General features: G+C 35.7%; 1 protein-coding gene across 9 annotated transcripts; it reads right to left on the bottom strand.

The window, feature by feature from the left end:
• Positions 1 to 2,410: 2,410 nt before the first annotated feature.
• LOC118519942 (serine/threonine-protein kinase Nek1) lies at positions 2,411 to 232,929 on the bottom strand. 9 transcript variants are annotated; one of them, XM_078069428.1, is made up of 36 exons: positions 232,773 to 232,929; positions 232,331 to 232,458; positions 225,234 to 225,292; positions 223,578 to 223,726; positions 223,051 to 223,147; positions 213,730 to 213,827; positions 202,318 to 202,401; positions 198,537 to 198,604; positions 198,337 to 198,423; positions 195,131 to 195,185; positions 191,795 to 191,995; positions 187,517 to 187,577; positions 185,125 to 185,276; positions 161,627 to 161,686; positions 161,333 to 161,392; positions 161,194 to 161,241; positions 160,952 to 161,026; positions 148,798 to 148,958; positions 135,176 to 135,278; positions 109,015 to 109,098; positions 108,501 to 108,584; positions 107,772 to 107,849; positions 107,087 to 107,182; positions 92,541 to 92,672; positions 90,356 to 90,421; positions 90,048 to 90,276; positions 79,051 to 79,203; positions 47,606 to 47,782; positions 44,213 to 44,333; positions 36,452 to 36,540; positions 35,224 to 35,471; positions 29,531 to 29,682; positions 25,739 to 25,947; positions 24,379 to 24,509; positions 23,767 to 23,899; positions 2,411 to 3,629 (listed from the first exon to the last, which is right to left on the bottom strand). In XM_078069428.1, exons 3-36 carry the CDS (start codon positions 225,256 to 225,258, stop codon positions 3,616 to 3,618), a joined length of 3,780 nt encoding a protein of 1,259 aa, XP_077925554.1. In that variant the 5' UTR covers positions 225,259 to 225,292; positions 232,331 to 232,458; positions 232,773 to 232,929; the 3' UTR covers positions 2,411 to 3,615. The 9 variants fall into 9 exon arrangements, with proteins under 9 accessions (XP_077925554.1, XP_077925553.1, XP_077925555.1 ...); XM_078069427.1 differs by having other exon boundaries at positions 232,769 to 232,929; XM_078069429.1 differs by having other exon boundaries at positions 107,772 to 107,845; positions 108,497 to 108,584; positions 232,769 to 232,929.
• Positions 232,930 to 241,333: the final 8,404 nt, after the last annotated feature.

The following is a 241,333-nucleotide window of genomic DNA, read 5'->3' on the forward strand; positions in this document are numbered from 1 at the left end:
CAAAACCTCAATGAGATACCACCTCACACCAGTCAGAATGGCGAAAATTAACAAGTCAGGAAACGACAGATGTTGGCGGGGATGCAGAGAAAGGGGAACCCTCTTACACTGTTGGTGGGAATGCAAGCTGGTGCAGCCACTCTGGAAAACAGTATGGAGGTTCCTCAAAAAGTTGAAAATAGAGCTACCATATGACCCAGCAATTGCACTACTAGGTATTTACCCCAAAGATACAAATGTAGTAATTCGAAGGGGTACGTGCACCCCGATGTTTATAGCAGCAATGTCTATAATAGCCAAATGTGGAAAGAGCCAAGATGTCCATCGACAGATGAATGGATAACGAAGATGTGGTGTATATATATATACAATGGAGTATTGTGCAGCCATCAAAAGGAATGAAATCTTGCCGTTTGCGACGACGTGGATGGAACTGGAGGATATTATGCTGAGCGAAATAAGTCAATCAGAGAAAGACATATATCATATGATTTCACTGATATGAGGAATTCTTAATCTCAGGAAACAAACAGGGTTGCTGGAGGGATGGGGGGTGGGAGGGATGGGGTGGGTATGTGGTATGGTGAGCGCTGTGAATTGTGTAAGACTGTTGAATCACAAACCTGTACCTCTGAAACAAATAATACATTATATGTTAAAAAAAAAAAAAGCAGGAAGGGAAGAATGAAGGGGGGGATATCAGAGGGGGAGACAAACCTTAGAGACTATGGACTCTGAGAAACAAACTGAGAGTTCTAGAGGGGAGGGGGGTGGGGGGAATGGGTTAGCCTGGTGATGGGTATTAAAGAAGGCACATACTGAATGGAGCACTGGGTGTTATACACAAACAATGAATCATGGAACACTACATCAAAAACTAATGATGTAATGTATGGTGATTAACATAACATAATAAAAAAAAAAAGAAAAAATCTAAAGTCTGTGCAGATCCTGTCCCTATCTCCCACTTATATATCCTTGATTGATTGTGTACTTTTTTCTCTGTGTTCATCATTGTCTTCAAAACTTACTTTTGGTGCTTTTCAAGATATAAAATAAATGTCTTCCTTCAGAGAGGCACTGGAATGGCTTCTGCCTGGTTCATGGGAGTACTACCAGTTGGGAATCATTTCAAAGTATGTTTGAGTTTAAAGTTACCTGGACCACTCAGATTTTGGTGCTCAAGATACAAAACCACTTAAAGACTGGTTTGTGGTCATGACTTCTTAAAACATTTTTTTGTCCTTTTATTTTTCTATAGTCCCTGAATTTGGGGTTGGGTTTAGTTCTAGTTCTCCCTTATTGTGAAGATGTAAGCTTCTGAAGTCCTACCTTAATGTAGGGTTTCCTACAGGATTCTCCAACTTGGATGGGCACTTGGCCTCATCTTTTACCTCCTTTGCTCCATGAGCTACTATATCGAAGTGTAAGGTGTTAGATACTTTCAGGTGAAAACTACCTTTTTCTCTCCAATATTCACTAATCCCTGGGTTGAGACTTTCTCCTAAGCTTTGGCCTTGCAATTCATCTTCTGACAAATTCTGTATTTTTAGATGTATATTAAACACACACACACACACACATGTGATCTTTAAAGATCCATCATCAATGAAGTGATAAAAGGTATTTTTTTAATTTATGAGGAAAAAACCCTTTATTTAGCATTAAAAATTTTTCAACAGGAAGGTTAATTACAATAGTGTTATTCCTAGGAACAGGAAATCTCTGTTGAATTCTTAATGTATTAATGCTAAATATACTTTTTCCTATTGAATTTATTCTTTTTCACTCTCCAGGTGAAATAAATTAAAAAACCAGTGTGCTAATAGCACAATGTTAGACCTGGAACTAGTCTGACTCTGGCCTTTTATGCAAGCGACTTCATTCATTTTACAATTCAAATGTCTTTGCCTGTTAAATGGAGGTAATTCTAAATTATCCTCATAGCCCTTTCTAGCTCTAATTTATAAATCTATAGATGCTTCCACACTTCACTTTGACCACTTATAATAGACCTTATTAAACAATAATAGCCCTCTTTCCAGTGACACAATCTTTCCATAATAAAAATCCAGAGCCACTCACTACCAATTGACTGGAGATGGCATAAATCGTATTTGTCATCCCTATTCTTATATATATATAAATGACATTTGAAATATGGTTAAACAACTTTTCTACTGCGTTATATCCTTAGTTGCTTTTCTAATAGTTGTGATAGGCTAAGAATTAGAAAATAACTCCCTAAAAGATCATTCTCATTTTTCAGGATTGTAGAGAATTAAAGTGCAAAATTCAAATTCTTCCTTGAAAAAAATAATGGAAATCATCAGATAAAACAAAGTATTCTCAGCTCATTGTAAAAGCATTCTATTAATAATAGTGCAAATAAGTAAAAGACAACTGATAGTGTACTTCAGGTAGAGAATAAAAATTTAATAGTAATATCATAAAATAAACATATAAAAATCAAGTAGTTTTGGATGTTAGAAATAATATACATAATAAAGTTAGCCTAGTACTGATAGTGCTGCAAGATAAGATTTTACTGTTCAAATTATAGATTATGCCAACCAGACCGCTATGTACTCCAGTTTCAAAAATTATGCTTTTATTACTAAAAGCATCTGGACTTTAGATATCTCTAATGAAACCATGTAATACCTGGCACATTGCAATTGAAGCTGTGTGACCATCATTTTAATGACCATAATGGAAATAAAAGAGGCAAACATTTCCCCCCCTTTGGAATGCTAGTTACCCAAACTGTCACAGTGTCAAAATAAAAACAATTCCTTTTTCTGTATTGCCCTGGAAGCATATACATGAAAGTTAAAAACAAAAAGGGCAACTTTATGATATATGCTACGTCAATGTTAAAATTCATAAACTGATTTTTCAACATAATATTCCTGATTCTGGTCCTTCAAAAGAAACAATTAACGAACTTTTTAAATACCAGGAAATACAATTTTGTTATTTTTCCATAATCAAAGTTTTCAATGATTTCTAAGACTGACCTCTACAGCCTGTTCCACTGAGCTAGTTGAAGAGACACACTGGTTGAAAAAAGATGGAAAATATAAACTTTAAGGCTAAAAATTCCATCTTCAAAATGTAAAGATTTAAATAGAGCCCTTCACAAGGTTATTTAATACTAAATTGCTGGATACGAAAACATGTAGACAGAAAAAAAGGTCATGCTTAAATACTTAAATGAAAAACCATAGGCAAATCTTTCATAACTTAAGTAATTCTCTCATCTTAAAGACATTTGCTCAAAGTAAAAGTTACCTTACTGCATTAGTAAATCTTTTTCAGAACCATTAAGTCCAGTTCTGGATCAATGTCTCTTATGCTTTGGTTGGATAATTTAATAAAGCATATATTCTGTAGGAGGTTACTATAGAACTCAATGAACAAAATAAAATAGGTAAAATACTAGAATCTTAATTGAAAAATGGCATGTTTCTCCATCTTTTTCATGCAATCAGCATGCCCATCTTAAATCTGATATTTGTAGAAAATTGCTACATTTCCCCCTGCAGCTTGTTTTTCTGATGAGCCAAATATAAATGTTTTCATACAGTTGAGAATTAAAGAATGTTCTGATGATTATTCATCATTATCTGTGAAAAAGAAAAAAAAATTAGTTCACTTCATTGCAAATCAAACTGTATCTAAAAAACTAATTCTTTTTTACGGTAAAGGAAAAGAGCTTTAATGTAGTTTTAAGTGTAGTTTTTATTTAAGATCACTTAATATTATTCAATATCACATACTCGGTGTAAAATATTCAAACAGTACAATGAAGAATAAAGTGGGAAACAAAAATCATCTATAAGCCAAAGACGGCCAATGTCAATAATTCTATGCAAGTAACAAATTTTGAAAAAACTTTCAAAATCTTTTTAATTGCATATTTCCTCTTTAATGCATATAATGGATGGAAGAATAGATAAGTGATAAAGCAAGATTCTAAAATATTAGTGGCAGAATCTAGGTGCTGGGTATATGGGTGATAAATGTAAAGTTCTTTCAACTTTTACATATGATGAAAATTTTACAATATGTTGAGAAAGAATGAATCATGGATATGCTCCATGTCAGTGGCTGCATAGTATTTTATTTTACAGATAAGGCATAATTAAATTAACCATTTCTACTTATGTTGGTTGCTTCCAATTTTTCTTTATTCTAAAAAAACATAGTTGAATGAATTAAACAGACTGCTTGATTTAATCCTACACAGCAATCACAATCTTCCACACTCGAGCAAAAATGATCTTTCATTAAAATCCAGTTGGCTGTACCAGCTTGCATTCTCACCAACAGTGTAAGAGGGTTTCCCTTTCTCTACAACCTCTCCAACATTTGTTGTTTCTTGCCTTGTCAATTTTTGCCATTCTAACTGGTGTAAGGTGGTATCTCAATGGGGTTTTGATTTGAATTTCCTTGATGGCTAATGACGATGAACATTTTTTCATGTGTCTGTTAGCCATTTGTAGGGCCTCCATGGAGAAGTGTCTGTTCATGTCTTCTGCCCATTTTTTGACTGGATTATTTGTTTTTTGGGTGTTGAGTTTGAGAAGTTCTTTATAGATCTTGGAAATCAGTGCTTTGTAGTGTCATTTGCAAATATCTTCTCCCATTCTGTGGGTTGCCTCTTTGTTTTGTTGACGGTTTCCTTTGTTCTGCAGAAGCTTTTTATCTTGATGAAGTCCCAAAAGTTCATTTTTGCTTTTGTTTCACTAGCCTTTGGAGATGTATCTTGAAAGAAGTTCCTGCAGCCAATGTCAAAGAGGTTACTGCCTATGTTCTCCTCTAGGATTTGGATGGATTCTTGTCTCACATTGAGGCCTTTCATCCATTTTGAGTTTATCTTTGTGTATGGTGTTAGAGAATGGTCGAGTTTCATTCTTCTGTATATAGCTGTCCAATTTTCCCAGCACCATTTATTGAAGAGACTGTCTTTTTCCCATTGCATATTTTTTCCTGCTTTGTCGAAGATTATTTGACCATAGAGTTGAGGGTCCATATCTGGGCTCTCTTCTGTTCCATTGGTCTCACAATGTTTCAAATAGAAAAGTACAGAGAGCAAACTAATGAACACACATGTACCCAGTACTGAGAATTAATAAAAGTTAATTTTGGGTCATATTGATTTGGGTTATTTTTTAAGAAAAACATATTATAGATAGAAAGTACCCTTTTCCAATCTTGTTGTCTTTTCTTCTTGCCCAAGGGCATTATCAATATCCTAAACTGATGTGCATCTTTTTCATGTTTTTTTTACTTTTATTGCATATATGCACACCTAAATAATATTGCTTTTAAACATTACATAAACGGTTCTCTGTCCTACTTATTCCATTCATCATATTTGTGGGGCTTATTCATACTGATAGATGAAAGTTTAGTTCATTTGTTTTAGCTGCTATAGAGAACTTCATTACATAAACACAGTACAATACTCTAAAATAAATGTGGAAGGAAGGTCTACAGGTGTGGACTGCCAAGATTGCTTTTCTACACGAGGACTTGGTGGCCTTCGCCATTCTACCATTGACCACAGTTATAATCCTTTCCCTTGTGGAGGAATTTTTGAGGAATAATGTAAAAAAATTTACACATTTTACTAGTTGTATTTGACTTCTGACTCTGGACAGTACTTAGCTATGGACTAAATGGCATTAATTTTCCTAATAGCTGCAGTTGTAGATGCTTACCTATATTCTAACAGTATCAGGCAGCCGAAGAAAGGGGGCCATCTTTTGAGGACTCAGATCATTTTTAGTAAAATAAAACAGAAATGTGTTTCAGATAATTTTCTTTTTAACTTATTTCTTAATGACACTGATAGCGCTTTTGGGTGAGCTAGATATAATTTACCTATCCTCTCCCTTCATTAATCTCCCCCTCCCCTAAAAAAGAATATCAAAGTGTTTAAGTACCATATGTAGATCACCTGGTTTAATTATTATCTCCTAATGTGGCCTAAAAGAACAATCTATAAGACAACTAGATCTAGGGTCTAAGTATTTCCAGTAAGAATGACTTTGAAATAGTTATTCTAAATCCAATCACTGTCCAACATTTAACAATACAGGTTTTAGGATTAACAATACAAAACAGCAATTTATTCATATAGTTCCAAATACATTTTACAACCAGTTTAGTGATTTATATATTAGTATATATAATTTTTGCATATTAGTAAGTTGCAATGTTTTAGGGGCTTCAGTGAGATATTTTTAAAAAGGTTTACAAGGGAAGCATTTGACTAACTGCTTTATACTTTTTCTAGGCTAAAGGAAATACTGATAGGCTTTATGATACAGAACTTCAGGGTCCTCATTCCCTTTTGCGTGATATGAAATTTGTATGAAGTTCTGATATTGTTTCTTTTTTTAGATTGAAGACTAACAGATACACAATATTGTATTAGTATCAAGTGTACAATATATTGATTTGATATGTATATACACTACAAAATGGTCACAAGGTCTAGTTATCATCTGTCACTGTACAAAGCTGTTACAATATTATTAACTATATTCCCTATGCTGTACATTATATCCCTTGTCTTCTTTTATAACTGAAGACTGTACCTCTAAATCCCTTCACTTATTCCATCCATTCCCCCCATCTTCCCTCCACTTCGGCAACCACCAGTTTGTTCTCTGTATCTATGAGTCTGTTTTTGTTACTGTCCTGTTTCTTTTGTTTTTTGGGTTCCACATGTAAGTAAAGTCATATATTTCTGATTTATTTCCTGTAGCACAGTACTCTATAGGTCTATCCATGTTGTTGCAAATGGCAAGAATTCACTCTTTCTGTTGGCTGAGTAGTATTCCATTGTGTATATTTGCCACATCTTTATCCATTTACCTATCCATGGACATTTGGGTTGCTTCCATATTTTGGCTACTGTTACTGCAATGAACATATGAGTGCATATGTCTTTTTGAATTAGTATTTTTTTTTTTTAAGTAATCTCTACACCCAACATGGAGCTTGAACCCATAACCCAGAGATCAAGAGTCGTATGCTCTACCAATTGAGCCAGCCAGGTGCCCCACTGATTTAGTATTTTCATTTTCTTTGGATAATTACCTAGAAATGGAATTGATGGATTGTATGGCAGTTAATTTTTTAATATTTTGAGGAACCTCCATACCGTTTTCCATAATGGCTGCACCAATTTACATTCCCACCAAGAGTTCCCTTTTCTCTACCTCCTTGTCAACACTTGCTATTTCCTGTCTCTTTCATAATAGCCATTCTGACAGGTTTAAGGTGGTATCTCTTTGTGGTTTTGACTTGTATTTCCCTGATGGTGAGTGATGTGGAACATCTTTACATGTGCCTGTTGGCTATCTTTATGTCTTCTTTGGAAAAATTGCTGTTCAGGTCCTCAGCCTTTTTTTAATTGATTTTTTTTTTTCAATATTGAGTTTTATGAGTTCTTTATATATTTCAAATGTTAATCCCTTATTGAACATGTCTTTTTTTAATATCGTCTCCCATTCAGGAGGTTGCCTTTTCATTTTGTTGATGGGTTCCTTTGCTGTGCAAAAGCTTTTTAGTTTGATGTGGTACCCCTTGTATATTTTTGCTTTTGTTGTCCTTGTCAGAGGAGACAGATCCAAAAAAGTACTGCTAAGACCAGTGTCAAAGAACTTACTGCCTATGTTTTATTCTCAGAGTTTTATGGCTTCAAGTATTATTTTAAGTCTTTAATCCATTTTAAGTATATTTTATTTTATTTTTTTATTTTTTTATTTTTTTTAAGATTTTATTTATTTGACAGAGAGAGACACAGCGAGAGAGGGAACACAAGCAGGGGGAGTGGGAGAGGGAGAAGCAGGCTTCCTGCGGAGCAGGGAGCCCGATGCGGGGCTCGATCCCAGGACCCTGGGATCATGACCTGAGCCGAAGGCAGACGCTTAACGACTGAGCCACCCAGGCGCCCCATTTTAAGTATATTTTAATATATGGTGAAAGAAAGTGGTCCAGTCTCATTCTTTTACATGTAGCTCTGCAGTTTTCCCAACATCACTTAGTGAAGAGACTGTCTTTTCCCCGTAATTTCTTGCCTCCTTTGTTGTAGGTTAATTGAACATATAAGCATGGGTTTATTTCTGCACTCTCTATTCTGTTCCATTGATAATATGTGTCTGTTTTTGTGCTAGTTTTGATTACTACAGCTCTGCAGGATAGTTTAAAATCAGGGAGTGTGATACCTCTTCGTTCTTCTTTCCCAAGACTGCTTTGGCTATTCAAGGTCTTTTGTGATTGCATATAAATTTTAGGATTATTTTGATAGGGATTGCACTGAATCTGTAGACTGCTTTGGGTAATATGGATATTTTAACATTTTTTTTTTAAGATTTTATTTATTTATTTGACAGAGAGAGACACAGCGAGAGGGAACACAAGCAGGGAGAGTGAGAGAGGGAGAAGCAGGCTTCCTGCGGAGCAGGGAGCCCGATGTGGGGCTCGATCTCAGGACCCTGGGACCCTGACCTGAGCCGAAGGCAGATGCTTAACCGACTGAGCCACCCAGGTGCCCCTGGATATTTTAACATATTATTTCTTCCAACTGATTTTGAACAGTATATCTTTCCATTTATTTGTGTCATCTTCAATTTTTTTTCATCAATGTCTTATTTATTTCAGAGTATAGGTCTTTCACCTCCTTGGTTAAATTTATTCCTAGGTATTTTACTCTTTTTGATACAATTATAAGTAGGATTGTTTTCTTAATTTCTCTTTCTGCTAGTTTGTTATTAGTGCATAGAAACACAACATCTTCAATTTCTTTCATAAGTGTTTTATAGTTTTTCAGAGTACAGATCTTTCACCTCTTTGGTTAAGTTTATTCCTAGGTATCATACGTTTTTTGGTGCAATTTTAAATGGGACTGATTCCTTGATTTCTCTTTCTGCTGCTTTATTATTGGTGTATAGAAATGCAACAAATTTCTGTATGTTGATTTTGTATCCTGAAATTTTACTGAATTCGTGTATCGGTTCTAGCAATTTTTTGGTGGAATCTTTTGGGTTTTGTACATAGAGTATCATGTCATCTGCAAATAGTGAAAGTTTGACTTCCTTGCCAGTTTGGATGCCTTTTATTTCTTTTTGTTGTCTGAATGCTGAGGCTAGGACTTCCAGTAATATTACTCAGCCATAAAAAAAAAAAAGAAAAAAAAAAGAAAGAAAGAAATCTTGGCATTTGCAACAACGTGGATGGAGCTAGAGTGTATTATGCTAAGTGAAATAAGTCAGTCAGAGAAAGACAAATACCATATGATTTTACTCACTGGAGGAATTTAAGAAATGAAACAGATGAACATAGGGGGAGAAAAAGGCAAACCATAAAACATACTCTTAACTACAAAGAACAAACTGAGGGTTGCTGGTGGGGAGGTGGGTGGCTGGATAGATTAAATGGATGATGAGTATTAAGGAACGCACTTGTGATGAGCACTCAGCGTTATATGTAAGTGATGAATCACTAAATTCTACTCCCGAAACCATTATCACACTATATGTTCTAACTAGAATTTAAATAAAAACTTGAAACTAAAAGAGACAGAGAAACATAACAGATTTCTGTACATTGATTTTGTATTTTGCAACTTTCCTGAATTCATTTATTATTTCTAATAGTTTTTGGGTGGAGGCTTTAAAGTTCTCCCCACATAGTATCCTTTCATCTGGGAAAAGTAACAGTTTTACTTCTTTCTTTCCAATTTGGATGCCTTTTATTTCCTTTTCTTGTCCAACTGCTGTTCCTAGGATTTCCAATACTATATTGAATAAAAACACTGAAAGTGGGTGTTTTGTTCCTCATCTTAGAGGAAAAGCTTTTAACTTTTTCACCACTAAGTATGATGCTTACTGTGGGTTTATCATATATGGCCTTTATTATATTGGGGTACCTTCCCTCTATAACCATTTTGTTGAGAGTTTATATTATAAATGGATACTGAATTTTATCAAGTGCTTTTACTGCATCTACTGAGATGATCATGCCTTTTACACTGTGTTTTGTTAATGTGGTGTATCACATTGATTGATTGGTGAATATTGTATCATCCTTCCATCCCCAGAATAAATCCCACTTGATCATGGCATATGATCCTTTTAATGTATTGTTGAATTAATTTGCTAATATTTTGTTAAGGATTTGCATCTACGTTCACCAGGGATATTTGCCTATAATTTTTTCTTTCTTTCTTTTTTTTTTGTAGTGTCTTTTTCTGATTAAAGTCTCAGGGTAATGCTGCCCTCATAGAAAGAGCTTGGAAGCATTCTTTCCTCTTCAATAATCTGGAATAGCTTAAGAATAATAGATACTAACTTTTAAAAAATGTTTGGTAGAATTACCTGTGAATCTGTCTGGTCCTGGACTTTATTTGTTGGGAGGTTTTGTTTGTTTTGTTTTTACTGCTTCAATTTTATTACTGGTAATCAGTCTGTTCAAATTTTCGATTTCTTCCCAATTCAGTTTTAGAAGACTATTTGTTCTAGGAACCTATCCATTTCTTCTAGGTTTTCTATTTGTTGGTGTATAGCTGTTTGTAGTAGTCTTTTATGATCCTTTGTATGTCTGTGGTATTGGTTATAATATTTCTCTTTCATTTCTGATTTTATTTGGGCCCTCTTTTTTTCTTAGAGTTTTGCTAAAGATTTATCAATTTTATCTTTCAAGTAGCCAACTTTTAGTTTCATTAATCTTTTCCACTCTTTGTTTAGTCTCTATTTTATTTCCTCTGTGATCTTTATTATTTCTTTCCTCTACTAACTATGGGCTTTGTTTGTTCTTTTTCTAATTCCTTGAGGTGTAACGTTAGATTGTTTATTTAAGCTTTTTCTTGTTTCTTGAAATGGACATGTATTGCTATAACCTTCCTTCTTATAATTGCTTTTGCTGTGTCCCATAGATTTTGGAGCATTGTGTTTTCATTTTCATTTGTCTCAAGGTTTTTTCTGATTTCCTCTATCATTTGATCCATTGGTTGTTTAGTAGCATGTTGGAGTCTCACATGTTTGTTTTTTTCCAGTTTCCTTCTTGTAGTTGGTTTCTAGTTTCATACCACTGTGGTCAGAAAAGATGTTTGATATGATTTCAATCTTTTTAACTTTACTGAGACTTTTTTGTGGTCTAACATATGATCTATTCTGGAGAATGTTCACATGCACTTGAGAAGAATATTCTGTTTTTGGATGGAATGTTCTGTACATATCTATGAAGTCCATCTGGTCTAGTATGTTGTTCAACAGTCAATATTTCCTTATTAATTTTCTGTCTGGATGATCTACCCATTGATGTAAGTGGGGTGTTAAAGTCGCTACTATTATTGTATTGCTGCCAATTTCTCCCTTTGCATGTTAATATTTGCATTCTGTATTTAGGTGCTCTTATGCTAGGTGCATAAATATTTATAAGTGTTATACCTTCTCGTTGGATGGATCCCTTTATCCCTTCTTTGTCTCTTCTTATAGTCTTTGTTTTAAGGTCTATTTAATTTGATAAGTACTGCTTTTCTTGTCATTTCTATTTGCATGTAGTATCTTTTTCTATCCCTTCACTTTCAGTCTGTGTGTGTCTTAAGATCTGATGTGAGTCTCTGGTAGATAGCATACAGATAGGACTTTTTTTTTTAAATATACATTTAGCCACCCTATGTCTTTTGAGTGAAGGATTTAGTCTACTTACTTACAGGTATATATTGTCATTTTGTTGCTTTCTTGTTGTTTCTGTAGTTCTTCTCTATTCATTTCTTCTTTTTTTGCTCCCTTATGATTTACTAATTTTCTTTAGAGTTAAATTTGATCTCCTTTCTCTTTATTTTTTGTGTATGTATTACAGGTTTTTGGTTTGTGGTTACTGTGAGGTTCATATATAACAACTTATGTATATGCCAGTCTATTTTAAATTGGTGGGTATTTAATTTTGAATACATTATAAAAGCACTACATTTCCCCCCCCACCCCACATCATGTTTAAGTTTTTGATGTCATACTTTATTTTACATTTTTTTGTTTAGTGTATCCCATCAGTAGTTATTGTACATTTAGTTGATTTTATTACTTCTATCTTTAACCCTCATACTAGCTCTGTAAGTCACTGACTCACTATCTGTCCTATATGTTTGCCTCTACCGGTGTGATTTTTTTTAATATCATTTCTTATTCCTAGTTATGGCCTGCCTTTTCTTTTCTTTGTAAAGCTGACTTAGTAGTGATGAATTCTTGTAACTTTTGCTTGTCTGGGAAACTGTATCTCCCCTTCAATTCTGAATATTAACCTTGTCTGGTAGAATATTCTTGGTTGTTAGTTTTTTTCCTTTCAGCACTTTGAATATATCATGCAACTCTCTTCTGGCCTGAATAATTTCTGATAGTCCATGAGGGTTCAGCTGATAGTCTATAAAGGTTCCCTTATTTTCTTATTTTCTCTTGCCGCTTTAAAGATTTTCTCTTTATCTTTCATTTTTGACATTTTAATTATTATGTGTCTTAGTGTGGCTCTCTTTGGGATCATCTTGTTTGCGACCCTCTGTGCTTCCCGGACCTAGATGTGTTTCCTTTCCCCAGGCTAAGGACGTTTTCAGCTAGTCTTTCGTTCTTTCTTTTTTTAAAAATATTTTATTTATTTGTCAGAGAGAGAGAGTGTGAGTGCACAAGCAGGGGGGAGTGGCAGGCAGAGGGAGAAGCAGGCTCCCTGCTGAGCAAGAAGCCCAATGCAGAACTTGAACCCAGGACCCTGAGATCATGACCTGAGCTGAAGGCAAATGTTAACCAACTGAGCCACCCAGGCATCCCAGCTATTATTTCTTCAAATAAATTTTCTGACCCTTTCTCTCTTCTCCTTCTGAGTCCCCTATAATGTAAATGTTAGTATGCTTGATGTTGTTCCATAGGTCCCTTAAACTATCCTAATTTTTTTTCTTTCTGCTGTTCAGTTTGAGTGATTTCTAATATCCTGTCTTACAGTTCACTGATCTGTGCTGAGTATCATCTAATCTGCTATCTATTCTCTCTAGTGTGTTTTTCATTTTGTTAATGTATTCTTCCTCTCTGATTGCTACTTTTTTATTTTCTATCTCTTTTTTGAAATTCTCATGGTGTTCATCCACTCTTCCCCTGAGTTCAGTCAGCATTTTTATGACTATTACACTGTACTCTTTATCAGGTAAACTGCTTATCTTCATTTTCTTCAGTTCTTTTTCTGAGGTTTTGTCTTTCTCTTTTGTTGGGACATATTCCTCCATCTCCTATTTTGCCTAACTCTTGCATCTTTTCTGTGTATTAGGTGGTTCAGGTACATTTCTTGGTCTGAAGGAAGGCTTCATGTAGGACATGTCCTATATAGCCCAGAAGCACAACACAATCCCCCCTACCCCTTGCCACCAGAGCCAGGTGCTCCAAAGAGCACCTGTGTGGGCTGCATGTATCCTCCTGTTGTGGTGGAACCTTGACTGCTGTGGATACACTGGTGGGAGGGGGTTGTCTCTAGCCCAGATAGCAATGAGGCCCAGCCAAGGTGAAGGGTTGTATAGAGCTCTGACTGGTGCATGTCCCCTGGCATTAGCTGTCTACAGGTAGAATTCCATAATGGCTCCTGTCAGTGCCAGGATCAGCGTGACAGAACAAGGTAGTAAACATGACTGCTGCCAGTGTCTCTGTCCCTGGGAAGAATCCAGCAGTTGCAGCAGTTGCTCTAAGATGAGTAAGTGTTCTCCTTCACGTATGGTTTATGTGCTTTTTAATCTGGTGTTCTGTGCTGGTTTCTGGGTTGAATGAGTTTGGATTCAAGACCTTTAAGTGTGGGTATTCCTTTCTCTATAGATCTATGTCAATTTCCAAAGCCAGGTGTTTTGGGGACTTGTCTCTCCTCTGTAGGATCTCAGGGCTGGGGTGCCTGATATGGAGCTCAAATCAATCATTCCTCACAAAAAAGTTCTATACCTTTGATATTCCTCCTGACCATGGAGTGCTGCACCAGGGGTGTGGGTTTTTTCTGTAGTGAGATCATATCTCTGCCTCTTCTACCCATCTCAGTGCTGTCCCTTGTTGTGGAGGCTTCATTCATCCACTTTCTAGGACCCCTTCAGGAGGAATTATTCTATATGTAGTTGTGGATTTGTTGTGCCTGTGGAAGGAGGTAAGCTTAGGATCTTCCTAAGCTGCCATGTTGAACCCTCTCCCAGTATCATTTCTTGAGGAGTGTATAAGCCTAGCCTGATTTTTGGTACTTTGTAGGAGAGATAGACTTCTATGTAGGCATGGAGCCTTTTGAAGCCACTCAACTACCCAAAAAACATGTCAATTCTACCTTGTGGCTCAGTAAACTGCTACAGTTCTCAGCTTAAGGAGCAATACCAAATAAAGGTTTTCCAAATATTTGTCAAGCAAAGTTGAACCCTAAGCACACTGTTGATTACTTACAAAAAGCAGTATTGAAACAATACTTATGGAGAATTGCCAGAAGGTTAAACAGTATGAATACAAATAAAACTAGTTTGGTATTCTTCACAGATTAACTTAAGTGGAGTCATTCTCTGGTTTTCATGTCATTAAACTACACAATATCATATTATGAGAAAGAGGCCCCTGAAATCCAAATATTGTAAAAATTACTGAAGATAATTTTTAGTCCATTATATAGCGCTGTTTTATAAAACAGGGTCCAAGATCTCAATATAATCAGAAATATTCAAGTTCCAGATAATGTTTAAATTTTTTATTTATTTTATTTTATTTTTTTATTTTTTGACAGAGAGAGAGGGAACACAAGCAGGGGGGGTGGGAGAGGGAGAAGCAGGCTCCCCCCCGAGCAGGGAGCCCGATGCGGGGCTTGATCCCAGGACCCCAGGATCATGACCCAAGCCGAAGGCAGATGCTTAATGACTGAGCCACCCAGGCGCCCCAGTAATGTTTAAATTTTATATATTAATTTTGAAAACAAAAATAGTATTTCAATATTCAGAGGAAAAACATCTCTTTTACAGTAGTGATTCTCAACTGACAGATATTTTTTTTTTTTTTTTAAAGATTTTATTTATTTATTTGAGAGAGAGAATGAGAGACAGAGAGCATGAGAGGGGGGAGGGTCAGAGGGAGAAGCAGACTCCCTGCTGAGCAGGGAGCCCGATGCGGGACTCGATCCCGGGACTCCAGGATCATGACCTGAGCCGAAGGCAGTCGCTTAACCAACTGAGCCACCCAGGCGCCCCCTGACAGATATTTTGAAAGACTAAGACTTGAGTTTTTCACTAAGGCCTATGGACTTAGATTCTTGAAGTCTAAAAAAAATTTCCCCTTTAAAGAAATCCACATGTAATTAAAATTTGAGGAACACTGTATGATTGTGCCCTCTTTTTAAGAATCATGGGCAAATTGTTCCTTTGTTTTAATACCAAAAACAGCTGTCTTCTGAGTGAGATGTTTTGTCTTGAGAACAGTGACCCATGTAATTAATTAGGTTTCCTGCTCTGCTAGAAAGATAAGCACCAAATTCATGACCTATTCTCACAAAATGTAGAGACCCTTTGAACATTAACTTTGTATTCTCACCTCATTCTTGGCTTAATAATCATTGCTTAGGCTCATTTGCCTGATATGTGACTTTCCCAAGCATTTTTTAAACTTATTTTTACCTTGTACTGTATATATTTTTAAGTGCAATGTTAAATTTTTTGACAAGATAGAATATAAATAAAACTTCTGATAATTCATATTGCTAAAGTTAAGCAACATTTTAAACATTTCAAATCCTCAAATCCCTTTAGAATACAAATCATATCTTTAATTTTGACAGATATTCTAGAAAAGAATTCTTGTTCAAATTATTCAGAATCAGTTTACAAATTTACTTTAAAAATTAAGCTCATTACTTCATGGTGAGATACCTAAAAACTAAAAGACCACAAATTTATCTTGATTCCCACTTCATTCACTAAGCTTGGCTTCAAGAAACTAAAACTTTGTCCAAAAATACCTAAATGTGCCCAGAATAAAGACTCATACAAAGAAAGACCATTAAAATAACCTGGTATATAAGCTGTCAGTGAACTTCCAAAAGTTCCAAGATATTTTGTGTAATGGAGAATCTAAATTAGATAAATTTATATCTCTACTTTAAAGAAACTATTATTTATTTGGATATGTAAGTTCTGACATTTTCCCCCCAGAGTGATGTTATGGTTCCTTAATATTTCTTTAAAGGAAAACATCTCCCTTCAGGATCAACAGTAGATTTAGTGGATGTAGAAGAACATATCAATAATCTGAAAGATAGGGAAATGGAAAGCACCCAAATGAACATCAAAAAGAGAAAAAAAAAATTTTAAAATGAGGATAGGTTTAGGCACCTCTTAGACAACATCAAACAAAGAAACATTCATATTATAGGGGTCCCAGAAGAAGAAGAAGAAGAGAGAGAAACGGGGTAGAAAACTTGAGGAAATGATAGCTAAAAACTTCCCTAACCTGGGAAAGGAAATAGACATTCAGGTCCAAGAAGCACAGGGAGTTCCAAGGAGTCCACACGAGGACACATAATAATTAAAATGTCAGAGGTTAAGGATGAAAAAAGACAGACTTTTAATGGCAGCAAGGGAGAAACAATAAACCTACAAGGGAAAACCAATAAAGCTCTCAGCTGATTTCAGCAGAAATTTTGTAAGCCAGAAGAGAGTAGCATAATATATTCAAAGTGTTGAAAGGAAAAAACCTACAACAAAGAATACTCTACCTGGCAAATTATCCTTCATATTTGAGGGAAAGTTAGAGTTTCCTAGACAAAAAAAGATAAAGGAATTTATTACTACTAAACCAGCCTTATAAGAAATGTTAAAGGGAATTCTTTAAGTTGAAAAGAAATAGCTATAATTAGACATAAGAAAATGATGAAAAGGACATACAATATGACAGCATGTACATTAAAGGTGGAGGAGGGAGAAAAAAAGTTTTTTAAGAATGTGTTTGAACTTAAATTACCATCAAATTAATATAGACTGCTGTATACTTAGGATGTTATATATGATCCTCATGGTAACCACAAACCCAAAACCTGTAATAGATATACAAAAAATAAAGAGAAAAAAAAAAGCCAAACATAATACTACAGAAATTCATCAATCACAAAGAAAGAGAGCAAGAGAAGAAGGGAACAGACAACTACAAAAATAACCAGAAAACAACAGAATGGCAATAAGTACATATATACCAATTACTTACTTTAAATGTAAATGGCTTAAATGGTCCAATCAAAAGACATAGGGTGGTGGGATGCATAAAAAAACAAAAACAAAAACAAAAAACGCAACCCATCTATATGCTGCCTACATAAGATTCACCTCAGATCTAAAGACACATATAGCCTGAAAGTGAAGGGATGGAAAAACATTTACCAAGCAAGTGGAAGAAAAAAAAAGGCATGGTAGCAATACTTTATATTAGACAAAACAGATTTTAAAACAAAGACTGCAGGGGGTCCTGGGTGGCTTAGTTGGTTAAGCGTCTGCCTTAGGCTCAGGTCATGATCTCAGGGTCCTGGGATTGAGCACTGTGTCAGGCTCTCTGCTCAGCGGGGAGCCTGCTTCTCCCTCTCCTCCCCACTTGTGTACTCTCTTGCTATCTCTGTCTCTCTCTCTCTCAAATAAATAAATAAAACCTTTAAAAATAATAAAAAATAAAACAAAGACTGCAACAAGAGACAAGAAGAGCATTACATAATGATAAAGGGATCAATCTAACAAGAGGATATAACAATAGTAAACATCTATGCACCCAACACTGGAGCACCTTAAATACATAAAGCAAATATTAATGGACACAGAGAAATTGATGGTAATATAATAATAGTAGGGGATGTAAACATTCCACTTACATCAATGGCTAGATCATCCAGGCAGGAAAGAAAAAGGAAAGAGTATCTCTGAATGACACATTAAACCAGATGGACATAATAGATAAACAGAACACTCCAACCCAAAACAACAGAATACACATTCTTTTCAAGTGCACATGGAACATTCTCCAGAACAGATCATGTTTGGCCACAAAACAACCTTTAGTAAACTTAAGAAAACTGAAATCATACCAATGTGTTTTTTCTGACCACAACAGTGTGAAACTAGAAATAAATCACAAGATAAAAACTGGAAAAAAACAAACACACGGAGACTAAACAACATGATACTAAACAACCAATGGGTTAAGAAAGAAAGAAGAAACCAAAAAATACATGGAAACAAATGAAAATGAAAACACAATGGTCCAAAATCTCTGGGATGCAGCAAAAGCAGTTCTAAGAGGGAAATAAAGTGACAAGAGCCTATGTCAAGAAACAAGAAAAAGCTTAAATAAACAATCTAACCATACACCTAAAGGAACCAGAAAAAGGACAGAGCCCAAGCTGAGTAAAAGGAAGGAACATAATAAATTTAGAGCAGAAATAAATGAGACAGAGACTAAAAAGATAATAGGAAAAAAAATCAATGAAAGCAAGAGCTGGTTCTTTAAAAAGATAAACAAAATTGGAAGCCTGGGTGTCTCAGTCGTTAAGCGTCTGTCTTCGGCTCAGGTCATGATCCCAGGGTCCTGGGATCAAGCCCCGCATCGGGCTCCCTGCTCTGCGGGAAGCCTGCTTCTCCCTCTCCCACTCCCCTTGCTTGTGCTCCCTCTCTCGCTGTGTCTCTCTCTGTCAAATAAATAAATAAAATAAAATAAAATAATTTAAAACAGAAGATAAACAAAATTGATAAACCCTTAGCCAGACTCAAGGAAAGAGAGAAAAATGAGAGAAGTAACAACTGACAACACAGAAATACAAAGGATTATAAGAGAATGTTATGAAAAATTATATGCTAACAAATTGGACAACTAGAAGAAATGGATATATTCCTAGAAACATACAATCTTCCAAAACTGAGTAAGGAAGAAATAGATAATCTGAACAGATTACTGGTAAATAAACTGAATTGATAATCAAAAAATAAAAGTCCAGAACCAGATGGAGTCACAGGTGAATTCTACCAAATATTTAAAGAATTAATACCTATTCTCCTCAAACTATTCCAAAATCAGAAGAAGGAAAGGTTCCAAATACATCCTGCGAGGCTAGCCTTACCCTCACTCCAAAACTAGACAAAGATACCACAAAAAGAAAAAACTACAGGCCAATATCCCTGATGAACATGCAAAAATTCTCAGCCAGCTGCATTCAACAATACATTCAAAGGATCATTCACCATGATCAAGTGGGATTTATTCCAAGGACGCAAAGACAGTTCAATATTCACAAATCAATCAATGTGACATACTACATTAACAAAACAAAGGATAAAAATCACATGATCATCAATAGATGCAGAAAAACCATTTTATAAAATTCAACATCCCTTCATAAAAACTCTCCACCAAATAGGTTTAGAGGGAACATACCTCAACATAATAAAGACCATATATGAAACCCCCAGAACTAACATCATATTCAATGGTGAAAAACTGAGAGCTTTTCCTTTAATATTAGGAACAAGACAATTTATGTCCACTCTTGCCACTATTATTCAACATAACACGAAGTTCTAGCCACAACACTCAGATGATAAAAGAATATAAGAGGCATCCAAATTGGTCAATGAAGTTAAACACGTCACTATTTGCAGATGACATGATAGTATACAAAGAAAATCCTGAAGGCTCCACCAAAAAATTACTAGACAAAATAAATAATTCAGTAAAGTCTCAGGATACAAAATTAATACCCAGAAATCGGTAGCATTTCTATACACTAATAATGATGTAGAAGAAAGAGAATTTAAGAAAACAACCCCATTTACAATTGCACCAAAAAGAATAAAATACCTAGGAATAAACCAAAGAGGTGAAAGACCTGTACTCTGAAAACTATAAAACACTGATGAAAGAAACTGAAGATGACAAACAAATGGAAAGATACTCCATGTTCATGGATTAGAATTAATATTGCTAAAATGTATTACCCAAAGCAATCTACAGATTCAGTGCAATCCTTATCAAAATACCAACAGTATTTTTCATAAAACTAGAATACTCAAATTTGTATGCAACCACAAAAGAACCCAAATAGCCAAAGCAATCTGAAGAAAGAAAAACAAAGCTGAAGGTATCATAATTCCAGATTTCAAGATATACTACAAAGCTGTAGTAATCAAAACCGTATGGTACTAGTACAAAAATAGACATATAAATCAATGGAAGAAAACAGAGAGCCCAGAAATAAACCTTTAATTATATGGTCAATTCATCTATGACAATGGAGACAAGAATATACAATGGGGAAAAGACAGTCTCTTCAATAAATGCTAGTGGGAAAATTGGACAGCTACATGTAAAAGAATGAAACCGGACCATGTCCTAACACTATACACAAAAATAAATTAAAGACCCTAATGCGAGACTGGAAACCATAAAAATCCTCAAAGAAAACACAGTAATTTCTCTGACATCAGCCATAGTAACATTTTTCTAGATATGTCCTTTCAGACAAGGGAAACAAAAGCAAAAACAAACCACTGGGACTCCATCAAAATAAAGAGCTTTTGCACAGTAAAGGACACCATCAACAAAACAAAAAGGCAACCTACTGAATGGGAGAGGATATTTGCAAATGATATATCTGGTAAGGGGTTAATACCCAAAATATATAAACAAGTTATACAACCCCACACCAAAAAAACCAAACAATCTGATTAAAAAATGGGCAGAGAACATAAATAGACATTTTTCCAAAGAAGACATATAGATAGCTAACAGGCACATGAAAAGATGCTCAATATCATTAATATCAGAGAAATGCAAATCCACAATGGGATATTACCCCACATATGTCAGAATGGCTAATATCAAAAAGATAAGAAATAACAAGTGTTGGTGAGGATATGGAGAAAAAGGAAGCCTCGCACACTGTTGGTAGAAAGTAAACTGGTATAGCCATTGTGGAAAACAGTAATGGAAGCTCCTCAAAAGGTTACAAATAGAAATACCATTTATTCCAACAATTCCACTACTGGGTATTTACCCAAAGAAAATGAAAACACGAATTCGAAAAGATATATGCACTCCTATGTTTATTGCAGCATTATTAACAATAGCCAAGATATGGAAGCAACCTAAGTGTTCATCAACATATGAATGGATATGATGTTGTATATGTGTGCATGCACACACACATACACACATGCACTGGAATATCATACAGACATAAAAAAGGATGAGAGTGTGTCCTTTGTGACAACATAAATGGATCCAGAGGTATTTTGCTAAGTAAAATAAGTCAGACTGAGAAAGAGGAATACCATATGATTTCACTCATATGTAGAATCTAAGATAAAATAAAATAAAAAGAATAAGGAAACAAAAAGCAGAATCAGACTTACAAATACATAGGAAAAACTGATGGTTGCCAGAGAGGGGGTTGAGAGGACTGGCAAAATGGGTGCAGAAGAGTGGGGGATACAGGCTTCCAGTTATGGAATGAACAAATCATGGGAAGAAAAGGCATAGTATAAGGAATATAATTAATGATACTGTAATAGCATTGTTTGGTGACAGGCGGTAGCTATACTTGTGGTGAGCACAGCATAAAGTAAAACTTGTCAAGTCACTATGTTGTACAACTGAAACTAATATAACATTGTGCGTCAACTTTAGTCAAATAAAAAAGTTAAAAAGAAAAGAAAGGAGCTCCTTTAAGTTTCTTTTTTAAAGATTTTATTTATTTATTTGTCAGAGAGAGAGAGAGCACAAGCTGGGGGAGTGGCAGGCAGAGGCAGAGGGAGAAGCAGGCTCCCCAGTGAGCAGGGAGCTCAATGTGGGACTCGATCCCAGGAGCCTGGGATCATGACCTGAGCTGAAGGCAGATGCTTAACCGACTGAGCCACCCAGGCGCCCCTAAGTTTCTTTTGATAGGTTTCATAGCACTACCATACATAATGAAACATTATTCTGTTTTTGCCTATTTGTGATCATCTTAATTATTAAGCAGGCTAAAGAAAACCATAATTAAGAACATATGCAGCATTAATTACTGGCATATATTCAATCCATTACTTGTTGCTAATGACCGTAACATTTTCTTGACAGTTATTTTGTTAAGGTAAGAATAGTAATGAAGATGCAGTGGAGTACTCACTGTACCTGAAGATTTTCTAGTTTTAACTTAACAATAACTATTAGAGTTTTTAGAAGATTTTTACTTACATTTAACCAATTCAAAAACATTTTTTTTTTTTTGGCTGAGCTTTATGGTCAATATAAATAAGTCTATAACTTAACTAAATGAAGTTGCTCCCAAAATAAAAGACATTCTTGAATTTGTTTTTCGGAAACTTGATTTTTCATGAGTCAAAATATCAAATATTTTTATTAAAAGCCTGGCTCTGAAATACCTGAACTGAATATTAACGCTCCACTCGTATGAACACTAAATCCAGGTATTCACCATCTTGTGCCCAAAGGCATCTACAGCTTCAAAACAGATCTTATTTGCGATCTTAGGACTCTCCAAGTTATCCAGAATACTACTACGAGACTGAACTTTATAAAACATCTCCTTCACTCCGTCAGTTCTTTCAGTTCACAAACCTTCAATGATTTCCTCTATGTATTTTAAACACTTCACAGTATCTAATCACAAAGACTAATTTTCTTTTTTAAATTTAAATTCCAGTTAGTTAACAGTGTAATATTAATTTCAAGTGCACAATACAGTGATTCAACACTTCCATACAATGAAGACTATTTTCTGTAAGAAGCTTCCAATATTAACTCTAATATACATTAATTTTCACTGTTTTCTGACACGTTATTATGGCTCTACATTTCTTTCCATTTTTTATAATCCAAGCTTCCCTTCTCCAATTCCTACTGCACTGAAAAGTATTTTAGAATATGCATTTTATATACAGTTTTACATTTTCATATACTTATGTCTCATCTTCCAAATTCAACATGTAAGCAAAGACTGTTTTTTAATGTCCATAGTAATAAAGTATGAGGCTATAAGAAGCACTTGATAAGTACTTTGAAAACAATTCATAGTGCATTAAAATGGTGACCAAACTTTTATAGCAGTGGAAACTGAAACTTAAAATAAATCACTTAATGTCACATTACCAGCTTGTCAGAGTCAGGACTATACCACTGGTCTGGTACCACGTTTAGTGCTCTTGACTAAATTTAAGGGGAAACACCATTTTTAACTTTAATAATTTTCAGTAAAGTTCTAATATATTTTAAGTGATTCTATAGGTAAATATTTTCCAAATATAAAAATGGTTTACATTCAAATCACTATAAATGAATTCCATCTACTGTGAATGGAAGAGACTATATTTGGTATTACTTAGGAGAAATTGTACATATTGCTGAAGCATGTATGTCTAAAAGTTTACTTCTACATCCTTGATAAGAAAGTATTCTAATTTCTAGAGCTGTCCAATAAGGAGTCTTTCAAAAAAATCTCATTCAAATGTTACTTATAAATTAAGTAAAAATATGAACTTAAAGGACTTAAGTCAATAAAAATGATAGAATCACTAACAGTATATGACATGGTTAATTTTATAATTGCTATTAGTACTGGGGTATGATTCCAATATAGATCTCACCAAAACGCATGTGATAAAAAGCTCAGCAATTTACATTTGTCATCCTGTTTTTTGCACATTTACTTAAAATATAAAGACTGAGGAAATCTTACCTTCTTGATAGGCTCCATCTGCCATGACTAAATGAAGAATCTTGGCATAAAGATGTTCATGTTCATTTCCTAAAATATCCTGAACTATTGTTGAACAAATCTCGATATTTTCATCTTCATCTTCATGAACAGCCTATACCAAATTTCCAAATATAAATTAATATATGAATATTAACTTTCTCTAGAGACTTTATTATTTATAATAAATCTACTGACCTATAAAAGTCACTGACATTTCACTAGTAATTCAAAAAGAGCATATTTTGGGCACCTGGGTGGCTCAGTTGGTTAAGCATCTGCCTTTGGCTCAGTTTGGGATCCCACTGGGATCGAGTCCCGCATCAGGCTCCCTGCTCAGTGGGCAGCCTGCTTCTCCCTCTCCCTCTGCTGCTCCCCCTGCTCATGCTCTCTCTCTCAAATAAATATTAAAAAAAAAAAAGAAAAACAAAACCAAAAAGAGCATATTTCAAAATTAATTTTTTTTTTTTTAAGTAGGCTCCACATCCAAGGTGGGGCTTGAACTCATGACCCTGAGATCAAGAACTGGATGCTCCACCTACTTAGCCAGGCAGGTACCCCAAACTTAAATGTTTTAATTGACATTTTACTTACTTTTATTTTCTCATAAACCTCAAAGAATTTTTCAAAGCCTATTTCCTGCTCCAGGTGAAGTCTCAGTTCCTCTAAATGGTTAAAGACACTATCATATTCACATTCACTGGTAATCTCACCATCACTGTTATCTAAAAAACAGAAATAAAAAGATATTTTATGACAAAAAAAATAAAATCTTTAAAAAATAAAGAATGAATAAAATAATTCTTACCCTAACACACTAAAATTCTTTTTGATGAGTGATGTCACTGAAAGACCACTTGTACTTTCAATATAAGGTTTTTGTCATTACAATTTTTGCAGGAAATCAATGTATATAAATGTCTTAACAAGACTGTTACTTTGGGAATCTTTTCTTTTATAGACATAAACAGTAAACCAGATTAGAATAAAAACATTCTAATGGAGTAAAAAATGAAAAAAGCATACTCATATGTTCTGCACTCAGGCAAACCAACCCTAACTGTTTTTAAAAAGTTGACATTAAACATAGGCCAAAACATGAAAAATCATGCAGGAGGCAGATGACTTATGCTACATATCATAAAACTTTAGTAAAGCATTTAGAAAGTATTATAAATGCTATATATGTTTTATGTCATGAATATGTCCAAGACACTTGGATACATTCTAGTAAAAGACAAAGTTACTGAAGAATTGTTCCTTTTCACATTAACTCTTCTTCCCAAATAAACATTATATAGTTCTCAAAATACACATATTTCCTATGCATCTTAGGGGTAATGCTATGAACAAAGAACAGTTTAAAAAAAAAAGTCAAGGTTTTAAAAACTGCTTTCAGCATTAACCCTGCTGGTTAACCACTGTATGTGGAAGCTCTCTGTATAATATAAAGTGCTAAGAAAACTAGGTTGGGGCGCCTGGGTGGCTCAGTCGTTGGACGTCTGCCTTTGGCTTAGGTCATGGTCCCAGGGTCCTGGGATTGAGCCCTGCACCAGGCTCCCTGCTCGGCGGGAAGCCTGCTTCTCCCTCTCCCACTCCCCCTGCTTGTGTTCCCTCTCTCGCTGTGTCCGTCAATAAATAAAATCTTTATTAAAAAAAAAAAAGAAAACTAGGCTGTTATCTTTAGTACTAGAAAAATAAGTCAAGAAAGATAAGAAAGCAATAAAAATGCTTCAAAAGCATTTCCAAAATTTAATGGGAAAGAAATGGAACAAATGTATATGGGCATTTGTGTGAAAAGAAAAAGAATAAATAAAAGTCAGAGACACAGAAGCATACTTCAGTTTTATTTAAATTTGGAAACTGTTCATATCAGGTATCAGAAAAATATACTCTACTTGAAATATTTGTATACATTGAAAAAAAAAAAAGTCCCATGATCATGACAACGTACCTGAATGCCATTCTTCATTTAGGGCACTTTCACTGCTGGGATTGTCATCCTCATCTGCCAGATCTGTCCCATTTGCAGTCTGTTCTATGTCACTGTTCTTTAAGACTGATTCTTCCTCCTCACTGTATTCTTCTCCAGGTTGTTCCCTAAGTAACTGTTCCATAGAGGCCTGAAGCTCTTGTAAATCTGTGTCAGTTTCTTCAAAAACACTGAAATATTAAAAATTAAACTAAACATTACCAAAATGTCACCTTATTTTGAAATTTTACTTCAATTCAATATACATGCACTCCTTTCTGCTTAAAAGTACTAATAGTGGATAAAAAGAAATCTGAAAAAACCTACATAGTAGTTTTTAACAAAGTAAATGAAGATTAATACAATTATAAATATAGCACATGGCACATATTCTGGAATACATAAGCCAGAAGATGACTTGTTTAAAATGATCCTGACTTGGGGCGCCTGGGTGGCTCAGTTGTTAAGCGTCTGCCTTCAGCTCAGGTCATGATCCCAGAGTCCTGGGATCGAGCCACGCATTGGGCTCCCTGCTCTGCGGGAAGCCTGCTTCTCCCTCTCCCACTCCCCCTGCTTGTGTTCTCTCTCTCGCTGTGTCTCTCTCTGTCAAATAAATAAATAAAATATTAAAAAAAATAAAATGATCCTGACTTGCTAAAACAGAATCACATAACTATCAATATTATTCACTTCTTAAACTTTGAAAAAATGTTTCAGTATTTTAAGAGGCCAGACTAAAAAAGACTTTTCACTTGCTTTCTAAAAAAAAATACTTAATATTCAAATATTTTTCTTCTAGGTAATTTTGAACATTTAGCAAAATCTTTGTGTGGACGTATAATAATATACTATATGACAGGCTTCCCATATAAACACTCATTGGACATTTAAACTTTTAGAAACGGAAACACTTAGGGAATTATACATTCAGGTTAATAGGATGATCTAATGAATAAAATAGTCACCAGAAATCTTATCTTTAGATGCTTATTCTTGAAAACATTTCTAAAATACATAACAAATGGACTTTACTGAATAATTAGAATATACTAACCGTAATAATCTTCACTGGATTATCTTGTTTCCAAGGCATTGCTCAGGATATTAATTTTATTTTCAAGGGATTATAGATGCTGGAATTAATTTATGCAAATAATACCCTCGATTTATATAGTACTTTAGTTTATTAAGCAGTTTTATCCTATTACTAAAATTTTATCTACACATAACTCATAACTCATTTCAGAGACGTGGGTATTGAATCGAAGTGTTTAAATGATTTGCTCAAGGCTACACAATCAATAAATAGCTAATAAAGATTGAAATCTAGGTCTTCTCACCACTTCTGCAATACCCCAAAAACATATTCATCAACTTTCTCTTATGATTTGCCTCTTTCTCCTAAAGTGGTGTGCATAGGGAAAAGTCTGTAGATTAAGAGTTAATTGATATTTTAGATAAGTGAAGTCTTCTGAAAGAGATTATGTACCCATGTTGAGGATTTCATCCACCAGAAAAGTGATGCTGAACAGGACACAAAAGCTGATTAAAGCCTTCAAGTTTAGATTCCAATCAAATAAGTATTTACTAAAAAGCTAAAATAGAAATGGTATTATGCAACATCTTAAATACAATTTCCATTAATGGAAAAGAAAATACTCTTTTAAAGTAGAAATATCTTTATTTTCTATTTATGTGTACAAACTTTTACACTCTGACTTTGTAGCAGGTATAGAAAAGCAAGGCATCTAATTAGAATGAGAAAGAGAGTATGTCTAATTTTTTGGATCATCCTATTAGTAGCATTTAACTTTATATTTAATTACAAGACTAACATAATATGCACATCCACTATGTACCATTACAACAATGATTAAATAATGACCTGTTGATAAAATCTTCCTATGGCCAACCCAGAGGAATTAGTGCCCACTACAGATGGTATTGAAGTAAATGGGGCTGCCAAGTCTGCCATTATAAGAAAAGTATAAGATTAACATCTTTTTGAAAGATGTATTTTAAAATCTGGCCCTGAATTCACATTTTAGTAGATTTTCTTATTATATGACCTTGAGTGAAGTTTGGACCAAAAAAAGAGAAAAAAATCCCAAGGAAAACACCAAGTTAAATTTCCTGGTATGGACTAACTTACTTTAAAAAATAACTTGGTTTTCAAAATTTTAAGTTAATATTAAAAACTTCTAATTTAAATTTTAAAATAAAATTCTGTCATCAACTAGTAATTAAAAGAACACAAGCCACAAACAAGTTACTGTGCAGTCAGATAAAAACTGATGACTTTATATAAACTTTGAGGAAAACCTGTTACCTAGTACTCTGTCAACCATAAAGGTGCTGATATGTTGTCATGTTCTCCAAGAAGCTCAATAAAAACACATAGTTAAAGTGCTTATGACTATAGCCAAGCAGAAGAAAACAAGGATAAAAGGGTAACTTCCTGCAAAATCTGAGGACACTAGCAAAAATATAAAGAACTCTATGAAAGATGAAAAGGCGGGGGGCAAAACTTTTAATAGACACAGTTTGGTTAAAAATTTAAGAAACAAGAGTCAAGGCTTAAGAAAAACAAACAAACAAAAAACCAGAAAATAATATGTGCCAGATTCGGTGGCTCTGGCTCAACTAGTATAGGGGGGTAAAAATCATGAGACTGACGTCTAATTGGATATCGATCATATCCAAACACAGTTTTTTTCTATTAAAAGATGTAAAATGTAGAAACTTAAGTTCAAAAATACCAGATAATAAATCATAAAAATCCCAATATTTTATACCATATTTTCCTGATGATTTGAATACACTATACCTTCTCAAACACTTTATTTCCCCCCCCATATTGGGTAACATTTGTCTGGTGGGGGAGGGCTTACTTGTACTGTCTAAGGGGCTATCACTTCCTACAGTTCTCAGAAGTGTTGGTTAAATTTGCCTCTTGGATTCTAGATTCCCTATGAATCATGAAGAAAGGAATTCTGTGAAAGCAATTAAGTTACATGCAGAACACACATGTGCACACACATATGCAAACAAAACAACTAGTCTACCTGCTAACTTCCCACGGTCATGGTTTTGAAATCATACATGGCAGGAGAGAGATGTAGAGGCTTTCTGCTCTTTTCCCTGGGGAACTGTAGAATAGTTCATATTTCACATTTTCCATTGCAATCCCTGTATCATGTGGTGTTAAACTTTTAAACAGTCATTATCCTGCTAATACTCCTTCATTTAAGCAATATTTATTAAGCATGTACCATGGACAAGTCAATGTGCTAGATGCTCAGTGGTGAATATGACAGAAAGCACACACAGAAAGCATTTTCTCATATTCCTCAAGTGAGAGTCAGTCATTATATTACCTAGAGGCAAATATACATATCAAAACTTACATGACTATACTTTAAATATGTTGTAAAAAGGCAAAGGAGTGGTGAAAAATCAGTTACAGATAATTTTTTAAAACTGCCTAGGTGGCGGCGCCTGAGTGGCTCAGTCGTTTAGCGTCTGCCTTCGGCTCAGGTCACGATCCCAGGGTCCTGGGATGGAGCCCCGCATCAGGCTCCCTGCTCCATGGGAGGCCTGCTTCTCCCTCTCCCACTCCCCCTGCTTGTGTTCCCTCTCTCGCTGTGTCTCTGTCAAATAAATAAATAAAATCTTTAAAAAAAAAAAAACTGTCTAGGTGAGTTAAATCTCTAGAGTTCACATAAACTCAGAAATTCTGTTAGTGCTAGTATTTATTAATGACATCAAACTCACATGTCTTCAGAATCAGAAGGTCCTTCTTTAATATGCTCATCTTCAATTTCATCTATTTCAAGATTGTCTTGACATACATCTCCTACAGTGGGAACATCCATCAGTGTTCTGAACAATTTTGAGAGATCTGGAAGTGAACATGTCCTCAACATCTAAAAAAGTCAACGGATTTCTTAGTAGGAGTAAGATCATTAGAAAATAAAAATGAACTAAAAAAATTAGACAGTTAGAGCTAATACTAATTTTTTATTTTATATCATATATTTAGAGTTAGAAGCTCCAGAGGTGACTCGTCTAAGATTAGAACCTAATTTTCTTGAATTTCAGCTCTGTATTTTTTCAGTGAGTAAACTAAACCGGTAGGGATTCACTTAAGTCACCATTAAAAGGCAGGGAGAGGTGTTTAGTTGGGGTATGCCCAGGGAATGGAATTAGAAATCTGTCAGAAATCAGGCGGTGCCAGAAACTGCCAATTTGCTCCTTCTCACTCAAGACCCACACTGTCCCTCTTTTATTGTCTCTCTTTCTCTCACACTTTCCTATGGCCAATCTTCCCCATATATTTTCCCCAAATCCTGAACTGAGTTAGTCTGAAGCTTGGCAAAGCACTATCACACATAATTAGTGGCCCTTTGTATCATAGGGCCTGCTGGGTAGCCAACAATGGTTAAATAAGGAACTTCATATTAGTGCAAAAATAAAAAAGTCCAATATCACTTCCGTGAACAAGGGACTGTAATTGGAGCCTTTCCCACAAGAAGGCAAGGCTAGAAAGACAGGTACTTGATGTTCATACCGAGAATCATTTATGGCAGCAGGTGAGAAGAAACTGACTTGAGAAAAAAACAATGTACAGTTGAGGTGTTTAAAATTTGAATTTGTTTGGATAAGACCAGGAATAACAGAAATAGCCCCTGTCCACCAACCTATCAGCAATTAGAATGTGATGGATAGACAGGACAATGAAACAAATGTCTATATACATAAGCCTCAGAATTCGGTTAATAACCATAAAGGAACCTGTGAGATTTGGGAAACCTAACTCCTAAGGCCCTGGTAAGAATCCTACAACAGATTGGGGACTGTGAAGAAAACACAATGTTTAGCATATTAATGAAAATTTATATACTTTGCCAATTTAATTGGTACAATCTGTTTTTGAGAATAAAAAAGAATAGATTTCCATTATTTGAACATAATTTACATATTACAGCACAAGAAAAAAATAGTTATGAACTACAAGATGGTGAAGATACATTGCTTGTTAAAACACTTAATGATGGTACTGAAGATATTTATTTTGCTGAATCTCCCACTGTTGGCAGAATTTATGCTTGACTTGTTTATTATTTGAACCATGTATATTATAAACCAGCAGTGTGCAAAATATGCATATAGTGACATTTTCTCCAGGTAGATGCTAAAATCAAAAATATATGCATTATATACCTAAATTCAAGGGGACTCTATAAAGATGCAATATTTTTTAGGCTGAGATAAATTCTAACCCTGGTAAAAAAAATCTCAATTTTAGTTTATTCCTTTCACTAATTAAAATAGCTTTCCTAACCTAACATAAAATAGTACAGTAGAAAGAAATTTCGAGAGGTATGTAATTTGGCAATTTTCCTCTTGGAATGGGTCTCTACACCCATCAGTCCAACAGCTATCTGTCCTATATTAAAAATGCTTCATGTTCACAGTCTTCTTTGATAGATTTTTTAGATGTTTTTGTTGTTGGTTAAGTTCTACTTTTTCTCAAAAAATGAAGAGAACCACATAGGTTGGTGGACAGGGGCTATGTCTGTTATTCCTGAATGTTTAAAGCAAAAACAATAAAAATTTACATGTGGATGTAAAATACAAGACAACAATGCCAAAAGAATAGACAAGAGGGTGGAAATGGAAGTACACTGTGAAAAGGTTCTTATGTCATATGTGAAGTGGTGTAATATTATTTGAAGGAAGACTGTAAAAAGCTAAAACTGCATCTTGAAAGCTGAGAATTACAACTAAGTTTTTGAAAAGGTCTATACTGGCAAATAGTAGAGATAAAATAAAATGCTAAAAATACTCAATCCGAAAGAAGGGAGAATAAAAGTAAAATAAGAACAGAAAAAGTGATGAGACAAATAGAAAACAAATAGCAAAATGGTAGGTTTAAACTCAGTCATACCAATAATACATCGAAAATTACATGAAAAGTAAATGGTCTAATCACTTTAAATAAAAGAGGTTGTCAGACTGGTTAAAAAGCAAGACTTGACAACGTGACAGCTACAAAAAATTCTACATAAAAATCAGTGTGATTACAAGAAGGTAAAATATATATATACACCTTACAAATACTAATCATCAGACAGCTGGAATGGCTATACTAAAACCAGACAAAATAGATTTCAGAACAAGGTGATATGACCAAGAATAAGGAGAGCCATTTCATAATGATAAAGAAGGCAATTTATCAAGAAGATATAAAGATTATTCATTTACATTCAATTGACTGGAAATTTCAATACTCCTTTTTCAGTAGCTGATAAACAAGTAGAAAGAAAATCAGTAAGAACACAGAAGATGAACAACACTATCAAACAAAAAGGGACCCTTCATAACAATAAACCTATCAATTCATCCAGAAGGAATAGTAATACTAAAGTTTTACTCACTCAATAAAAAAATTTCAAAATACATGGAACAAAAATTGACGCAAATGAAAAGATAGATAATTATATAGTTTTTTCCATTCTTTTCTCAACAAATGATATAACTAGATACAACAGACAAAAAAATTAGTAAAGATAAAGAAGATTTGAACAGCACTATCAACCAATTTGACTTAATTCTTGACATTTATAGAACATTTTACATGATGATAGAATACACATTTTTTTTAAAAGATTTTATTTATTTGAGAGAGAGAGAATGAAAGAGAGAGCACATGAGAGGGGGGAGGGTCAGAGGGAGAAGCAGACTCCCTGCCGAGTAGGGAGCCTGATGCGGGACTCGATCCAGGGACTCCAGGATCATGACCTGAGCCGAAGGCAGTCGCTTAACCAACTGAGCCACCCAGGCGCCCAAGAATACACATTCTTTTAAAGAGATCTGTTAGAGTAGTAGCCACCAGTAAAGGAGACTGAAGGGTGACACATGAGTGCAGAGGAAAATATGATATAAAGAAAGCCAAGAGATAAAACTATTTTAAAAATAAAGTGTATATCAACTGTGTTGGAAGAAGAAAAGTCAAGAAAGGTGAGAGAGAAAAAGGTACTGGGAATTTGGCAATATACTAGTAATTGATTTGACAAAAGCAATTTTAATGGAGGAGTGGGCTAAAAGTCATGTTGGAATGTATTTGGAAGTGAATGGAAGTGGAGACTGTAAAGATATAACATACTCAAGATGTTTGGTTGTAAAAGGGAGCAGAGAAAGGGGTGGTAGCTAGAGAAGGGCATGTTCTCATGAGAAGTTTGCTAATTATGATGGGACTTATTAGAATATGCATGTTGAGGAAATGATCCATTATAGAGGAAAAAGTTGATGATACAAGCTAGTGTGACCAAAGTAAATGAGTGAATTCTTGAGAAGGTGAGAGAGGTTAGGATTCAAAGTACAAGGAGGATTTCCTTTAATAAAAAAAAGAAGACAAGTGGCATAACAACATTTTTAAAAAGAATTTTAACAAAAATCTTTGTAAGAGCTCAAATTATTCCATTTAGTAAACATTATTTAAATGGTTATAAATAATTTTTACCTTTTCTTCATATTTCAAGGTCACCATTTTGGCCCAGTGATGAACGCGCATGACCTCAAAGATTTTTTTTTAAAGATTTTTATTTATTTATTTGACAGACAGAGAGAGAGCACAAGCAGGGGGAGCAGCAGAGGGAGAAGGAGAAGCAGACTCCCCGCTGAGCAGAGAGCCTGATGCGGGGCTCAATCCCAGGACCCTGGGATCATGACCTGAGCCGAAGACAGATGCTTAACGACTGAGCCACCCAGGTGCCCCTCATGACCTCAAAGATTTAAGGGATAGACAGGTATGGCCTTCTGTCCTTGTCTTAAATGGCTACAAATTGCTTTGATTTTCTAGGGTTTTTTCTTGCCCCTCCCCCTCACAGTCAGTCCCCTACACGAAATCTGCTTTGTTGTGCTTACTTCCCAAGTAAGTACTTCCGTAGAACTACTAAGGCTGAACTAAGGCCATGAAAGAAAATCAAATAATATATTGTATTATGCAAGGAATGTTAACTTTATACACAGAAATAAGTTATTCAAAAGCTCTGGGCTAAAGACAGTTAGCTATACACCTTTACTACAAAAGAAAGTACATGAATTATAGGATAATCCTTGTCTGTACCATAAATAGGTCTTATTCTCAAACTCTGAAGATCATAAATTTGTTTTCACAGTTTATTATCTTTGAAAGTTTGACTGCTATTAGACAAGTGAGAGAATTTCGCAATCTCTACATTTAAAATAAGCTTAAGAAAACACTCCAAAAAATAAAAACATATCCAATTTGAAAATTAAATTGAAAATCAAAATGACATATTTAAAAAGGACAAAAGAATTCAGGTAATTCATTCTCATGTAGACTTAAATACATGAAAAATGTCCAACCCCACTGGTAAACACAGAAACACAAATTTTTAAAAATATCATTACTCACTAAATACACAATTTTTAAGTGAATGATAACAGTTGGTGCTTTTTAGAGTCCAGACTCTTACATACTATTGAGGCATTATAAGCTATTTCTTAAAGGGAAATCAGTCAATATACAATATAACTTTTGAACTCCATTTACATAAATTTATTTTATGAAAATAATTGTGGCTACTGTCAAAGATACAGATGTAGGTGGTTACTGTAACAAAAATTGAAACCTAAAGGCCCAACAAAAATAGATTAGTTAAAAAATTATATCTAGCATAGTAGCACAATGGAATTTGTGGTCATTATAGATGATATGAGAGATTATTTGATGATATGACAAAATGCTATTTTTATAATAATTTGTAATATTAACATTTGTAATAATTTTATAGTACATATTAAACAGAAAAGCAGGTTACAAAAAATATGCATACTATTCTATTTTGGCAGAAAATTTTATATATGTAATAATTACATATATAAAAGTAATATAACAAAATATGTGATTTCTTTATACCTTTAAATTTTCTATAAATATTGTAATTTCTTAATAAGAAAAAATTGGTTACATATTTTCAAAAACAGCAAGTGAGAAAAGATAAGAAGTTTGAAAATTTTTTGCCATAAAGTGCATATGAATATCTATTACCTTTTCTACATACAAATTAGGCAAACAGCACTTCTGTCCACTTAAAATATATTGCTTAAGTTTAGTCTTATATGAAAAATGGAAGTTGGGTTGAGTAGTGAGAAAGGGAAACGGTGTAAGAGGGATCTTTTACTTAAATAAAAGTAGGCCCAATAATAAGAATCCTGAACAAGGAGCCAATGAAACAGTCTTTGTCCTAGTTGTACTCTCAATGGCAATTTCTTTTCAGAATCCCAGAGAGAAGATGGAGGTTTTCTTACTGTTTTTATTTATTTGTGTGTGTGTGTGTGTATAAGAGATTAAAACTCAATATTATGGTTTATTAAAGAAAAACAGTAAATAAGAAATGTTATTAAACAGATATTTTCCATTGGAGGTGCATACTTGCCTTTGGGTTGTTTGCATCGAATAGACCAGTTGAAAGTCCAATCAGCAAGGAATTTTGGCTTTTATTTTTTGATGGTGAATCAGAGCGAGATCGAAGTGGAAAGGATTCTTCTGGTGAACATAGAATTGACTGAATTTGAGAGACTACGTTCAAGTGTTTTGAAAGAACCACTCTATGGAAAAATGGCTCTGGTTGCACAGATTTATCAACATCACATTTAGGGTGCTGAGAATCACCTATTTCAGGTCCTGTGGTATAAAGGAAAGATTTTGTGATGTCCATACAGTACTTAACCTCTATGTGATATTGAAAAAGCACAGTACTTAACACAAATCTAGCCAAAAACTCTCTATCAGAAAAACAAAATCAAAGTATAGATATGATTATATTACCTTATAAGTAATCTTTGATAGGATATAAGATTTTATTTTCAGAAAGCAGATTAATTTGCTATATACCTCCATTAAATTCAAGTTCTAAAATACTTAACATAATAAAAAAAAGTGTCGGGGCGCCTGGGTGGCTCAGTCGTTAAGCGGCTGCCTTCGGCTCAGGTCATGATCCCAGGGTCCTGGGATCGAGCCCCGCATCAGGCTCCCTGCTCCGCGGGAAGCCTGCTTCTCCCTCTCCCACTCCCCCTGCTTGTGTTCCCTCTCTCACTGTGTTTCTCTCTGTCAAATAAATAAATAAAATCTTTAAAAAAAAAAAAATAAATAAAAAATAAATAAATAAATAAATAAATAAATAAAAGTGTCATTAGCACTAGAACGAATTTCTACTTTCACAGTATCAGAATAATGTAATTTCCAATTAAAATAGGAAAAAGAAAAAAAATAGGAAATGTGAAAATATATTGTTTAGACACTCATATTTAGCTCCAGTTTATCTTTGTTCCTACAGGTTAGATAGGAAAAATTATATTTCTCATATTTTATAATTAATATTATTAAAAACAAGAAGACAACTTACTTAATGTCCTTAGTATACTGGCTTAGTTTTGGCAAGCAATTCTTTCTGTTTTGAACATTTCATAAAATAATTGACCAAAAAGTTTTATTGGCCATGTTGCCAAACAATCCAGGCTTATTAATGAAAATCTAGTGCTCTATGCCTATTACATTTTTTAAACAACTGAGATGACTGATAAAAAAATGCTATTAATATGTTGTCCAAATAAAAGATTCAGGTTAAGAACCTTCCAAAAGTAGTCTAATACAATGAGACTTACTTATATCAACTTCACTAAGGTGGTCCACATTGTTTGGGATTTCATCTTCAGAAACTTCATTTTGCTGAACAGTGATCCTATCTTCCAACCTGCCCAGATGGATACATTGGTAGAAATACAATTTACTAGAAATAAAAGCACTCTTAAAAAAAAAAAAAAAAAGGAGCACAAGTTCACTAGCATCCTGTGGTCCCTCTTCCAAATATCTTCCTCACTTATGTGTGTGGATATATATATATATTTCCTCTCATAAGTACATTGTATTTTTTACCCTGTTAAAACCTTCACCAATTATAGTCACAAAAACCAGCCTCACCACTTCTTATAATTGTGGTTCCCAAAATGTGGCCCCTAGACATTAGGAACACACAGAAACTTGTTCAAAATACAAATGCTCAGGGGGCGCCTGAGCGGCTCAGTCGTTAAGTGTCTGCCTATGGCTCAGATCATAATCCCAGGGTCCTGGGATCGAGCCCCACATCGCCCCGCATTGGGCTGCCTGCTCAGGGGGAAGCCTGCTTCTCCCTCTCACATTCCCCCTGTTTGTGTTGTCTCTCTCTCTGTCAAATAAATAAATAAAATCTTAAAAAAGAAATAAAAATGCTCAGGGCCTCCCTGGACCTATCAATCAGAAACTTTGGGGGATAAGGCCCAGCAATTTATTTTAATAAATACCAAAGTAATTCTAATATTTGCTAATGTTTGAGAACCACTACTTCAAGCAATCAAAATGCCCCTTAATAGCAGAGAATATAAAACAATTATAATATACTAATACTATAAAATATCATGCAGCTGTTAAAAAAATGAAATAGAAATCTATGTGAAATACTGTGGAATGATAGTCTATAAATAAATATAAACATATATTTAATATATATTATATAAATAAAATAATATATTTAAGTAAGCAAAGTAGAAACAAATATATATATTTATTTAATATATATTAAGTAAATTTATAAATATAAATAAAATGAATTAATAATATATTTCATAAATAAAATAAACTTATTATTATAAATATAAATAAAATATATTAATATATTTTATTAAGTAAGCAAAGTAATCTACAGATCAATTTGTATTAAATGGTGTTAGGTTTCAAAAAATGGTGTGTAGCGCAGTATATAGAATGATATGCACAAAAAGGTTTTAACACTCAAGAATTAATTGAAGAAAAAAGGTAAAGAAGAACTGACAGTTTTTATTTCAATACAGCTGGGAATTATATTCATGTATTATATTTTTTTTAACAAAAACTTAAAGACTGGAAGAATACAGTCCAAAGTTTTCAAACAAACACAGAAAACGATGTTCAACATCACTAATCATCAGGGAAATGCAAATCAAAAGCAAGATATCTCAAATCTGTTAGAATGGCTATTAACAAAAAGACAAGAGGTAAGTGTTGGTGAGGATGTGGACAAAAAAGGAACCCTTGGGAGGCCTGGTTGGTTCAGTCAGTTGAATGTCTGCCTTTGGCTCAGGTCATGATCCCAGGGTCCTGGGATGGAGTTCCACATCCCAGACAGCTCAACAGGGAGCCTGCTTCTCCCTCTGCCTGCCACTCACCCTGCTTGTGCTCTCTCTCTCTCTCTCTGACAAATAAATAAATGAATCTTAAAAAAAAAAAAAAAAGGAATCCTTGTGCACTGCTGGTGAGGATGTAAATAGTGCAGCCACTATAAAAAACAGTACAGTTTCCTCTAGAAATTAAAAATAGAAATATCATACAATCCAGTAATTCCACTACTGGGTATTTATCCAAAGAAAACAGAAACACTAATTTGAAAAGATCTATGCACCCCTATGTTTATTACAGCATTAACAATAGCCTAGATTTGAAAGCAACCCAAGTGTCCACTGACAGACGAATACACACACACACACACACAGGAATATTACTCACCCATAACAAGGAATGAGATCTGGCCATCTGCAATAACACAGATGGATATAGAGGGTATCATGCTCAGTGAAATAAGTCAGACAGAGAAAGACAAGAACCGTACGATTTCACTTATATGTGGAATCTAAAAACCAAATGAACGAACAAATGAAGCAAACAAAAAGCAGAAACAGAGCCATAAATACAGAGAATAAACTGGTAGTTACCAGAAGAAAGAGGGGTGAGAAGATGGGCAATAGGGGTAAGGGGTAGTGAGAGGTCCATGGTTCCAGTTATGGAATGAGTAAGTCATAGGGATAAAGGGAACACAGACATGGGGAATACAGTCAATGGTATTATAACAGTGTTGTATGGTGATAGATGATAGCTACACTTGTGATAACAATAGTTTAAGTACAGAGTTGTCAGAAACTAATGTAACATCATGTGTCTACTATACTTCAATAAAAACAACAACAACAAAAACCAAAGGCACCAGTAACTTATCTCTGCAAGTTTGGCTTATAAGCAGTTTTTGTTTTCTTAATTCTTTGTAATTCATCTCAAATAATTTTTTACTTTTTCAGTTTTAAATTTTGAAAATTTTTCTATTTTTGGTTTTCAAAGTTTTTATTTCTAATCATACAAGTAACACTTTTCTTCATTCAAAATGTAATGTTCCTTGGTTCCTCAGAAAGTTAAACATAGAATTACCATACACTGCAGCAATTCTATTCCTAGCTATACACTCAAAATAATATGGGTGTGCAAACAAAAGCTTGTACACAAATATTCATACAAGCACTATTCACAACAGCCAAAAGGTAGAAACAATCCTGGAAATGACCCACTGTCATCTGCTGATACCCATCAATTGCTTAATGGATAAAAATATATGGTATATTCCACATAATGGATTTTTCAGCCATAAAAATGAAGAAATGATATATTCTACAACATAAACTTTAAAAACATTATGGTACGTGAAAGAAACCAGATACAAAAAGCCACATATGGTATGATTCCATATGAAATATCCAGAATAGGCAAACCTATAGACAGAAAGGAGATTAGTGATTGACAAAGGCTGGGGGAAGGGGAAATGGAGAGTGGCTGTTTAACTGGTATCAGGGTTTCCTTTTGGGGTGATGAAAATGTTCTAGAACCACACAGTGGTAATGGCTACACAACACTGTCAATGTAATAAATACTACTGAATTGTACACTTTAAAATGGTTAAAATGGTAATTTTATATCAATTTTACCCTGACTAAAAAAAAATGCAATGTTCCTTTGAGAATTCCCCATAGTAAACTCAAAGCTCAGTTGCCTTTACTGTCATCAGTTTGGTATACATCTTACCATATTTTCCCTTGAATTTTACAGAGAAATAAATAGCATTATTTTAATATATGGAAATGCCTTTTTATTCAATATTATTTTATTAATCATTTGATAATTGGGGCATATTTCCATATTGATACATGAAGCTACATTTTATTCTTTAGAGTGCTATATATTATCCATAATGCAGTATACAGAAAGTTCTTTATTTTCAGCAACTTCCTTATTAATGATTAGACTCTTTCAAATTATTTGCTATGATTCTCCTACAATAAACATTCTTGCATATGCCTCTTTGTGCCCATGTATGAGTAATCTTAGAGTAGATACCAAAAAGTAAAAATGCATTATTACAGGATATGCACATTATTATTTTTTTAAAAAGATTTTATTTATTTATTTGACAGAGAGAGAGAGAGAGAGAGCACAAGCAGGGGTAGTAAGAGAGGGAGAAGCAGGGGAAGCGGAAGAGGAGAAGCTCCTCAGCAGGGAGCCCTATGCAGGGCTCAATCCCTGGACTCTGGGATCATTACCTGAGTCGAAGGCAGACACTTAACCGCTTAAATGAGCCACCCAAATGCCCTCGATATGCACATTTTAAACTAACAAAATTGGCAAATGGATTTCCAAATTGGCTCTCCCAATTCTTATGTGTGCTTGCAATGTATCAATGCCCCTAGTTCCCAATCTCTCACCAATATTTGATGCTATTACTTGCATTCCTCCTGGCTTCATGTTATTTTGTGAAGAAACTTTCACTGGCAAAACATCTGGACTCTTGCCCCGCCTTTTATTTATTCCTCTTCTTTGAGGAAGAACAAGTATCTGACATTCATACATTCATAGTTCTCCACTGAGTAAAGTTAGTCAACGAACTTAGGAATTTGATGTCTTTTTTCTCATTGTCTTGCCTCTATAATCCATAAAGTATATATGTGGTTTCCTCCCTTGTAAACAGCTATATTCATATTCTTTCCCCATTTTTCTCTTGGACTTTGGTCTTTTTCTTCTTAATTTGCCAAGTTCTTTATGAATTCTGGATATTAATTATTAGGCTGTCTCCTTTCCATTTGTTGACATTTAGCTCTTTAATAAATCTGATAGTTTTGTTGAATGGCTTTAGAAATGGAACTTTTATTTTCAAGTTGTGTTTAAGTGCTAGATACACTGGGTAGTATAGAGAAACAGTATTTTTAGCCATTTCCTTATTAGACTATTTCAAATTATTTGCTATGATAAGCATTCGTTTTTTTTAATAATAAGCATTTCTGCGTATGTTTTTTTGTGCCCATGTCGAAGTACAGCCCTCTTCCCGTTTTTATAAAGTTGTATTGAAACAGTAACACTTATTTGTTTATGTATCATCCATGGCTGCTTTTGCACTACTTCGGCAGAGTTGAGTAGCTGCATCACAGACCAAATAGTCTATCCGAGGCTGAAATATTTATTATTTAGCTCTTACAGAAAAAGATTGACTGTCCCTGTTACAGATGATGGCAATGGAAGAAACTGCCAATTACTTTTTATAAATGAACCATAACAAGAATAACAAAATCTAACAATAATTTCCCGTAACCAAAAGGAGCTACAGATGACTCTCGCAAATATTAATACAAAAATCCTAAAATACATAAGTACCTTAAAATAATATGTCATGACCAAGAAGAATGTACTTAAGGTATGCAGGATGGTTTATGTTAAGTAATCCATTAATATAATTAATTATACAGCTGACCCTTGAACAATGTGGAGGGATGGGGTGCTGGCTGAATCCCCTATGCAGTCAAAAATGTGCATGTAAATTTTGACTTCTCCAAAACTTAACTACTAATAGACTACTGTGGACCACAGCCTTAATGATAACATACACAGTTGATAAACACATATTCTGCATGTTATATGTATTATATGCTGTATTCTTAAAATACCTTTTTATTTTTTTCAGTATTCCAAGCTACACAGTTCACCTGCAAGTTTTTTCAAATTGCCACAAATCTCCAAAAAATTTTCCAATATATTGGGAAAAAAAAAATCTGTGTATAGGATGAGCCATGCAGCTCAAAACTGTATTGTTCAAAAGTTAACTGTACTAATAATTAAAGGAAAACATTTATATAAACAGTCATGCCTAATGATGGTTAATAACAGAAGCATCTTCACTAAAGTCAAGAACAACACAGAGGTACCCCCTATTTCCAATATTTGACATTGTATAAAAGATACTAACCAAGGCGATTATAGAAAAAAAAACTAGTGTTAAAAAAATTGGAAAGACATAAAATCATCACTGTTTTCATATGATATGATTGTATATCTGAAAAAAGCAAAAGATCCAACTGAAAATCTATCATGAACAACAGTAGATATCAATAAGATAGTGGGGTACAAAATCAATATAAAGAAATCTAAGCTTTCATACACACAACCTTCTAGTTACAAGATCTCATAGAAGAATAGGGACCAAACAAAGAATAACAAAAACAAAAGAAAAGAATGTATCTAGGAATAAGCTTACCAATAAAAGTGTAAAGCCTAGATGAAGGAAACTATAAAAACACTCAAAACTTACTCAAAAGAAAGGCCTATCATGTTCTTCTTGGACAGGACGAACACAACAAGTTGATTTTCCCTATGTTAATCTATGAATTTAATATCCCAATAAAATACCAATTGATTTTTTTCCTGGGGAAGGTAGGCAAAATTTAGTAAATTCTAAATTCAAAAGAAATTTTACACAAGCAAGAATAGCCAAGAAAACCAAAAAAGGACAATGAAATTAAGAAAATTTAGTATATATTAAAAGTGGCATTTTTAATCTAGGCAGGAAAGATGAACTTTTTAATAAATACAACTGGACAACTGGGTAGCTATCTGAAGAAAAACTAAACCCATACCCCAGGATAAATTCCAAATAGATTAAAGATTTAAATGTAAAAAGTGCCCATGTTGAAAGTACTAGAAAAAAAAATTGAAAAATTCTTTGAGAATCTTAGAAAGAACAAAGTATCTCTGAATGATTATTAAAATCCAGGTAAACATGACAATTAAAAAAACTTCTGGGGGCGCCTGGGTGGCTCAGTCGTTAAGCGTCTGCCTTCGGCTCAGGTCATTATCCCAGGGTCCTGGGATCGAGCCCTGCATCGGGCTCCCTGCTCCGCGGGAAGCCTGCTTCTCCCTCTCCCACTCCCCCTGCTTGTGTTCCCTCTCTCGCTGTGTCTCTCTCTGTCAAATAAATAAATTAAAAAAATCTTTAGGGGTGCCTGGGTGGCTCAGATGGTTAAGCGTCTGCCTTCGGCTCAGGTCATGATCCCAGGGTCCTGAGATCAAGCCCCACATCGGGCTCCTGGCTCAGCGAGGAGCCTGCTTCTCCCTCTCCCTCTGCCTCTCTCCCTGCTCATGCTTTCTCTCTCTCTCTCTCTGTATCTCTGTGTCTCAAATGAATAAATAAAATCTTAAAAAAAAAAAATTAAAAAAAAAAATCTTAAAAAAAAAAAACAAAACCTTCTGCATGGCAAAAAAATAAAACATAAATGGCCAACAAGGAAAAAATGGTTGCAACTCACATAATCATAACCATGGCAATATCTCTAATATTTAAAGAGTTCTTACTAATTTATAAAATACCAACAACCACATTTTTAAAATGGGTCAAAGATATAATACAGAGAACTCACAGAAAAAGAAATACACATGAAACTTAAACATTTGAAAAAATGTGCTTACTTTACCAATAAGAGATGGATAAACTAAGAACCCAAACCAAGATACTATTTTTTAACCTATCAGATTGGCAAAAATAAAAAAGTTTGATAATAAGTTTGGCAAGGCTGGGGGAAATGAGAAGTTTCATACATTCTTTCTGAGAATGTAAATTAGTACAAACCCTGGGAAGAACAGTAACTGAATTACAAATGCAATTTGTAAGAATGCAATTGACACAGGAAGTGTACTTCTATGTATCTATCATATAGATATACGTATATACATGCAAAATGACCTTATATAAAAGGTTGTTATTCATTGCAACATCATTTGAAATATCAATTAATGTAGAATATCAATTAATGTAGAAGACCTGCTAAGTTGTGGTATATCCATTTAGTGGAATACTAAGTAGCCATAAAATAAGAAAAAAAAATGAAGCTCTCTATGGATTAATATGAAAAAATTCCTAGGTTACTGACTAAAAATAAAAAGGTGAAAATACCATATACATTATACTAATAACTTTATTTAAAAGGGAGGGAGACATTTTTGCTTTGGATAGATTAAAAATATCTGGAAGGAGGAGAAAATGGGAATCTGCTGGATGGGGACAGAGTTGGGAAAGAGACATTTTACTCTCTATCTTTATATACTTGATTTCTGAACCACATGAATGTAATATCTTTCCAAAAATTAAATTATTTTATAAGGTATTATAATAATAGGCTATAGGGCAGTATTAGGTTATTATAGTATTTTTTAAAAAAGTATTACAAAAAGGGACCCAGGTTTTGAAATGTAAGGAAAAAGAGGTAACATACTCAGTTCCCTTTGTTTCTTTTATCTCACTAATCCACACATCAATAATCGTGCATGGCAAGCTACCATCTTTGTTTGCTCCATCTGGCTCTTGCAGAACTTCTGTTTCTAAGCCATCAGCTTCTGAAAATCAAAAACAATAAACATGTCTTAAAGCAAAATCCAGCTATAGATATTTGAACAAATATTCTATAAATTATCATTACCTAGTTTCAGGCTAACATACTAATTATAACAAAAAATTAAATATTTTATCTGTAGATCTTTAATCTGTTAACTCTCTGGTTATTTTCTGAAAGTAAATACTAATGAGAAAAGTTTCTGTCTTCATTTGCTGACTTCTCTTTTTCCTCTTCAATTCAGATTATCAATGCTTTTTTTTAAATATCTATTTATTTGAGAGAGAGAATGCACGTGCGTGTGTAAGCATGGGGGGAGGGGCAGAGGGAGAAAGAGTCTTAAGCAGACTCCCCACTGAGCAGGGCCTGATCTCAAGTCCCCCAAATCATGACCTGAGCCATAACCAAGAGTCAGACACTTAACCAACTGCAACACCCAGGCGCCCCACAATGCTCTTGTTTAAGCCACCATCACTCCCTCTTTTTTCCTGGAATCTAGGTAATCTTTCATTCTCTATTTTTAAAGTTTCCAATTAGCTTGTCCTGTTTAGAAAGAGAACTGATATTGTACCAGTCCTTAAAGTTTTTATCCGTTATTCAAATGATTTTTTGTTGTTGTTGTTTACCTGTACAAGGCAAATACTTGGGGAAAAAAATCTTTTAGTTATTTTTTAGTGAATAATTGTCCATTAGCACCTTAAGCCATACCAACATGACTTATTCTACAAACTAGATTTTTTACTGTATTGCCCTCAAAGTCTAAAATATTTACTATCTGGCTCTTTGTAGGAAATGTTTGCTGACTTGTACTAGGCTGTATAGTCTCTACTATATGCCTAACAGGCTTCTGTTTTTTTAAAAGAAAAGGCATACCTACTAAATATCATTCTAATAAGTAAGACTATTTAAGTTATCATGGTGAATTGAAGATGGTCACACATACAGCAAGGTCTCTGACATTTCTCTCATGTAGAGGGGGCCTCTACTTCCCCTCCCCTTGAATTTGGGCTGGCATTGTGATTGTCTGAACGGAGTATAGTTCAAGTTTATGCCAGTTCCAGCTCTAGTCTTCAAGAGAATTGGCAGCTTCTACACTGGAATCTGGAAGCCTAAACCACCATGAAAGTTTATTCTGGAAAGACCACATGGCAAGTTCCTGAGACTAAAAAAGGAGAGGGAACCAGCTAAAGAGGCTCTGCTGAGATACCATGCATGGAATGACATCATCTTGCCCCTTCCAGATAAGCCCAGCTGACAGGTGAATACCACTGAGTGGTATTGATGCCACATGGAGGAGAACTTTCCCAATTCCTAACCCACTAAAACGTGAGATAAAACAAGTTATTTTAAGCCACTAAGATTTGGGAATAATTTGTTTTGCAGCAACAATAGCAGAAATAGAATTTCCTATCTGAAAATAGGGTGCTGACATAACAAAAGCTTAAAACGTGCACTGGTTTTGGGACTTGGCAGTGGGCAGAAGTTACAAGTGCTTCAAGGAGACTGTTGATGAGAGACTGGCCAGTGAAAAAAGTTTCTGGAGGAGATTCTTGTTCTATGGTGGCAGAAAATATGGTGCCTGGAAGAACAGTGATGATAGAAAACATACCTAAGAGATTCAATGATCTAGCTAAGATGCTATCTAAGCAGAATGTTAAAAATTCCAGCTAGCTTCTTTAGTTGCCTCTGATAAAGTTGGAGAGATTAATTGAAGAAAGAGCTGTTTAGTTTATGAGGACAATTTAGAAGAGAAACCCCAAGTTAATTCCTTCCAGGCAATAAGAGCTTTTTAAGGGAAAACATGGCCTCAGAACAAACACTAAATTCAGGGCAGATTTTACTAGTCAAAGATGAAGTCAAGGGAGGGAAGGAAAAAAGGAAGGAAGGAATAAAGAAAAAAGAAGAGTGGTTAGCGTAGTGAATGTGAATAACATTCATACAAAGCCCACAAAATTAAGAAAATTCAACCTGAAGAAACACCATCAGCTTGGATTGCATAGGAAAGAAAGATGTAGTTTAGAAAAGCCCTTGAGGGCACTAACTTTGGTGCAAAGGAAGCAAGCTGACAATGCAACACCTGACTGGCGCTGCAGAATTTCTATGGACCAGTGATTGATATATGTCCCCCATTTTCTTTGTTTTTGAAAAGGAGTCTCTATTCCTGTTTCACTACTGTATGTTAGATATTTAGAGGGCAAGGAACTTATCTTTTTCACTTATAGGTCTTGAGATTGAGAGTAACTGTACTCAAAGAACTGTACCCAAGAAAATTCACCTCTACAGAGGCCTGACTTGGATAACAGCTTTAGGCTTTCAGCCCTTTTAATAAGAAGATGAGGCTTTGGGGCACCTGTGTGGCTCAGTCAGTTAAGCATCGGACTCTTGATTTCGACTCAGGTCATGACCTCAGGGTCGTGAGATCTAGTCCCGTGTCCAGCTCCGTGCTAAGTGTGAAGCCGGCTTGGGATTCTCTTTCTCTCTTCCTCTGCCCTGTCCCCTGCTCATGCGTGGCTCTCTCTCAAACAAGATGAGGCTTTAAGAAGGGGTAAGTGCATTTTACACGTGGGAGAAAATGTAAATAATTTTTTATTCAGTGGCAGACCATGGCAGACTACCAATGGCTGCAAATTCTTTAACACTCTTAACTTGGAGAGGTGGGCTCTGTTTTATCTCCTTTGAATCTACGCTGGTTTGTGACTGTTTTGACCAAGGAAATATGGCAGAAGTGATACTGTGCCAGTTGAGACTGGCTTTTAAAAGTATAAGTAGCTTTTGCCTAGGATCTGTGAGCCCTGGCCACCATACAAGAAGTCAGACTACCTTGCTGGAAAGAGTTATGGAAAGGTGTGGAGACTACATGAAGAGGGAGAGGGGACCAGCATCACACAGCCTTCAAGCTGCATCTGAAAAGACACCAGTGAAGCCATCTTGAACCCCTCAGACCAGGTTGCCAGCTGAATACCATCAAGTGATCCCAGAGACAAAAAGCACATGAATTATAAAAATTACATTAGTCAAGCCTTGACTTAATTCCTGACATGCAAAATCATGAGATATAATAAAAGTGTTGTTATTTTAACACTAAGTTTTGGGGTGATTTATTATGCATTAAAAAATCCAGATCAGTTATTAAAGATAGAAAACAAAGAACCTAATTTGAGATGAATCACCCAAACATATACACGTTTTGATGATCTGTTTATAAAGTCCTGTTTATATAGAAGAAATTAAAGTATTATCAAGTTAAATAAAGCTCATTTTGAGCTATTAAAATACCATCCACATTTTCTTCTGGCTTCAATGATGTCTGTGGAGGTGCCTCACTAAACTCTGGACTGTTCATTTCAACAGAAGAATCAACAGTAGCTGATGGATTCATTTCAAGTGAAATATATTCTACTTTTTCTTCTGCAGGAATTAAAGGTTTGTAATTCTCCCTTTCAGGAGAAGTCTCTGAAACAACAACAAAAAAAGAAAGATCATGCTACATTCTCAAAAATAACTCGAATTTTACCTATAACAGCATTATAGCAAAATTCAAAAACTGCATTCTTACAACAGGTAATTACTGAGTAAGCTCTGTTATGTATTAAAAGTTGATAAATGATTAAGGTATATGACAGCTAAATATCATTTTAATTATACATAATGATATTTAGGATGATTAACATATGGTTTACTTTCTTTTCCCTTTTGTTGAAACTAACACACATAACAATGTTGTATTTTAAATCATTAACTGTTTTTGTTTCTGGTCAGTGCTAGTCACTTCTAATTGCTCAGAAACTCCCCACACCTTTTTTAAAAAAGATTTATTTATTTTAGAAGGGAAGAGAGGCAGAGGGAAAGGGAGAGAGAGAATCTCCAGCAGATTCCCTGCTGAGCACAGAGCCCAATCCCATGACCCTGAGATTATGACCTGAGTTGAAATCAAGAGCTGGATGCTCAACCAACTGAGCCACCCAGGTGCCCCTAAACTCCCCATACTTTTAACTGATGCCAGGAGAGAATGGATTTACCTCAGAACAACTTATTGCAGTTATCTGTAAGACGCCCAGGTCACTCCCATTCATTTCTTGAAGACGTTTCTTTCCAACTCCCAGTCAGGAGATTTCCCCAATAGTAATTCTGTCTTAACTAATTTAATTGATTGCCAGATCTCCATTAATAATCCTTCCATCTCTGAGCCTCTCAATTCCTCTCCAGTGATTTTTATCTTCACCTTACCTCAGTCACTCCAATGGTAGTATCTTAGAGAGCTTGTCATTTACTAGAGCTCCTCAAATTTTCAGTGCTAAATATTCTACCTTCTAATTTCTAACATCCTATTTTTCCACTTATCTCCCTCTACTATCCCAACTTTAAAAAATGTTACCCCACCAGTACCTATAATGCCCTGATCCTACCATGTTTTCTCTCCACCGTCATCCTCATTAAAATCCATCTAAAGTCCATCAATAAAAACCACTTTTTCGGGATGCCTGGGTGGCTCAGTTGGTTAACCATCTGCCTTCAGCTCAGGTCACGATCTCAGGGTCCTGGGATTGAGCCCGGCATCGGGCTCCTTGCTCAGCGGGGAGTCTGCTTCTCCCTCTCCCTCTGCCTGCCACTCCCCCTGCTTGTGCTCTCTCTGACAAATAAGTAAAATCTTAAAAAAAAAAAATAATCACTTTCTCACATACATCTTTAACTCACTCTACCCACATGGAGAAACCCCAACTCCTTTTAATTTAATTTTCTGTGTATTATGTCTGCACACATGTGGCTGAAATGGTTGGGTAAAAAAAGAGTCTTCTTTATTGATCTCAATTTCAAATCATTATCACTAAAGCGAAGTGGGCGCTTTGTGGTGCTTGCAATCCTATCATAACAATAGGATACCAGGAACTGTACCTAGTTCAGTTAACTTCCTTAGGAAAACAAGTTGTGTACAGGTATTTTTGAGTTATATTACCTCTTACTTCTTCCTAGTCAATCAAGAACAGAACAAAACTATAGTGTTGCTCATGTTTTGAGTATCTTCCCTACACCAAGCCTCATCAACAAATTGTGATAGAGGTCACATCTGTGTTTTTGCTCATTCAGCCTACTGTTCTGCTATAAAATCATGTCTATTAAAATCAGGAACAAGGATGCCAGTTAGCACCATTATTAAAGATTGCTTTAGAGTGCCTAATGAATGCAGTAAGAAGAAAAAGAAATAATCAGAATAAATACTGGGCAAAAAAACACTAGTTCTTATCACTGATGATATAACCCTCATATCTGGAAGATCTAAGATCTCAAGGGAAAAAACTTAATATATTTAAAAAAATAGTTCAGGGAGGTGTCTGCATATAAAATTTTACACAGACACATAGAAAGAATATTTTATTTATTTTAACTAGAAATAACAATTTAGAAAGGGAAATAGGAAAAATATGTCATCCATTATAAAGACAAAAATACAGCATTATGTAAGAATCAATTTACCAGTTTTCCAAGATGGCAGAGAAGTAGGAGACCTTAGTTTTGTCTGGTCCCAGGAATTCAGCTAGATAGCTATCAAAGCACTCTGAACACCTGTGAACTCAACCAGAGATCTAAGAAAAGAATAGCTGCAACTCTACAAATAGAAAAGCAACCACTTTCTGCAAGGCAGGAGGTGTGGAGAAGTGAATATGAGGCGATATATGGGAAGATAAATCACGGGGGTAGGAAGCCTCCGTAAGCTGGCTACCACCAGAAAGTGATTTAGTAGCAGAGCTCAAAATTGGAACTTTCAGAAGTCTACTCTGGTGAAGGACATCCTGACTGAAAGGTGCTCAGGTGGCGAAGTGGCCAGAATCCTAGGTGGGACAGTGTGACCTCAGGACCCCTAGGGTCACAGAAAGACCAGGGGTGCCTGAGTGTGGCAGAGTTCCCAGGTATCAGAGCAAGAAAGCCGGCTGCAATCAGTGAGCCCCAGAGTGAGTTTTCAGCTTGGGGTTGCCATAAACCATGAAATGCAGGGGCCCAGAAAGCCGCAGAATTGTGGTGAGACCCCACTCCTTTCACTGGGAGGAGCAGCATGGCTGCACGCTGCAGGAGTCTGCCGGGCTTGGAGACTCAAAGTAGGGTCCTATGCCTGAGATAGAAATGTGCAGTCATGGGGTGCCTGGGTGGCTCAGTCTGTTAAGCATCTGCCTCATGATCCCAGGGTCCTGGGATCAAGTCCCACATTGGGCTCCTTGCTCAGTGGGGAGCCTGCTTTTCCCTCTGCCTGCCACACCCTGCTTGTGCTCTTTCTCTCTCTGAAAAATAAATAAAATCTTTTAAAAAAAATTTTTAAAAAGAGAAAGAAATGCACGGTCACAAGCTGGGTGAGCATGGAATGTGGATGGAAACCAGGGAGACAGGAGTGATGGACTGCTTTTCCCTGAGGGCACACTGAGGAGTCAAGGGCATAGCTTTTAGCCCCAGGGCTGGAGATTGGGAGGCCGCCATTTTCATTCTCATCCTCTAAACGGGGGGTGAAGAGCCTTCACTGAACAAAAGCCACATAGAGCAATCCAGTGCAGCTTACTTAGCCTGGCCCCCTAGCAAGAGTGGTGCAATTCTGTCCAGGGCAAAGACACCAGAAAATCAGCACAACAGGCCCCACCCCCAGAAGATCAGCAAGAAAATCCCGCCAAGACCAAGTTTACTGATCACTCAGAACTGCAATACTCCAGTGCTAAGGGAAAAAAGTATATGGAAATCTCGGTGTTTTTCTCATGATTCCTTCTCATAAGTCTTTCAATTTTAATTTTTTTTTTTCCTTTTCAACCAATTTCTTATTTTATCAACTCACTTTTTAAGTCTTTTTTAAAAAATTTTCATTTTTACAGTTACATTCTGTCCTTTCATTACACTTAATTTTATTTTTGTATATATACATATATAAGTTTTTCTTTCTTTACAATTTTGGGAAGCAGTCTCTTCTAAAAACAGACCAAAACATACCCAAGATACAGTGAATTGCTCTGTTCTGGCCAGCTGTTTATATTCTTTCCTCCTTTTTGTCTTTTAATTTTCATTTTACAGTTACATTCTATCCTTTTACTATATTTAATTTTATTTTTGTGCATATATAAGTTTCTCTTTCTTTACAATTTTGGGATTTAGTTTTCTAACAAACACACCAAAATACACACAGGATCCACTGTATTACTCTGTTCTGTTCACCTGTCTGATTACATTTTCTCTCTCTCTTTTTGGTTACAGGTCTCTTCTGATTTGTTTGGTGTATATTTCTCTGGGGTCGTTGTTGCCATTTTAATATTTGGTTTTCTCAATCATCTATTCTTCTCTGGACAGAATGACAAGATGGAAAAACTCACCTCAAAAAAGAGAACAAGAGGCAGTACTGATTGCCAGGGACCTAATCAGTATGGATATAAGTAAGATGTCAGAACTAGAGTTCAGAATAATGATTATAAAGATATTGGCTGGGCTTGAAAAAAGCACAGATGATACTATAGAATCCCTTTCTAATCAGATCGAAATCAAAAAGGCTATTAATGAGATGCAATCAAGAATGGAGGCTCTAACTGCTAGGATAAATAAGGCAGAAGAGAAAATGAGTGATATAGAAGACCAAATGACAAAGAATAAAGAAGCTGAGAAAAAGAGAAATAAACAACTATTGGATCACTAGGGGTAAAATTCAAGAGATAGGTGATACCATAAAGCAAAACAATATTGGAATAGTTGGAATCCCAGAAGAAGAGGAAAGAAAGAGAGAGGGGCAGAAGGTATAATGGAGCAAATTATAGCAGAGAACTTCCCTAATCTGGGGAAGGAAACAAGCATTCAAGTCCAGAAGGCACAGAGAACCCCCCTCAAAAATCAATAAAAATAGGTCAACACCTTGACTTATAATAGTGAAGCTTGCAAAGCTCAGAAACAGAGAAAATCCTGAACGCAGCTTGGACAAGGGGTCTGTAACCTACAAGGGTAGAAACATTACTGGCAGCAGACCTATCCACAGGGATCTGGCAGGTCAGAAAAGACTGGCATGATATATTCAGGGTGCTGCATAAGAAAAATATGCAGTCAAGAATACTTTATTCAGCAAGGCTGTCATTCAAAATACAGAGATAAAAAGCTTCCAGGACAAACAGAAACAAAAAAATTTGTGATCACTAAACCAGCCCTGCAAGAGTATTAAAGGGGATCCTTTAAGTGAAGAGAGAGCCCAAAAGTAACATAGACCAGAAAGGAACAGAGATGATATACAGAAACAGCGACTTTATAGGTATTACAATGGCACTAAATTCATATCTTTCAATAGTTACTCTGAATGTAAATGGGCTAAACACTCCAATCAAAAGACATAGGGTATCAGATTGGATAAAAACACAAGACCGTCAATATGCTGTCTGCAAGAGACTCATTTTAGACCCAAAGACACCTCCAGACTGAAACTGAGGGGGTGGAAAACCATTTATAATGCTAATGGGCAGCAAAAGAAATCCTTATATCAGACAAATTAGATTTTAAAGCAAAGACTGTAATAAGAGATGAGGAAGGACACTATATCATAAACAAAGGGTCTGTCCAATAAGAAGCTCTAACAGTTGTAAATATTTATGCCCCTAACACTGAAGCAGCCAATTATATAAGTGAATTAATAACTAAATTAAAGAAACACATTAAAAATAATACAATAATACTAGGGGACTTTAACACCCCACTTACTGCAATAGTGAGATCTTCTAAGCAGAAGATCAACAAGGAAACAAGGGCTTTGAATGACACACTGGACCAGATGACTTCACAGATATAGTCAAAGCATTCCACTCTAAAGCAACAGAATACACATTCTTCTCGAGTGCACATGGAACATTCTCCAGAATAGATCATATACTGGGTCGCAAAACAGGTCTCAACTGTTACCAAAAGACTGGGATCATTCCCTGCATATTTTTGGACCACAATGCTTTGAAACTTGAACTCAATCACAAGAGGAAATTTCGAAAGAACTCCAATACATGGAGGTTAAAGACAGTCCTAGTAAAGAATTAATGGGTCGGGGCGCCTGGGTGGCTCAGTCGTTAAGCGTCTGCCTTCGGCTCAGGTCGTGATCCCAGCGTCCTGGGATCGAGCCCCGCATCGGGCTCCCTGCTCCGCGGGAAGCCTGCTTCTCCCTCTCCCACTCCCCTTGCTTGTGTTCCTTCTCTCGCTGTGTCTCTGTCAAATAAATAAATAAAATCTTTAAAAAAAAAAAAAAAAAAAAAGAATGAATGGGTCAACCAGGAAATTAAAGAAACTTGAAAAATTCTTGGAAATAAATGAAAATGAAAACACAACTGTTCAAAACCTTTGGGATGCAGCAAAGGTGGTCCGAAAAGGGAAGTATATAGCAATACAAGCCTTTCTCAAGAAACAAGAAAGGTCTCAAATATACAACCTAACCTTACACTGAAAGGAACTGGAGAAAGAACAGCAAATAAAGCCTAAACCCAGCAGGAGAAGAGAATAATTAGAGCAGAAACCAATGAAATAGAAACCAAAAGAACAGTAGACAGATCAATGAAAGTAGGAGCTGGTTCTCTGAAAGAATAAGACTGATAAACCCCTGGCAAGACTAGTCAAAAAGAAAAGAGAAAGGACCCAAATAAAATCATGAATGAAAAAGGAGAGATCACCATCAACACTGAAGAAATACCAACAATTATAAGAACATATTATGAGCAACTATATGCCAACAAATTAGGCAATCTGGAAGAAAAGGATGCATTCCTAGAAATGTATAAACTACCAAAACTGAAACAGAAAAAAATAGAAAACCTAAACAGACCAATCGATAACCAGCAAGGAAATCAAACCAGTAATAAAAAATCTCCCAACAAACAAGAGTCCAGGGCCGGATGGGTTCCCAGGGGAATTCTACCAAATATTTAAAGAATTAATGCCCTATGCATTTGAAAAAAGGAAAAAAAAAGAATTAATACCTATTCTTCTGAAGCTGTTACAAAAAATAAAAATGGAAGGAAACCTTCCAAACTCTCTATGAGGCCAGCATCACCTTGATCCCAAAACCAAAGACCCCACCAAAAGGGAGAATTACAGAACAATATCCCTGATGAATATGGATGAAAAAATTCTCACCAAAATACTAGAGAATAGGATCCAACGGTACATTAAGAGGATTATTCACCACAACCAACTGAGATTTATTTCTGGGATGCAATATTCACAAATCAATCAATGTGACAAATCACATTAATAAAAGACAAGAACCATATGATCCTCTCAATTGATGTAGAAAAAGCATTTGACAAAATACAGCATCCTTTCTTGATTAGAACTCTCCAAAGTGTAGGGATAGAGGGAACATACCTCAGTATCATAAAAGCCATATATGAAAAGCCCACAGTAAATATCATTCTCAGTGGGGAAAAACTGAGAGCTTTTCCCTTAAGGTAAGGACATGACAGGGATGCCCACTCTCACCACTATTGTTCAAGATAGTACTAGAAGTCCTAGCCTCAGCAATCAGACAACACAAATAAATAAAAGGCATTTGCGGAGAAAGGGGAACCCTCCTACACTGTTGGTGGGAATGCAAGCTGGTGCAACCACTCTGGAAAACAGTATGGAGGTTCCTCAAAAAGTTGAAAATAGAGCTACCATATGACCCAGCAATTGCACTACTGGGTATTTACTCCAGAGATACAAATGTAGTGATCCGAAGGGGTACGTGCACCCCGATGTTTAGAGCAGCAATGTCCACAACAGCCAAACTATGGAAAGAGCCAAGATGTCCATCAACAGATGAATGGATAAAGAAAAGATGTAGTATATATATACAATGGACTATTATGCAGCCATCAAAAAAACCCGAAATCTTGCCATTTGCAACGACGTGAATGGAACTGGAGGGTATTACGCTGAGCAAAATAAGTCAATCAGAGAAAGACATGTATCATATGATCTCACTGATATGTGGAATTCTTAATCTCAGGAAACAAACTGAGGGTTGCTGGAGTAGTGGTGGGTGGGAGGGGTGGGGTGGCTGGGTGATAGGCATTGAGGAGGGTATGTGCTATGGTGAGCACTGTGAATTGTGTAAGACTGATGAATCACAGACCTGTACCTCTGAAACAAATAATACATCATATGTTAAAAAAAAGAAGAAGAAGAAGAAAATAGCAGGAAGGGAAGAATGAAGGGGGGGAATCGGAGGGGGAGATGAACCATGAAAGACTATGGACTCTGAGAAACAAACTGAGGGTTCTAGAGGGGAGGGGGGTAGGAGGATGGGTTAGCCTGGTGATGGGTATTAAAGAGGGTACATGTTGAACGGAGCACTGGGTGTTATACGCAAACAATGAATCATGGAACACTACATTAAAAAAAATTAATTAATTTTAAAAAAAGGCTAGGTAAAAGGTATAGGGAGGTTCATTATACTGGTTTTTTTTCCTGTTTTTGTTTATATTTGAAAATTCCCCAAATAAAAAGCTTAACTTTAAAAAAAAAAGAAATAAAGAAATAAAAGGCATCTGAATCAGCAAGGAAGAAGTCAAACTCTCACTGTTCGCAGGCAATATGATACTCTATGTGGAAAACCCAAAAAACTCTACCCCAAAATTCCTAGAACTCATATAGGAATTCAGCAAAGTGGCAGGATATAAAAATCAATGCACAGAAATCAGTTGCATTTCTATACAATAACAATGAGCCGAAAAAAGAGAAATTAAGGAATTGATCCCATTTACAACTGCACCAAAAACCCTAAGATACCTAGGAATAAAACTAGCCAAAGAGGTAAAAGACCTGTACTCTGCAAACTACAGAACACTCATTAAAGAAATTGAGGAAGACACAAAGAAATGGAAAAATGTTCCATGCTCATTTATTGGAAGAACAAATATTGGTAAAATGTCTAAGCTATCCAGAGCAATCTATACATTTAATGCAATCCCTATCAAAATACCATCAACTTTTTTCATAGAGCTGAAACAAATAATCCTAAAATTTGTATGGAACCAAAGACTCCAAATAGCCAAAGGAATGTTGAAAAAGAAAAACAAAACTAGGGGCATCACAATGGCGGACTTCAAGCAATACTATAAAGACAACATGGTACTAGCACAAAACACACACATAGGTCAATGGAACAGAATAGAGAACCCAGAAATGGACCCTCAACTCTATGGTCAACTAATCTTCGACAAAGCAGGAAAGTATATTCAATGGAAAAAAGACAGTCTCTTCAACAAATGGTGCTGGGAAAATTGGACTGCCACATGCAGAAGAATGAAACTGGACCACTTTCTTACACCACACACAAAAATAGACTCAAAGTGGATGTAAGACCTCAATGTGAGACAGGAATCCATCAAAATCCTAGAGGAGAACACAGACAGCAATCTCTGTGACCTTGCCTGAAGCAACTTTTTGCTAGACACAACTCCAAAAGCAAGGGAAACAAAGGCAAAAATGAACTATTGGGATTTCATCAAGATAAAAATCTTCTGCACAGCAAACAATGGACAAAACCAAAAGACAAGCGACAGAATGGGAGAAGATATTTGCAAATGTCTTATCAGATAAAGGGTCAGTACCTAAAATCTATAAAGAACTTATCAAACTCAACACCCAAAGAACAAATAATCCAATCAAGAAATGGACAGAAGAGATGAACAGACATTTCTCCAAAGACGACATACAAATGGCCAACAGACACATAAAAAAGTGCTCAATATCACTCGGCATCAGGGAAATCCAAATCAAAACCTCAATGAGATACCACCTCACACCAGTCAGAATGGCTAAAATTAATCACTCAGGAAACAACAGATGTTGGCAAGGCTGTGGAGAAAGAGGAACCCTCTTATGCTGTTGGTGGGAATGCAAGCTAGTGCAGCCACTCTGGAAAACAGTATGGAGATTCCTCAAAAAGTTGAAAATAGAGCTATGCTACGACCCAGCAATTGCACTACTAGGTATTTACCCCAAAGATACAAATGTAGTGATCCGAAGGGGCACCTGCACACTAATGTTTATGGCAGCAATTGGAAAGAGCTCAGATGTCTGTTGACAGATGAATGTTTAAAGAAAGAAGATGTGGTATATATACACAATGGAATATTATTCAGCCATCAAAAAATGAAATCTTGCCATTTGCAACGATAGGATGGAACTAGAGGGTATTATGCTATAAGTCAATCGGAGAAAGACAATTATTATATGATCTCACTCATATATGGAATTTAAGAAAGAAAACAGAGGATCATAGGGGAAGAAGGGAAAAATAAAACAAGATGAAATCAGAGAGGGAGATAAACCCTAAGAGGAGTACTCTTAAGCACAGGAAACAAACTGAGGGTTGCTGGAGGGGTGGGGTAACTGGGTGATGGACATTAAGGAGGGCACCTGATATAACGAGCACTGGGTAGTATATAAGACTGATGAATCACTGAGCTCTACCTCTGAAACTAATAATACACAATATATTAATTTATTGAATTTGAATTAAAATAAATAAGTAAATAAAAGGATGGTTAAAAAAAAGCATCATTTTACCAAAAAAAGCCTTTAAGAACTTAAATGAATAAAACAAAATGTTACTGATAAACACAAGATTGGTGCAAAGATAAAGACATACTTAAACTCCTGAATTTAGTAGCATAAAAAATATTTCAAAAATCAGGGCGCCTGGGTGGCTCAGATGGTTAAGCATCTGCCTTCGGCTCAGGTCATGATCCCAGCGTCCTGGGATCGAGTCCCGCATCGGGCTCCCTGCTCCTTGGGAGCCTGCTTCTCCCTCTGCCCCTCTCTCTCTCTCTCTGTCTCTCATGAATAAATAAATAAAATCTTAAAAAAAAAAAAAATTTCAAAAATCAATATATAAATTTGATACAATTCTAATCAAAATACCCAGTTATATAAAATGAGCTTAAAATTCGTTTGAAATAATAATTGTCAAAAAATAATCCAGAAAATTGTTAGATTTCCAATTAGATTAAATGTCTTGCAAGTGTGTGCATGTCCATTCACACTCACATACATGCATATGTTGTCTATCAAACTGATTTAAAAATTTGGGAAAACTTTTACCCACTAAAGGAAATTGAAAAGATATAAATAAAAAGACATACTTGCACAGAAATTTTTTTAAAATCTGCATGGCCAAAAAAAGCATCATAAGTGAATTAGGAGTATGTGGGAAAAACCTGTGATGATATACTAGATAAAAGTAATCTATACCAGATAAAAATTCACACGAAAAACATAGGCAATGCAACATAAAAAGGGCAAAGAATATAAATACAATTTATAAAGAAGGACATCTAAATGGCCAAAGGAATATGACAATGGAATTCACTTACTATCAGAAAATCACAAATGAAATCCATGAAATCCATAACTTATAATACTGGTAACAGTAAAAAAAAAGTGATAATACTGATAAAACCTGTTTAATATTTGAAAATCAATCACTAGTATTTGCAACATTAATATAATAAAGAAGAAAAATCATACAATCATCTTAATTGATTCAGAAAAAGAGTTTGATACATTTCATGACTCTTCATAAAACAAGACTAGAAAAGAATTCCTTAATCTGATAATGGATATTTTCAAAAAGACTTAAAAACATGGCACTTCTCTAACCAGCATTCTATTAGAAGAATTAGCATAAGAATTAGAAAACATAAAATAAAACTGTCTTAACACAGTATCATGGGTTCACAAAAATACCAAGAGAAACTATAGATACATTACCAGAATTAATGAAAGAACTCAGCTAAGTTGCTGAATATAAAGTCAATATACAAAAGTGAATTATATTTCTACTTTTATACATGAGCCACAATTATAAAATAAAATTTCAAAAGAGAGGAATAAAACAATGGCATCAAAAAGTATAAAATTTTTGGAATTACCTAACAAGTTTATAAAATACCACTATGAAGAAAACTATAACCTACTGTTGAGAGGAAATAAAAGATCTAGACAAATGTGAGGATATAAGTATTCATGGACTAGAAAAGTGAATATTGTAAAGATATCAATTTCTTCCAATCTAAATATTCAATATAATCCTAAAGAAACCAACAACATATTTTTGAGAAGCCTACTCTCAAATTTATATGGAAATGAAAAGGGTAAAACTAGCCAGATTTCTCTTGAACTTGCAAGATGGGAAAACTTGATTTACTGGATATCAAGATTTAAAAATTTATAATCAAGAAGTATCATAATAGTAAAAACATAGACGGAAATCAATGGAATAATTTAAGTGTTCAGAAACACATATATAGATACTCGACTTGTAACAAAAGTATCACTACAGAGCAGTGGGAAAGGAGGGTTTTTTTTAATAAATGATGCAGGGTCAACTAGATACTAAATCAGAAAAAATAAAATGACTCCTCTTCGTACCATACAGAAACATCTTTATGAGATAAGCTGCAGGTCTAAATTTGAAAGTTAAACAATAAAGCTTTTAGAAGTTAACAGAGGGAAAAAAATCATCATGACCTTAGGATTTTTTTTAAACAGGATACAAAAAACACTAAGGAAAAGGACTAAATAAATTGGACCTAATAAAACTAACAACTTCTGTTCTTCAAAAAATGCCATTCAGTAAAAGGACAAGCCAGTGAAAGACGAGATAAATTTACAACACACATAACTAACAAAGGGCTTGTATCTAGAATATACAAAAAATTTCTAGAAACCAAAAGAAAACAATAACAATGGAAGGATGGGCAAGACACTTGAATGGGCACCCCGAAAAAGAATATACACATCATGGCAAGGAATTTTTTAATATAACACCAAAAGCACAAGAAACAAAATCAAAACTAAAAAAGTGGAACTATATCAAACCAAACTGCTTCTGCACAGCAAAGGAAACAATCAACAACATGAAACGGCAGTTTATGGAATGAGATAAAATATTTGTAAACCATGTATCTGGTAAGGGGTTAATATTCAAAATATATAAAGAATTCCTAAAACTTGATTGCAAAAAAGGGCAAATTAATTTTCTTTTTTTTTTTTTTAAAGATTTTATTTATTTATTCATGAGAGACAGGGAGAGAGAGAGAGGGGGGCAGAGGCAGAGAGAAGTAGGCTCCCTGCCGAGCAGGGAGCCCGATGCGGGACTCGATCCCAAGACCCTGGGATCATGACCTGAGCCGAAAGCAGACGCTTAACCATCTGAGCCACCCAGGCGCCCTGATTTTCTATTATTAATTAATTAATACCAATTAAAAATGGGCAAAGGGACTGAAAAGACATTTCTCAAAATAAGACATACAAATGGTCAACAGGTATATGAAAAGGTGCTCAACATCACTAATCATCAGGGAAATGCAAATCAAAACCACAATGAGACATCATCTACTCCTGTTAATACACTATTATAAAAAAGTTAAGAGATAACAAATTCTGGTAAAAGCATGTGGAAAAAAAGGGAACCCTTGTATAATATAAATGGGACTGGAAATTTGTCCTGCCATTATGGAAAACAGTACGGAGGTTCCTAAAAAGTTAAAAATAAAACTACCATATGATCCAGCAACTCCTCTTCTAGGTTTACATCCAAATGAAATTAAATCAGTATCTTGAAGAGATACCTGTACTCCCATGTTCACTGCAGCATTATTCATAGTAGCCAAGACATGAAAACAACCTAAGTGTCTATCAGCAGATGAATAAATAAAGAATATGTGGCATATATACTGGAATACTATCTGGCCTTAAGAAATAGGGAAATCCTACCATTTGCGACAGTGTGGATGAACCTGGAGGACTATCCTCTGGCTCAGTAAAATAAGCCAGACACAGAAAGACAAACATTGTATGTATCATGTGCATGTGGAATCTAAAAAAGTTGAACACAAACAGAGAGTAGAATGGTGGTTGCCAGGGGCTGGTGTGTGGGGGAAATGGGAAGATATTGGTAAAGAGTACAAGCCTTCAGTTATAACATGAATATGTTCTACAGATCTACAGAATGGTTAATTATAGTTAATAATGTATAGTATACTTGAAATTTGCTAGGAGAGTATATCTTAAGTGTTACCACCACACACACACACACACACACACACACACACACACACTGTTAAGTATGTGAGCTGATGGATATGTTAATTGGCTTGATTGTGGTAATCATCACACAAGGTATACTTATATCAAACCACCATGTTGTATACCTTAAATATATACAATTTTTTATTTGTCAATCAGACTTCAGTTAAGCTAGAAAAAAGTAAAAGCCACATGAATGGTTATTTTACTTTGGATACAACCTGTTCAATTCACATGGCCACATCCAGCTGCAAAAAAGAAGCTGGGAAATGTAGTTTCTGCATAGACAGCCATGTGCCAACCCAAACCCATGGTGGGCATGGGGAGAGTCTATTACTAAAAAGGAGGAAGGGAAAATTGGATACTGCAGACAGTAGCAATTTTTACCACATATGGTCTCACTCTCTCTCACACACACACACCCCCCCTCACAGATACCTGTAAAATGTGAGAATATATCAAGAAAAACAAAGCAGTAAGAGACCTAACATTGGGAGAAGTTAAGGGAGAGGCCAGGATGACATCTTTACAGCAGTCCAAAGGAAAAACTTGTCTAATTTGGAAGGAGAAGGATTCCAAAGAAATGCTTCCAAGATGATACCAATAGAATACCTAATGTATCTGTATGCTCTGAGAAGAGACAAACATCTAGGGGAGAGTATGGCAACAAACTAGAAATAAATACGTGAAAACAAAGCAAAAAATACTCACTAAAGGGAAAATGAAATACTATGCAAAAAAGAAAAGCAATCATGGTACAATATATCTTAGCTTTGATAAGAACATTCATGGTCATAACAATACCAATGCTGTATGTTGATTTAACCAAAATTCTAATTATATTTAGAGCATGTAAGAATGGTATGTGTAGATTTATATGGCGAGATCAAGGGGAAAAAATGGATGAGAGGCAGCTAAATCCTTATTTGCCAAAATAAGAAGTCCATACATAATGCCTAGAACTGGGGGGGAAATTTTTTTTTTAAATCAAGAAGTAATAGTAGAGGTATTTGCTTTAAAATTATGTACAGAAATAAAAAAAACAAATAGTTAAAAGAGCTGAAAGTGGGTGACTCTGGGAAGCAGAATATAAGGCAAGGAGTGAGGTCTAGGGACTGCTGTTTTTGGTAAAAAGAACTTCCAGAGCTACTTGGTATTTTAAATTATGTGCACAGATAACTTTTATAACAACTAAAATTTAAAATTAAAAAACAAATTTATGTGATTAATGAAAACATAATCTCTGGGTAGTAGTGTTATGGGTAATTTCAATTTCTTAAAGTATGGTTCTTGGTATTTTCAACATGTTTTACAACACTGAAAATATAACATTATAGTCAAGAAATAAAACAGTTAAAGAAAATGTAACAGATATATGTTTGTTCCTGGCCATGATAACATAACTCATATTGGATTAATCTCCCACTAAAAATAAGTAGAAATGATAGACAAAAAGTACATTTAAAAAACTGTATGGAATCATTGGAGAATAAATGATGCAGGCAAGGACTAATGGACTTCAACTGAGAGAAGGTAAACACATGAGATGAGCTCAACTTCATCCCAGCTTTTCTCTGGGGCATTTTCTAAATATCAGCACAGGCAAATAGATTACAAGCAGAAAGCAACAGTCTTACAGGTTAGAAGTGACTCAGACTTGAATGACAAAATCATGGAAAAGAGTAAGCCATCAATAAGCAACCCTTAAATCTATGCAAAAGTCCTCTAACAAGGATAAAACAACAACAAAAAATCCCCTCTATTTTTGGCTTACTACTAAACTATGCATGCATAAAGCAATACTCCAAGAAAATCAGCAGGTAATAGCAGCTAGGAGAATAAAATGCTGAGGAAAGATTTGAGTACTTGGGTGATATTTGGGAGACAGATTGGAGATCAAGCCCCACAGATGTACAGGGAGACTTGGTAAACATCATAAACTTTTAGCTGAGATCTCAGAAAGATCAAGGCATCGGAATAAGGGCTACATGTTGAAATAAGTTAAAAACTACAAAAACAAGCAAACACACCATAACAAAAGTCTAATACAAACATCAACAGTATCAAGGTAATCTGCTGGTATTATTTAAAGAAGAAAATCTAATCTTTGAAGAAAGATAACATTATCCAGAGGCTATTAAATTTTTCATCCACAATGTCTGTCATTTCCAAACAAATATTGTAAAACACAAGTATGAAAATTATAACCTGTGTCCTGGTTTTATATAGTCTATGAGCTAAAAATGGTTTTTACATTTTTAAAGTGCTGTAGAAGAAAATTTTTTTAAAGATTTATTTTAGAGAGAGAGAGAGGGCACGCGCATGCACTCGCGTGAGCACAGGGAGGAGCAGAGGGGAGGGAATGAGAATCTGAAATTGTGCACTGAGCACGGAGTGCAAAGCGGGGCTTGATCTCCCGACCACAAGATCATGACCTGAGCTGAAACCAAGAGTCAGACGCTTAAATGACTGAGCCACCCAGGCACCCCTGTAGAAAAATTTTAAAAGAAGAATATGGATCATATAGGTTCACAAAGCCTAAAATAGCTATAATCTCACAATTTATAGAAGTTTATTGACTTCTCTCATAAAGCATGGTTTATAAAAAAAAAAACCAAAATGACTGAAAACCAGAAAAACAAAGACAACAGAAACAATCAGATAATAATAGAAACATATATAGACACCTCAGATATTAAATTTATCAGATAGGTACTTTAAACTAACTTTGATCAATATGTTCAAGAAAAAAGAGGAAGAGATGGGCCAAAGGGATAAATCTACGGGCATTTTCAAGAGAGAACTGAAATCTATAAAAGAATATTAAATGGGCATTCTAGCATTGAAAAATGCAATATTTGATATTATGAACTCACTGGATTCATTTGGAGACAGCAGAAGGTTAGAGATGGCAGAAGACAGAGTTAATGAAATGACAGATCAATAGAAATGCCGGCATACCTTGTTTTACTGCATTTTACAGATAATTGTTTCTTTTACAAATGGCAGTTGATGGCAACCCTGCATTAAGCAAGTCTTTTGGTGCCACCTTTCCAATAGCATTTGCTCACTTTGTGTCTCTGTTGCATTTTGGTAGTAGCAATATTTCACTTTTTCATTATTATTATATTTGTTATGGTGATCTGCGATCAGTGATGATGACTTGCTGAAAGCTCAGATGATGGTTAGTATTTTTTAGCAATAAAGTACTTTTAAATTAAGGTATGTACATTGCTTTTTTAGACAGAATGCTATTATACACTTAACAGATTATAGTATAGTGTAAACATAACTTCTATATGCACCAGGAAACCAAAAAATTCATTTGACTTGCTTTATTGTGATATTTGCTTTACTGTAGTGGTCTGGAACTGAACCCACAATATCTCAGAGGTATGCCTGTATTCATACTGAAGCAAAAAGGAAGAAAATATTTAAAAAGCAGAAAAGACCATAATAAACATGATAAATTCAAAAGGTCTAGTATATGTGTAACTAGAGTCCAAAAAGAAAAAGAGAAATAATTGGGCAGAATATAGAAAGATCTAATGAATGTAATCTTCCCCAAATTGAAAAAAAAACACATCAACCTTTAGGTTTAAGAAGCTGAAAAAACCTAAAGCAGGTTAAAGACAAAGGAAACTACATCTACGCATATCATGGTAAAATTGTTGAAAATCAAAGAAATACTACTAAAAAAGCTTGAAGAAAAACATATTGCTTTCAAAGGAACAAAAATAAGACACATAATTATGGATGCCAGAAGAAAATATAATGACACCTTTAAAGTACAAAGAACAAAATGAAATAAAGCAAAAACAATCCCCCCCTTAAAAAACCCTACCTATTTAGCGTTTAGTATACTGAAAATATTCCTTAAAGCTAGAGGTGAAATAAAGATCTTTTCAGACAAACCAAAGCTGAGAGAATTTATACAGGGCAGATCTGCACTACAGGAAATGCTAAAGGCAGTTTAAAGGAAAAAGATATCAAATGTAAGTATATAATCTCAGGAAGGAATAATGAACATTGTAAAGAAGAAAATGTGGGTAAATGTAAATGAATATTGATTGCTTAGCATAATAATGCCTTGTGAGCTCACCATTGCATATATCCTCCCCAATGCAATGGTGAGTGCTGTGAACTGTGTAAGACTGTTGAATCACAGACCTGTACCTCTGAAACACATAATACATTATATGTTAAAAAAAAGAAGATAGTAGGAAGGGTAAAATAAAAGGGGGGGAATCGGAGGGGGAGACAAACCATGAGAGACTATGGACTCTGAGAAACAAACTGAGGGTTCTAGAGGGGAGGGGGGTGAGGGGATGGGTTAGCCTGGTGATGGGTATTAAAGAGGGCATGTACTGAATGGAGCACTGGGTGTTATACGCAAACAATGAATCATGGAACACTACATCAAAAACGAATGATGTAAAGTATGGTGATTAACATAACATAATAAAATTTAAAAAAAAATAATGCCTTGTGAGCTATATAAGATATATGATAGTAAAGTATGTAATAAGCAAAAGGGTTAGAGGGGATAGTGTAATATTGTTAAAAGGCTCATACATGGTTTGAGAAGCAATATAAATACTAAATTAAGGTAGATCTGAATGAGCATTATGGTAGAATTAAGGATACAATTTGTAATCTCTAGGATCACAACAAAAGAGTAAATGAATAATGTATAGAGAAAAATAAAATGCTTGATTAGTAAAAAGAGGGAAAAAATGAAATACAAGAATAAAGAAACAGTACAGATGGGACAGATAAAAACACAAAGCAAGACTGTACACAGTCTAAAGAGCAAACCATATCAGTAATTATATTAATGCATGAATAAATTAAATACTCAGATGAAAAGACAAAGATGGTCAGGTTGGATTTGAGATAAGAGAAACATAAACATAAGGAATCAGAGAAATTAAAAGAAGATACAGAAAAAGTATAACAAGCAAACATTAACCAAAAAAATGCTATAGCTATATAATATGAAATAAAGTAACTTTAAAGAAGTAATGTTACTAGAGATACATTTATTATGTCATAATAATAAAAATGGTCACTACAACAGGAAGATGTATAAAAAGGTCAACGCAACCACCTAAACAATATAATGCAACAATCTAAACAAACCCTACACAATTTAAATTGTTATACATTAAATAACTTAGCTCAAGTAGCAAAAATCTGTAAGGAGAAAATAACACAAATCCACCTGGAGATTTTAACACTCTTCTTTCAGTAATTGATACAACAACCAGATGAAAATAGTAAAAATATAGATTTGAATATAATGATTAAACAACTTGACAAAGAACATACATACACACCCAATAACTTTTCAAGTACATATGAAACATTTACCAAAACAGACTGTAAGTTGGGCAATAAAGCAAGTTTCCAAAATTTCAAGATGAAAATCACGCACAGTATGATGTTCTGTGATCACAATACAATGAAACTAGACAGCAATAACAAAAAGACAACTAGAAAGACTCCAAAATGTTAGCAAATTAAATGCAAAGTATTTATAAATAATCTAAATAGCCACAAGAAATTACAACATAAATTGAATCCATAATTGAAATCTTCTTACAGAGATAACTCCAAGTCCCTGTGGCTTCATAGTTGAATTCTTCCAAATACTCAAGGAAAAAATAATACTAATTTTTTAAAAAGTTTTCCAGAAGATAGGAAAAAAGGGAATATTCCCCAGCTTGTATTATAATGTCAGCAAAACTTTGATACCCAAACACCCAAGCACCTTACAAAAAAGGGAAAATCATAAGTGAGCATCTCTCATGAGTTATTTTCCCCAGCAGTGGTTGTAGGTATTACATATTTAGAAGGAAAGAACAGTCAAATGTGAGAAAAAGTTTTACAGCAACATACATGGATCAAATATTTAAAGACAAATGAAGAAATTCTAAAGAAGATAGCAAAGAACGCTATTTTTTTAATTTCCCTCAATCCCTGCACAAAACAAAACAAAACAAAAAACAGGATAGCAGAACCATATACCCACAACATCTAAATCAAATCTAGGTGACAAGGTATCCTCACAAAACTCTCAATTACATGTGAATGGGGACAAATCATTGACAGCCTTCAAACTCAGGCAGTAAAAGCATCTGTACAAAAGAGGGAAACAGAAGGGCACCTGACAGACCCTAAATCAGAAGAACTCCCCAAAAGAGCCAGCAGGTAATCACAAGAAAGCATGATGGGTCAGTTTAAGAAAAGCAGATGAAATGGGAATAGTTTTTATACATTTTAATTTACAAGTAAATGAAAGGGGTCAATGGAGAAGTCAGAAAGGTTGGGGAAGTCTGGGTCTGAGATTCTCAAAACTAACCAGTTGAAGTTCCCTTCTAGCACCAAGCCTCACACTCAGGAGAAATTGCTGGTAGGAGAATCCAAATTGATCTGTGCAGGGATAATAGAAACAAAGGAAAGAAAAAAGTAGGGGAAAGGAGCAGAGACAGAAGAGCTCAGAAACTACAAGGCTATAATTTTAAAACACTTAATGAAAATAACAAAGGAAACTCTAAGCTATGAAGTTAGAAAAGCTATTTTGACACCCCCTACTCTCCTAGAAGTTTATTAAGACTAATTTCATATGAAAATAAGTAACAGGATCATTGTTGAATTCCGTCCAAGTTATAAGAACAAAACAGAGTAAGAAGTAGAGTAATGTCCCCAAAGACTGGTGTTTCCTAACTTTGGTTTGGACAGCACTTGTTATAATATGCATTGTAGAAGATTTACCAGCTTCTTTGGCCTCTACCTACTAGATACCTATAGTATCCTTCCCAGTTGATAACCAAAAATGTTTCCCAACAATGCCAAGTGTCCTCTGTGAGCAGAATCACCCTCAGTTGAGAACCACTGCCATATATAATTAAAACCCACAAAAAACCCCTAAAATTATAACCTATTTAGGGTTGTGAGAACAAGTTTTACAGCAACGTGCATGGATCAAATATTTAAAGAAAAATGAAGAAATTCTAAAGAAGATAGCAAAGAACGCTATTTTTTTAATTTCCCTCAATCCCTGCACAAAACAAAACAAAAAAACAGGATAGCAGAAACATATACCCATAACATCTAAACCAAATCTAGGTGACATGAGAGAATATAGAGGACATTCGACTTTAGAGAATATAAATTACAATGAGAAAATAATCAGAAATGAGGCAGTTGATAGAATTAAAGACTAGAATAAAAGAAAAAATCTTATAAATAAATATCCTAGAATAAACATAAGATCATCTAAACAAAACATAAAATGTCTTAAGAGCTATAAAAGGTGAACAGGAGGGAAAAAAATTAATTAGAAAGTGAGAGGGACGCCTGGGTGGCTCAGTCAGTTAAGCCTCTGCCTTTGGCTCAGGTCATGATTCCAGGGTCCTGGGATTGAGTCCCGCATCAGGCTCCTTGTTCAGCAGGGAGCCTGCTTCTCCCTCTGCCTGCAGGCCTCTCTCTTTCTCTGATAAACTCTTTTAAATAAAGTGAGAAAAAAATTTTAAGAGAAAGTGAGAAATATTAGAGAAAGATGAAAAATATAAATAGTAGAAGTTCCTGAAATAGACTTAAGGAACAGAAAACTAGAAAAACTATAATTCAATAACACTTTCCTAAAATTGGGGTGGAGGGAAGACTGGAGACCACATATTAAAAAGGCACACTATGATAAGAAAAACTACAAAACTCTAATGAAAAAAATCAAAGAAGAATTAAGTAAAGAGATATTCCAAGCTCATGGATAGGAAGGAAGACTCAATACTGTCAAGATGTCAGTCCTTCTCAATTTGATCTATGGATTCAATGCAATCCCAGTCAAAATCCCAAGCAAGTTATTTTGCAGATATCAACAAACTGATTCTAAAAGTTTATGTGAAGAGACAGAAGACCCAGAGAAGCCAACACAATATTGAAGGAGAACACAGTTCAAGGAATGATACTACCCAACTCCAAGACTTAGTATAAAGCTATAGTAATCAAGACAGTATGCTAATGGTTAAAGAACAAATAGATCAATGAAACAGAACATAGCTCAGAAATAGACCCATATAAATACAGTCAACTGATCTTTAACAAAAAAGCAAAGGCAATTCAATGGAGAAAAGACACTCTCTACAATAAATGGTACTGGAACATCTAGACATCCCAGCCCTCCCTTCCCCCAAAACTTATCTAGACACAGACCTAACACCATTCACAAAAATGAACTCAAAATCGAACACAGACTTAGATGTAAAATGCAAAATTATTAAAACCCCTAGAAGATAACACAGAAGAAAATCCAGATGACCTTGAGTTTGGCAATGACTTTTTAGATATACTACCAAAGGCACAATCCATCAAAGTGAGAATAAGCTGGACTTCACTAAAATTTGAAAGTTCTGTTCTATGAAAGATACTGTCAAGAAAATGAGAAGACAAGCCACAGACTGGAAGAAAATATCTGCAAAAGACAGAAAGACTTAAAGCACTGTTAACCAAAACATACAAAGAACTCTTAAAACTCAACAACTAAAAAACCTGAAAAACCCCATTTAAAAATGGACTAAAGATCTGAACAGATGCCACACCAAAGACGAATACAGATGGCAAATAGGCATATGAAAAAATGCTCTACATCATATGCCATTTGGGAATTGCAAATTAAAACAACAATGTGATACCACTGCACATCTAATACAATGGCTAAAATCCAAACGAATGACAACACCAAATGGTGCTGAGGATATGGAGTAACAGGAACTCTCATTCATTTCTGATGGGAATGCAAAAAGGCAATCCACTTTGGAAGACAGCTTGGAAGTTTATTACAAAACTAAATATACTGTTACCACATGATCCAGCATTCATGTTGCTTGGTATTTACTCAAACGAGGTGAAATCTTATGTCTAAACAAAAACCTGCACACAGATGTTTATAGCAGTTTTATTCATAATTGCCGAAACTCAGACTCAATCAAGATGTCTTTCAAAAAAAATGCTATCAATGAGATCCAATCCAATCTAGATTATCTAACAGCTAGGGTAACTGAGGCAGAAGAGAGAATAAGCAACCTGGAAGACAATATAATAGATAAAAAGGGAAAAGAGGAGGCCAGGGAAAAACAACTCAGAATCCATGAAAATAGAATCAGAGAAGTAAGTGACACCATGAAGCGTTCCAATGTCAGAGAGAGAGAGAGAGGACTAAAAGATGTATTTGAGCAAATAGTAGCTGAGAACTTCCCTAATCTGGGGAATGAAATAAACATTCGAGTCCTAGAGGCAGAGAGGACCCCTCCTAAGATCAAGGAAAACAGGCCAACACCCCGGCATGTAATAGTAAAACTTGCAAATCTTAGAACCAAGGAAACCATCTTAAGGGCAGTTAGGGGGAAGAGATTCCTTACGTACAGAGGGAGGAACATCAGAATAACGTCAGACCTATCCACAGAGACCTGGCAAGCCAGAAAGGCCTGGCAAGACATATTCAGGGTACTAAATGAGAAGAACATGCAGCCAAGAATACTTTATCCGGCAAGGCTTTCATTTAGAACGGATGGAGAGATGCAGAGCTTCCACAACCGGCAGAAACTGAAAGAATATGTGACCACTAAGCCGGCCCTGCAAGAAATATTAAGGGGGGTTCTATAAAAGGAGAAAGACCCCAAGAGTGACCTACAACAGAAATTTACAGGGACAATCTATAAAAACAACGTCTTCACAGGCAACATGGTGACAATTAATTCATATCTTTCAATAATCACTCTCAATGTGAATGGCCTAAACGCTCCCATAAAATGGCACAGGGTTGCAGATTGGACAAAAAGACAGGACCCATCCATATGCTGTCTACAAGAGACTCATTTTGAACCTAAAGATACATCCAGACTGAAAGTGAAGGGATGGAGATCCATCTTCCATGCCAAAGGACCTCAAAAGAAAGCTGGGGTAGCAATTCTTATATCAGACAAATTAGATTTTAAACTAAAGTCTGTAATAAGAGACACAGAAGGACACTATATCATTCTTAAAGGGTCTATCCAACAAGAAGATCTAACAATTGTAAATATCTATGCCCCCAACATGGGAGCAGCCATCTATATAAGCCAACTGTTAACCAAAATAAAGAGTCATATTGATAACAATGCGTTAATTGTAGGAGACCTCAATACTCCACTCTCAGCAATGGACAGATCATCTAAGCAGAAAATCAACAAAGGAACAAGAGCTTTGAATGATACATTGGACCAGATGGACCTCATAGATATTTACAGAACATTCCATCCTAAAACAACAGAATACTCATTCTTCTCGAGCGCACATGGAACTTTCTCCAGAATAGACCATATAGTGGGTCACAAATCAGGTCTCAACCGATACCAAAAGATTGAGATTATTCCCTGAATATTCTCACAATGCTCTAAAACTGGAATTCAATCACAAGAAAAAATTTGGCAGAAATTCAAACACTTGGAAGCTAAAGACCACTCTGCTCAAGAATGTTTGGGTCAACCAAGAAATCAAAGAAGAACTTAAACAATTCATGGAAATCAATGAGAATGAAAACACATCGGTCCAAAACCTATGGGATACTGCAAAGGCGGTCCTAAGGGGGAAATACATAGCCATCCAAGCCTCACTCAAAAAATAGAAAAATCCCGAATTCACCAACTAACTCTACACCTTAAAGAACTAGAGAAAAAGCAACAAACGACGCCTAAGCCACACATTAGAAGAGAAATAATTAAAATTAGAGCAGAAATCAATGAATTAGAAACCAGAAACACAGTAGATCAGATCAACGAAACTAGAAGTTGGTTCTTTGAAAGAATTAATAAGATCGATAAACCACTGGCCAGACTTATCCAAAAGAAAAGAGAAAGGACCCAAATTAATAAAATTATGAATGAAAGGGGAGAGATCACGACTAACACCGAGGAAACAGAAACAATTATTAGAAATTATTATCAACAACTATATGCCAATAAACTGAGCAATCTGGATGAAGTGGAGGCCTTCCTGGAAACCTATAAGCTGCCAAGACTGAAGCAGGAAGAAATCGACAACCTGAATAGGCCAATAACCAGTAATGAGATTGAAGCAGTGACCAAAAACCTCCCAAAAAACAAGAGTCCAGGGCCTGATGGATTCCCTGGGCAATTCTACCAAACATTCAAAGAAGAAATAATACCTATTCTCCTGAAGCTGTTTCAAAAAATGGAAACAGAAGGAAAACTTCCAAACTCATTCTATGAGGCCAGCATTACCTTAATCCCCAAACCAGGCAAAGACCCCATCAAAAAGGAGAATTTCAGACCGATATCCCTGATGCATATGGATTCCAAAATCCTCAACAAAATCCTAGCTAATAGGATCCAACAATACAGTAAAAGGATCATCCACCACGACCAAGTGGGATTTATCCCCGGGATGCAAGGGTGGTTCAACATTCGCAAATCAATCAATGTGACAGAACACATTAATAAGAGGAGGGAGAAGAACCATATGGTCCTCTCAATTGATGCAGAAAAAGCATTTGACCAAATATAACATCCTTTCCTGATGAAAACTCTCCAGAGTATAGGGATAGAGGGAACATTCCTCAAGTTCATAAAATCCATCTATGAAAAACCCACAGCAAATACCATCCTCAATGGGGAAAAGCTGAGAGCCTTTCCCTTAAGATCAGGAACACGTCAAGGATGCCCACTATCGCCACTACTGTTCAACATAGTACTAGAAGTCCTGGCAACAGCAATCAGACAACAAAAAGAAATAAAAGGTATTCAAATTGGCAAAGAAGAAGTCAAACTCTTTCTTTTCGCAGACGACATGATACTTTATGTGGAAAACCCAAAAGACTCCACCCCCAAATTACTGGAACTCATCCAGCAATTCAGTAATGTGGCAGGATACAAAATCAATGCACAGAAATCAGTTGCTTTCTTATACACTAACAACGCAACTGTAGAAAGAGAAATTAGAGAAACGATTCCGTTTACAATAGCACCAAAAACCATAAGATACCTTGGAATAAACCTAACCAAAGAAGTAAAGGATCTATACTCTAGGAACTACAGAACACTCATGAAAGAAATTGAAGAAGACACAAAAAGATGGAAAAATATTCCATGCTCATGGATCGGAAGAATAAACATTGTGAAAATGTCTATGCTACCCAGAGCAATCTGTACCTTCAATGCCATCCCAATCAAAATTCCAATGACATTTTTCAAAGTGCTGGAACAAACAATCCTAAAATTTGTATGGAATCAGAAAAGACCCCGAATCGCCAAGGAAACGGTGAAAAAGAAAAACAAAGCTGGGGGCATCACGTTGTCAGATTTCAAGCTATATTACAAAGCTGTGATCAACAAGACAGCATGGTACTGGCACAGAAACAGACATATTGACCAATGGAACAGAATAGAGAGCCCAGATATGGACCCTCAACTCTATGGTCAAATAATCTTTGACAAAGCAGGAAAAAACATGCAATGGAAAAAGACAGTCTTTTCAATAAATGGTGCTGGGAAAATTGGACAGCCACACACAGAAGAATGAAACCGACCATTCTCTAACACCATTCACAAAGATAAACTCAAAGTGGATGAAAGACCTCAATGTGAGACAGGAACCCATCCAAATCCTAGAAGAGAACATAGGCAGTAACCTCTTTGACATCGCCCACAGCAACTTCTTTCAAGATATATCTCCAAAAGCTAGTGAAACAAAAGCAAAAATGAACTTTTGGGACTTCATCAAGATAAAAACCTTCTGCACAGCAAAGGAACAGGTCAACAAAACAAAGAGGCAACCCACAGAATGGGAGAAGATATTTGCAAATGACACTACAGATAAAGGGCTGGTATCCAAGATCTATAAAGAACTTCTCAAACTCAACACCCAAAAAACAAATAATCAAGTCACAAAGTGGGCAGAAGATATGAAAAGACACTTCTCTGAAGAAGACATACAAATGGCTAATAGACACATGAAAAAATGTTCATCATCATTAGCCATCAGGGAAATCCAAATCAAAACCACACTGAGATACCACCTTACACCAGTTAGAATGGCAAAAATGGACAGGGAAAGAAACAACAAATGTTGGAGAGGTTGCAGAGAAAGGGGAACCCTCTTACACTGTTGGTGGGAATGCAAGTTGGTACAGCCACTTGGAAAACAGTGTGGAGGTTCCTCAAAAATTTAAAAATAGAGCTACCGTATGACCCAGCAATTGCACTACTGGGTATTTACCCCAAAGACACAGATGTAGTGAAAAGAAAGGCCATATGCACCCCAATGTTCATAGCAGCAATGTCCACAATAGCCAAACTGTGGAAAGAGCCGAGATGGCCTTCAACAGATGAATGGATAAAGAAGATGTGGTCCATATATACGATGGAATATTACTCAGCCATCAGAAAAGATGAATACCCAACTTTTACATCAGCATGGATGGGCCTGGAGGAGATTATGCTAAGTGAAATAAGTCAAGCAGAGAAAGGCAATTATCATATGGTTTCACTTATTTATGGAACATAAGGAAGTACATGGAGGACATTAGGAGAAGGAAGGGAAAAATGGGGGGGGGGGAATCGGAGGGAGAGATGAACCATGAGAGGCTATGGACTCTGAGAAACAAACAGGGTTTTAGAGGGGAGGGGGAAGGGGGGATTGGTTAGCCTGGTGATGGGTATTAAGGAGGGCACATACTGCATGGAGCACTGGGTGTTATACGAAAACAATGGATCATGGATCACCACATCAAAAACCAATCATGTATTGTATGGTGACTAACATAACATAATAAAATTTAAAAAAAATAAGAAATAAAAAATAAAAGAACGGGTTAAAAAAAAAAGAGATGTCTTTCAATCGGTGAATGACACCTACTGAATAACTATCTACATAAACAAACTGTGGTATATCCCTACAATGTAATATTATTCGGCACTAAAAAAAAATGAGGTATCATATGATGAAAAGACATGGAGGAAATGTAAATGCATTTTACTAACTGAAGAAGCAGTCTGAAGAGATTACATATTGTATGATTCCAACCATGACATTCTAGAGAAGGCAAAACTAATAAGATAGTATAAAGATCAGTGGTTGCTAGGAGTTCAAGAGGAGGGAGGAACACAGATTATTTTAGGGCAGTAAACTGTTTTGTATGATATTATAATGGTGGATACGTATCATTATATATTTGTCAAAACCCATGAAAAGTATAACACCAAGAGTGCACTTTAATGTCTACCATGGATTTGGGATGATCATAATGTGTCAATGTTGGTTCATCAATTTTAACAAATGCACCACTCAGGAAAAGGGATATTGATGGCTGGGAGGCTGTGCATATGTCAGAGGAGGGGATATAATGAAACTGTCCTTTCTATTCAATATTGCTATGAACCACAGATTACTCTAAAACAAATTAACTATTAGAAAAAAAAAAAAAAAACAGGGGCGCCTGAGTGGCTCAGTCGTTAAGCGTCTGCCTTCAGCTCAGGTCGTGATCCCGGGGTCCTGGCATCGAGCACTGCATCTGGCTCCCTGCTCTGCGGGAAGCCTGCTTCTCACTCTCCTGCTCCCTCCTGCTTGTGTTCCCTCTCATTATCTCTCTGTGTCAAATAAGTAAAATCTTAAAAAAAAACAAAACACAGCACCTACTAGAAAAATATATTTTTAAAAACTTTAAGGAAAAAGAAAGATATCCTTTGAGTATCCAAGCAAAAAGAAAATAAGATTGTCATCAGATTTCTGATAGCTATGCTTTATGCCAGAATACTATGGAGTTTTACATAATAAAACATTCAAGGAATGGAAACGTAAGCCACGGATTTATATTCAGCCAAACTGACCTTCAAGAATAAAGTCTTAAGGGGCAGCTGGGTGGCTCAGTTGGTTAGGCATCCAACTCTTGATTTTGGCTCTGGTCATGATCTCAGGGTCATGAGATTGAGCCCTGCATGAGGGTCAGTGCTCAGTGGGGAGGCTGCTTGAGATTCTCTCTCTCCCTCCCCACCCCGCACTCTCTTTCAAATAATAAATAAATAAAGCTTAAAAAAAAAAGAAGAAAATCTTAAGACAAACTCCTACAAACATTCAAAATTTCTGGTTGTATTGTTCACATGAGCCCTTCTACTACAAAAAGAACTTAAGACAATCAAATTGATGAGAAACTGGCATAAAGATTGGAAGACAGAGAACATTGCAGGTCCTTTAAGTTCCTCATTAAATCCACAAAAACAATCCTTCATAACAGTGTTTCCATTCTACACATGGAGAAACTGAATGTCAAAGTCAGAGGAACTTGCCCATGGTTGCTGGGCAAGTGATCAAACCAGAACTGGACCAAAGCCCATTCTCCTTCTACAGCATAAAGCTGCTCCCACATACATATTAAATAAACCCTTTTTGTCTTTGCATATACTGGGATTGTGTATTGCCTGGAACTTCATTCTCTCCCTTATTTACCCATTGAGCTCTTTATCTTTGGCCTAGCTCAAGATCACTTGCTCTCTCTGTGGCTTTCTCTGACCCAAAGGACCTTATCATCCTTAATGAAACTATACAGTACTGACAACATAAAGCCTCCTAATCTGTGGCTCCATACCATTACACACACAACACTTCCAACATAGATTTTGCCACATTTGATTTCCTAGTGATAAGAAACTGTGACTTCTTTGTGTTAAAATCCTAGCACAGAGCATATTCTAAGTAAATATAGTTAGGGAAAAATTAAAGAGGGCAGATGATGACAACTCTAAGAAGTCTTTCTCCAAGATAAAGTTAGTTACTTAAACATCTCTATACTACCTCTTAACTTTGTGCATACTTTTATTCTTGCCCTTTTCATGCAATATTATCATTTATTTGTTTTCATTTGTGTCTGTCCTCTGAGAGCAAGGATGATCTTTTTACTCTTTGTAGCTTCACTGCTTAACACTAAGTAGTAGGAACAGCTAATTAGTGTTCCATAAATAGTTGGCAAATTGAAGTTAAAAAAGTAAGACAAGTCATAAATTACTTCTCAGGTCCAATTCTCTGAAGATGAATTATTTGACTACGGAGAAGATCTGCTTTCACATTGCCTAAGTATTATTATATACCAAATTATATATATTTAAGCAATAATGATTTTACATAAAAGGAATCAGAATCTGATGTTTTTAAAGTAATAGTTCTAATGAGGATAAACACATAAAGGACCTTTAGATTACAAAATAATCTCCATTTTTATCATTATTTTTGAAAATGTTTTAGCCCAGAGGCATTTTTTTTCCCTGAATAAAGCCTGAGGCATTTTGACAATAGGATCAGACTAAGATGTAAGAATATTAAGTTACTAGTATTTTTGTTTTTGATCAGTGTCTGCCATACAACTGCACAATTTCCAAACACAAGAGTGTGGGGGGAAAAAAAAGTTAGTTACAAATACACACATTTTGTGTACTTACCCTTTTTTCAAACAAGTAATTATACACACATCTCTTCAAATTTCTTTTTTTTTTTTTTTAAAGAAAATGCTAGAATGATTAATAGCTAGTAGATTCACCTTTAGTAAAAAAAAAAAAAAAAAGAATCTACTTTTTACACTTTAATAATATGTGTACAGGTTTATCTCACTGGCATATTAGCATCTGGCTAATTTCTTTATACACACTGTGAATAACCTTACCTCCTGTGTTATTTTTTGTCAGTTTCAAATGTGAGCATCACTCTAATTCCAATAATTCTCTATATTCAATATTCTCCATATTTAAATAATCCATCTTCAGAGAACTGGAACTGAGAAGTAATTTATGACTTGTCTTACTTTTTTTAACTTCAATTTACCAACTATTTATGGAACACTAATTAGCTCTTCCTACTACTATGTGTTAAGCAGTAAAGCTACAAAGAGTAAAAAGATCATCCTTGCTCTCAGGACAGACACAAATGAAAACTTATAAATAAGTGATAATATTGCATGAAAAAGGCAAGGATAAAAGTATGCACAAAGTTGACAGAGACAGAGTTAAAGAGAGGGAAAAAAGAGATTGAGAGAGAACATAGGAGTGACATACATTCATGTCTAGACACAAATTCTGAAAAAAGAAAAACCATATTCAGCCTCTCATTTGAATAAGGCTTGAAAATCTGAAAACACCTATTTTATACATGGACACTCTTCATATGCATAGCTGTAATACCAAGACCCACAATACTTTGGGAATATAAATGTTTTCCTCCTGCCTCACAATTCATCCTCCCCAGTCCTTGGATAATGTCTGTCATAACTACTACAGATATATTTATTCAACCTAATTCCAGAATCCACATGCATTGCTCCTATTATCTTTCTTCATGTAAAATGATGTTTTTTTGACTGTTCTACTTTTCTGGCTCACCCTAAACACATTTCCTTTTCCTTTTCTTTTAAGATCCCATCCAGGTTATGTCAGGTCAAAATTCAAGACTACAATTTTGAGACAACTCCCCAGAAATATAACTATTTTCCACCTAACTAGAAAATTATTATGACAAAAAGATAATCTATCATAAATAATTCACTTAAATACATCTTAAAAAATACAATTTGAATTTTAATAACATTACTTCTAGTACAGAAAAACACCTTTGTTTCTGCTTACCACTTCTAACAGTTGTGTTTTCCAATAGTTCTGTCTGAAGTTGTAGTTCAGCTTCTCCAAGTATCTTTAGAACTGAATCTGTAGGGCTTCTCCCCCAGACTTTTCTTGGAGATCCACCAGGATCTAATTTAATAACCTCTCCCACTGTATGTTCTATAAAAAAAGACACAAAAAACAAATTTCACTGATAGAACATACTATTACTGTATTATAAAACAGATTTAAGATCTATCCAGTTGAACACACCACAAGAAAGAAAGGTCCTATCACAAAGAACATATGCTGATGATGCTTTAAAAGACTTTCAGGTGCACCTGGTGGCTCAGTTGGTTAAGCATCTGACTCGATTTTGGCTCAGGTCATGATCTCAGAGTCATAAGAATGAGATTGGGTCAGGCTCTGCGCTCGGTGGGGAGTTTGCTTCTCTCCCTCTGCCCCTCCCCCTGCTTACTCTCTCTTTCTCTTTCAAATAAATAAATCTTTTAAAAAATATTTAAAAAAATAAAAGACTTTCAGAAAATGATAATAGAAAGAATGAATGATGAATGATATTACTAATATTAGTAGTAAAAATATAGATAAATGCCTTTTAAAATACTTATGGGGGGGCTCAGTTGGTTAAGCATCTGACTCTGGATTTCGGCTCAGGGTCGTGAGATCAAGCGCTGTGTTGACTTTGGGCTCAGTGCCAAGTCTGCTTGGGTTTCTCTCCTTCTCCCTCTACACCCTCTCTAAAATAAATGAAAAAAATCTTAAAAAAATATTGTGGGGGGCAGGATCAAGATGGCAGAGTAGGAAGATAAAGAACCCAACTCCTCTTTTTTCTTTTTAAAGATTTTATTTATTTGAGAGACAGAGACAGAGATAGCACAAGCAGAGAGGAGAGAGAAGCAGGCTCCCCTCTGAGCAGGACAATCATTAGTCAAGAGATTAGCAAAATAGTAAGATGTAAAACATGACATCAGAAACAAAATGTTGGGGAGAGGGATAAAAAATGCAGTGCTTTGAGAATGTGCTTGAACCTTCAATTTAAAACAGACTGCTAGATATAGAGGATGTTATATATGAACCTCATGGTACCTATAAACCAAATACCTATATAGGTACAGAAAAAATAAAGAGAAAGGAATATAAGCATGACACTAAGGGAAGTCACCAAATCACAAGGGAAGAGAGCAAAAGGAGAAAACAGTAACACAGAAGAACTACAAACTACAGAAAACAATCAAGTAAATGGCAATAAGTACATATCTATCAATAACTATTTTTAATGTAAATAAACTAAATGTTTCAAACAAAAGACATAGGGTGGTTGAATGGATTAAAAAACAAGGCCCATTTATATGCTGCCTACAAGAAACTCACTTTAGACCTAAAGACACACAGAGACAAGTGAAGTGAAGGGTTGGAAAAAGATATTCCATGCAAACGGAAAACATAAAGAAAGCTGAGGTGGCAATATTTATAGCAAAAAAAAAAAGATTTTAAAAGACTGTAACAAGTGACAGTGAAGGGCATTACATAATGATTACATACATAAAACAAGAGGATAGAACATCTATAAGTATCAATGAATCCAACATAGGGGGACCTAAATACATAAAGCAAATATTAACAAACATAAAGAGATGGTAATACAATAATAGTAGGGGACTTTAATATTCTACTTTCATCAATGAAGAGATCATCTAGATAGAAAATCAATAAGGAAACATTGGCCTTAAAAACACATTAGACCAGATGGACTTAACAGATATATACAAAACATTCCATTCAAAAACAGCTGAATACATATTCTTTTCAAGTGCACATGGAACATTCTCCAGGATGGATTATACAAAAGCCACACAACAAATCTCAATTAATTTAAGAAAACTGAAATCGTATCAAGCACTTTTCCAAACACAACAGTATGAAACTAAAAATCAAGCAGAAGAAAATTGTTTTGTTTCATTTTGTTGAAGCAGAAGAAAACTATAAAACACAAACATGTGAAGGCTAAACAAAATCAATGAGTCAATGAAGAAATCAGAGAGGAAATCAAAAAATACCTTGAGACAAATGAAAATGAAAATACAATGCTCCAAAATCTATGGGACACAGCAAAAGCAATTCTGAGAGATAAGTTTATAGTGATGCAAAGCCATCTCAAGGAACAAGAAAAATCTCAACTAAACAATCTAATTCTATACCTAAAGGAAGTACAAAGAACAAAGTCCAGATTCAGTAATATGCATCCTTATGTTCACTGCAGCATTATTTATAATAGCCAAGATACTGAGGCAACCTAAGTGTCCATTGATAGATGAATGGGTAAAGAGGATGTGGTATACAATTGAACCTTGAACAACACAGGTTTGAACAGCCTTGGATCCACTTATATGTGGACTTTCTTCAATAAATGCAGTACAGTACTGTAAGTATATTTTCTGTTCCTTATGATTTTCTTAACATTTGCTTTTCTCTTAGATTACTTTATTGTAAGAATACATCATGTAATACATATAAATACAAAATATGTGTTAATCAACTATTTATGCTATTAGTAAGGCTTCCAGTCAACAGTAGGCTAATAATAGTAGTTAAATGTTTGGGGAGTTAAAAGTAATATGGAGATTTCGGACCACAGAGGAGTGGTCAATGCCCCTAATGCCTGCATTGTTCAGGGTTATATATATATATACACACACACACACACACACACACACACACACACACACGCATACATACACACACAAAGGAAATTACTCAGCCATAAAAAAGAAGGAAATCTTGCCATTTGCAAAAACATGGATGGACACTGAGGGTCCATATGCTAAATGAAATAAGTCAGAGAGAAAAGAACAAATATGTATGATTTCACTTATATGTGGAATCCAAAAAACTAAACAAATGAATAAAACAAAACAGAAACAGACTCATAGATACAGAGAATAATCTGGTGGTTGCCAGAGGGGTGGGGGTAGGGAGGATAAAGGAAATAGGGGTAGAGGTTAAAAGGTACAAACATTTACTTAAAAAATAAATAGAACAAGGGGATACAATGTACAGCATAGAAAATATAGTCAATTATGTGTAACAACTTTGTATGGTGACAAATGATAGCTAGATAGATATCTTGGTTACGTTGTTATTTATATAAATGTTGAATCACTATGTTGTATACCTGAAAGTAATATAATATTGCATGTTAACTATTCTTCAATAAAAAATAATAAAATTTATGAATTATAGTTTCAAGGAATAGAAAAATAGAAAAAATTATACTTCTGTAAAATTTTTTTAAGCAAATTTTTGAAAACTAAGACTCTTAAGCAATAATTTGGGGTGTACAAAAGAGAAGAAATATAAATAATATTTTGTTTCTATAAATTTAATTAAAGAAAATAGAAAAAAGTCATAAAATAAACGTCCATATGGTTTAAAAATAGAGGATATTTCTAAAAAAATTTGTTTTAGTTTAGCTTACATATCATAAGCAGGCAACTGACACTGCATTTTTGGCAATAATAATTCTGGGGGAACTTTTAAAATAAAATTTAGCAGAGCAAAAAATGGGAAATTATCTACTGTAATTTGAGTCTTTAGAGCCTTTTGGAATAATACACAAAGCATCTAAGTACCTAGCAGTAATAGACAAGGTGCAATCTCACATATTACAGCATATGTAAGTCATATAAAAATTTAATGGTAACCAAATACAAAATGTTGATACAAATCTGTATGTACTAGTTCCTTGAAAATATCTACAAATTAGCAGGTGATACTCACTTTTATAAAGCAAAAATGATTCCCAGTAGGGAATCAATTTTTAAAAGGATAGTTAAAAAGTAGAAAACCCAGAAATAGACCCATAACTTACAGGCATGTGGTATTTGACAGAGGTGTCAAAGCAATATAGTGGGAAATGGGAAGTCTCTTTAACAAATAAAACTGGAGAAACTAAATGTCCATATGAAATGATATTAACTTTGATGCAGGGAGGGAAAACCAGGTGGAGCTGATGGTCTCTCTGAGCTGAGGTGACAGAAATTGGAAATCTAGGAAGCAAAGGTGGCTAATGTTGGCAGGACAGAACATGGAAGAATAGAAAGCTACACAAAGAGAACTCAGAGTCTTCTTGGAGTCTTAAGCTAAATACTGATCATCACACACATGAGAAATTACTGTAGTCTAGGGAAAAGACCCAAATGGAGTAGAAGGAACAACAATACTTGGAGTTCAAGCAAGGTAGGTCAAAAATAGTCCCTCTTCCCACCAGCCAGAAAAAAATGTCTTATGATTCACCAGTCATTAGGTAGATTACTCAGAGAGGTTTTAGATTCAGTAAAAGGGGACAGATTAGCCACAGACATTGCTCTGGTTCCACCTAACAAAGCTTTTTTTTTTTTTTTAAGATTTTATTTACTTATTTTAAGAAAGAGAGACAGCATAAGCAGAAGGGGAAGAAAGAGAGTGAGAGAGAATCTCAAGCAGACTCCACACTAAGCATGGAGCCCAATGTGGGGCTCGATCCCAGGACCCTGAGATCATGACCTGAGCTGAAACCAAGAGTTGGATGCTTAACCGACTGCACCACCCAGGTGTCCCTCACCTAACAAAGCTTAAAAGCAAGACCTAAAAGGGTCAAGCTATTTACAAGTAACTGAACTGTGTCGCAGAACAAAAATCAAGAATATTTATAGGAATACAAAAATATACAGCCACCCATTTAGGTAAAATTCATGGTTTGGCTTCCAAACAAAGAATGACCACGCATGCACAGAAGCAAAAGAATTCAACCTTTAATAAAGAGGGGAAAAAATCAATATCAACCTAAAAATGACAGATGATTTAATTAGTAGACAGGGCATTTATAATATAACTGAATTCTATATGTTCAATAAGCTAGAGAAAGAATTGATGATAATTAGAGAAAAGGAAAACATTAACAAGATGCATATAAACTTCTAGAAACGAAGACCAAAAAGGCTGAAAAAAAATAGCAAAAAGTTATCCAAATTTGATGAAAACCACCCACAATTCCAAGAAGCTCAACAAAACCCAAGCAAAAGAAACATGAAGAAAATGACACCAAAGCACATCGTAATGAAATTTACTAGCTTAGGGGGAAAATCTAAAAACATCCAGAAGAAATAAGACATTTTACATACAAAGGAATAACAATAAGGATGATAGAAGATTCTCCTCACAATAAATGCAAACCAGAAGACATTGGTACAATATCATTAAAGTACTAAAAGAAAAAAATAGCAAGTTAGAATTCCATACCCAGAAAAAAATATCTTTGCAAAAGGAAGGCAAAATAAACATTTTTACAGACATACAAAGCTGAAAGAACTCCTCACCAGCAGGACTACATTACAAGAAATGTTCAAGAAAGTCCTTCAGGCAGAAGAAAAATGATACCACACGGAAATCTGATTTACACAAATATTATGAAGACCACTGGAAACAGTAACTACACGGGTAGATACAAAAGGCTTTTTCTCTTATTATTTAAAACTCCTTAAAGGAGAAATGACCATAATGTATTGGGGGGTTTATAGCATAAGTGAAACAAACAAAAACAATGGCACAATGACTGGGAGGAAACGAATCTAAGTATACTGCTATAAGGTTCTTATACTACATGTGAAATGTAATCAATTGCTGGAATATAGACTGTGTGAATATAGACTGTAAAATTTTTTTGAATTTTGTGTGATAAGTTAAAGATGTGTGCTATGAACTCTAAGGCAAACACTAAAATAATAGAATAATAAACTGCAGTTAATAAGCCAATAACTGAGACAAAATGGAATCATAAAAATACTCAATCCAAAAGAAAGAAAAAAAGGGCAAAAGAAACAAAGAATGGATAAGACAAAAAACAAATAGCAAAATGGCATTTTTAGATCCAACCATATTAACAATCACATTAAATATAAATGGTCTCAACAACCAAATTAAAGATGATTAAGAGCAGATTAAAAAAGCAAACCCAACAATATGCTGCCTATAAGAAACCTACTTTAAATACATAGATACAAAATTAAAAAATAGATACAAACAGACTAAAAGGAAGGGGAGAATGGATAAAGATATACCAACTAACAGTGAGCAAAAAAAAAACAGAAGTGACTTTATCAATAACAAAGTAAATTTTAAATAATTTTTTAAAGGAACAAACTATTGATAATCACAATGCAGATAAATCTCAAAAAGCATTATGCTGAGTTAAACAAGCTAAACACACACACAAAAAAATACAATCTGTTAGTCTGTTAAAATGAAATTCTAGAACATAGAAAGTTAATCTAAGATAGAAAAAATTCGGAAAAAAGTCCCCTCCGGGAGGCTAGAAGCAGAAACTGGGAAGAGGCATGAAACGTTTTGTTTGGGAAGATGGTGATGTTCTATATCTTGATAGGAGTTTGGGTTACATTGGTGTAGGCATGTGTTAAAACTCAGCAAATGGGGGTGCCTATGTGGTTCAGCTGGCTAAGCATCTGACTCTTGATTTCGGCTCAGGTCATGTCAGGGTCATGAGCTCAAGCCCCGCATTGGGCTCTGTGCTGGGCAAGGAGCCTGCTTAAGATTCTCTCTCTCTCTCCCTACTCTCTCTCTGCCCTTCCTCACTGCTCGCATGTGCACGCACTCTCTCTTAAAAAAAAAAAACTCAGCAAATGTACTTTTAAAATATCCGCATTTCATTATATGTGAATTTAATATTAAAAAAACAAACTCCTAAACAAATATTGAACTCTATTAAATGATATGTATGCTATGAAATACTTAGGAAAAAGTGTATCAATATCTGCAATGAACTTTAAACTGCACGAAAAAATAAGATACACTAATTGTTGGATAGAAGGGTGGACAGGTATGTGATCAAGCAAGCATAGTAAAATATTAATGGTATACTTTCAATGGAGGGTATATGGTGTGTGCTGTGAAATTATTTCAATTTTGCCATATTTGAAATTTTTCATAATAAAATGTTGAGAAACAGCCATCAGAAAGGATGAATACCCACCATTTACATCAACATGGATGGAACCAGAGGGCATTATGCTAAGTGAACTAAGTCAAGCAGAGAAAGACAATTATCATATGGTTTCACTCATATGTGGAGCATAAGGAATAGAGCGGAGGACCACAGGGGAAGGGAGGGAAAACTGAATGGGAAGAAATCAGACAGGGAGACAAACCATGAGAGGCTCTGGACTCCAGGAAACAAACTGAAGGTTGTGGAGGGGAGGGGGGATGGGGTAACCGGGTGATGGGTATTAAGGAGGGCACATGTTGGGATGAGCACTGGGTGTTATATGCAACTAATGAATCATTGAACACTACATCAAAAACTAATTATGTACTATATGCTGGCTAACTGAACATAATAAAAATAAATAAATAAAATGTTGAGAAAAGTACATCATGTATGATCATACAATGGACTATTACATAGCTATAAAAAAGATGAAGGGAATTTTTTAATCAGTGATATGAAAAGATGTATAAAATACACTTATGTGTATGAAAAAGTGTTCAATATCGCTCGGCATCAGGGAAATCCAAATCAAAACCTCAATGAGATACCACCTCACACCAGTCAGAATGGCTAAAATTAACAAGTCAGGAAATGACAGATGTTGGCGGGGATGCGGAGAAAGGGGAACCCTCCTACACTGTTGGTGGGAATGCAAGCTGGTGCAGCCACTCTGGAAAACAGTATGGAGGTTCCTCAAAAAGTTGAAAATAGAGCTACCCTATGACCCAGGAATTGCACTTCTAGGTATTTACCCTAAAGATACAAATGTAGTGATCCGAAGGGGTACCTGCACCTCGATGTTTATAGCAGCAATGTCCACAATAGGCAAACTATGGAAAGAGCCAAGATGTCCATCGATAGATGAATGGATAAAGAACATGTGGTATATATATACAATGGAATATTATGCAGCCATCAAAAGGAATAAGATCTTGCCATTTGCAACGACGTGGATGGAACTGGAGGGTATTATGCTGAGCGAAATAAGTCAAACAGAGAAAGACATGTATCATATGACCTCACTGATATGAGGAATTCTTAATCTCAGGAAACATACTGAGGGTTGCTGGAGTGGGGGGTGGGGTGGGAGGGATGGGGTGACTGGGTGATGGACACTGGGGAGGGTATGTGTTCTGGTAAGCGCTGTGAATTGTGCAAGACTGTTGAATCTCAGATCTGTACCTCTGAAACAAATAATGCAATATATGTTAAGAAAGAAAAAAAGAAGAAGAAGAATGTACCAGGAGGGGAAGAATGAAGGGGGGGAAATCGGAGGGGGAGAAGAACCATGAGAGACGATGGACTCTGAAAAACAAACTGAGGGTTCTAGAGGGGAGGGGGTTGGGAGGATGGGTTAGCCTGGTGATGGGTATTGAGGAGGGCACGTTCTGCATGGAGCACTGGGTGTTATGCACAAACAATGAATCATGGAACACTAAATCTAAAACTAATGATGTAATGTATGGGGATTAACATAACAATAAAAAAATTAAAAAAAAAATACACTTATGTGTAAAATAAATACAATAAATGATATATAACATATATTGTAACATAAAGATATAAAATATGTGTCTTTATTCAGATACACACACACAAACACATACACACACAGGAAGGAGCTCAGAGGGATAAACAATAAAGTATATCAGTGGTTACCTCATAACAAGGATGGAAATGGAGAGATGTTAAGGTGGAGAGAAATTTTATACATTGTTTATACTATGTAAAAACTTATCACATAAATATATTGGATACTTACATTAAACATGATTTTTGAATTCATGAGATGAAGTATTGTTCATATAACAGTATTAATCTCATGTTAATTTTCCATGTAAAGTGTTTTTAATAAGGTAAAAAGGTGTCTCAAATGTTCTTATATATTTGTCTGAGATAGGCTTATCTGATCATTCAAAATTATCCAATTCTTGTGTTTCTGGTCTCCATATGACCTTTCTTCCTACTTTTTAAGAAAATATGGCAGGAATTTTTTCATCTTATATAAAACTTACTTGCGTCTCTCTACCTTTGTCTCCATCCTATCCTGTCACACTGGTAATAGTTTATTGCCTCAGAGGTGCTCTAAGTCACTTATAGCCCCATCACCTGAGAGATCTCACAACATCATCTGTGTTTATCATCATCTTTATGTAATTAATGACCACTTTTCATGCATAAAATCTGTGCTACATGATAGGGAACACAAAACATGCAGTACAACTCCCACGAGAGAAGACAGAGGATTATCTCATGCGAGATGGATACTGATTAATAACCAACACAAATATAACACAGATACTGGAATTATCTAACAAAGATTTTAAAAGTTATTATAAAAATTTTCCAGGAAACAATCATGAATGTTCTTTATAGCAATGAAAAATAGGAAGTCTGAGAAAAGAAATAGAAGACATTAAAGAAAATTTTAAGAAATTCAAATTTCAATACCCCTAAAAAATGTTTTACTGGAAACACAGCCATGCTAATACATTTGCATATTGTCTATTGCTACTTTTACACTATAGTGACAGAGTAGAAAAGTTCCAACAGAGTCCTTACAGCCTGCAAAGCCTGAAATAATTACTATCTGGCACTCACAGAAAACATGTGCTAACCCTTGTTTCAAAGACTGCTCTCTGAACTCAGAGTAAGTTCATACAGTTTGAGAGAGCCAATGTATAGTACCCTTCATGATCTGACCCTGCTTACCCCTTTGAAGGCTTCTTACTTGCCATTCTTTGTCTTAACTTCTGAATTTTAGCCATCCATGCTGAATTATACCAAGTTCCCTGAATTTTACATGCTCTCTCACCTGGGTCCTGGTTATTCTATCCTTAAAACACTTGGCTTGGCTTTTGGTTTGGTTAACTTCTTATCCCTTGGCTCATCCATTTTTCCACAAATTATTTCCTTGGCTTCCCCAAGACTGATTTATGTCCTAATACATATTCTTACAGTAGCCTATGATAATTTCTAGTATATTCCTTATCAATTACAATTGCCTCTATACTTGTCTCCCTTTCCACCAGGCCCTAAGCTCCTTAAGGGAAGGGACTATGTCTTAATCATTATTGTAACTTCATTGCTAAGGAATGTGTGGCATTTAATGGGACCCAGAACTGCTGAATAAGTAAACAAAATAAAAGACACCATAGGTTAGAGTCTTTGAGCTTTTCTCCAATGCAAGAAAGAATTCTATGAAAATAGTTCATTAAAAAAATTACTTAAAACTGGGGTGCCTGGGTGGTTCAGTCGTTAAGTGTCTGCCTTTGCCTCAGGTCATGATCCCAGGGTCCTGGGATCAAGCCCCACATCAGGCTCCCTGCTCAGTGGGGAGCCTGCTTCTCCCTCTCCCACTCCCCCTGCTTGTGTTCCCTCTCTCACTGTCTCTGTCTCTCTGTCAAATAAATAAATAAAATCTTAAAAAAAAAATTACTTGAAACTATATTTAGTTGGTTGACAATCAAACTTGCCCTTTCAGAATGTAAGCTCCACAAGAGCACATGTTTTTATTTATTATCGTATCTCTCTCTTGTGCCTTGGACAATGCAAGAAAACAGTTGCTCAATAATTACTGCTGAATAAATAAATCATTAAGTGAGATCTTTTCCATACCCTTGGCTACATACCTAAGAGAACTTACTGAGATTCTGTCAAAGTTCGCTATTTTGGTTCTCATCAGGAATTATTCCCGGTAACAGATTAAAGTAATACAATTGGTAGAAAGAGTTAAAGTAATACAATTTAAATATATAATATTAGTTCCCTCTCCAATACCATACACTATCGTAATAAAAATCCTTGCTATTCTTAAGGTTGAATAGTTTTCTCCGTTTTTCACATACAAAGAAATTTTTCCAGCCTTTCTCAACCCCTCTAAGTGTTCTTTCTTTCCAAGTATCCAGTCTACAAGTTTATATGTGTGCTAGACCATCACAGAATATTAACATTTGATACATACTTCCAGTTGCAGAGAAGGATGTGTCCAATGTTAACTCATCCAAAGGAATCACAAGTTGACCTCCAGCCTCCCATTTCTTGCGATCAGATGAAACCGATTTTTCTTTTTCATGCTCTTTGGCATCTTCATTAACAACTATCTCACACGTATCAGAGTGACATTGCTTTCCTTTTTCATCTTCTTGAGCTTTAAGATTTTGATTTAATCTACGTAGTATTTCTCGCTTACTCTGAAACAGTTAAAGTGTTATATTTTAATATCTATACAATTAAGTAAAATGATTGACAGAGTTTGAAAATTGTACTTACTGAAATAGCAGTGTTAGTCTTCTGCATGTCTTCTGAGGTTTCCTGGGTCTCAGTTAAACTTCTGTCCTATAAATACAGATAGTTACAAAGTAAGAAATGTTACTTTAAATGTCTACCTTAAAAACTTACGTATTTTTGTTACTTTTCGTTTTTCGTTAAATTGCTCCTTGTGAATTTTTTTATCCCTGTAAAATGTTAACATAGCTTCCTTCATTATTGGAAATGAGAAAGTTACATATAATCAAGTAATAGACTTAATAGAAGGGCCAATTCTCAACTATTTATCTTATTGTTAGATTACTGATCACATATTTATATCCTCTTCCTTTTTGGCATCTGATTTTTGGTAATTTTAGGTCAATGGTAGAAATAAAAAGAAAATTAACTCATATACTCCACTCCCCACCCCCCCCATTTTTTTTAGAGGGAGTGTGCATGCACGTGAGGGAGGGGAAGGAGGAGAGGGAGAGACAGAGAATCTTAAACAGGCTCCACACACAGCGCAGAGCCCAACATGGGACTCAATCTCACCACCCTGAGATCATGACCTGAGCTGAAATCAAGAGTCAGATGCCTAACCAACTGATTACTCATATAATCTCTTAATTAAAGCTAGGGAGTTTTGGTGGATAAAGTAATTTAGGCTAGGCTGTGTTATTTTGAAGCTGTCTTTATGTTTCATGTATATATATTCCTATTAAGCCATACTACCAAACATAATTGAGAATTGGCTTCTCTCCATAAGCAAAGAGAATAATAAAAATAAGTTCTGAGTCCTTTATACCAACAATAATATAAAGTCTGTCTTGATTAGTACAATCATAGTGCTCTAGACCAACGAGAATTTTTAAACACATGAAAAGAAGAAATTAGTTTTGAAAGCTATAAAAGCAAAAGTATCTGAAAGATACAAAGTAAGAAAAGAGCATTTTTCAAAGTTTTAAGTAAGGAGTATTTACAAAGACAACACATAAAGAAAAACCATTTCATTATACAGATTACCTCAAATTCTGTAATATTTGAGGAAAATACAAAAGAGTATAGTGGTCAGTTTTAAAGTAATACATGTAAATGAGACAAAGAGCATTTTACCCAATAAAGTAGTCAGGAATTAGCAGTCGCTACAACCAGAGAGATGAACAGCTAGTTGAGATGTGAGACTGGGTACCAGGAAGGAAACCACACAGTGGTATCTAAAGTTGAAGTGAACAATGCAGCACACGCAAAATCGTTATCAGAAAGAAAAAAGAGACTAAAACTACTTGAAGAACAATAGTTTTGTATATGAAGTTCTTGAGAGTGACCAAGAAATTTGTATTTTCCTACTCAGTCTTATTTTCAAGATAAACACAAAGGCTATAAAAAAAAATTGGTGTATCAGTAACATCAGTGTTGTCTGCAAAAACTTAATGAAACTCAGCAATTAAAAGGCAGAGACATTAATTAAAAAGACAAGAGAATATCAAGGTAATGTGTTATATAATTCAATAGACTTTTTCCTTCCTGTGTGTTAAATTCTAGGCTAAAATTCCTTATCAAGAGCCCATTTCCTTTAATCCCAGAACAGAGTTTTCACATTTTAGATGAACACCTGACACATAATTCTAAGTTTAAACTTTTTACTTGCCCACAATTCTTTGTTTCAGTATTCATATAGCATGACAGAGATTCATACGTAGAAGGTAAAAGAAATAATTGATGGATTAAGTGTAGTTATATTAAGTCCTCCAACATCTATTATGCCAAAAATTTAAAAATAAATGTAAACATGTCTTGGACACTATTCCTGAAGTTAATTAAGTACCAAAGAGACATTATTTAAATAAAAAATGAACCTTCGTTAAAAAAAAAAGGAACCTTTGTTAATTGTGAGAACTGAGGTATAAAAATGTTTTTTGCATTATTTTTTGTACATTTCTGCATATATTTTATTTGTTCAATATTCTTTTAAAGTAAAAATAAGAGACAATCAGTTAAATCTATTTTTATGTATTAGATGGTCCTAGATATAAACCTATGAGCAATGAGGCTCCAATATGTACAATAAGCCATACACAAAAATCTTAAGAAGTTATTTTATTTTCCCTAAAAAAATTTAATACATTAGGAATTAATGTAAGTTCATTAAATTTAATCCTTCTAATAAACTTTCACTTTGAGGAGTTCTAAATTTTAGGAAACTTACCATTCCCACTTCTTTCAAAGCTGAAGTCACAGAAATAACAGATCTCATCTGTTGCTTTGATGGAGAGCCACCTGCTTCATGTTGTCCCAAAGGTGGAGACATATCAGAATTCTTTACTCCTTTAGCCACCAACTATAATAAAGAATTTAAATTCATTTGCAAATTTATAGTTGTATGAAGAGATAAAAATATATGATGACTGTTTATCCACTCTATCTGAAAGTACAGTTTTTTTCATTTCTCACTTTTTATTGTTCAAGACAATGTGCTAGGTCTGAGGAAAGATCAGAAGAGAGAGCAATATCTCTGGCCTCAGATGTAAACATAATAATGTCTCATGTAGTACTAAATAACTCCTTTCCATTGCATTAACAAATAATCTTTAAAAAAATCCTGACTTGTCCGGGCGCCTGGGTGGCTCAGTTGGTTAAGCGACTGCCTTCAGCTCAGGTCATGGTCCCGGAGTCCCGGGATCGAGTCCCACATCGGGCTCCCGGCTCAGCGGGGAGCCTGCTTCTCCCTCTGACCCTCTCCCCTCTCATGCTGTTTCTCTCTCTCTCTCTCAAATAAAAAAAAAAAAAAAAAAAAAATCAAAAAAAATCCTGACTTGTGAAAGATTAAGACATTAGTCCCTTCACTTTAATTTTAATTCATTACAACATTTGATGGGAAAAAATATTTTACTTATTAATCTTATACTTCAAAAAGAAATGCTTGTGCAAATTCTAAAAGTTTGGTATAATCTTCTTAATGTTTAAATATCAATCATCCAACATAAGAACCCCCATTATAAGAGTGTCAACATAATGGAAGAATGGAAGAAATGGACAAATGGAAGAAATGAAAGGTACAGGTAAAAAGATTTTAACTTCACCAAAAGTATCAATTATTATAATCATATATTTGTTCATTTTTTTAAATTTTATTTTATTATGTTATGTTAGTCACCATACAGTACATCATTACTTTTTGATGTAGTGTTCCATGATTCATTGTTTGCGTATAACACCCAGTGCTCCATGCAATACGTACCCTACTTAATACCCATCACCGGGCTAACCCATCCCTCCATCTCCCTCCCCTCTAAAACCCTCAGTTTGATTCTCGGAGTCCATAGTCTCTCATGGTTCATCTACCCTTCCAATTTCCCCCCCTTCATTTTTCCCTTCCTTCTCCTAATGTCCTCCATGCTATTCCTTATGTTCCACTAATAAGTGAAACCATATGATAATTGACTTAAGATCAGGAACACGACAAGGATGCCCACTATCGCCACTATTGTTCAACATAGTACTAGAAATCCTAGCAACAGCAATCCGACAACAAAAAGAAATAAAACGTATTCAAATTGGCAAAGAAGTTAAACTCTCTCTCTCTGCAGATGACATGATACTATATGTGGAAAATCCAAAAGACTCCACCCCCAAATTCCTAGAACTCATATAGCAATTCAGTAATGTGGCAGGATACAAAATCAATGCACAGAAATCAGTTGCTTTCTTATACACTAACAACGCAACTGTAGAAAGAGAAATTAGAGAAACGATTCCATTTACAATAGCACCAAAAACCATAAGATAGCTCGAAATAAACCTAACCAAAGAGGTAAAGGATCTATACCCTAGGAACTACAGAACACTCATGAAAGAAATTGAAGAAGACACAAAAAGATGGAAAAACATTCCCTGCTCATGGATCGGAAGAATAAATATTGTAAAAATGTTTATGCTGCCAAGAGCAATCCTGATCAAAATTCCAATGACATTTTTCAAAGTGCTGGAATAAAAAAGCCTAAAATTTGTATGGAATCAGAAAAGACCCCAAATCGCCAAGGAAATGTTGAAAAAGAAAAACAGAGCTGGGGGCATCATGCTGCCTGATATTTGCTCATTTTTATCTTACCATTTAGACTCTAAACAATATGAAATAAGATACTAAACCATTAATAAATATAAAGAAATGGCATTTACAGGTATGCTCATAGTAACATGGCAGCAGTCTGCTCACTACTTTTCTCTCTCCTTCAAACCAGTAAACAAAAATTTCTGGTGAGTATACATTTCAAATACAACATTTACTGAAAATCTTGTAAATATAAGTTAGCAATACAACTATAATATCTAATACCTAGTCTTCTGGACTCTCATGGAAGAGAGTTGGGACTCTCTCCATGGGTCTCTCATGGATATTTTAATATCCATGTTGTTCAAAAGAAGATGGCAGTAACGAACACAAAACTGAAGAACAAAGTTCAAGGAATGATTCTACCCAACTTCTTCAAGTCTTACTATAAAGCTACAGTAATCAAGACAGTGTGGCACTGGTGAAAGAATAGACAAATAGATCAAAGGAACAGAATATAGCTCAGAAATAGACCCACACAAATATAGTCAAATGATCTTTATCAAAGGAGCAAAGGCAACTCAATGGAGAAAGAATAGTCTTTACAACAAATGGTGCTGGAACATCGGGACATCCCAGGCCAAAAAAAACAAAAAACAAAAAACGGGGGAGGGGGGGGATCTAAACAGAGACTTTATAGCCTTCACAAAAATTAACTCAAAATTCATTATAGACCTAAATGTAAAATGCAAAACTATAAAAGTCCCAGAAGGTAACATAGGAGAAAACTCAAATGATTTTGGGTTTAGCAAGACTTTTTGGATACAACACTAAAGGTACAATCATGAAAGACAGAATTAATAAGTTGGAATTCACTAAAATTCAAAACTTTTGTTATGTGAAAGACACTATCAAGAGAATAAGACAAGCCACAGACTTGGAGAAAATATTTGCAAAAGACATAAAGATTTAAAGTACCGTTAACCAAAATACACAAAGAGCTCTTAAAACTTAACAATAAAAAAACAAACCACCCAATTAAAAGAATGTACTAAAGATCTGAACAGACACCTCACCAAAGACATATATGAACAGCAAATAGGCATATGAAAAGATGCTCCACATCATATGTCATTTGGGAACTGCAAATTAAAATAATGTGATACTACTACATATCTACTACAATGACTAAAATCCAAACCACTGAAGCACCAAATGCTGCTGAGGATGTGGAGCAACAAGAATTCTCATTCATTTCTAATGGTAATTCAAATGGTACCATGGTTTGGAAGACAATTTGACAGTTTCTTACAAAACTAAACATACTTTTACCATGTGACCCAACAATCACACTCCTTGGTATTTACCCAAAGGAGTTGAAAACCTATGTTCACATAAAAACCTGTACACAGATGTTTACAGCAGTTTTATTCATAATTACCAAAACTTGGAAGCAACCAAGATGTCCTTCAATAACTAAATAGATGAAGAAAAAAACTGGTACATATATGGAATATTATTCAATGCTAAAAAGAAATGAGCTATCAAGCCATGCAATGTCATAGAGGAACCTTAAATGCATATTACTAAACAAAAGAAGTCAATCTGAAAAGGCTACATACTGTATGATTTCAACCACATGACATTCTGGAATAGGTAAAACTATGGAGACAATAAAAAGATCAGTGGGGGCAGCTGGGTAGCTCAGTTGGTTAAGCATCTAACTTCAGCTTAGGTCATGATCTCAGAGTCCTGGGATTGAGCCCCCATGTCAGGCTCCACGCTCAGCGAGGAGTCTGTTTCTCCCTCTCCTTCTGCCCCTACCCCTGCTTGTGCATGCATTCTCGCTCCTTCTCTTTCAAATAAATAAATAAAATCTTAAAGAAAAGAACAATAAAAAGATCAGTGGTTGTCAGAGGTTGGCAGAGGAGTGGTAGGAAGAATGAATAGGCAGAGCACAGAGAATTTTTAGGACAGTGAAAATACTCTGTATGATATTATAATGATGATACATGTCATTATACATTTGTCCAAACCTACAGAATGTACAGCACCAAGACTGAACTATAATATAAATTATAGACTTTGAACGATGATATGTAAATATAGGTTCATTAATTGTAACAATGTACTTCTCTGGTGAAGGATGCTGATTAATGGGAGAGGCTATTATATGTGTGGGGGCAGGGGATGTATAAGAAATCTCTGTATCTTCCTCTCTCAATTTTGCTGTGAAGCTAAAACTACTCTAAAAAAAATTAAGTCTTTATATAAAAAAAAGAAACATTGTTCTAATCCATAGTTCAGCACCACTGAAAAAATATACTGATATTTAAGATGTTATTATAAATAACTTAAAAAATCTAAAGCTAATACAACTGAGTATTACCTCCTTGAAAGATTACATAGAAATATTTTGAAACTTTAAGATGGTCTTATTTCTTACAGAATATTCAAAAAAGGTACCATAAATTCTGAGAAAATAAAAACAAGTTTCAACTGGTTCTGAAAAAATAGCAGCATTCTTAGAAAAGTATGTTATTTCTCTAGATGATTATTTTGAAGGAAACAAATTAATTTGGATGTACAAATTCTATCATTTTATTTAAATCAATAAATACTTCTCTAACCACATATATTTATCCACTGTATAATCAAGTGAATGTTTAAATTCACTTAAAGAAATGATTTCTGGGGGCTCCTGGGTGGCTCAGTGGTTAAGCATCTGCCTTCGGCTCAGGTCATGATCCCAGGGTCCTGGGATGGAGCCCTGCGTCGGGCTCCCTGCTCAGTGGTAAGCTGCTTCTCCCTCTCCCACTTCCCTTGCTTGTGTTCCCTCTCTTGCTGTGTCTCTGTCAAATAAATAAATAAAAATCTTAAAAAAAAAAAAAAATCATTTTTCTATTGATTTGAATATGATTTCTATTTTTTTTTTTTTTTTTAGAGAGAGAGAGACAGCTTGCATGTGTATGAGCAGAAAGGGAGGGGCAGAGGGAGAGGGAGAGAGAGAGAATCTTAAGTAAGCTCCATGCCCAGTGTGGAACCTGACACAGGGCTCCATCTTACAACTCTGAGATCATGACCTGAGCCGAAATTAATCAGTTGCTTAACCAACTGAGCCACCCAGGCACCCTGATTTCTGCTATTTTAATAAATTAATCTGATGTGATTTTTGTGAGAAAACAAATATACAATATTTGATAAGAATTAATCAACATATTCAAAGATGTTTTAAGTGCTGAGCACAGTGCTAAATAACGGATATCCAAATTGAATGATACATGGTAATTATGTGAGGTGGTAGATGTATTAACTAGACTTATTGTGGTAATCATTTCACAATACATACATATATCAATCATCATATTGTATATGTTATACTTACACAATGTTATTTGACAATTATATCTCAGTGAAGTTGGGTGAAAAAAACCCAATATATTGTAGACCAGAACTAACTGCAATAATTTTCAAACAAACAAAAGACAAAAACAAAACAAAATGGATCATACAATGCTTTCTCTCAAAGGATTACAAACTATAAGAGAAAGGGAAACATAAATCAATCAGTATGTTACAGAGAAGTAAAAGTAGATAGATGTGTGCTAAATGGTCTGGGGAAAAACAAACAAAATAAAATGAGAGAAAGAACTGTGTAAAGCCAGGAGGGGAGATGATGAGAGTGGCCTTTGTAAGGCAGCCAGTTTGAACAGCCATTCATTGTTTAAGGAGGTCATAAAATACAGTTCAAATAGGACAGTTCTACACTTAAATCACCAAACTCTCATCTACTAGTCCTGTGATTTTTCATTGTTTCTTATTCTCTCTGAACTTCAAACTTTTTCTCTTTAAATTGGGAATACTGTACTCATTGTCTCCTTACTGTAGGGATTCATTGTGATAACTTATGTAAAGTGACAGCTGTGTTCCTAATAAATGGTAGTAATTACAGTTCAGCAAACATTTATTTAGTTTCTATTAAATAAAGTTATTTGGCTTAAATACTAAAAGTCTGATATTAGACCCTGACAAAATGAAGAAACTGGCTTTGCTCAAAGCCAGTTTCTAATCTCTAGAATGCAGAATAAAAACAAAAACCTCCCATCTGTGCATAATCAGAATTTAAAGCTTTTGCATCGCATAAGGTTTTATGACACAAAAGTCAATAGAAAGCAGACAAAGACTTGGCATTATAAATTAAAAAAAACCTAAGACTTTTAAAGAATGATCAAAAGAGAATTTAATTGTATAAATAAACAGGAGAGATAATGTGAATTTAACCAATTTTGCTAAAGAATAACACCACTGCCTTTCTCGGCCTGTGACATAAATAATTTTTATTTATGCTTATGAAGATGATCTCAAAGTCATTTCCAAAATTACTGGGCAGTTGCTTCTAATAGGAACCGTAAGGAAACTCTTAACCAAAGAAAAAAGTCACCTATATCTGAATGCTTCAATTTATTACATTTCTTTTATACTTCTTTTTAATGCTTATACACAAGAACACATAATTCATACACAATTTAAACAAACCGCTGGCATAACTCTCTGAAAGTGCAGATATATGGCCTAAGAAAAATTTAACAACCTCTAGGGAATACTTAGCAGATTTATCTTTATTAAAGAATGGCAAAAGTCACATAAGGGAATTGAAAATCCTTTATCTTGACCTTATATTATTAAATTGTAAAGTATATGAAATAGAGATATTTCTATATTAATCTCAACCTTAAGAGAAACCTAAAGTAACAGAGACAAAAATCTGTTTACTGATAAAGTGCTATGAGTTAGACCAAAGATAATCAAATTCAGTACAGTAGGGATTATGCTAAAACATGGAAAATCTCTACTAAATTCTCTTCATACTATTCATCTTTGAATCTATAGAAACACTTCTTTTAATCAAGAGAAGACATTTTTAATGAAGAAAATGTCACTTATTACTATTAAGAATTTGCTTTGTACTGTATCAAAATCTGGCTGCCATATATATGGCTAATGACTGGTATATAGTTTATTATCTAAGATAATCTGATTCAATGTGTAAGACAAAGTTAATGGCACCTTGATGATAACGACCTTCAGCAGACTTCAGTAAATGCTTATATTCCATAATCAAACATATACTAGTCTCTCCCATGGGTCAACTAAACAGATCATAAGAATCTGAAATAATAAACACACAGAGAAAGTCAGACATAATGAAATCTAAACCAAAGAACAAACAGACTGCCCTACTAAGTCTTCCAATTACTTAATAACAAAACTATGTCAGTTAACAAAAATATAAAGGTAATTCAGAGTAACTACTGAGGTGTTGGAACATCATAAGCCCAGGTAACACACGCCATGAACTGATTAGTACAATAGGAGCTGGGCCTTCTACATAAACATCATGAATATATTATTCATAACCTGAATGTCAAGGTTATTCAGTGTTAACCAGATCTTGAGATAGAAAATAACTTATTTTTAAATTGCCAAAAGAGAAAACACTAGACTGAGGTAATTCAGAAAGTTCATCCAGTATGACAAAAGACATAAAAATGAAACTAAGAAAACAAAGTTTCACAGAAGATAAAAACACTAAAGCCTCAAAAAAAAGAAACAGTTTTGTTAAAATTGATCACCTAGTTACATCATTCTAAGCACAGTTTTTCAAAATCCAAAGTTGAAAAAAAATTGTAACAGAAGTAAAACACTGACCTGAAAGTTTCATTAGTCAAGTTAAAAAAATAAACTGCTTTAGGAGCTATTTTTCCCAGCCATTTTCTCACTAAGTTCATAAATTCAAGACTTTTCTACATTGCTTATAACACCACAGGTTTTTAATTATCACTGTAAAGTTGCCTTTTTTAAAATCTGTCAATTGTATCTGTTTAAATTTGCTGAAAAAATTAATCAGCAGTGCCACCAAATGACAAAAGGCAAAATTTCACCAAATAGTGAGGCCAGGTTTATAAACACATGAAACTATTGGTTTACCTATTTTTGAAGCATAAATACAAACACTATTTCACCTCTATATGCTGAATGATTTAAAGATTTTATATATGTTAGGAAAATATTAAATGGCCTGATTCCATATTTTGAATATGGAGTAATTTCACACATAATTTTATATAGCTTAAAGATACAACATGGTTAAATTTTATCAAATTCACATTTAACCTCTCAAAACCTTATCTCTGAAGAACGAAAAATATAAAAGTATTTTTTCTGAATAATTTTTATGAACTAGTACTGCTATAATGTATTTATAAGAATGTCTACAAATAATAACACTCCAGGATGGCGAGAAGGGGGAAGTAGTTCTCCACCCTGAAGGAAGCCCTATAGAACTTTATGGCAGAGCCAAAGAACAGGACAAAGAAACAAAAATGAAATAGACAAGAAAAGAGATAAACACAATGAAAAAGGAATTCCTCATACTCAAAAATAGCCTCTCAGCAAATCAATACATAATTTCCCTAATTCTGTTTTTCATTTAATTTTAATTATTAAATGCATTGCTACTCTTAAAAAGCTATCTTCCTTACGTTTCACTCAGAATATGAGTATATATGCCAACTGAGAAAGGCAATACTATATTATTTGGGGGAAAAAACTCTAACACCACACATGAAAATTTTTCTTCATATTAAAATCCTATGTTGTACTATAATTTTTACACTGAAGTATGTCAAAGAGAAAATTTTATAAAATGGGTCCTACATGCCAAAGAATCAGAATAATTAAGGCAGTGATTTTTACCATTTGTTAGTTAAAGATACTCTTGATAATCCAATGAAAGATATGTGGTCCTTAAAGGGCTGGTATCCAAGATCTATAAAGAACTTATCAAACTCAACATCCAAAAAAACCCAAATAATCCAGTCAAGAAATGGGCAGAAGACATAAACAGACACTTCTCCAAAGGAGACATACAAATGGCTAACAGACACATGAAAAAATGTTCAACATCACTTGGCATCAGGGAAATAAAAATCAAAACCACAGTAAGATACCACCTCACACCAGTGAGAATGGCTAAAATTAACCACTCAGGAAACAACAGATGTTGGCAAGGATGAGGAGAAAGGGGAACTCTCCTACACTGTTGGTGGGAATGCAAGCTCATGCAGCCACTCTGGAAAACAGTATGGAGGTTCCTCAAGACATTAAAAATAGAGCTATCCTATGATCCAGCAATTGCACTACTAGGTATTTAGCCAAAGGATACAAAATATCTGATTCAAAGGGGCACATGCCCCCTTTTTTAAGGTAAGCCTAAAGGGACTTGAGTAACAGAAGAAATCATTGGTTCTGACTATGAAGATGAATTATTTCTACTTCTGACAAATTTGGTTGCTAAAACTTTCTCGAGGAAGAGCCGAGTAGTTAGCACTGTAATTGTCTCATACTCTTGCCCTATTCATGCTACTACATCTGAAATAAGGGGGAAAAAAAGAGGGAATTAAGGAACACTGGGTTTAAAACATTTAAAAAATATAGCAATCTAAAGCCAGGTAAATTTTGGTCAATGGGCCAGGAGATAATTTCTAGACACTCTTGGGGAAGATGAAATACATTACCACAGTTACTGTTTCACACTTTTTTTTTTTTTTTTTTTGATTTTAACTTTATTTCATAACACAGTGTCTGTGTTATTTCTTTTTTTTTTTTTTTCTTTTTTTTTTTTTTTTTGCCACTCAAATGTTGAATTTTTTTTTTTTTTAAATTTTTTTATTGTTATGTTAATCCCCATACATTACATCATTAGTTTTAGATATAGTGTTCCATGATTCATTGTTTGTGCATAACACCCAGTGCTCCATGCAGAACGTGCCCTCCTCAATACCCATCACCAGGCTAACCCATCCTCCCAACCCCCTCCCCTCTAGAACCCTCAGTTTGTTTTTCAGAGTCCATCGTCTCTCATGGTTCTTCTCCCCCTCCGATTTCCCCCCCTTCATTCTTCCCCTCCTGCTACATTCTTCTTCTTCTTTTTTTCTTTCTTAACATATATTGCATTATTTGTTTCAGAGGTACAGATCTGAGATTCAACAGTCCTGCACAATTCACAGCGCTTACCAGAACACATACCCTCCCCAGTGTCCATCACCCAGTCACCCCATCCCTCCCACCCCACCCCCCACTCCAGCAACCCTCAGTTTGTTTCCTGAGATTAAGAATTCCTCATATCAGTGAGGTCATATGATACATGTCTTTCTCTGTTTGACTTATTTCGCTCAGCATAATACCCTCCAGTTCCATCCACGTCGTTGCAAATGGCAAGATCTTATTCCTTTTGATGGCTGCATAATATTCCATTGTATATATATACCACATCTTCTTTATCCATTCATCTGTTGATGGACATCTTGGCTCTTTCCACAGTTTGGCTATTGTGGACATTGCTGCTATAAACATCGGGGTGCACGTAGCCTTTCGGGTCCCTACTTTTGTATCTTTGGGGTAAATACCCAGTAGTGCAATTGCTGGATCATATGGTAGCTCTATTTTCAACTTTTTGAGGAACCTCCATACTGTTTTCCAGAGTGGCTGCACCAGCTTGCATTCCCACCAACAGTGTAGGAGGGTTCCCCTTTCTCCGCATCCCCGCCAACATCTGTCATTTCCTGACTTGTTAATTTTAGCCATTCTGACTGGTGTGAGGTGGTATCTCATTGAGGTTTTGATTTGGATTTCCCTGATGCCGAGCGATATTGAACACTTTTTCATGTGTCTGTTGGCCATTTGGATGTCTTCTTTGGAGAAATGTCTGTTCATGTCTTCTGCCCATTTCTTGATTGGATTATTTGTTCTTTTGGTGTTGAGTTTGATGAGTTCTTTATAGATTTTGGATACTAGCCCTTTATCTGATATGTCATTTGCAAATATCTTCTCCCATTCTGTCAGTTGTCTTTTGGTTTTGTTGACTGTTTCCTTTGCTTTGCAAAAGCTTTTTATCTTGATGAAGTCCCAATAGTTCATTTTTGCCCTTGCTTCCCTTGCCTTTGGCGATGTTTCTAGGAAGAAGTTGCTGCGGCTGAGGTCGAAGAGGTTGCTGCCTGTGTTCTCCTTTAGGATTTTGATGGACTCCTGTTTCACATTGAGGTCTTTCAACCATTTGGAGTCTATTTTTGTGTGTGGTGTAAGGAAATGGTCCAGTTTCATTCTTCTGCATGTGGCTGTCCAATTTTCCCAACACCATTTGTTGAAGAGACTGTCTTTTTTCCATTGGACATTCTTTCCTGCTTTGTCGAAGATTAGTTGACCATAGAGTTGAGGGTCCATTTCTGGGCTCTCTATTCTGTTCCATTGATCTATGTGCCTGTTTTTGTGCCAGTACCATACTGTCTTGATGATGACAGCTTTGTAGTAGAGCTGGAAGTCTGGAATTGTGATGCCGCCAGCTTTGCTTTTCTTTTTCAACATTCCTCTGGCTATGCGGGGTCTTTTCTGGTTCCATACAAATTTTAGGATTATTTGTTCCATTTCTTTGAAGAAAGTGGATGGTATTTTGATGGGGATTGCATTGAATGTGTAGATTGCTCTAGGTAGGATTGACATCTTCACAATATTTGTTCTTCCAATCCATGAGCATGGAACGTTTTTCCATTTCTTTGTGTCTTCCTCAATTTCTTTCATGAGTATTTTATAGTTTTCTGAGTACAGATCCTTTGCCTCTTTGGTTAGATTTATTCCTAGGTATCTTATGGTTTTGGGTGCAATTGTAAATGGGATCGACTCCTTAATTTCTCTTTCTTCTGACTTGTTGTTGGTGTATAGGAATGCCACTGACTTCTGTGCATTGATTTTATATCCTGCCACTTGACTGAATTCCTGTATGAGTTCTAGCAGTTTTGGGGTGGAGTCTTTGGGATTTTCCACATAAAGTATCATATCATCTGCAAAGAGTGAGAGTTTGACTTCTTCTTTGCCAATTTGGATGCCTTTGATTTCTTTTTGTTGTCTGATTGCTGTGGCTAGGACTTCCAATACTATGTTGAATAGCAGTGGTGATAGTGGACATCCCTGCCGCGTTCCTGACCTTAGGGGGAAAGCTCTCAGTTTTTCCCCATTGAGAATGATATTCGCTGTAGGTTTTTCATAGATGGCTTTTATGATATTGAGGTATGTACCCTCTATCCCTATACTCTGAAGAGTTTTGATCAAGAAAGGATGCTGTACTTTGTCAAATGCTTTTTCTGCATCTATTGAGAGGATCATGTGATTCTTGTTTTTTCTTTTGTTAATGTATTGTATCACGTTGATTGATTTGCGGATGTTGAACCAACCTTGTAGCCCAGGGATAAATCCGACTTGGTCGTGGTGAATAATCCTTTTAATGTACTGTTGGATCCTATTGGCTAGTATTTTGGTGAGAATTTTTGCATCCATGTTCATCAGGGATATTGGTCTGTAATTCTCCTTTTTGATGGGGTCTTTGTCTGGTTTTGGGATCAAGGTAATGCTGGCCTCATAAAATGAGTTTGGAAGTTTTCCTTCCATTTCTATTTTTTGGAACAGTTTCAGAAGGATAGGTATTAATTCTTCTTGAAATGTTTGGTAGAATTCCCCTGGGAAGCCATCTGGCCCTGGGCTTTGTTACTGTTTCACACTTAAACCTTGTCCATGTTATGTCAGGAAAGAAAAAGGGGGAATAAGATGAGATTTCTCCACTGCTAGACTTTTAAAACTTATGAGGAAAATGTAACTAACAGAGGATGAACAAAGCAGAAAACAGTTATTACCTAAAATACTTTCAATAGAAAACAAAAAGGAATTATTAAACAATCCTTAGGCCTATCCTAACTTTTGGAGTTGTCTCTTTCACTCATTCTCTTAGAGCTAAGTGGTTCTTTTTCATTAGGAATCTCGTAAGAAGAGAATTTCCCTATATGTTACTTCAATTGGTGAATTAAGAAGAAACACACAAGACATTTGACCAAACTCCAAAACATACCTTTGGTAAAAACTATAAATCCTAGAGATATAATTATATTCCTTATTATTTTAACATACATAACAGAAATATGACTAAAGTATTTCCATTAAAAACAGGAACAAAATATCCGTATTATTGTTTCATGTTATCCTAGAAGTTCTCCCAATGTAATAAAAGTAAAACAATATAAGGTACAGCTCGAAGAAAGCAAGGGAAATTAAGGTGAGTGCATAAGAATAAAGACTTCAATACTGGGCAGCCCCAGGTTCAAATCCCTGTTCCATACTTACTGGAATTATAACATCACCTAATTGTTTTATCCTTTCTATCTGCTTTATAAAGTTGTAAAGATTAAGCAAAGCAAAATACGTGCAGTGGTTATAACGTGCCTAGCATACAATAAACAATAAACTGTAGGAATTACTATTATGAGATATATCATGACTACTTGCCACTGATACAGCTGTGCACTAAAAATCCAAAAAATTAACTAAGAATTGGTAGAATAAGCACTGTATAAGCAAAAACCACCGATTTCTCCAAATATCAGCAATATTCTGTTAGGAAAAGAAAAAAACCCTTTTAAAACAGAAACAGAATTAGGTACTATTAACAAATAATCTTTACAAGAAATATATGTATGTATAATACATATAATACAAGAAATAAATGTATGTATGTATATATATGTATACAAATAATAGTATGACCTTAAAATGATCAAAATTGTGTAAGAGATATAAAAGAAATAATGAATAAATGTAGATACTTAACATGCTCCTGAATAAATTAATTTGTAGGTTTAAGGTAATATTGATAAAAATTCCAACAGAATTTTTTTAAAGATTTATTTCTTGATTTGAGAGAAAGGGAGAGAGAGTGCAGGGTGGGGGGGGGAAGGAGAGAGAGAGAGAGAGAGAGAGAGAAGCAGACTCCCCACTGAGTGAGGAGCCTAATGCAAAGCTTGATCTCACAACCCTGAGTCCACGATCTGAGCTGAAATCCAGAGTCAGATGCCTAACTGACTGAACCACCCAGGCGCCCCCCAATAGAATTTAAAAAGAAAATAAAAGAGAGAGAGAGAGACAAAAGTTACCCAGGAATGTATCTGGTAAAGAAAAAGAGAGCAAGCAACTAAGGAAAACAATGTAAAAAGAAGAGTAAAAAGGAAATGAGGGAAAAACTCTATCAAAAATTTAAATATATTCTAAATCCACAATTACTAATACAATGAGGTAGTGGCAGAACAGATGGAGTAATGGAACAGAAGAGAGCTTGATGCACGTATATTATAGAGTCATTCTCTAGTTTGTATAAGAATTTAATATATAGGTATTTATATTAATATTTATATTAATATTGATTCATATTAATTATATAGGTATTTATATTAATATATAAAGGTAGCTTTATAAATCAGTGGCAGAAGGAAAGCATAGACATTAAGTGATGCTGGGACTTTGATTAGTTACTTGGCAATAATAAAAACTTATTATTTTAAAACTTACTCATTTTAGAATAAGTAAATTAGGTTCTCACCCCAAATCAAACCCCAAAATAACTTCCATATTGATCATCCTTAAATACGAAAGACAGAGAGGGTGATAGAGAGGGAGAGCCAGGGGAGGGGATGGGAGAGGGAGAATGAATGAGAATAAAAAATGGGAAAGAAAAGAATTACAAAATTAGAATGGTGACATACTAGCCAGTAAGAGATATCGGAACATTAATAACATGACCAGGATCAAGAATATGAGCTAAATCTTACATGCTCTTCCCATACTTTCTTTTCTCTCTCATATGCTTCCTTTCTCTTTCGTTCTAATTGTTCTTTTAGTACAGCAGCACGTGCACTTGCTTGGGCCTGAAAATAAAAACAATCAACAAAATTAGTTACCATAAAGAAGGGTATAGGTTGTTTTTTTGTTTGTTTTGTTTTAGGTATCTAAAACGATTTACTTATTAGCCAAAAAGGAGGAGTTGTGGGGGTCGGGGAGAATTTCTCGAGTGAAAATAGAAGCTCACTCTATATCCCTAGCACCAAAACCAGGCTCAACACACAGCCGCTGCTCAATAAGCATTTGCTGAATAAAAATACAGGCACATTCTAATGGAAATACAAATGTAAAAATTTTAAACTATGGTTATTATATACAGACTCCATTTGTCTTCACAGAAATGGACAATTACATTTTTCATTTTTAAGATTACCATTTTTTCTTTTTAAGATTACTTGTGTAATAGTTTCATGTACTTCTGTCATGATTTCATCGAATTACTCTCCATAAATACAGAATACGAAGAGAGGAAGACACTATTTTTCAGAAACCAAACATTGAGGGATAAAGGGGAATGAAAAATTAAGGCAAAAGAATAACTATGCAAAACTTAACACAATTTTCTACCTTAGGTTCCAATCTTCTCAAAGAAAACTGTATATTTCTAGTCTATACCTTAAATGCTTCAACTTTTTTACGCCGCATGTCAGCCTCTTCGCTTCCTTCTTGTCCTTCGGAATAATCAGCTTCTTTCTACAAGGTAAATAGATAAGCAAACCACTTAGGACAGACCCTTGAATTCAGTGCAGAGCTCTGTGGAAGATAATATGAATAAACTAACCTAAAAATATAAAATGCTCAACATGGCTAATTTTCTCTCAAGTGCTACAAGTGAACTATCCACAACTACTAACTCTTACGGACAATGAATGGAAAAAAGACAAAAATAGAATTATATAAAATGGCCATGGGTACTACTTATATTTTCCTCTCAGAATTCCTCTGGAAAAATGGTCTTATCAATTTTAAATCCCACATCTAAAATGTATTTTATTTCTATGCATAGTTTTCTGATCTTTGACTTTAACTCCATCAGATTTTATGTCAGTGGCATAGCATTTTTAATTTTTTAATTTTTAAAAAATATTTTATTTATTTGAGAGGGAGAGAGAGAGAGATAGAGAGAGAGAGAGCGCACACAAGTGGAGGGGGGAGGAGCAAAGGGAGAGGGAGCAGGGAACATGACTTGGGGCTCTATCCCAGGACTGCAGGATCATGACCTGAGCCAAAGGCAGATGCTTAACTGACTGAGCCACCCAGGTGCCCCAGTGACATAGCATTTTTAATCTTAATCTATTATAATGTCATTCAATTACTTTTTTAAACAATTATTTTTCAACCTGCCTTTTCACCACGAAGTTTGGCTCTAATCTGTTGGCGCTCATTGAAATTCTGCAGTCTTATTTGCCTCAGTCTTGCCAGATAAACCTACAAGGAGAGAAAAAAAACATACAGCAGTTTAATTTAAGGAAAGAACTATCAACATTTTTACTGCTAAAATTTTTTTTAATTTAAAGAAAAGTGTTAATCTGAATACAAGAAATAAAAGTTTCAAAATCTGGTTAATGGAAATGTAATATTAGCTTTCAAGTGTTTAATTTAGATCAACTTATTTCTGAAAAGAAACACATTATAAATTTTTAATTTTATCAAAAGAAAAGAAATTGAACTCAGAATACTGAATATCAGTTATGGGGCAAAATTATGACACAGCATGTCAGTCAAATTATATTAACAGGTCCCTCTAGACCTACAAAATCCTTAAATAATTGTTAAGAATTTAAACCATGCAAGAAAGGAAGGCAATAAACTCAAAAATGGCTATGTGACGGAGGTAGCGAACATGCGGGAAGCATACCTCTTCCTCTTTGTTTCTTGGCTTCCCTCCTCTTGAAGAGCTGGACCTGCCTCCATACATAGCTGCCAGGTTTTGCAGGATTCCCTGTTCATCATTTAATGTACTAAGTTTAAAGAATGACTAAGGCTACATTAGCATCTTACCTAGGAATATCCAGGTGCCACTTTATTTCGTTTGGCAAATACTGATCATTTCTAGCTGATAAACCCTGGCATTTTCCTATATCAATATAACCAAGACATTCATTGAGAACAGAAGGAAGCAATTAAACCCCATACATAATTATTCAAAAGAGAGACCAGCTATGTTTTTATTAGTCATTTAAGTAATCAAGTTCTTAAAACTGCTTTGGAGGTTAGCTAAACCCAAATCAAAGTTTTTTTCTCTAAAGGGCCGATCATTTCTACACATTTGTTTACATACTAAATCGACACAATATTAAATATTTGAACTCAAATTCTACACTTGGGCATGTCCTGTTACTATACTGCAAATGATCACATTCAATCACAAACTGGTATCATTTTTTAAACAGTTTAGCATAAACATGGAATTATGTCATTAGAAATTATTAATATCCTTCCAAAAAATATCAGATTGTCAAACTATCCATTTTCTCTTCCTTCAGCACACAACTATGCTATAAGATTTTTTCCTTAAAAAAATCATCAGTGTCTAACTTCCTTATGTAATGTCTTTTTATCAGCTTGTTGAAAGCATACTTTTTTATATTCATGACCTCCATTTTCCTGCTTCCTATTTACATTTTTTTCCTATTTACTTTCTAACCTACTACAATCTGGTTTCTGATCCCACTAAGACTCTGAAAATTTTCAAGGTTACCACTGACTTCCTAGTTCACAATTCAAATGGACCCTTCTGAGTAAACTTTGCAATTAACATTTCCACTGGAAATTAGTTTGTATCCATATAAGTATTTTTTTCCTCTCATAAAAACATATGTTCACTGTAGAAAACTTATAAATCATTCACAATTCGACAACCCGAAGCACCTAACGTCTAAGGTTATTCACTTCCAAATTTCCTTCTCCTCATATGTATAAATACATACACATTTTATCATTACAAAACTGGATTTTACTATAGTTATTCTGATTTTACCTTAATATTAATCAGCATATTAAGTTTAAGATTCTGAGTCTCTCCTCACATTCAGTATCCTTAAAAACATTATTTTTTTCCTTAAAAACATTATTCTTAACTGACTATATAATATCCATAATATTCCACCAAAGAGTGTTCTATAATTCACACATTAAAAAAAAAATCTCTCCTCTCTTTCATATTTATAACAGCACTCTCTCCTGGGTTCTTCCAATCAATCTTCACTATTTTTCCCAGGCTTTTCTCTTCCTTGGCTCAACACTAATGTCAATATTTTGTCAAGGTTCATTCCTCTGGTCCTTCTTCTCTTCTCATTCCGAGGCTTTAACAACTATGTTGCCAATTCCCAAATCTCAACCAACCTTGCAGTCCTTTTTTCTTGAACGTCTATGTATATTCAACTGACCTCTGGACAACTCCACTCTTTATGTAGCAAAGCTACTTCAAACAATTTATAAACCTGACTTCATCATTCTTTTTACTACGTGATTTTATTCCTACTTTAGTTATTGATCACAATCTGCCACCCAAGTCAGCAAGCTGGGAGTTATCTTTGCCTCTTTCTCTACTCCACCAAAAACCTGTCAAATTACTAATCCACCTCCTCCTAACTCTCTAACTATCCCTTTAGTTTCTGCTCTTTAGTTCATGCTCTCTTCTCTTGACTTCTGACTTTCCAAGAGTTTCCTAATTTATCATTATACCTCTTAGTCTATTACTTACCCCATTCTATTCTCTACAATGCAGAGTAACCTTTTTAACAGTTTCTTTCACATCAAAGCCCACATAAATCTTTCAGTCGTTTCCATTATCTTCATAATATATGAATATAGAATACATCCTATTCTGTTGCACGGCAGATAAGGCCATTTGTGACCTAGCCGTATCTATTCTCATCTCTACCAATGCCTATATTCTAGCCATGACAACTCCTTGTGGTTTATACACTATGCCATGATTTCACTCATCTTCTTAAAATGGCTAACTCTACTCATCTTTCAAAATGCAAATCAAACATTTCACCCATGGAGAAAGCCTTGCTCATACCTCCTCCAGTAGTTAAGTGTGACATGCCATACCATTTTTATATATACAGTCTGCAGTAGTGCACATCAGTGTATTATGATGGTGGACAGGCAGTATACTATGATGGTTAAGAACATGGACTATGAAAGACTTCAAATTCTGTCAGTTCACACATTTGTCAATGTCACCTAACCATTGCTGACCTTCAGCAAAATTACTTAAACTTGCTGTAAGTTTGGGCATAAAAATACTGCCTACTTTGTGGGTATGTCAGAATAAAAAGTATTATTATATGAATGTGTTCTGCCTGTCTCTTCTTGGAGCCTGACCAAAGGCTACTGCCCACTCAGTTTCTTCCCCTCTTCAAAGGGATCTTGGCATTAGCTTATTAGTTCCGTGAGCTTTTGAGATATGAGTCAGAGAATGGGAAGGTGAAGGAAAACAAGAAATAGGCAAGGCTGAGCAAAGATGTGAGGTGAACTATGAAAAGATGAATGGAAATATCTACAGTTACAGAAGAGTGGGTGGAGGAGATCTGAGTATCACTATAGACTGTATCTTCCTTTCATGGTATTTGACAACTTTAAGTAGAAAAATCTGAGTTACTTTGAAGCAATTTTTTTTTTAACATTTCAGTTTGAAATATTACAGATTCACAGAAAGGGAAAATGTACAGGGAGTTTTCATGGACCCTTCATCCAGCCTCTCCCAATTTTATCATCTTGCATAACTACAGTACACTATCAAAGCCAGGAAACTGATTCCAGCAGTTATACATGCACATATTGTGTATCTGTATTAATGCAATTTTGTCACACATATAACTTTATGTAACCACATATAACTTTATGTAACCACCACCAAGATACTCAGTTGTATTATTACTATACACTTCACAGCCATATTCACTACTCCCATACCTAACACCTATTAACTACTAATATGTTCTCCATCTTTATACTTCACAAAATTTACATATTGGAATCATACAGTACATATCCATTTGAGATGGACTGTGTTTACTTCGTATTATTCCTTGCAGTCCATTCAAGGTATTGGATGCATAAATCAATGGTTTTTCTATTTTACTTCTAAGTAATATTCCATGGTATGGATGCACCATAATTTGTTCATTCATTCACTCACTGAAGGATATTGGGTAGTTTCAACTTTTTGGGTATTAAGAGTTAAAGTTGCTAAGAAAATTCATGTACAAGTGTCTGAGTGAAATTACATTTTCTTTACTCTGGGACATAGGTGCCAAGAGTAGAATTACCTATGGTAAGTCCATTTTTAGTTTTAAAGGGGACCGTCAAACTATTTTGCAGAATGGCTGTATCACTTTACATTCTTACCAACAATGGATGATCCAGTTTCTCCACATCATCACCAGCACTTGGTTTTTATCATTTTAATTTTAGTCACTCTGATAGGTATGTAATGATACATTAATGTGGTTTTAATTTGCAATTCCCACATAGCTAATGATGTTATCTATGTATATATCCTCTTTGATGAAATGTTTAGCCTGTCTTTTGCCCATTTTCTAATTGGATTCTCAGTGTTTTTAATGTTGAGTTTTGGTGATTCTTTATGTGTTCTACATACAAGCCCTTTGTTGAATATGGGGTTTACAAATATTTTCTCCCAATGTGTAATCTGTATTTTCTTCCTCTTAACAAGATCTTTTGCAGAACAAAAGTTTTTAATTCTTTTTTTTTTTTTTTAATATTTTATTTGACAGAGACACAACAAGAGTGGGAACACAAGCAGGGGGAGTGGGAGAGGGAGAAGCAGGCTTCCCGCTGAGCAGGGAGCCCAATGCGGGGCTCGATCCCAGGACCCCGGGATCATGACCTGAGCCGAAGGCAGGTGCTTAACGACTGAGCCACCCAGGTGCCCCAAAAGTTTTTAATTCTGATGAAGTCCAGTTTATAACATTCTCCTTTTATTTGACACCAAGTCTAAGAACTCTTTGTCTAGTCTAAGGGCTGAAATTTTCTCCTTCTAAAAGTTTTACAATTTTATGTTTTCCCCTAGAGTGAATGATCTCTTTTAATTCTTTTATAAGGTGTGAGGTTTAGGTCAAGGTTCATATTTTTGCCTATGAATGGAAGTCCAATTTCTCGAGCACTCATACTGAAAAGGCAATCCATCCTCTATGAATTGCTTTTGCTTCTTTTTCAAGAATCAGTGGGGCATATAATTATAGATCTATTTGTGGATTTTCCATACTGTTCCATTAATCTATGTATCTATCCCTCCACTAGTACTATACTGTTTTGATTTCTATAGCTGTAAGTAAGCCTTAATATAAGGAAGAGTCATTCTTCCCACTTAATTCTTCAAAACTGTTTTGGCTATTTTAAGACCTTTCTCATTCCATATACATTTTAGAATAAGTTTGTCTATATCTATAAAAAATGTTCCTGAAATTTTACTAGGAATTGCACTAAACATAGATCAATTTAGGACAACTTGCCATTTTTACTACATTGAGTCTTCCAATTCATGAACATGGTATGATTCTCCAAGTATTTAGGTCTTCTTTGATTTCATCAACATTTTGTCATTTTAATTGCATAAATCCTGCATGTCTTATTAATTTTTTTTCATTTTTTGGAAGCAACTGCAAATGGTATTATATTTTTATACACCTGTTCATGGTATGTATTGAATGTTGTATCTTATTAACTATAATTAACTCATTTTTTAGTTCTAGGAGAGTTTTTGTAGTTCTTGGGATTTTCTAAGCATATAATCATGTCAACTGGAAATAGCAATCATTTTATTCCTTCCTTCTTTTCAACTCCGTATGCCTTTTATTTCTCTTTCTTGCCTTACTGTAGTAACCAGAACTTCCAGTACAATGTTGTGATTTGAGTGGTGAGAGCTAATGTATCTTCCCTTTTTCCCAACTGCAGAGGAAGAGCATTTAGCTTTTATCTATATGAAGTTAGATTTAGGTTTTTTTTTTTCTTTTTTTTTTTGTAGATGCCTATTATAAAGTTGAGGGTGTGCCCCTTTATTTCTAGTTTACTGACAGTTTTTGTCATGAACTTTGTCAAAAGATTTTCTGCATCAATTGATATGATTATATGATTTTTCCTCTTATTGAGATTGTGGATCATACTGATTTTCTAATACTGAAACATGATTTGCATTTCCATGCTAAATACCACTTGGTCATGTTTGGACTAGAGTCACCAAAACTTTATTACAGATTTTTGCACCTAGGTTCATGAGATATATTAGGTCTGTACTTTTCTTTTTTGTGCTTTGTCTAGCTTGGGTATCAGGGTAATACAGGCCTCAAAATGAGTTGGGAAATATTCTTTCTGTTTCTATTTCCTAAAAGATTGTATCATTGTATCAAATTGATGTTAATTCTTCTTTGAATGTTTGGTAAAATTCTCCAGTGAAACCAGGTACGCCTGGAGATTTTTTTTTTTTTTGATAGCTCTTAGATCACAAATTCAATTTTTAAAAGTTACAGGACTATTTAAGGTACCTATTCCAATTTGGTAGTCTGTAGTTTTCAAAGAGTTGGTCTATTTCTTCTAAGGTGTTGAATTTCTGAGTGTCAAAGTACTTGTTATTATCTTTTTCCTAAAAGAGCTGTAGTAATATTCCTTGTTTTATTCCTGATATGGGTGATTTATGTCATCTTTGTTTTTATCGTTGTAGAGATTATCAATTTCATTCAATTTTTTCTAAGAACCAGCTTTCTGTTTCATTAGAAAATTTCTCAATAGTTTTCCCATTTTCAATTTCATTTCCACTTTTAATGATTTCCTCCATTCTGCTTGCTTTGGGTCTATTTTGCTCTTCTTTTGTCCAGCATCTTGAGGTAGGAACTTAAGAGTGCTGATTTGAGGCCTTTCTTCTTTTCTAAGCATCTAGTGCTATAAATTTCCTTCAGAGCAGTGCTTTAGCTGAATCTCACAAATTTTAGTATGTCCTGCATCTATTTTCATTCAGTTCTATGTATTTTTAAGTTTCCTTTTAGATTTCCTATTCGACCCCATCTTATTATAAGTGTTTTAATTTTCAACTGTTTGTAGATTTTTCCTGTCATCTATTATAGATCTCTAGTTTGGCTCCGTGATGTTCAAAGATTATACTCTGTGTAATTTTGATTCTTCTGAATTCCTGAAGGTTTTATGATCCAGTATATAGTCTGTCTTGGTGAATGTCTCATTGCATGTTAACTCATTTCCGCTTAAAAAAAAAACAAGTATATTGTGCTATTGTTGGGTAGAACGATCTACCAAGTATAAATTAGAACTTGGTAGCTTGTGATGGTGCTTAGCTATTCTGTATCATTGCTAATTTCTGTCTAGCAGTTCTATCAATCACTGAGAAGTAGGGTGTTGAAGTCCCAAACTATACTTGTGGATTTATCCTTTCAGCTGTTTCCACTTTATATATTTTGAAAGTCCATTGTTTGGCATATACCCATTTAAGACTGAAATAACTTCTTATAGGAATGATTCTATTATTATATAATGTCTCTCTTTGTCTCTTTGTCCTTAGCAATTTTACTTGCTCTGTTAACAACAGATTCTTTTAGTTTACTTTGTTTGAGAATGTCTTTATTTCCCCTTCATTCTCGAAGGACAGTTTAATCAGATAAAGGATTCAGGATTGACAGTTCTTTTCCTTTGGCACTTGAAAAATGCTGTCATTTCCTTTTGTACTCCATAGTTTCAGATGAGGGATCTGATGTCATCCAAATTGGTGCTGCTTTATAGGTAATATGTCATTTCTCTATCAATATTTAAAAAATTGCTTTGTCTTTTACTTTCAGAAATTTAATAATATTGCTTGGTGAAGATTTCTTTGTTTATCCTAGTTGCAGGTTTGGTGAGCTTCTTACATCTGTAGGTTTATGTCCCTTGCCAAATGTAGAAAGTTTTCAGCTATTATTTCTTCAAATAGTTTTCTCAGTCCCACACTCTCTCTTGTCCTTTGGGCTCCAACGATAGAAATGTTAAATCTCTTCTTATTGTTCCACAGATCCTTAAGACTGAAAAATTTTCTTCTGTCATCTCCACTCTACCACTGAATCTATCCAGTGAATTTTTTTTTTTTTTTTTTAAAGATTTTATTTATTTATTCATGAGAGACAGAGAGAGAGAGGCAGAGGGAGAAGCAGGCTCCCAAGGAGCAGGGAGCCCGATGCGGGACTTGATCCCAGGACCCTGAGATCATGACCTGAGCCGAAGGCAGACGCTTAACCATCTGAGCCACCCAGGCGCCCCTATCCAGTGAATTTTAAATTTTGGTTATTATATCTTCCAATTATATAATGTTCATTTGGTTATTTTTTTATAACTTCTGTTTCTTCACTGAGATTTTCCTTTTTTTTTATTCATTCAAAAGAGTTTTAATTGCTTGCTGAAGCATTTGTTTGAAGCAGCTTTAAAATCTTCATCAGGGCGCCTGGGTGGCTCAGTTGGTTAAGCCACTGCCTTCAGCTCAGGTCATGGTCCTAGAGTCCCAGGATCGAGTCCCCACATCGGGCTCCCTGCTCAGCGGGGAGTCTGCTTCTCCCTCTGACCCTCTTCCCTCTAGTGCTGTCTCTCATTCACTCTTTCTCAAATAAATAAAATCTTTAAAAAAATAAAAAATAAAATAAAATCTTCGTCAGATAATTCCAATACATAATTCATCTTGATAACAGTGGTAGCGTTGTGGCCTTACTCATTCAGGTTGTGGCTTTCTGGGTTCTTGGTATGACAAGTGTTTTTTTATTATGTCCTGAATAATTATTTGAAAACTCTTAATACCTTCAATTTTAGCAGGCAAAAGCTCCATTTAGGATTAGCATTTAGGTTCTGGCCTACTTTTGTGGGCTTTAGGTCTGATGACAGTTTGCTTTCCTGAACCCTTGTAATATTATTCTAATCTGCTTCACTGTTCTGGTGCTGATGGTGCTCCTGCTCAGTCTCTCCTGGCGCTATCTTGTGAGAATGAAAGTTGCCTCCCTGAGCCACCTGCTGTTATTGGAAGATCTCCTGAGAGTGGGAGGCAGATGACACTTGGTCTGGGTCTTCTTATGTTGCTAGGTGGAGGGCACAGAGATACAAAGGCCTCATGGCTGCTACTCTGATGTGGATAAATGGAATCACCTGCTAGTGCCCTAGTTGTTGAGTGGAACTGGGATTGTCCAGGCTTTGTTGCCACTGATGGGTCAAACTGCCCTCCAAGTCACCTGCCCATGCTCTAGTTGTGGAATGAGATTGGGGCAGCTTGAGGCTTCATTGTTGCCCACAGCTTACAAGAGGATCCCGCTTAGCAGATCCTGAGATTCCACTTTCCCAGTAATTTGGCAAGTGAGAGCAGGCTTTTGGTTTTTGTTTTTGCTTTTTTTGTCTGTGGTGGATCTGGGAGGCAAGCATGGCCAACACCCAGCCCACAATATATGGGAAATAAAAAAAACCCCAGGGAACCACACTATTTCTTAAGTCCTGAGGTCTCTAGTTAGTTCATCTTCTTCTTTCTAGCATATAGAATCCTACTACAGTTGTATGTTAACTAGTTTCCAAGGTATTTAATTCTATTTAGAAGGGAGGAGCAGGGAAAAGAGGGTTTATGTCATCTTGTTCTGGAACTGTGCTTAAGTTACTTTTTAGTAGCTAGGGTTTTTGTAATGCAGTATACTCTATGATAGGACCAGTATCATTAAGGTTTGACAGTTACATGGGACTGTTGTAAAGTCTAAAAGAGACTGTTATGGATTGAACTGTTCTTCCAAAATCTGTATGTTGAAGTCCTAACCCCTAGTACCCAAGAATTTGAACTTATTTGGAAATAGAATATTTATCAAGTTAAAATTATATCATTAGAGTGGATTCTAATACAATACAACTAATGTCCTTATAAAAAGGGGAAATTTGGAGCAGACTCACATACAGGGAGAACACTATGTGAAATGTAGGCAGACATCAGGGTAATGATTCTAATATCAAGGAATGCTAAAGATTGCCAGCCAACCACCAGAAGAGAGGGAAGAGGCATGGATGATTCTATCTTGCAGCCCTCAGAAGGAACCTACCCTGTAGACATGTTGATCTTGGACTTTTACCCTCCAGAACTGTGAGATAATAAATTTCTGCTGTTTAAGCTACTTGGTTTGTGGTATTTTGTTATAGCATCCCTAGAAGACTAATACACAGATAATGTATATAAAATACTTAACATAATGCCTGGCATACTAAGCTTTCAGTAAGCAGCTGCTGTTATTATTTGTTGGTTTAACTGTCTATTTATTGCTTATCTTACAAAATCTTGCTGGCACAAAACAGTCAATAAAGTTTGTGTAATACTAAATAAATGAATGAATGAAATGTTTAACACTTAACTTCACATTTTTAAGGCATTTTTCCATTAGTATAAGTAAATACAGAATGATTTAAGATGAGTTAATAAGAAATAACATTTCTCAAGGGAAATAATTCAGTTTTTCTAAGTTACTGAACAGAGGAAAACTGATAACCAAGAAAAATTCTTGCACATGTGTACCAAGAAACATGTACAAGAATGTTCAAAGCAGAACTCATACCCAACTAAATAAATACCTACTGTCAGGGAATTAATAACTGTGGTAATATCCACACAAAAAAATATTATACAACTATACTCAACTACATGAATGAATCTTAGAAAAATAATGTTGAATGAAAAAAAACAAGTCCCAGTCTATATACAGTATAGTTTGTTTTTTTTAAAAAGATTTTATTTATTTGACAGAGAGAGAGCATGCACAAGCAGGCGGGAGTGGCAGGCAGAGGAAGAAGGAGAAGCAGGCTCCCCACTGAGCAAGGAGCCCGATGCAGACTCGATCCCAGGACCCTGAGATCATGACCTGAGCTGAAGGCAGACGCTTAACTGACTGAGTCACCCAGGCGTCCCTACACTATAATTTTTATAATGCTCTAAAGTAAAATAGAATACTACACTGTGTAGGTGCATATACATAGGTGGAAAAAAAGTATTTTAAAAAATCCACAGTAATGATAAATTCAAAAATCAGGATAATGGGCACCTCTGGGAGAAGGCAGAAAAAAAGGTTAGGACATGAGATTGCAAACTACAGTTCACAGGCTAAATCCAGTCTGCCACCTATTTTTGTATGGACCATAAGCTAAGAATGGTTTTTCATATTTTTAAATGGTGAAAAAAAATAAAGAGAATATTTCATGACTACATGTAAATTATAAGAAATTCAAATTTCAGTGTTCATAAATAAAGTTTTATTGGAACTCAGCCACACTCATTCATTTACAGTGTCTATGGTTACTTTTGTGTCACAATGCAGTTTGTAGTTATGACAGAGACCTTATGGCTAATAAAGCTTAAAATATTTATTATTCAGTCCTTTATAAAAAAACATTTGCCAATCCCTAGATTAGAGAGCAGTATATAGACTGAACTTATTAGTGCTCTACCCTCCTAAGTATAATATTTTGTTTCATAATTTACACATATATTAAATATATTCTTATCTTTGTACCAAACATTTTATTTTAGAAGGATAAGAGAATACTTTTTAGAGAACTGAAAAATTTTTTTAAATAAACTTAGTACTGAAGAACTAACTTGCTCTTACGATACTTTTTAAAAAGAATCAGCAAACTATAATACCCAGCTCACATCTAGCTTGCTGCCTGTTTTTGTGAATACAGTTTTTCTAGAACACAGCCACACCCATTTGTTTTGTAGGACACAATATGGACTGTAAGGCCTGAAATATTTACTACTTGCCCTTTTACAGAAAAAGTTTGTCTACACTTGCTCTACAAAATTATCATGTCTACAAGTTTTACCTAAATTAAAGCAAATACTAATATGAGATTTAAAAAGAAACAAAGAGCAATAGTAAAATAGCTAAAAGCATAATCTCCAAAGTCACACAACTGGGCTTACATCCTGCCTCTGTATACTATGTGATCCTAGGCAGAGTACTAAGGACTCTGAGCTGGTTTCAAAACCTGTAACTTTGGAATAATAATTCCTATCCAAAGAATTATTGTCAGGATTAGACTCTCAGTTACTTTACTTTTTATTCATACTGTTTAGAAGAAAGCAAACCATTTGGCTGAAGTCTTCCTTGTTAGTTTCCCTGACTTTTGAAGATTTCATTTTTTATTTTTTGGAAATTTCAGTGACCCAAACAGGGAAATTTTGAATTCATATACAAGCATATAAAATTATTTTGAAATCCACATTTTCTTTAAATTTCAACCTAAAAATTATTTATGTTCCAAATGCTTATAAGTCAGGGACTTCAATTTCCTTTTGCCACAGAAACAATGTTATAATTCATTATGATTTCCCAAAGCACTTAATAAAACATACTGAGCAAATAATTTACAGCAGTTTTCCAATTCCAAAGGATTAATTTTTAAGACTCAGAACTTAATCTTAACTGTTCAGATTTGTTTATTTATAAAGTGATTTGTTAAAGTATTAGAAAACTTATTAGGTTTGAGACCTGCATGTGTCACAACCTCTTTAAAACTGCTTCTCTTCATCAGCAAAATGGAGATTTTAAATGGTTATAAGGATAAACCACAGGATAAATGTATGTACATTTTCAAACTGTACAAATGGTGACTATTAATATTTATCAATAAATACTGCTGCCTTAAATCACTGATGTTAATTTTTTTTCTTGAGGGGTCAGAGTTATCATAAATATTCATTATTGTACTGTGCTCTAGGTATAGTTACATAAAGATTTAACTAGTTACAATGTTGAATTTGAGAAGTAAATAAGAGTCACAGCCCCAAATGACCACTATAAAGTTAGTTCCTAGGTATTATTCCATCCCCACTTAACACCAGTTTCTATTCACATTCATCACATCAAGGTCTCTGTTGGTCAATCTCTCCCTGACTGTTGGATGTTATACAAAATGAATGACAATGGAAATTGCAAATCTTGCCAAAGATGAAGGATTTCATAAAGATGATGACAGTGATATTGTAAAATTGTTCAAATCAGATGCAAAATCATCTATACATATGACAGGACAAATTAAATGAATAAAAGAAAACTCCAAAGAATTATAATGTTGATTCCTCAAAATATTTTGGTTATTAAAAAATTAAGAAATGATCTTTAGAAAACTGTCAAAGTCTCAGCCATTTTTATTTTTTATTTTTTATTTTTTTAAAGATTTTATTTATTTGAGAGAGAGAGAGAATGAGAGAGAGAGCATGAGACAGGGGAGGGTCAGAGGGAGAAGCAGACTCCCCACTGAGCAGGGAGCCCGATGCAGGACTCGATCCTGGGACTCCAGGATCATGACCTGAGCCGAAGGCAGTCACTTAACCAACTGAGCCACCCAGGTGCCCTCAGCCATTTTTAAAAAGTGGTTCTCTTTTATATTATAAAAGTACATGTAAAATCATAAAGTGAAGGGTGCACCATCTTTCATCAATTCTAATATGAATAATTTTTAACATTTTAATATCTCTGAAATGGGGTACATCTTATAGTCAATGGCATCTTATACTCTGTTATAATCTCATCAACTGTGGGCCAGAAATCAGTTGTAACATAAATATGTTATGCCTGAGTGATGTCTAAATTTTGTTAGTTTTTCTTTCTTGGTGTCATAACTGGACAACTGTAACCCCTTAAAGTTTTGATATAAGAAATCACTTATGGGCTTGTTCAAAAGGAAACCTGACCCCTGCTAGTTGTTGAAAACCTTCCATTGATTTCTTTTAATAAGAACAAGAAAATGCTAGCAATAAAACTTGCAGACTGGTGTTAACTCCTTAAGAGAAAATCCAAGAGACAAAACTGGAGTACTCTTAAGAAATGTTGAAATCTCAATGCACTTGGTGTCGTAGAGGATAATATTACTTGAGAAAACATCAACATCAACAACCCTAATTTAAAAAAGAAATGACAGGACACCTGGGTGGCTCAGTCAGTTAAGCGTCTGCCTTCAGCTTAGGTCATGATCCCGGGGTCCTGGGCCCACATCAGTATCCTTGCTCAGTGGGGAGCCTATTTCTCCCTCTGCCTGCCACTCCCCCTGCTTGCCTGCACACGCGCTCTCTCTCTCTAATGAAAAGCAAAATCTTAAATAAATAAATAAATAAGAAATGACTAGATATGAAAACAATGAATGGTGGATCACTACATCAAAAACTAATGATGTACTGTATAACAATAAATAAACATAATAAATAAAATTAACATAATAAAATAAAATTTAAAAAAAAAAAAAAAAGAAATGACCGGAGAGTCAAATTATAAATGTGAAGTAGATTTAGGAATGAATACCTTTATCAGTTTATTTCATTCATATTTTCCTTTTTATGGACTCACAAGAATGATATAATTAAAACATAAATCTGAAAGTTATTTTATAAAAAAATATAAATCTAAAAGTATAAAAGTTAAGTAACAAAAAGTACTGTACCAATTAAACTGGCAACACTTTTTCTCTTTTAGTCATACGTAAAATAATAATATGCCTTACAGTTGTATCTTGGATTTGATAAAACACATACAGTATTCATTACATAATTCTATCAGAAAAATTGCAATCCTCCCTAAATTAATTACTTTCAAATTAATATAGACTTAAATATAGCCAAAATTCTGATAAAAGTATAATTATTTTTTATAGAAAAATAAATTTTTATTATATCTCAAGATGGAATAGGTAAAACAACAAAAGCCATGTGATTAAACATCACACAGATATAGGAGTATTTCTTCACATGTCTCTTGAATGTATTTCCAGGTTCTCTATTTATTTATTGTTTTGCTTTGTTTCAAGTTTTTATTTAAATTCTAGTTAGTTAACATATAGTATAATATTGGTTTCAGAAGTAGAATTTAGTGATTCATCACTTACATATAATACCCAAAACAAAATAATTTTTAAATTGTATTTTTCAAGGTAAAATCCCAACCAAACCTTTTTTTCACTCTTTACGCCAAATGTGGATCTCTATATTAGTTAGACTTACTTTAAGTGATCTTTTTCCAATATCAACAATGCTGGGCTAAGGAGAGTCTTCCTACATGACATAGGATTGAGTGACAGCACATAACACTATGAATGAGTGTTCCCACAGATTTCTGATTGTGTTTTCAAGGTAGACTCTGAAGTACTTCTTGAGATGTTACCATAGTCCTCTCCTACTCTCTCCTCCCTAAGCCTAATTATTAGAGCTGATAAACTCCTTTCTTACGAAGATAAATGAAGGCCAGAAAAATCAGAAAGCTTTTTGTAAGCTTTATTTAAAACACACTGTACATAACAATGGTAATTATTTCTATAGTTAATCATTTTCCCCCTCACAGCAGGAAACCAATTTACTCTTCCCCACTGAATCTCTCCCACATCCTCTGCAATAGTGCCCAAGCCAACAAGGCAACAGAAAGGTACTATGAACTCTCTCTCCAAAAAGATAAGGGAGATGGGATATCTGGTAAAAAAAAATTGCTTTGGTATTGCTGAAGTTTAAGAGGTGAAGAAAGTATGAGAGAGGAAAATCAAGAGCAGTAAGAAAGCCAAAGGATGGAAACTTTCAGCTAAGCTAAAGAAGTTTTCATTTACCCTCCAGGCAATAAAGAACCACTGAATAACTTTAAGCAAATGAGCAATGCATTCAATTTTGCTTTGGAAAGATCACTGTGGCAGCCAGCTCAAGTAAAAGATGCATTAGAAAGATCCAGGATTCGGGGCGCCTGGGTGGCTCAGTCGTTAAGCGTCTGCCTTCGGCTCAGGTCATGATCTCAGGGTCCTGGGATCGAGCCCCGCATCGGGCTCCCTGCTCTGTGGGAGGCCTGCTTCTCCCTCTCCCACTCCCCCCTGCTTGTGTTCCCTCTCTCCGCTGTGTCTCTCTCTGTCAAATAAATAAAAAAATCTTTAAAAAAAAAAAAAAAAAAGAAAGATCCAGGATTAGGGTGCCTGGGTGGCTCAGTCAGTTGAGAGTCTGCCTTCAGCTCAGGTCATGATCTCAGGGTCCTGGGATTGAGTCCTGCATCGGGCTCCTTGCTCAGTGGGGAGTATGCCTCTCCCTCTACTCCTCCCCCCTGCTCATGATCTCTCTCTCTCAAATAAATGAATAAAACTTTAAAAAAGCAAATAAAGATCCAAGATTAGAAGTAAAGAGATGAAAAGAGTAGCAAGAGATGAGAATCTCAACTAGGGCAGAAATAATAAAAATAGAAATGAGGATACAAGATAATCAGAAGATAGAAAACATGTGATTTGGTCACTGATTGGATGGATATGAGCTGGGTGGGCCAGTGACAAGAGGGATGATTCTGAAAGATCACTTGACTTCCCAGTAACTCAAACCAAAACCTCAAAGTCAAGCCATCTTTAATAGTGATTCTTTATAGTAAGACGGGGTAATACAGCAAGGGCATTAGGTTTGAAAATAATTAAATGCATTTAGTTTTGAACATACTAAGAATGAGGTATCACAAAGCTCCAGTTCTGGGCAAGATGAAATGAGCACATGCTACCTCTCCTCTCCCACTGAATGGAATTATAAAATCTGGACAGAACATTTGAGGATTCTGAAAAGTAAATAGCAGCAGGCAAATTAGAGAACACCAAAACTCAAAGTACCACCACCAAGTATGTGGTGAGTCCGTGGTTTTTTTTTTAAACTATGGTATCTTCTGGCCTAAACCTAACTTTGGTCAAAAACCTGGAATTGAGCACTCTGGTGATGACAGGTTAAAAAAAGAAAGAAAGAAAGAACAGAAAAGAAACAAACTTCCAGTTCTGGATTATGGAGCAGAGGGAACTCTTTGGAAAACTTAAGGAGAAAGTAAGGAGAAAGGAGGACATCTCCCTTTTTTTTTTCTTTCTCTCTCCTTTTTAACTTTCTTTTGTGCTGTAGCCTGCAGGAAAACTCACTGCTGTGGTGGCAGCTGAGACAGCAATGGGGAGCTTACAGGAAGCAAACTCTGAAGGGGAACTTTTGTCTGTGACACTTACATGCCAAAAAGGCAGAGCCAAAACCTATTCCTTTTTTTCCCTCTCCCTTCTCCGTCATCACCCCCCTCCCCACCACCCTGGCTTCAGAGGTGATGAAATCCTAGATAGGAGGCTTATATCTAGAAGACTGAAAAGTAGAGCCCCAGGGAGTAGAAAAGCATCAAGTCAATGGCAGACTGGGCGGAGCTCAGGAAAATGACCTCCTAAGTTGTTTATAAAGCCCTGGGCTTACTGACAACCTATGTATGTATGGATATAATCCTGTTCTGCACACCAAAGACTTTGAAAATAGAGCTAACAGCTAGACTTCTACCCAGATCTCAGACAGACCACACTGTAGGATGAATCTGAAGGGCACTATAGGACTTTGAGAAAATAAGTTAACCAGAACTGTAGGATACAACAGAAAAGTAGGAACTTGTAGCCTGGGCCTGATAGGTCAATTGTCTGCTAAAACAAATACAATCAACAATCTCTGTATGATTTAAATAAAATCCAGAGTAATACTGTAATATTCCAAATGTTCAGGATACAATCCAAAATTAGTCAGCATATGAAGAACCACAAAAATCTCAATTTACTTGGGAATATACAATAAGCAGATTATGATTAGATGACACAGATGATATAATTACCTGACAAAAACATTTTTCAAAATTTTTATTTAAATTCTAGTTACTTAACATATAGTGTAATATTGGTTTCAGGAGTAGAATTTAGTGATTCATCACTTACATATAACACCCAGTGCTCATCATATGACAAAAAATTTTAAAGAAACTATTATAAAAGTGCTTGAAAAGTATCATGAACAGTGGTGAAAAAAGGTTAAAATAGGAAGTATTAGCAAAGGAATAAAAGATAAAGAAAACCAAATGGAAACACAAGAAATGAAACCTACAACTGCCAAAATAAAAAACACACACTTGATGAGTCAAACAAGCAAAATGACAATGAAAGGGGCAAGAGTAAGAAAACTTGAAATCAGGATAGAAATTATCCAATCTGAGTAATAGAAAAGAAACTGGAAAAAACTGAACAGAGCTTCACGAACTGTTGAAACAAGAACAAAGATCTAACATTCATGTCATCAGAGACCCAGAGAAGAAAAGAATACAGTGCTAAAAAAAAAAAAAAATACCTGAAGAAGCAATGGCTCAAAAATGGCATAAGGCATAAATCTACAAGTTCAAGAAACTTAGCAAACTACCAACAGAATAAACCTAAAGAAATCCACGCCAAAGACAATTTACAGTGCTGAAACTAAAGACAAGCAAAAAAATTTTAAAGCATCCAGAGAAAAATAAGACATTACTCATAGGAGAAAAATAATTTGAGTGGGTGAGGATTTCTCCTTAAAAACTACATAGGACAGGGGCGCCTGGTGGCTCAGTCATTAAGCATCTGCCTTTGGCTCAGGTCATGATCCTAGGGTCCTGGGATCGAGTCCCACATCGGGCTCCCTGCTCCATGGGAAGCCTGCTTCTCCCTCTGCCACTCCCCCTGCTTGTGTTCCCTCTCTCGCTGTGCCTCTCTCTGTCAAATAAATAAATAAATAAATAAATAAATAAATAAATAAATAAATAAATAAAAACTACATAGGAGAAAGAGAAGTAACATGTTTTCAATGTTAAAAGAAAGGAACTGTCAACTCAAAATACTACATCAGAAATAAGAGGATTTATAGCTAGCAGGCCTGATCCAAAAGAACTGCTAAAGGAATTTCTATAGACAGAAATGACTTAAGAAAACCTGGAACATTAGGAATGAAGGAATAGCAAGGGCAAGAAGGCCCTTAAGTAAACAGATGAAAGTGTGGGCTCTAAAATCAGACAACAGAAATTTATTTTTTTAAAAGATTTTATTTATTTATTTGAGGGATAGGGAGAGAAAGAGAGAGTGAGCGAGCACACGAGCAGGGGCAGAAGGAAAAGGGGCAGAGGGAGAAGCAGACTCCCCACTGAACAGGGAGCCCAACACGGGGCTTGATCTCAGGACCCTAAGATCACAACCTGAGCCAAAGGCAGATGCCCAACCGAGCCACCCAGGCGCCCCCAGACTACAGAAATTTAGATACTTATTCTATCATTTAGCAGCTGTAAAGCTTGATCTAGTTAATTTCTTTATGCCTCAGTAGGATGTAAAATACGAATGTAAAAGCATCTACCTCAGAGAACTGTTGTGAGATTAGAAGTAATATAAGAACTTAGAACGACAACTAACATATAGCAAATACCCAATAAATGAGATGTTAACAATTAGTAGTATAACTATCAAATAGGATGGAATGGAAGAAATTACTTTTGAATAGAGGAAGTTCTGTCCTTCTCCGAGACTAGAGAAAACAAAGAAAAATTTGGTACAATTATAAATCTATAAGTTTAGGGGCAGAAAATGTGAGGAAATGTGGGCCTTGTAAGCCCAATTTTCTCTGTGAAATAATGATGAAATCATGATTATCTTCATAGAAAGATAAAGGGCAAAATTATTGAAGAAAATTTCCACAGCGGACAATGAGAGAGGCTACTGACCATGAAGATATAAAAGGATTGCTAGCAGGACTGACAGCTTGGCTGAAGCCAGAGACCAAAACCTGATCTGACATTAATTATCAGAACTTTAACTTCCCTCAGCAAAGTTCAGAAGCCTGAATATAAAAATAGTCACTAGCTAAGTTACACATAATAAGGAGGGATATGCCAATTCAGAAAGAAGGGCTCCCTAGGAAGGACAGGCTAACCAATTATACATGTATGCATATGTTTGTGAACTTAATTTTCACATTACTCCAACAAGTTTAAAGGCATCTCTTTCAGAAACTACACAAATGTCCATCAACTGAGGAATAAACAAATTGTGATACATCCACACAATGGAATATGACTCAATATGGAATAAAAAAGAACAAACTACTGATATATATCAACCTCAAAAAACTATATATTATGGGTGGGGGGATGGGTTAGCCCAGTGATGGGTATTAAGGAGGGCATGTATTGCATGGAGCACTGGGTGCTATATGAAAACAATGAATCATGGAACACTTCATCAAAAACTAATGATGTACTGTATGGTGACTAACATAACATAATAAAATAAAATTTTAAAAAACTATATATTATATAATTGATAGATTAATATAAAATCTTTACTTTTTAAAAATTTTTATTTATTTAAGTAATCTCTATGCCCAACATGGTACTCAAACTCATGATCCCTAGATCAAGAGTCACATGCTCTTCCCACTGAGCCAGAGAGGTGCCCCCTACATAAGATTTTTAAAAAGACAAAACTGGGGCACCCGAGTGGCTCAGTAGGTTGAGCGTCTGCCTTCAGCTCAGGTCATGATCTCCAGGTCCTGGGACTGAGCCTTGCGATGGGATTCCTGTTCAGCAGTGAGTCTGCTTCTCTCTCTCTCAATCTCTCTCTCTCTCTCCCCCCTTCTGCCTCTCCCCACTGCTCATTCTCTCTCACAAATAAATAAAAATCTTAAATTAATTAATTAATTAAATAAATAAAAATAAAAAGACAAAACTATAGTGACAGGAAGCACATCAGTTGTTTCCTATAGTTGGTGGCAGATTGACTCCAAAGGGACACCAAAAAACCCTCCCCCCAGTTTTATTGAAATATAATTACCACATAACATTGTACCAATTCAAGGCATACAACATAATGACTTGATATATGTATATATGAAAAAATAATTATCACAAGAAGTTTGGTTAGCATGAATCATATACAGTTACAAATTTTTTTTTAAAGATTTATTTATTTATTTATTTGACAGAGAGAGAGAGTGTGCATGCACAAGCAGGGGGAGTGGCAGGCAGAGGCAGAGGGAGAAGCAGGCTCCCCACAGAGCAGGGGGAGCCCGATGCGGGACTCGATCCAGGACCCCAGGATCATGAGCTGAGCCGAAGGCAGTCGCTTAACCAACTGAGCCACCCAGGTGCCCACAAATTTTGTTTTTCTTATTGTGAGATGAGAAAACTTAAGTGATGATGGGATAGTGCTATACCATGATTGTGGCAGTGGTTACATGACTACTTTGTCCATACTCATTGTGATATACACTTAAAGAGTAGTGACTTTCATTGTATTCAAATTGCAACTATTAATAAAACCAATTTCTAAAAAAGTTCTTGTTTGAAGACCTGGGTAGAATATTGTCCTATCAAGCATGTTGATAAAGACAGCACTTAAAAGGAGCTCCTTCACCTAGCCTAGTCTACTGTCCCCAGATGTAGTCTCTAAAATTATAGGCAAAGGGAGTGTGATAGGCAGAATTTTAAAAGCTCCAAGGTTTCTTGTTACCCTTACTGCTCCACCAGGCTTACAAATGCTATATAATCCCCAGCACTTTATATATGATGGATTTTATCTACACAATTAGGTGATGTTAAATGGAATGACTGACATTAAAATAGAGACATTATCCAGTGGGCCTGACCAATCACATGAGCCATTTATTTGTTTACATATTTATTCATCGATAGGAGATATTTGTGAGCTATTTCTTTTTTTTTAAACTGAAGTAATGTTGACATACAATATTATATTAGTTTCAGGTGTACAACTGAGTGATTCAGCATCTATTTCCATTACAAAATGATCCTACAGTAAGTCTAGTTACCATCTGTCACTATACATACTTACTACAACATAACTGACTATAAATCCTATGCTATACTTTATATCCCCATCACTTATTTATTTTATAACTGGAAGTTTGTACCACTTAATCCCCTTCACCTACTTTGTTCATCCTCTCACCCTTTGCCCCTCTGGCAGCCACCAATTTGTTCTCTGTATTTATGAGTCCATTTCTACTTTGTTTTTTAGATTCCATATTTAAACGAAGTCATACAGTTTATTGTCTTTCCCTAACTTATTTCACTTAGCATAACATCTTCTGGGTCTATCCATGTTGTCATATATGTTAAGATTTCATTCTTTTACATGGCTGAGTAGTATTCCTATGTGTGTGCATGTATGTGTGTGCATGCACATGTATGTGTGTGTGTGTACACACATACAATATCTTTTTTTTTTTTTTTTAAGATTTTATTTATTTGCGAGAGAGAGAATGAGAGACAGAGAGCATGAGAGGGAGGAGGGTCAGAGGGAGAAGCAGACTCCCTGCTGAGCAGGGAGCCTGATGTGGGACTCGATCCCGGGACTCCAGGATCATGACCTGAGCCGAAGGCAGTGGCTTAACCAACTGAGCCACCCAGGCGCCCCCACATACAATATCTTTATTCATTCATCTATCAATGGATACTTAGGTTGCTTCCATATCTTAGCTATTATAAATAACGCTGCAATAAAGACAGGGGTGCATATATCTTTTCGAATTAGTATCTTTGTTTATTTTGGGTAAATAACCAGAAATGGAAATGCTAAGTCAGTTGGTATTTCTATTTTTAATTTTATGAGGAACTTCCATACTATTTTCCACAGTGGCTGCACCAATTTACATTACTGCTCAGAGCACAAGGGCTCTCTTTCCTCCATATCCTCACCAACACTCACTATTTCTTATTTTGATACTAGCCATTTTGACAGGTGTGAAGCGATATCACATGAGCTCTTTAATATCAGAGTTTTCTCCAGCTGGGTGTAGAAGTGGCAGTCAGGAATTTGAAGCATGGGAGGGGTTTGATGCATAAAAAGTTATCTGTTGCTGAGATGAAGGGGGCCACATGGTAAAGACCTGACAGTGGTCTCTTAGAAATGAGATGGACCCCTGGTCAAAAGCTAGTCAGACAATGAAGACCTCAATCCTTTAACAGCAAGAAAAAGAATTCTACCAACACTCTAAGCAGTGAAGAAGATCTTGCCCTACTTGAGCCTCAGATAAGGACACAGATGGCTGACACCATGATTTTAGCTTTATGAAACCACGAGCTGAGGATCCAGTTAAAACATGTCAGATTCCTGATGCACAGAAACTGTAATAAATTTGTGTTGCTTTAAGCTACTAAGTTTATGGTAATTTGTTACACAGCAATAGAAAACTAATACAGAGAGGCAAACTTTAAATAGTACCTCTATCTCATTATAAAAAAGTTCTAACTTCAAACTTAAAATCTGTGAGGCCTTCCCAACAGTTAACTTTAGCTCTCACTTCTATCCATTGCCTCACATTACTAGTGTATATATTCTTATTCAACATTAAGATGATAAATTACTCTAGAGACAAACTACATCTGGGTAAGCTTAATTAAGTAACCTTTAATTAATTAACCTACTACCCCAAAAATGTTTAACTGCCTTGTTTTTAAATTAGCAGATAGACAAAACTTAATATATGATGCAATACCCAATATAAAATAGAAAAATAGAAATTCTTCACTCTTACCCACATCTTTCTAAGGTAAAGTTTTATGTATACACTTAGTCATCTAGGGAATGAAGAAATTCTGTATAGTTTAACAAAATGAATCTTGGAAGGTCATATAAAAAATCAGTCAAAATGCACTGCTGATCTCTTAAGTATTTAAGGTTTTTTTTTAATGATAAGAAAATAAAAATACTAAATTCTGGGGGTGCCTGGGTGGCTCAGTCATTAAGCATCGGCCTTCAGCTCAGTTCATGATCCCAGGGTCCTGGCACAGAGCCCTGCATCAGGCTCCCCACTCCACAGGAAGCCTGCTTCTCCCTCTCCCACTCCCCCTGCTTGTGTTCCCTTTCTCGCTGTGTCTCTCTCTGTCAAATAAATAAATAAAATCTTTAAAAAAAAATACTAAATTCTGTTTGTAAGATGGCAACATGACACTATTGCTTCCCTTCTTGCAAAATCCTAGAAGAAAGTTGTTTTAAGTGAATACATATCAGCACTCAAAAACAAGCAAAACTCTTGGTAGTCCCAAGTACATAAGGAACCCAGAGATAAAGAAAAGTATACAAAATCAGTTTTAAGTGAGAAATTTCCCTAGCAAAAGCATGTCAGAGAATACTATCACAGAAGGTGTGAGCAGCATTAAGCATGCTCTCAGACTTGTTGGAAGCTAAGAACATGAGAAGGTCTAGGAGCAGACAACAGTGGTTGCAGGAAGAGGATTACCTCCATTGCATTACTCATCTCCACAAGCCAGAAAGCAGTTAGTTACCTTCAGATAGGAGTGACCAGAGAGGGCATAGTGGTAAAAGACAGGCTAATCCTCTGAATGACTGGTTATAATGAAGAAGAATGAGAGTCTCCTTAGCCCAGAAAATAAAGTGTTGAGGTATTTGCCTAATAGAATATCAATACACGTTCCATCCATTCTCTACTCCCACTGAAAACTGTGCAGGGGACAGGTCAGTAACACTCTCCCATCTCACCAGGAGGTCACTCAAACAAAGGTAATGAGCAATAAAATAGCCACTCCCAAATATGAATACTGTCAAGAACACCAAGGTTTGACAAATGCCAACACTGTGAAATAGAGAACTCAAAAACGGAGGAAACCAATAATAGCACACTAAAAACAAGATTTTGCAATAACTGTAGTATTATCAGAAAAATGAGAATATGATTAAGGAGATTTAGGGCAAAACGAATTATATTTCATGGACATGAAAACACAAGTTTCTAAATCAAAAGAAGAAACTCATTAGGTGGGCTGAACTGTAGAGTAGACAACACTTAAGACTATATTAGTGAGCTAAAAACCAGGCCTAGGAATATTTCTAAAATATAGCAGTAAGAGAGAAAGGGATAAAAAGGATGAGAAAGGGATAAAAAGGGTGAAACAGAAGTACAGACAAAAGGACATTTGATGAAAGTTCCAATCTATCCATCTAATAGGCATTCTCTTAAGGAGAAAAAGGAAAAGAAGCAGTAGTTGAAGCAATGGGGCCAAATTAGTTCTAGACTTAAGGCTGTTCTGGATCTGCCTTAGCAGAACTTAAAAGCAAACTCTGAAAGACTCAAAACCATTTCCTAGTTACTTAACTGCATCCCAGAATAAAGCCCCAACATACTTAAATATGAAAAAATCCAAAATTTTTATACACACACACAATACCTGGCATCCAATCATAAATTACAAGGTATGTGAAGAAATAGGAAAAGACCCCAATGAGGAGAAAAATCAATCAGAAATGACAAAGATAACAGAATTATTAGAGGTCATTAAAACAGCTATTATCTTCAAATTCAAGAATGTAGAGAAAAACATAAACATTATAGAGAAATGGAAAGTATAAAAATGACCCAAATAAACTTTAAGAAATAAAAAATACAAGATGAAAAAATTTTCTGAGATTAAAAAGAAATACAATGTCTGCATGGGATTAATAGATTAGACAAAGCAGAAGACAAGATTAATGAACCTGAAGATACAGAAATAAAAGCTATCCAAAATGAAAAATAGAAAAGAGAGTGAAAAAAAATGAACAGACCCTCAATGAGCTGTTGAGAGAGCATCACATGGTCTAGTGAATGGGTACTGAGAGTCTCAGAATCAAAGAGAGAGAACAGAAAAATATTTTTTAATAAATAGATGAAATTCTTCCAAACTTGATGAAAATTATAAATCCACAGATCCAAGAAACTCAGTGAATCCCAACAAAATAAACATGAAGAAAACTACACTAAGCTACACTGTAATCAAACTGTTTCCAGTGATAAAATGTTAAAAGTCAGTAGAGAAAAAAGACATATTACATATATAGGAAAAAGATAAGAATGACAGTGAACTTCTTATCAGAAACAGACATGCCAGAAGATAACTAGAGAAACATCTTTAAAGTACAGAAAGAAAAAAATCTCAACCTATAATATTACACTCACCAAAAATATTTTTCAAAAAAGAAGGCAAAATAATTTTTCAGGCATACAAATGCTAAGCATATTCACCAACTGACCACTACTACAACTTATCATTTAAGCATGAGGACAAAATAAAGACAATTCCCAACATATCTTGGGAAGTTTCTGTCCAAAAGAATTGCCAGAGAATATTCTCCATCATAAAGAAAAATAAAGTGAGGGCAGAATAGTAGAATGTAATGATGAGGAAAGAAATATATAAATCTTGACAAGTCTAATAATTGTTTTAAAATATTTTAAATTAAAATCTGTAACTAAAATTCCAGATGCTATTAACTTTGGAGATATGGGGTAAGAGAAAACACAGGAGGTTCTCTTCTACTATCTACAGAAAGGATACAAATACAGATTAATTCCAAAACTAGAAAAACAAATTCATGTGTTAAAAATATAAAGGGTAACCATTAAAAAATATAAGTATATTTTGATGACATTATTTCAAAGAAAAATATCCTCAATTGAAGTAATTACATTAACTCACAAAGATACCACTTATGAACTTATAGTAGTTATAAATGTAATCCAAGTACACTACCATATAATTGACCTATTTTCTATGTTAGCAGGGTGCTTCATGGTGTGGTGTGCTGATAGAAACAATCATCAATTGTTCTGCGGACAAAAGGTCAAAAAGCATTTGTGCACCTCTACAAGTCAAAACTATTAAGTTTTAACTACTAAAATGATTATCTAAAAACTGTTAATATCTTCTTGGATACATGACTTAATTAAGTTAGCTGGCATAATGGAGGTTTTAATATACTTTTGCTTCTAATGTGTGTTTGAGAAAATACATTATTACACTTATATTTATCAAAATGTTTCCCATTTTTCTTTTAAAATTCTTTGCTACTTAAAAGTATTTAAAACCAAAAGCATGTATGAAAAAACAAACCTAGCAATGTAAAAACTCATTTGTTTTAATATAAATATCTAGGTTGCTTTATCTACTTCTCTTTTTAAAGGAAGATTACAGCTATGAACTTATTCCTAATTAACCAAACCATCAATAGAATTTCACCTTGGTATAAGATATGGCAGAAGACATATGGTAAAGACATTATCACAACTTTATACTCTGTAAAGTTTAGAGTAAATGTTCGTAAAGATTTAGAATTCATTTATACCTACCTTGTTCCAGACCTTCACTTTGAATATTAGTATGTTCAAAATCTCAAAAAAAAAAAAACCGTACCATATGTCCTTCAGCTCGAGCTTTATTTTGCCGTGCTTCCCGTTTTCGTTGTAGGAACTCTTCTACTTGTTTAGCTCTTTCCACAGCTAGCTGCCCCTTTTGCCTGAGTAATTTGGACAAATAGCAAAGTCAGAAATTCTGAACATTAAATATTTCAAAAAGTTAAAAATTAGACTTATTCTAAATGTTTTCTTTGTTGCAGAATATGAAATAAAACCTTACCCTGTAATGAAAAAATAGCTACATATTTTACTACTACCTAAATCACATTCTTCACTATTTTAAATAGAAGTAAAATCTATACTACTACTCCAAATCTTATCAAGAAGGTTTCTCTCACATTTATTATTTTGGACTATATTTAATTATAGAAGAATCTCAATAGTTTCCCAGTAGTGAAACTTATCTCGGAACTCTGTACCAAATATATCTAAGAACCTTCTTTAAACAGCATTGAAGTAAAATTAATGCAGTACAGTAGCAATTTCAAAACTGAAATACGAATTCAAAAATGAATAAAAAGTTTGTGAGTTTTCAAAATACAGTTAAAAAGCAATGTCTAAATTCCTTGAGTATCACAACTATTAAAAAGTAAAATGCACAGGTTATATTTCTGTATCTTTGTCTGACAATTATAAAAGAATGTAAACACGTTGAGTTTAGACTACAAATAAAAAAATATAAGGGCACCTGGCTGGTTCAGTTGGTTAAGCATCGACTCTTGATTTCTGCTCAGGTCATGATCTCAGGGTTGTGAGACTGAGGCCTGAGTCGGGCTCTGCACTGGGTGTGGAGCTTGCTTAAGATTCCCTCTACCCCTCTCCCTCTGCGCCTCCCATCCCTGCTGGCATGTGCTCCCTCTCTCTAAAAATTTTTTTTTAAATTTTAAAAATTTAGGTTTTAGTTTAAAAAATATATATAAACATTTGTTGAACATCTAATATATACTATACCTGTTCTATTGTACCTAATATATATTGTGTCTTTTACATATTATGCCTGCCTGTTAATATATTTTGAAAGATACAAAAATAAATAAAACCCAGCCCCAACAATCAGAGAACTCATAGCATAATATCAACTGCAGTTAATTTTGGAGGTGAGTTAAAAAGATGAACAAGTGACTGGCTGTGCTTCCACTCAGATTTTGGCTACTAAGGCACACAAACTTGCTACAGCCTCTCTTTAAGATCATAACTATGTTCTGAATAATACATGAAGTAATGTCTTTTCTGTCTTCCAAAAGATTTAAACACTTCCTGATTTCCATCATTGGAATTTTCTAAGATAAGATAATTCCAATAACTGGTTAAGACCCTTTTATTATGACTGTCAGGTGTATGTAGGTAGCTAACTCTTAATCTAGTTCCACATCACCAAATTCAGAAATGTACTTCATAACCCATGGTAGTTTGAGTAGATTAAGAACAATGAATAAGAAATTTGTTTATGCCTCTGTAGTGCACATGTGCTATCCTCTAGCAGTCATACTATGCACCGTATAATTATGAGATTAATATCTAGTCTGGGTGCAACACACCTCCCTGCATATATCCAGGCAAGGCTGTATCCTAGTCAGCTATAGTCCCTTTATATAAGGTTGGGCCTGAAGAGGGCCCATAAACTTTAAGAGGATATGACACTCAGACATGTAATCTGAAGCTGCATGTCTATGGGTAAGGCTCTTTTGGGGGGTCCTGGAAGCTTACACCACCACTTACAATTAAATAAAATTGCTGATCTCTCTGCTTTGTATCCTGACTGCATCTCTGACCTTTATAAAAGTAAAACATGTTTCATTTCCCATCCTAAGGTACTATGTCCAATGTTTGTCAGTCTAAACCTCCAACTGACATATGTTAATACAACAGCTGCACAGAATTATTTTAGTAAAACCTGGTCATATATATAATGGTTTTAATTTATAGATTTTCATACCATCTAAATATATAAAGTACTCCTGTTCTATTTATTTATATGATTTATAGGTTTAGCTTCACTGAATAGTCTTTTCCTAAGCTGGTTTAAATAAGCAGGTTTACATAACTCACTGCTTTCAATCACAAACTTAAAACCTGTAGTGATTTTTGCTTAACATTATTATTTCTTTTCGCCTCTCATTTATTAAACAAATACTTATTAAGTGTCAACTATTTGCCATATTATACTATATCTGTCTTTGAAGATCTAAAGATGTATAAAACAGAGTTCCAAAAATACAAGGTTGATTCAATATACAAAAATGAGAGTAATGAACCTTATTAAAAGAATAGAAGGACAAAATCAGTTTAATTAATTCTATGACCCCTCATAACACTTAAAAACCTGTAAGTAAACTGTCTTTATTTTTGACATTTGTTTACTACTTCATATACACTAAAATAAGAACCCATACTTATATTCTTATTCCTCTCTAAAACAGTAAAACTGCTAAACTATTGGCACAAACTGTTCATGCTACCTTCACAGAAATAAACCAGAAATAGTCAATTTATTCAATGGTCATTTTCTTCCTTAAACATTATTAAGAATTCATAGCACATACTATTTTAGACAAATTAAACACTCTATCTTCTCCATCTTTTGAGTTCCAAAATTATTCCACTTAAAATCAGTAAAACAATAATCTAGATTAATAATAAAGTAATGATAACATAAACACTATATAAACCACAATTACTATATAAATATATAAACCTAAGAAATTAGGAATTAGCAAAGTAAAATACAGAGACATTAAAATGCATTCAAAAGAAGTAATTATTCTAAGACAACCCCTTTTTTCATCCTGAAAAGAGAGGGGGGGAAAAAAGGAGTAAGTTCTTCCCTTTCCTTTTCTTATTACAAAGGCATGAATAAGTGCCAACAGGTGGGTAGGTTACTTCACATCCATGGCTCAGATCCTTTACGGGTAAGGGATATTTAAAAATTCTGAAGGATGATTATGGGTGATTAAGAGGTAAAAACAACAGAAAAATAAGTAGCAATCCAGGTAGTAGAAATAATCGGAGAAATAAAAAATGAGTCAATATGGTTTAAGGTAGAAGAGCTGGAGTGGTATAGAGTTAAGGAGATGAGAAAAGAATGTAGGGGGTTTACTCATTAAGCTTCCTCCTCTAAGTGGCATAATGTCGATCTGATGGAATGGAACTGCTGTCAGCTTTACCCAAATTAAATGATGCAATAGAAAGAAAAAGACTTGGAAAAGTAAAAGCACCTATAAAACGTAAGTGTTAAGAAGCACTCAATAGTTTTATAAAATGGTCTTACATGGCTCAGGCTCTAATATTAAAAAGCTAATTGAATGTAAGTTCATCAGCTGCAACAGTGTACCACTCTGATGGGGGATGCTGATAAGGGGGAAGGCTATGTAAATGTGGGGACAGAGATAATAGATGGGAAATCTCTGTACCTTCTCTCTCAGTTTTGCTGTAAACCTAAAACTGCTCTAAAAGAAGTCTTAAAGAAAAAGCTAATTGAAGAGGTGTGTTAAGACAGATACAAGCAAAGTCAGACTGGCCAGAGTTACTGATAATAAGAGAAGAGGAAAAATAGGTAAAGCCATAAAGAGGGGAGCAGGCAAATAGGGGCGATCCAAAATATAAGAAAAGAGAATTTGAAAGAGTGAGTTGACCATAAATATCAATTTGCTGATTCAGTTTGAATTAGGGAAAAGAACTGACCAGAAAAGACAATGACATACAAATTACAATAAAACCAGTTATTATGACAGTGTGGAGAAAGTGTCCTTTAATGCCAATGGACTAAAATGTACAAGACAAAAGAATCATAGTATTTAAATGGGAGGAGACCTTAAGTACTAACTAGTCTAACTTCTTGATGAATAAAGCATTCCTCTATTCCCATCTGGATATACCTGACACATGGTCATTCAAACCTCTAGTTTAATAGCTTCAGTTTGAGGACATTCATTAAATCCCACGAAGGGCCAGCCACTGAACAGCCCTCATACTGGGCTAAAATCAGTTCCTCAACTTCTCCGAGTCATAATAATTCGACATGGTGGAAATATATATAAGTCTAATTTCTCTTTTACATGAAAAGCCATCCAATTTTTCTAGGCTTGCTCCTTTAAGCATGCTTTCTTTAATGGTGGCTAAATTCTCCCAGCTTCTTTAATTTTCCTAATAAATTGTTTTAATCCTCACTAAAGTCAATATGGCACAACAGTCAAGTGAGTGAACTTTGGAAACAAACTGTCCACTTTCGACTTCTGGTTTTACTAATAAATAGTTACGTGGCCTTCAACAAATTATTTGTTTATGCAGTACCTCAATTTCTTAATCTGTAAAACAGGGAAAATTTTAATACCTGCCCCATGGCATTGGTGATAAATAAATGAGTTAATACTATGGTCAATTCCCATTATTCAGAGTAGTCATATTCTGTAAGGTTACCATGAACACTGAATTAGCCAATACTGAACCACCACCCCTAGGAAAAATACAGGGTTATGTTCCTACTAGCCTCTTGTTACAATATCTTCCACAATGGATTGATATATAACAGTGTTTTATGTGTGTTTCTATTTAAAGACGCCTTATTTAATGTATATAGCCTGAACTCTCGTCTCGGCCAACAACACGGGCAACAACACTCTTTCTCACAGTGGAGCAAAGCTTATTTGACACAAATATTTTCTCCATGAGATACATCACAGCCTTCCTGCACTTAGGAACATCAGACAGCACTTCAGTGCTGTTTGAGGGCCATTTTAATCAGTGAAATCACCAAGATGATGCACAAAAATGCAAAGTTCGGTAATAAATACACCACTAAAACTACATTTGTTTATGAGTGCTGAAACAAGAAAGCAAAGCATCACCTTTTCAAACTCAGATTGGAATACATGCACCAGACAACTCAAAATTTTTTGCTGCTCTGTACACATCCATGAATGTCCATGAAAGCACTGGGAGTACTGATTGTGGGGTTGTATATAAATTTTAGCAAGTAGTCAAATTCATAAACACACACTCCACAAATAATGTGAATTGACTATATATGTAAATTACTTCAAACTGGTCTTGGCAGAAAGTGCCCAACTAAATATTAGCTCCTATTTTTATTATCATTATCATCATCTTCATAAATCGCTATTCTTATAGGTGCCTAGTTTATCAATATCCTTTACGTAACCAGTATAGAATATAGTGAAAACTTTACCTCCTCTACTACTTTAATTTCAAATTTTATATTTTTAAAAAACTTCTTTAGCTCCTAAAAAGCTACTGGTACTGGCCAGAGCGTAATAAAATGGGCACTATCACATATTGTTAGATTGAACATAAATTGGTACAGTTTTTCCAAACAGAAATTTAGTTATATTTAGTTAATAATATTTATTTAGTTATATTTAGCTAATATTTAGTTAATAAATACATATAGTTAAATAAATTTAATAAATATATTAATATTTCTTTCTAGAATCTTCACCAAGAACATAACTGACCAACTTCTGTAATCCAATAATTGTACTTCTAAGATTTTATTATACAGAAATGAGGAACAAAAAATAAAATTTGGCAAAAAAAATTCCAAAAAAATAAAAATTACAAACAATGGATTACAGTAGGAGATTTGTTACATAAATTATGGTAATTCAGACCCTGGAATCTTACAGAGACATCAAAATTCCCTTGAAAACAATTTTAGCATGGGAAAATGTTATGGTAAAACTGTTAAATAAAAATTGATTAAAAAAAAAAAACCCAACCAGAAACAAATTTGTACATACGATTTGGTCTCCACTAACTAAACAAAAAAATACAAAGAAAACGGACCCAAGTCTTCACAGGAACTGCCTCTGTAGAGATAAGTAGTGACTTCCATTCCTGCTTCTAACACCCTCCTTATGCTTCATAATTTTTCTGAAACTAACCTGTATCACTTTGGCAAGCAGAAAAACAAGACAAAAAACCCACTTGTAACTTTCCTTTGGGGTTTCTTTTTCCATGAACAAAAGGGAGAGAGAAGAGGTATGAATGTTTGGTTAAGAAACTGGAAAGAGCCGAGATGCCCTTCAACAGATGAATGGATAAAGAAGACGTGGTCCATATATACAATGGAATATTACTCAGCCATCAGAAAGGATGAATACCCAACTTTTACATCAACATGGATGGGACTGGAGGAGATTATGCTAAGTGAAATAAGTCAAGCACAGAATGTCAATTATCATATGGTTTCACTTATTTGTGGAACAAAAGGAATAGCATGGAGGACATTAGGAGAAGGAAGGGAAAAATGAAGGGGGGCGAAATCAGAGGGAGAGACGAACCATGAGAGACTATGGACTCTGAGAAACAAACTGAGGGTTTTAGAGGGGAGGAGGGTGGGGGGATAGGTTAGCCCGGTGATGGGTATTAAGGAAGGCACGTACTGCATGGAGCAGTGGGTGTTATATGAAAACAATGAATCGTGGATCACTACATCAAAACACTAATGATGTACTGTATGGTGACTAATATAACATAATTAAATTAAATTAAAAAAAAAGAATCCTATGTGAGGGCGCCTGGGTAGCTCAGTCAGTTAAGCATCTGCCTTCTGCTCAGGTCATGATCTTGGGATCCTGGGATGCAGCCCCATGTCGGGCTCCCTGGTCAGCAGGGAGTCTGCTTCTCCCTCTCCCTCTACCCACCTGCCACTCGTGCTCTTTCTCTCTCTCTCTCAAATAAATAAATAAAATATTTTTTAAAAAACCCAACTCAAGGTCATGATCCCAGGGTCCTGGCATGGAGCCTGCTTCTCCCTCTCCCTCTACCACTCCCCCTGCTTGTGTTCTCTCTCAAATAAATAAAATCATAAAGGAAAAAAAAAAAAGAATCCTATGTGAAAGGGAGATGACAAGGTACTTAGCTTCTAGCATTTTTAAAATAGGAAATAGGTGAGCACTCTTGAACTCAGCAAGGGAACTTCAGAATGAGAAGGAAAAAAAAAAAGAATAAATGCTTTTGAGTAAAGCAAAACATTGAGGAGCAAAGATAATAGCTTAAGTTTGAGGGGGTTGTAAAAGTTGTTGATCATGACAGTGGAAAAGGACTACAGCATAATATAAATATGAAACAATGAGTATTAGGAAGCATGGAAATTGGGGAATATCATACACACAGCAGTTAAATCTTTTCCTTACCAATGATTACTAGTTATAAAAGATAAGGGTATTTATATTCTTATAACACAATATAATTATACTAGGTTCAAGGCTTTTCTACTGATTTTCTTTTCATTTACAAGGAGTTTGCAGGAGAGAAGCATATCTTTGATACATGTTTTAAACTTGCTTCTTTTTCCCTAATTTAACCTATTGTGAATATATACTCCACCAGGATCTGAAATTAAGAGAAATAAACTTGACTGCTCAGTATTAAACTGTAAAATCAACACACTAAAAAAGAAAAAAAGAAAGGAGCTATAAACCTAATGAGACAGAATGGCTTGCTGACAAAGGCAAGGTTTTGTTGAGACCTGATCACACTAACATGTACAAATAAAAAAATAAACTTATGAGGATGATAGTAGTAAATGCAAAGGTAATGGTGAGAGAGATGAAGGGTGCCCAAAAAGCTCCCCCTGGAGCTATACAAACAATGACCAAGGAGGGAATGCTCAACTCACACTCGAGGCCTCTTCACACAGGCTCATTTCTACTACAGAGAGGCATGTGTCCAGATGTGAGAGCATCTCATAAGACCAACTAATTCAGGCTTAGAACAGCAGTAATGACTAGCCAGTATTCATTCTCTGACCAGTGGTATTCTATCACTAAGTTTTCAATAGTCGTCAATAATATAAAGAAATGACTACCTTATTTCTACAAATCCAAATTTATTTAATCTAGAGGATAATCAGTACTCTAAGATTATGTCATCCTACTTTTTTCACATTAAAATGTCCATTCTTTTGGGGCGCCTATGTGGCTGCTCAGTCGGTTAAGTGTCTGAGCCTTTTTTTTAAAGATTTATTTTTTTTATTTGAGACAGACACAGAGAGGGAGTGCATGCAGTGGGGAGGGGCAGAGGGAGAGGGAGAATCTGGAGCAGACTCCCCACCAGTGCTGATCCCAACACAGGGTTCAATCTCACAACCCTGAGATCATGACCTGAGCCAAAATCAAGAGTCGGACACTTAACCGACTGAGCCACCCAGGGGCCCTTGCCTCCGACTCCTGATCTCAGCTCAGGTCTCGATCTCAGGGGTCATGAGTTCAAGCCCCGTTTTGGGATCCATGCTGAGTGTGGAGCCTACTTAAAAAGAAAAAAATGTCCATTCTTTTATCAAAGGATGGAATTAGGGCTTATAACTTTTTTTTTTTAAATGATGGGGCTGATAACTTTTTTTTTAATGAACTTACCTGGCAAAATTACAAGTTGGAATTCCTCAAGCAGGTCCTCAATTTTATTTTATAGAGCTAATAAATAACTGTTAACATAAACCAAGGCCAGAATAATGAACAGGCATTAGCCAGGCAAAGTGGGCAGAGGTGAAGGTATGCTAGGCAGGGGGAGCAGCAGATGCAAAGGAACAAGGATGAAAAAAAAAAATGTTTTTTATCTCTTTACTCCCAGAAGTATAGAAAGCAGGAGCACCAAAATAAGGAATACAGAGTCCTCTATGAGACCTTGTAGGCCATTTAGGGGGTATAATTTGATCCACAGGGCAAGGAAGGGTCATTAGTTCATTTTTTTAAATGTATGCTATTTATAAACCTTTTTCAAGTATATATTTATTTGGTCAGATAATTTTTCAGACTCAAAAGTACATCAAATTTATTCCTGTTAAATTTTATCCAATTCGAGTTCACTGTAGCTATGGTCTACTGAGATTATTTTGTTTCCTAATCAATCTTACCACTCTTACCACATATTTACTATTTCTTTCCACTTTATATCTTCTAGAAATATGATAACTATATCCTTTAAATGTTTTTTTCTATGCCCCCCCTTAAACAGTGAGATTAGTTTAAGGAGGACAAGACTCTAAAAATTTTTTATTTGGGCGACATGAAAATATTAATTAGCATCCTCTGAATATAAATAGTATATTGCTGTAGGTACTACTAGGTGTCTAATTAATTTTTTCACACTGCCTCTAGGTCAACAGAAATACCTAGCATTTCATTTATTAGTTAGGTCCAAACTGTTTAAGAGTACTGGTCTGTGCTTTGTCCAAAAGACATACTTGTGGGGCGCCTGGGTGGCTCAGTTGTTAAGCGTTTGCCTTCGGCTCAGGTCATGATCCCAGGGTCTTGGGATCGAGCCCCACATTGGGCTCCCTGCTCGGTGGGAAGCCTGCTTCTCCCTCTCCCATTCCCCCTGCCTGTGTTCCCTCTCTCGCTATGTCTCTGTCAAATAAATAAATAAAATCTTTAAAAAAAAAAAAAAGACATAGCTGTGTTTCCTTCAAAATTATAAAATATTCAAGGCACTATGATGCTCCAGGTTGCCTCACCATACAGTTTGCAAACTAAAGTTCCAGCCTATAACTCTAACAAAAAAAAAAAAAAAAAATTTATTTGACATAATCTGTTCTGTGTGAATTTATACTTTGTCAGAATGATTACTGCTTCCTCCTAAGATATCTGCAGGTATTGCTTTTAATCTTGCCAGGGATCAAGATGAAGAAAACTGGTCTAGTTTACAGAATATGTTTTTTGAAAACCATATATTTGATGATCTTCAGTTTTCTGCCAATTTTCCTGTTTCCCATGTCCTCAAATAAAATCAAACTAAATTCAGTGACTGGAAAACAGTATGGAGGTTCCTCAAAAAGTTGAAAATAGAGCTACTATATAATCCAGCAATTGCACTACTGGGTATTTATCCCAAAGATACAAATGTAGTGATCCGAAGGGGTACATGCACCCCGATGTTTATAGCAGCAATGTCCACAATAGGCAAACTATGGAAAGAGCCAAGATGTCCATCAACAGATGAATGGATAAAGAAGATGTGGTATAAATACACATTGGAATATTATGCAGCCATCAAAAAGAATGAAATCTTGCCATTTGCAACGATGTGGATGGAACTGGAGGGTATTATGCTGAGCGAAATAAGTCAAAAAGAGAAAGACATGTATCATATGACCTCACTGATATGAGGAATTCTCAATCTCAGGAAACAAACTTAGGGTTGCTGGAGTGGTGGGGGGTGGGAGGGATGGGGTAGCTGGGTGATAGACATTAGGGGGGTATGTGTTATGGTTGGCGCTGTGAATTGTGTAAGACTGTTGAATCACAGACCTGTACCTCTGAAACAAATACTACATTATATGTAAAAAAAAAAAAAAAAAAAAGAAAAAAAAAAAGAAGAAGATAGCAGGAAGGGAAGAATGAAGGGGGGGAATCGGAGGGGGAGACGAACCACGAAGAGAGTATGGACTCTGAGAAACAAACTGAGGGTTCTAGAGGGGAGGGGGGTGGGGGGATGGGTTAGCCTGGTGATGGCTATTAAAGAGGGCACGTACTGCATGGAGCACTGGGTGTTATACACAAACAATGAATCATGGAACACTACATCAAAAACTAATGATGTAATGTATGGTGATTAACATAATAAAAAAATAAATAAAAATAAATTCAGTGAGTATACATGAAAGTTCATGCAGTTATTGACACCATGTTAAATGTTTAAAGTACCCAATATTTTAAAATTTTATAACCAACTAAAGCAATAACTTTTTAGTTTGTTCACTAGTAGTATCTCAAGAAGCTGATAAATCTTCATAAGAGAGTGTTTAAGGGGCACCTGGGTGGCTCAGTCAGTTAAGCATCTGCCTTTGGCTCAGGTCATGATCCTGGGGTCCTGGGATTGAGCCTGGCATTGGGCTCCCTGCTGAGCGGGGAGCCTACTTCTCCCTCTCTTCCCTATTTGTGCTCTCTCTCACTATCTCTATTGCTATCTCTGTCTCTCTGAAATAAAATCTTTAAAAAAAGAGAGAGAAAGAGAGCATTTAAAGAGAACTCTACAGTCAGATGGACTTAGTTTAAATCCGAGCCCTACCACTTACTAGCTGACTGACCATGCACAAGTTTTAAATTTCTGTAAATCCTAATTTCTTCATCTTTATTTTTTTTAAAGATTTTTATTTATTTATTTGAGAGAGAGAGAGTGACAGAGATAGCGAGAGAGAGTAGGAGCAGGGAGGAGAGGGAGAAGCAGGCTCCCCACTGAGCAGGGAGCCCGATGTGGGGCTCGATCCCAGGACCCTGGGATCATGACCTGAGCCAAAGGCAGATGCTTAACTGACTGAGCCACCCAGGCGACCAATTTCTTCAACTTTATTAAAAGAATAATACCTAATTCAAAGGGTTGCTGTGACGAATAAATACAACTTGGTATATAATAAGTGTTCAAAAATACCTACCATCATTAATAATAATAACAATAATTTCATGGGGCACCTGGGTGGCTCAGTCATTAAGCCTCTGTCTTCGGCTCAGGTCATGATCCCAGCATCCTGGGATCGAGCCCCGCACTGGGCTCTCTGCTCCGCGGGAAGCTTGCTTCTCCCTCTCCCACTCCCCCTACTTGTGTTCCTGCTCTCGCTATCTCTCCCTCTGTCAAATAAATAAATAAAATCTTTAAAAAAAAAAAGAACAATAATTTCATGCAACAGGGACACCTGGGTGGCTCAGTCAGTTAAGTGTCTGCCTTCGGCTCAGGTCATGATCCCAGGGTCCTGGGATCAAGCCCCGCATCAGGCTCCCTGCTCAGTGGGGAGTCTGCTTCTCCATCTCCCTCTGCCTGCTGCTCTGCCTACTTGTCCTCTCTCTCTCTGTCAAATAAATAATCTATAAAAAAAAATAATAATTTCATGCAACATAAGAAAATGTCTGTCTGAATACTGCTAAGCCCAGAGTTGATATAAATGAAATAAAAATGATCTCATAACCACAAATGATTTAAAACTGAAAATTAAAATAGTGAAACTGTATCTAATGCAAAACAAAGTTTGAATGGAAGGTGTGGTATAGTGGAAGAAGTAGCTTAAGATAATTTGAAACTCAAATATATGCAAATATATTTGCATATATGCAAATATTCAAGGTTATAATAGGAGTTTGATAAAAAATGGCCCAATGTAGTCCATTATTTGTCATTCCAATTGTGAATAACCAAGAAATATTCTGGAAGTTGAACAATGTGAAGAAACATTAACACAGTTTTCCCTATTTTCTTTATACTATACTTATTTATTTTAGATTTAATATAAAGCAAAATAAAGCCAAATTAAATACTAGAAAGATCCATAACACCACAGGATAAAAGCCACACACAAATTTGCTTTCCCATTTCATCAAAAAAACTCATATTGTGAGTTGGTAGCCTTCCTTTCTCAAAAATAGACTCTACAATTAACTTAATATTTTAGGTTACTGTATAATTCATAATGTTAATTTATATTCACCTCATTTATTTACCTCTGCTCACCTACATTTTAATCATCTTTTATAATTAAGGGGAATCATAAAGATGTTTATTACATTTGAAAGTATTCTCCTGGGGCGCCTGGGTGGCTCAGTCATTAAGCATCTGCCTTCGGCTCAGGTCATGATCCCAGGGTCCTGGGATCGAGCCCCACATCAGGCTCCCTGCTCAGCGGGAAGCCTGCTTCTCCCTCTCTCACTCCCCCTGCTTGTGTTCCCTCTCTCGCTGTCTCTCTCTGTCAAATAAATAAAAATCTTAAAAAAAAAAAAAAAAGAGAGTATTCTCCTTAAAATGACACAAAAAAGGCAATGTAACTAAATTTTCACAAAATGCTATCTGCTTTTTTTAAACAGATGTTTTATAGAAAAAATGGGAATATCTAGGAAAACCTGTATGTATACTTAAGAAAAAAGGAACCGTGAAAATTAAAACTAATGATTACAATCATATTAAATTAATTCAGTGGAAGAAAAGGAAAAATCTGATGAACAAGATCATGGAGTTATCAATCAGAGACAAATGTAAGAAAACAAGCCAAAACAACAAAAAGTGGGATTCTAAGGAGAAAAAAAAGACAAAAAAGGCATGCTTTGAAATTTTGCATAAAGTGTGATTCCATTTAAATATATTCTGATTCATTTAAAGCAAGTGGGTGAAATTATTACAACCATATGTTGGTTTAAAGTGATATTATCACATCTTCTTTTAAATAAGTATGTTCAGCCTATAACATATAAATAAGCTACAAAAATTAGGCTAAATTGAAGAGGTACATGTTTGCCAAATGTAATCAAAGGCCAAATTTGCACCTGAGAAAAATTATTGCATCCAGAAGGCAACAAAATATTCTTTGTAATCAATACAGAAGACATTTCCAAAATATAGGTTCTAAGCTATACAGGTCATAAGACAAAATTACACACAAGAATCAATTTATGGATCATCACAGCTCAACCTGTTTACATTGGCTTGTTTAGACATGATTGTCAATCTTTTCAAAGCATTTTCTAAGAGCATCAGCATTTGGGAAATGGTGATGACCTGTAGCCCCTTAGGAAATCCTGGATGTTTTTCAGGTGAAATTCCTCTGTAGAAAAACATGCAAAATGACCTTCATTATTTTCTCTGAAGCAAAGCATGAGCAACTTCTGCAGAACACAGCCATACCTTTCTGGATGTCTTCGGCCATATATCTCTCCTTTCCATTTAGTTTCATTATTTTCTGCTCTTTGTTGCTGCATTTGATCAAAAATAGCATGATAATGTTCATACTGTCGAGAAGAAAAAGATGATGGAGCCACAGCCCCTCCACTGCCAAAAAAGGGAGCCTAGGAATTAAACAAACAGCTCTCACATGTTTATCTCATAAGGCCAAAAAGGCCTGTACTACTCTCAAAAAAAAAAACAGGTTTTTTTCAACACTTGACTTTTAAAAAGCAATGAGCTAATCTGAACATATTGATAAACAGACAACCCAAACCAAAATGTTTTCCTACTATATTATAACCATTAACAATCAAAAAGTAGTATACTTTGTTACTAAGAATAAAGCATAATTTAAGAAAAATATAAAAAGACATTAAAACTGTAAATATTGAAAAGTCTGGTCTTCATAAGTTTTGAAACAAGTTTCTAGTACATATTTTATGATGCCATTCTATTAAGTTTAAATATGTACAATTTATAAGTAAAGCAGAGTGTACTGTAGTAACACTCAAAATTATATTTAACAAGAACATTTACATATGGTATTTAATATACCTCAAATCCTTCAACTCCACAATAAGGATATAAATACCATTGAAACATATTCTAGATGTAAATAAAAAAAAGCAAAACATCATATCTATCCTTAATCAGTTATAAACAAGTTGGGAAACAAAGCACAAAACTAGAAAAACATTACATGTCTGTGATAAATCAATGGTAATAGGCACATGCTAAAGTAGTAAGTACTGAGACTGAGCAACTTTCACAAAACAGAAAAAAAACTTACCAGAAATAAAACTTTCTCAAAAGAAAAAAAAAAGGCACTGGAGAAAGATACTGTTCAACCCAGTCTTGAAAGCAATGTAACAAAGATAGATTGAATGATTAAATATGAGCCAGGGTATTAAAGTAAAAAGAAATGATGTATGTATAATATTTGGGTGTTGACAGCAGGAGGAGAAAGAGATTATGCAAACAAATATGAAAAGAAGGCAGGCATTGGTCATAAAAGGCTAGTATATCTAATTGCTAGCAACCCTTTAAGATCATATAACAAAGGACAACAGAAAGCATTTATAAACTTTCTGAGAGGTGTAGCACAGCAAAACAGTTTTTAGGAAGGTGAGTCAAATTATGCATGATAAGCAGGAATAAGAGAGAGAATAAGGTAGAGGAAGTAATGCAAAGGCTTACTGCACTGATGCCAAAGCCACAAGCCTAGAAATAAAGAAAAGCAATCAATGAAAAAGGGAAGGGAGCTGTGGATTCTCTTGTGGAGTAACACAGATTAAAGGCAGACATAAGGCCACAACTACAGAGACAAGCATGTGGAAAACTCAGAGTTAGAAAACAGAGATGTCAGACAAGGATGAGAATTTTAAAAGTAAGTGTGTAAGGGGAAGAGAAAGATGGCAGAGGAGTAGGAGACCTAAATTTCGTCTGGTCAAAGGAATTCAGCTAGATAGGGATCAAACCATTCTGAACACCTATGAACTCAATAGGAGATCGAGGAAAATAGCAGCAACTCTCTGAACAGAAAACTCTCTGAACAGAAAAGTGACCACTTTCTGGAAGGTAGGATGTGCGAAGTGAATCCGAGGCGATATTCGGGGGGATAGACGGTGGGGGAGGGGGCCTCCGTCGGCCGCTTCTGGCAAGTGATAGAGCAGCAGAGCACAAAATCGGAACTTTTGTAAGTCTGCTCTGCTGAGGGACGTCGCTCCAGTGGCTATGTGTGGGGGTGGAACCCTCACTGGGACAGTGTGGTCTCAGGACCCTCCGGGTCAGAGAAAGAACAGGGGTGCCTGAGTGCGGCAGAGCTCCCAGGAATCAGAGCAGGGAGGCCGGCTGCAAAGACGGAGCCAAGGAGTGGGCTCTCAGCTCTGGGTTGCCATAAACCGTGATGCGCGACACAGGCCACTGCCCTTCCAGCAGGGACCCAACAAGCGGCAGATCCGGGAAGACTCCCCTTCCTCCCCTGGGAGGAGTGCCGCGGGAGCGCACCAGGGATCTGCTGGGTTTGGAGACTCCAAACGGGGTCATGTGCCAGAGATAGAAACGCTCGGTCACAGACCAGGTAAGCACTGAGTGCAGTCGGAGACCGGGGAGACGGGAGTGACTGACTGCTTTTCTCTGGGGGCTCAATGAGGAGTGGGACCCCGAGCCCTTCGCTCCTCCGGGCTGGAGACTGGGAGGCCACCATTTTCACTCTCGGCCTCCAAAGCAGTATGGAAAGCTTTCAGGGAACAAAAGCTCCCGAGAGCAAACCCGAGCAGATTACTTAGCCCGGACCCCAGCAAGGGCTGGGCAATTCCGCCTCGGGCAAAGACATTTGAGATTCACTGCAACATGCCCCTCCAACAGAAGATAAGCAAGAACAGCCAGCCAAGACCAAGGTGACTGATCAATGAGAACGGCAGAACTCGAGCACTAGGGGAATACAGCACATAGAATTTGTGGCTTTTTCCCCCCTGATTCTTTAGTCCTTCAAAGCTAATTTTTTAAATTTTCTTTTTATTTATTTTTTTTAATTTTTCTTTTTCCCTTTTTCAACCAACATCTTATCAATCCCTTTTTTAAAAATCTTTTTTATTTTTCATTTTTAGAGTCATATTCTATCCCTTCATAGTAGTTAACCTTATTTTTGGTGTATATATATATATATATATATATAAGTTATTCTCTCTTTAAAATTTTGGGATACAGTTTCTTCTAACACACCAAAATAGACCCTAAATCTCTAGTGTATGGCTTTGTTCTAGTCTCCTGCCTGATCACATTCTCTTTTTTTTTTTTAATTTCTCTTCTTTCTTTTTTCAACCAACTTCTTGTCAATTCCTTTTATAAAATCTTTTATAATTTTAAGCTTTACAGTCATATTCCATCCCTTCATCGTATTTACCCTTATTTTTGTACATATATAAGCTTTTGTTTTTTTAAAATTTTGGGAGGCAGTTTTTTCTAACAGACCAAATACGCCCAAAACCTAGCGTGTGGCACTGATCTATGCACCAACCTGATCATATCTGATTATATCCTTTTTTGTTTTTCTCTTTTTCCTTTTTTCCTTCTTTCCCTTTCTTTTCCTCTGGTTTCAGGTCTCTTCTGATTTATTTAGTGTCTATTTTTCTGGGGTCGTTGTTACCCTGTTAGCATTTTGTTCTCTCATTCATCTATTTGCCTCTGGACAAAATGAGAAGATGGAAAAAATCACCTCAACAAAAAGAACAAGACGCAGTACCCACTGCCAGGGACCTAATCAATATGGACATTAGTAAGATGTCAGAACTAGAGTTCAGAATGATGATTTTAAAGATACTAGCTGGGCTTGAAAAAAGCATGGAAGATATTACAGAAACCCTTTCTGGAGAAATAAAAGAACTAAAATCTAACCAAGTCGAAATCAAAAAGGCTATTAATGAGGTGCAATCAAAAATGGAGGCTCTAACTGCTAGGATAAATGAGGCAGAAGAGAGAATCAGTGAGATAGAAGACCAAATGATGGAAAATAAAGAAGCTGAGAAAAAGGAGATAAACAACTACTGGATCACGAGGGCAGAATTTGAGAGATAAGTGATACCATAAGACAAAACAATATTAGAATACCTGGGATCCCAGAAGAAGAAGAAAGAGAGAGAGGGACAGAAGGTATATTGGAGCAAATTATAGCAGAGAACTTCCCTAATTTGGAGAAGGAAACAGGCATCAAAATCCAGGAGGCACAGAGAACCCTCCTCAAAATCAATAAAAATAGGTCAACACCCTGACATCTAATAGTAGAACTTATGAGTCTCAGAGACAAAGAGAAAATCCTGAAAGCAGCTCGGGACAAGAGATCTGTAACCTACAATGATAGAAACATTAGACTGGCAACAGACCTATCCACAGAGACGTGGAAGGCCAAAAAGGACTGGCATGATATATTCAGAGCACTAAATGAGAAAAATATGCAGTCAAGAATACTATATCCAGCTAGGCTGTCATTGAAAATAGGAGAGATAAAAAGCTTCCAGGATAAACAAAAACTAAAGGAATTTGCAAACACGAAACCAGCCCTACAAAGAAATATTGAAAGGGGTCCTCTAAGCAAAGAGAGAGCCTAAAAGTAACATAGACCAGAAAGGAACACAGACAATATACAGTAACAGTCACCTTACAGGCAATACAATGGCACTAAATTCGTATCTTTCAATAGTTACCCTGAATGTAAATGGGTTAAATACCCCAATCAAAAGATACAGGGTATCAGACTGGATAAAAAAAAACAAGACCCATCGATCTGCTGTCTGCAAGAGACTCATTTTAGACCCAAAGACACCTCCAGATTGAAAGTGAGGGGGTGGAAAACCATTTACCATGCTAATGGACACCAAAAGAAAGCTGGGGTGGCAATCCTTATATCAGACAAATTAGATTTTAAACCAAAGACTGTAATAAGAGATGAGGAAGGACACTATATCCTACTTAAAGGGTCTAGCCAACAAGAAGATCTAACAATTGTAAATATCTATGCCCCTAAATGGGAACAGCCACTTATATAAGCCAATTAATAACAAAAGCAAAGAAACACATGGACAACAATACAATACTAGTGGGAGACTTTAACACCCCCCTCACTGAAATGGACAGATCATCTAAGCAAAAGATCAACAAGGAAATAAAGACTTTAAATGACACACTGGACCAAATGGACTTCACAGATATATTCAGAACATTCCATCCCAAAGCAACAGAATACACATTCTTCTCTAGTGCCCATGGAACATTCTCCAGAAGAGATCACATCCTAGGTCACAAATCAGGTCTCAACCGGTACCAAAAGATTGGGATCATTCCCTGCCTATTTTCAGACCACAATGCTTTGAAACTAGAACTCAATCACAAGAGGAAGGTCAGAAAGAACTCAAGTACATGGGGGCTAAAGAGCATCCTACTAAAGAATGAATGGGTCAATCAGGAAATTAAAGAAGAATTAAAAAAATTCATGGAAACAAATAAAAATGAGAACACAACTGTTCAAAATCTTTGGGATGCAGCAAAAGCAGTCTTAAGAGGAAAGTATATAGCAATACAAGCCTTTCTCAAGAAACAAGAAAGGCCTCAAATACACAACCTAACCCTACACCTAAAGGAGCTGGAGAAAGAACAGCAAATAAAGCCTAAACCCAGCAGGAGAAGAGAAATAATAAAGATCAGAGCAGAAATCAATGAAATAGAAGCCAAAAGAACAGTAGAATAGATCAACGAAACTAGGAGCAGGTTCTTTGAAAGAATTAATAAGATTGATAAACCCCTGGCCAGATTTATCAAAAAGAAAAGAGAAAATGACCCAAATAAATAAACTCATGAATGAAAGAGGAGAGATCAAAACCAACACCAAAGAAATACAAACAATTATAAGAACATATTATGAGTAACTATATGCCAGCAAATTAAATAATCTGGAAGAAATGGATGCATTCCTAGAGATGTATAAACTACCAAAACTGAACCAGGAAGAAATAGAAAACCTGAACAGACCTATAACCACTAAGGAAATTGAAGCAGTCATCAAAAATCTCCCAACAAACAAGAACCCAGGGCCAGATGGCTTCCCAGTGGAATTCTACCAAAAATTTAAAGAAGAATTAATACCTATTCTTCTGAAACTGTTCCAAAAAATAGAAATGGAAGGAAAACTTCCAAACTCGTTTTATGAGGCCACCATACCTTGATCCCCAACCAGACAAAGACCCCACCAAAAAGGAGAATTACAGACCAATATCGCTGATGAACATGGATGCAAAAATCCTCACCAAAATACTAGCCAATAGGATCCAACAGTACATTAAAAGGATTATTCACCACGACCAAGTGGGATTTATTCCTGGGCTGCAAGATTGGTTCAACATCCGCAAATCAATCAATGTGATACAGTACATTAATAAAAGAAAGAACAAGAATCATATGATCCTCTCAAGAGATGCAGAAAAAGCATTTGACAAAGTACAGCATCCTTTCTTGATCAAAACTCTTCAGAGTATAGGAATAGAGGGTACATACCTCAATATCATAAAAGCCATCTATGAAAAACCCACAGCGAATATCATTTTCAATGGGGAAAAACTGAGAGCTTTTCCCCTAAGGTCAGGAACATGGCAGGGATGTCCACTATCACCACTGCTCTTCAACATAGTACTAGAAGTCCTAGCCACAGCAATCAGACAACAAAAAGAAATAAAGGGCATCCGAATCGACAAATAAGAAGTGAAACTCTCACTGTTTGCAGATGATATGATACTTTATGTGGAAAACCCAAAAGACTCCACTCCAAAACTGCTAGAACTCATACAGGAATTCAGTAAAGTGTCAGGATATAAAATCAATGCATAGATGCACAGATCAATGCAATACCCAGAGCAATCTACACATTCAATGCAATCCCTATCAAAATACCATCCACTTTTTTCAAAGAAATGGAACAAATAATCCTAAAATTTGTATGGAATCAGAAAAGACCCCGAATAGGCAGAGGAATATTGAAAAAGAAAAGCAAAGCTGGTGGCATCACAGTTCCGGACTTTAACCTCTATTACAAAGCTGTCATCATCAAGACAGTATGGTACTGGCACAAAAACAGACACATAGATCAATGGAACAGAATAGAGAGCCCAGAGATGGACCCTCAACTCTATGGTCAACCAATCTTCAACAAAGCAGGAAAGAATGTCCAATGGAAAAAAGACAGTCTCTTCAACAAATGGTGCTGGGAAAATTGGACAGCCACATGCAGAAGAATGAAACTGGACCATTTCCTTACACCACACACAAAAATAGACTCAAAATGGTTGAAAGACCTCAATGTGAGACAGGATCAAAATCCTAAGGAGAACACAGGCAGCAACCTCTTTGACCTCAGCCGCAGCAACTTCTTCCTAGAGACATTGCCTAAGGCAAGGGAAACAAGGGCAAAAATGAACTATTGGGACTTCATCAAGATAAAAAGCTTTTGCACAGCAAAAGAAACAGTCAACAAAACCAAAAGACAACCGACAGAATGGGAGAAGATATTTGCAAATGACATATCAGATAAAGGGCTAGTATCCAAAATCTATAAAGAACTTCTCAAACTCAACACCCAAACAACAAATGATCCAGTCAAGAAATGGGCAGAAGACATGAACAGACATTTTTCCAAAGATGACATCCAAACGGCCAACAGACACATGAAAAAGTATTCAATATCGCTCGGCATCAGGGAAATCCAAATCAAAACCTCAATGAGATACCACCTCACACCAGTCAGAATGGCTAAAATTAACAAGTCAGGAAATGACAGATGTTGGCGGGGATGCGGAGAAAGGGAAACCCTCCTACACTGTTGGTGGGAATGCAAGCTGGTGCAGCCACTCTGGAAAACAGTATGGAGGTTCCTCAAAAAGTTGAAAATAGAGCTACCCTATGACCCAGGAATTGCACTTCTAGGTATTTACCCTAAAGATACAAATGTAGTGATCCGAAGGGGTACCTGCACCTCGATGTTTATAGCAGCAATGTCCACAATAGGCAAACTATGGAAAGAGCCAAGATGTCCATCGATAGATGAATGGATAAAGAACATGTGGTATATATATACAATGGAATATTATGTAGCCATCAAAAGGAATGAAATCTTGCCATTTGCAATGACGTGGATGGAACTGGAGGGTATTATGCTGAGCGAAATAAGTCAATCAGAGAAAGACATGTATCATATGATCTCACTGATATGAGGAATTCTTAATCTCAGGAAACAAACTGAGGGTTGCTGGAGTGGTGGGGGGTGGGAGGGATGGGGTGGCTGGGTGACAGACATTGGGGAGGGTATGTGCTATGGTGGGCGCTGTGAATTGTGTAAGACTGTTGAATCACAGACCTGTACCTCTGAAACAAATAATACATTATATGTTAAAAAAAAAAAGAAGAAGATATTCGGAAAGGTAAAATGAAGGGGGGGAAATTGGAGGGGGAGACGGACCATGAGAGATGATGGACTCTTGAGAAACAAACTGAGGGTTCTAGAGGGGACGGGGGTGGGGGGATAGGTTAGCCTGGTGATGGGTATTAAAGAGGGCACGTATTGGATGGAGCACTGGGTGTTATACGCAAACAATGAATCATGGAGCACTCCATCAAAAACTAATGATGTATGGTGATATGGTGATTATCGTAACATAATAAAAATTAAAAAAAAAAGTAAGTGTGTAATGCTTCACAAGTCACGGTGAAAGAATTTCACTATCAAGAGGAAATCAATAACCTCAAATGCAGAGGTGAACAACACTGAAAATAAACCGTTATGACTAAAGTTGAGTGGTAGCATTTCAAAACCATTTTTGGGGGGGAAATGATGAGAACAGAAGCCAGAATACTGACAAGTAAAAGAAGAGCTTCCAAGTGATAACATTTTAAGGAAGAAATCTGGCTAAGAAAAGAGGCAAAGAAAAATGAAATCAAGTAAATTTCAGTGTACCCTCTGAGCTAAAATCCTTACATAGTAAGTTGCTGACAATATTATAAGAAAGCATGAGTTTAAAAAAAAAAAAACTCAAGATGAATACAGATAACTGATTAAAGATGTTTGAGAAGAGATGAAAGTTGTCAGAAATAGGGAAGATAACTAATTAGGCAGGAAACCCCATTAAAGGAATCCTCACACACATCTTCAAATTGTGCCTCCCAAGGCAAGATTCAGAATCAGAATTCAGATAAAAGGCAGTTGCATCTCCTATGAGACTGGCTACTCTCTGAGCTTAGCCTGGTGCTAATTTCACATTGATCTGAATTTGAGTTGTCTAATGTTTCTCTTTAGCAAAAATGTAGGTATGCTAACATCTCTGAAGATGGCTATACTGAAAATAATGCTGAAAATACTCTACTAGAACACTGAAGCAATATGATCTTTCAAAAATCACCTTTTTCACCAATTATAAGCACAGCTGGAGAAGTTTTGACAAATATATACACTTGTGTAACTACTACTACAATCAAAAGCATATCCATCACCCCAAAAAGTTCCCTTGTGTTACTTTGCAGTCAACATCCCCTCATTCCAGCAATCACTGATCTGCTCTCTGTCATAGACTTGACTGCCTTTTCTATAATTTCATATAAATGAAATCATACAAAACATACTCTTATGTCTGGCTTCTTTAACTCAGTATGTTTTTGATTGATCCATGTTGTTGCATGTATTAACAGGCTATTCCTTTTTATCACTGAGTAGTATTCCCATATATTTTCAAACAACAGATAAGCTTTTTACATATTATGATTACTGTATGATCCAACTATGTGGAACATTTCATAATTTAAAACACAATACACATTCATAATTCATAAAAGACACATCAGAAATAAAGCAATAAGTCCCAGATTCTGCAAATAGTAAATAACCAAAGACAGTTAGTAATTTATACTGTGAATAATGCCTTATTAGAGGTTTATAATAATGGTACTAATTTTGAAATCTTTCCCTTAATGTTCAGTTTCTGTTTAATCTTTAGTTAGGGGATGTCCTTAATTTGGTCGACATTATACTGAGGCTCCAGGCCCCTAACAACTGTACAGAAATCAAACAACCTAAAAGTTAAATATTTCAAACCCTATGGGAAATAAGTACAGAAACTAACATAGAATTTGCTTTAAGTCACGGGAAATAGTTTTATTAATACTCAATAAAAGCATTATAGAAATTTATAAAATGAAGCAAAAATCTATTAAGCACACACTATGTAATTCTGTTGAAAAACTGTCTCAATCAGTTATCAAACAACATTGATTAAACTAGACTTTAGGATTAAGTATAGCTTTAGACACCATAGGAAAAAAAAACATTTTATTGCATAGAAGACATACGCAGAAAAACAAGAAAAAATAATCGAATTCTCAACACTAACCACGTCCTTGATATAAAATGCTTGACAAGATCTGAGGGCCTACTTTTACTTTCCAATCGGATAAGATATGGAATTAGTTACTTTATTTTATTTTTGAAGATTTTATTTAGTTGACAGAGAGAGAGAGACAGCGAGAGAGGGAACACAAGCAGTTAGGAGTGGACAGGGAGAAGCAGGCTCCCAGCTGAACAGGGAGCCCGATGAGGGACTCGATCCCAGGACTCTGGGATGATGACCTGGGCCGAAGGCAGATGCTTAATGGGATCATGACCTGGGCCGAAGGCAAATGCTTAATGAATGAGCCACCCAGGCACCCTGGAATTACTTATTTTAGAATGGGCCAAATTTTGAGTCATTCCTTGTCATTCAGGAGGTAGTAAGCTCTACTTTCAAGTAAAGTAGATAGTACAGCACAAAAAAGGTATAATTTTAAAGATAAATTTATATTACTAAAAACAGTATAATATATTAATACAGAATTAGAAGAAGTGACTTCTACTGAATTACTAATATGTAATATGAAAAATGTGAAAGCCAGGACAGAACACACATATCTTTTATATAAAACAAACTTTTATTCAAATCATAACTTTTGGGGAAAAGAAGTAAAAAAGGTAATCAAGTCAATTTGACAAATCTATTCAATACCTAAATACGAAGTTTAAGAGCTTGGGTCAAGGGAATTCACAATTTAAAGACATGCTGACTAAAAGTTGATTGGATAACATACATTAAAATTATAATACAGAGGAATAAAAGTATATTCATTTCTTTATTGCTGTGTAACAAATTACCACAAACTTAGTAGCTTAAGGCAATACCCATTTATTATCTCACTGTTTCCCTGGCTCAGGAGTCTGGATGTGGTTAGCTGGGTCTCCTGGTCAGGATCTCACCAGGCAGCAAAGAAGGCATCAGCCAGAACTGCAATTCTCATCTGAGGCTCAGGATCCTCTTTCAAGTTCACTGGATCCTGGCAGAATTCATTTCCTTGTGGCCATAATGCTAAGGTCACCACTTTCTTGCTAGCTGTTAGCCAAAGGGGACTATCAACTTCTAAAGGCCACCTATACTTCCCTGCAACATGAATGTTTGCTTTTTTCCAGGCCAGGAGAAGCATGTCTCTCAGACTTTCTTCTCCCCTTCCAGTCTGCTATGAGGAGTCTCATCAAATATCAACAGTAATCACAGGAGTGACTATCCCATCACCACTTACCACGTAACAAAACCTAATCAAGAGAGCTACAATACCACCCTATTCATAGGGTTCCACCAAGGGGAGGGAATACAAGGTGTCTATACCAGGAATCAGAAATTTGGGGGACCATCTTAGAATTCAGCCTACCACAGATATGTAAAGGATGCTACAAGAGCAGAAGAGGAAATATAAGATTCAGATAAGCAGAACAAAGAAAGAAACAGGAAATTAAACCTATGAGTCCTTGCTAGTCACACTCCAGGCATTGTTCTTGAAATTTTTTTCCTTTTCTTTTCTTTCTTTCTTTCTTTTTTTAAATGAAGAAATTACGGCTCAGAAAACAAGTAACTTGCCCAAGGTTAAAGAGTCTAGATCTACCCAAAAGAAATATCAATTAATATATCTAGATAAATGATTAGCTAGGTAATCTGCTATCCAGGTAAATCATTGGATGTGGGATTGACAGTGAAGGGAGGGGTGCCATCAAGTAAAGAGAAACACAGTGCAAAGACAAAGAGATTGGGCAGGCTACACACAATAAGAAAATTACCAGTATGGTCTTTAGTTCAGCCTCACTTGAGTCCATAGCGTGTGGTAGGGAATGGATGGAGAGGAGCTTAGAGAGATAGGCAGGGGCCAGACGAACAAGGATCTTAAGAAAACTTAATCTTTAAGGCTAGATGAAGCAATAGAAGGATTTTAGGCAGAGGTGTGACAACTTTTATTTGATTTTAAAAAGATTCTTCTGGAAGGAATGGTATATCATAGCCTTCACATCAAACTTCTTAAACAATTTAACAGTGTCAGATATTAGTTATCAATACAAATTAGATATCAAATACATGTAGGAAAACTAAGAATTTGTAATAGATGAAGAATTCTAGGTAAAAAGTTAATACCTCCCCCCCTCCTAAAGCCAGTTATATACATTTCAAAGAGCAAGGTGAAACTGGATAAAAAACCACAATAGTGTAACCACATGGGTATCAATGCCTACCTTTACTTCACCACTTCCACCAGTATTTAGCACGTTTCTCCATCCTTGTTCCCTGGCCCTATTTATTCTCTCCAACTTTTGGGGAAAAGAAACAAACAAAACACAATTCAAGTATTTAATATAAAATACATGAAATACATTTACTAACACAATGGAAATCAGTGTATGCCTTTAGAGAAAAAAAAAGTATGTGTGTGGGGAGGGAGTAGGATGTACCATGGAAAAATGGATTATCCTCTTACCCTTTCCTTTTCCTGTCTTTTCATCTGCTCGGCCTTCATTAAACTAATCTGTAACAATTTTAAAGACAAACTTCTTAGAATTCTTGAAACTATTATCGTCTACAACTTGGCAAGGGAAGAAAAAAAGCAAAAAAACTACCTGATCCTTTTGTTTCTTTTCTTTTTCAATAAATTCCAACCTTCTCTTTCTTGCTGCTTCCTTAAATAAAAAAGAACATTTTTATCAATAGTAATTCCTACTTTTTCTAGTTTCATAAGGAAAGTTAGTATACCAATGGTAGAGATAGGCCCAGGGAGATTAGGAAGGAAAAAAAAAGGATTAAGTTAAAGGTTTATTTGTTTGAAAGAAATAAGGAGGAAAGGTTTGGAGGTTTTATAAGATTTTGTCTCTTTTCTTAGAATTGTTTTTGCAAACAGACAGATGTCTTTATACCTCAAACATTTTCCTCCTTTCTTCTCCAGGATTCACTTTCTTCACTGGAATTTGATGGGCCTGGACAAAAAGTAAAACTACAAATTAGATAAGAATTTTGAGGTACGTATTTGAACAATTCAAATTTGTGGAAATTTAAAATAAGAAAAAGGTGAAGCCAAATACTGCCATGACTCTGTTTCAAAATATATTATCCCTACCATAATACAATAATAGTAAGGAATTTTTAACACCTACTTACATCAATGGATAGATCATCCAGACAGAAAATCAAGAAGGAAACAGCTTTGAAAATCACACTAGACCAGATGTACCTAACAGATACATACAGAACACTCCATCCAAAAACCTCAGAATACACATTCAAATGCACATGCAACATTCTCCAGAATGTTAGGCCACAAAACAAGTTTCAATAAATTCAAAAAGATTAAAACCATATCATGCATCCTTTCCAACCACAATGATATGATTTTAGAAGTCAATCACAAGAAAAACTGTGGAAAGAACACAAATACAAGGAGCTAAATAATAAGCTACTAAACAATGAATGGGTCAACCAAGAATTCAAAGAGAAATAAAAAAAAATACATGTAAACAAATGAAAATGAAAACACAACAGTCCAAAATCTTTGGGATAAAGCAAAAGCTGTTCTAAAAGGGAAGTTTATAGCAATACAGTCCTACCTCAAGAAACAAGAAAAATCTGAAATACAAAACCTAACCCTATACCTAAAGGAGCTAGAAAAAGTACAAGGTCCAAAGCCAGGAAATAATAAAAACTAGAGCAGGAAAAAACAAACAAACAAAATATATATATATATATAATCCCTAAAAATAAAAGAATGACTGTAGTCTTCAATATGGTGTTAAACAAAAAGGAACCTTAGATTCAAAGAAACTGTGGAAAAGGGTTCTTCCCCAATCACTAAGTTCTGTCCTCGGATACAGATGTTAATTTTCAGTTTTCTAATATGAAAACAGAATGTCATTTAGAAAGCCCAATATTGAAGAGATAAATTTTTAAAAAGTAGTTATATATGTTCACTATATAAAATTCAAACAATAGTAAGAAGTTAGTCTACTTCACTCTACTTCTAGAGGTAACCACTGTCAATGTTTTCATGAGTATCCTTCCAAGACACACTTAAATATATACACACTTAAATATATACATAACTATATACATACATAGAATTTTAGCTTTTTATGCTTCTTACATAAATGTAATAAAAATGTGTTATTAGATGGAAAAATGTTTTTTACTATTAACAATGTTCCTTGACATTTCCACATTGTAGTAAGCAAATTAACAATGGCAATATTCCATACAATGGATATAATTAATTAATTTTAGCATTCCTCTAGGGATGGATAACTAGGTGGTTCCACTTTTTTCCTACTCTATATGCTTTAAGGCACTTCCTTGTACATACATCTTTGTGCCATATGCCAGCCTTTCAGAAGGGCAATTTTTCTAGACATGAAAGTACATGTCTAACACAACTTAAAATGTTGAGAAAAACTGCCCTCCCAAGAGTCTGCACCAATACTCCCACCAAAGAGCTCTTTTACTCACAGTCTCACAAATACTATCAATCTGTCTTGAATTTCTGTTTTTTACAAAGGCTAAGAATATCTCCCAGTATAGAGACATTAACATTTCTCCTTTTATATACCAATTGTTCATCTAATTGTGGGGTTGTTCAATTTTAGGAGCTCTTTGCATATTGCAGAAAATAAGACTATTACAGATGCTACAAATATTTTCCCCATTCTAGTTGCTGTTTGTTTTATCTTTCACCGCACAGAAGTTTGTAATTTATGTATAGTTAAATCTGCCAATCTTTTCCTTTGTGATACCTGCATATATTGTTCTGCTAAGGAAGAAATTTTAACCTAGATATTATATTTTGTTTCTGCCGCTTAGTTTCATTTTTATATTTACATCTTTAATTTATATTTAGATTTTTAAATGTTTGTAGACTTTTATTTTTAGACCGATCTAAAATAAATTTTTATTCATAATGAGCTGGGAATCTAAGTTTTTTCTAGGATTTCAAGGCAATTCAATTATCCCCTAACAATTTATTGTCTGATACATCTTTTTTCCCACTGGTTTAAAATGCCTCATATATAATAAATTCACACACTCATCTGGGTCAGTTTCTAGAATTCTCTATTCTATTCCACATAACCATCTCCTCTTTTCCTTTTTTTTTTTTTTAACTGGGATATAAAGTCACCTACAGGAAAGTAGATAAAAGATCTACTTTGAGGTTAGCAAAAATAAAGGAAATACCCATGTAGCTACAACTCAAGTCAAACCAACACCCAGAATCCCTCCAAGTGCCCTTCCACAAATTCTACCTATACCACAGAGGTAACCACCATCCTGACTTTTTTTTTTTTTTTTAAAGATTTTTATTTATTTATTTGACAGAGAGAGACACAGCGAGAGAGGGGACACAAGCAGAGGGAGTGGGAGAGGGAGAAGCAGGCCTCCCGCTGAGCAGGGAGCCCGATGCGGGGTTCGATCCCAGGACCCTGGGATCATGACCTGAGCCGAAGGCAGATGCTTAACGACTGAGCCACCCAGGTGCCCCCATCCTGACTTTTTCACTACCATCTTGCTTTTCTTTATTGTTTTGCAACTTACATATGCCTTCCTAAACAATAGAGCTTAATATTTTTCTGATTCTGAGTTTTACATGAGTGGAATTATACAACACGTATTCTTCCGTATCTTGTTTCTGTTGATTAATACTGTTTTGGTGATTTATCTATGTTATTGTTTCTATCTCCTTTATTTTTTTCACTCATAGACACTATTCCATTGACCTTGGTTCCTTTCTTAATCAGTTATCTTATACCTTTCTCACTAAGTCTATTCTAAAGAATTTCAACGAGTTTGTCACTATTTCTTTCCATTTCATTTTGTAACTGATTATACATTTTTGCATGTGGAATTTGTGTCAGGCTACATTACTGAATTCATTAATAGTTTTCTGCTGCTTCACAACAATTTTCTAGGTAAGTAAATATATCATCTGTAAATAATGTCTATGTTTTCTCTCCTCTACCAATACTTATGGTTCATATTTCTGTTTTTAATTGCATTGGATAGGACTTCTGGCCTAATATTAAAAAAAAAAAAAAAAAGCAATCAAGCAATCATAGCAAATATCTTTGTCTTGTTCCTGACTTTAATGGTAATGTTTCCAATTGTTCATCCTTATATACAATCCTTGACATAAGTTTCAGGTATATATAACTGTATCAAATTAAGAACTTTCCCTTCTATTTCTTGAATCAAAGAAGTTCTTGGTTTGTTGTTTTTTTTTTTAACTACTTGGAGGTATGACTGACATACAGAAAGTTATACATATTTAATGTATACAACCAAAGAAGTTTTTAAAGCAAAAATTGGTGAGGGTGCCTGGCTGCCTCGGTTGATAGAGCATGCAACTCTTGATCTTGTGGTTATAAGTAAGTTCCAGCCCCAAACTTCCTCTAGTTGGAGCTTACCAGGAAGTGGTGTTGGAAAAGATATGTGATCAGAAGTTAAAATTAACCCTTTTTAAAAAGTTACGTGTTTCAGGTCCAATTTTAAACAAGTATGAGAGAGCTTTAGGATGAAAGAGGTGGAAGGAGACAGGGACTGCTAAAGGCCTTAAGGAAAAACTAGTATGACCTCTTTTTAGAGATAAGTAAACTATAACCCAGACAGATGAGGTTAAACTAATTATTCCTGGAGCAGGATGAAATCTGAAAAGCTCACCAGGTCTTAGCAATTAAAAAAAAAAAAAAAGTCATTAAAAAAATAAATATATAAAACAAAAATTAGTTTAAATTTTACTGAACTTTCGGTATCTACTGAGATAATTTATATATGGTTTTCTCTTCTAATCCGCTAATGCAGTGAAATTATAGTAATCATTTTTCTACTATTGAACCACCTCCTGTATTCCTGAAATGAATCCTATTTGATAATTATTATTCTTTTGATAAGCTGCTTGATTTTTCTTTTTAAAAATAGTTTTTAAGGATTTCTATATGTGTGTTCATAAGAATAACTGACACATGGTCTTCTCATTTTTATCCTGTGCTAATAAATACTCAAATTTTGTAATCAAGGTAAAGCCTAATGTACGATCAAATCTTTAAACAATTCAAAATATAATCCTATATACCAAAAAAGATAAAAAGTATTTACAGGAAACTCTTATCTATCATGTACCAGTTTTTACATTTTTTCAACTACCTTAGGAAAAAAAATGAATATAAAGAGAACACTGTACAAAACTGTTTACCTTTGTTGAGTTTCAATACAAAGAAAAGCAGATGTTACTTTAAAATATTACTTCAATGATCATTTACATTATTATCAAAATAATTCAGCATTTTATTAAGTCATTAAAAAGGTCTTTGGCAACAATTCCGTTTCAATAGCAGCTGTCTTTTAGCAAAAGCCAATGTTATTACTTTTATATACCACTCATTGCATAAGTTTTCTAAATTTTATAAAATGATCCAAAGAAGTAAGCACTAAAATTCTAAAAGGCAACTCAGAATAAATCAAATAAGTGACCCTCAATTAATATGAAGTTAATAAAAATAAAAAAAGAACTAGAAAGACACACAAAAGTTTATTTATACTAAAAGAATTCCGAAGATCTTTGAAGCTTCTTCTTCAGAAAGCAACATGATATATAATTTAAACATAATTTCCTCCTTACAAAATGTAACTTATTTTAATGAATACATTACTTAATATGAGCACAATAAAATAATGCTATTTAGAATATGTAACACTACCCCCATGTGTTGATAAACTGATAAAATGAAAATAATTCTTTTTATAATGTACTTTGCCAATTTAATTCACGATCATCAAAACCAAATCCATTTTAATTTTTTTAATTAATTAATTTTTTTAAAAGATTTTATTTATTTATTTTTGCAAGAGAGAGAGCGAGCGAGAGAGCGAGCATGAGTGGGGAGGAGGGTCCGAAGGAGAAGCAGACTCCCCGCTGAGCAGGGAGCCCGATGCAGGACTAGATCCCAGAACCCTGGGATCATGACCTGAGCCGAAGGCAGACACTTAACCGACTGAGCCACCCAGGTGCCCTTAATTTTTTTCTTAAAGTAAGCTCTATGCCCAAGGTGGGGTGTGAACTCACAACCCTGAGATAAAAGAGTCGTATGTTCACATACTGACTGAGCTAGCCAGGTCGCATACTGACTGAGCTAGCCAGGTACCCCTAAACCAAATCCATTTTATTGATACAGTATAAGTTAGCTTAAAGCTGCACAAACAGTGTGGTAAATGGTACTAAATCTCACATCATAAGTAACACAGGAGCCTACTACCTGAGAAGACCCAAGTAGTAGGTTCCCAGAACCATCCCACCCCCTCACTACATTATTAGTTCCTAACTCCTAATTTCTAACTTTGGTTAGTTATTTTAATTCAACTCTCACTTTAACCACAAGTATCTTACCACTTAACTGCAGAAATGGCACTAGGGTCAATGAAATGACAAAAATACTGAAATATTTAAAGAAGAGTAACTTTCCAATTTTTTCTAAAAGTAACCAAGAGTAAGAAATAAATATGTATCACATCCAGACCCAGTAAAGATACATACTCTGTGTAGCTGGTTCTCTTACTCTCCCCATCTATTACTAAAAGAAGTCTCTGTTCTTTATCCACTAAAAAGATTTTTCCATCACAAATAGAGACCCCAAATTTTAAAATAGTCAAGGGAGAGAGCTGGGGCCACTGTTACTGACATGTAAGAAAAAAATAGAGATAATGTTCTTCATAGTATTAACAAAGTTAATATTTCAAAGTATTAACAAAGTTAATATTTCAAAGTATGTGATGTATATAAAATTTAAAGCAGTGGGTAATGTTACACAGAAGCTTTGTAAAAATACACATTCCTTCCATACAAAGGAATATTGTTTGGCAATAAAGAGGAATGAAGTACTGATACATGCTACAACATGGTACATGTTATAACCTTGAAAACACTGTGCTAAGTAAAAGGACCCAGTCACAAAAGACCATATATTGTATGATCCCATTTACATGAAATGTACAGAATAAGGAAATCTACATAGAGACAAAGGTAGGTTAGCAGTTGCCTACGGCAATGGGGGTAGGGGAAGAATGGGGAGTGAAAGCAAATGGGAAAAGGATATTTTTGGAGGTGATGAAAATGTTCTAAAAATGATTGTGGTGATGGTTACACAACTCTGTGAACTCACTAAAAGCCATTTAATTCCAAATTTTGGATGGATGTGAAATAAATCTCAATAAAGCTATTTTTAAATATATATATCCCCAAGAGTTGCAGAATCATAATTTCTGGACAGAGAGCCCTGCATTCTATATTTTGAAAGGTCCCACAGCTTAACTCTTACCAGGTCTCAAAATCTTTGAACTGCAACATTAATTTAAAAATATTGACACAAGTAACACAGATCTCACTTTAAACAAACAGCTTTTAAACAGATTACCCAATAGTGAGCAGTAAGAAGAGTATGTTTAACTAAGGCACCTACATATTCTTAGGTAAGTTAAATGAAGACACCAATTATATTCATCTTTTGATGCTCCACTGCCACATAAACAAGATACTCAAATACTTGTTTTTTGTTTTTTTTTTACTCAAATATTTGTGAAATAAAAATACCAAGCTGTTTCTTTGAGATCACACAGGTACTTTCAACTGTATCTACCCAAAGAGAAAAATATGGTAACATAAAACACTGCATTAAGAAAAATGTTTTGTTTTGTGTTTTTTAAAAATCAGAACCAAAATACTAAATTCTATTCATAGAGCTCCCTCTGCTGGCATAAGAACAGAATCTGTTAAAAAAATACACGGGGCGCCTGGGCGGCTCGGGTCATGATCCCTGGGTTCTGGGATCGAGCCCCACATTGGGCTCCCTGCTCGGCAGGAGGACTGCTTCTCCCTTTCCCACTCCCTCTGCTTGTGTTCCCTCTCTCACTGTCTCTCTGTCAATTAAATAAATAAAATCTTTAAAAAAAAAAAACTATAGGAACTGAAGCAAAGGAAGTTTCTATGACATGCAAATAATTTTTGATATGCTGAGTAGTAAAAACTTAGTATGTTACTAGCTTAAATTTTTCCAATTAAAAAGTGACAAAACAGGGGCCCCTGGGTGGCTCAGTTGGTTAAGCCTCTACCTTCAGCTCAGGTCATGATCCCAGGGTCCTGGAATTAAGCCCCGCATTGGGCTCCCTGCTCAGCAGGGAGACTGCTTCTCCCTCTCCCGTTCCCTCTGCTTCTGCTCTCTCTCTCTCATAAATAAATAAAATCTTAAAAAACAAAAAAAAGTGACAAGACAATATCATTAAGTGGTTATGGTTTTTCCTATAAACTTCTCATTTTCAAGCTTTCACCTCCTTCATGAACACACCAACTTTACACCTATTTATGGGAGCAATTTCTCCCAGAGAAGAACTGAAGGCTAACTGAACAGCTTCTGTATAACAAAAGATAGAACAAGAGAGACAAAGACATGGTAAAAAAGGGAACCCCCAGCTCCAATGTTGAGAACTGCAGTGGGAAGGGATAGTACTGAGGGACTGGGAGCAAAGAGGTCTGCCCTGGGACACAGAAAAAAAGCCAGTGTAAAAGAACAACTAGTATATAAAAGATCCGGCCCTAGAACTCCATCAAACAACAGAGGAGCAAATACAACTCCGTCTAGGTACAAGTGGCGGGAGATTGCCATGGTTTACACTCCCCCTCCACCATGAAAGCACAGACCAGATTAAGGTACAAACACCAAAGGTGGCCTACCCACCTCATCATGCTCTGGGTCCCTACCCCACAGCAGCCCCAGAGGTTCTGGAGCTTTAAAAGAGCAACCAGCATATAAAAGGGCCAGCTCTAAACTCTACCAAGGGGCAGAGAGAGTTGCTAACACTCTTCTGGGCCAAGTCAGAGGGGCTAGTGAGCAACACAGTTTACACCCCGCCCCCCCACCTTCGTAATGGGAGCAGGGTCCTGGTACCCTAACTGGCCTGCCACTTCAGTGGGCCCTGGGCTCTAACCCATACCGGATCCAGCCATCAAGGCAGCCAGAGGGCAGTGCACACGACACCCCTGGTCAGAACTTACTACAGCTTCAGCTTTTGTGCCAAGGTGACATGGGTGTGCAAAAGCACCCCAGAACACACAGGCCCAGACCACTATGGCTTCAGACAGCTTACTAGGGTACCTCTGGTGCATGGTGCTATAGGACCTCCCAGCTGATGCCTGCTTCAGCTCCAGCTGCCATGCCAGGGTGCTCCCTGCACAAAGGCCCCAAAACACCCCACCTGTACTGGCCTCAGCTCTGGTCACCTTGTCAGGGCACCCTTTATGCAGAGTCCTAAAACACCCCAATCTATACCTAGTTCAGTTTCACCAATCCAACGTGCCCTCTGCATGTAGAACCATGGGACCTTCTGTGTTACACTCAGTGTGTTGTCTGCTTCAGCTGTCCTGACAGGGTATCCTCTGCATGTAGGGTCCCCAGACACTCCCTCCCAGGCCTGCACCCAGTTTAGTTTTAGCTGTCCTGCCAGGGTGCCCACTGCACTGAGAATCCTAGGATCCATTGCTTGGACCTGTTTCAGCTTCAGCTGTCCTGCTAGGGCACCCCCTGCACAGATAGCAACAGGACCACTCTGGCCCACATGATCCCAACAAGGCAGCACCAGCACAGAATGCCCTGTGACCTCCAGGCCACATCAGCCACAGCTCCAGCCAGCCACCACAAGTCATCAAACACACACAATCTACATAAGGGACAACCATATTCAAGACCATTCCTTCAAGTTAAGGAAAAATCGCTGTTCCACATATTCCATAGAAACAAACATGGAAAGGCAAGCAAAATAGGGAGACAGAAGAATATGTTCCAAAAGGCCACTCCTTCAAGACTGGGAGAGGTACTCTGACCCAAAACATAGAAACAAACAGAGAAAGCAAAATGAGGAAACAGAGAAATATGTTCCAAACAAAAGAACGAGACAAAAATCTCAGTAAAAGACCTAAATAATATGGAGGTAAGTAATCTACCTGATAAAGAATTCAAAGTAATGGTCATAAAGATGCTCAGTGAACTCAGGAGAAGAATGGGTGAACACAGTGAGAACTTTGACAAACAGAAAGGAAACATAAGAAAGTACCAAACAAAAGTCAGAGCCAAAGAATATAAAAACTGAACTGAAAAACGCACTAGAGGGGTTCAACAGCAGACAAGATGAAGTACAAGTACAGATCAGTGAATTGGAAGATAAAACTCACCCAGACAGAGCATCAAAAAGAAAAAAAGTGGGGCACCTGGGTGGCTCAGTCGCTAAGCAGCTGCCTTCGGCTCAGGTCATGATCCCAGGGTCCTGGGATCAAGCCCCGCATTGGGCTCCCTGCTCAGCGGGGAGCCTGTTTCTCCCTCTCCCTCTGCCTGCCTCTCTGCCTACTTGTTCTCTCTTTCTATCTCTCTGTCAAATAAATAAAAATCTTTAAAAAAAAAATTAAAAATATAAAAATAACTTAAGGGACCTCTGGGACAGCAACAGGTGGAATAACATTTGCATTATATGAGTTCCAGAAGGAAGAGAAAGAGAAAGGGGCAGAAAATTTAATTGAAGAAATAATGGCTGAAAACTTCCCAAACCTAGGGAAGAAAATGAAATCCACATCCAGGGAGCCCAGAGAATTCCAAATAAAATGAACCAAAAGAAAGCTACACCAACACACATTATAATTAAAATGTCAAAAATAAAGAAATAATCTTAAAAACACCAAGAAAAAAGCAAATTGTTACATACAAGAGAAATCCCAGAAGGCTATCATTCGATTTCTCAGCAGAAAGTTTGTAAGCCAGAATGGAGTGGCATAACATATTCAAAGTGCTAAAAGGCAAAAAGCTAACAACCTAGAGGACTCTACCTGGCAAGATTATCATTCAGATTTGAAGAAAAGATAAAGAGTTTTCTGGACAAACAAGATAAAGAAGGTTATCACCACTAGACCAGCCTTACAAGAAATGTTAAAGGGACTTCTTTAAGTTGAAATGGCAATAATTAAAAACAAGAAAACATACAAAAGTAAAAATCTCACTAGAAATGGTAAAAACTGGATTAATCACTTATAAAGATACAAATTTAAAAGAAAAAAGTAGTAAAATTAACTAAAACTACAATAATTAGTTAAGGGATACATAAAAAGATATAAAGAGTGACATCAAAAATATAACATGTGGAGGGGGGAAATGTAGTGTTTTAGAATCTGTTCAAATTTAAGTTGCTATCAACTTAAGCTGTCATACACATAGAATGATATATATGTGAACCTAACAATGTCACAATGCAAAAGTTTATAGTAAATACACAAAAGAAAATGAGAAAAAAATCTAGAGATGACATTAAAGAAAGTCATCAAACCACGAGGAAGAGAAAAAGAGAAGAATAAAGAACAGAAAGGAACTATACAACAGCCAGAAAACAACTGACAAAATGAATAACTACGTATGTATAAAAAATCAAATGTAAATAGACTACATTCTCCAGTCAAAAGACACAGAGTGACTGAACGGATTTTTTAAAAAGACACACTGAGGAGGCGGCAAAGACGGCAGAGGAGTAGGGGACCCTATTCCAACCGGTCCCCTGAATTGAGCTGGGTATCTACCAAACCACTTTGAACACCCATGAAATCAGCCTGAGATGTAAGAAGATCTATCTGGATCTCTACAAACAGAATATCGCAGGTGGTTGATTTTGAGGTATGAAGCTGGGAGCTGTGATTCTGTGGGCAGATACTGGAAGTAAACCGAAGGGGGAGGGAGCCTTCAGGATCCTGCACAGTCAGAGAGTAAAAACCTCCCGCGCGGGGCGCCTGGGTGGCTCAGTTGGTTAAGCGACTGCCTTCGGCTCAGGTCATGATCCTGGAGTCCCGGGATCGAGTCCCACATCGGGCTCCCTGCTCGGCGGGGGGTCTGCTTCTCCTTCTGACCCTCTTCCCTCTCGTGCTCTCTGTCTCTCATTCTCTCTCTCTCAAATAAATAAATAAAATCTTTAAAAAAAAAAAAAAACCTCCCGCGCTGAGGACTGGGCAGAGACTCAAAGACCTGTAGTGGTGGGGAAAGGACTTTCGGGCAGCCCCCCCACCCCCCGGACTGAAACCTGGAGCTGCGGGGGACGCACAAGCGAACTGGTGGTGGCTGGCAGTTTTAGAAGCACAAAGGGCAGAGACGCGCCCCAACCTGGAAGCCAGGACTGGGAGTGCTGCTGAGGGGCGCACAACCCAGGATGCTGCGGTTTTAGCAGCACAGACAGAAATGGAGATAGTGTGGCCTGGAGAGCTCACTGAAGAACAGAATGTGATCTCTCTGCTCTGAGGCAGAGGTTTGGAAAGGGTCACTTCTGCTCTGACTCTCAGAAGAGACACGGAAAGCCTCCAGGGAAAGCCGCCAGAGAACAAAAGCCCCAAAATACCAGTTTTCACTGAGCCCATCCTCCCCCACAGGGGGCAGGGCAACTCTGACCAAACAGGGTTGCCTGAAAAACAGCATGGCAGGCCCCTCCCCTAGAAGACAGTCCGGAAGAACAAGAGGCTGACAACCCTAAGGTCCCTAAAAAACAGGTGCATCTTGCTTGGGTCGTGGTCAATAATTTGGACTCTGTACATTCCATCAACCACCCCTCAAGAGAATGACTAAGAGGAGGAATGCCTTAAACAGGAAAGACTCAGAGACTGTGACTTCTGCCACAGAACAAATGGATATGGATATAAGCAAGATGTCGGAAATTGACTTCAGGGTAACAGTTATGAAGACAATAGCTAGGATGGAGAAAACGATTAATGGCAACATAGAGTCTCTAAGGGCAGAAATGAGAGCTGATCCAGCAGAATTTAAAAATGCCATCAATGAGATCCAATCTAATCTAGATACTCTAACAGCTAGGGTAAACGAGGCATAATGAATTAGTGATCTAGAAGACAAACTGATAGAAAAGGAACAAGAGGAGGCCTGGAACAAACAGCTTAAAATCCATGAAAACAGAATTAGAGAAATAAGTGACACCATGAAACGTTCCAATGGCAGAATTATTGGGATCCCTGAGGGGATGGAGAGAGAGAGAGGACTAGAAGATATATTTGAGCAAATCGTAGCTGAGAACTTCCCTAATCTGGGGAATGAAACAACCACTTGTGTCCTAGAGGCAGAGAGAACCCCTCCCAAGATCAAGGAGAACAGACCAATGCCCAGCATGTAATAGTAAAACTTGCAAATCTTAAAAACAAGGAAACCATCTTAAGGGCAGTTAGGGGGAAGAGATTCCTTACCTACAGAGGGAGAAACATCAGAAGAACGTCAGACCTATCCACAGAGACCTGGCAAGCCAGAAAGGGCTGGCAAGACATATTCAGGATACTTATACAAGAAGAACATGCAGCCAAGAATACTTATCCGGCAAGGCAGTCATTTACAATGAATGGAGAGATACAGAGCTTCCAGGACCAGCAGAAACTGAAAGAATATGTGACCACTAAGCCGTGCAAGAAATATTACGGGGGGTTCTATAAAAGCAGAAAGACCCCAAGAGTGATACAGAACTGAAATTTACAGAGACAATCTATAGAAATAAGGACTTCACAGGCAACATGATGACAATAAAATCATATCTTTCAATAATCACTCTCAACGTGAATGGCCTAAATGCTCCCATAAAACAACACAGGGTTGCAGATTGGGTAAAAAGACAGAAACCATCCATATGCTGTCTACAAGAGACTCATTCTGAACCTAAAGATAAATTCAGACTGAAAGTGAAGGACAGAAAACCATCTTTAATGCCAAAGAACCTCAAAAGAAAGCTGGGGTAGCAATTCTTATATCAGACAAAGTAGATTTTAAGCTAAAGACTGTAGTTAGAGACACAGAAGGACACTATATCATTCTTAAAGGGTCTATCCAACAAGAAGATCTAACAATTGTAAATATCTATGCCCCCAACATGGTAGCAGCGAACTACATAAGCCAACTGCAACCAAAATAATGAGAAATATTGATAATAATATGTTAATTGTAGGACACCTCAACACTCCACTCTCAGCAATAGAGAGATCACCTAAGCAGAAAATCAACAAAGAAACAAGAGCTTTGAGGGCGCCTGTTGGGTTAGGCGACTGCCTTTGGTTCAGATCATGATTCTGGAGTCCCAGGATTGAGTCCCGCATCGGGCTCCCTACTCAGCAGGGAGTCTACTTCTCCCACTGACCCTCCCCCCTCTCATGTGCTCATTCTCATTCTCTCTCTCTCTCAAATAAATAAATAAAATCGTAAAAAAAAAAAAGAAAAAGAAAAAGAAAAAAGAGATTTGAATGACACACTGGACCAGATGGACCTCACAGATATATACAGAACATTCCACACTAAAACAAAAGAATACTCATTCTTCTCGTACGCAGATGGAACTTCCTCCAGAACAGACCACATACTGGGTCACAAATCAGGTCTCAACTGATACTGACAGATTGAGATTATTCCCTGCATATTCTCAGATCATAATGCTTTAAAACTGGAACTCAATCACAAGAAAAAATTTGGAAGAAATTCAAACACTTGGAAGCTAAAGACCACTCTGCTCAAGAATGTTTGGGTCAACCAGGAAATCAAAGAAGAACTTAACAATTCATGGAAACCAATGAGAATGAAAACACATTGGTCCAAAACCTATGGGATACTGCAAAGGCGGTCCTAAGGGGGAAATACATAGTCATCCAAGCCTCACTCAAAAAAATAGAAAAATCCTGAATTCACCAACTAACTTTACACCTGAAGAACTAGAGAAAAAAACAATAAATGATGCCTAAGCCACACATTAGAAGAGAGATAATTAAGATTAGAGCAGAGATCAATGAATTAGAAACCAGAAATAGAGCAGAGCAGAGCAACGAAACTAGAAGCCGGATCTTTGAAAGAATTAATAAGATCAATAAACCACTGGCCAGACTTATCCAAAAGAAAAGAGAAAGGACCCAAATTAATAAAATTATGAATGAGAGAGGAGAGATCACAACTAACACCAAGGAAATAGAAACAATTATTAGAAATTATCAACAACTATATACCAATACGCTGAGCAACCTGGATGAAATGGATGCCTTCCTGGAAACCTATAAACTCCCAAGACTGAAACAGGAAGAAACTGACAATCTGAATAGACCAATAACCAGTAATGAGATTGAAGCAGTGATCAAAAACCTCCCAAAAAACAGAGTCCAGGGCCTGATGGATACCCTGGGGAATTTTACCAAACATTCAAAGAAGAAATAATACCTATTCTCCTGAAGCTGTTTCAAAAAATAGAAACAGAAGGAAAGCTTCCAGACTTATTCTATGAGGCCAGCATTATCTTGATCCCCAAACCAGGCAAAGACCCCATCAAAAAGGAGAAATTCATACCGATATCCATGATGAATATGGATGCCAAAATTCTCAACAAAATCCTAGCTAATAGCATCCAACAATACATTAAAAGATTATCCACCACAACCAAGTGCGATTTATCCCTGGGATGCAAGGGTGCTTCAACACTCGCAAATCAGTGTGCTAGAACACATTAATAAGAGGAGAGAAAAGAACCATATGGTCCTCTCAATTGATGCAGAAAAAGCATTTGACAAAATACAGCATCCTTTCCTGATTAAAACTCTTCAGAGTATAGGAATAGAGGGAACATTCCTCAAGTTCATAAAATCCATCTATGAAAAACCCAGAGCGAATATCTTTCTCAATGGGGAAAAGCTGAGAGCCTTTCCCTTAGGATCAGGAACAAATTAAGGATGCCCACTCTTGCCACTACTGTTCAACATAGTACTAGAAGTCATAGCAACAGCAATCAGACAACAAAAAGAAATAAAAGGTATTCAAATTGGCAAAGAAGTCAAACTCTCTCTCTTCGCAGATGACATGATAATTTATGTGGAAAACCCAAAAGACCCCACCCCTAAATTACTAGAACTCATACAGCAATTCAGTAATGTGGTAGGATACATAATCAATGCACAGAAATCAGTTGATTTCTTATACACTAACAATTCAACTGTAGAAAGAGAAATTAGAGAATCAATTCCATTTACAATAGCACCAAAAACCATAAGATACTTTGGAATAAACCTAACCAAAGAGGTAAAGGATCTATACTCTAGAAACTACAGAACACTCATGAAAGAAATTGAAGAAGACACAAAAAGATGGAAAAACATTCCCTGCTCATGGATCAGAAGAATAAACATTGTGAAAATGTCTATGCTGCCCAGAGCAATCCCGACCAAAATTCCAATGACATTTTTCAAAGTGCTGGAACAAACAATCCTAAAATTTGTATGGAATCAGAAAAGATCCTGATTGCCAAGGAAATGTTGAAAAAGAAAAACAAAACTAGGGGCATCACGTTGCCGGATTTCAAGCTATATTACAAAGCTGTGATCATCAAGACAGCATGGTACTGGCACAAAAACAGATACATAGACCAATGGAACAGAATAGAGAACCCAGATATAGACCCTCAACTCTATGGTCAAATAATCTTCGACAAAGCAGGAAAAAATATGCAATTGAAAGAAGACAGTCTCTTCAATAAATGGTGCTGGGAAAATTGGACAGCTATATACAGAAGAATGAAACTCGACCATTCTCTTACACCGTACACAAAGATAAACTCAAAATGGATGAAAGACCTCAATGTGAGACAGGAATCCATCAAAATCCTAGAGGAGAACATAGGCAGTAACCTCTTCGACATCGGCCACAGCAACTTCTTTCAAGACACGTCTCCAAAGGCAAGGGAAACAAAAAATGAATTTTTGGGACTTCATCAAGATAAGCTTCTGCAAAGCAAAGGAAACAGTCAACAAAACAAAAAGGCAATCCACAGAATGGGAGAAGATATTTGCAAATGACACTACAGACAAAGGGCTGATATCCAAGATCTATAAAGAACTTCTCAAACTCAACACCCAAGGAACAAATAATCCAGTCAAAAAATGGGCAGAAGACATGAACAGACATTTCTCAAAAGAAGACATACAAATGACTAACAGAAACATGAAAAAATGTTCATCACCATTAGCCATCAGGGAAATTCAAATCAAAACCACACTGAGATACCACCTTACACCAGTTAGAATGGCAAAAATTAACAAGACAGGAAACAAGTGTTGGCGCGGATGTGGAGAAAGGGGAACCCTCTTGCACTGTTGGTGGGAACGCAAGTTGGTACAGCCACTTTGGAAAACAGTGTGGAGGTTCCTCAAAAAATTAAAAATAGAGCTACCCTATGACCCAGCAATTGCACTACTGGGTATTTACCCCAAAGACACAGATGTAGTGAAAAGAGGGCCACATACACACAATGTTCATAGCAGCAATGTCCATAACAGCCAAACTGTGGAAAGAGCCAAGATGCCCTTCAACAGACGAATGGATAAAGAAGATGTGATCCATATAATACAATGGAATATTACTCAGCCATCAGACAGGATGAATACCCAACTTTTGCATTAACATGGATGGGACTGGAGGAGATTATGCTAAGTGAAATAAGTCAAGTAGAGAAAGTCACTTATTATATGGTTTCACTTATTTGTGGAACATAAGGAATAGCATGGAGGACATTAGGAAAAGGAAGGGAAAAATGAAGCGGGGAAATCGGAGGGGTGGGAGGACGGGTTACCCGGTGATAGGTATTAAGGAGGGTTATACTCAAACAATGAATCATAGAACACTACAACAAAAACTAATGATGTACTGTATGGTAACTAACATACCATAATAAAAATAAATAAATAAATAATAAATAAGTAATAAAAAAACACACCTATATACTGCCTACAAGAGACTCCCTTCAGAAAAGAAGACACACACAGACTGAAGGTAAATGGATGAAAAAAGATATTCTGTGCAAATTGATAAGAAAGCTGATGTAGCTATACTCATATCAAAGGAAATATAAAAAGACTATAATGAAAGAGGAAGAGGGGCACTACATAATAATAAGTGGGTTGTGAAGATATACTATTTATGAATATATATAAATATATATTCACCCAGCATAAAGCACCAAAATATATAAAGCAAATATTGACAGACATAAAGGGAGAGATTGACAGCAACACAATAGCAGGGGATGTTAACAACCCACTACATCAATGGATAGATCATACAGACAGAAAATCAATAAGGAAACACTGGCCTTACACAACACATTGGACCAGATGGACTTAACAGATACATAGAGAACATTCATTCAAAAGCAGCAAACAGGGCGCCTGGGTGGCTCAGCTGGTTAGGCAATTATCTTCAGCTCAGGTCATGATCCCAGGGTTCTGGGATCGAGCCTCACATCGGGCTCCCTGCTTAGCAGGGGGCCTGCTTCTCCCTCTCCCTCTGCAGCTTCCACTGCTAGTGCTCTCCTGCTCTCTCGTTCTGTCAAATAGATAAATAAAATCTTAAAAAAAAAAAAAAAGCAAAATACACATTGTCAACTGCACATGGAACATTCTCCAGGATGGGTGACATGTTAAGCCACAAAGTAAGTCTCAAAAATTCAAGAAGAATGGAATCATATCAAGCAACTTTTCTGACCACAATGTTACAAAACTAGAAATCAGTGATATAAGAACACTGGAAAAACTGCAAATATGTCAAGATTAAACAACACATTCCTGAACACTACTGAGTCACAGAAGAAATCAAAGGAGAAATCATAAAATACCTAGAGACAAATGAAAACAGAAATAGGGCACACCAAAATCTATGGGATGCAGCAAATGCAGTTCTAAGAGGAAAGTTCATAGAAAGTTCATAGTTCATAGTTTCTACTTCAAGAAATAAGAGAAATATCAAACAAACAAACTAGAAACAATTTAACATTGTTTCTCAAATAATTTTAAACCTTTTTTAAAGATTTTATTTATTTATTTGAGATAGAGAGAGAGAGCACGAGCCGGGGGCCGGGGGGGGGGCGGGGTGGGAAGCGGCAGAGGGACAAGGAGAAGCAGACTCTCCACTGAGCAGGGAGCCCGACACAGGGCTCGATACCAGGACCCTGGAATCATGACCTGAGCCGAAGGCAGGCGCTTAACCAACTGAGCCACCCAGGCACCCCAAACATTTTAAACTTAACAATTTAAAGGAACTAGACAAAGAAGAATAAATGAAGCCCAAAGGTAGTCGAAGGAAGGAAATAATAAAGATCAGAAATGAAAGAAACCTTTAGGAAGAGTCACTAAGAAAAAAGGAGAGAGGGCTCAAATAAATAAAATCAGAAATAAAAGAGGAAAACTTACAAATGATAAAAAATCCTGAGACTACTGTAAAGAATTATATGCCAGATATAAGAAGTAGATAAATTCCTAGACTTTATAATCTTCCAGGACAGAATCATAAAGAAACAGAAATCTGAATAGACTGATTACTAGTAAAGGGGTTGAATCAGTATTCAAAAATCTCCCAATAAACGGAAGTTCAGGACCAAATGACTTCACTGGTGAATTCTACTAAACATTCAAAGATTTCACACCTATCTTTCTCAAACTCTTACAAAAAATTAAAGAAGGAAAACTTCCAAACTTATTTTACCAGGCCAGCATTACCCTGATACCAAACCAGACAAGGACACCACAAAAAAAGAATATTACAGGCCAGTATCCCTGAAGAACATAGATGCAAATATCCTCAACAAAATATTAGCAAACCGAAATAAAAAATACATTAAAAGGACCATACACCATGATCAAGAAGTACTTATTCCAGGGATGCAAAGATGGTTCAACATCTACAAATCTATCAACATAATAAACCACATTAACAAAATAAATGATAAAAATCTCACATGATCATCTCAATAGATGCAAAATAATTTGACAAAATTTAACATCATTTATAATAAAAACGCTCAACAAAGTAGATATAGAGGGAATGTACCTCAACATAATAAAGCCATCTATGACAGACCCACAGTTAACATCATACTCTGGTAAAAAGACAAAAGTTTTTCCTCTATGATCAGAAACAAAACAAGGATGCTCATTATTTTTATTCAACATAATACTGGAAGTCCCAGGCAAGTAAAAGAAATAAAAGGCATCTAAATTAGAAAGGAAAAGTAAAACTGTCACTATTTACAGGTATCATGATACTATATATAAAAAACCCTAAAGATTACACCAAAAAACTAGTATAAAGTAATAAATGAATTTAGTGAAGTTGCAGGATACAACATTAATGTACAAAAATCTGTTGTGTTTCTATACACTAATAACAAATTCTCAGAAAGAGAAATCAAGAAAACCATTCCATTGATTCAAAATGATAAAATATTTAGGAATAAATTTAACCAATAAGGTGAAAGCAGCTGTACTGCTTTGTCGAAGATTAGTTGATCATAGAGATGAGGGTCCATTTCTGGATTCTCTATCTTATTCCCTTGATCTATGTGTCTGTTTTTGTGCCAGTACCATACTGTCTTCATGAACTATTGGGTCTTCATCAAGATAAAAAGCTTCTGCACAGCAAAGGAAACAATCAACAAAACCAAAAGACAACCGACAGAATGGGAGAAAATATTTGCAAGTGACATATCAGATAAAGGGCTAATATCCAAAATCTATAAAGAACTTATCAAACTCAACACTTAAAGAACAAATAATCCAATCAAAAAATGGGCAGAAGAGATGAACAGACATTTCTCCAAAGATGACATATAAATGGCCAACAGACACATGAAAAAATGCTCAACATCACTCAGCATCAGGGAAATACATATCAAAACCACAATGAGATACCGCCTCACACCAGTCAAAATGGCTAAAATTAACCACTCAGGAAACAACAGATGTTGGCAAGGATGAGGAGAAAGGGGAATCCTCTTACACTGTTGGTGGGAATGCAAGCTGGTGCAGCCACTCTGGAAAATAGTATGGAGGTTCCTCAAAAGGTTGAAAACAGAGCTACCCTACGACCCAGCAATTGCACTACTGGGTATTTACCCCAAAGATACAAATGTAGTGATCCGAAGGGGTACATGCACCCCAATGTTTATAGCAGCAATATCCACAAAAGCCAAACTATGGAAAGAGCCCAGATGTCCATCAACAGACGAATGGATAAAAAAGATGTGGTGTATATATATATATATATATATATATATATATACACAATAGAATACTCCTCAGCCATCAAAAAAAAATGAAATCTTGGCATTTACAACGACGTGGATGGAAGTAGAGGGTGTTAAGTGAAATAAGCCAATCAGAAAAAGACAACTATCATATGATCTCGCTGATATGTGGAATTTAAGAAACAAAACAGAGGATCATAGGGGAAGAGAGGAAAAAAATAAAACAAGACAACATCAGAGAGGGAGACAAATTATAAGAGACTCTTTTTTTTTTTTTTTTTTTTAAGATTTTATTTATTTATTTGACAGAGAGAGAGAGAGAGAGAGAGATCGTGAGACCAGGAACACAAGCAGGGGGAGTGGGAGAGGGAGAAGCAGACTCCCCACGGAGCAGGGAGCCTGATGCGGGGCTCGATCCCAGGACCCTGGGACCATGACCTGAGCCGAAGGCAGACGCTTAACGACTGAGCCACCCAGGCGCCCCATGAGACTCTTAAGCATAGGAAACAAACTGAGGGTTCCTGGAGGGAAGCAGGATGAGGGAACGGGGTAACTGGGTGATGGACATTAAGGAGGGCACATGATGTAATGAGCACTGGGTATTATGTAAGACCGATGAATCACTGACCTCTACCTCTGAAACCAATAATACATTACATGTTAATTGAATTTAAATTATTAAAAAAACAACAAAAATAAAATAAAATAAAGTAGGCGAGTAAGTGGGCTGAGCAAATATAATAGGGTGGCCAGAAGGTGCTCACTTGATACTATTAGTTATACATTTAAAGTGAGACCAGTTAGAATAGTTGTATGTTTTCTCCAATCACATTCCACTACCTAAGTTCAGGCTCAAAAGAGATAGAGAGTTGGGTTTCACCAAGTTAGTTTTTGCCAGGTGATTTGTAATAGTGAAAGACAGGTGAGGCTTTGGAAATTATTATAACGGGAGAACATGGAATTTAAGCCAAAAAAGGAAAATAAAAAATGAGGAGAGGGACATTGAAAAAAAAAAACTAGAAAAATCCATGGATCGAAATAGGACAAAGTTGTGGAGGCAAAGTCCTCCAGGAATAAGCTGGAAACACAGGAAATAATGGTAAGTCATGGGATGCTTATGATTGAGACTATGGAAGAGTTGCTGTAATAATGACAAATTTGATGGCATGACAAGAATTAGGACAGTATTGGGAAAAGTGACCAGGAGTCAAGTGTTAAAGTCTTTAAAAAATGAGAGTCTGCAGATGACCCACAGAGGGTTAACAGGTGATACAATCTGGTAGCAAAAGCCTCAAAAGTTTGGGGGGTGGTTGTGGTTAGGGAGCAGGGAAGAGTCCTGCAGTGAGAAGCAAGGAAAACACCTCCCTCATCCTACTTCTAGATGCAGTGGTATTAAGAGATTAGAGACACCATGAAAGACAATTGCACAACAGTGAGTTCAGGGACAAGCCAGGTTTCAGAGCAAAAAAGATCGAAAAACTCTACAAGCTTAAAATACAGGGGATTTTGCTGATAATGTGCTATAAGAGGGCTTTCTTTTTTTTTTTTTTTATAAGAGGGCTTTCTGGAAGAGTTTAGGGAGGTCTGCAGAAGGTGAGGGTCAGATTGGGGTATGACCAGAATCATATGGAATTGAGAGACTAGCTAATGAAGGAAAAGTATGGAGGTCCAGTGCTTCTGGTGATTAAAGAGGAGGGATAAAAGATAAGATGGAATTGGTCCATTAGGCCTAATTTAGTGTTATATGGAAGGACTGAAGGAAGGGAGGGAGGCAGGGAGGGAAAACTTGTGTGCCAGTTATCATATTGCCTCTCAGCTGCAAATTCACCCGTCATTGTCCACCTTGTTAGAAGCCAGACAACTTAAACACTTCTTTGTTTGCTAGTATAATGTTAAGCTTTGTTAGCAGATGATGTTGGAGGGACAGTGCAGAAGGAAATGGCTTCTGTTCCTGATTAGCAGGCTTTCTTTCTTCTTGTTCCTGCTGCATGTGGGACACATAGTGACATTCACCCCTGTGGGAAGCTTCCAAGAGAGTTCTGCTGGTTCCCCTGCCAGCTTCCCTGTAACCTTTGACAGCAACCCCAAGGCCAGTTTCCCACCACATTCCACTGGTGACCCAACTGGCATCCCAGCCCAAAGAGTTCAGCAACACCTGACAACTTCCACCAGCACTCCAGTAGGCTTCCCAGTCTATTCAACGATTCCCCAAGCAGCTTCCCAGTACATTTCACAGGCACTCTAAGCAGGTTCTCAAGAGCTTCATCAGCTCTACAGTGGACAATTTTATGTTTGCCAGCCTCAGCCTATGGCAGCTCAGTGAACTCACCAGCCATTGAATTATAGCCATACCACACCCAATAAGGTTTGAATCTCAGCCTTAAGGGTGGTGTTGTGGAGATTTTCCAAAATCTATTCCTTCTTTGGGTACTATGTATCAGCACTAGGAGTAGTGGCTGCTTCCTTTATCTGCTGTTCCTATATTCTCTAGAGTTCTTTATCCCTTGAAGTTAATTCCCTAAACATAGTTACTAATTATTTAAACTTTCCTTGATCAAATTATTATGCGCTTTTTTCTCCTGACTGGAGGCTGACTTATACAACTTATTTGAAGACTAATTTACAGTAATCATTTGAACTACTTTATGAGATTTTAACTTAGATTTCTCTTACAGCAATATGTTCAATGTTCGTATGTATCTAAACACATGTGTATGCACATATGTATGCATGTGCATATGTAGTCCAGAACAAAACAGGTTTCATATGCTAAAGTAGGCAGCTACTGACATGAAGAAAAATGTCAAATTCCTGCAACTAACACTGTGTTCTTGAGCATTTCACCTAGGTGCTATGAGTGTTAATTTTTTCATCTGAAATACTATAGACTGTACAGTAACATTCCTTCCAGCTCTATGATTTTGATTTATTTATCTGTGAATTCTCAAATACAAAATTTTCCCACATTTTTATCAAGTATATCACATTCACTTGTTTTATGCACAAAAACGAATGGCTCTGCTTAGGTTGTCCAAAAGTGATTTCACTGATGATGTCACTTTCTTTTTATTGTACCATCTACTTAATATACCTATTTAATGTTTCTCTGTGATTTCTGTAAGTCTTCTTAGTTTTAGAAGACTGGTGAAGCAGAGAACAGCAACGTTCTTTAGTAACTTAATAAAAACAATCCTATGAGTATCAAGATAACTGAGCTGCAATAAAAAAAGATCAAACTGAATTTGTTACTAATACACAGTCTGTAATATGATCATACCTGTTTATGTTTTTGGAGTGGTTTCTTTTCATGTAATTTTTTATCTCCAAATTTCTTATATGTTAAAGGTACTCCATATTTAGCGGCAGGCTTTGTAATTTTCTGAGCAGACACAAAAGAAGCCAAGCTTTGTCCTGAAGCTGGTCTTTTAGCTACATGAAAAGATACAAAGAGTTTTTTCCTAGAGTTTATATTAAATCTTTAATTTCAAAATTCTTCAAGATAGCATTTTTTCATTTTCACAATCATTGACAGCATTTGAGACTTTTCATTAAAAATACTGTTCACTCCTCAGCACATGTCAATGCCTTCATTATAAACTATTTGATACTAAAGCCATTTTTTGGAGGAAAAAAAAAGCAAAAAGCCACACATCTTTAAGATGTTGAAATTTCTCATATTAAAAAAAAGCACATCCCTAAAATTGACTATGGGTGATGACTGTATTTACCTGTGAATATACTAAAAATCACTGAATTTAAGAGATTTAAGAGCAGACTTTAAATGGTATAGAACTGTAACTCAATAAAGCTGTTAATAGTAACTCAATAACGCCATCATTGTGAGCAACTTTAATACTTGCTTCATCTATAGTCTGAAAGATGTTTATACCTACAGACCTATAGAAGAACAAACACTTTAAAACAATTATTATAGCTCAGAGTCCCATGAAATGGGTACCTTTATACGGTGGGAATATAAAATGGTCAAACTTTCTAGAGGGCAATCGGTGTCAAGAACAATGTTTATGGATTGCTTTTAAAGAAATAATCAGAGATACATAAAAATTTATATACAAGTATAAGCCCTACAGCAATTATGTATCCAATTCTTATTGAAGCCTAGAGTTCTAAGACTGAAGGTTCTGTCTTAGAACAATGATGAATTCAAGAAAAACAGTTAAATTGAAGAAAATTTAAAGGAAAGTCTACTATTCATCTCTCTCAAAGATATTAACTAGGAACTAGGAAAAGTGGAAGAAAAAAAATTTCCCTTTGAGAGTTCAACTGTAAGATCAAATCAGAACACATATATATAACATCACAACATTGTAACTTGGCTAAATGTATTAAAACAACCAAAGAAATATTGTGTATACCAGTACACATACTGGCACACATACTGAAGAAGGAGCTAAAGTCACGGAAGTATAAAAATGAAGATTCCCAAGAGAAAAATACTGAATAGTTCCCATTCACTTCCAGAAAAAAGGGAGAATTACTTATCTGATTTGCGTGTATTTCTCAGGCTCAGTGACAAGGCTGCCAGTGGTATAAAGCTTAATTAATATGGGGAGTTGGAGCCCACAAAGTACCTATAGGCCCATGAGCAATACAATACCTATTTTAGCCTCATGCTATTAAACATTTCATTCATCCAACTCCTGTTACAACAAAATAACTTTCTAATTCCTTGTAGGCTTATCTACATGGAAAGAATGTGCTGAGATGGAGTATTTCTGGTCTTTGTGACAATGAGGCTTTTGATTAAGATTTGACTTCTCATTAGGCTTGACCGCCAGGAGAGACATGCTGATTCTGCTGTGTGTTTGTCTCTTGTGAATTTCGTTTAGTGAACTGATTTCCCAGGGAATGACAGTCTCTGAACACTGAGACAATGAGTCTAAGGATCTTCAGGAAGAGCTAAATATAGCTGGCCTTCCTAAGAACACACTGCTGTACCACTTCCAGCTTACATGGACTCACTGTTATAATATGGTGTTTCTTTTGATTAATTTACTCAAACTCAAAATGGAGAACATGGAATGCACTGTTTGAAAAACAATATACTCCTCAAATCTTACATAACTTCCACTGATTTTAGAAATCCATTCTGAAATCATTTATGAAGAAAAAATACAATTTCCTTCTCACACAAATATATGTATATACATACACATAGTATATAACCATACCCACAATCCTACAAATATTCTACTGCTGCTGGCCACACTTAAAACAAAATTATCCTTGGTAAGGTACCTGATGTCATATTGATTCACTTTTTAAAAATTTTAGAATATGAAGTATTTGTCAAAGAAAAATATATAAAGATATATACTTAACTAAGACATTTTAGAACATGCTACAACAATCTGCTCAGAATTATCAGCTAAGCAACTGATAAAGATGGAAGACTTCAAGATAGATTTAATTCAAATAAGGCAGACAAGAAATGGAAATTTTGTTATTAATTCATCACAAAGTGTTGTATACTGTCATATATCAAAAATAATTTAAAGATGAATTTCCTCTGGATTAATTTTATCTAAATTTACCCCAACTTATTATATCTACATATATCTCTAGTATAATTAGAAAATATTACTAATCAGTAATATTTGATATATTGATTATTGCGAACAGGTGAAGACTCATTAAATTTCATTTACCTGGTACAGGCTGCGCTCCAAACTTGGAAAATGTTTTCAGACAAAATTCTTCTGCAATAAGCTTAGATTGAAGGAGGACAAAGAAAAAGTTAGAAAAGATGTGAAACTTCCAAAATAAAAACCCTACCCATTATTCAGATTACATTTTTCTCTTTCCAGTCACATATATGCTATCAGATAAACTGTACTTATTCAACCTAAGTAATCCCAAATTCCTCTCATACTAATTCCCTTCCACTCTTACAAATTTATTTTATGACTTTTCCAGACAACCTTTCTTCTCAAATTAACCTAATGAACCACAAAGGCCCCCATAAACTGCTTTCCTGTTCTATGTCTCAGCAATTTAACACAATTACCCCCTATCTGGAATAGCCTCTATATTTTATATACAGCCAAATCCCTCATTTACCTCAGAACTAATAATCACTTAATTACCGCTTTCTCAGATTAACCTCTTAGTTATTTCAACTTTACTCTGAATCTTCTCAGCATCTCCAATGAGTTTTCACTTTTAACAATATGTAATTATAAACATACTACTGGATAAATATTTGAATATTCTTAGATAATTCAACAAGTATCTCTTCTTACTATTACTAAAATACTCCTGTACTTAATTCTCTAGCATTCATGAACATATTTTGAGCACCAAAAATCATTAGTATTTCCTGCAAGTCATTTTTTCTCCCTACTCACTAAATTTTCTTTTTCCCCTCTTTAAGTGCAAAACTATGACACCAACAAAGATTTAACTCAATTTAAGCCTGCTTTTTTTCTTATTGGGTGGGGAAAGGGAAAACAAGTGAATTTTCTCTTTTTTCAAGAAAAATGAGGCCTGCTGAAGAGAATATTCACACAGTAGCAGTGGAACAGAAGCTCCAACAGGCAAAAAACCATGACTGAGATGGTCATCTGTCCCATTAAGGACCCTCCAATAGCAGTTTTCAAGTTATCTCATACTGGCAGAATCAGCATCACCAGGGACATATTAAATGTGGAAATTCTCAGGCTCCTACCTCAGAAACACTAAAATAGGAATTGTAGTGATGGGACCCAGCAATGTTCTCCAAGTGATTTTTTAAAGTATGCTAAAGCTTAAAAACCACTGCACCAAAAGATAAATTAAGTGAAGGTCTGGTTCACAGGCAATTCAAAGCAACTGTGTAAATGTATTTTCTCTTCTGAACACTTGCATTTTTTCCCTTTCTTTTGCATGGAAGAAAATAAGTGCTTTATAAACTCCAACTTGCCCCAAACTGGATAGTTTCTTTCACTGCTTGAAGGTGAGTCTTTCTTTTTTGTGTGAGTGCAAATATGAACTAAGAGATGGAGCACGAAGAATCCAAGAAGATTCTGAAATCTCTATGCTATGTTGTTCAATATAGTTGCCAGCCATAAGTAGCTATTTGGATTAAAATTTTAAATAAATATAATTTTAAATTCAGCCCCTTGGTCACACTAGGCACAATTTAAGTATTCAATAACCACATGTGGCTAGTGGCTACAATGTTGGACAATGCGGATATAAAACACTTCATCACTATTGATGCACTATTGAAAGTACTATTGGACAACACCTATACTGCTAAGGAATCAGAGCTTATCCATGATTTGTCAAGCTTCTTCCAGTGTGTGCAAGATTGAGAATTAAGCCCTATTAAACCTTGGGTGACAGTACTTAGAGAAGAAGAGATTTTTTAAAAACCCTACAGAACATTATAGTAGTTCATATATTATATAGTAAAGCTCACAAATTGTTTCAAAGTTAAAGCCTTAAAAAATGTATTGCAAACTTTCTCACTAGAATACCAAATAAGTGATATATAGCAGAAAATAAAACTTAGGAACCAAAGAAGAGATTTTCACAAAAAAAATGAAATCTAAGTGATGTCTAAATAGCAACAAGGAGCTATTAATATATTAAACTATCAAATATTGCACTTGTTACTAATCATAAATAATCTGTCCTTTTTTCTTTCCATATTATAAATTTTGATATATCAGGCTTGCACATTTTCCTTCACTGCTGGCTAGTTGAATTCCAGTGCTTCAGCCTTGAGACTGTACGTCTTAACCACTGGTTTTGGGAGGAGGGAACCTCACCAAGATTCAATGAAGTTACTCTTTCTTCGCCAGTAGTTGCCAAAAAACAATAGTATACTGCATCATAAATCTGTCCTTGAAATTGTTACTTATAACAAAGGAGTCTTGTAAGATACCTAAGTTTCAGAGATTCTTGCTATATCCTATATAAGTAACCTTCAATCTACACATTTTAATTGGCTTTTTGCTGACTAATGTGTTCTCCTGGTAGTAATAGTTAAATCCACACCTCTGTTTTCTGAAAATTATTTGCTCACACAGATGTTCTATTAACCCAGAGAATATATGACACTTCCCTCTTATCCCATGAGCATATAAAAGTAATAAAACTATGATTTTGCTAGATACATGATTTACAGAAGAATTTAACAGTTATCATTTAAATTAACAAAGGCCACACAGAACATGTAATATAAAATAATTCCAGTTTCAGATGATATTTATATCAATAACTTGTACAAACTGATTTGATATAAATTTTTAATAAATCCTGTCAAAGTAAAATTCAGTTCAACTCAACAAATATTTATTATGCATCTTCATGTGAGTACGAGAAAAAATCATAAGTCAACAATCTGTTATACATACAAATGCCCACAAAACAAGTTTTCAATAATTATCCAAATAGAATATAATCATATAACTTAAGATACTAATATGTTTATATTAGTATAGTAAAATGACACATTGATAATATTTATATTGAATATACTGAGCACTTATTACATGCTAGACATTAGGCACTTTATGTACATTATCACTTTTTAAAAAAAAACCACCTCATGATGTAGATATATTTATAATCCCATTGTTTACAGGTCAGTGAGGCACAGAAATGCTTAATAATTTTACAGTTAGAGATGGTTACCAAAGGGGAGGTAAGTAGGGGGATGGATAAAATAGGTGAAGGGGATTAAGAGTACACTTATCTTGATGAGCACTATTGTGCAGAATCACTGAATCACTATACTGTACACATGCAACTAATATAACCCTGTCTATGTTAACTATACTGGATTTAAAATTTTTTTAAATAATAATTTTACAGTTAGAAACCTAAGAAGACAGAAAGTAGAGAGGTGGTTGCCAGGAGTTATGACAGAGGGAATGGGGAGTTACTGGTTAATGGTATTGAGTTTGTTTTACAAGATGAAGAGTTGTGAAGATGAATGGTGGTATTAACTGCACAGCACTGAAAATCTCTTCAATACCACTGAACTGGACACTCAAAAATGGATAAGAGGATGCATTTTATGTTGTGTACATTTTACCACAATAAAAAAATTGGAAAACAAAACAGAAACCCAAAACAAAAGAATGATTTTGTGATACTGTGATTTATATTAAAAAATACATATCTGGTGTCTAGTTCCTGGCATACAGCTCCTAAAAGCCTTAAAGTACCCAAAAGGTTAAGAGAATAAAGGTGTTTTTTTGTTATTCCTAACAAGCCACTTTCAACCACACCTGAATTTATGTTAATGACGTGACATCTGGAAAGTTCCTAAGGATGGAAGCTGATTGCCAGGGAAATGTACCACAGGATTAGAGGGTTGAAACTTTCAGTCTCACTCCCCTCCCTGAGAGGAAAGGGACTAGAGGCTTAATCAAACACTAATGGCCAATGATTTAATCAATCATTTCTACATAATAAAGCCTCCGTAAAAAACTGAAGGACAGGATTTGGACAGCTTCTGTGTTGGTAAACATGCCAGCAGGGTGACACATCCTAATTTCACTGGAACAGAAGCTCCTGCTTTCAGGACCCTTTCAGACCCTGCCCTACATATCCCTTCATCTGGCTGTAGGATCGGATGATCTATATCTCCAGACAGTGCCAGAAGTGAACTAAATTGGACACCCAGCTGTGTTGCAGAAGTGCCTGGTGTGGGAAAAACTACCACACATTTGGTGATTGGAAGGGTGAGAAGTTCAGTATTAAGAGGAAACACAGGAGGAATGTTTTCCCTCGTACAGATTCACAACCAGAAAACAAATCCAAAGAGGAAGAATATGAGAATGGAAAGAAAGGTGACTCCAGTGTCATCTGAAAAAGGCACTTCATTCTCCCAGAACTGTGATGTGCTCTCCTCAAAACATAGGTCATGTCCTAGTTAAGCATCATAACCTTATTATTTTCAAGTAAAAAAAAAAAAAAAAAAAACCACATACCTGAGGTGAGAGAAACTTTTCAATGCGTTTGGCTATAAAACCTTTCTCCAATATGGAGTTGACTGATGGTCTATCCCTAGGATTTCTTTTAAATAACTGAGAGAGTAAATTGCGGAGGTCATAAGAATAATGTAAAGATACAGGTGGAAAAGATCCAGATATTATCTTCAGTACCAGGTTTTTCATATTGCCAGCTTCAAACTAAAATCCAGAAAACAAATTAACATATATGAAACATACATACATTGAAAATAGGAATAAACAATGAGAAATAGTTCTCTTCCTATAGAACAGAAATATAATCCTCTTACAAATATTTTAATCAGCATATGTTCTCTTTTTTAGTGTATGTTCTTTAGAACAAAGTTCACTGATTTATAAACGTATTTAAGAGACTATCAGTCCTCATAAAACATTATAATTTACTGTAATATTAATTTTTGCTCACTCAAAACACTAAAAGATGGAATAAAGGTATTAAAGATTTTATAAAAACAGTAATAAAAGACAAAAATAAACCTTGTAGTCTTAAGACCTGCCTACCTATGGCCCTGTTGCAGTAAGTGAAACAAGAAATTAACTACAAAACTAAAAGTATCCAGGAAAAAAACATAATAAATGAAAATACTAGGATGCCTAAGTAGCTCAGTAAGTTAAGGGTCTGACTCTTGATTTCAGCTCAGGTCATCATCTCATGTGTCATGAGATCAAGTTCTGCATCTGGCTCTGCACTCAGCGGGGGAGTCTGCTTGAGATTCTCTCCCTCTGCCCCTCGCCCAACTCATGCACACGTGCCCTCTCTCTCTCAAATAAATAAATCTTAAGAAAAAAATAAATGAAAATACGAATTACTTTCCTTTTACACACTGCTTATTATTATTTTTAAGTGTGTGATGCTTCCAAAAGCCATGTAGTGAGCAACGTGGCAAGTATTCCAAAGGGGAATATAAGCCATATCAATGGGAATAGTATATATTTAAGGAGTAAACACAATATAAACTCTAACTGAAGTTAAAAAAGAGAAAAACCAACAGCGGTGGGGCAGTTTAAAATCTAAAGATTTCATTTTGAAAGTAAACAAAATTAAGCTTTTGACATCTCTGCTAAAATAGAACAGTTGTACACTGTTAACGTGTTCTTAACACACACATTAACAAAACATGCTATAAGTTAGGTATTGGTGATTATACCAAGTATAAAAAAGTTCTGCTAAATCTTGAATTCTCCTAGACATTTAAAATATGATATTCATGGGGTGCCTGGGTGGCTCAGTCGTTAAGCATCTGCCTTCAGCTCAGGTCATGATCCCAGGCTCCTGGGATCAGGTCCCGCATTGGGCTCCCTGCTCCGCGGGAGGCCTGCTTCTCCTCTCCCATTCCCCCTGCTTGTGTTCCCTCTCTCGCTGTGTCTCTCTCTGTCAAATAAATAAAACCTTAAAAAAATAAAATATGATATTCAGCATATTAAAATTTGAGTATAATTCAGTAGTCTAAAAATATCTATGTACCTAAGAAGGAATTCTAAATGCATAATGATAGATTATTCCTTCACTACAATGAAGTTTCACTGTCTCTCAAATGACAAGCTTTTCATAAAGGTTAGTGAATTACTTAATTTCATGTGTCTACTTAAAAGTAAATAATTCCAAAATACAGAAGCAATGGTGACAGAACATAGATGAAAAAATGAAAGAAAATACACTGATTTATACCTAAAATGACTGTGTCGAAAAATTGACCAATTCCTTCAGATACAGATCTGATAACTACCATTCCACATCACTTTCGCAGTCCATGCTTTCATAAGGTAATACAGTCTTAAAAGAGTATGCAACCATGAAAAAACACAGCAATGAAAAAATATCCCCCAAATAATATCAAGCAATAAAAACAGGCTATAAAGCTCCTTAGACAAAATAATTAAACTGTAGAAAGAAAAAAAAAACCTCATTTTATAATCTATAAGAAAGCCTAGAAGGAAACAAAATATTACAAGTACTCATTACCAGTTGTAAGAATTGTTTTTGATATTCATTCACTTCTTTATATTTTTATCTATTTTCTTAAGTTTTCTGTAATGAAAATACATTCTTGTTTAATGGGGGAAGCATTTTTTATTGTTGTTGTTAGAAAGAAAGAGAGAGCATGCCCGCACAGGGTGGGCAGGGAAGAGGGTAGAGGGGGGAGGTGAAGAGGGAGAGGGAGAGAGAGAATCTCAACCGGGCTCCACACCCAGCAAGGAGACCAACACAGGGCTCTATCTCACCACCCTGAGATCATGACCTGAGCTGAAATCAAGAGTTGGATGCTTAATTGACTGAGCCACCCAAGCACCCCCAGGGGAGCATTTTTAAAAAGCAAAATTTTGAAATGGAAAGTGATTAAAATTCAACCTATTTAAGACAAAAACTTCCCCTTTGGGGTTTATGTGCCATCTCAACAAAGTCTCTAAAATAAATATATTTTTAAAGATTTATTTGAGAGAGACAGAGAGACAGAGAGCGAGCGTGTGTATGCACAAGCAGGGGAAGGAGCAGAAGGAGAGCAGCATGCTCCTGCTGAGCATGGAGCCCAACGCCAGGCTTGATCTCACCCTGATCACCACCCTGAGATCATGACCTGAGCCGAATTCGAGAGTTAGATGCTTAACCAACTGAGCCATCGAGGTGCCCCCAAAATAAGTTTTAATTAAAGAGCATTTGAATTGATAAAATCCCTTAAAGAATATGTCGAAAATGTTCTTTAATTTCAATTCCAAACTCAAATACAATTCAATTCCAAATACTCTGGGTGTTTTGAGAGAAATTGCTAAGATGAAACAAAAATCATTAAGCTAAAATACCAAGTTCACATACGAATGTAACATTAAAAAGATAGCAAGTTTATTTTTGTCGTTAGAAATAATTTCCTGTGGGGGAGCGCCTGGATGGCTCAGTTGGTTAAGCATCCGATTCTTGATTCATCTCAGGTCATGATCTCAGGGTTGTGGGATCGAACCCCCCATCCAGCACCACAATCAGCAGGGGAATCTGCTGGAGATTCTCTCTCTCCCTCTCCAAAATAAATAAATAAATCTTAAAAAAAAAGAATTTCCTGGAAAAAGGTATGACATATGTATTACAGTAACAAATATATAACATACATATGTAATATACACATATATGTTAAGGGCAAATCTATTTAAATTTATACTTGAGAAAAGATGAGAAATTTAAAAACTGACAGAGAATTTCTAGCGCAAGAGGGTGACCTGAAAGATGGCATATGATTTAAAAATATATATATTACACGTACTTTAGGACACAATTTTTTAAATATTTCAAAAACTTCTACTTACTGCATGTTTAAGTGTACACATCTCATACAGGACACACCCCAGAGCCCAAATGTCACTAGAAAAGGGAAAAATGAGAAATCTTCTCTAAGTATCAGAATTTACTTAAATTTTTTTTCATTTAAAGGAAACAAAAGCACCATGAAAATGATTTCCAAAAATATGTGTTCCATAAAACTTATCCTTTAAAACTCAAAATTTCAGCCATAACCAAATGATAAAAGCAGCTATCCCAGATTAGAAAAACAGCAGTTGCCCAAGCAATTATTTTATTTTTGTATTAATTCCCTCAATTTTGTAATCAGTTTTTAAATTTAAATTCAAATAATTAACATATACTCTATTATTGGTTTCAGAGGTAGAGTTCAGTGATTCATCAGTTGTATATAACACCCAGTGCTCATTACACCACATACCCTCCTTAACATCCATTACCCAGTTATCCCATCCCTCCACCTTTCTCCCCTCCAGCATCCCTCAGTTTGTTTCCTATAATTAAGAGTCTCTTATGGTTTGTCTCCCTCTCTGGTTTCATCTTGGTTTATTTTTTTCTCTCTTCCCCTATGATCCTCTATTTTGTTTCTTTTTTTTTTTTATTTTTTTTATTGTTATGTTAATCCCCATACATTACATCATTAGTTTTAGATACAGTGTTCCATGATTCATTGTTTGTGCAGAACACCCAGTGCTCCATGCAGAACGTGCCCTCCTCAATACCCATCACCAGGCTAACCCATCCTCCCACCCCCCACCCCTCTAGAACCCTCAGTTTGTTTTTCAGAGTCCATCGTCTCTCATGGTTCTTCTCCCCCTCCGATTTCCCCCCCTTCATTCTTCCCCTCCTGCTACATTCTTCTTCTTCTTTTTTTCTTTCTTAACATATATTGCATTAGATCCTCTATTTTGTTTCTTAAATTCCACATATCAGCGAGATCATATAACCTTCTCTGATTGACTTATTTCGCTTAGCATAATACCCTCTAGTTCCATCTACGTCGTTGCAAATGCCAAGATTTCATTTTTTGATGGCTGAGTAGTATTCCACTGTGTATATATGCCACATCTTCTTTATCCATTCATCTGTTGATGAACATCTGGGCTCTTTCCATAGTTTCGCTATTGTGGACATTGCCCAAGCAATTATTTTAAAGTTTTATTAAAGGAATGTAATATTTAAAAGAACAAAACCGGTAAATTCCATGAATATTCTATTTACCTATTTTATTCAATTACTTACAAAAATACCATGATTTTAAAAAGTATTTTAAAAGCAAAATACTGTTTTAATGATGAACAAGAAAATATTAATTTACTAAAATTAAATCTGAAATAAACTTATAACAGTCTACTAAAATATTATGTAAGATAAATACATTAATTATTTAATCTTACTTTAAGGACATACTATCTTCTTTACAGTTTCTTCCTTCCTTTTATCTTAAACATATTTTTATAATTAAAATATACTATTTCCATTTTTAAAAAGAAAAAATAAAAGACTCATAGTTCAGAGCTACATTGGTTCTTAGTAGTCAACAAAAACCACTGCTCCTCAAAGTTGAGCTTATTAGAAAAGAATAAAATCTAACACTGAAATCCCAAGGTTATCTTGAACCAAACTCATGAAAAGCTACAAATATAAAACTGTAACCCCAAAAATCTACTTAATTTCAAGATTCAACTTGTAAAAAAAAAGTAAATGTAATTAAATTTATTATTGATTTAGTATTTAGTTATTAGTTATTTAGTACTTGTATATGTTAATACATGACCCATGTATAAAAAAAATTAAACTAATGATCCTATATTAATAAAATACTTTAAAACATATTTAGACAAATATAAATTTTTGAAGTATATAGACAATGCTCATCCATGACATTTTTAAACCATTTTCTCCACAAAACTAATTTTATGTAAAATTCTCCAAAGGATGATTAAATCCATTCCTAGGTTAAAGACTGATTTTTTTCACAGTTGACTTATCCATAAGACACAGAAATAGCATTAAAATGGAAAATTACTTTGGCTCAAAGAAAATGCTACTATCCTTAAGAATATCCACTAATAATACATTCCATGAACTAGACTGATCATCGTAATTTAAAATCATTTAAAAAATACATTGCTGGGGGGTGCACCTTGGTGGCTCAGTAGGTTGAGCATCCAACTCTTGGTTTCAGCTCAGGTCATGATCTCTGCATCCTAGGATGGAGTCCTGAGTTGGGACTCTATGCTCAGCAGGGAGTCTGCTTGGGATTCTCTCTATCTCCCTCTGCCTCTCCCCCTGCTCATGCTCTCTCTCATTCTCTCTCTCAAATAAATAAATAAATATTTTTAAAAAATACATTGCTAGGATGATGTTCTCTGCCTCAACTGCTCAGGTTTTAAATACAGTTTTCTTCCCACTCTCAAATAAAGGAACTATCACTTTCTTCCTTTTAGCTTCTGTGTGTGCTTTCAAATTTAAGACCAATGTTTCTTGGCTAGGATACTTCAATTAGAAAGACAGAAAATAAAGGGTAAATGGAATTCAGTGGCAGAATATATTACACAATCCGTTAGCCACAGTACAATTCAATGATTAGGGATCTGGGCTTGGGAGCCAGATGCCTGGGACTTCCAAGTTGCTTTACCTCTCTCTCTGTATTTGGCTTCCTCACAAGGAAAAGGAAGAATAATGAATACCTACAATTCACAAGGTTATTGTGAAGATTAAAGGAGTGAATAGACAGAAAGCATTCAAAACAGTGCCTGGCATTTAGTAAGTGTTCAACAACTATTAACTATTACAATGCAATAGAAAGTGACTATTACAAAGACCAAAAAAGTACTCTATTTCCAATTATAACTTATAATAAAGTGACACTTTCAGAACGCTGGCTCAGTCAGAAGATCATGCAACTCTTGATCTTGGGGTCATGAGTTCAAGTCCCACATGGGGTACAGAAATTACTTAAATAAACAAACAAATAAAAAATAAAGTGACACTTTCTATACTTCCTTTAACGAGATAGTGAAATAGCTTCTTTGCAATGCCCCTCATTGTACAGTAAAAAAAAAAGTGTGTGTGTGTATATTTACATGTGTATTAATGATTTTGGAATCATATTCTGAAGGTTAGTAAATAGAACATAACAAAGATTTAAAGGAAACATAACAAAGATTTAAAGGAAATAAAGATTTAAAATGAATGTCACTTTAAATACCTTTTATTGTTGTAAGGTTTGTTTTCACAGATTTCAGGTGATAAGTAGTAGGGGGTCCCTATGCAAGTTCGAGCCAGCTCCACAGTACTAGAACAAAAAGAGAATTATTAGAAAAGCTTAAGATACTAAAGGATATTAAAAATTATCACATATATTCACCATGGACATTAGGTCAAAATAAAGTTTAAAACTGATGTTACCTATTAAGTACTCGAGCAATTCCAAAATCTCCAAGTTGTATTGTCCCATCTTTGGTTAAAAATATATTCTGTGAAAGAGATGTAAAAAAGAAAAATCAGAAATACTGTTACATCCAGTTGTGAGCTGACAACTCTTCATAAAGATGAATCTAGTTAAAAAAAATGCTAGAATAACTGGATATTCACATACAAAAGAATGAGTATAGATCCCTATCTCATACCATACACAAAAATTAATTCAAAATAGATTCTTAAATATAAGAACTAAAACTACAAAACTCCTGGAGGAATAATACGAATATATCGTCATGTCTTTGGGCTGGGCATTGGTTTCTTAAATGTGACACCAAAAGCACAAGCCAAAAAGGAAAATGTTGATAAAGTGGACTTCACCAAAAATAAACACTTTTGTTCAAAGACCAGCAAAAGTGATCAGACATGGGGTAACTGGGTGATGGACATTAAGGAGGGCATGTGATGTAATGAGCACTGGGTATTATATAAGACTGATGAATCACTGACCTCTACCTCTGAAACCAATAACACACTATATGTTAATTAATTGAATTAAAATAAAAATTAAGAAGTGAATAAATAAATTTTTTTTTAAAAAGTGAACTGGAGAAAATACTTGCAAATTATGTATCTGACAAGGAATTTGTATCCAGAAAAAAGAACTCTTACAATTCATTAGCAACAAAAGACACTCCATTCAAAATACACAAAGGCACATATTATATGATTCCATTTACATAAAATGTCCAGAATAGGCAAATCCATTGAGAAAGAAACTAGATTAGTGGTTTCTAGAGTCTAGGTAGAGAGGGAATGGAGAGTGATTGCTAATGGTACAGGGTTTCTTGCTGGAGTGATAAAAAGAATGTTCTACAATTAGAGAGCGGTGATGTTTCACAACGCTGTGAATATACTAAAAATCACCGAACTGTACATTTTCAGTGGGTGAACGTTACTGTATTTGAAATATATCTCAGCATAGCTTTAAAAAAATAAACTCAGACCTTCCCCTCCATTACAAAAAAAAAAGCCTGCCTAAAAATTCTAATTAACCTAAATGTAACAAATTAACCTTAAAATTTTCCAATAATTTAGCCAGTTAATTTGCATGCATAAATACCTAACTCCACTGCTCTATCAAACAGTAAAGGCAGGAGTTTGTGGAACATGAATTAAACTCGGTATCGTTCAGGAGACTTGAATCAGACACATGTTCACAGCCAAAGATGACACAAAATGGGGATGAGTGGGATGGAGTAAAATGGGGTGAAATGGAATTAGGTGGCAGAGGATTGGGGGACCAGAAGGATGGGGCATAAAGTTCCCATCACAGTTTCTCCTCTTCTTACTACTCATCCTGAGGCTATCAGGCTATACAAGAAGCTGCAGGAGTAAGAAGGTAAGACAGATACACAGCCTTGACACCAGGAAATAAATCCCCTCTGTGCTACCCAGTCTGGGGACTGAGGGAGCCCCAGTGGGGCATCCATGAAAGAAACCTCTATGCAAAGATGAGTGAGCTGTGGGGACAAAACATCTCTCACAAAGAGCAGCCGGAAAAAAAAAAAAAAAAGTCCAATACAAATGAGGAAACCCAATGCAAAAAAAGAAAAGCTAATAAAATAATCAGAACAAGAATTCACTCCAGACAGAATTAATTTTATGAAACAATCCAACAACAACTTTAAAGTAAATATGTTTAGAAAATTGCAGAGAGGCACCTGGCTAGCTCAGTCAGTATAGCATGTGACTCTCGATCTCAGGGTTCTAAGTACGAGCCCCACGTTGGGTGTAAAGATTACTTGAAAATAAAATCTTAAAAAAATTACAAAGAAAGGGGCGCCTGGGTGGCTCAGTTGGTTGGGCGACTGCCTTCAGCTCAGGTCATGATCCTGGAGTCCCAGGATCAAGTCCCGCATCGGGCTCCCTGCTCAGCAGGGAGTCTGCTTCTCCCTCTGACTCTCCCCTGTCTCATGTGCTCTCTCTCTCTCATTCTCTCTCTCAAATAAATAAAATCTTTAAAAAAAAAAAATTACAAAGAAAGAAAATTGCAAAGAGATAAATAAAGGAACTCCATTTAAAAAGAACAAGACATTATGAAACAAAAACCAATCAGAGTGGGGCACCAGGGTGGCTCAGTCAGTTAAGTGTCTGACTCTTGGTTTTGGCTCAGGTCATTATCTCTCAGTCATGAGATAGAACCCTGCAAGTCAGGCTCTGCACACAGCATGGAGTCCACTTCAGATTCTCTCTCCCTCTCCCTCCCACTCTCTCTCTCTCTCTCAAATAAATAAATAAAATCTTTATTTTAAGAGTAAGAACAGATGTATATGAAAAACCATTTAAAAATCTTTTTTTTTTTTTTTAAAGATTTTATTTATTTATTTGAGACAGAGAGAATGAGAGAGAGAGAGAGAGCACATGAGAGGGGTGAGGGTCATAGGGAGAAGCAGGCTCCCTGCCAAGCAGGGAGCCCGATGCGGGACTCAATCCAGGGACTCCAGGATCATGACCTGAGCCGAAGGCAGTCGCTTAACCAACTGAGCCACCCAGGCGCCCAAACCATTTAAAAATCTTAGAGAATTGTGCAAGACTGTTGAATCTCAGATCTGTACCTCTGAAACAAATAATGCAATATATATTAAGGAAAAAAAAAAGAAGAAGAAGAAGATAGCAGGAGGGGAAGAATGAAGGGGGGGAATCGGAGGGGTAGACGAACTATGAGAGATGATGGACTCTGAAAAACAAACTGAGGGTTCTAGAGGGGAGGGGGGTGGGAGGATGGGTTAGCCTGGTGATGGGTATTGAGGAGGGCACGTTCTGCATGGAGCACTGGGTGTTATGCACAAACAATGAATCATGGAACACTGCATCTAAAACTAATGATATAATGTATGGGGATTAACATAACAATAAAAAAAGATGCACAAAAAAAAATAAAAAAAAATAAAAATCTTAGAAGAAAAGTCATTATTAAAAAAAAAGTAAATAGATAAGCATCAGTTTACACAAAATTAAAAAAGGATTTAGTTCTGGAAAGTAGGCTGAAAAATTCACCTAGAATGCAACTGAGTGACAAAGATATAAAATGTGAAAGAACAAATAAGGTACTTGGAAGAGTTAGATTAAGAAGCTCCAACAGGGGAACCTGGGTGGCTCATCAGTTAAGCACCTACCTTTGGCTCAGGTCATGATCTCAGGGTCCTGGGGTCAAGCCCCAAGTCAGGCTCCCTGCTCAGTGGGGAGCCTGCTTCTCCCTCTCCCTCTGCCACTCCCCCCTGCTCCTGCTTGCTCTCTCTCAAATAAATAAAATGAATGAATGAATGAGTGAATGAAAAGAGAAAAGAAAGAAAAGAGAAAATCAAGAAATCACTGGCTTTAAATTCCTAAATAACAACACTAGAAGCCAAAAGACAAATGAATGATATCTTCAAAATTCTGTAGGAAAACAAATTTCCAACCTAGAAGTTAGGGGAATACGTCATCTTCAGACATACAATACCCCCGAAAATAGACTTTCCACATATCTATTTTTTGGGTTTTTCCCATCATTATGAGAGTAAACCCAGAAAGAGGTGGATATAGGAAAAAGGCAGGAGCTCTAACACATGATGCATATAAAGAGGATTTCTAGGATTATAATGAAGGGGGAAGAGAGAACCGATAATCTGATGCAGACTGGTTTGGGTTCAAAAATTTTAGCCACAAACAATGCTGGCTCAATGTTCATATCCCTTAGAAGTTATTAGTGACAGAATAAACATACCTGGGACTTTATGTCTCGATGAAGAATTTTTCGATCATGTACATGTTTCAAGGCCAAACATATCTGTACAAACCAATCCAAAATCTAGGGGGGAAAATCAGATTTGTCATTTCTTTTAAAATTTACATTTCACGGTAGTCTTTCCTTAACCAATAAAAGCATTCAAGGAATATTTGGGGATGAGGGGAACTAAGTCCTTAAATTTCACTATAATTAATGTCTTTAACATTAAGGAGATAATCAAGCCAACTGACACATTATGTGCAGGGGATGCACTAACTTTAAAATGTAAGAGACTGCTACTGAAGCATCTCTTAAAAATCAGAATATAGAAATTTCCATCTCTTATAAATCAGAATATAAAAAATTTATAGAAGAGTGAAAAATAGAAATACTTTATATTTTATGATACTGTGATGGTGAGTCACTATTTTTAAATACATCTTTTTTCTACATAAATAAACATCACAAGAGGAAAAAAATCAAGCTCAAAATTTGGAAGTCATCACTGACTTTCATCTCTTTCCACACTCACCAGATATCAACACACTCTCTGAAACTGGCTACTTGAAAGTAAAAGAACTTCATTTCTACCCCATTCCTAATATCAAAAGAATTCCAATTAAATGGTATTTTTCCCCCTTTAAATGGCATTTTGAAACAGGAAAAAATTAGACTATAAAACGATCAAAGAAAACACAGGTTAATTTCCTATAATCTTTGATTGAAGGACTTTCAAAACATGACACAAAACCCCTAAGTCACAAGAAAAAAGACTGACAATGTTGAATATATAAAATTTAAAACATTTGCATGGCAAAATATATAATCAAGTGTAATTAATTATTTAAGAAAATACTTAAAATAATTAAAACAATAACTAAAACAATAATTTGTAACTTGAGAAAAATAAAATACACAAGATCGGCCAAAATGTGAGGAAATAAGTCTTTGCATACCTTGTTTGTGAGAAAGTTAATTACAGTCATTTGGCAAAGTATGTGAAAATTTAAAATCATACACCACTTGAAAGAGCAAATGGAATTTCAAATTTGTCTTACAGATATGAATTACTAATACAAAAAAGGATGTGTTAAAGGATATTCATCCCAGCAATGTTCATCAGAGCAAAAAAATATAAACACATCAAGAGGCCTAGTTAAATATATTGTGACATCACTGTACTAGAAATACCATGCAGACACTGAAAATAATTAAGTACTTCCATGTATACTGTTAAGTGAAAAAAATAAAGTTATAGAATGGTATGCACAGCATACTCCTAGCATTTTTTAAAAGAAATGCTTGTGTATATTACATACCTAAGCTCTATATAATTGTATATGAGTGTATAGTGTGTGTAGGAATGAAAGAAGAAATAAAGGAAGCACAGAAGGATAGCTACCAGTTAAGTGTTTATACCTCAGAGAAGAGGATTTTCATTAGATAAAATGAAAAGTAACAAACTACTTTTTACTCTTTGCAGTATTTTTTAAAAAGAATATTACATTATAAAAAAAACAAAAAATAACTTTTAATTTTCTTTAAAAACAAACCAACCTCTCAGTCCAGTGCAAAACGTATTTACTGAGGGCTACACAATTTTTAAGTTCCTTTCCATATTTACATCAGGCACTATAAGCAGAAATTTGAAATACTGTTCTCTGACTTTGAGTTCACATGGTGGTTAAAATATATTTATAAATAAATGTGTGTATAATAAAATGCACACGTTTTATAACAGCGATACGTACAATAGGGCAATTAGTTCAACCAGGGAGCGGTTAGGAAAAAGTACAAAAAGATGAAAAATAAGCTCAGTTGAGCCTTATTTTTATGCAGTCTACCTGTATAACTAGAACACATCTTAGAAACCATGCATGCCTCATTTTACAGATACGGTATTTCATTACCATATTTCTCATACCTGTATTCCTTTGTAATTTGACAAAAAATGTATTCAGCACCAATGATATGCCTGATAGGTGTAGGAATCGGCAAAAAGGTAATAAAAGAGCTCACAGACCAAGAATCAGCAAATTTATTCTATAAAGGGCCAGAAAGTAAATCTTTTAGGCTTTGCAGGCCATGTTGTCTCTGTTTCAACTCAACTTTGCCACTGCAGAATAAAAGCAGCCATAGATTACTATATGCAAACAAATAAATGTAACTGTGGTTTTAATAAAACTTTGCTTACAAATACTGACAGTGGTATGAGATTGGCCCATTGGCCACTGTTTGCTGATCCCTATCAAAGACTATTGAGGGAGATGAGTAAACCCGAAGTAGTAATGAAGAAGCACAAAAAAGGACAGCCAACTCAGCCTAGAGGTGATAAAATAAAACTGGACAAAGAGATGATTCCACAGCTAAATTTTGATGGGAGGTATACATAAAGCTGAGAAGGACACATATAAGTATAAAGGCTACATTTCCATTACCTCTGTCTATCCAGTCGAGACTCTTATTAGGGTTGGATTACTTAGAGTTGAGGTTGGATAAGAGGAAAGGCCCTTAAATTATAACCCTGCTTCTAATCTCCTCTTTTTACTTCCTTGTACATATTAATTCATATTAATATTTGTAAAATACTGCTGGGATAACGGCATTTTTTGCTCAAAAGCCTTTCAAATTCATATGTTACAAAATGTGAGCCCCACAATCAAACACTATACGATAATGACCATAAACTCATCTGAATTACAGTTTTATGTATACAACATTATTTTTACTACTATAGATTGCTTTAGATCACTAAAACAATACTACAGTCCACTTTCTCTAATCCAAAACTCAAGTTTCTTTGTGCAATGAGATATTTAAAATTTTACTGAAGTATGCTAAGTTCTTAAAAGTTATTTTAAAAAGTCTGAAAAACTTACACTGCTAAATATATTAACAGAAAAGTAAAACTTGGCTTTCTATTAGAACAGCAAATTGATTTTAGAATAAGAGGTAATAAGAACTTACTATTTACCTTCTACATAATGTGCCCAGAAAGCAGATATTCCATGCCCACCAGAATAATTTTCTCTGATTTGTGCTGACTTTATCTGATTATTTTTTTGAACAAAGGTTCCTCACCTATGAGAAAGCTAAGGATCCTTATAATTGTACTGCCTTTACATACCTTGTTTTCAATTTTTTTAATTGTAGTAAAACACACATAATACAAAATCCATCATCTTAACCATTTTTGAGTGTATACTTCAGTGGTATTAGGTACATTCATATTGTGGTGCAACCATCACCACCCATCCAACTCCAGAACTCTTTTCATCTTGCAAAACTGAAACTCTATACCCATTAAATAATAACTCCCCATTCCCTTCTCCCCCAGTCGCTGGAAATCACTATTCTACCTTCTGGCTCTACAATTTTGAGTATTCTAAGTACCTCATATACGTGGAATCATGTGGTATTCATCTTTTTGTACCTGACTTATTTGACTTAGCATAATGTTCTCAGGTTGATCCATGTTGTAGTATATTTCCAAATTTCCTTCCTTCTTAAGGCTGACTGATATGGAGTGCCTTCTGTCATTCTGTTATTGGTTTTCCATAAGCCTCATAGCTATTTTGTCCCTCATTTCCTACATTACTGTTTTCTTTTGAGCTTTTTATACTGAAACATTTAAATTCATCTCTCATTCCCTTCGTACATATTCTATATCTATTTTCTTTGCAGTCACCATTGGGAATTACACTTAACATCCTAAGATCACAATATTTTTATTTAGATTTGTACCAGCTTAACTTCAGTAACATACAAAATCTCTGCTCCTTAACATCTCTCTGTCCTGCTCCTTTCAGTTGTCAACGTAAGAGAATTACAACATCTACATACAATTATATCTTTGTTCATGTGTCCAAAAACATAAACTGGTAATTTTTAAAAGTGCATTACTTTCTTAAATTATGTAAAAAAACAAAATGTGGAATTACAAACCAGTTACAGTAATACTAGCTTTTAGACTAACAATTGCATTTTTTAAAATGTGTTTGTCTTTTAAATCTTGTAGAAAACAAAAATGGCAGTTAGAATTTGTAACTACCCATATATTTACCTTACCATTTCTACATATGGCTTCAAGTCACTGTCTATTGTTCTTTCACTTCGAACTGCAAGACTCCCTTTTAGCATTTTTTTCAGTGCAGGTCTAGTAGTCACAAATAACCTCAGCTTTTGTTTATCTGGGAATGTCCCTCATTTTTGAAGGGCGATTTTGCCAAATACAGGATTCTTGATTCAGTTTTTTCTTTTAGCACTTGAAAATATCAGCCCAATGCTTTCTGGCCTCCAAACATTCTAGTAAGAAATCTCCTGAAAATTTTGGGGAGGCTCCTCTCACATGTGATGATGACTCACTTTATTATGCTGCTTTCAAGATTCTCTGTCTTTGACCTTCAACAGTTTGAATCTTATCTGTCTGGTGCAGATCTCGTTCAGTTCATCCTACTTGGGAGTTTGCAGAACTTCTCGGATGTTTATATTCATGTCTTTCACCAAATTCGGGGAGTTTTCAGCTATTAATTCTTCAAATATTTGCTCTGCCCCTTTCTCTCTGGTCCTTCTGGGACTCCCACAATGTGTAAGTTGGTCAGCCTGATGATGTCCCACAGGTCCCTTATGCTCTGTTCCTCAGACCCAATAATTTCCATTGTCCAAGATTCAAGTTCACTGACTCCTTCTCCTTCCTGTTCAAATCTGTTTCTAAATCACTCTAATAAATTTTTCTTTTTTTTTTTTTTAAAGATTTTATTTATTTATTTGAGAGAGAGAATGAGATAGAGAGAGCATGAGAGGGGGGAGGGTCAGAGGGAGAAGCAGACTCCCCGCTGAGCAGGGAGCCCGATGCGGGACTCGATCCCAGGACTCCAGGATCATGACCTGAGCCGAAGGCAGTTGCTTAACCAACTGAGCCACCCAGGCGCCCCTCTAATAAATTTTTCATTTCAGTTATTGTATTTTTCAGCTCCAGAATTTTTTGGGTTTCTTTTTTTTTATCTTTATTGATATTTTCAATGTGTTCATACATTGTTTTCTTGACTTTCTCCACGTATTACTTTAGTTCTCTGAGCAGCTGAAAGCTGTTTTAAAGTCTTCGTCTAGTAGATCCACCATCAGGTCTTTTTTCAGACAGTTTCTGTTGATTTTTTCCCTTTGAATGGGCCATACTTTCCTGTTTCTTCATATGTCTTTTGATTTTTGTTGAAAAGTAGCCATTTGAATCTAATAATGTGGTGATGCTAGAAATCAGATTCTTCTTGATCCCCAGGGCTTCTTGTCTTTTTGTTTTTGCTAATTGTTGCATGGTGTCTTTGTACGAAAGTTCAGCCTGAGGTGAAGACTTAAAATCTTCTCAGGTCTTTTCTGAGCCTTCATCTTTCTCTGGACATACATGGTGACTTTCTAATTTCCCTTGTATATGTGGCTGCTTTCAAATACCTTAGTTTTTAATGTCTGTCTCCGCAAAGGGAAAGAAGAGAAATGAAGAAGGGGAAAAAAGAGGGCAGTGGCCCTTTAAATCCCCTGGAAGTCACCTCAGCAAGAAGGGGTAGGGCTTGCAACAATGGGGAGAGGTACAACAAAGGCTGCCCACCTTCCTTGTCTGCACCTCTAAGATCAAAAATTACAATTAACATTCAGAGCACAGATCCCTGACATTTGGAGGACATGGACCTTTTTGGCCACCCTGGTTCCCACAAGGTGCATTCAAACTGCTTCTGGAAAGCAGGCAGGGCTGACTGCCTGGGTGCTGGGAGGTGGGGAATGGGTAGCAGCCACTGCTACCTAGCTAAGAGCTGAAATTGACTGAAAATAACCACAATTTATTAACCAAGCTTTCACCTAGAAATTATATGCCTACAATAGATTCCAGAGATACAAAATAGTTTCATCGGATAAATTCTGCCATTGTAATTGTGTTGGTGGGGAGACAGATTCCTCCTGCTTCCTATTCTACCACCTTCCCAGAATCCTCTCCCATCTATATTTATTTTAAAATATTTTGTCACTTTGATTAAACACATAACCAAATATTATTTTTCAAGTATATGCAGTATTATTAAAGATACTATTAATGTATTAAAAGATACTATTAATGTATTAATTAATGTAACTAATTAGTATTAATAATGTATTAATTAGCTCATTGTTGTTAGAGCTGCATGGTAAGACTTGCCAAAGCAACAAAGAAGCTCAGCCTTTCCTGGATTAAGTTTATATAGGAAATTACTATTAATATAAATATTTCAGAAAATGCATGCTTAATGGGAAGGTTCTAGACATATGCCAATGACTTTGCTACCTATATTTACCGTTAAGGAAAATATTCATCAAGCCCTTATCAAATATCCCTGTAGAAAATTTTATTCTATTATTGGTTACTATAATAAATTAACCACAGACTTTCAGTCTCATTATCAAACAGACTTTTGCTTCTTGCTGACCAGAGGCTCCTGAAAAGGACTATACTAAGAACACGGAAGTATTGATACTTCAAAAAACAGACTCTTAAGTACAGGCTTCAGAGCTGACATTGCTTAAGTGGACAATGGACTGAGTCAAGATTTCTAAGACTTTTTTATAGTCCAGAAGCTGACATACATGATGAAAGCAAAGTGCCCCAACACCCAGCTGGATAAGAATTACTAGGACTGAATGAACTGAATTAAATGAAATTAAATTGTGGGTACTTGTTTGGAATATGATTGGTATTATTCTTTTTTTTAATTTTATTTATACATTTGAGAAAGAGAGAGAGCACAAGCTAGCAGAGGGGCAGAGGGAGAGGGAGAAACAGACTCTCCACTGAGCAGGGAATCTGATGTGGGACTCGATCCTAATGACCTGAGCCAAAAGCTGACACTTAACCAACTGATTGGTTGGTTAAGTGCCGCTGATTGGTATTATTCTTAATGTCCTATTCTATATTTAATGAATACGTGAAGTCTATTTTTTTCTTAAGAATCATCTCTAACCTTCAACTTAGTAGATTATGCTTTTGTAAACTGAATTATCACATCTTAAAGTAATATCTGATTCTCACTGACCCACTCAGAATTCAGAAACAGTTATACTGAGTTTTACTTTTCAAGAAAATATTGTAATTTTCATCAGTTCAATATGAATCTATACTCCTTGGGGCATCTGGATGGTGCAGTAAATTGAGCATCCAACTCTTACTTTCGGCTCAGGTCGTGATCTCAGGGTCATGAGTTCGAGCCCCTGACCAGGCTCTGTGCTCCGCGTGGAGTTGGCTTGAGATTCTCACTCCCTCTCCTTCTGCCCCCCCCGCCACAGGCACGCATGTGCATGTGTGCGCTCTCTCTCTCTCAAATAAATAATTTTAAAAGAAAAAAGATTTGTAAAAAAAAAGTAAAAAAAAAAAAAAATTATACTCTTTTTACCTATATAACTAATCAATTGTGCAACCAAGGCCATACCTGGAATGTCTAAATTAAAAATGATTTTCATTCAGTTATGACAAGCCCACACTAGAAATATATATGGAACCAATTCCTATATCACACTGCCAGGAAACTGCCCTAGTACCTAACTTACAAGGTCTCAGCATCACAGGTGGCAAGGTCATTTCCTACTAGCCAAAAACCATGGCAGATTTGGAAACCTTTAGGAATAAAGAAAATCACCCAAATTTATAGATACCACAGGTGAAATCTGCTGGAGAATGTACTGGCCTTAGGATAGAAAAGAAAATAACAGTTTTTTAATTTTTTTAATCCAATCCAAGATCCTTATGAAAACTTCTGGACCGAAATCAATTTTGCAGCCTTAGTAGATGCCGGATACTGTAGGGCTCTGGATTTTCAGAGAAAACTCAAGGTACTTATATGCTTAATTAACACTATCACTGAACCTAAATATTAGGGCAAACCCATGTGAGATGACTCTTTCCTTTAAAAAAAGTATACATTTGGAAATTATTTATGATCAAAAGAGAGTAGACTATCAGAAAATTTATCCAAAACTTAGAAATAAGGCAAAAATAGTGGGAAATCTTTTAAATATTGATGTGGGCAAAGGCCATCCAAGGATTATTTAGTTCATTCCACTGCTTACTACTGATTAAAAGTCATAGACTTAGGTTGTTTCCTAACTCGACTAGATTTTTGTCCAATAAAGATGCCAACAAGGAAGTATCACTGAAGAGAATGGCTTGAGTAGCTGGAGAATCATCTTGCTTCAGAGGTCTCACTCTTCCCACTTCTATTCTAGAAATGGACAAAACTCATCTCAGACTCATGCTACCCTGCAGTCTAAAACAAAAAATAGCCTCTGGCCTTTATGTTTTTCTGCTCCAAAGTCCAGAAAGTAGTAGGATGTAGTAGTAGTAGGAAGATGTTTCTCTTTAAATAATTCCCATTTCAAATAGGCTAAAATAAATAATATCATTTGTGTTAACAAAACATCATTCTGAAGGGTAGAAAAATGCTATTAAGTTAAAAAAAAGACTTGCCAAATTCTCATTGTTTATTATGGAATAATCTGAGATGGACAAAAATACATGGAGTAGATCTCCATAATAATTTCTAGGATAACAAGATACGTAATATGTATACACACATATACATCATTATGTACCAAGAACATTTATCCAACTGCAGAACCAAATCCACAGACTATCAATGTACTTTATAGGAGAATGTTATGAAATCTAATAGTAAGCATTTTAAAGTCCAATAAACACAAAGAATAAACGTAAGCACAAGCAATGGAAGGTATTAGATAAAATTCTAATAAAAAATAGCACTCTGTACACTAACATATATTACTATTTGACTTCACCACAACAGTGAAATTGGCTACGAGGTATGAACATCCCTATTAATGAATGAGGAAATAGTCTCAAAATAGTTAAGTCATTTGTTAACATAACAATTACCAAGCTGATAAGCAGAACAATGACTCAAACTCAAGTTTTGAAGTTCTGTGCTTCGTCTAGTAGGCTTACTTGTGGAAACAGGATAAGTAAAGTGAGAAGTATGACATTATCCTATTTAACTAATAGGGTACTTAACTAAAATATAACCCAAGATTTCAGAACCTTACCATATTACCAAGTTACTGCCAAGAAGCTAAAAGTCCCCATCTACACAGTATTATCAATTTATTAGTTGTGCCAATTTATGGACACAGCTGAGCGGACATTAGTGAAAACTGTAATCTCCGTTCTATAGTAAATTACAACCTTGTTGGGGAAACAATTCTAATGTGAAATTATTCAGCATACATTAAGGGTGCATGATGCAGTAAAAGTAAGTGTAGACTTGAATGAATATCAATGGAGCATTATATAGCAGCAGCAACAAAGGCACAGAAAGCAAAACAAATGTATAAGAAACAGTACTAAGGGGAAAAGTAGAACTGAATGAGATAAAACACAACAAATATGCATTTAAAAATACAAGACAATGATAGCCATTTTGCAAAAATACACAGGTATTCACTACAGATATTAAAATAGCAGCCTAGAGATGGGAATGAAATGGAAATGGAATATGAAGATAAAAGTGAAAACAAACAAAAAAGCACAAGCCTTGCTAGAATGGGATATAATGCAGCTATTAAAACTACATATGATCTACATAGACGGACATGTGACAATAATCAAGATAATTTTTTTAAATTAAAGCTGCATTTTTTTTCCTGTATTATAAATAACATTTTCCTTACTTTAAAATTGTTTTGAGTATAGTTGACACACAGTGTTACAATAGTTTCAAATGTACAACATAGTGATTTGGCAAGTTTGTACATTATACTATGTTCACAAGTGTAGCTACCATTTGTCTCCATTCACTGCTATTACAATATCACAGACTATATTCCTTATGCTGTGCCTTTTATTCCAATGACTTATTCATTCCACAAACGGAAGCCTGTATCTCTCATTGCTCTTCACCCATTTGCCCTCCTCCCCCTACTCTCTCTGCCCTCACAACCATCAGTTTGTTCTATTTATAGGTTGGGATAATCAAGATAATTTTTTTTCTTTTTTTCAAAGACTTTATTAATCCATTTTACAGAGACACAGCAAGAGAGGGAACACAAGCAGGGGGAGTGGGAGAGGGAGAAGCAGGTTTCCCGCCAAGCAGGGAGCCCGACGTGGGGCTCAATCCCAGGACACTGGGATCATGACCTGAGCCGAAGGCAGACGCCCAACACCTGAGCCACCCAGGTGCCCCTCAAGATAATTTTTAAGTGACAAAAGCAAGATAGAGTACGCTATGTATAATATCCCCTTTCTGAATATGTGTGCCTTGATCTATATATTTACATGCACAAGTATGAAAAAGAAAGTCTGGAAGAATGCACCAAACTAAAAACAGCGGTAATCTTTAGGGATGGAACAGTGGGCAAAGAATTATTTCCATTTCTGAACTTTTTTATAATTTTACAATTTAAGTTTGTAAACAAATATTTAATAAATTTTGGAGTAGAAGTAGGTTCAAACACTGACTATATGATAGATTTCTTATCTATTAAATAAAGAAAACTACACCAATTCATGGGGTATAAAATTTAAAAGAGACAACAAAGACAACACTCCTAGTACAGTGTTTCCCCCATTCCCTTATGTAAAAGCACGCAAGTAAAATTAAGAATGGGTGATAATTAGAAATGCAACAGAAATTTAGAGAAGGAAAAGATCACAGAAGATTAGAGTGGTTATGGAAAATCAAAGGAAAGGCTGGGATTTGAGCTGAGCTGTAAAAAAAAAAAAAAAAAAATGGTAGAATATTAGTAAGAGAGTTGGCAGGAAAGTGTTACCAAAATAAAAGAAATAATAGAATAAATACATAGGAAGAAGAATGAGATACATAAGCATGTGTAACAGAAACAGTGCCTAACAAAATGAATGCTCAATGAATATCTGTTAAATAAATGAAAAGGGGGTGCACATTAGGTAACACTGGAAAAAAAATAAGACTGCTTATGTACGATAAGGTCATATTTTAGTGAACCCTGAGGTCAAAACAGAGATTAGATTTAATGCAGTTGCCAATGCAAGGCTTCCAGAAGTGGAATTACCTAGGAAAGCCACATTTTAGGAAAATGTGGCCTGGCAGCAGAAAGCAAGATAGAATATAGAATAATTAACTAGTTATAATGAATAATTAGGCTATATACATAAATATATGTATTTATACACAAAGGATATAACATATATTACAAATATAATAATATTAATACAGACAGGAAATGAGATGGGGAAATGACTAAGGTGGAAGCTAATTAGAACAGAAATGTGACTGAGATATTAGAATGATACCAAACTGTCCTAGTAATTACAATTAAGAATTTGTAGTTACAAATACATATATAAACTTTGAATTGCTTCTAAATAACATGGAGTAAGAGTCAATCTTCTACATGCTAACTCACCTGATCCTCTTGAAACAGAATGCCTTTCTGAGCATTAATTCGTTTAAACAGATCGCCTCCTTCACAGTAATCCATCACTATGTAGAGAGAGCCATTTTCTACAAAATATAAACATTTCATTTCATTTTTTAAAATATATGTCAGAAGCATAGCTAAATTAAAGGTACTTAAGGGTTTACTAAAAAATAGTGATTAATTATGTTCTATTAAAAAACAGAACCACCTTCAAAAGAATTAAGAGTGCAAAATCAAGGTGTACTGCTTATACAGATTGTATGATAACCTGGGTTAACAGGCAGCTCTATCATTAATGATTTTCTAAGAATACAGCATCTTACTGAATAGCAGTATGCACAATGATCTAAACATCTCTGGAATACAGAGAAAATGCAAACAAATATACTTGGTTTCATTTAATAGATAGATTTCCTTAAATATCATCTATAAAAACATGTTTTTCCACCAATTTGTCAAAGATGGGTTATAACTTAGTTTTCAATTTACCATTACTTTTCAGCTTTGTTTCATCCACTTAATCAATTACTTACTAAACAAATAATAGATGTTGCAATGAACTCTGAGGATTCAACAGTGAATAAGATTGTACACTGCTGGAGCTTTCTCTGATTTTACTTCTATTTTTATAAATTGTATATAATCTGGGCAATATAATTGTATATAAAGGGCAATACCTTATTCCCCTTTATGTCTCAGTCCACAGAGAGACTTCTATGACTCTTCCCATGGGTAGAGAGGACTAGAAGAAACCTTCTCATCCTTCCCTCCACATTTATTCTTCTGTAAGATTAACACTATGCTTATTCTGCACAAATTATGGAGTAGCTGATATCACTTCTAACAATACTAAACCAATACTTACTAGTAAGACTACTGCAACTCAAAGAAGTTTTCGCTTCTCTTACTTCTCTGTGCTTATAGCCGTAATTCCATCAGTAGTTGTATCTTGCACCTTGTGGTAGTGTTCTTGTTACCTGTAGTTCTCATACCTCCTTTTTGATAAACTGCTTCTAATGCGCTATGGACTGGGAATCTATGACTGAGCTAATTAAGATTCTGTATAATTCGTGGGCACTTCTAAGGAAGATGGTGGAGTAGGAGGACCCTGGCCTCACCTCCTCCCATGGATACAACTAGATAACAACCACATCAGTGTAAATAACCCAGAAAACGACTGGAAGACTCTCCACAGCTAAATGTAGGGAAGAGGCCAGATGGAAGAGGGTAGAAAGGGTAGAAATGTGGTCAAGGTAAGGTCTACACCAACACACATAATTAAAACAGCAAAAAGTAGTGATAACAAGAGAAGTTTCCAAACAGCAAGAGATGGGGCTCCTCAGTGGCTCAGTTGGTTGAGTGTCTGACTCTTGGTTTCAGCTCAGGTCATGATCTTACAGGTGGTGAGATACAACCCTGCATCAGCTCCGTGCTCAGTGGGGAGTCTGCTTGAGGCTTCCCTCCCTCTGCCCCTCACCCATTAGCATGCATGTATGCACTCTCTCTAAAATAAATATACAAATCTTAAAAAAACAAAACAAAACAAAAACAGCAAGAGAAGACAATTACATACAAGGGAAATCCCATAAGACTATCAGTGCATTTTTCAGCAGAAACTTTGCAGGGCCAGAAGGGTGTGGCATAATATATTCAAAGTGCTGAAAGAAAAAAAAAATCTGCAGCTAAGAATACTCCATCCAGCAAAGCTATCATCAGAATAGAAGGATAAATGGAGAGTTTCCCAGACAAAATTCAAGGAATTCTTGACCACTAAACCAGCCCTACAAAAAACGTTAAAGGGGACTCTTTGAGTGGGAAGGAAAAACCTTAAGTAGAAGAAAAGTGGGAAGCACAAAAGCAGTAAAATAAGTATATTTGTAAAAATCAGTCAAGGGATTCAGAAAACATAAGGATGTAAAGTATGACACCATATGCCTAAAACATGGCGGGGGGGAGAGCAAAGAATGGGTTCAAACCTAAGCAACCATCAAGTTAACATAGACGGCTATATGCATAGATTTTATATATAAACATAAAGGTAACCACAAATCAAAAACCAGTAATAGATTGCAAAAAAATAAAGAGAAAGGATTCCAAGTTTATAACTGAAGAAAGTCAACTAACTGTGAGAGTAGAGAACAGAGAAGAAAGGAACATAGAAGAACTACAAAAACAACCCTAAAATGAGTAATAAAATGGTAATAAGTACATACCTAGCAATAATTACTCTGAATGTAAATGGACTAAACAATCAAGAGACACAATGGATAAAAAAGCAAGAACCATCTATATGCTGTCTACAAAAGACTCACTTAAGACCTAAAGGCACATGCAGACTGAAAGTGAAAGGATGGAGGCGCTTGGGTGGCTCAGTCATTAAGCGTCTGCCTTCGGCTCAGGTCATGATCCCAGGGTCCTGGGATCGAGCCCCGCATCAGGCTCCCTACTCCACGGGAAGCCTGCTTCTCCCTCTCCCACTCCCCCTGCTCGTGTTCCGTCTCTTGCTGTGTCTCTCTCTGTCAAATAAATAAAAAATCTTAAAAAAAAAAAAAAAAAAAAGAAAAAGTGAAAGGATGGAAAAGCATTTATCATGCAGAGGGAAGTGAAAAGGAAACTGGGGTAACAATACTTATATTGGACAAACTAGATTTTTAAAACAAAGACTATAACAAGAGACAATGAAGGTTACTACATAATAAGAAACAATCCAACAAGAAAATGTAACAACTGTAAATATGTATGCACCCAACATGGGAGAAACCAAAGACAAAAGGCAGCTAAAAAACATAAAAGAAGTAGTCAACAGTAATTCAGTAATAGTAGGGGACTTTAACACTGCACTCACATCAATGGATAAATCATCCAAACGGAAAATAAACATGGAAACAGTGGCTTTGAATGACACATTGGACCAGATGGATCTAACAGATATATTCAGAACATTTCATCCTAAAACAGCAGAATACATGTTCTTTTCAAGTGCAGATGGAACACTCTCCAGACAAGATCACATATTTGGACACAAAACAAGTCTCAACAAATTCAGGAAGATCAAAGTCATACCATTCATCTTTTCTGACTGCAACGCTATGAAACTAGAAATCAACCACAAGAAAAAATCTGGAAAGAACACACATACAGAGAGGCTAAATACTAAACAATGAATGAGTTAACCAAGAAATCAAAGAGGAAATCAAAACATACATGGAGACAAATGAGATTTAAGTCACAATGGTCCAAAATCTTTGGCATGCAACAAACACTGCACCAAAAGGGATTTATAGCAATACAGGCCCAATTCAAGAAGCAAAAACAATCTCAAATAATCAACCTAATCCTGCACCTAAAGGAGCTAGAAAAAAAAGAACAAAATCAAAAACCAGAGGGAAAGAAATAATAAAAATTACAGCAGAAATAAGTGATATAGAAACTTAAAAAAACCAATACAACAGATCAGTGAAACCAGGTACTGGTGCTTTGAAAAGATCAACAAAATTGATTAACCTTTACCCAGACTCACCAAAAAAAGAGACGATTTAAGTAAGCAAAATCAGAAATGAAAGAAGAGAATTAACAACCAACGACACAGAAATACAAAGGATTGTAAGAGAACATCATGAAAAATTACATGCCAACAAATTGGACATTCTAGAAGAAATGAACAAATTCCTAGAAACATATAACCTCCTAAAACTGAATCAAGAAGAAATAGAAAATTTGAACAGACCAAATACCAGCAATGAAATTGAATCAGTGATCAAAAAACTCCCAGCACGGGGCACCTGGGTGGCTCAGTCATTAAGCGTCTGCCTTTGGCTCAGGTCATGATCCCGAGGTCCTGGGATTGAGTCCCACATCGGCTCCCTGCTCTGCAGGAAGCCTGCTTCTCCCTTTCCCACTCCCCCTGCTTGTGTTCCCTCTCTCGAGGTCTCTGTCAAATAAATAAATACTTAAAAAAAAACAAAATTCCCAGCAAACAAAAGTCCAGGATGAGACAGCTTCACAGGTGAATTCTACCAAACATTTAAGGAAGTTAAAATCTATTCTTCTCAAGCTATTCCAAAAAAATATGAAAGGACGGAAAGCTTCCAAATTCATTCTATGAGACCAACATTACCATGATATCAAAAAAAAAAAAAAAAACAACAGATAAAGACACAACAAAAAAAGAAAACTACAAGCCAATATCTCTGACAAACATATATACAAAAATCCTCAACAAAATATTAGCAAACCCAAACCAACAATACATTAAAAAAAATCATTCACCCATAATCAAGTGGGAATTATTTCTGGGACGCAAGGGTGGTTCGATATTTGCAAATCAATTAATGTGATACACCATGTCAACAAGAGAAAGTATAAAAACCATATGATCGTTAATAGGTGAAGAAAAAGCATTTCACAAAGTACAATATCCATTCATGATAAAAACCCTCAACAAAGCAGGTCTGGGGGGAACATATCACACATAATAAGGGCCATATATAAAAAATCTACAGCTAACATCATATTCAATGGTGAAAAATAGCTTTTCCACTAAGGTCAGGAACAAGACAAAGATGTCCACTCTCACCACTTTTATTCAACATAGTACTGGGAGTCCTAGCCATAGCAATCACATAAGAAAAAGGAATAATAGGCATCCAAATTACAAAAGAAAAAGTAAAACATTCATTATTTGCAGATGACATGATCCTATATATAGAAAACCCAAGACTCTACCGAAAAACTACTAGAACTGACAAATGAATTCATTAAGGTCTCACAGGATATAGAATCAATGTATATAAATCCATTGCACTTCTATACACTAATAATGAAGTAGCAGAAAGAGAAATTAAGAAAACAGGGGCACCTGGGTGGCTCAGTCCATTAAGTGTCTGCCTTCAGCTCAGGTCATGGTCTCAGGGTCCTGGGATCGAGCCCACATTGGGCTCCCTGCTCAGCAGGAACCCTACTTCTCCCTCTCTGCAGCTCCTCCCCATCCCCGCTCATGCTCTATCTCTCTCTCTCTCTCTCAAATAAATAAAATCTTAAAAAAAATATATTAAGAAAACAATCCCATTTATAATTGCACCAAAAACAATAAATTACCTAGGAATAAACTTAACCAAGAAGGTGAAAGACTGGGATGCCTGGGTGGCTCAGTCAGTTGAGTGTCTGCCTTCTGCTCAGGTTGTGATCCCAGAACCTGGGATCAAGTCCTGTATTGGGCTCCTTGCTCAGTGGGGAGCCTGCTTCTCCCTCTACCTGCCATTCCCCCGGCTTGGGTGCATGGGGCATGGGTTCTGTCTCTCTCTTTCTGACAAATAAATAAATAAAATCTTAAAAAAAAAAAAAAAAAGAAGGTGAAAGACCTATATTCTGAAATTATAAAACACTTATCAGGCGCCTGAGTGGCACAGTTGGTTGAGCGCTGGACTCTTGGTTTCAGCTCAGGTCATGATCTCAGGACTGTGAGATCCAGCCCATGTCAGACTCCATGCTCTGCTAGCAGGGAGTCTACCTGAGAGTCTCTCTCTCCCTCTCCCTCTGCCCCTCACCCTACTTGCTCACTCTCTCTCTCTCAAAATAAATAAATAAATCTTTAAAAAAAGACAATTATAAAACACTGATGAAAAAAATTGAAGATGACACAAAGAAATGGAAAGATATTCCATGTTAACTGATTAGAAGAATATTGTTAAAATGTGCATACCACCCAAAGCAATCTAAGGATTTAATGCAATCCCTATCAAAATACTAACAGCATTTTTCACAGAACTAGAACAAACAATCCTAACATTTGTATGAAACCACAAAAGACCCCAAAGAGCCAAAGCAATCTTGAAAAAAACAGGGGTGCCTTGGTGGCTCAGTTGGTTAAGTGTCCAACTCCTGTTTCGGCTCTGGTCATGATCTCAGGGTTGTGAGATTGAGCCCCTGTCTGGCTCTGCACTCAACGGGGAGTTTGCTTGAGATTCTCTCACCCCTTCCCCACACATAAATAAATAAATCTTTAAAAAAAAATAAGAAAACTTCCATTAAAGACATAAAAATTACTTTAGAAACAGTAAGAAAAAAAATTAAAGGGGATAAAAACACAGAATGTAGGAAATATTATGATAGTACACAGACACCTGTATAAGAATGTTCAGTGCAACATTATCTCCCAATAGTGAAAAATTAAAAACAACCTAAGTATCCATAACAGAAAACTGGCTAGACAAACTGTGACAGAACCATAAAATGCAAACAATGGGATACACTGCAGTTGTTACAAGAAAGTTGTAAAGAATGTGGAGTGCCAATACATAATGACATGGAAAAATATCCCTGAGATCTAAAGTGAAAAGAACAAGATGCAGAAATACATAATACGATCCCCCTTGTTTTTATTTTTTTATTTTTTTTTAAAGATTTTATTTATTCATTTGAGACACAGAGATAACAGAGAGAGAGAGAGAGAGAGAGCATGAGCAGGGGGAGAGACGGAGGGAGAGGGAGAAGCAAGCTCCCTGCTGAACCAGGAGCCCAGTGTGGGGCTCGATCCCAAGACCCTGAGATCCTGACCTGAGCTGAAGGCGGACACTTAACCATCTGAGCCACCCAGGCGCCCCTAATCCCCCTTGTGTTTAAATGTTAAAAGTTATATGTAGATGTTTGCTCCAGAAAATACAATAAACACTCAATTAATGACAAAGTTCACCCCTAGGGGAATGGGAATGAGGATGTTGTGGGGTGAGCAGAGAATTTAGGGCTCATGCCCTCTGTACTTTTTGAATATGCTTACCATGAGCATTTATTCCTTTAAAATTAAATAGCAGTATTAAAAAAAACCCTTAAAGAATGTGTTACCTCTTTTGAATCATTGAGATGTTTCTATGTGAAGCATTCTACATGAACACAAAACACGTACCAGAGTATTTGTTGACATACATTAAAAACTTTTTATTTGAAATATTAAAATTTTGGTGATGGAAGAGAAAAGAAACTGAAAGAGACGTGAGGAAAAAGATAAAGGAATCCAAGCTCATGGGAAGGAGAAAGTTAACACTGTACTCCTGTACACGTATAAACGTTCATTTCACTACCATCATAAAATAGAGTACCTTATGACATAATGTGTTAACTGATCCGTATTTTTTTTAAGTATGTTCTACTTTAGTACGTACCTAGTTAATCTGGGAATGAGTATACTTTTGCTCTAATTCAGTCTCTATGTGATTTGACCCTAAAAGAGTCATTTAAACTATCTACTACTTTCAATCTAAATTATCTTTCTGCTACTGGCTGGAGTGCTTAATTGTGATTATCAAGAGGAAATTGTGTTGCTGCAACACAATCAAGCCAAGGAGGACTATTACTGGAACTCCGTAGATTCGCTGAGGTTCCTCTTTTACTCTCTTGCCAAGTAGCCATAATTAATGAAAAACTGTAACAAATATAGTACTCTCAAAGACTCAGATCCTGCAGTGATAAAGGTTTGGGTTATTCCACTAGGCAAAACAGAACACACCCAGCCAAGATGCTGCAGAGGGCAAAGGAGAACAAGGAATTGGTTGTAGAAGGAGAAAAAACTGATTATAAACTTAGAACTCATAAGCAGCTGGAAACTCAGGAGCTGAAAAAGCTATTCTTTTTTTTCTTCCCACCCCCATTGCCTTAAATAAACATTAATGGTGTCAAATTAAATATATATATACACACACACACATATAGTATAAAAACACACACACGTAATATATATACACATATAGTATACATATACGTATATAGTATATATATACATATGGTACATACATACACATACAGTACATATATACATACACTATATATGTGTATAAATATAAATGTATACATACATACTTTGTTTTGTAATGTGTAGAGATTTATGATATTATGACTTCAAAAGGTCTTCAAAAAACCATCTTGATCTGTCTTTAGAGAAGCTTTATCTTAGTTCCTGCATTACTAAATATAATGGTATATATTTTCAAAACAGCATTTTAAGCTATGACATTTTAAGAACCTGAGAACACTTTCAACATACCTCACTACTATGAAAATGAGGTATACAGGATAACAAAAATGAGTAGGATCCTTTCTAAAGATCAGAACATTTTCTTAGTGGCAGTAGTGGTAGCCCTTAAAAGAAATTTAATTTAAAATGACGTAAATTACTGTTCTTGTTTTGTCCAAATTCTTATACTTAACCACATTGCTTCTTTTTAAGCAATCATAGTAACAGTGAGCCAAAATAAAATTACACATGGGCAGTGTGGTGTAGGTTAGGTAGAAGCTAGACCTAAGCAGTGGAAGGAATGCCCTAAGGCAGACTCCCAATCCTTGAAGGGGAATGACAGATAAGAGCTGGAGGCAAGGACGGTGATAAATCAGCTACACATTAAAAGCCTGGGGCACAACATCTGACCTTGTGGCTTCCAAGACCTTGGGGCTGACAAACTAAAGAGCCACAGGTGCAGAACAAGCGCTCTCCTCTGCACCTTTGCCCCTGGGTAACCCCTAGACTCATAATGCATTTGAATTGTGGGTACAGCCCCACCGGATGGAGAAAGGCTGCCCAGACCTTTCCGTACAAACCTTGTAGGGCCAAAAACTCCACCTCCCAATCCATGGGAGGAGTCTCCCAAATGACTGAAAACAGACTCCGTTAGAGACCACCCACAGTACATCGCAGCTTCTCCCAACCCATAGAGACGCAACAAATATCCAATCACAAAACAACATAGGGTAGGTTCCAACTGGTGGAACCTGCTGCTCTCCCATCTTGACAGTGTACATGCACTTTTTTTTTAAGATTTTATTTATTTATTTGACAGAAAGAGAGAGAGCAAGCACGAGCAAGAGTGAGCACAAGCAGGGGAAGCAGCAGAGGCAGAGGGAGAAGCAGACTCCCCGCTGAGCTGGGAGCCTGATGTGGGGATCAATCCCAAGACTCTGGGATCATGACCTGAACCAAAGGCAGATGCTTAATCAACTGAGCCACCCAGGCACCCCTGTACATTCATTTTAATAAACTGCTTTGTGCTTGCTACTTTCCTTCTAGCTGTCTTTATTAGAGCACAGATTACCACGCAAATCTTCTCATGGGGAATCCAAGGACTGAGACCTCCATTCACACAATGCATACTATCCCACTAGTAATATCTGTATTACCCTAGAATCAAGCTGATACTCATACGCATATGTACTGAAGCAAAAATGATACACTTTTCTCCCTGAAAATACATCATAAGTAAAATATCCAAAAGCTGTCACATGGCTTAGTTCTTTTGAACTCTCTTGCAAAATTTATCTGACCTTCAAATGATTCTCTATACTGGACAATATTTGGATGCTTCATGTTTGCCAATACTGCAACTTCTCTCCTTGATTCTTCCCTTTCTTTACTGGACATCTTAAATGGGAGAGAAAAAGAAAATATTAAATTAGACCATCAATAAACAATCTAAAAGTCCATCAATAAGAGAGTGGTTTAAAAACAACAGTACCAATAAAGCACAGTCAAAATAACAAAATAAAGACAGAAGTTAAAAAGAATAAGTTGAATCCACAAGTAAAAACATTTTAAGATGTTCAAACTAGATTAAGTTACAGAACAGTAGGTGTATTTTTTTAAAACACTTAAATACATAAACACAAGCACACAGCATAGAAAAAAATCTGCAAGGATATACAGACTATTCTAAAATTAGTGGTTCTCTCTGGGATTATGGTAGCCTTTCACTTTACATTATGCAATGCCATATATTTTTTTTAATTCTCTAACAATAAGCCCTATTGAAATCAGTGTATTAGTTCAATAACCAAACAAAAAATATACTTACTCTTGAGATGTTAATTTCCTTGATAACATATTGCCTGCCATCTTCTGTAGATTTAACAAGAATGGCTTTTCCAAATGAACCTTCTCCAATCTTCTGTAGTCTAACATACTTCTCCATGATTCTTTTTCTAAAGCATCTTAACAGATATACTAGACATTAAAAAAAGTAACAGTTAACAGAGATAAAACATGTCTTCAATAATAATTATAATGTTTAATTCAATTCTAATTCCCTAGTGATTTGCTTACTTAAAAAAATTTTTAAAAAACTATGATTGCTTAAAAAGAAGCAATGTGGTTTAAAATCTCTACTCAATGTTAAATGAACTTTATCCAATTTTACTCACGTGACAGTTATAACTAAAAAGAGAAAAATAATGACATTTCAATTTTATAAGAATGCTTTGGAAAGTCAAATACTGTATATACTTAATGTATATGGAGAGAGACAAACTTTTTCCTATGTGAATTAATTAGCAGCATTACTTTAGTACCTCCAATAAGAATACATTTCCCAAAGTTATTTAACTAATCCTCTTATTAGACATTTAAATTGTTTACATTGTCTGCTATTACAAAAGAACTTTAGATAAAATTTCTGTACATACATTTTTATGTACTTATTGTAAGGATCTCCTTAGGATAAATTATTTGTCCAAAGAATATGCACATGTTAAAATTCAGGAACATAGAGCTTAACTGTCTTACAGAAATGTCTACTAACTTACATTCTAACCAGCAGTATATAAAAGTGCCTGTTCCTAGACAGCCTTTTAACACTGGTTATTATTTATTAATCTTGGAGAAGCCATAAAGGGTAGTAGTTAACAAGCACTAAAACCTTAAGAGTCAGGAAGCCTGGATTTAAATCCTGACTCTCGCTTTTTTGTTATACGACACTGGACAAGTTACTCAGCTTTATGTGCCTTAGTTTGTTAACCTGTAAAATGTGGGTAACAATAGCACACACTCATAGAACTGTTGGGAGGATTAATTTCAGTATTACACTGTAGAACAGTGCCTGGCACATAGTGAGCACTGTGTCACTATTTGTTGCTATTGTTACTTATTACAATCAACAGAGAAATGGTGCCTCATTTTTTATTTCTTTTGCTTATCAGTTAATTTGAAAAATTCTTCCACATTTATTGAACATTTGTATTCTTTTTTGACCTATTCATGTTTTCTGTTCATTTTCTATTCGAAGTCTTTTTATTAATTTGTAAAAGTCCCCTCTTTAATGAAGATGTTAGCCCTCCTCTGTCAAAAATATTTTTTCCTTATATGCTATCTGCCTTTCAATTTTATTTAAATACAAAAATTTATTTTGCTATTATTTTGATATTAATTAAACATGTTATTAGTCTTTATATTTCTCCTTTTGGTATATAATTATATCCTTACTGTACCAAGATATTTGATAAAGGCCATTAGTAACTTTAGCAATAGTTAATTTCAGGAGAATGATGGGTGGGGACAGAAGCCAGAGCCTAAAAGCTAGTTAGTGAAAGCTTAAAAAGTCAAAGGGAAGGAGGAGGGAAAGAGAGTGATATGGTCACAAGACAATCATTAGCACTGCCTATTGACAAGACTACCCTTATTGTGGAGATACATGAATTCACTATATTAATTTAAAACTAATAAATATTTAATTTACCTAACTTGCTCTCTTCTATTTCCATTCACATCAAGCAGCTTTCTATGTATGATTCCCTTCTAAGAGAAAATGGGCTTGTCATGAAGCCCATAATAAAATTTCTGTGACAGTTTACCATATTTCTCATTGTAAATTAACAAATCCATGTTCTCATTTCATCCATCAATACTAAATTTGTTTAATTTTACTTTGCCTCTAAAATATGATCTAATCTCCTTAAATGACAAAATTTATATTCAGGGCCTGTAAGACCAAAATCCAGAACCCAGCCTCTGGTAAAATCAATTGGATAATTATGCCTTAGGAAATTTTGTGGGAAAGAGCCTTCTTCTACCTTAGAAAACATAATAACCATATTGCATTTCATATTTCTGTAAGATAGGACAAGACTTTAGCAATTTAAAGAGAAATAAGAAATTAACTATTACAATAGCAATACAGCACCATCAGTGAGTTAAAGAAGTCATTCCAAACGTACATACTCTCCTCTCAAATCCAAGTTTGGTCAACTGGCATAATATAATGGCTATCTGGGTACCAGCCAGAATTTAATGATTTCTCCAGGACATGAGTATATTACATTATCATGCTATTTAGAAAAAAATATCAAGATAAACTCATCTTAGAAAACTAAATTTCATAAATCAAATTACATTAAATAATAACCATATAATGAGATTTCACAACCATCATTATTCTGTGACTGCTGCCAAGAAAAAGAAACAAAATTAGTCAATTTGGCTCTGCCTCAAAATTTAGTTGCCAATTCCTTTCCAGGGACCACACTAATGAAATGGAAGCTCCAAGAGTCCCTATTACTGCACTCTACTGCCTACCACATTACTGATCATTGTGGTTCTGACAACTCAGTATAGGAAATCTACTGTCCCTGGTAGTGAAGAAGGATGACTCTAATTGCCATTAAATGATGTCAATACAGAAAGCTTTCTGAATAAAAGACATGTGGTAAATGAAGTTTCGGAGAAACTCACAACTTCTCCTTTTCTGCAGAGTCTACACTAGACTACTGTAGTACACTGGAGGAAGTGAAGGGGAAAACGGAAAGATAGAGTACATTCAGTGTCTTACAACATATTTAACCGACCTACTTATTTTCTAGTCATGAGACTCCTCAGCTGAATTACAATCCTAAAAGATTTTTCAAACCAAATGAAAAACAGTGACAAAATGTACTATAGGCTTATACATCCACAATCATCATAACGTACAACTGAAAGAACAATCTTGTTCTAATTTCATATTTGTAATAAACTGAAAATACGAGTGTTTGTCCTTTTATGCTTCAGTTTCCAACATCAAATGAAAATCACATACCAACTTGACAGTATTCTTAGGGTCTCTAACAATTATATCAACTTAATCTCTATAATATTAAAGACATTTCAAAGCATAAAATCAAAGACATTTTTGACATTTGAGCTTTCCAGAGAGTTATGTGATACAATAAATAAAGCAATGGATTTGGGAGAGAAAGTTACATGACCAAGAAGCAAACCACCTGACTTCTCTGCACCTTGGCTCCTTCATCTGAAAACACTAACAATTTAAACATAATGCTATCTTAAGGGCCCTACCAACTCTAATAGTCTGTGATGCAAAGAGATGAAAATAAAAGAGTTGAGTAGATCAGAAAATAGGAAACTTCAACATTGTTTAGAATTGTACCATTAGCCACAAAGAGTAGGAATGACAGAGAGATATAGCCAAAGCCTTTCCTTTAGAGAAATTAAAAGAAGACACAAAAGTAATTTCTCCAGCCTGTATCTTTAAAAAGTCAAAAAATAAAGTGCAATTTAGAGTTAAACATATTAAACTGAACCTCTACTTCTTCTACCTCTACTTCTTCCCTAAACCTAACACAACTTTAAAGAAATCAAAAAGGCAGAACAGGAGAGTAAGCAACAGCAATAAATTTCTGGAAGCTGACAAACCTAAGAATAAGCAGCAACTGACTTAGGAGACTAGAGAAAACAGTACTGTAACCCAGCAGTGGCAAATAGGTCAATTTCCACTACAGACTAGCTCAATAATTAGAATAAGGTGCTTCCGAGATTGAGGATAATATCAGAACTAAAACAGAATTGGCTGAAAGACTATATAATACGCAGTTAGACACACAGTTTGCCTCCTCTACTTCTCCCAGTCAGGTGACCGTCCCTCTCTCCTGTTGGCAAAAGACTAGAGTTGTCTCTAGATTGGTGATACCAACACAGCTGAGAATGGTACCATATAAATATGGGAGATTAAGTGAAGGCTGACATAATAAATGGTTCCAATCATGATGCTGTAGCTCATTACACACCATCCCACTTCCCAAAACAATCAAAAACACTAAGTAAAATATATAAATGACAGAAATTGAGGGTTTATAATCCTTGAGAGGTAGGAAAATACTAGTGAGTTTCAGATCCATCCCAGCCTTCTCCCTGAAGACATTTTCAAACTGCGGCATAGCACGATGGAGCTTAAGTAGAAAGCAGCAATCTTATCGAGCTGAGGAGAGAGAAGTCAGAGTTAAAGGCTGCCAAAATCCTAGAGAGAAGGAAAAAGAACAGGAAAAGCCCCAGATTCTGCATATAAATTTTTCTCCCATCAGTTAGCCCATTCCTAAGTTGTGCATACAAAGAGCAAGACTAAAACACACTAGTCCTAACAAAGCCTAACACCATTCCTTGATAGGATCAAGGAAGGTGATCTGCTGATACTCCCATCAACCTGCCAGAATAAAACATAACAATTTTTCGGAAGATACATGTTCCAGAGCCTCTATGACTTTATTTACAATATCCAGCATCCAGTCAAAAATTACAAGGCATGTAAAAAAAAAAAAAAAAGAACTAAATAACCAAGACCAAAAGAAACAACAGAAATAGAATCACAGGGGTGCCTGGGTGGCTCAGTCGTTGAGCGTCTGCTTTTGGCTCAGGTCATGATCCCAGAGTTCTGGGATCGGGCCCACATCGGGCTCCCTGCTCCGCGGGAAGCCTGCTTCTCCCTCTCCCACCCCCACCCAACTTGTGTTCCCTCTCTCGCTGTGTCTCTCTCTGTCAAATAAATAAAATCTTAAAAAAATAAAATAAAGAAACAGAATCACAAATGACTCAAATATGGAGCTATCAGTAAAGGATTTTAAATAACCATAAGTAATATGTTCAAGAAAAGAAGAGGAAAAGATGAACAAAAGTGATTTTCTTAAAGATGGAGAACTTCAACAAAAAACTGACATTTATTTTTAAAAATTAAATAAACATTCTAGAAATGAAATATGAGATATATGAAATTAAAAAGGCACTGCATGGGTTTTACAGCAGTCAGGATACAGCAGAAGACAGGACTGTTAACATGGAAAATGAACCAACAGAAAATATTCAAGAAAGAACAAAAACACACTCACAAAAAAGAAAAATAGGTGGAAAGATTTAATATAAGAAAGATTTTAATTCTTAGTCTCTACATTTAATTCTGCCCTATTAAAAACACAATCTTTGTGGGTGACAGTGACTAGACAAGCTGATTTGAAGTTAATATGAGAAAAAAAGAATAGTCAGAGAAATACTGAAAAAAGAAAAGAAAAAGACCAATGAAGGAAGACTCTTCTACTCAATATCAAGACACATTATAAAGCTACAATAATTATGAAATTGACAGGCAATCATTGAAGGTCCAGAAACAAATCAAAAACATTTTTGGGAGCGCCTGGGTGGCTCACTTGGTTAAGCATCTGCCTTCCGCTCAAGTCATGATCCCGGGGTCCTGGGATCGAGCCCCATGTCGGGCTCCCTGTTCAGTGGGAAGTCTGCTTCTCTCTCTCTCTCCCCCTCTGCCCCCTCTCCCCTTAGTGTTCTCTCTCCCTCAAATAAATAAATAAAATCTTAAAAAAAAAAAACACAACATTTTTTGGGGGGGCACCTGGGTGGCTCAGTCAGTTAAGCGTTTGACTCTTGATTTTGGCTCAGGTCATAATCTCAGGGTCATGAGATCGAGCCCCACATCTGGCTCCATGCTGGTTGTGAAGGCTGCTTAGGATTCTCCCACTCCCTCTCCCTCTCTCTCTCTCTCTCTCCCAAAAAAACAAAAACAAAACACCATATTTTTAACTTGGTGGATGACCATGGTGATATTTCAAATTGGTGGGGAAAAGTTAGATTTTGAAATAAATAGTATTTAGACAACTAGGAAGTAATATGGAAAAGAAAAACTTAAACCCATTTTCTTCACTTTACATCAATACAAATTCTAGATGATAAACTACTTAAATGTAAGAAAAAAAAAACAAAATAGGAATAAAACATGGGAGGATGACTTTTATAATCTTAGAGCAGGGCAGCTGAGTATGACACAAACCCAAAAAGCCTTAAGGTATTAATACAACTACATAAAAAACATGTATAAAAGGGGTGCCTGGGTGGCTCAGTCAGTTAAGTGTCCAACTCTTGATCTTGGCTCAGGTCTCAATCCCAGGGTTGTGAGTTCAAGCCCCACGCTGGGCCCCATGCTGGCATGGAGCCTACTTAAAAAAGAAAAAAATCATGTATAGCAAAAACTAGTATAAGTCAAAATTCAAATGACAAAAAGGAAAAAAAAATGTATGTATTAGTTCATATCACCAAGGGCTCATTTTTCTAATAAATAAAACATTCCCACATAATCATAGGACAAAAAAAAAAAAATCTAACAAAAATAAACAATGGATATGAAGTTACAAGTTAACAACAAAAAGGAATGTAATTAATATTAAAATGTGCAAAAGTACCCAATCTCTTGTAAAGAGAAATACAATTTTAAAGTACGGGATAAATTTTATGTTATGTATATTTTACCTTGATAAAAAAAAGTACAAGTGACAGCATTTTTCACCATTCAGAACAGCAAAATTCAAGTAGTTTGTTACTGTACTATGTTGGAGGGGAACATAAGGAAACAGAATATGGTGAGAATACAAATACTAGAGATACAAATACTAGGGAAAATAAAATTCCATAATATCTACCAAAATTATCAGTGTTCACTTTGATCCAGCAATTCCATTTTTAGGAATCTACCCTGTAAGTATTTCCAAACATATGAAAATGATACATACACAAAGTTTCCCTGTGCAGCACTGTCTGAATTGGTAAAATGTAAATATCCATAAGCAAATCAAAAAGAAGCAACATTTATATTGATATGGATAATTTCTAAGTACCAGAATCACAAACATGGCATACTATCATTTGTGTATTAAAAGGAAATATATAGGTATATGCTTATTCTTATTTACTTATACATGTGAACTATATACTTATTTACTTATACATGTGAACATATGCAAATATATAAAACCTCTACATGTATACACATACATTGCTTGTGTATGTAACACCTCTGAAGGGATACACAATAAACTGGTACACCATTGGCTGCCTTCAAGGAAGGGAACTCAGTAAGAGGAAGATTTTTTTAATCTTTTGTACCTTATGAATTTTAAGCCATATGAATGTATTATTTATTCAAAATAGTAAAATTTAAAAAGTAATAAATGCTGACAGAAAGAAGAAGAATGCTAGCTAAATCAATTTCTCCAGTTAAAATCCTTGGACAGTTCCCCATTTCCAAACTTCTAACCCTGACATTCAAAGTTTTCCTATATGGCATACTTCTTTTCAACTATGTCAACTATGCTCCACAAAAATATCTTAGCCTCTAGGCAGATTAGACATCTTTCCTTACATTTAACTAAAAAAATTTTTAAGCTACAATAAGCAATGTTTGACATAATAAAATTTGTGTACCAAATACGAAAAATGCCAGAGTACATGAGCAAAAACTATATCCCCTCCAATCTGGAACTTTAAGTCTCTTCAGTTGTTTCAGCTATTTGATGGACAAATTTTCCTTAAGGGAAACATTGGTAGAGGAATGTCAATAGATTTCAAGAAGTCCCTATGGTACTGTCTGCAGCTACAGTCCATATATATGGTTTCCCAAATATTAAGTAACGTTTGGATGGTGGGAGAGGGACAATTTACCTTCTCCGTGAGTCAAGTCCCTGACTTATTTATTATTCAAAAAAGCAGAAAGCAAAAATGGGATTCCTATTAGACTTTCTTCAAAACATGTTTTTCCTCTCTGTAAGCCTATACAGACAACAATTAATGGTTTCCCTAATGGAAACTACCAACGTCTAAATAATTTATATTCATGAAATGGTGTCATGACCACAATTAGATTAGAAGGGAGAGATTAGAGAAAATGTACTTGGAACACAATGTGAATGTATTAAAATGACCTCAAAAAAACTGTGGCCAAGTTCCATAACCCTTACTAAACTCCTAATGCGTGACTCTTACTGTGTAAAAACCTGTTTTCCCACAAAAGAAGCTCCTTACCTTTCACCTAGAACAAAGAGCAATCTTAAATAAAATAGATCTGTGGATTTTAATACCAAACAAATCTAAACTAGAAACAAAGGGCTACTTCTCTCCATATTTGGCTCCCCTCCATCATCTCTACAATACTGCTGCATCATAAGAAAAGGCTATTATTAGCATATATTGGATATTACTGTTAATCCTTCATAAATACTTCTGATGTTACCACGGCAATAAAAAAATTTCTGCTTCTTGGGAGCAGAGCTTACGTTAGATAATAAAAATTAGGCCTGTATAAAAAAAGTTATGATGAACTCTCAAAGTAGTACAACTTTTAACGCCTCTCATAGGGAAACTGTTTCAAATAATGTAAACTGAAATATAAGATTATAAACTAAGCAGTTAATTGCTACTCATTTTTAATTAAAATGTATGTCACTTAAAATCGGAGACAACATAAATGCAAAGTAAATGACTGCTTATCCATACCAAGATTTGTTATTTTAATTCCTTTATCACTATAGCTTTTTAACTAATGTCCAAGGACTGCTTTGTAATGTATATTGTTCTTTAGAGAATTAACATTTTAGTGAGGTGGAAGTACTATTTTCTGTGCACTTAAAGTATCCCTGCAAGCTCTATATAAGCAAGTCGAAGCAAGGTCTCCTCATTTCCAATATGATTTTACTCTTTTGTATATCATTGCTTCCCGCAAGTTCAACTCACCTCAACGACACAGGGCGTTAGTCGGAATAACGGTCAGGATCAATAAGCAAGCATCCGCCTAGGTGTAGCAGCCTTCCTACGGCAGTTAATGAGGCAGAGGCACCATCCCGGATTTTGAAAATGACATCCTGAAAGAGAAACCAAGTCTATCTAACCTGCAGCAGCTCACAGGCCAGTTGAAGAGGGCAATGAGACTCCCACTCCCGACACCAGACTTTGGCTGACCCCTCAGGCTTGACTTCTTCCCGCCTCCGGCAACGCCCCGTGAGACAGGTCCACACTACTCGGGGCAAACAAATTGGTTTCTGAGCCCCTTGGAAACGGCGGGCGGTGGAGGGGGAGTGCCCGGGTTACCGCCCCTGCAACTTCACAGAGGTTGTTGCTAGTGGCCTCGGCAGGATGGGGGTGGGGAGATGGCATTTGGGACTGGGAGGCTACCTGCCTGCCACGTCCTTCTGCCTCGCACGCCGGTACTGGACTCGGAGCTACGCGGAGAACTGCTTACGACTCGGAGCTGACGACTCCGCGCCCTAGCGCCCCCAAACCCTAGAGCGAATGCAGAGGAAGGGGGAGCGGCCGGCGCGTCACTGGCGCTGGCGTGTGACGTCAGCGCGCGGAAGCCGGCGCGCATTGGGGGTGGTGGGGAAGGAGGGGCGCGGAGGGGCGGAGCCAAGGCACCGCAGGTGGGAAATGATGCGGGAGAAGGAAAAGATGAAAAGGAAAGAAAGGAGTAAGGCAGAGATGAGGTCTAGAGCTCAGTAATATAAGCTGATTTTGAATAAAGCATTTTATAAATTTGTCCCACATATACTACACAGAGAAAGGGATTTTTTTTAACGTGAAGTCTGTTACTTAGGGATACCGCATTTTTAAAAGTAATTTTGCTTTAAAAAGCTAGCCTTTTTCTAGCACATTTTGGATGATTAAAGCAAGAAACTACTTTTAAGTATTGAAAATTTTTTAGAAGACTATAATGTGGCTTTCTACACATTTACATCCAATGTGTGTATAAATTACTTGCCGGTATATTGAAAGATGGTTGAACTTCAAGGCAGGACTTTAAAAGATAAGAACAGATTTTCTTGTTTAAGGGATTAGGTCTATTGCCCTTAATAGCCCTATGGCTAAATTGCCTTACCTTGAGTACCTCTGAAATACTGGAGAATCCAAATTTGAAGCTGAAGGAGGATGATGGCTTGTCTAGTACATAAGTTACACTCCAGGTTGTACCTGTTGTACATGTGATGTATGTAGCCCCCTGGAGTGTTCACAGATTTTGCCAGAAACCTCAGAGGTCAAAGATTCAGATCATTGCTTCAACGAAATCTGCTTCCTTCTCTCTCATCCTCTCTCCAACACACCAACACCCAAGACCTCTCTGAGTTTTTCCAGTTTTTGGTTTAACCATGCTTTTATAAGAAACACTTAAAAAGCAAAAAGAAAAAGAAAAAAAATACTTTATTACTAAGCGTGGAAATTGAAAGTTTTTGGCTTCTTTGCCAGAAGATGGCACTGCAAGTCATCTAACCTGGCAAATTGGAGAAAATCTGCTTTGGTTTATCTCTTCAATCTCCACCCAAGCAAAAGACTTGTTTTCCTCATTTTCTCATTTCTAGGCTAATCTCCTGTGACCCCTCCCACCCACAGTTAGTAGGAATTTTGGTGTCTGAATGCACAATAACTCTAGCGCTACCCACGTACTTTTGTACAGCAAAGCAACATAAGAGTGTTGCCATTGCCAATCTAAGTAAATTCTCTTTTGCTGCTTTCATGAAGAATGGCTAGTCAGATACCTCCTTAGATCATTTTTCAGGCTCCTGTCATAGACTGTTGGTGGGAATATAAAATGCAACAGTCTTTGTAGAAGGTATGCTAGCAATATGCATATCCTTTTGACTTCTTTTGCCAATTCTGTAAAATAGCACCATACAACATGCCACTCCCAGAGTGATAGAATTGCTGACAGAAGGGAATGGCTTAGGGGCGCCTGGGTGGCTCAGTCATTAAGTGTCTGCCTTTGGCTCAGGTCAAGATCCCAGAGTCCTGGGATCGAGCCCCGCATCGGGCTCCCTGCTCAGCCAGGAGCCTGCTTCTCCCTCTCTTGCTCCCCCTGCTTGTGTTCTCTCTCTAGCTGTCTCTCTCTCTGTGTCAAGTAAAAAATCTTAAAAAAAAAAAAAAAAGAAGGGAATGGCTTATACAACCTCCATTCACTGGTAATCTCTACCATTTGTTTCTCTGTACCTGCCAGGGTAGCCGCAAGACAAGTGAACAAGCAGTTCTAGACCTGGTTGGAAAAGATAAACTCTTACCACTGCAAGTTATTCTTTTTTCCCCTTCCCTGAAGGCTTAACGATTTTGTTGGCTGGTTAGTGGGGAGGGAGTAAAGCTAATCTGAATATTGGTAGTTTTTGTTATTAATGCTTCAGCTCAGTTCTAATCAAAAGAAACTATAATTTCCAGTACAAGAACCTGATTTTATTCACATAACTTATTTTGCTATGCCTCCAAATATTTCCTATATGCTGAGGGCTTACTAATTTTTGCTTGTTGGGCTTTATTTTTTTTCCAATTTTATTAAGATATCATTGACATACAACACTATATAAGTTTAAGATGTATAGTTTAATGATTTAACTTACGTATATTATGAAATGGTTATCACAATAAGTTTAGTTAATATCCATGATTTCATATAAAGAAGAAAAAGTTGTTTTTCTCTTATAATGAGAACCTCTAGGATTTTTTTCCCTTAACAACTTTCAAATATACTATACATCAGTCTTAACTATAGTCATGTTGTACATTATATTTCCAGTACTTAATTATCTTATAACTGAAAGTTTGTAGCTTTTGACACCTTTATCACATCCCCCCATGTACCCCACCCTACTGAGGCCTTTTTAAAATGCATACTAAGATCTGTGGTCAAAAGATAAATTAAGCAACCAGAATAGGCAGAATAACGACCACCCAGTTATGTCCCTGCCCTCCAGTCCCTGGAATCTGTGAATATATTAGGTTACATGGCAAGTGGGAATTAAGTTTGCAGATGGAATTAAAGTTACTAATCAGCTGGCCTTAAAATAGGGAGATGATCCTCGATTATCCAGGTGGACCCAATGTAATCACAAGAGTCCTTAAAAGTGAAAGAGGAAGGCAAGAGAGTCAGAATCAGAGGGAAATGTGATTATGGAAAAAGTTTAGAATGATAGGTTATAAGAAGGACTCAACTCCGCTGTTGCTGGCTTTGAAGTTGCAAAAGACACAGAAATGGATTCTCCCCTAGAGCCTCTAGAAGGAGGCTAACACCTTTATTTTAGCTAGTGAGATTCGAGTTGAACTTCTAACCTACAGAACTCTAAGACAATAAATTTGTGTTGTTTCAAGCCACTAAATTTGTGGGAATTTGTTGCAATAGCAGATTAATACAAACTCCTATTCTCTTAAGGTTCCAGGAGCAAAGTAGATCAGGCTGACAGGTAAATTATTTTTATTGTATAGGAAAAGCCCAAAGCTGGATCTGTAAAAACACCTTGTTGGGAATTATCTCAGCCCAAGGAAGCTCCTTCTTAACCATCTTCCCTAAAGTAAAGGATCTGGTAAGAACCCCAATCAAACAGGATCCCTTCTGTAACACTTGCTGAGAAGAAATGAGATCAAGCTGGAAGTATTCACATTAGGACAAATAAAGAAAATGTTCAAGGGCTTTCATTGGTTATAGTCCTTACCATGTAAAACACCCAAGTCTGTTGAAGAGGAGATTTACCACCACTAGATTCTTCTAACAAAAATACTGAAGGAATTTTGGAGAAGGTTCTTCCCCAGATGGAATCTATTGTTATATCACCAAAATATCCTGTAGCACATTGTTTAGATAGATCGCCCCATGTCTAAAGTACTGGTTCTGGGGTGCCTGGGTGGCTCAGTTGTAAAGCATCTGCCTTCGGCTCAGGACATGGTCCCAGGGTTCTGGGATCGAGTCCCACGTCGGGCTCCCTTCTCAGCGGGAAGCCTGCTTCTCCCTCTCCCCCTGCTTGTGTTCCCTCTCTTGCTGTGTCTCTCTCTGTCAAATAAATAAATAAAATCTTAAAAAAAAAATAAATAAAGTACTGGTTCTAACTGAATGCTGCTTATTAACTGGGAATAATTAGGAATATGCATGTTTAGGCCTAAACCTGGAATAATTAAAACAATTTCTGAGAATGGAGCCCAAGCAAGAGTATTTTTTGAAGCTCCCTAGGTGCTTTTGATGCAAAGTGAAGTTTGAGAACTGCTGACAAGATGGCTGTATGTTAGAAATCATGGATTTCAAAATAAACACGTTCCTGTAAAGAAATAAGGTAGTGCACAGTATAAACAATATTACAGAGAACAAAATGTGCAAGTCAACTCATTCTTGCCCACTTCCAAGAGATCCTTAGGATAATCCCCCATGTAGGAACTAATACACTACCATAAAAGGATTTAGGATTTATTTATAAAAGGATCATAGAAAGCAGATATGATTGATTAATAGCCTGTGACTATTATCTACTATTCTCAGAATCTCTGTGCGCCTTCCCAAAATTAGGCTACATATCTGCAGTGAGAGAAGAAAACATCTAATGTCTGTAAATCTCTGGTAAAATGTGTCCAACAGTGTTCTAAGTAAAATAATATTGTGCTTGGATATTACCATGGTTCCATGAACTCTACCTTGAATAAAGTAATGACAGAGTCATAAGAAGTTTGACTATATTGTAAACACCCCCAACATCACCATGGGCACAATACCAACTCTGTAGCCCAGAACTATACTGTTTGAGAATATTCAATTCTGCCCTGGAAAAAAAGAAATAGGATGGACAAAACTCATGTGTTACGCACAGATAAAGTTACTAACCTGTGACATATGGGGGATAGATAAAGTCAGCAGGGCATATACTTGTGAACATAGGTAGCAAAGGCCAGAAAGACCAAGAGATGCCTAATATTAATGAAGCACTAAGCTTACAAGAGGAATCAAATGCTCAGTGAGCACTATATATTCATGATACACTCAATATACACGAGACACTCAACATTCATGGGTCTTAATTCTGCCCCCAGTGGTGACACTCATACTGTGTCCCACATGACCTTCTCCAAAGGTGCAAAACCTGCTCACCAGGTTAATTGACAAGCTACTGATGTGCCCAGGCACTCTTGTCCTTGCATCTCTTTGGTAAAGCCAGAGTGTCATTGGCTTAAGCATCTTCCGTCTCTGAACCTTTGCTCAAACGTCAGCTCTGGTCCTAATTACCTCACCATCAACAGGAAGGCTAATATGCCAAAAAGAGAGACAGGACATATGAACATTGCATAACCACATGTTTCAAATCATGGGTCTTTCCTCTCCAATTGTACCCTATCTTAAGTGTGTTAATTGTTTTCCCCTATGCTTCTCATGGTATGTTAGCCTTTCTGTGACCTCTGGGATAGCTTGTCTGGTAGTATATTTGGGGGATATCATTATATTAAGGTGATTTCCCACATAACACCAAGCAGTTAATATTTGGATATTACTGGGACTGTGTGTTATAAAGAACTTTAAAACAGTGAACCTCTTTTGTCCGATATCCTATAATTTTTAACTCTGCACTCAAAAAAATACCAGTGTAGAATTTCCTGGCAACAAGGGGGAGAATCCTTGATTTTGACAGGTCCTAAGATATGTCCTTTGAAGAATTTTTAATCTTTAGGTTCTCCATATAAATCCGATTAACAATTTTTGGAATATTCACTGTAATAGAGTACAGTTTTTTTTTTAATTACAGGAAGCTAAATTTCTTGATCCTACAAAGGTCACTTGAGTGGCCCTCTGATTACTGTGTATGTTGGGTGACTAGACCTCATTGTTCCAGGATTAGATAACAAGAATTTTGGAGTGTTTTGCCTGTTTAAGTGGCGTAACCTGAGATTCAGACTTATGGAAATATGTGTGAACTCCTAGCTATAATTTTACACAAGACCTAGTGACAGGGAAGAGTAAAGGGGGTTGTGATATAGTTACACTGAAAGAAACGTGATTTGTGGGTTAGTGCCAGCACTGAATCGGGAAGTGAATATAGTGATTTGAGTCTATGACATTGTCAGCTGGTAGAAATGGATAAATGAGCCAAAAAAAGCTAGTGCTTTAGCCTATTAAAGCATAAAACCCTTTCAGGTGAGGGTAATACAAAGGGGATTTCCTTTTCTCCAAACAACAACAACAAAACAAAAAAAAAAACAAAAAAACCCCAAACGAAATACTGTATCAGGGAAGAAAGGAGCACTCTTTCATCACTTTTGGTAGGTGGCTGTGCATTTGAGAACAGTGACTCCTATCTTCCTTTATTCTTTTTGAACTGGAATGCCAGCAACTGTTATACCTGTCCCACCATTGTATTTTGGGTGTGTTGGAACCGGATAACTTAGCTCTTTAGTTTCACAGGTCCACCTATGAAGAGTTAACAGATTACAACCAGGAGTCTCATCTTCATCTGATTTGGAAGAGATTTTGGAGTTTGAGCTGATGATATTTAGATTAAGATGAGGTTTTGTACTTCAAGCTGATGCTGTATTGGGATGAGACCAAGCGGACCCTTGGAAAAGGGTGAATGTATTTTACCTGTACATGATCAGGGGCTAGAGTGTGGACTGTGGTAGGCAGAATTCTGAGATGGCCTCGAGCTTCCCATGCCCTGATGTACACACCTGGTATAATTGCCTCTCCACAGTGTGGGCCTGTGAATACAGGGATTTCACTTCCATTATAAGGTTATTAATCAATTGACTTTGAATTAATAAAAAATGAGATTATGATGGGTGGGATTGACCTAATTAGGTGACCCCTAAAAAGAAGTCAGAGAGATTCAAGAGAAATTCTCCCACTGGCTTTGAAGACGGGTAAGCTGCTGTGTGGTGAGAGGGCCATGGAGTTAGGAATTGAGGATGGTCTCTAGGAGCTAAGAGCAATCCTGGTCAATAACTAGTAAGAAAGCAGGGACCTCAGTCCTGCAACCACAAATATATTATCCCAGGACCCTAATTAAAACCCTCTTCTGTTATATGCAGCTATCAAAAAGGAGTTGAATCTAGAATGTTGATATTAATGCTTATGGAGTGCTATGTGCCTTAAAGATCCAAGATACATATGTAAGTCAGATATTCATTACTGTCTTATACTAGAGGGCCCAAGAACTGTACATAGTCAAAAGCACTGGCGTGTAATACACAGTTTAATAAAAATTTGGTAGGGAAGCAAAGTATACAGTTCTCTTGAACATCCCCCTGTAAAACACTTGATGGCAAACTCTTCTCCAACACTTTACTCCAACCCTTCTCTGGGACAACCTGGCTCTTTTTCTTCCCTTTCCCCTCTTAAAAGGAGGACAAAGTCCTCTTACTTCATGCCAAGCAGCTTCATGTGCTTCCCTGAATTCTAGGAACCAGCTGATACACATCTAGGGTCTTTTACCCTAAACAGTTATCAAAATGTTTGGCCAAGTCAAGGCAGGTATCTCTCAACAGGGCTTCTGGTGAATAATGTTTCCTCCGTCTTTTTATATGTATAGTATCTTTGTATATGACTAGAAAGTTCCTGGAAAGTTACCCAAGACATACTTAATACTATTTTTTTTTTGTGGACAGTGACACTAAGGTTGGTCAGGTTGTGCAGGACATCAACTTTCAATTTGTATTTTCTGTACTGTTTCAAAATGTTTAAAGTCATTGTATTAGCTTACTAAGGCTGCTGTAACAAAGTAACACAAACTGAGGAGCTTAAAACAACAATTTATTTTCTCAGTGCTGGAGTCTAGAAGTCTGAAAATTAAGGTGTCAGTAAGGTTGCACTCTCTTCAAGGGCTCCAGGGAAGAATGCTCCCTCGTTTCTTCCAGCTTCTAGTAGCCCCAATTGTTCTTTAGCTTTTGACAGCCTAACTCCATTCTCTGCCTCCATCTTCACATAGCCATCTTTCTGTCTGTCTTTGTGTCTCTTCACTTCTTATAAGGCCACTAATTATACTGAATTAGTCCATCCTAATGACCTTACCTTGAGCACATCTGTAAAGAACGTATTTCCAAATGAAGTCATATTTATGGGGTGGGGAAGGATCTTTTGAGGAGACATAGTCAGCCTATAATAGCCCTGGCTAACTCTTAATTAAAAAAAAAAAACTTTAATGTGCAACATTCTATAAGACAATGTCCTTGGTCTCTTTAAAACATTAATATCATGAAAAATTGGGGGAGGAGCTATTGAGGATTAAGAGATTTAAGAAACATACACAAAGGGCGCCTGGGTGGCTCAGTTGGTTAAGCGACTGCCTTCGGCTCAGGTCATGATCCCGGAGTGCTGGGATCGAGTCCCACATCGGGCTCCCGGCTCAGCGGGGAGCCTGCTTCTCCCTCTGACCCTCTCCCCTCTCATGCTGTTTCTCTCTCTCTCTCTCTCTCAAATAAATAAATAAATAAAATCTTTAAAAAAAAAAAGAAACATACACAAAATGCAATGCTTGAAACCTGATTGAATCCTGGTCTGAAAAAAAAAGCTGCAAAGATTTAACAACTGGCAAAATTTAAGTATGGACTGGTTATTAGATATCAGGGAATTATAGTTAATTTTCATAGTTGTGATAACGGTAGTGTTCTTGTTCTGGGGAAGTTGTTATTCTTAGGAGATGCATGTTGAATTATCTAAGGGTAAAGTATAATGTCTGCATCCTACTTTTCTCATGCTTCAGGGGAAAAAAATATCCCAACATAGATGAAGCAAATATAGCAGAATTTTTGAATGTAGGTGACTGACCCTGTCATGCCCATGATATCAATGTCATATTCAGCTATTTTAAGTTTTTAGTATTTATCATATAAAGAAATGAAAAAACATTGCATATGGGTATGCAATGTACTATTCTTTCAAGTTTTCTGGACGTTTGGATATTTTTTCTTTCTTTTTTAAAAAAGATTTTATTTATTGACTTGAGAGAGGGCGAGACAGCA

The sequence above is a fragment of the Halichoerus grypus genome, chromosome 3 (assembly GCF_964656455.1).
Source record: "Halichoerus grypus chromosome 3, mHalGry1.hap1.1, whole genome shotgun sequence".
Classification (NCBI taxonomy): Eukaryota; Metazoa; Chordata; class Mammalia; order Carnivora; family Phocidae; genus Halichoerus; species Halichoerus grypus.

Coding starts and splice junctions, on each gene's coding strand:
- LOC118519942 (XM_078069428.1), bottom strand. CDS start 225,258: ATGGAAATAGAAGAGAGCAAGTTAG. Junction 191,996..195,130: donor TGTGTACACTTAAACATGCA/GTAAGTAGAAGT, acceptor TCTGGATTTTAG/TTTGAAGCTGGCAATATGAA. Junction 109,099..135,175: donor CTCGAGCTGAAGGACATATG/GTACGGTTTTTT, acceptor AATGATGAACAG/GGAATCCTGCAAAACCTGGC.